The following is a 260324-nucleotide window of genomic DNA, read 5'->3' as shown; positions in this document are numbered from 1 at the left end:
ATCCAACTCTGTCCTGCAGAGACTTGCATGCCTAACTTACATGGTGTGAGTAGTCCTAGCTCAAGCAGATGCTTTTTAGCTTAAGGTTAAGCATAGAAGTTTCTAGAAACAGAAGGAAATGTTTTTTCACCAGGCCTTTAAAAAGACAAATTCTAAAAATCTCCTCTCACAAGTGTTCAAAAGATGAGCCAAAGTTATTTGCTTATATTTATGCAAGCATAGGAAGGTATCTGTGTGCTGGAAATGCAGGTGTGCGAACCTTAACCCCTACTACTAAGGGTTTTTTTGAAAGGGGTCGTAACTGGCCACTTCTTCAGCTTGTGACATTTGTCAACAAACTATGACAAGAAGCAAACTGTAGGATCTACTTTTCAACATGCCCTTAGTTTGGGCCTCAATTCCCCTCTGTTCAATAGCTGGGATTTTGAATCTTGTTTATTGTTTTAGTCAATGAAAAATTACTAACTCTTAAAATATAAATATATCACAGGAGTGCGTATATTTAACTCTACTTCCATTCTAGGAATTTGTCTTTATTGTTCTCTACTTTTGTTTTGGTCTTTGTTTATTGCTTCAAATTTGCTGGAGTAATGAAGGGCCTAAAAACAGGATATAAGTTTTATAGGGATTTTTCTGAGAACTGCAGCTAGACAACTAGATGAATGGGTAATCTAATCTCAAACATTCAAAGATAAATAATAAGTGTATTTTGAAATACTTATGCTAACACAAACTATTTTCTGATTCTTGTAATATTTAAATAACATTGATGTTTATCAGACAACAATTAGATTCATTCTCCTGGGGCAGTGGAAGACTAACAATTTAAAATAATTATCCTGCCTCTTTTTTTCATTGCTGCGCAATAGCAAATGCATGATTTTCCTGTCTGGTGATCTCAACATTGCCTCTTGGAGAACTAGAAGAGCTGGATTGGGCTGGGGTAAGCATCATACCACACAGAGCAGCATTCAAGACAAAGACCACCACCCTAGACCTTGTCTAGAAGTGAGGGATGGACATTAATTTCCCATTAATGCAGTCAGTTTTCATGGATCATTAAAGAAAATGTGCTCTGATATACACTTCTATTTATAAGCTTACAGTCAAACATACACAACTTTTTAAATTTATTAAATCCTCACAACAGCACATGGATGTAGAGTTAGTGCAGACTTTAAAGAGCCCTGTTAAGTATTTAGGAATGTAAAAAACACTCTGACTGGCAGTAGAAATCTGGCCACTTCTGTTTTAATCCTAATCCTGAGCCAGCTTCGCATTTGGTCAAGTACGAGGCAGCATCCCTACCTCCCTGTTCCCATGGAAACACACTTCTAGCATCAGCCCAGTTTGCTTTTTTTTTTTAAATCTCCATCTGCCTGGGGAGTTGCAGGGCTTGCTCTAAGCCCCTTGAATACCAGTCATAGATTTTTCAATGATTTTCTTTTCCATATTACAACCACCCTGGCAACTGCAGGAGACAAAATGTGAAAACTAGCATGTTAGGAACTCCAGCAAGGTTTTCCCAAGGTCTCTCAGTTGCTCCTAACCAGAAACATTGCTAGAAACTTAGTGGTGGAATTTGTAGCAGCAACAGAATAGGAGATATTTTTTTTCTTGAAGTTCTTTCCAAAACTCTCTTGTTTAAAAGCAAGTGCTTGCGTTTAATTTCTTCTTTTTTCTTTCCAGAAAAAAATGAAGCTAGCACTTCAGCAATCCTTATCAACACACTTGTATCTGTGTTTATTAGACAGGGGAAAACCTATGGAGGTGCAAGTATCAGTGCCAAGCTGCATATCTTTGTCCAGGTGCAGTTGCCCTTCCCAAATGCAGACTGTGCCTATGCATAAGTAAAGTAACTGTGGAAAAATGCATAATATAGTGGTTATAGGAGAAAGCAGAAGCAGGGTCTTCTCTGGTTTGCAGGGATCTTTCTGCTACTATGCAGATGGAAAAATAGAGGCTTCTAGGAAGGGTTCAGCTTGTATTAGTTGGTTTGGTCTTCTACCTTGTTTGGTTTTCTCTACTGAGAAGAGGAATTCTCCTGTTTCTTTTTGTCTTCAACCTAACATCTAAAATTGTTAAGCCTCTTGAGTAGCAGGAGCAGAGGTTTAATAAGTCCTGACTGCTGTTGTGGCAGGCCTGATCTTATCCCTTGGCAGCAATTAACAGCTTGCTTCAAGGAAACTGTGTCCTTAACAGCTTCTGCTACTATGATCTGTCTCCCAGAATGAAGAGGTCTGGTGTTCAAGACCAAGTTCTCAGCAAAACTACTCCTAGATGGCATCTTTTTGCTCTTGCTACTTTTTCTGGTTGTATTAGCCTGGCAATGAACCTTTTTCTTCAAAGCCAATCTGTTACAAATGCTTCCAAGTAACATGCATAACCTCGATTTGAAAAACATTTCTTTGACTGAAAAGCATGGCACAGAGAACAAATGAGTGAAACATGCAAAGATCATATATTTCTATTCTATTTTACCTTGCTCATTAATCTTTTTTTGTGACCTTTTACAAATGTGCCTTAAACCATCAAGGCTTTTAAGAAGGGAAGTTGTCCTGCTGGCATCAGGGCTTTTCTGCCTCCTTGTCTCCTTCACAATCTGCCACTCCGGCTGAAATTCTCTGAACAGCACTTCTTTTTTCTCCAGACCATAATGGTGATATGTCAGGAGGCTTCCCAGTCCTGGGCCAGATCTCAGAGAAATTTGAGCTGAACCATGATCATACTGTTCTGGCTAAGTATCTTCCCTGTTGTTTGCTCAAGGACTTCTACACATTTCTTTGGTTTGCTTGTCTTTTTTTGTGCCTTTAACAAATCACTGAATATCACGTAGAGAACTTGAGGTTGTATGATATTTATTGTAAAAATCTGCTTGGAATTCCTTCATTTTCCAAAGCATAAGCCAAGGGTAGGCACACCCAGCACAGCTCTGTTTAACCCCCAGATCATTTCAGAGCTGCAGCATGTGAAGTGCTACAGGCCTCACACTGTTGCAAAGAGCAGCACAGCTGCCTGGTGATGCTGTGGGAGTTGGACAGCTCTGGCATAAAGATATTGGTATTAATACTTCTCAACAGGTATTAGTCCTGCCAGAGAGTATTTGGAGATTTTTTTACTGACTTTACTGCCTTTACTGACAAAGGCAGGTTGTGCATTTTCACAGCCTGTCCTGTGTGGAAGGGTGAGTTGAGAGGTGAGCTGAGTGGGCAGATGAGAAGAGCCCTTAAAGCAGCATATACCAAGGCAGGAGAGGGTGGTGGAGGAGATGGTTACCAGGAGTTTAGAATTCTCTTCCTTGATTAAACTAGATTTAAAGACACTTCTACTCTCAATGACATGCAAGCTATCTTGGAGAGAAGGCTGGTAACAATATCCACTTGGAAGCAAGACATAGAAAATCCCTACTTTTGGAAAATTACTCTTTAAATGAGCTTTAGTTATTTTTAATTCTCATGAAAAATCAATGAATCTGTGACCATGAGAGCATGTTGATTTTTTTCAGTCACTCAGACAAATGTTGTGACTTCACATTTCATTTAATCAGGGCATCTGCTGTGGTATATTTGCAGTGTTCAGCATTTGGCTGACAGCATCTGTTTGTTTATCCCGGCCATGCTGTCTTCTATCACAGTCACTTTCTCTCTGGTACCACTCATTCAGCAACATATTGTCAGGCTTGGCATTGATGTTCTGTGTCATTCTGGGAATTACAGGAGTAGATGGATCGTCTGAATTTGCTCCTTGCTGGGAGAAAAACAGGATTATCCCTTCTCACACTGTCCTGGAAGAGTGTGAAGCCCTTTTGTGAAGCAGTTTTTCTCTATTTTGACTTTTTTGTTGATTTTTGAAAGCGAGCATGGCCAATTGTCACCTGGTAGCTGAGCACCATAGCATATTTTCCTATTTTTCTGTCTTTGCATTTAATTAAATTTTTAGATTTTAAAAGCTGTTGACTATCCAGGGTTGGATATACCACATGTTGCTATTTAATGAGCTATAAGCCTAATGAGTTAGAGTGGAGGTGATTCAAAATGAGCGCTCACATCCATAAATGCATGTAAATGTTCAATGTCATTTACAAGGCATAATTTTGAGAGGGTTCACCATCCTCTCTGTTCCCTGCCTAACAACTATCTGATCAATATCTCTTTGTTTTAAATGCTGCTGTGCCTTTAGTTGTGAGGTTTTCCTGCCTGGCCTTCCTTTCTTGCTTTGAGACTCGCTTCTGCCTCTCCTGGAGGCCTCCAGATTCCAGGCTGATAGCTCTGCTAATGGCACAGAGCCTGGCTTAGCTTCTCCTTTCATCCATGACCATGGTCAATTCTCCTAGTCACCCAAACAACCATTTCCTTCCTTCTTTTTATTGTTCTCATCAAGACCTGCCTTTCCTCTGGTATAGGAAATTCCTGTATCCAGCCTCCTCTTTAACAAGCATCTTTTTTTTTTCTCCACCAGCCTGCTTTATTTTGTCTCAGATTGCCATAATCTCGTGTCTTTCACCTCCAGTATGTACCTCTGGTACTTCTCACTTCCTCTTGTTCATATGTAGTATGTGGATGGAAAACCCAACACATATAAACCATGGAAACCACTGGGGAAGAAAAGCAGAGAGAAGGCCAGTGAAAGGAGAAAGATCACAAATAAGTGATAAGTTACACAAGGTTAAAAAGACATAAATTGGATTGACAAGTGAGCAGTAATATAAAAAAGAAGTGGAGGAGTGGTGAAAGGGAAGTGAAGAAATCAGAAATAAATAGGTACCAAGGTAAAGAAAAGAATAAATCTGAGCACAGAACCAGTGAACTTGTCAGGCCAGAGTATCCCTCTATTCTGCATTCATGGCTACCAAGCATCGCAAGGTCCAGGTCCGTATATGTTCTTTCCAGATCCTCTCATAAAATATATGCCAGATTACAAGAGGAAAATGTCCACATGCCCAGACCAGCAACTGAAAGGGTACTCTGAAGGAATGTTTGGCTCTTCCTCTCTGCTCCCAGAGCTGCATAACTACCCTCTTGACAGGTCAAACCTGGAAAAGGATGTGGCAGGACAATGGGTCTTTCACCAGCTGTTATCAAGGATCTTTTTAGCCCATTAAAACAAAAGTGCATTGATGGGGAGCGGATGCTCGTAGGTTTGCGTACCTGCCAATATGACATCCTGTTTCTTTAATGTAAAGACAACAAACAGCCTTCACTCCTCTGCTGAACTGGAAGTGGCACAGAAGCTCAAAACAGTATTTTTCCTCCAGCGTTCTTTCAAGTGTGACTGCTTTTCAGCTACTTTCTTAAAATCTACTTCATTCAAGACTGGAAATGGAAGTGGGGTGTTCTTCCAAACACAGTGTGCTCCACTTCCAATGTGTATCTGCAATAACCTTCCAGCTGATTTCACACTCTGCTCATTTAAATGCAGTGTCTTCCCCTGCTGCCACACACCTAGTATACCTATTACCTATTCCCTTTTACCATCCAGAGTAAATTGGCAAGTACATGGAGTTACTCAAATTTTTCTCAGTGAGGAACATGGTTAGATGGGTTTTAGTACCCTCAGAGAGATGTTGGTCAACACTTCTTTCATAGTGCCACCACCAAGGAAGGGGGTCTTTTAAGTCAGCTAACATGCTCAGAGAGCACATGCCAGCTTCAAGTTCCATAAGTGCAGCTGAGTCTGACTAGGCTCAGTCAGAAAAGGAAAGACAAGGAGCCAGAGCAGTTGCAGCAAGCTGCGGCTTTCAAACAAGTGCTACAGAGTTGTGGTATTTGGGGGAATAGAGGGGGTGTCATGTATGAGGCAGCATGCAAAGAAGGCAGTTAGAAACTTTTGTCAAACTGGTGAAAAATGGGATGAAAATAAAAACTGTATGTGAAAAAAAAGGGTATTTGAAAACCAAGTCTTAGCTTCCAAAGTAAATTCCTGGGTTCTTATATTCATTTTGTTGGTGTATAGTAAGTTTTATATAGTGGTGGAATAAACATGTAGTTCACCAAACCACGTTATTTTTATCAAATGTGCAAAAAGAATAGCAAAACCCCCTCTCATTGATTTTTGAACAGCTATTTTCTAGGTAGCTGCTTGTGAAAGTTTGAGAAATGTGGGACAAGTCACATCATATTCAGCCTTTAATTTTAGCAGTGACTTGCATCACACAGAAAGAACTGGTGAATAATATCTTCCCTTTCCTTTTCTTAGTAAATATTCCTGTGGAGAAGATCAAAAGGGAAAACCTGTACCTGGAATTAACACAGGGCTTTATCCAAATTTGTTTGTAGTTTAGCTGGTTCACAGCAAATTGGAATATTCATTTACTCAAGACAAAGAAATAGGCAAACAAAGGTGGAAAACTGAAAGGAAAGAGAGAAGCAGAGCCAGAAAACAAGAAAAGCGATAAAAGACTTGACCCCATGCTGTAGAACAACAATATATCTTATTTAGCAACATTATTATTTAGTTCCACAACACAGGAATATTAGGGGTGGTTTTTTTCTTCTTTGATTGAACATTTAAAGGACAGTATTTAGCAGAGGATTGTGTTCAGCTAGAAGCAAGAAAAAGCAGTACAGTGTAGGATATAGGTGAGTTTTTCCTCTGTAAGCAGGCTCTCTTGTTCCGTGTTCTCCTCTGTCATGACCATCCTTGCAGAACAAGACACTCATCAAAGCCTGGGAAGGTGCTTTTGTACCACAGGTACCATTTCTGGGACAGATGGCATCTGCTGTACCATCACAGACATGGATGGTCACATATTTATAAGAGTCGGGACATCAAAATCAGCCTCTATTATGTTTTCTTTATTATGTTTTCTTTGTTTTGTTCTACACATTATTTCAAAGGATGGAGTATAATTTGTAACCCTGCCTAAATTACTACTGTGAGCTGTGAGATAATTTCACCACTTACACACACATACCAGCTAAAAACTCATTCACCAGAGATACTGATGGTGAAAGATGTAAATCTAAGTCTGACTGCAGATACAGAATGCTTCTTGATAAAAATGTCCAACACTTACTATTAAAGAAACAAGCAGTACTGTTAATAGCTGTTGGACCTCCCTAATACCTTTCAGTGCTCCAAGGCAATAACTTCCTCTGCTGTCTTCTGGACCTCTTGGAGATCATACTGGACCTCACTGAAATCCACAGAAACCTTTCTGAATTCAAAGACCCTATCCTGCAAGAGTGGGGATCCATCACAGACTTCTACACCTCTCAGTGCTGGAAGGGTTCATGTAAATTTTCCACTTTGCTCCTTTGGAGGCAGCCATAAGTTGATTCTGCTCCCATCTGGCCAGATGTGAGCCACCACCAAACCAGTAGCACCATTACTGTACCACTGACTCTGGCTTAACAAACTGGGCTTATGTACTCAAGCCCAAGTATCATGGAGCACATTTTGGAGCAGAGTTTGCTGTTTTCCAGCCTACTTTAGGAGTGGGTGTGATGATGTAGGTCTGCCTGTTGGGCCATAGTCCACGCTGACAAACTGTTGGGGAAGAGAAAGATACTACGCTGTTGAATCACTGTCTGAGCTGCTAAATGATTTATTATATGGGGGCTGCCCACCCATATGAAAGCAGAGCTAACAAGATTGCCAAGAAATCATGGCTATTGAATGTGCAGCCAAAAAGGGTTATGAGCATGACCCTTAAAATAGCAAAACTGGGTGGGGGGGGTGGGGGAGGGTGTCGGGGGGTGTCGGGGACTCCTTTAAAGTAATTTTTGTAACTTTCTTTTATTATTACTTCTTTAATTATGTCTTTCTGTCAGGCCAGGAAAAGTGCCTGGAGTTTTTCCCCAGTTTGGAGGCCCCAGTGCTCTTCTATGGACCTCTAAAAGAAGCCGAAATGTCAAGAAAATCTCAAATGATCACTCAAGGGAACAGAAAATACTTTCTGATAATCCACATTTACTGAAATGGTTGCTGATACCTGTTGACTCTTATTCTCAGGCACTTATTGCCTTCTCGTAGGACTGTCTATCACAGGAGCTCCTGATCTAGTCAGAAGAAAGGACAATCCAAAGGTTGCAGAACTGTCATATTTGTGGCTGATCCGAGCTACATGTTATCATTAATCATTGCTTTTTAAAAGGGCCACATTTACTGAGTACTTTTTCTTCTTGAAATATAAAACTCATTGAATGTATCCTCATTGGTCCATTCGCTTCAGGATTGGACTTGATGCTCCTTGTGGGTCCCGTTCCACTCAAGATATTCTGTGATCTGTGACTGTGTTGATGAACCATGTCCAGGAAACTGAATAGGGATTTTGATAAGATGTTAAAGGAGTTAGATGCTCAAATCTCAAAAAATTAATGGGGTCAAGCACCTAAGTCCCATGCATGCCTTAAAAAATTCCAGTCCTAAGACACCAGTGACCCCATGTTAGCATAGCATGCTAGTAGGTGAGCAGAGGTTGTATCTCGAAGTGACTGGAGTGTTACCATCAAGGAAACATTCTAGAAGTCATGGCTGAAAGTTCAAGTCAGGCAGCACAGGGAACACTGAGTAATTAATCATTTGGCAGAATCAAGTTTTCTAAGGGACAAGGGGCCTTCAGTTAACTTTAGACAGTGTGCAGTGTGATGTTTCTCTGAAAATTAGTACTTAATCAGGTTTCAGTGCTGAATTAGAATATGCCAAATTTGTGTCTGTGAGCTACTTCCAGGCTTTTCAATCAAGCTTGGAAATGCTTCTCTTTATAGACCATTTTGCCAAGCACAATGTAGCAAAGATTGTACAGGAGGAGATGATCAACCACTGGAGCACCTTGTGAGACTGGTCAGCATCTTACAGGCCTCAGTGAAACTGGGAAGTCATGAGCCTGTCTGGAATAAAGACTCTCAAATCTAGTTGACAATCAAGAGCTGTGGGATCTTCATCTCAGTGTGTAGGGGAAGTCATGCAGGTGGTTCCACAGAGTGGAAGGTTTTCCAGCCATACAGGGGGACTGGGCTATCAGCTGTGGGAGCTCTTGTAACATGAAACTAATTCTACTTTGAGGTGGCTGGTGTCAGCACAGCACTCAACTATTCATGATCTAAACCTAGAGGAGGGAGACACGTCTGCAAGGAAAATGCAGTTTCATGTGGAGTATATGACATCTCAGAGGAGCAATGGTTCTTCAAGGCATGTGCTATGTCAATCTGTGGGTATGTCCCAGCATCATCAGGTGGCTGTGGTCTTCCCTTCCACTTTCTACAGCAGTTAATTTCTCCAGCTTCTGAAACGCTGTGAAACATTTTGAGTACAGGGCACTGAAATTGGCCTAATAGGAGAAGCCAGCTGAAACCATCATAGTGTGCATAAGCACATGCTGGAGGTGCCATGCAGAAGAGCTGTATGTATGCTCCATTAAACCTGCCACTTCTTAGGGCTGCTTCCTTGCAAAGACTGTGATGGCTCTTATTTTCTGAGGACGTGAAACTGCTGGGGCCTCCAGGAGCAATGCAAGGGAAAGAATAAGCTGTGAAGAAACTCCAGCCCTGGGGCAGGTGAGAAGGAGATGGGAGGGAGGGAGGGAGGGAGATAGTCTGTTTTTCTGTATGTAGATATGGACCTCTGTTGTTCTTTTAGTAATTCTGCTGCACTCCCCTTGTGAACTTGGCAAGAGCACGTAGACTTTCTGAACACATTTGTATTTTTCAATGCCCGTGACTGAAACTCATGGAAGAGAGAGAGATGAGGTTTCTGCACCCCATCCCAGAGAGGAGGCTGGACAGTGGGAAGATTGCATCCTAACTTCCAGGATCAATTTCTTATCTCCTTCTAAAACTTCTGGTTTTCCGTGCCTGAATTGAAATGACTTAATTGAAACACTCTGCATTTAAAACTTGTGATAATACAAAAGCCATCCCCTGACTCATCTCTTCTTACAGAAACATTGTGCAGAAGTATGGAGGGTGATGTTTACATCAACAGATATCCTCAGTTTATAACATGGTGAATGATTATGAAGCTTAGGACTGACTTTCCAAACCTGTTTCAGTGATTGTAACACAGTTAACACATCCTTTACAGAAAACATGCACAAAATTAAGGAAATGAATGTTTAAACACATCATACATCTCTTGCTCTTCACCAAATAAATACACTGTGCTTATCAGGTATAAACCATGGCCTATTTCTTCATAATTGTAACCATAAATCTGGCTCAGTTACTGTATACATTCTACTATCTGTTTATTTCATTTTGAAGAATACTACTGTAAATTTCCAAAAGATAAAGGTATTAATTTTTTTCATAGATATTTACAAGTTATTAGTCTGGGTGATAATAGCAGGAGAACTGTCAGAAAGGAAATTATATAATGACAATTCTCCTAAAGTTGCACCTGAGATTGAAAATGCAATTTGATAACGCTTTTATAGCATATATATATATATGTGTATATATTGAGGTTATTGCAAAAGGAACATGAATTTGGGGGGGCATGATTGAAAGAGTTATATAGAAATAATTCTTTCATTAGACTTTAAAAGTGAATGGTGTGAATGTGTAACTACTTGTTACTGTGCTCTCAGTGGTGCGGTGGTTGTTGGTGCCACAGTAGATCTGCAGTTGTAACACTTAAAAAGGCCACTTTGCTGTAATGTGAGCTCCACGTCCTGAGGAAAAGCCGGACTGCTGGGCTCTACCTGTGGATTTCATGAAGTGTTTTGACTCTGAATCAAGCTAATTTGTTGATACTCCTGTACATTTGATGAACAAATCTTTCTATGGAGGTTGTTTTCATTCAATTATATATTTAGAAATGTTTTGTGGTTACAAACAGAGTTAATTGAATTGGTGTATTTGCCCTGGTTTTATTGACAATGATGTTTGCTAAACTACCAATGAGCACTAAGGATGCTGACAGTGCCATTTATTCAAGGCAGTGGTGAGACAGAAGAGTCCCTATCATGAAGAAGTTATGTGCAAAGAGAAAGATAATGGAGGGAATCACGTATGACTTATCATGTGGGAGCAGTTATTTTTAGTTAGCTCCTGCTTGTAATGATAATCATTTGCATATTAATTGCTTTAAATGTCTTACAATGCATTTGGATTTATGTTCACTGTGGAAAAAAGTTAGAAGTTACGTTTCAACCGGGACCATCTGATTTGCTGTGGATTTTTAAAGCTTATGTGGGTGCAAAAGCAATTGAAGAAATTCACTGAAGAAAAATCCGTCAAACACCACTGTACGTTTAGTCTCCTCTGACATTCTACCCCAAGTTCCTGTTCCTGACCATTCACAGATCCTGAATGAGAATTCTTTTTGATCAGATCCTGTAAAATGCTAGAAATCACACCCATGATCTGAGGTACCTCTCAGTGTTAGTGGTGGTTTTGAGGGATTTTTTCACCCTCAATCTGCTTTTTGAGATGCATAATGCTGATAGCATCAGAAAAATTTTGAGCAGGGAAACAAAGCATTCGGTAAGTTACAGCGCCATCTATAGAAAGAACAGAGCATCAGCCTGCAAACTGAGGTCTCACTGCCTTCAAAAACCTTATTTTGTACCTTCTGCAACCAGGTCACTGTTTTAACCATCAGGTGGAACTAAATATTAAATCCAACAGGAAACTCTGAGCACTGCACTCAGCCTTTAGACACTACTAAAATCCTCAGAAAACTTATTCAGCTTTCCTGCCTAGTTCCCTTAGGCCATATTTTTCTACCAGTGTTGTCGCAGTTCTGCATTTGTTTCTTTCTAGTGGGCCTCCATCTCCTGGTAACACAGAATTGCTTGGTGATCTGAGTTAAGGGCCAGGGCACTCTTGAACTCAGCCTTCCCCTTGTCAAGGGAGTAGGCTAGTAAAGTACTTAGGTGAGGCTTTGCACGGGACAGAATGGAGTAAAGTCTTGTAATTCTCAGAGTGCACATCTGTTAGCACCTAGTGGGAAAGGCTCTGATGGGAAGTCAGGGGTCTGCCTCCAGCTTCCTATTTTTTCTGTAGCTGATGCTTCTGTATTTTAGGAGCTGTATACCACCAGCAGACTGTTACATGGTACAATAACTTGTATAGATCTCTGATACACGTTTTGCATAAAGAAACTGGATATACATTAAGGCAAGGAGAGATGTTGAGATGTTGCCTTCACGGTAAGAAGTTAGAAACAGGTGTGAAAGAGTCAGAGTCAAATCCCTATTCCAGTGACTATTCATTGCTTTCAAAGTGGGGCACCACTGCAGGAAGAGAGAACCATCCACCATGATGTGCCAGATAGCTTAGTAGCTAAACTTAGTTAAACATAGAGGGCTTCAGTGTATATTTGGCAGTAGAGCAGGAGAAAACACCTAGCCAGAGAAGTGACATAACCCAGGACAGCCGTCATATTGGTTTCTCTCACTCAAGAGAGCACCTAGCATTAGCAGACTATTCACTGTAAGAGTATTAAGCAGGGATAAATACCTACTTCTTGGCATCACAACGTGTTTTGCTCCGTTTGGGGTAAAACTGTGTCTAGACTCCGTATTCCCATCACCTGGTTTAAGCAATGCCCCCCTCTGTAGGTTTACAGGTTTGTGCTCCCCAGCCATAAGCCTGTTGTTCCTCTCACTGGTTTTGTAGAGGATCATGCTGCCTAATTGAAGGCTGAGGTTTCCCTAAGTGATGAAGTGTGTGGGAGAAGGGCTTTGCTTTGTGCAGTTTGCTTGAGAACACTGGTGGCAGAGCAGGGTGTTGAATGTAAGACTCTGGTGACCTGGTCTGACTGTCCAGCCCTCTGGCTTTTTGTCCACAGTACTGTGGCTTGTCAGAGAGCATCCTCATTGCTTTGGACAATAATGGCTTTTTGCCTCTTATAGGTCTGTAGATCTTAGTTAGGTGAGTCAAAGAAGACTCAGGATCTAAGCAGTACAATGTGCCATCCCTGGGTGCTTTGCCACCAACTTCAGCTGGCTTAGGAGTTGGGTTTATGACCCTGAAGGAACCAGATGAACTGTTCTTAAGCTAAATGAAAGGAATGTTTCACTCCAGTTACTTTTTACTGTCTTCTTGCCTGAACTTGCTTCATTCAAACCCTGATTCTGGAGGACATAAAACTGGAAAAAACAGCTAAAAACCAGCTTCCCTGTGCAAGTTAATTTCTTGTGCCTACTTACAGCAGTGTGGTTCCATTTCCAACACTGGCAAAAACCTACTTGCAAAACAACTCTGAGAAAATGAAAACAAAAACCACAAACCAAAAATTAACAGACATTTTTTAAAAGAAAGAGTTTAAAGTCTCTCACTACTGAAAACTACTCTTTACATTTATTTGGTATTCATGGAAAAGGCTGTGTTATCTTTTCAAAAGCTATTGACATAAGTTTGGATAAAATACTTTGAATGGGCAGTGAGAATTAAAATTTGTCTTCCAGCAGGACTAATGCTTATAATCTTAGACCCAGGGAGGTAAAAAATCACTGTTAAAACCAAAATCTGACTAGCTGAGAGTCTGTATGCTGCCATTCCAGAAACACAGACCTGTAGTTCTTTCAACATTGACATTTTTCCTTTGCCTATCATCTCAGTGAATACTTCCTTTTTCTAAACATCCACCAGGCTGTAGAAAGTAGTTGATAATCAATGAGAATAAGAGCATGACAGTGTCATTGAGATGAGAATTCTATGGGGTCTCTTGAGCAGAGGTATTTTTTCCACAATCGAGAGAAACTGTCTCTCTTTGAGATACAGTGGAAATAGAGACGATATTTTAGGACAGAGACCTTCCTGGGAAACATCCCCTCATCAGTGCGTGCCAGTTAAACTCTGGTGTAGTTTATGTTTTGTGGCTGCTTCGAAGAAATGCAGGCCTGGGCTGCTTCTGTCCATCTGTTGTGTCTCACCCTGAAGGCTTCCCAGGTTAGTACACTTAGAGATGTACTAAAACAAACACATCTGGACCACAAGATGTAAGTCAAACTCATTACCAATTCAAGTTCAAAATGTGTATGTTAGAATACAGTTTCTACATGAAAAGACCACTCCAGGCCATAAACATTTTCCAGATTAGTTACAGTTTTAAATTAACTATGAAATGAGAGGCCTGGCCTTCTGTATGCGGGCTGCAGTTTTATGTCTGAATACCGTGAGCATGCACAGGCTGTAGTTTGGGAAGCTTTTTCCAGAATTCCGTTCCAATATTTTCTGGTGTCCTCTCTTTTTTTAACACAGAAAGGTCAACTATAATTCCCTACAAGAAATGGCATGAGTTTCAGAGTATTTTTCCTACACTATAGGTGATTTATTTATTTTCACAACTTACAAAATATATGCATATTACTATTTGCAGATGTTTCTTCCAGCTAGTTACCTTATATGTGCTGGACAGAGCTTTAAGGGTATCACCATGTACCCTTTTGGTTTGTTACAGATTTCACTGTCTGTGCTTTATTTGCAAATAAAATGCACAAGGATTTATTTTGCCCCAGATAAGAATTTTTATAAATAAATAAACAAACAGGTGTTGAAAAGCCTTTCTAGTGCTTGCATCTGTGATTCCCTCCTGAAACAAAAGTCATTCTGAAATCTTCACTGAAAGCTTGCTTTGAAAGTGAGTATTTTTGCAGACTGCTGACTGCAGTACTACATTTGCTAAAGAGATGCAGTCACACAATGGTTTGCTTCTGTATTATCTGGGTCATGGGCCAGAATTCTCCTGGGTGCTGACACTTTCCATTAAGCTGAATTTGTTGGTGCACACTGCAGCTATTTTCCTTTTTAAAGCTGCTCCTAAATGGGAATGCTGAGTGTCATTCCTGGTTTAACTGGTTTTGGTTCCATGTAAAGTCAAGGGGCGAAGTCCTTCCTCTGAGGGGCTGGCCACTTATTCTGCCATGGCCAAGCACTAACCGGACATTGAAGTTCCCTAATTTATGCTCCCCACCCCACACATTCACCACTGTTATTTTGACAGTGTTTGTAGGGTGATCCCTGAAGGGTTTGCAATCATCCATAAAGAAAAATAGTTCAACAGAAAACAGCTAAAGCCAGTCTCTTTGCACAAATTTTAGGTACCAAGAGCCAAATTTAAATCCTAGAAATGTAAACCCTAGGATTTAAAACCTACTGTATTCCAGAAGTCAGTGTATGATAAACTTTCCCTAAATTCAATGGAGTAATTGTTCTTATTTTTGTTCCTAATCCTCTTCCTCTTACATGTGAATATGCTTGTGAGCAGTAGCTCTATCTCAAGAATTTTAAAGAATTACCACACAGGATGTATTAGCTGCATCTAGGTTTTATGATTTCTTATTTAGCCTTAAAGTTTCAAAAATAATTCTATATATGATTGTGATCCATGATATTTTTATGATATATACTATGATGCATATTTTACACAAAGTACATTAAATCTCTTATTTATAAGAGATTTAATCTCTATATTATATCTCATAAGAGAAAATAATGAATCTTTGTCCAGTCAGTGGTTTGTTTAGGACAGCACAAGAAAATCTAAACTGTGTGACTGGTTCTGGCCCTGACTGCTGCTAGATCTGCTCTTTTCTCTAGAGAGAGCCTTTTCTGCACCTGTTGGTCCATATTGTATGTGAGGTTATTGCACAGATGTAAGAAGTATAGCTTGGCCTGACTGCTGAAGTACTGGAATGACAAATACTGAGACCTTGCCATAGACATGAAAAATAATGTGGGACTGGATAAAGCATATCCAACTTGTTATTTTTTTGTTTCTTAAGAAGCTTTATAGAGCTTATTTCTTAAGGAGCTTTCCAGCAGCTTTCTTATGAAAAAAAAAACAAAACAACCTGAACAGAAGGAAGTTGCTCTGTTGGTGGTCACTGCTGGTGAAAAGTCCAAAAATCTCCTGTCTGAGAATGAAGGCGGAGACAGCCCACACAGGTTTGCGTTCTTCTAATACACAAAATATTATCTATTACACTGTGCAAATATGCTAAAAATGTATACATTATTTATACAAACTCATGTTACTGCTGTGGTAAAAAGTATTTGGGAAAGAAGTTGAACTTGTGAATTCTTCAGTCTATAGTTACATTGTTGAGATTCACATTTTCTGCCTTGTTATAATTTATAAACATTGGATTTAGTCAGGGAAAGTCTTTTTACAGCTTAACTGTAATTTCCTGTGCTAAATGGGGTCTGATGAGTGAGGATATGAAATCTTGGAAAAGTTTAATCATTCCAAGGTAAGCTGTCCCACTTGATGTAGTAGAATTGGTATACTTTTGTAAGAAGAACTGGCAGTTTGTTAATTCCCTGTCCAGTCCAGAGTGAAAAACATCAAGTGAGGGGCTTCTGCTTGGGAGCAAATGGACTTTTACCCTCCTAATGCAATGAGTTCAGGCTCTGAGTCTAAACAGATGTGGAAATATCATCAAGTGTCTGACTAAGGAAATCACTTCAGCCTATACATAAATTCAACCATGTGCTCAAGCCTAACTGAAGGCTTGATTTCAGTTGAGATCATGGACTAATCAGGAGCTGAGGTGCTCTGCAAAATCAGACCTCAAGTGCTACACAGTACTTAAAAATAAATTCACCTGTTGCAGCCTAGGAACTAAATTTAGCTAATGTATTTGAGCAGGGAACCTTTCCCTGCGCCATCAAATCTAACGAACAAAATGCCATTTCCTGACATGCATGTATCAAATGAGTAAGGAACAAACCCAATGTTGCTGTGGAGTTAATGTTTCAATTTTTTGAATTTCCATTCTTTTCTTTTGATTGCACTCACCAAGTACAATTGTAGATTTTGCTTTCAAAAATACCAGCTAAGTTATAGGGTAAAAAAAACCCACTTACAAATTGAGGCTGGCAGGAGAAATATCTCAAGCTTTGAAAATCAAAGAGATTTTAAGCTAATTTCTTACTACAGTTTTTTTATTCTGTCAATGAGTGTGTGGTTCTCAGCCTGCAAAATAACAAGCATATTCCCTGCAGGAAAGACATGCAGCAGTCCCAGGCTCTCCTGGGACCATCCCCTATTAGAAGCCTCAGGAGTGACAGTCATGAGCTACACACATCCACACTGCAGCTAAGCAAAGGATTAAAGTCTATCACCTGACTGACATGGATCCCTGCAGCAGCTGTAGCAGACAGACCGTAGAAATGAAACAACTTTTGTAAAACGTGTTGTACAAGATCCCTGGCTGCTTAACCAGCAGTTTCTCATTGCCCTGAAACACTGCATTTTCACAAAGAGCAACAGTTTTCCTAAACCCTCATTGCTCAGTCAAAGGCCATGAACATGCATCGGACTGATTCAAACCAAACAGGACTTTGCCATCTTTGGTAAAAGATTTGAATGACACTTTACAGGAAAGTTTGTTGTCACTGCTGCCTGTACTGATCATTTCTAAAATGCAGCAGGGATTACTTTATGACTTCTTCTCAGAGGGTCATGAAAATTGAAAGCCAAGTCCAAAACTGTGTATTTAGGGAAGATCACATTCCTAACAGCACTGGGCTGCATCAAAAACCTGTAACAGTCACTTTCTGAAGTTGGGAAAAATTAGCCACCCAGCCCCTTTTCTCACATTGTTCAGTAAGAACTGATCCTGAGAAATGTGTTGTTTACTGACACAACCTTCAGGGCAATTGTTCAGTGAAAGGACAAAGAATGGTTGGTAAAGTCAGATAAAATATCAAGCTAGTCAAATAATTATAATATTTTCTGAACCATCTTGTTCTTCCATCTGTACTTCTTCAAACCATCAGGAACATGGCCACAACCTTGCCACCCAACTCTTCTGTATGTCAGAAAGCCTGAATACTGCAACCACTCTTCATATAATCATCTGCAATTTAGATTTATGCATAATCCTCAACTCCCCAGTGCTGCTAAACATTTTTGTGGGATGGGAAGGGGAAAAAGAGGGAGAAAGTAGTGTTTCTTGAATGCTGAGTTGCAATATAAGTCTTACTAGAAAAATATCTTCAGGCATTATAAGGGGACTCAGGGGACTATGTATCAATACAGACCTCTTTTGCAGACAGACATGAGTTCACCTGACTGTTCTCCAAGTCAGTCAAGCTGAGGTTAGTCTAACACTGAGCTTTAACTAATATGTACAGCTAAGAGGGAGGGTGTATTAACTCAGGCCCAAAGCCAAAGTAGAGTAAATATAAAAACTTTGTCTGCAAAAAAAATCAGGGAATCTATGTCTCCATTCCTTATTTGCAAAGTTAAGCTGCACTTCTCCCACTCTCAACACATTAAGAGTAGAAGCTCTTCTGCTTCTACTCTTAGTGTAGATGTTAACATGCATACGTGTTCCTAAGCCATGGAATTTACTGTCTTGTTTTTTATGGTACCCTGCTGGAAATGCTAAACTGACTGAAATACCTTTGCCTAGTCTGGTTCCTCCAACATCATGCAGATCGCACTTTCTGTAACTTGCTACAGGCCTTGCAATATCATCTAACCACGTCTGAAACTCATCTATGCAAAAAGTACGTAAGTTTCAAATCAGTTCTACATACCTCATTATTTGTTCACTGAGCTTCACCTAGCACTACATTTTTGATGTACAATTATTTAAGGGATTGGGAAACTTCATTGAACAGTTTTATGGTACTGCTGAAAAGATGACAATTGAAAAATGTCCAGGAATTCTCTCATTTTTCCATTTTCCCCATCACTCACTGCTCTTTTCCCCCCTAGGGTACCCATAGAGATGTTACACTCATCCTCAGGGAGGACTCCTTATACTTCAGTTTCTGATTCATTGACTGTGGAAGAGTTCCCTCAGGTCCTTCCTTGGCCTCTGCCTTCCCCAGCTCTCTGTGAAGTGGCATTCATTGGTAACAAAACCTGCACCTCACCCTAGATGCATTGGCTGCTGTTCCTGCAGCCATTCTTGTCCTCCCACCCCAGACAGAGAAGAAAACCAGCAGTCAGCAGCATCAGCCTCCAGCTCTTCCTGCTGGGAACAACTTCCCAACAGAAAGCACAGCAAGGAGACTCACCATTAGCTCCTTGTCAAGGAGCACAGCACTCAGTTCCTGAAGCTGGAGCAACACTGATCGCTGTTCTCATTTTTCATACTGTAGTAGATAACCTCAGGCAGCTTAACAGAAGCTGGTTGTTACGTTCTGGTCTCTTACAACTTTGCAAGGATGGAGATGTTCCCATTTCTCTGACAACTTGTTCCAGTATATTACTTTCTCATGAAGAAATATTCTTCTAGATTCCAAATGTCCTGAGTTGAACCTTCCAAGCTGCAATTTGCAGTTACTGTCCTTTGATAGACCATCTCCTACTACCAGGAAAAAATAATGGCTTTTTCATCTTTGCAACTGCCTTTGATGTAGTTGTAAACTACAATTAGATCTTGCCTTAGTTTCCTCCATGCCAGATTATACACACCCAGTTCCACCAGTCTCTTCTCACAGGGCTGCTCCCTGCCTTGGAAGCCTGCTGCTAGACCCTCTCCAGATTCCTCCACATCCTTTTTGGACTGGGTGGGGGGACCCAGAACTGAACCACTATTCCAGGTGCAACCTCACCAGTGCCAGGTAGTAATGGATAATAACTTCCCTCCTCCTGCTGGTCTTGTTCTTCCCAATAGAACTCCCAACACGGTATATGATTTGCCTTACTCCTAGGGAGAGCACCCAACATATGGGCTTATATTCAACTTGGCACCTGCCAAAATCCCCAGGCTGCAGCAGGGCTGAACCTCAGCCCATCACCTCCCAGCCATAGGGTGGCTCCAGCCAGGTGCCAAGCTCAGCACCTCACCATGTCAAACTCTATGAGGTTTCTTCTAACCCATCCTCTCAACCCTCAAGGTCCCTTGGCTTCAAAGCATTTGGAATGTCAACCACTCCCTGTAACTTAGTATCATCCTGTACAAGATGTAAAAAATGACAAAATGCGAGTGACATTTTATGTCCTTTGGTCACAAAGGAACTTTAATGCTGTTACTCTGCTTCTGGCTGCATTTTTCCCAATTTGTGTGTTCTCATTTAGTCCACAGTTCCACTGAGCTGAAGTTCTGTCATCAGCCTCTCCTTGGCTGCTGGCAGCACCAGGAGCGGGATCCTGTGACTACAAGGTTTGTTGCCAGTCTCGGTTGCTCCCAATGCCCACCACAGACCCCTAGAGCTCCCTGCTGTGTTTATATCAACAGCAGAGGATATTAGTGTGTCTAGTTCCTTTTTCAGCTAACTGCTTCTCCATCCTAAATATCTGAGAGTGATAAACTGGTCTGTGTGTCAAAAGCTGGATGCTGTTGGAGTTAATCCCACACTTTCTTTCCTCACTCCCCCAAAACGAATTCGAATTAGTATGGAAATAGTAGCATATATATTGTACAGAAGTATATATTGGACAAAAGCTGATACACATCAGCTGCAAGTAAACTGGGGATCTAAGCCAAAGACTATGAGAATGTGTAAGAGGCTTTGGACATTGCAGTATGACTAACTTTTGACTACTATAAGGATTGGCTAATTGGCTCTGAAATCAGAAGTGTGCTTAAGCATGTGAATGATCCCACTGAAAGCAGTAGGACTAGCTGTGGACTTAAAAAAGCTTCTGGATCCATTCTGTCATTGGTCCTAAATTAGACTTGTTGCTCTAAGTTTCCCAATGCTGCCATCTACAGAGTAAGTTGACTACAGCTTTCAACAGACAGGCAAGTTACAAAATGATAGATGGCACACAGTCAACCCTGGGTACAGCTCTAAATTAGCAATGTGCAGGTCTAAACAGATAAGCCTAAAATACTACCTGAGATTCTTCATTATTTCTCAAATATTTCCAAGGATAGTTCTGTATATTAACTGTTGAATGTCCACCTCTGAAAGACTGCACAAAAATAGCAGGAAACTGTTAATTCAAATTAATTTGCTCAGGAGACTCCTCTATGTGGAAGAGCAGCAGTGGCAACAGCCATTCAGGTTTCTTTCACAGTGGGCATAAAACACAGCAGGCTTCACAAGCTCCTGCCCTTCTCAACAATTGTCACAGGGGAAATTCAGGGGTAAATTCAGGAAAAACATGAAGGGCTTTAGATGAGAAGTAGAAAGGGTCAAAAGAGCTAATTTACTTCAGAAGGATGCACAGGAAATCAAGGAAAAGTAACAGTTCCGCATGGAACTGTTTATAAGAATAAAGAGGAGAAAACAAGGAGAGACAAGAAATGAGCCTCACTTCAGATAGGATGTGACCAAGAAAAAATACTGAATTATAACAGCATCTTCTCACGAAAAGTATTTTCATACATAGCACTCTAAAAAACACCTTTTGGCCCAAACATTTCCACCAAAGTGTGAAATTACAGGCAAAGATTAAAATTCAAAAACTGGCAAGTAGGTAAAATTAGCTGAAAATTTTGAAAAATCATTTATTTTGAGACTATACATGCCTGAAATGGCTTTAAAACACCTTCCTTGTTTTCTGTTTATAACTTTTTCAGTCTGTTTTTGTCACATACACACTTCCATGCATTGTGACTTTTCTTCTGAAAGCAGTAACACATTTGGAACAGCTGCACTGTAATATTGCATCTTCCATCTATTATATATCTAGAATATCTTCCATCTATTCAGCTTACAGATCAGCACCCATGGTTTGCAATCTCTATCCCAACTCCCAAGATCTTTGCCATCCCAAATAACTCATCTTCCTCTTTCTGAAACCGAGGATGTTTTAAAGTAAAGCCCAGCTGTTTGCTAAGCCCTTGTCATCATTTCTGCAGGGGACAACAGCCTTGCTAGAGGTGTTATAAAGGAGTAGACAGATAACATCCATTCTTTAGTTCTTCTCTTTATTTCTATCCTTTGAAACTGTACCTGGGGCCAGAATGTGAGAAAATAAGAAGAGTCTAGCACAACCCTTTCCCTGTTTTTTTCATGAGGCCTAAATTATTAAAATGTTGCCTTTTGGTAAATTCTTAACTCAGAAGCTTGAGCAGAAGAATGAAAAAAAAAAAATTATGAAACACTGAAATAACTTCAGTTGCACTGTTTGTACTGCTAATTAGAACAAAAAGAAAAAATAAATCACAAAATATTGGACTGCTGCAATCACTATGAAATATACAGTAGTATATCAAAGGCATTTTCAGGTTGCTTCAGCATTGATTCTACACAGGCACAATCACAGCATGTGCCCCCAGTAATTGCCCAAAGGTCAAGGAGAGGGTCCTCTGCAGCACTAAAGCTCACTGCCCCAGGTAAGGCATACAGCTCACTTGGCATTTCTCATGCTCCTCCTCCTGTAGCTGGTTTTCACTGCACCTTCCACTCTGCTGTGCTCATGCCACTTGCATTTTCTCTCTCGAAGGTTGTGTTGCTAAGCAGCCTGAGCCACAGGCATGGCTCTGAGTCTGCGCTGGAGCAGTAGGCTGCAGCAGAGACGCCCCAGGAGGCCTCTCCCTCCACCCTACAACAACTTCCATGGAAAGGCAGAAGATGCTGCTGTAGAGAACAACGACATGGAACACCATTTCTCAGCCATAGTTTTCACTTCGCTGCTAACAGAAACTGAAGACACTGATGTTTAGAATTGGAGTATCCTGAGGTTTAGCAAATCCTTAGGCTTCAAATTAAAATGTGTTGCAACCCTTCACTAGCTTCAGCTATCAGGTAATTATATGAGCAGGAACAAGGCCCAATACAAATTAACTTCAGCCCACAGAGAGCTTTAATAAAAGCTTGAATTACCCTTCAAAAAATCTCCCTGAAGCCAGAACACCTTGCAGCATACCCAGAGCACCAGTGACCATCTAAGACTGTGGTACCCAGCACTGTATACACTGGCTGCCAGGGACAGACTGGGACCTAATGCATTAGAATAAAGGCCCAAGTTAAAGGCTGCTTTATCTCTGCTTACAGTTACCTGAAGTATCAGCAAGGAGCAGCAAGAGCAGAAAACAGCAACTAGACTCAGGTGAAAACAGTTTCCACAGGTCACAGTTCAGGCCAAGGAACTTGTACTACAGATTAAGTCTCTTCTCTTTGAATCCAAAATTTCATCCTGCTATTAGAAATTCATGTAGTAGGGGTTTCTTCTTTTTAGGTCATTTTGGACAGGACAGCTAAGTACAGCCTCTTTAAAGGTCTTCATAACAGAATCACAAGTTAGTAAGCACACACAGCCTAGCCCAGGATTGTGTTCTGCCTTAGCCAGCAGGTTTGGTTCAGCTACAGGTAGGGAGAATATCTGTTCTAATACTGTGTCCTATAAGGAAACCCAGTGGGTATTCTGTGGCTTGTAGCATATTACAAACCACATTAAGGTGACATTTCAATTGTTAATTTATCACACCTTACTCCTCCAAAATAAGTGTATTCAGGGTGGCAGATTGTAGCTCATGAGTTTTGGACTGGACATTAGGAAAAACCTTACTAGAAGGGTAGTGCAGCATACAGCTCTGCAACATGTTACCGGTGTCTCTCCATCCTTGAAAGCCTTCAAGACACTAGAAAGAGCAATTGCCCTGCTACCCTGAGGTTAACTTATTCCTCAGAGGAGAGCTTTGAGCGTCTTTTCAAAGTGTTTACAGAGGATGCCACACAGTTCCTTTTGGAGAAAATTAGTCATCACTTTAGTCCATTTAGTCTTCCAGCAGAACATTTTATTCTCATTAAGGACAAGGAAATATCAACCAACAACTCCATTAACATGACACAGATCAAACAAGCCCTGTTAAGCATTTTCTACTTAACATGTGAAAAAAAAGAGTCTAAAGATATCTGATGTGTCCAAACCATTCACATTAAAACTTGAGCTCATCCTTTAGCATAAGCTCGGCTGATGTTGCTTCTGTGTATAGCAAAAGGTGGAAATAATTTAAGTTACCAGAACAGCTGTGTTTAACAAGTACTGAAGCACTGGAGTTTAAACTGCATTTACTGGTGTGCTATTAAACTGCTTTCCTCGCATCTCTTCAGAGTCTTAGGCAGACTTGCAGAAAGCCACAGCAGAAAAACGAACTTCTCCTTTTTCACGTTCTGTAAATTGTCTGCAGATCTTAGCAGAATCCTTGGGGATGAAAACATATAGCTGCTTAGACTAACCAAATATACTTGTTGTAGAGAACAAGTCTTTGCAGTTCCTCTCTGAGTCCCATCAACTAAGTTACGTAGTCTTATAACACCAGTTAATAAATACACTTAACAGGTATCTAGCTCTGGGGGACAATACCTTTAGTTGTCATAAATTTAGCAAATTGAAGTACAGTCTTGCAGAGCAAGTAGGTACAACCACTATACACCAAATGCAGACTTCTCACCTTTTTATAAGCCTTGCTTTCAGGGAAACAAGCAGCAAGGGAGAAGTCTTACCTTCAACAGCAAGTCATCCGAGCTTGTGCCATGGTTTACAGGAAATGGCATACGGCCATCTGTGAAAGAAATGCTTCTGAATTAGCAGAACTGAGCATAGTGGACCCAAACAAGTACACATATGATATTTGGAAAGTCAGAACAAATTGTCAATAATCTGAGTGAGATGGAAACAGTCTTCTCAGCTATACCAGTGACAACATGTTTTAGGCCTTCAGTGCAACCCATTTTCAGTTTAAATCTTCAGGTGAAGGTACAAACTGTGTTTTGGCTCTGAAGGCCTCAGCAAATAGTTTAATTAGCACAAAGTATCGTGCCTGAGCCCCCAACACTGTTGTGCAGTGTGAAGTAGGCCCAGCCTAACTGCAGAGTTTCACAGGACCTTACCCAATTCATACAGGTGTCCATCCACATTGACAAACAGGATGAAGTGGAAATTCACACTGTTGTCCTCAACCTTAGGAGATACCATCAGATATATTTGTTAGATTGAAGCTAGTACTGCAAACCCAATTTGTGACTACAGAACAGAGGACACTTCAACAAGAAAGCAAATGACTGAAAACTTAAGTTCAGCTGAAGAGGCCTGTGGCAGGACCTCTACAAGGTCAAGCACCAGAAAACCTAATGTATAGTCATATTTTCAGACTGGGTCTGGACCCAAATTTTTAATTCCATGTTTGAGGAAGAAATCCTGAACAAGTATCCACCCATGAGTCACTCATTTCTCTTTCCCCACGAACTCTAACAGCTATCTGACAGACAAAAAACGTTGCTATACCACCTTCATTAAAACTTTTCCCAAGATTTTACACATTCACATCTTACCCGACATTGTCCTTCTTGCGCAACAGAATTGTGGACTTCTTGTATAGCCTTAAGAGAAAGCAGATACAGGTTACTACATCTTTAGGTGCTGATAGCTCTCAGCAGTTTGTGTAGTTCATATACCTTATTATTTGCCAAATGCTTAGCTCTTTCTTCAGGAGACAAATCAGCTGTTTCATCAAGAAACTTCTTCAGGGCAGACCCCTCATCTGCACAAGATGATCGAACATTTTATTCAGTATAGGTAAAGCATCAGTCACAGTTTAGATGCAGCCCACAGTAACCAGTGCTTTTTGCACTAACTACAAGTCATTGCATTCAGCCTGTAACTATCTCCAACATAAGCACATTATAACTACCACTTAAAGTAAGCTATTTATCCAGAGGATATTAGTAACAATCTACACAAACAACCAGAGTTGTTTCAGGGAAGAGTACTTCAGGTTACTCTGGATGTTTGTTTTGAAAATCACTTTCAGATGGGATTTAGCTTTTCTGATTCCGCACTGCACATCTGGCAGAAATGTACAATCCTGTTTTGAAGTAATTCAAGAAAGGTACGGGCTGCAACACATAACTACCAGAATATGGGTAGATGAAATTGTCTCACTGCCTTCAAATGAAGGCAGCACTTGCTCATGATGGGCTTACTTTGGTTTTCCAGAACATAAATTAGTAGTGCAGTACTAAGATGCACTGAGCTCTAGCACATAAAAGATGTGCTGCATCATTGCTTCGCTCATCAAGAGTGTGTTATTTCAGTGAATCCTTTTTAAGAAGAACAAAGCAAAACTATGCTTAAATGCTCATTATGCCTTCCACATGTGTTTTCCTTTGTATAGAAAGGAATCCCACACCACAGAAAGGGTCCAAGTTCTCTTGGAATACTGGTAGTTGTATTTTGCAGATCTCTAGTCTTTGAACAACAAAAGAATCTTTTTCTATAGTAAAGAAACCATCAAAACTATTACCTCAGTAGGAAAAATCTCCTTACAAACCCTTATCTACACAACTTCTCCAGCAAAAAGAAAACATGTTTTAGACTGATTTACAGGCTACTCTGAGCACATCAATTTACATTAGACATAAGTAGCATGAACAACCCCATCTCTTCTATTGACATCAAACTTAATGTCAATAACTGCTTCTGAACACAGTACTTCCTAATTACAGACAGATTTTGGTCAGTCCTGCAATGGGTCCTTTTCCTCTTGCATGGCTTAGTAGGACAATACCTCTGCAGCTACCAGACAGGAGTCAAAGCACATTCCCTTCTGTGCTTCAGGCAGTACACATGCCCCTCTCCAAAAGCTGGATGACCCACTTACCAACTGAAACAGTACAGCATGCCTCAACTTGGCATGCATGAAAGCCCCACCTGTCTCCCAAAAGCCCATATCCATGCAATCTGCTGTCAAAAAAAAAAGGAAATTCAAGCACTTCGGAACATTCATACTCACCAAGTTTCAATTTGTCCTTGTTATTAGCAACTGCATGTATCAGACCAATTGTCCCACAGGAGTTACTGACTGTCTGCTTCAGGAAATACACCTTGGAACTGATCTCCTGGTCCTTTATTCTCTCAGTCTGTTGCTTCCTGAAGTTCTCATGCTGTAAACACGTAACTGTTTTAGGCATTTCATCACAGACCTACCTTTGTATTGTGCAAACCACTGGACAAGTAAGTTGTTGTGCAGGAGAATCAGTATCAAGACTGGATAAAGATTTACTCAGAAAATTGTCTTTGTGGTACTAATAAAGCAGCATATGTCTAAACTGGATTCAGGCCAACACTTAATGGACTACCTGCATGACTCAGTGATATCCAAAGGCACTGTTCTTAGCTTCTCCATCTGTGCCATACAGTGGAAATAGCTTGGGGTGGGAAATAATATAATGGATAGGCCCTTTTAGATCATCTCCCAGTAGCTTTGGTCCATTGAACAAGACTACTCAGCATGTCTCTACAATAGGCCTTTGGACCTTTAGAAAATTTGCCTTCACAAGCCCCTCCCCATCAGAACAACGTATCAACAACTGTAAAATCCATCACTATTGGAAGGTTATAATCCTTCCTTTTAAGAACCTGCTACTTAAACTTGATTTCAAAGCCCATCTTTAGCATCAAGTGGACTGAATATATTAATATTAATATACTAAAGAAGTAATGTAGGCCTCTCCAGATCCAATGATTCAGCATGGTAATGGAATTGCTATTCCTCACACTCAAGAGTGCTCATGTTTTTTTTCCCCTGTCTGATATACAAAGCAAAGTCTCATAGGAAAACTGGGATGGAATGAGAGCCCTTGTTTAGTTGCTCAGTTCATTTCAGTTGAGGCTATTTGGAGGCTGGGACCAAGCACAACACTGCACCAGTGCCAAGCCCCATCCATGTGCCCAACCATCTGATGCTTGGGTGGACGACAGCCACACTCCTGACGGCAGCCAGTGCTACCCTGTGTACGGGAGGGGACACCCACCTGCTCCGTCAGCGGGAACAGCAGGAGCAGCGCACAGGCCGGGGTCGGCACGGCGCGCAGCGCCTCATCCTCGAAGCCCAGCACGTCCACGAAGCGCCAGCCAGGACCCACCCCGAGGCGGGACAGCACCTGCACGGGGCACAGAGAGCGGGTGGCCCGGCCGCGACACGCCCGTCCCCGCGGGGCGCGGCCGCCCCAGCCCCGCCGCGCCCGGTGACACAGCACAACGCGCGGCCCCGCCGCGCCACCTGCCGGCCGCGCCCGCCGCGGGGCGCACGGGCTCAGCGCCGCTCCGCAGGTGCGGCCGCGCCCCAGCAAGGCGGGATGCCGAGGGATGGAGGGAAGCGCCGCTCCGCAGGTGCGGCCGCACCCCAGCAAGGCGGGATGCCGAGGGATGGAGGGAAGCGCCGCTCCGCAGGTGCGGCCGCGCCCCGCGCAGTGGTACCGTCACCGCGGCTGGCGGCCCCCGGCAGAGCGGGATGCCGAGGGATGGAGGGGGAAGGGACGGCGCCCTCCCGCCCGCGGCGGTCCTCCGGCGGCGGCAACTCACTTTGTTCAGCATCTGGAAGACAATACGGGGGGGGGAAAGCGTGAGTGCCGGTGAGAGACAGCGCCCCACCACCCGCCCCGCAGCCCCAGCTCTGTCCTCGCCGCCCCTCGCGCACCTCGGGGTTGATCTCCATCGGCTGCCAGGCCATGGCTGCAGGGCGGCGGGGAGCCGGGAAGAAGGCAGGCAGGCTGTGCCCCACGCACGACGATGTCCCCCGCGGCAGTTCCGCTGCCGAGCCGCTGGCGACGCTGGGGCGCGGAGCCGCCCACCCGGCTCTTATATAGGGGCGGGCTGGCCCACTCCGCGCGGCGGCGGGGGGAGAGGGAGGAGCAGGGCACGGCCGAAGCGCGGGGGGGCGCGGGCGGGCGCGGGCGGAGGGCCCGCGGTGCGCGGGGCCGGGGGAGCCCGGCGGGGCTGCGGGGCCCGGGTCGCGCCGCCTCCGCGGGAGTGGGGGCGGCCGGCGGCCAGGGGGACCCCGGCCCCTGACGTTGGTGTGGAGAAAGTGCTGGAAGCGGGCCGGCAGCGTCGGCAAGCGGCTGGCATCACCCAGGGCAACAGGTTTCTCCTCCACCATCAGCCCAGCCCCTGGGCTCCGTGCATCCCGAAAGCCCATGTCTACATTTATGTGCCTGACCGCTCCTAAGCATCAGACCCTGTTCTCTGTGTGTTGCATAAAATATACAATGGTTTTCATATTCAACAAAATTATTAAACACTTATTTTTAAATTTCCAGTGTGATAAATCCGACATTAAAGTCTCCTGTGTGCTGATTGTATGTCTGCAGTTTGGACCAACCCCTGAACCAGTCCAGTGAAGCTGGTTAAAAAATAGCGGGCTTTTTATCTTTTATTCATGACCTGACAGTTTCTGCGCACAATGTCTTTGGACTAGAACGTCTGAACAAGGAAACAAAACCAACCTGCTCAAAATACTAGAAATCACGTGGACTCCCAACAGCTTTTCAGATTTTACTGGTAAACAGCCTGATGGGAGCCTTGTGGATAAGCGAGATGCTTCACAGTTGTCTTTCAAACAATGCAAATACTGAACAAAAGAGTCAGCTGAATGTCTGCAGTCTGTTTGGTTTTGATGACTTTCTTCCTTTGGTTTTTCACCGTGTTTCAGAACGATTGGACCCCAGTGCAGCAAAATTTCTAAGTGCCTGCTTGATTTCAAGCACATTTAAATTTACTTTAGATCTATTTCTCTGTAATTTAGTGGGGAATCATTCACATCAGGTGGTTGCACACGCGTTTTTGAACTGAGACATATTCATCAACATTACTCCGTTTACAATGAACTCCTTGGGAAAGAAGCCTGCAGTTTATTTTTTGAAATGTGGCCATAAAAGGTTCAAGATGCAGTCTCACAGTGGTTCTACAAGACTTAGTGAAGAAAAAACAGAATAGCAAGGCAGGTTTTGTATTTTGTGGACGAAGCTGGGATGTTTCCAGACAGGGTAAAGCGTTGAGCAACCTCATCTGATCTTCTAGCTGATCATGCCTTGAGCAGGAGGCTGGTCTAGAGATATCATGCGAACCCTTTCTGAAGTACCCCATGATCCTGTGATTCAGTCTATCGCAGTAAAGGGAAGAGCAGAGTTCAAAACCAAAGATTTCTGGGGAGGACAGGGGAAAGTTTCACAGTAAATGACATTATCATTTATTTCTGCTTTTTTTCCCTTTACTGTGGCTAAAAACAGTCTTTGATGCCTATAAGCAAGCTAAAAATGGCCCAAAATATAAATTCTATATATGGTATCTTTGACTATCTTTCCTTTTATGATGAACTCTTAGTGCACTGTAAGATGCAAGGGTATCAAATCAACTTGAATGAACAAGTCCAATGCTAATGGTCCCTGACAGACATGTAGGAGAGACTGCATGCAGCTCCTCTGAGAGGATAGCAAAGCACTCATCTTGCAGCCTACAGAAGAGAAGGCTAAAAAAGGCAAGAGAAGCCTATGTCTGAATTGTGCAGCAGCAAATGGTGGTTATAACTTCAGCCTGCCTCAGCAATGGCAGTGCTTAGATCCCTAGGTTAGTCATCCCTGGGTTGGCTCCTGTGTCTGTGCTGTTGAGAGAAACTGCAAACAGTTGGGTAAGTGTAATTTCAGGCTCTGCATGCCATGTACAGCATACAGGAAGTGATAGCAGAACTGTGTCTTTGGAAGAAGCTGTCAAATCTATCAATACACTAATTTTAAAATAAACAGTAAGTGTAACAATATCAAACTTCTAAAACTGCTACTGTTGCATAAAGGTGCCTGTCTCCAGAAAGTCACATAAGGAGTGCTGTGTCATATGCAGTCCCCATCCACCTCATTGCAAAGACGAAGAAAGTCTCTGGACCATCTTTCTTCAGAGCAGAAGATAGACGTGCCTAACACATTTAACCCAATTCATTCCCATTACTGCAATAAAATCAAAACTCACCTGGAAAAGTGACTGGACATACTTGTGAACTTTCTGCACTGTCCAAATGTAATAATAGTACTTGTGGTGTTCAACAGGTTTTCTCAGATGTCTAATCTAGAAAGTGTGGACAGAGGAGTCTTTGCTACATATATGATCTTTTGGCAGATTTATTTCTCTCTTAGATATAGGTCTTGGTGTCAGTATTTACCTTCTCATCATATTCCAGATGAAGGTTTACATAAGGAAGAACTAGATCTATAGTTAAGGCCTGTTCCTGAGTTCAGGAATCTCCAAACAAAATTACCTCTAATAAGTAGGGTAGCGAAGGAGGCAAAGCTGGCCTTAGACAATGCAGAGTTCCTGAAATGGAAGCCGAGGCTGTATACCGTTCTTTAGAAAATAATTTTCCCATTGTCCTGCCAAAATCCAAGCCCTGAGGCAGTCCAAGTCCACATCTTCTGCTGCAGTATCCTCACCTGCCTAGTAAACATCTCAGACCTGTGCTTTTCTTCATTTTTTTATAACGACTCACTTCCCAAGAGTAGGTTTCCAAACCCATTCCTGGAAATCTCCTTAATTCCCTACTCCCTAACTTCAAAATGAACATTTATTGTCCATAGCTGGCTGGTGGTGCCCAGGGCAGTGGGATGCAGGTACATGGTTGTGCAGGTGCTGGAGCCACAGGATTACTACATGTCGCCATTCTCCTGGTAACTGCACATTTGCATTTACCCTACAGTGAGTAGAAGGTGTTTGAGATAACTGTGCTGACTTACTGTAAGTGCCTCTGCTGGCTTGGGGGTAAATCCTGCCTGAGAGTAAATGCTGCCTGAGGTAAATCCTGCAGTTAGCTCAGTTTTACCATAGCAGTGTGCTTGAGAGAGATTGATTTACACGCAAATGCAGCATCCTTGCATGTGGATGGAGCAATGTTGATGCAGTGCCATGCTCCCCTTGGCATGTCTCCTGCTGTGATAGTGTCCCTGAAGCTGTAAACTTTGTGGGTCTCAACCCTAGCCCTAATAGCAGCTCTGGGCTGAAGCTGTGGCGCAGATGAGAAAGGTGTGGAGGGAACAAATGTGTCCCTGGAATGGTAGGATTATGCTGCTCTAAATCCTAATCCTAACCCTAACACAGATCCAAAACACAGCATTATGACAGGTGCTATGGAGAAAACTAATTTCATCCCAGCCAGAACCTGTACACTGTGTCACAAGGTATCTGAGGCCACTGCAGGGACAGTGAGTGTCAGGGATCTGTGTAAGGCTATAACAACCCCTCTTCTGGTAAATTGTCTGGAGCAGCAATTCCTGCATGAGAGTGCCCCAGCCTTTAACTAGAAGATCAGAGGGATCAATAGGCCAAGCAATTGAGTGCTTTCATAGAGGGCCTGGGTCCGTTAAAGATTTGAGCAGGAAGAGGGACATCTGTTTCTTTCTGAATTGCAGCCAGGTTGCAATGTGAGGAGTCTCGGTGACTGCAAGTCATGCAGCCCAGCATGTGGGGAAGTCTAAGTTCAATCACTACTCAGCACCTGGCTGTCAGCTGCTGCTCTCCAGGTCCATGGGCCAGGAGCTCTGGGCTGAAACATCTCAAATGTCAGGCAGGAGACTTGCAAATGAAAGAAATTCAGAGCAGCTCAGAGCTGAGTTGGGAATGGGGGAAAACCCCCAAATCTTTCTTTACTTAATGTAAAGATTGGAAAAGTTATATTCTTGTACTCTCTTGTCCACAAGAAGCATATGTTTTGGCTAGGAGATGGAATAATTAAGGGCTTCTGAGGTGGAGACATACTGAAGGATGTGAACTCTGGGTCTGACCTAAGATGAAGACCAGCTGGAGAGGGGTAACACAGAAGCAATGCAGATAGAAGGGTCAGGCTGATGAAAAGGCTGCTCTGCCAAGGACTGTCTTTGTGTGTATTGACTGCTAGCAGTGACTCTGCAATTGCTCTGAACTACAGCCAAGTCCACCAGCAGGTAAAGAACAAGCTCTACAGAATGCAAGAGCTCTTCTGGAAGTCTGTAGGTAGAAGTGTTAAACTGCTAAAATGTAGCTTTGAAGGCTTGCCTTGACAGTCTCAGTTCTAAAGAGTGCAGCCATGGTTTCCTTGATTTCAGATCTGTCTGGCAGGATGCTGATGATTCTTCTCTTCATTCCTCTGCGAAACTGTGCCCACCAAACAGTGATGGTGTCTATCAGAAGCACAGCAATAGCATGCTTTCTTTCACAGTAGAAATAGGACAAACAGAGAGTGACTTCTTTCTCTTTTCACAAAGAAGGGTAGGAGGGACATCATTGTTGACAAGGGTGTCTTAGTTTCCAATGAAAACATATACTGTCTGGCTATGAAAGACATGAAAGCTTGCAAGGCTTGTCTCAATGGATAAGAAAGACAGGATACTGGCAGCTGGACAATTGGCATCTGTCTTCTTTCCCTCAAATGCTTTTTTGGTGATATTAGCAATCTACCCTTTTTCCTCTATAGGCAGGAATAATCCATCTTTCTAGTCCTGTAGAAGAGAACAATCCCTGCTTCCTTGCTCTGTCTTTGTTTTGTCGACTTAAACATTCTTAGGATTAGTGCTTTTATCTAGAGACGTAAAATACACATTTCAAGAGGACCTCATTGTGTGCAATGATTTAGCAAAATACATATAATAGCTAATAATAATGAATTTTAATTTTGATGTAATACTTGGATGATCTGTGATTAGGACTTGCATACCTACTTACATTTTCATCCAGAGAATGCTTTCCTCAGATTAAAAGGCACAAAACGAAACAAGATGAGCCATGTGATTTTAAACTACTGGTTGTGAGGCATGTAAATAGCAGCACTTGACTATTGTAATACACTCTCTAGTACAACACTGTGCCTTTTCCCAAGCCCTGTGTTGTGCCAGGCCTTCCTGGGGTGACCCCAGTCTGCTCCTCTCCTGCAGTCTTCAGTTCCTTCAGTCACAACTTCACAAACCCTATCCTTAGATTTGTTTCTGAATGCTTGACAGCCATACAATAGCACCCAGAAAGCATTAATCTCTGCCTGTGCTCTGAGACTGCTGGAAGAGCTTACCTTAGACGGGATGAGTTTCTTGTGAAACAAAATAAAAGGCTGCTTCAAATCAGCTCTGGAGCACTAGCCACTCTTAAGCTGGAGGAGAGTAGCAGAAAAAAGGAGAGATGAGAAATGTTGTCAGTCAGTTGAAAGGATATTAAGACGTTGACTCAGTAGTACTTTTACAGTGGTAGAGATGCACTTCCTCAGGTTTATGGGGTGCTGAGGGAAAGCCACGGGCCACCTCCCAAATACCTCTTTATGTCAGCAGCCTCCAACCTCTAGAATTAAACCTTTTCAGGAAAAGGACAGAATATACACCTTAAGGAGCTGCTGAGGGGGGATCTAACTCTGGACCAAGTCTATTGTCACCTATGCTCTCTTTACATACTAGTGTAGCTTTGGGGGGAATGTGAGGAGCAAATGAAGAAATTAGCTAGCCTGCTGTTGGATGAAGAAGGGAGAAGTATGGCTCTGCCAGAAGGGAATAGCAAGGGCTTTTGTGTCTGCTGAAGAAAAAAGGGCTTGTCCAGCCTGCATGACAACAGAAGCGTCTGTGGAAGAGGACTCTCATATGAAGGGGGTTTACTGTGAAATCTTGTAACTACTCCAGTTCAGCACAGCAAGCCATCTTACACTATGGCCTGGACATCAGCTATCATCTTTTGGGGAGAAGGAAAAGCAGACTGATGGTGATGGGCAGGTGTAAAAGGTATTCCTTCATGCTATCTTTTTTATCCAAATGGAGAACTTTAGTGGAATTGAAAGTAGTTGACATTTGAAATCAGCGAACAACAAATCCACTTCATGAAAATAAATAAATAAATAATGAAAAACCCCAACGCCCCATTTTTTAGCTAACTTAGTCACAGAATCCTGGAAGATGCTTGCTTTTTCCACATAACTGACATGGTCCTGTATTCTTGTTGTATCTTATGAGTAGTCTTCTGGTCAACAGTTTCCAACTGATCTTTGTATGTATGTTCACCCCCACTTACATAAATTCTGAAATAAGTTGTGCTCAGCTTAACATGTTCTCTAAAAACTTCACTTGCACAACAAAAATGTCCAGGGTAGTAAAAGCTACCCTGAACTCCTACACAACAAGGACATATGTAGCACAATATTTACACTAACTTGTGCCAAAGAATCTGCTTCCTAATCTACATGTGCACACTCTTGAGAAGTGTGGGGATTTTGTTTTTAGTTGGAGAAGTGCTCTGATCTAAGGCTTTAGCTGCAGACAGTCTCTAAGATGTTCAAGCATGGCTCTTCTGTTGGACCTACTGCACCTGGGGAGTGATGTTGGCACAGAGCTGCTGCCAGCCCAGTGAGTGAAGCCAAGAGCTTGGGGTCCCTGGATTGCCCTGAGTCTGCCCTGAGTCTGCCTAGCTAGTCCTGTCCTGAAGTGGGCTGACTGTGCAGGACTGCATGGGAAAGACATTTTCTGCATCTGAGCCAGCATCAAACTACCTCTTCTTAATCACTCCTAGGGCATACCTTAGAGTTCCTAGCCACTGCATATACTTGGTGGGCAGGCCTGGCGGGGTAGTGACTCAGAAGTGACTCAGAGCAGCACAGCTTTGACTCTTTCTCACTGTGACCACGGTAGAGAAAAAGCCTCACAATCTAGATCTGAGCTGCTCTTGCTTCTCCACTCTGTAACAGCATATAGAAGCATTAAATGCATCCCTTAGTCATGCTAGCAAATTGTGCCTTTTAGGCAATGAGATCTGCAAAGCCTTGGCTGTACCAATGCCTATGTTAATTACAAATAACAGTAGTTATCCACTTGTACTTGCAAGTCAAGTCTTCGATTTCAAAGTGCGGAAGAATGAGAGACTTAACCTTACATTAATAGCCACTTTCCAGAAGTACATCTGGCAGAACATAACCTTTTGCTTAAGTTATAATGCTGACACAAAGTGTTTTACACGTGGTGACCACCCAGTGTCTCGCTAATGCAATACAGTTGTGTTGTACGTGCTGCTCTTACCGGCTGGGCGATGCAGCAGCGCAGGGGCCCAGCTGCTCTGACACTGCTGGGGATGTCACTGGTGGAAGGTTGTTAGTCTTGGCTCAACTGCAAGCAATTAACATTAAAAACACAGTGAAACAATTCCAGTTGGGAAACATCACCCCTTTCAAGCTGCCTTTGACCCAGCCAGTCTCAGAACCTAACCATACAGTGCCTCCTATGTATCTTCAGATGCTGCTCTCAGAGTACCAACCGTGCAGAGAAAGGGAGGATTTTTTCCCTCTCTGCTTCAGGAATTTTTTCACGCTACACAAGGAGGAGAGTATTTCCAAATGCCCACTTTTAGAGAAGTGTTTAGACAGTGTTTGTCACTGATAGAGAAACTTCTTTTCTGAAGGTCAGTTTAACAAGCGCTGTTTTGAAGTGTTTGCCCAAAGCACATGCTGGTATGAACACTATCATTTGGACCTTGAGCCATCCCGTTTTAGTGGAGGAGTTTAGCTTGTGAATGCGCATGCTGAAACAAATCCCTGTCTCAGTGGAGAAAAATATTTAGGTTGTGAGGGAAACTACACTATGGATCAGAAAAACAATGGGACTCTATCACATTCTACAGTTGCAAATATAAACGCAAAACATGCTGCTCTTTCCCGTGTACGTTTATACACGTAGGGCAAAATTCCCATTGAGTGCATTTGCAGCCTGGGCTTTTCTAGCTGTATTTAGGACATTAGACACTGGACTTTTGTCTCTCTTGTTTCAGAGACAAAGCACTGACCTTCTGCTGTTAGCAAACCTAGCATTTCCAACTTTATCTTAGCTTTCTGTACCTCTTAATGTGTATTAGTGGATGTGTGTATATATGCATGACATAGAATCATAGAATTCTAGAATGGTTTGGGTTGGAAGAGACCTTAAAGATCATCTACTAAGGATGATAGAATCATAGAATGTACTGAGTTGGAAGAAACCCACAAGGATTATCAAAGTCCAGCTCCTGGCCCTGCACAGGACAACCCCAACAATCACACCATGTGTCTGAAAACATTTTCCAAATGCTTCTTGAACTCTGTCAGGCTTGGTGCTGTGACCACTTCTCTGGGGAGCCTGTTCCAGTGCCCAACCACCCTCTGGGTGAAGAACCTTTTCCTAATATCCAGCTTAAACCTCCCCTGACACAGCTTCATGCTGTTTCCTCAAGTTCTGTCACTGGTCACCACAGTGAAGAGATCAGTGTCTGCTCCCCCTCTTCCCCTCACAAGGGAGTTGTAACTGCAATGAAGTCTCCCCTCAGTGTCCTCTTCTCCAGGCTGAACAGATCAAGCTCAACAGATCAAGCTGCTCTTGTATGACTTCCTGTCAAGACCCTTTACCAACCTTCATAGCCCTCCTTTGGACACTTTCTAACAGCTTTAGATCCTTCCTGTATTGTGATGACCAAAACTGCACAGAATATTTAAGGTGAGGCTGCACCAGGGCAGAGGAGGGTGGAACAATCTTTGCCCAGCTGGCAATGCTGTGCCTGATGCCCCCCAGGACATGGTTGGCCCCCATGGCTGCCTGGGCACTGCTGACTCATGTTCAACTTTCCACTGACCAGGACACAGAGGTCTCTTTCCAAGGTGCTACTTACCAGCATCTTGTTCCCTGGTTTGTATGTATAACCCAGGTGCAGAATCCATCACTTCCCATTGTGAAACTTCATTCAGTTGGTGATTGCCCAGCCCTCTAAATTGTCAAGGTCTCTCTGCAGTACCGCTCTGCCTTCCAGGGAGTCAACAGCTCCTCACAATTTAGTACTGTTGGTAAACTTACCTATTATACTTTCAGGTCCTGCATCCAAGTCATTTATAAGGATGTTGAAGAGCACTGGCCCTAAATTAGAGCCCTGTGGAAACCCACTATTGACAGGTCACCAGCCTAATGCCATCCCACTCACAATAACCCTTTGTGCCTGACCCATGAGCCAGTTGCTGACCCATCCCGTGATGTGTTTATCCAGCTGTGTGGTGAACATTTTGTCCAGAAGGATACTTGAGAGACAGTATGGAAAGCTTCACCGAAATCCAAAGGGATTACATCAGCTGGCTTCCCTTGATTACCTAGGTGAGTTAACTTGTCATAAAAGCAAATTAAGTTAGTGAAACAGGACTTTCCCCTCATGAAGCCATGCTGGCTGTGACCAATGACTGTGTTGTCCTTCAAATGTTTTTTAATAACTCCCAGAATAATTTTCTCCATAATTTTACTAGGCACTGAAGAAAGAATGACAGGTCTGTAGTTCCTAGGGTCATCCTTCTTGCCCTTCTTGAAAACTGGAACAACATTTTCCAGCTTCCAGTCAAATGTGACCTCTCCAGGTTCACAAGACTATTCAAAAATCTTTGAGAGAGGTCTCAAACCCCCTGCCACAGGTAGCAACACCTTCAACTATACCAGGCAGGTTTCTCAAAGCCCCATACAGACCATGAGTGGGTTAGCCATTCTGGCCTGAAACATGGCTTTCCTGACTGCCTCACAGGGAGCTGTGCTGATATGCCATCCTTGGCTGCCTGTTGGGCAGAACCTGCAGCAAAGCTCTTCCAGGGAAAGCTCCAAGATGCCAGCGCAGCGGGGTTGAAGCACAGCAGCTGCTGGCAATGGATAGGTGTTTTCCTAAAACTTCCAAGGTGTGCTTTATTTTGTGCTGTTTGAACAACTCAAAATATTTGTAGTCTCAAATGCAACCTACATTGCAAAATCTCTGTTGTATTCCTATTTCTCAGTTGTAGGTAAATATTGGTGATCATATGTTTCAATGCCCATCAGGGCTGTAGTTCCCATTTTAAGCAGCCAAGGCAAGAAAATCTAGGTAGATGTCAGCTTCGAAAGTGTGAGCTATTCTTTTATTTGACCACCTATAATTACAGGCCTTGCTCTGTGGCAGCTTTTGAGTATTTTTGTCCACCAGAGCCACATAAAAGAGTGAGCGGAGTTTGCAGAAAAGTCAGCTCTGAAAGCAGCTACTGGCTTCTAGCAGTGCCTAAGCAGCTACTGTAGCATTTAGAAACTCTGCATTAATAGCAGCTTTTTTGTCACAAACAGCAGCTTTCCCCCATCTGGCCTTTCCAGCCAGAAGGAAGTCCCAAATGGACTGTTTTCCTACAGTGGTTAGTTGGTATGTTCTCCTGTTTCTAATATGGTGATTGTTTGTGAGCAAACACAGTCACCCTGCTCACACCCCTCAGAACTTGCCTGTAATAATAAAAAAAATGGAGCTGCCCCTGTTTGGATGAGTGGGTGGGCTGGGTAAATTCAGCACATAACCACGGAGTTTATATGCGTGGGGGCTAGTCAGGTCAGGCCACCTTCCCTTCACCCTTCCTGTAGGAAATCTCAATAAACTGCTGTGTAACAGGCAGAGAAAGGAGAGATCAGAGAATTACATCTAGACAGATGTATAAGAGATCATTTATAATTACCTTAACAACCATTCCTGGATGCAAGGCTTTGCATTCCTGAAGAGCTAGAGAGAAACTTCAAAATTATCATTCTGCCTTGCTTGGCACGCCAAGATATCAGAGAGCTGCTGGCCTACAAATTGCTCCACTTGCCCTTGTTCCCATACAGCCTTCGTTAACGTAGTGGCAATGTGCCTGAGACAGCTAATACAGCAAATGGGAGAGGGCTCCATGAGTATAGCAGGAGGCCCTGATTTAGTTCCTGGTTTGATTTAACTACTGGAATAATCTTATCTGAGACTGATGTCTTGTGGCCTTTGCTTCTCTATAAATAACACAGGAAGTTTGTCCATGGCAGAATTAATCTTTCACTATATGCTAGCCCAGGGAGTACTAGGGAGACAGGAATTCGAAAGAATGGGAGCGATACATGCTTTCACACAGGTCCTGAGAAGCAATGTGGCTGGGGGACTGAACCCTCTAAGTATGTTCAAGCCTGTAATGAAAAACACATGCCACGAGTCTAATTCTTAAATCTCCCAGCTGCTTGTGCACTGTGTGTGGTGGTTTATGTTTTTTCTCGAAAATGATTTGATTTTGTATTTAAAATGGAGACTTAATGTATCTGTGTGAAAACGTTAGAGAAAGTGTTGCGGAGAAAATTACCATTCTGCCATAACTGAATTTTCTTAATTAAGTTTCTGTGTTTAGGACCAATATATTCAGCAAAAGACGGTGTGTTTCTCCGTGCTGTGGAAGCGCAGTGACACCACTAGATGGTAGCCTTGCTTATTTCATAGTCACCACTTTCCTGCTTTCCGCTGCAGTAAGAGAGACGAGTTTCTCGAGATGGGATCATTGCGTACTCTATCCCTCTACACGGACTGACCCATAAGTAAAAAGCTGGTATATAGAAGAAAGCAGGGGAGAAACGACGAACTTTTCCTGAGAGCACACTTGGAGCACAGTCAGTACTGATGCAGTGCCTGCAAACCCGTGTGGCACTGGGGGAGGTCAGTTGCAGAGATTTACTTGCCAATGGAGACTCCTATGGACTGTCATTCCTTGTTGCAAAGTCGGAGACACTTTGACCAAAATAAAATTGCAGTCAGTGGTTCACACACAGAACAGCAAGATGATAATGAAATTCTTTTGGTATGAGTTGATAATATAGAAAGGCCTCTTTTTTCCCTCACTGTTGTTTATGAACACTATTCCAGAAGATGCTTGTGTCTTAAGTAAAAGAGTTGGACTTTGATTATCCTTGTGGGTCCCTTCCAAATCATGATATTCTATGTTTCTATGAAATATTTGATGAGACCTGCTGAGCCTAGGCAAGCTGTGCATCCACGTAGAAATGTTTCCAAGAAGTGAGTGTATTGAGCGGCTGTCCATTTGGGATGTGTATGAAATTCCTTATTTTGTTTCCCCAACACTTCATTTTTATGGCACTGCTTTCTACACCGCAATCCAAAGTGCATTATATAGACTATGTAACTAAATATTAATCGTAACTCTTACCACATAGCTAAAAGCACAATGCACTTATTTTTATTAAAGGAATATTAATTTCTGAGTATCTTGCCTGAGCTTTTCTCTCAGGGAAATTTATTAATAGGCTATTCACCAACAATCTTGGTAACCTGCTAGTTGTCTTGCATCTCTTCAGTAGATATAGTGCCTATTCCAGGGAGAGTTCTTCTCCAGTACGCTGTCCAAGCATGAAAGCCTTCCCTCCTGCTGGATGATGTGCTTTGTTGAAGAGGGAAGCAACCTGATTTGCAAATGCTGAAATTTGGTGACCTCTCAGGAGGTCATTGGTCCTTCTGAAACTGATCACAATGACATGTTTTTATTACAGATCATTATAACCATTTGGAGGCTTTTTTTGACCATCATCATAGTCTTGGATCTAAAAATATCAATTAAAATCGGAGTTTTAGCTTATAAAAGTGTTAGGAGATTAAATCATGTCCAATTTTAAGACAAATTGAAAAGGTGGGTACCACTACAAAAAAGAACAATACATTTAAGAGTAAGTTATTAAATATTAAAGTATAATTCTTAGGTGCTTTGCTCTGAATTACTTTCCCTAATTGTTTCTTCTTGTTCATCACTGTAGTACTTATAAATATTTTTTTCTTTTCTTTAGGCTGGTGGATGTCAATATGATCTTCTAAAACCATAAACATTTCTAATTAAAGACATAATATTGCTATTAATCTTAACAATCCTTTAAATTGTTCTCAGTTCATGAGTGTTCTGCTATTACCAGGAACATGGTTGTAAAGGCAGGGAACAAAATACAGAAGAAGGTTCTAGAATGCATAGGAAAAATAATCTCTTGCAGATATATAGATTTGCTGTTGTAAAAGGTGTAATAAATTTTAAAGTAGACTTGGGCACCTCAATAGGACTACTAAATGTGTTTACATTTACAAGAACATGTAGGAAAATGTATGAGATGCAATTTCATTATTGTAATAGACTTCTTTGACCTCCTTATACATCTTAGGTCACTCCAATACGACACTATTTTACTGCTGATTGTTGCATATCTACTGTTCCAGGGACTTCCTAAAATTGTTATAAGGTGTAGAAGTAAAAGGTCTGTTACATTGCTTTCCACTGAACTACCATCCTATGTTGAATTTTTTGCTTTAGCAATGACCAGTTACTTCCCCTGTAATCTCAAAAGCCTGTCTTGACAGAACAGACAATATTCCACGTATTTGGAAGGTGCTAAACAGAAGTATCTTCCTATGGATGTGTTCTATTAAGCCTTATTTCTAACTGTTCAGGACGTTGCTGTGATTCTCTACTAATCCATCTCAAGATGTGTCTAGGGATTTAATCTCAACTCTACAGTAACCCTATAGTAGTGCATACAGGTTAGAGCAGTGAAGTTGCCAGGCCTGGTCCTTTACTTGTTCGTTTGCCACACATGAGAACACCCCATTCCTTTCCATTCACACTGGTTACCTGAGTTTTGACACCCACCAGAACACAGCTGCCTGGAGCACTATGCCAATGCCAAGCACACGCCTTTAGTCCGTGACCAGAGGGGTTTGCTAATGTTCATCAGCCATGTGGGTGTTTAACCCAGGGCCATGTTGCTACTTGGAGTCCATATCCAGTGTGGAAAACAACCCATTCTTAGAATCATAGAAACATACAATTGTTAGGGTTGGAAAAGATATCTAAGATCAGGAAGTCCAACCATTAACCCAACTGCCACTAAATCACATCCCCAAGTACTACATCTACTCATCCTTTTAAGTACCTCCAGAGATGGTGATTCCACCACTGCCCTGGGCACCCTGTTCCAATGCTTAACAACCCATTCAGTGAAGAAATTTTCCTTAATATCCAATATAAACCTCCCATGGTGCAACTCGAGGCTGTTTCTTCTGGTCCTATTGCTTTTTACCTTGGAGAAGTGACCAACCCTGAGCTGTCTACTACCTCCTTTCAGATAATTGTAGAGAGCGGTAAAACCTTCTTCTAGGGCTTCCCAGCCTACTCGGCTGTCTACCTCTCTGCCTCTCACTATTGCCAGAGGAGCACTGCGATAAAGCAGGAGGCATTTGGGGAGTGTTACCAATTACCACTGCCTCACCTTGATATGGGCATGACTACACTTGCCAAGCACGAGCCAAGACCATTCTTTTTTCCCTAAGGAGAAAAAAAAATAAATTTTTTTTTCAGGGGGTAGACCTGCCTCACACACAACCCCTACCCCTTCACAGAGGTACCTCTGCTCTGATGTGAGCTGTTGACCTAAAGCCCCGAGTGCGGCACCGCCGAGAGGCCGCGGGGCTGGGCGGGCGGGGGCAGCGGGGGCACACAGCCGCCACGGCGGCGCAGCCATCGCCCCCTCGCCCGCCTCGCCCCGCCCCGCCCGGCCGGCACCCTGCGGGCCGCGGCTCTGGGCGGCGGCCGGGGCGGAGGGAGAGGAGGGGCGGTGGCGGCCGGCGGCCGGAATCGTTTCCTGGGTAAGCGCAGCGGGCTGGGAAGCGTTTCCGGAAGGCTGGCCGCATCCCGCAGCGGCTTCGGGCGCCTCCGGGGCGGGCGGCGGAGCGGCGGGCAGGCGGGCAGGCAGGCAGGCAGGTAGGTAGGTAGGTAGGTAGGCAGGCAGGTGCGCTCCGCGGCGGGCAGGGCAGGGCAGGGCAGCGCAGCACGTCCCGCGGCAGAGCCCCGGTGCGCGGCCGCCCGCGGTGCCGCCGCTCCGCCCGGGCCGCTGCCCGTGCGACGGGGCAGGAGGCCGGGGGAGGGTCCCGCCGCCCTTGCCTGGGGCGATTCCGGGGCATCCCGGTCTCAGGGGTGGGGGGCCGGGGCCGGGCTGCGGTCCGCTGCCTTTCCCCGGTGTGCGGGAGCGCTGCCGCTGCTACTGCAGAGCGCTGGCCGAGCCTGCGGCGAGCGTGGGCTCTGTTCCTGCGGGCGGCAAATAACAGCGGCGGCCGGTCTTGTTCTGCTGGTGGTGGTGCGGTAAAAAAGGCTGAAAAGTGGCAAAAGTACCCGTAGAAGTACCTTTTTTTTTTTTTTTTTTTTTAATTACTAGAGTGAGCGAGTTGAGCTCTGTGATTAAATCGTACTCGAGGGTTGCACGCGGGGCTGCAAATGGGAGTGTGAAAAAAATACAGTCCTCGGAACAAAACGTGAACCCCACGAACGCGTCTTGGAAGTTGTCAGGAATTTGCTTGGGTCCCAAGGCAGCAACGGAGCTACTTTTCGTAGCGGCTAGAGAGACAGATAAAATGGAAAGTGTAACGGTTTGTATTTGTCCTTCATTGCTTTGCCTGCTTGTTTGCAATGTTTTATAGCTCTTGTCTGGGCTCTTGCTTGCTAGGGAGGGTAAGCGTACTTCTGGGCTTTAAACACAAAATAACTAAAACCAAGAAAAAACCCCAACTTTGCAGTGGGGATGCGCTGGTAGGCTTTGTGTGTTGTGGATGCTGTTGGTAGGTGTACATGGTAAATGGTATCTGCAGTCAGCTGTTCAGGGTAACAGTATCTGCTGCAAGTTTCAGTGCTTCACGGAAGATCTGCTGTGTTGTCCCAGAAGCTGCTGCTGAGCTGCTGCAGCTTTGCTGTGTCCTCTAGCTCGACGGTGTGCTCCTCCAGTTTGTTCTAGATCCTACATGTCGTCATCCTGCCGTCTCGTGCTCTAGTATTTTCTGAACGCCTGAATGAGTTTTCTGTCTTGGATTTAAAACTATTTTCTGCCGGCATAATTACATTTAGTTAAAATAAGAGTGCAGATGTCCTAGCATTTAAAGGAAGAGACATCCTCTTACGGTGACCTTGGGACAAAATCTTGGCTGATTAATTTCCTTGCCTGGAACAGTCATGTGGAGTGTGGATATTTTTGTTCTTCCTTTATAGCAATAAGTGTGTGATGGAATACTTTTTGGCTTGTATTTTTGGGGTGGTTTTTTTTGTCATCTAAGGGAAATCAAGGTCTGGAGAAGACTCTTTGGGATAAAGAGTAATTTTATCCTGTGTTATGAAGTAAACATAACTGTTGTAACAAGGAGGATTCTTGGCTCTGAAGCAGTGCAAGTGAATGTGCCTTTCCCAGCAAGAGTCATCTAAATAGTAGATTAGAACTGTGGGAATCATTTGCTAGGAGAGGGAATGCGTGACTTGGACTTATTCTTCTTGTTTTTCAGTTCTGCAGTTGGAAACCAGTGACAAAACTGGTCATTTTTGGTGTGGTGTTGAGTGGACTCTGCTGTGCCATTAGTCAGAAGGGATGGTGACTTCCTTAGGAAATGCCTGAGGAGCTTAGAAAGGGCTGCTGCAGGGTTTGAGCTGAAGAGAGTGGTGACTTCAGGAGCTAATTAAGGGGGAATTTGAGTACTTGAGATTGCCTGCTGTGAGGATTTTTTAGCAGAGGTTGTGAAAATCTAAAGTGAACCTGGTAGTTGATAGGTAATGGTGAGCAATCGACTGATTACATCTCCGTCAGATAGCAAGCTTTGACACAGGATGTGCAGTCAGACTGGAACAAATCATCCACCCTGAAAACAAACTGTACTGTACATCCCTTTCTAGTGGGACACGAAGTCTTGCTTTTGTACCCTGCTGTGAGCAAGGAGTTCCATTACTGGGAACAGTAGAGCCAGGGATGTGCTGGGTGCATTGGCTGATCGCTGACCAAGTTGCTGCTGCCTATGGAGAAAGTAAAGGTGATGGTGGAGTGTGTTAGGCCAGGACACAGGAAGGAGAGGTGGTGGAATGGGTGCAAGCTCCTGGGGAGTGCCAGGCAAGGGTTCTCTCACCTGTGCCATGGGTGGGTCAGTGCAAATTGAGCCTGGAGAACAGCAGTGTCAATTATTCCAGAGAAGACAAGGAAAGCCTGGCTTGTTTAGCCTAGCAAATAAGGCTGAGGTTGAATATGATTGCAGTCTGCAAGTACAGCAGCGATATAAACACGAGAAAGGGAGAGAGGAGCTGTTTAAGCTAAAGAACAATGTTGGCATGAGAACAAATGGATATAAACCAGCACGAATAAATTTAAGCTGGAATTTACACATTTTCTTCCCTAAATGGGCTCAGGTTCTAGAACAACCTTAAAATGGGATAAATGGGAGTAAGTCGTTTAACTGGCTCTTGAGGATATGTTGAGGAAGTCTGTATTGTGTGCTTGGCTGTGGCAGTAGGAGAGGAGGCTTGGTGACTCAGGAAAAGCTTTTCTGTATGTCTGAGTTAACTGAATATAGATTTTATGTGTTAGTGTTTCTTATTTTTGAAATACGACCTTATAAAACCGCTATAAAAATTCCTGCTTTACAGTTTGTATCGCTACATGGTTGCAATGTGCTTAGTGGACACTTTCTGAAATGTTTTGCATGTTAGCTTTTTTTCCCCCCTCCAAAATAATGTGTCGTCTAACAACTGCATGTAATTGTGTAGAAAATCTTTTTCCTTTAAGTCCAAGCTGTACAAAAGGAGACTATGTTTGCATGTGTAAGATGCTTGATCTTATTAACTTCCAGATTAAAAAATGAATTGCAGTAATTTTCCCCCCCAAATAAAAAAGTAATTCATAAATCTTCTCAAAAAGGAGGTCTTGGGGGACTGTGTAGTAGACCCAGATAGTGTGAACTGAGACCAGTTCTCTAAGATATGCTGGGACTGGAAGACCGGAATTAAATGAAGTTAAAGCAAATTTGAAAACAAGTCTAGTTGAGGTAGTTGTGCATGGGATTTGTCTCATTTGTTGCCCTGCAGAATAGCTGAGATATCTGGCATGGTGGTTGCAGTAGTTGAACTTGTATGAAGTCTGTAGTTGGTTCGAAAAATACTCTGTGTGCAACATGGAATACAACCAGCTGCAGATGCTGTATAATGGGTACTGTGTCTGTCAGCAGTACCTGACCGCTTCTCACAATGACCAGTATCCTAGCACCTCTGTCCCTGTTTCCTTGTCTCATCATGCTTGGACAGAGGACTAATCCGGACAGAGGACTAATCCATCCTATCCCCAGAGATTTAAGGAGCAGAGTGTGATTTTTGGAAGGCTCTGTGTGGTGTCCTGCTTTAGTTTCCTAATTCTTTTTACCCTTCAGCCTGCTTTCTTTGTAATCTCTTGTCTCCTGCAATCTGTCTTTTTTTTTTTTTTTTTTTTTTTTGTCTCCATGTAAGCAGGTGTTGAAGGAAAAATAAGAACAGTATGCCCTCATTCAAAACCTCCACTAGAGATACTCTCTGAACCTCTGGCTGTTCTCAGCTGTGTGTTACCAGAGTTGGGTGCAAGCTTTCCCTTCAAAACATTTTGTGGCTTTTGGTTCCAGATGCCTGTCTGGTCTGTGTGCAGCCTCCTGGGACCTTGTTGCAGCCTCTCTGGGCTTTAGCCAGGAGTGCTGCTTGTCTGTAGGTCTGCTTCTGGCTGTGAAAAGAATTCCTTCTTTCTGCTTGGCTTCCCCGGAATCCCTGCTGAGATTATTGTCTCTTTTACCACTTTCCATTCACCTGCAAGGGGTGTTGCAGGTGGGAGGCTGTAGAGCTCTAGCAGAAGAATTTGAGGGAAGCATTGCGGAGAGTGCCCTGGGATTGCTAAGGAACACTGGTTTATCTGTGCCTCATCTGGGAGGTCCTGGTTGCTGAAGTCTATTGCCCAGGGTGTAAGAGCAGACCCTGCACCAAGGCGACTGGAAATGAATGTAGGAGTCTGCGCTGACAAAGACAACAGACACTTGGTCTCCATCACTCGCAGGACAGTGAGTTAACCTTCTGTAGTGGGTTTCTTTATGTCTTAAAAAGATAAAACTCGATTTAACTGGAGATCTAAGGACAGCCTCTAAGTTCTGGCTTCCAATGTTAAAACCATTTTCTTTCTTTAACTGAAATGTGCTGAGCTTCAGTCTCCCCTGAAAATGTGTTATTTGTTTGGATAAGTATTTAGATTGTGATTTTTACTGCTGAACAAACCCTCCATCTGAATGTAACACTGATTAGTGCATTTTTAAAGTTATCTGCATACCAATTAGGATGATTAACTAGATGCAAATATGTGCCTTTATCAGTAGTGTTTGCTGCATTTGTTACTGAACACTGATGTCAGCTGAATGAAGTCTAGGAATTCATGAATGTAAACTACTAACTTGCGTAGTGGTGCATTAAAAGTAATATGTGATAGAGGGAGGTTTCCTAGAAAATAAAATATGCAAATTTTTCTTCTGATCTCAGTCCCAGATAGCCAGTGTCTGTAATTCTGGTTTGTTTTACCTTATGAATAGTGCTATGGCTGTAAAGTACTTTAAGCAAACTCTTCTCAGACTTGTATTTGGCAGTTTAATCTGTCAGACTTCACAATTTAAAAACCTCCACTAAAATCTCAGTGGTGTCCTCCTGTAGCTGTGCCAAAATAGAGTTATAACTGAGTGATTTATTACTGCTTGGCTGTTCTTATTTTCTGGAGAAAACTTAAGGGGAATCTTTTTTTTCCTTTGTCTTCCTTGCTGGATTACATTGCACCCGAGATAATATACCCTGTCAGACAAAGTATCAGCTCTGTCTGCCTTTGGGAAAACCCTCCTGGAAGCACTAGTCATGCTTCACTATGATATGCTTTTAAGCAATTCTGCAGTGTGTTTAGTTGTTTTGTTCGTTTTTTGGAGGTTCGTTTTTGTTTGCCTTTAGTGCAAGTGCAGTTTAATTTTCAAAGGCGCCAAAAGGAACATTTCTAAAGTACTTCTGCAGATTTCAAGTGTAGATGATGTGTTTAGAAATAGCATTTGGGTTTAATGTTGGTGTTAAAATATGTTTCATGAAGTACTCTTAGTCACAACTGATTTTTTCCGTATGTCTATTAGCTAGTTACAGAGAGAGGTTTCCCGATGTAATTACTGTGTGTGAAGGACAGATTCCAAAGAGAAGGAAATTGACAGGCATTAAATGTTCCTTACCTTTATGAATTAACTTGTTTTAACAGAAGAAACTACCGCAAGCTTCATATATTTTGTTGTTGTCATCTGTTGTAGAAACTTGTATTTTCTTTGCAGTGTTCTCTGGGTAGGAAGCCCTCCAAACAGTTATTAAATGGCAGTCATTAGTGTGACTGATATTGGCACAAATCAGTTAAGACTTTATTGGAAACCTTGTAAATATAATTTCTCAGATGAGTTGAAGGGATATGCTGCAGGGTTCTTACAGGCCAGCTGCAGAATTCAGCAAATGAGGAGCTTGACATTAAGCCATCCTATGTATTTAGTATAGAACTTCATTATAAGGAGGTGGAAGCAGTTGGGTAAATATGACAACTAGTTCATTGCTTTCGTGTTTACACTTGCCTTGTTAATTCTATTTGCAAAGAGGATTATTGTTAGGAAAAGATATTTCTTAGCAAGGTGTTGAATTGTATACCTATGGAGGACACTGTGCAGAGAACCAGCACGAAACATGAAAGGGAACTGCAAGGAAGAGAAATAAGGAGGAGGAATGCTCTCCCATGGAGAATTTGGCATTTGACAGATGAAACTGGGATTTAAATGTGGCATAATGGAAAGATAGTTTAATTAAGTTATTTAGATGAGTTGGAGATCTATATGAATAGGCCACAATCTATGAAGCAAGAATCTATTTACAGCAAGATTCGTCTGGAAGTAAATACAGCAGGGAGCCTGGGTGTTTGGGATGCATGTGGCTTTAAGAAAACCTTCAGCGCTATGTGGTGGTCTTGTCTCCTTGGCACCCTGCATGCCTCCTAAGTGAGCAGGAGAGGCAGGATCTCCGTGGGTTTTTGTTGGGTTTTTTTCCTCCCTGATACTCATCTGGGTGTGAAACCTTTGGGGAATATGAGGTCTTACCAAGTCAGGTACCCTGGTGGAGTGGCAGGTTGAGAAATAACTCATATTTTTTGAGTCCTGTGGGAGTCTGCTTGCCTTTTTCTTTTTTTTTTTTCCTTCTTTCCTTCCCTTTCTCTTTTTCCCACCATAATTCAAGAAAACAGTAAAACAACAGAAGAACCATCAGTAAAGGGAGTGGTTTAACACAGTATATGAAAAGATATATGTACTCAAAAAAACAGGATTTTTTTTTTTTATACAAGTTTGACATTCATTCCCTTAAAAAGGTCTCAAAATTAGGAAAAAATTTTGATGATACTTGTGTATTTGAAAAGAGAAACATTAGAAAAAACCCATGTTTTTAATTATTTGGTGTTTGCTTCTCGGAAAGGTTTGAGATCAGACTTATTGTTAGGTAACTTTGTAGGGTGGTAAGATGACTAACAAAGGATATTGAAGTAACACAAAGTAGTGTTGGCTTTAAGCATGTGTTATTATTTAAGCATGTGCAAGAGCTGCTAGCAAACCATGCTTAATTATGTAGGTGTGTTTTAACCTTATTTTTATAATCTTTGCATGCTGTTATGTCAGCATTGACATGTGTAAATTTTTCAGTGAAATATCCTGTATATTTCCCTTTGCAAGTATGAATTTAAGCATGGGTAAAAAATGATGATTCTATACCTGCCAAAATATAGGAAGCTTTCTGGTAGAGGCATATAGGCATTTAGGGACCAGTAGTTCTTTTTTGAAAACCAATATAGATATGTCCTAATGTGATAAAGATGGTGCTGTTTGTCGGGGAAACAGTTTAAGTGTTCCCTGGGAAGTTTGGCTTTGCACCCTAACAGCATGTCAATATTATGATGCCCTTGCACTGAAGTGTAACTCTTGATGGCAGACCACAGAAAATTCAGGTATTCTCAGTGAGGGTCTGTGTGGGGAAGGGGATCAAGAGGGGCGATTGGGAGACTCTGGTGGATGTCAGTGAGGCTTGATGCCAAGGAAGTCCTGAAGTTATGGGATCCTCAGAGCATTGTTAAAGGTTTGTTCCTCAGGCAGGAGTCACTTTTCTGTTGTATTCTATCTTGCTTTGGGCTAAAATCAGCCAGCATGTGTTGCATGTTGATTCAGAAATACAGTCTCCATGCTCTGGTTTTGGCCAGCCAGTGTGTAGCAACATATACAATGAAGTGATGTGGTTCTACTTGCTCATTTTTAGGCAGAAAAAAGGGGAATCCCTCAGTGCTTCTCTGGTCCAACCAGCAAGTCAGGAGGTGGTGCTCGTTTTCCCTCCTTTCCAATGCCTTTCCAATGTGTGTACACATTTTACAGGGATGGGAACAGCTGACAGGCAGGATATGGCAAGGTACATCCCTAAATTTGCTGTTTCCCTGGTAGCAGAGGCTGTGGTGACCCTCGTAGCCTCAGAGACGGGGCAGCTGAGAGCTGTCACTATCCTTGCCTTGGAGTAACCCTGAGGCTTTACTGAGCAGTCTACCCTGCCAGTCTCCGGAGAGGCCCCGGAGTTGGCGGCTGGCTGCCTGCCATCCTGCAGCACAGCGCCTGGCTGTGCTGCTGCCAAACCTGCAGGTAGGAGTGCTGGCTGGGCAGAAAACATTTTGTGGGATTTATCCAAAATAAATATCTAATTTTGCATGGGTGAGGCTGAAATTCTTCAGCTGCACCTCCTGCCAGAGCAGAAGAGAACCCCTTCCTCACAATGATTTTCTAAGCTTTTGCACATATGCGAGGTAAAGATATTATTTTCCTAAATTTAAAATTTGGATCCTCCTTCCTTGAGTTGAGATGGATGTCTAGATCTATGCTGCTTTGAAAGCCTGTTTGAAGACACGTAACCCAAACTTCTCTGAACCTCCCCCAAAAGGCTCACATTGAGGCATTTAGCTGATTTTTTTGCTTCTGCTATGTGCTTCTACGTAATCCTTGAAGTGTAAATATAGAGCTGGAAAAAACAGCACTTGATCTGGTATCCCAGCTTGCATTAGGACTTAAATTAGGAAATATGAGCTTCTGCTATAAATCAGAAATGTGAGTTTGTAACTCCTTAATTTTTGGCCTGATAAATCCTATTACTCCTAGAAAGCTGTTAAGGTTCATGTCTATAAGTCCCAAGGTTGTTTGAAATCCATCGGTTAAGTAACACATATGCAAAGGTTTAAAATAAGACTGTCAGCCCACACAACATGCTGGCCGTAAAACCAAGCCTGGACAGTGTGGAGCTGATTCAGGACATGCTGATCTGACTTCAAACTTAACTAGTGTTGAGCTTTAGCTTCTGCTGCCTATACTTTTGCTGCGGTACAGAGATGGAAAATTCACAGGTTGCTGATATTTGTGCTACTGTCATTAGCTCTCCCAGACTAATGGGATGGATACTTTTTGCACAGTGTTGTCAGGCTGTCCTAGAAAACTCTTGCTTGGCACACAGCGTATGTCCAGAGTTTTCCTAGAGCGCTCTTGCTTGGCACATGGAGTGAGCATGTCCTGAGTTTTTCCTGCTGCTGAGTGCAAATACTCAGTATCTTCCTCAAGCAGCCAGTGTTCAGGCAGGGAACTGGGCTTTCCCCATTCTCGAGTCGTTCTTTGAGCTGAGATGGCAAGCAAATATTTTTAACATGGGTAGATGCAATGTGCTGTTATGTTATGTGAGGATGTGAATCCTCCTTGCACAAGGTGAGCTTGAAATGAGGTGTTGAAATTCTAGATCCATGAGGTAGAGGATGAAACTGAATTTGAAGAGATTTTAAAAACTGACAGAGGAGATGCTCTAAGGACACACATACCCTGCAATTCCAAAATGAAGATAGATACTGGTGCTCCCAAAGGCTGGCTCAGGAAAGGCACCTGCCAGAGGGCTCAGGTGGAAGCAGGAACGAGTACATAAACAGATGAAGAGGAATTTTAATGACACAGAGGAGCTAGATGATGAGATTGGCTGCAAAATGCAACAGTAAAATAAGCCTAAATCATTTGCATGGAGTTAGGCACTAACCTTGATATAAAACTCCTCTGTGGAGCAGTGGGGAGGCATAGTCTGTGCTAAGTACAATATAAATGCATTTAAAAATGTTTTCTAGGTTTTATTCTTTTCTCCCCTCATCTGTTTTAAGGACAGACCAGGGTTTATCCTGTAAGATTCTAAGTACCCAAATTTGAGAATAATTGCGTTTTGTTTTGCAGAAACTGGAGTTTCCACGTGGGAGTTTCATGCACAAGCTATGTTCCTTTGCATTTTCTTGGCTATTGTTAATGTAGTAGTGTCTGTAGCTTTTATTATCTCTAATTCAGAAGCATAAGCTACCTCAAATGCTTTCACAGCACAACAGGGAGTTTTAATAGGCTGTGAGAGACCCTGTGCAAATCTTGTCAAGTGGCCACAGCTGGTTGGTAAAAATAGATGATTAAAAACTAGTGTTTTCCAAAGGCTTGTAAGTTGAGTGTGACAGGCTCATTGATTAGCCATGTTTCTACCTCTCTCAGAAGCTGTGGGTGAAAGAACCTTTTCTTTGGAACAGAGCAGTGCACACATGAATGCTTGACTCTTGTGGAGCTAATACTTTCTTACCTCAGATGGTATTTGCACACCATACAGGAAATGGTAGTAAAATTATTAGTACTTTTGAAATGGGTGTTGTCGCGGTTTTTAGCCATAACTAGAAAGCAACACAATATCTTGATAAAATGTTTCAATTTGAAGCAAAGGACTTTGAATTCCAGAGAAGCTCACAATTTTACAAGGTGAAGTAATGCAGCTGAAGTAGATTGGTTTTACTGAGTGTCTGCTGAGGTTTGCCAGTGAAACGACAGTGTGGGTTTGATACCCTCTGATGGGGAGCAAGTATTAAAAAAAAAAGGCAGCTCTACTGGGAGGTCTAAGTCTAGTGCTGTTATCTTAAGGGCCACCAGGAATGGCTTCAGAAACTGAGCTTACTTTAGAACAGCAGCTTATTGTCAGAATCAAGATCAGGAAGTTCACTTCTTGCTTCTGAAGAGAAGTAGTGTTAGGAGGCTTTAAGAGCTCATTTCCTTCATTTGCTCCATGCTTTTTCATGCTATAACAATATCTGTGTTTAAAACAACCTTTTTCTTAAAACATTTATCTTCAAAGATAAAAGCAAAGTATTTGTAATGTTAGCATGGGATTGGCAGCTTTTAGTTAGATGCTCTGAGTACAGAGTTAAGAAATAGCATGCCTACAGGCATTTTTAGATCTGCTGGTTTTCCTGTTGTCACATGGTTTTCTCCACATTAATACAACTTTTGATAATTGCTCCCTTGACCCAGTTACTCTTTTTGTACTTTCCTTTCCACATCCAGTCAGGCAAGCATGAACATTTCATGTATGTTAGAAATGAGAAGTTTTGTCTTCAGAAATGAATCACAGGGGAAGGGGAGGAGGGAGAACAGCAAGTCTTGTGGTTTTTTTCCTGCATTCTAAATGAAATTGCATAGGTAGATGCTGTGTTTAGGTCGTACCGCAGTGATGGGGTTTCCCCCCAAATACTGATTGTGATAGATGAGTTTCTTAAACTGTATTAATTTTTTGAACTAAAAACTTTGGATGCAAGTTGCCTGTTAGCAGTGATTGTGTTGCCAAAGGAGGTCTGTTGATGCCACCACTCAGGCAAGTGGCATGTTTTGGACTTTACTCCTGTGAGATGGTAATTGACTGCTGGCCCATATTATAAGGGCAGAAGAAGGTATTAAAAAGAAGAAAAGGTGTTTTTTAAAAGGAGGAGTAATTACCATCTTATTTTTCTGAGTAGGGCCATTGGTAATACAAAAGAAACTAGTCAATTCTTTTTTTGTTTGTTTGTTTTGTTTTTTGAGGATAAAAATAGGAGCTAGGGGTGATGATAGCATACCAGACACTTTGAGGTTGCTTTTATCACAGATGATCTGTTTTCCTGAATATTCACAGGTAATCATTATCACTTGGGTCCTTCTGTCTTTGTCTAGAGGAAACAAATCTTGCTTTTAGCCTCCATCCTGGTTTTGTGCAAATCATTAATTGCTCTTCTGTTTGTTAAACTGCAGCCAACCATCAGATGTGGAATCATATTATTATTATTATTAAGGAACTCTGATGCTTTAATTACATGTGTGCCACACTTCCTAGTGCTATAAAAGGGAAGTTACACACTGCCTGTGCATCCAGGCAGGCATAGTGGGAATAGTACTTGGGATCTTTCTGTGTGAATTTTTGAGCGACTGTTATTAAGACTGTCATGTGTATGTAACCTTTCAGCATACAGAGCATAAATTGCTGCTCCAAATAAACTTAGAATGTGTAAGCAGTAGAGCTTTGCTCTGATGAATTAATTCTCATGCTCTCAGATAGCAAAATTGGTTGAAATTTGGTGGCTTAATTTCACGTCACTGACCCCTTTGTACAAACATATACTTGTTATCTCAGTACAGCAGTGCAGGATTTCTGAGGACGAGCACTGCAAGCCGCCAACTGAGCTGAAAGGTCTCATGTGTCCCTTCCCCAGCATGGAGTGACTTAACACCTCCTCTCAAGGCCTGTGACACAATTGTGCTTGTCTGCAATTAGTTGCTTGACTAATTTCCAGTGTTGGTGGTTACTGGTGGTTACAGAGATAGCAATGCTGTTGCTCTATACTAGGTATTATATAAAGAACAGAAATTAATAGGTATATTTTGTTGCATAAAATGTGGATTTCCTTGAGGTGACTTTTCATATTGGCAGGGAAAACACGAACTTTGATTTTTTCCTTCTCAGCAGACTGCTACTTCTTGGAGTAAGTGAAACAGAAGCTGTAGGAAAAGCTGTTATTTTCTTGGGTGACTAAACATATTTTATATTCTCCATATTGAATCATAGAATGGCGCGGGTTGGAAGGAACCTTAAAGCTCATCTTGTTCCAACTCCCCTGCCATGGGCAGGGACACCTTTCACTAGAGCTGGTTACTCAGAGCCCCATCCATCCTGGCCTTGAACACTGCCAGGGATGGGGCATTCACAGGTTCTTTGGACAACCTGTTCCAGTGCCTCACCACCCTCACAGTAGAGAATTTCTTCCTAATATCTACTCTAAACCTACTCTCTTTTGACTTGAAGCCATTTCCTGCTTTCTTGTCGCTATATCCTCTTTCTCCATCTTTCTTGTAGACTCTGTGAAAGAGAACTTCATGGTGTTTTAAACCTCTGCTCTGAGCAATGAAGTATTGTGTTTTCATTCTTTGCATATTTCTTGATTTGGCTCTAATAGAATATAAACATGTGTAAAAGTTATTTTTTGAAATGGTAACAGCCCTGGTGTGTTTGAACCACTGTGTGTTTACAGAAGAAACAGTCAGTCTGTTAAGTTTTAAAACAGATATTAAAGGAAAGAATGGTTAAAGCCATGTATAGAAAATGGGACAAAATGCAGCGTAAGTTAATCTGTTGGTAGACTATGTCAGAGTAAATGATCCTTTATATTCTTTTTCCTACCTTAAAATGTGAGTTAGGAAAAATATTTTTATTTCATCTGGTCTTTAATAAAACATTTGTTGTAGCAGTTGTTAGAGTTACAAAGCAGTTAAGGATTGTACTAAAGGGGAAACAGTAGAGGAGCAAAGGAGACGCCTAGGTTGGGGAAGACTAGGGATGGGATATTGCCACAAAAAATTTGTCAACCAGAAGTTAGGAATGCTCAAAACGTGCATTAATCTTGCTGGTGTTAAGTAAGATGTTGCAGATATGCAGATGTATCTAACCATTATACAGAAGAAGTAGAGCCATTATACTGTGTACTGTGGAGGTCTTGTCTAGGAAGAAATGAATCATTTTGATAATGAGAAGTGAGAAAGATAATTTGAAATCCAACTTGGTATAATAAGGCTCCTTGTTCTGAACACAAGCATTGGCTTTACCCCACATAGTACCCAGCATTTTGGGGGGACATGCTTTGGGATTTCTTGTCCCTTGCTTTATCTGGTCTTTCCCTGCCTCCTTTCCATTTCTGCCTCAGTTTGCCTGTTTTTGATCTCACCTTTTCTTTCTGAAGTTGTACAGTACTCTTCTTTGTGCTCATAGCTCTGGAAAAGCTAATTGAAACAGATTTTGCTAATTGTCTTTGGAAGTGGCACAAATGATGACTGGACTGGCTTTCTCAGCCAGGGGAAAGGGAAAAATGCTCTATAATTCCTGAGCTTTGAACTGCTTGTGGCTATATGGTTTCCCAAACAGTGGTCGCAGTTTCCTGTTTGGCTTCTAGGAGGTGAATTCCAAAAGCTTCAGCAGAGTTCTGGTTTTTCTTGCTGCAAAAGCTTTGGCAAGGACTTCACTGCATACATAATTGTAATAGTGTGTTAAATACAGAGGGTTGCATAATACGTTTCTATTTTATAAATACTATCATTATCTGAATTTATAAAGTTCATAGTCATGTTGTGTGTGACCTGAAACCCCCCAGGTCTGGGGCTTAGTTTGTATGTGTTAAAAATTGCCTGTGTTAAAAATACCAAAGGACATCTCTTCTCTGTGATCTTTTGAAATGTCAGTGTAGCCTTACTGTGGGTAAGTGATTTGTATCTTTGAACATAGTGCTGGAGAAGGATGAGCAGACCTAGGAGCAGTGCTAGGAGTTGCCTGCTCTCAGCTGTCCCCACTTCATGGTATGTAAGTTAGAGGCTGCCATCTCCAACCCATGAAGACAGGGAGTGATGGTCCAAGCAGTGTCTCTTCTTGTTCCTTGCAGACTTGCATGGCAAATCAAGACAGCTCTGTAAGGTCAACAGAGAAGATGATAGAGCAAGAATGAGGGTTGACCTCTCTAAATACTCTACTATATTTAAAATCTTTATGGCAGCAATTCAAGTTTTTATGTAGGGAGTCAGTGGTGAACCTTTTATACAGGTGGTACAATCTATCCCGTGTTAGACTCAAATAACAGTGTAGAAAAGAAGCTTTTCCTCTCTAAAGGAAAACATTTGCCACCCTTGTAACTGATAGGTGGTATGTTAATTGTAAGTAACCCATTGGAATTGGCGCAAGTAAGGTAAGATGGACTGTGAGGAGAAGTGCTAACTTTGGGTCACTCATGGTCAGGAGTTAAACATGGCATTATGCATTCTTAATTCTGTAAAAGATGTTGTTTCCAAAATTCCTAAAAAACTTTTGGATCTAAATAGTTTGGGATGCTGCTATTAAGTTGTGGCAGGGATTTTGATGTTCTGGGAAAACATTTTTACCTACCAGGAAAATATGTGTTCATTTCGCTTAGCAATATGTGGCTCCTTTGGCTTTGCTTTTGCGTTTTAGGCAGTACTTTAATGTCTTCATTAGTTTGATTTTGGCCTACTTGTGCTAGTAGAATAGATGTGCTGAAGTACTTCCCTCTGATATAAGTGGGGCCTGAATCACGGTTGAAAGCCATGTCACTTTGTAGGAAATTATGCCTTCTCTCTCCCCAGGTTGGACGTTGGGTCTTGACATTGGGTCATTTGCACACTGAAGAGTGCAGAGACAGCTTCGCTCTTACTTGGAGTATCTGGCTCTGAACACTTTGGCTTTAGGCTGGCAGTGTCCAACCACCAGTCAAGCTGGAGTGTGTTTTTGATGTTCTTTCCTGGCAGACAGTGAGACCTTTGTAGTTTCAGGATTGTTTTTCAGATATATGCTTTTAGTCCTAGCAGTTCAACCGGTACTTTTAAAAAATTGGTATATAAACCAAAACTACTTATCTGATGAGAGGGAACTGGAGTTTGAATCAGATTGGTGAAGTTTTGAGATCAAGATATTCTTTAATTAAAAACTTTCTCTTAAATTTTGCTATAAAGCATAATTTTTTCTATAGAGCAGCTGCAAAACACAAGGTAACATTGCCCTAAGCTAAAGATTTATTGACTTTGCTTTTTTCCTTTCCTCCACTTCTAAAACAATCTGCAGTATATTGTGAAGTACGGTAGCTGTGTTTGGACTCAAAAGTGTTTAGCAATGCCTAACTGACTGCAGTGGGTTTGATACAAAGCAGCGTTCAAAAAATGCACGGCTTTGTGTTGAAGGCAGGAGCACAGCAGCAGACAATTACTAATGGGTTTTGTACATGATGCAACGGGAGTAGGGTCGGGGAAGCTGTGGCACAGAGCAGAGGAGCTGTAAGCACATGTACTGTTTGATGCTTCAGTCTGCTGTGGTGGGTTGGACCATAAACATCTCTCCCTGTTTCCCTTTTTGTGTTTTGCTCCCTGCCAAGGCAGATGTAAACTTGCAGTGTTATTTGAGGTTTCTCTGTACAGACCTACCTTTTGGCTGCAATTAGGGCAGAACACCTCCCTCCCCGATGGGTAACCTGTAGTAGCATTGCTCATGTCCCTGTGTGACCAGAGAGAAAGATTAACAAACACTTTCCTGATGTAAAACTTTCCCCCAGGTTGAAATGGATAGGAAAGTTCATTGTGGCTGATTAGTTCTAATTTCCCCCCCTGCCCCAAGCAGGGGGGGAAATTATTTAATTTAAATAATTAAAGGTTGCTGTTAAATTCACCTCATTCTCTGTTAAGCCTCCCTGGTCATATTAAACTGCCTAATTCAAGCAGTGTTTTTAGTGTTGGTAGAGGAAAGCATTATATTTAGAAAACACTTTATTGTGGAACAATTTTAAAATTATATGGAAACATAGTATTTAACGACTAGTAAGATGGTTTGTGTTGCAAGACATGAGAACAAAGGAGTTATGAATGTTGCGTATCTGCCATGAAGGTGCCTGCCTTCAGTTCCTGCATAACCATTTGTGCTTAATCATGAAAGGATCTGTCTACATTGGCAGTGCTGGGGAATTTAACACATGCTCTAATGTCTAGTTTATGTAAGGATTCCTGCATATTTCAAATATTTGGTAACTGCGCTTACGTGTTTTGGGGGAAAAAGTGGAGGGACATATCTTGAGTAATATTGTTCAGTTGGTAGTAAAATAGTTACACATCTATCTTTTCTTACCGAGTCATAGATTTGATATGTAGGTGCCCTTAAGGGCTTTCCATAGTCCCTGGGGAAATTTCTCCACCTGGATTCTTAGCACTGTTGTTAAAGTGCCAGGTGCAAGCTAGAGTTTGGTCATGTAAATGATAACTAGCATGGTAAATACATCTACAGGGATTGTGTGACATCCAGGAATTGGCAGGAGGGAAATTCCTCTGGCTGGTTGTTGGCTTACTTGCAGGTCAACTCTTCTTTTGTTACGGATAGTTATGTGAAGAAAAGACTTGGAGTGAGTGCCAGGCTATTTCTTCTTGAAAGACTAGTCAACAGATTGTTTAAGAATTTACAAACAGCAGGAATTAGCAGCCTGGCAGCCTAAGCTGTCACAGGCTTTGAATAGCATGTGCATGGGAGCATTTTTCCTTTGCCTTGTCAGGACAGCTACATTTTACAATGGTCATTATGCTCCTGGCAGGGTTTGCAAACACATCCAGTTGTGTTTGGCCCGACTCCCCTTGCTGCGGTGTTTTGTTTTTCCGGAGTGCCTTTAGCTACAGTTCAACACCTTTTCTCAATCTGGCTTTACCACGGCATGGAAACAAGAAAGGCTTGCATAGAAAATCACTGTCTAGACCCTGACTGATGTTACTTATGTGTTTCATCATCCCCTTCTCCCAGCATGGGTCTTTTTTGGCCACCGAGGTAGGGAAAGCCCACCAGCTCAATGGAACACGAGAGGCAGCGCTGTAATGGAGAAGTTTTCCCTGGTGCTGAGAGGACTTCTTTTCTGAAGTTACCTAATGCCCTGAAATATGTGCAGTTAGAAGTTCAGCCAAAGTTGTGATACATCAATACATTTCAATGAAAACCACAAAGTGTTCATGGCTAAGGATACCTTTCATGAACTTCCTGTTCAGCTCTTTAAAACCATTAATATTGAGGTATTCTGTTCCAACTCCTTTCTCATTGTAAAAGTTCTTTTTTTAAGAAACGTTTTTTATGCCTTGAAAGCTGCACTCTTAATTTTAAATGAACTTAAGAGTTCTTTTAAGACAGGTTGAAAGAAAAGGCAAAAATTCATTTTGGTTTTAATTTTTTTCTATTCCATTTCTTTTCAGACTCCCTGCACTTCCGAAGATTTAAGGCAGAGAAGCTGGAGGAGGTTGTAAAGTGAAGGTTTGGGGATTAGATGTGAGTACAGCCATCCCATCTGCAGGGATACAAGAAAGGTGCTGCTGTTAGCTCTTCCAAAAGCTAGTTGTTGAATCCAGGAGAAATCTCTTGAAAACCTTCAAAGACCCATTCAGACTAAATGTTGTGTGTAATTTTAGATTCATGCTCTTTTTCAAGAGCTTCAAGCCCACATCACTGAGCGCGGGCGAAAAGAGTATGTGGAGAAGTCAAAGGAAGAATAACACGCATCTCACTCCAGCCAGCTGCACTCTGACTTGGTGTTACCTCTTACTGTTATGAAAAACAGCGTGTGGCATCCTTGGTTGTAAAAGCTGGTTGTGGAGGAGGGCTGCATCTTGCTTGGTGTTTCTAGATGAGGATGTGCATGTTGAATGATTAAAAGAACAATTTGGGAAAGATGTTGCTTATGTGACTTCAGTGTTGTGCAGTGTTGGGGTAGTTGTGGTTTATGTGTCTCTGATGTGAGGGTGGTAATGGCCTTCTTAACTCAAGTAGAAGCTGTATACCTCAGTACTTCAGAGCTTCTTTTGACAGTTAAGATAAAAGATACACACTGTGGTTAATGAAGGAATAGTGATGATAGGAAAAAAGCACTATCAGACACTGTTTTAACAGCTGTGGTTTCTATGATAAAGACAAATCCCTTCACATAAAACAAACTGCAGTTTAGGAATTAAGTCTGTTTTGAATATAAATTTATATTTAAATTCTGAGAGGAAGTTTTCTTCTGTCTCCCTGAAGCTCTGCAAAATGCCTTGAGGGAGAAGGGAGGGAGTGCTTAGAAAGCCATTTTTGATATTAAATTGCTTCTGAAAAGGTAGGCTCATCAAACCCTGAATTTGGGGTTTGGAAGTTAGTGTTCACAGGGTGGGAAAACCTTTATTGAAGAGCAGCTGATTCCAGAGGTCAGCTGACCTGAAGTACCCTTTGTGCCCTGACATCAGTCCCTGTCCCCATTCCCCTGCTGAAGGAGGGGCTGGTGGGATCCTGCCTCCCCAGCTGGGGGCTGACTGCGCTGTACGGCCACTGGCACTGCTGCAGCCCCTCTGTGGAGTTCCCTGGCCAGTGTACTGTGAAGCTGAACAAATTCCAGTGCTAGCCAAGCCTGTAATCAGTTAGGTACAAGGTGAAAAGAAGAAGGAAGAGAACCAAAAAGTGATAGCTGGGTGTGAAATATCACCAGGCCTTCATTAATGGATATATGATTCACAGCTACTCAGCATCTTCGTGTGTGTGTGCAGGGTGGGCAAGGCTTCCATCACAAGTGCTGCAAAGGCTAACTTGGTTGTATCCCTACCTCTAAACATTCTTGGCACATTTGTGGGTGTGCTCTGCTTCTAAAATAATGGTTTCTGTGTCTCTGCTCTATCTGGTGCAGATGTTTACCTCCCCCTTGCCCCCAAGAGCCTCTAGTGTAAATGTTTAGTCTAAACCTGATTTATTCAGGTCCTTTAACTTGGTACTTCTGTGGCATGAACAATTTTATACAGTGTTCTGAGAAGTTGTGAACTCCTGTCACAGTTTGTACTCAGCACACTTTTTTTTGAAGAAGATGATAAATGTGAAGAGCGTGAATTAGAGTTCAGAAACTCTCCTCCTGCTGTGTTCAGTATGAGACGGGAAACCAAAATCTGAAGGGAAAAGCTGTTGTTATGGCAGCAAAAAAATTTTTTAATTTAGACTTGCTATTCAGATGTCGCTTTCATGTTTCCTATTTCAATCTTGAAAGAAATCTGTGTATTATGTAATGAAATAAATGACTTTTTAATAAGCATATAACTAGTATCTCCCAAAACTCTGTAATTTAGGCACTTATGTGAATAATAGTACATGATATATAATAGTATGTTGCCTTCTATTTTCCAAACTCTATTAGAAAGGGTAATGATGCACAAATGTATAACTTCATTAGGTTTTTGTATGTAGTACTTTGCAGCCCACTTTATGCAGATATCTTTATTTGTATTGCAGTGCAATTGAATCATTGGCATAATCTTCTGAGCAGTTAGGCTGCCCAATTATGATTGCAGTGAGTCTGCAGAGATTAATGAAAACAACAACTTCTCTAGGTTTTAGTTTTCTTTCCATTGAACAAAGTATGCTGGAAGGAACAGTTGGGGAAAAATAATCTGGTTTTTACTTACTGGGTTAGTATATGGCATGTGTCTGAATGGAAGCATTGGCTCTTAGCATCTGCAGAAGACAGCTGCCTCATGGCTGGGGCCCTCCTTTGAGAGGCTGAGCTCTGACATCTTCATGCCAGGGTGTTAGTGGTTCCAGTTCCCTCCACTTTACCTGCAGAGTTGCTGTGTAAGGGGGACTTTCACTCCAGTGTAATGGAGAGAGCAAACTTCCACACTGTTTCTGGAGAGGACTAACAAGGCTCCTCAGGAGTGTGTTTGGCCTGGGATCCATGAGCATCTTGTGTCCTTGCAGTGGGTGGGATTGCAGGAAAGTTAAAATGTTCTCATTTTGAGTGCCTTTTTCCCCCGTTATTCCCCACCTTTTCTTTTTTTTCTTTTGCTTTCCCTCCTTCTAGTGTGTTGCCCACAGTGAAATATTGTATGCAGTGATGTATAATTTGCCACAGAAGTCACATATGTTTTCCCATTGGTGTCCTGCTTGTGTTTGCATCACTTTGCTTTTTGCAGAAACATCCTTTCATTATAGCTGAAGCATAGATTTTGTGCTCAGGCTGTATATCAGACTTCCTTATCTTTCTTTCTTTGTTTCAGGCTGTGTAAAAGTCCAGACACCCAAATGACATCCTGAAAATACCAAAAAGCCTCTGGCTATTCTGGAAGAATTTAAATTGAATTCCTATTTTCATCTGGAGACCACTAATTATAGGCTTATGTGATGAGCAACTCCATTGTATGTTTGAGTACAGATAGCTGTTGGGAACTGGCCTCTTGATACATGCACTGCTCCCTTCAAGGCTTTATTTTGCTTTGATCTTAAGTGGTCACCTTCGATATACATGTGAAGCTTATAGATCTGGACAAGCCATCTTTTTCTGCAAGCTGTTACCTGAAGTGAAGTGATTGGTCTCCCAGAGAGTAAAATCTTCCAGAGCCCAAACGTGAATGTAGAGCAGAGCAGCAAGCAGTGAAATGTGGTTTTTATGACTGGAGTCGATGAGTTTGGAGGGGGAATAGTGGAGGATTTTCAGTTGCATCTCCTTCGGTGATGGCAGTCATATCTTCCAACGAGGCAGACTTGTTAAGTGTTGGTATTTCCCTTGTCTGTGGGGACAGGTAGGAAAAAAGGAAGGAAATTACAAGCTTTACAGTGATTATATGTGTGCAGCTCCATCATTGGCATGGCACTCCTGTAGCTCCATTACTGAATATTCCATCCATCACTGGGATTTATTAAAACACAGTTTGGTGGATAGTTGGGTGGTAACTGTTGAGCTTTTGCCCAAACACGGGGAGGCTTTCCTCATGTTTAAGGACTTAATCTCGTGATACTGGTACCAGGAGAGTGAGAGAATCTGGCCCTCATCTTCTGTTTGGGTAGAGATGGTGTCTGGGTCTTCAGTAGGTGGAGAAAGTGAGTGGTCTTGTACAGATTAGAATGGGTTACTTTTCCTGGGACCATGTCTTGGGCCAAAAGGACTTTCAAAAGGAGACTCTGAGGAGAAGATAAAATTTGGATGAGTTGGAAGAGGTTACCCACTGGAGGAGCTAACATCCTGGAAAAGCAATGACTGGGACAACACTACAGGTTGCTTTCCTAGAATAGAAATGAAGATAGTGTAACAAATCTCGATGGTCTCCAAGAACCACTTAATTAACTCTGAACACCAAAAAAATGTAATCACAGGTTTTTTTGCTTACAGAATGGCAGAAAAAGGCATAAAACTTATCTTTTTCAGCTGGAAAGAAATTCTTCTGGACTTGTTTTGAGGGCAGCAAGATACCTTAATCTTAGGGACATTGATTTATTTAAGCTTCAAGCTAGGACATTTTTTCTCAGAAAAAATAGATCTTTGCTCATGCTAAATATATGCTTCCTGAGGTGAATGGGTTGAAAAGTCTTTAGCAGCACAGGCAGTACTGAGAAAATCATTAAGAAATGTATATGTTCCCAGATGCTGAGCATGCAATTTCTGAAACAATTTAAACTTTGCATGATTTATGGAGGGTGTTCTGTTGTTTGTATTATGTGTGGAGCGATGAGGAAGAGGGCAGCTCTGTGGCTGGGTAGATGTCTGACAAATCTCCAGATGGAAAATGCACCGAAGTGTCATTTTAGTCAATATTCTAGAACTATGGAAGAAGTAGGTCTAAGATCAGAAAACATTCAAAGGAGAGCTACTTTTCCTTCTGGAGAGGTAGCCAGCTCTGCAGCAGTTAAGCATTTCTCTGAGTGGCCCTTGCGTACTGTTCGTGTGGAGCTGTCCTTCCTGCTTGCTTGAGGATCAGTGTCCAGGGCCTTATGGCTTTCTGTAGAGTTGTCTTTGTTTACCTCGGATCTTTTTGTCTCTTGGCACTGTTTGGTTGGTGCTCTCTTGTTTTCCCAAGCAGGTGTGCTTTGCATGGGTGGTAGCCAGGAAAGGCAGAGAGGAGATTATAGGGCAAGTAGAATCATGGAGTCATTGGATGTTTTGGATTGGATTGGAAGGGATCTTTAGAGACCATCTGGTCCAAGAACCCCACTGCTGTGGGCAGGGACATCTTATTGTGTGCTAGACCAGACCTCCATCCAACCAGACCTTGAACATTTATTTACAGGGATGGGGTATCCACAACTTATCTGGGCAATCTGTTCCAGTGCCTCACCACTCTCATAATAAAAATCTTTTGCTTATGTCCAGTCTAAATCTACCCTTTCTCAGTTCAAAATCTGTTCCAGTTTCAGCAGGTACTGCTGCTCCTCTCTAGGACTCCTTTTGTCTGGTACCAGAGCCAGACCGACTGTGGAATGAGCTCTATCTATGCCAGACAGATAGAGTGGTGCTGTTTGAGACTGGGCGAGATTGTCAGGGTGGATCAGACCCTGTGTCCCTCTACTTTCAATACCTTGTCTATGAGGTGTCACTGTTGTATGTTTCCAGAGAAAAAAGTAGAAGAATCTCTGGGTTTTATGGGGTAATCTCTCCCACTGTTGATTTATCATGGTAATGGTTAGAGATAGACCTGTGCCTTTAAGGTTGTTGATAAATGAATCTTAGTAATAAACCTGGCACAGATGGAGCAATTCTCCTGATCCTGATCCTCACATAAAATGTTCCATACTTGACTTCCATGACCTCCTGCTGGAATTAGTTTTTGTATTTATATACTCACACGCTCTTTTGTATACGCAAGCAGAAACTGCCAGGCTTCCTTTTCCAAATGGTTTTCTGTCTTATCATGCTTGGGTGTATTTCAGCAGATTTGGGTTGTTCAGGAACACAGTGTATTTTGAGGGTTTTTCCATTCCCAGAGCCAGAGTTGTTACCTCTTTCTGAAAGAGGTAACCTTGTCTGGTTTAGCAGCACCTTTTGGAGTGACTAGCACAGCATGTTACAATAAAGGAATCTGCACTAGTGTCCTCTAGAAGACATTAATTAGGCTGACATTGCTCTTCATCTTAGTTCTGTTTATGCAAAGCTATGGAATTTGAGGTTGTGCTTTTTAAACCATGGCTGCATCTTGAACCTTTTGCTGAGCTGTTTCAAGTCCATTTCCAGATGTTATAATTAATGGTTTAGTTAAAAATACTGTGAGGTTTTATAGCTAGCTTAAAAGCTTGCATTTAGGGCACATTTTTTAATACTCAAATCCATTGGTGTTTTATTTCTTGTCCTTTCATGTCACTTATTTCTCTCTGCAGACTCCTCATGGTCCTGTCAGATACTGCTTTACATCAGAAACTGTCATCTTCTGAGGGTCCTACCTTTTATCTCTCTCTGCTGCAGCCTTCCTTTCAGTTCTTTGCACTGTGAGATACTTCAAAAGACAAGGATGTGAAAGATAGGTTGCCACTCATCTTTGCTCTTGTGCACACTGAGCCCTTACACTCACCCCTGCAGCTGGTCTCCCAACCAGGGTTTGGTATGTGTGCATCTCACCACTTGCCCGTCATCTGGTTGCCTTGGCAAAGCCATGCTGCCTGGGGTGCTGCATGTGGCAGTCCTTGCTTCCTCCTTGGTCGGGTGGGCAGTGCAAAGCACACTTCATTTAAAATGTGTCAGGATCTACTGACTGAGAAACCTGCTCTTGGACACCAGTGTGCCCTTTGTGGTTGGCCATGTTACTTCAGAGAAGTTCGGGTTTGTGTGGCAGTTACTAGTGGTAGCCACAGAGCAGTCCAGTGCGGGTTCTTTTAGCATTGAATTAATTTTGTAAAACACATCCACATTGATACTACTGTGCATTGTGCACTAGTTCAAAGAATGGAGAGCAGTTCAGGTGGATAAGTTAGTCTACAGCTATTAAGGATTAGGAAGAAAAAAATTATTTTGGCTGAAATTATTTGAAGTGTTTTCTTCTTTTGCCAGTAAATTTCAGTTGCTTTAGAGGCATTAAAAAGCTGGATATTGTCCAGCTGTTCTTGTTCTTTTCCCCCTCCTTATTTAGCTTTATGCCAAGAAACAAATCATCTCTAATGACTCAAGCATGAGAGCTCTATTTTATTTTATTTTTTTAGTCCACATTTTATATACACATGTATATCCTGTTAACTTTTAAATAGCAACTGTTTGGAATTAAAGCTAAGTAGTAATGATGAAACTCTGTGCTTGATTCTGTGGTGTAAAAACTTACAGTAGTTCAAACTTGTGGAGAGGGAGTCCCATATGCAGCGAGATGGATGGGCAGCTGGCAGATGCTCTCGGTTGCTCTGAGCTGTGTGAGGAGGGGGCTCAGCCCAGGTACTGACTTCCAGTACCTCCCATCCAAAATTGATTGTTATGACTTAACTATCTCTAAGTACATGACTGGAAAAGTGTAAGATTTGAAATACAGCTTTCCAAGTATTTCTGTGTAGTAGCCAAAACTTTTCAGGAGCATTAAAGGGATAGTTCAGTAGTAATTTTTAATGTCCCACAATGTGTTATTTTAACTCAAAATGTGTAGTCACTATCTTGACAAACTGAGGCTGTAGCACTTTATTAAATAAAACATCACACCAAATTCCCTGTATGTGGTGAGCTTGATGGTGATTAGAGTTCAATTTGATAACAACACCCATTCATGTGCTGCTTTGATTTTGTTGCACATGAACCTTAATTTTCAGAGATTCATATCTGTTCTCTATTCAAATGTTAAAAGAAATGTTGAGGTAGCTTCCAGCAATAAAACTAAACTGACCAGCTTTCCTGTGAAACTTCCAGAACTTCCTGCTTCTGTTCTGGCTTAAAGTTTATGGTGTTAAAAAAAACACCCTTTCTTCTGTCATTTCCACAGCTGATTTTAGCCAGAATGTGAAAGCAAGGAAGCATTGTAACAGTAATAAATAAACACTTAAAAAATCGTCACGATAACTTTGATTTCTAATGAAAATGGTCAGAGCTTCAGATTTCTGTCCTTGATTTTATAAAAAAAAAAGGTGCCTTTATGCCTGCTTGTAATTCACATATTAAGATCTTGGTGCATACACGTATAGATACATATAGATAGAGAGGGGAAAACAGGAGTGTAGGAAAAACCAAGCAGCTGAATAAAGACAAGTTTTCTGTAAAAATTACATAACTTGAGGAACAACTGGAAGATTGGACCAGATAACAGAGTGTATGTTAGTTTGAGGTAGTGTGTGAGTGCTGCCTTGGTGTTCCTCATGCAAGTTCCTCAAGCAAGATCAGATTGTGTTTGAGCGTTAGTCAATAATTCTATACGCATAGGTCAAATATTTTCCAGCTCTTAATTGGTTTCTGCGTACAGTGTGCTGATGGTACCCATTATCAGAGAATCATTTAGGTTGGAAGAGGACCTCCAAGATCATTCAGTCCATCTGTTAACTTAGCACTGTCAAGTCCACCACGAAACCCTATTTCTAAGAACCACATCTACATGTCTTTTAAATGCCTCCAGGGACAGTGGTTCCATCACTTCCCTGGGCAGCCTGTTCTAATGCTTGACAACCCTTTCGTGAAGAAATTTGTCCTAATACCCAATATAAATCTGCCTGGCACAACTTGAGGCTGCTCCATCTTGTCAAGTGACTTGTTACCTGGGAGAAGAGCCTGGTCCCCACCTATCTGCAACCTCTTTTCAACTTCAGCTCTCTTGTGAAGAAGCTCCCCTGAGCCTCCTTTTCTGCAGATTAAACAGCTGCATCTCCCTCAACTGCTCCATGTGAGACATGTGCTTCAGACTCTTCACCAGCTTTTCTGCTCTTGTCTGGACATGCTCCAGCTCCTCAAAGTTTCTCCTGTAATGAAGGGCCCAAAACTGAATAAAGTACTGGAATTGCGGCCTTGCCAGTGCTGAGGACAGGACAATCACTGCCCTGTTCATGATGTTCCTGGTGTATTTCTACCCACACTGTTTCTGACACAAGCTAGGGTGCCATTGGCCTTCTTGGCCACCTGGGCACATGCTGGCTATGGACCAGCACCACCAGGGCCTTTTCCACTGGGCCACATTCCAGCCACTCTACCCCCAGCCTGTGGTGCTTCAGGGGGTCATTGTGACCCAGGTGTCGGACCCAGCATTTGGCCTTGTTGAACCTTGTCCATCTGACCTTGGCCCATTGATCCAGCCTGTTCAGATCCCTCTATGAAAGCCTTTGTGTCCTCCAGCACATCAACACTCCCTCCCAACTTGTGTCATCTGCAGACTGTCTGTAAATGCACTTCATCTGCTTGTCCAGGTCATCAACAAAGATATTAAACAGAGCTGATCCTCAGCTCTGGGTACCACCACTCGTGACTGGCTGCCAGCTGGATGTAACTCATCACCAGTCTCTGGGGCCAGCCATTCAGCCAGTTTTCTACCTGAGGGACAGTGCACCCATCCAAGCAATGACCAGCCAGTTTCTCCAAGAGAATGCTGTGGAAAATGGTATCAAAGGCTTTACTAAAGTCCGGGGAGACAACATCCACTTCCGCCATCTCTCCAAACACACAGTTTACAATCCTATGGTTGTTTCTACTAAATTGTAGCCAACATGCAGCAAAAACATGGGAAGGTAAGAAAATGAAACTTGTTTAAACAAGTTTTAACATCAGTGAAGGAATAAGAAAAGGGTTAAAACAATAAAGTGGTCGTTAGTATTTGATATGTAAATGAGTATAATTCCTTAAGTAGGTTTTATTTGTTGAGTTTAACGCTTGGAAGCAAGCTGACTTTGGATGGTGGTGTTTATGGCAAGATACAAATGCAATAATGCTGGGAAATTTGCTGTCTTGTTCAGCCAAGTGTTGTTGGAAGTTTTCTTGTAGTAAATAGTATCATGTCCCCCCCATCTTCCGCACTTGGTTGTTGTAGAAGGATTATCTGCATTGCACATAAATGTGCTGTGACTGTGGAAGAGATCTGAGCTGGTTTCATGCCATCTGGCTCAGGGCCAGAAGCAATGTGCCTGAGCTTGGGCAGCAGCATGCAGCCTTGGCATTTCGGGCTGGTGCCATCTCAGGGATGGACCTTTGTGCTTAGGGTCAGCATTGCTGATGTTTCTAGTGTACTCCTGTACACTTATATTACTCTTGGTTTTACATCTACAAGACTGTATTTAAAAGAAAAGGCTTTATAGGTTAAAGAAAAATAGTCATAACTTGCAACACCAGTCACTCATCCAGGCATTCTGTCCTTTACATCTTTACTTTGTAATGTGAATAAAGTTTTATGTAAACAACAAAACTTGGACTCTACTATAATGTTTTTTTATAGCACTGTATCTGAAGGTCTTCAAGTCTTACTGTTTTATAAATTGGCTTTGGGTTTCTGTGAGGAAAATAATGCTGATATATTCATCAAATTTAAGGGATTAATATGAGGAGGGAGTTAAATGCTGTGAATAATGTGTTTGAATTGCAGGAACACAAACAGGGTTGAATGAAAGATATTAGGGAACAATCTGTTCTCTGTTACAGTTTTAGAGATCTTCAATGAAAAATAGGACCTTTGTGTTTTTGCACACCCTGAGGAATGCACTGTCTGGTAGGTGGGGTACCTCTGAATGCTTTTAACAGCCTAATCGGTGCATAAACAAAATCACCCCATAGGCTGCTTTCTTAGTGGAAGGACTGTGCTTGTGTGGTATGCATTTCTGGCTAGATTCAAGTAGGGGTTTTTGGAGGCCTTTCACATTTTTTGTGGTAACCCTCTGAACAAAATATTTGGAGAACACACCCCTGTGGTGTTCCTAGGTCTTCTTGTTTGTCAATGATCTGTTTGAAATCTGTGTTTAGAAGAAAAGTACTTGATACTTTTCAAAGTTCGACATATTTCTATGCTCTGCTTATTTAATATAAAGAAAATACTACTGCAATATGCTGTTAAGGTGCTGTTTGACAGTGTAAACTGGTAGTTTTGGTGACGATGCCTTGTAGTGAATTTTCAAGTGTTAGACTGCAGTGTCAGTGGCATGGGTTGCTGTGTAATCGGACTTTTATATTAGAAGCAACTGGATGTGTTAGTGATTTCTGAAGTGAGCAAGCTGTTCTCTGGGATGAATTATCTTCATTAGCTGTCAGACTCTTAACTTTCCAAAAGCCAGATCTTATCTGATGATAGCAAATGATGCCTGACTGTTCAGGTTTGTGCTGAGAAAAAAGGAAGAAAGGCTCCCTGTTCCCCTTTGTGCCTTGGGGGGGGGGGGGGGGGGGGCGGGCACCTCAGGCTTGTGCAGTGCGCTGAGCATCTCCTCAGCTCTGTGCTGCATTTCCCAACTAGCCCCTTCCTAGCAATGGGTATGTATTTCTTTCCAGCTAGCTTACAGTGCTGCAGGTATATTGACAGAATTCAAAGAGGTGGAATAGTTATGCTTTAAAAATACCTCAGACTATGGAAGAATCTAAATTTCTGTAATGCTAATATATAGCTCTAGTAGCTTTATGATGCCTACCATGGGCTTTTCATTTTTTAGTTGCTTTTTTCTTAAAAGTCAGCAGAAATAGAGAGGAACTATTGCTGCCATCACATTCCCCTTTCCTTGGGAAACTCGGAATGGTTATGTATGACCTTAAAATCCAAACCCTGACTGGAGGACAATGTAGCAAAATGTTCTTATATCATTCCTTATATATATCTGTGTTCACATTGGGTTTTGGTTTTTGGTGTGGGCATGTTTGGGGGTGGTGAGGGGATGTTTTAGTCCTAGCCTGGATTTTCTGTTGTTATTTTAATTTCACTTTACTTTCTTCTGTCTTTCCACTTTGCTTATTAACTTACAGAGGCTGAACATTGGATATCTGGGTCAGCCAAACTGTGTAGATGTGCTCCCCTTTCATTGTAGCTGGATACTAGGGATATTTTTCCAGGAAAGTTTTGTGCCCTTAATTATGTAGAGCCACAGGAACTGCACAGGGATTTTGTAATCCCTGCATCCTAACCAACTGGTTATCAGTGATGTATGAGCTCCATGTTAAAAGGAGTATTGAGTGGTTCACATATCAAGTTGTTGGATTACTTGGTTGAACAGAAGGAACATGAGCTTGATCAAAACAAATTAAAAAGCTAGATAAAACCATCCAAAGTCCTGCCTCCTTATTGCCTTGCTCTTCTGAGCATTTTGTTGTGCACTGGCTGCATTTCCTTCAGTAGCAGCCACTGTGGATTACAGTGGTACCTGCCGGCATGGCAGAATCTCAGGCTGGCCGAGATGACAGCTGGGCCACTCAGTCCATTTTTTCTGGTTTCGTTTTTTTTTCTAATGCATGTTTTATAGTGTTTTCTCTTATGGTGATCTCTTTGTGTGCTTACTTTCTGTGGAGAGGAAGTATCATAGATTTGTGGGGCTTTTTCCTTCATCACCTCTTGTGTTCAAAAGCAAGTGCCCTTGTGTAGGAGTATCACTGCAGTATTGTGAATAGCAGGAGGCTGGCTTGTAATTGAGAACTGAAAGGGAGTGGGTTTTTCCCCCCCTCTGTTTGGAACGTGTATATGATGGTGAACTGCTAAAGGCACTTTACTGACAGGCATGTCTTTCAGTTAGTGAAGGAGATTGTGTGGGTGAAGTCTGGAACAAGGGCTGAAAGCAGGGAGGTTCCGTCCAGACTGCTGTGTTGCTGTGATGGTGATCTTTCTCCTGCTGTGATGGTGGGAGGCCCAGCAGCCATCTACAGCTGGGTTAAGCTTGCTCTACTTGGACAGAGCAAGACAGTGTTAACGTGGTTGGACCTGCCCAGTGTACCATAGCTCAACAGTGTGCTATTTTGGGTAGGGTCACGAAGAGGGTGATTCACTTATCTGTTAGTGGGAAGAATGCTAATGCTCTGGAGGATTCCTGTCATTCTTGTGATGGAAATTGGTCTGGGCTTTCACAAAACAAAGCATTGATGTTTATAACGGAAAAACAAAGGTGTGAGGTCCCAAGGTGCAGTCCAAACTACTCTTGATTCTTGTCCTTGGGACTGTTCTTGCTGAAGTAGGGTATCAGCTTCTAGAAGCAACTGTGTGTTTTGGATGAAAGTATAGTTAGGCATATGGGTATAAATCTTCCTTTTTTAAAAAAAAATAAAAGCTTCTTGGTGCCTCTTTCAGTTCTTGATCTCCCTGCTACTCCTGCTTTTTCTGAGCTCCAGCAGGGACAGTCTGGGTCTAGTCATCAAACATGGGATGAATAGAGGTGGTCCGATCATGGTGTGTTTCGTGAGGATGAAGTAGCAAAGATCAGCGAGTCAGGCTGGGAATCACTTGGTAAGTACAAAAAGGAATTAGCTGGATACAGTGACTATCCCTCCCTAGACCTCAGTCAGTGTGCAGCATGGTGAGTACACAGGAGGTGCATTTTTAAGATAGTGTAACCAAGCGGAGGAGTAGTTGAATGCAGGGGAATGCTTCAGAGTGACTTCTGTAGAGAGAATGTGCTAAAGTGTGCCACCTAAATGGTGAGTTGTGGTTCTTTTAAACATGACATTGAGTCACCAGTGTGCCCTGGCAGCCAGGAGGGCCAGCTGTGTCCTGCAGTGCATCAGGCACAGCATCGTCAGCTGGGCAAGGGAGGGGATTGTCCCGCTCTGCTCTGTACTGGGGCAGCTGCACCTTGAGTGCTTTGTTGGTTGTCACAGTGTAAGAAGGATATAAAGCTATTACAGAGAGTCCAAAGAAGGGCCATGAAGATGGTGAAGTGTCTAAAGGAGAAGCCATGTGAGGACCAGCTGAGGTCACTTGGTTTGTTTTTGGAGGAGACTGAGGTCTACAGCTTCCTCCTGTGGGGGAGCAGAGGAGCAGGTGCTGAACCCCTTTCTCTGGTGACTAGGAATAGGACCTGAAGGAACAGCATGAAGCTGTGCCAGGGGATGTTTAGATGGGATATTAGGAGAAGGTTCTTCACCTAGAGGGTGGTTGAGCATTGGAACTGGCTCCCCAGAGAAGTGGTCACAGCACCAAGCCTACCGGAGTTCAAGAAATGTTTGGACAATGTTCTCAGGCATGTGGTGTAATTGTTGATGTTGTCCTGTGCAGGACCAGGAGTTGGACTCTGACGATCCTTGTGGGTCTCTTCCAACTCAGGATATTCTACGATTATATGACTTAACATGTGCAAGCACAGAGTGAGGAAATATTTGAGACCTTTTCAGCGTGCTTCGCAGAACGTAGTAGGAGATGCTTCAGCATAGCTCACACTAAGAAGTTTCTAAGGAATGATTTGCTGTGAAGAGTGGTTTTTTAGGAAGCTTGGTGTGGAGGTGCAGAGATGAACATGCTGCAGTTTTTGTTGGCGAGGAGCCGGCCTCTGGCTGACACATTACTTGGTAGGCACTTGTGACTTCTTCCTGTTTAAAACTGGTTAGTTGTATTAGATAGGACCATGAGGAAGTTGAAGTACTCTGTTTTCCTTCAGTGATGTTGAAGCTAATTGGATTTATTAAATCAAGGGAAGGATATAAGCCACAGGTAGAAAATGTATTCCAGTTCTACTATATCTAACAAGCTCTTATTTTTCAAATTTATTACCCTCTGTAATGTTATGCTTTACTAGTCTGAAGTAATTTTAGTGAAACTGAGTGCTCATTCACTGGCTTCTGCATCCTCAGTGAAATTCTGTACTTTGAAAGTGCTTTCTGTTCCACAGAACTTCTGTTCTCTTTAATTTTTTTGACTATGGCTTACTGTTGCCGTTCCATGCTCTTGCCGTAAAGTGGTGTGTTAAAACAGGATGCCTTTGTCTGTGCTCAAGCACCACTGTTTTTGAGGGCGGGAGAAGCTGGTGAGAGGGATCAAGTGGCTGGTGTTTACAGACCCCTGGGGGACCCAGGCAAAATGGTGCCCATTCATGAAGCTCCAGCAGTAAAGTGTACCTTCCCCGGTGTTTCCCTGCTGTTTTATTTTGGCTCTGCGAGTTGCCCAAGCTGCAAAGAGTGCCTGGCTCTCAGTGCTTTAGGATATTTTGGGTAGTTGGAACGGCTCTGCCATCTTCTCTGTGCTTTCCAGGCAGCAGTGAGGGCATGGAGGGCATTCGCTGTGCTGTGGGGCTGCTGATGACATCCCACTTGTCCCATCACAAGCATTACTGAATGCAGACTGACCCTGTGCTAATCAAGCCCTGGTGGTAGGTGTCTTTTGTCTTGTGCTAAATAGTTTTGGCAAAAGGTGGCTTTTGAGACAGAGCGGTCCTCACTGGTGACTCTGGGTGGGCACAGCGTGGTTGTCTTGGCTGTCATCTACTGCTGCCTGGTCATCTGTCTGGCTTCTGGGCAGTGGGAGGGGAACGTGGCAGTGGAGGGCTCTTGCTATGCTGCCTTCAGCGATTGCTTTCCTCTGGGTAGTTTTGGGCTGTCTCATGAATAAACCCTCAGTAGTCTTGCCAGAGTGCTGTAGTTCTCAAAGTCCTGTGCAGTTTCACTTGGGAATTGTGGATGTACGATGAAACTCACCGGAGATGGGGACAGGACTTCCTCTTTCCTTGATAAAAATAGTCTTTGGCTAGGGAGGAGTTGCAGCTCCCAAAAACTTAACTCAGTGCACTGGGCAAAAATAGGCTTGCTGGGGAGCAAGCTGCTGGCTTGCTCCAGACTTGCTCATGAGCTTTCAGAAGGTAGGAGTGTGGTACCATCTCTGACAACCAAAATGCTGACAAGAGAGTGGCCAGATGTGGGATGTGGGAGAGGAATATTCCATAAAAATCATTTGTCATTGACAGTGGAATAATTTCTCTGAGGGTTTTGGAAATATTTGGAGCTAAAGGCTAACTGACTAGTGTCTGGGGCTGGCATCCTCTTCAGAAATCAAGACTAGCAAGTGGAGGGAAGTGAGTACCTGAGAATACATACAATTCTGATGTTAAAATGGACATATCTTGTATTTTGAGACAGAGGTAGATTTTTGTCCTGCTTTGCAGTTCCTCCTTAAAGGAAATAAATAGCACTCTCTTTGAGTTCTGATTATTTGCAAAACAGAGCAATTATGTTCTTCTTCCTTATGTTTTACTACCCCAAAATGTAAGTAGGAAGACTTGATGGGAAACCCATAAACAGGCAGTGTGGGTGAGGGAGCTGGTTCTTGCTACTTATGCTGTCCCTCTAGTGTTTACAGCAAGCACAATTTGCCATTGGACTAGCTATAATCTGTTCTGGAGGTGTAGGGTGACTGCGTGCTGCAGTACATCATCTGACCCGCTTTTCGAATTAAATTGGTGTGGTTTAATAATGAACATGCTTCCTCCTGTGGCAACAGGACCATACCCCTGCAGCAGGTACTGGTTCTCACAATGTATGTGGTACCTGATTCCTTGTGTGACAGAGGGAGAACAAACTTGCCCCTGTTTTCTCTTCACTGGTTGCATTTTGACAAATAAAACGATGTAACAGCAGAAATACATTTTTGACAAATTTTGGCTGGTGAGTAATGCATACCAGACTAGTTTTGTTACTAAGTTGCTTTAAAAAGGATAGCTTAAATGAATGATTTGTTTGTTGCTATGTTAGAGAAGAACTCCATCTCAAGTTAATTATTAAAAACACAGCCTTGAGTCCATAAGATGTTTGCTTATTGCTTTTTCCTTCTTGAAAAAAGGTTGGAGTAGTTCTGCTGGTTTGGACTATGGGGAATGAAAAAATTCAAAATACGAACTGCAGTCCTCTTACTTACTGGTTACCATAGAAATCTAAATAAAGAATGCTCTGCAAATAGTATAAATATAGCAATTTGACAGCTCTCACTTTCTTAAAAAGATATGCCATTGTTCAGATTTCTGTAGTGACTGATCAGTAAGGGCCACTGCACACGTTCTGAATAAGATTGCTGTATAAGTGCTGTATTTATACTATTTGCAAAGTATTCTCAGTATCAGAAAACTTTTCTGTTACTGATTCTTGGTATCAGTTTGTTGTTGAGACTGGCTGTGGTAAATGAGACTAGAAAAGACTGCTCTGCATTCATAGTGAGAGCTGCAAAATGCTTAAGATTTTATGAATTATGAATGAGTCACCTACAGAACTGTTCCTATTATTCCAGAGAGAAATGTGACCCAGTGACATGCAGAGCAGCCACCTTAAAGCTACAGACAGAAACTCAGGAAGCAACAAGATGTCTCAATCTCTCTCCTGGTCTGGCTTGCTCACTCAACTTGTTGCATAGCCCAGGGGTGGGCAGTGGAGGTGTGATGGCTTTTTGAGTGTCTTTGGCCTCTGCAACTGGCATGGTCTGACTCACAGCAAGTCAGCTTGTGGCCTTATATATTTTAGGAGCTGAGATTTGTTGCAGAGTAAAACTGCTTCAGGTTTCCTCCACTCTCCTTAGGAACACATATTATACATTTCTTACCTGGTGGAATCTGATGGTATTTTCAGGACTTTTCATTGTTTTCAAAGTAAATAATAAGACATAATTATTTTTTAAGCAGTCACTGTGGTTTGTCAGTTTTCTTCTGTGTTCACTCATCTTATATAATGTAAATCACTTTCATATTCCTTTGACTTTTTTTTAATTTACTTTTTTTTCGTGAGGCTGCTTAGCTGGTAGTAGTAGCCTCCTTACAGAAAGAGAGCTAAGGATGTAAGAATTTTAAATGAGTTTCCATCTGGTGTTGGTTTTGGCTTGGAACAGGAATAAAAAATGCTATTCATTTTTACAAAGTAGAGGATTTTTTTTTTTTTCTTCTTCTGATAAGTAAAAACAGACCTGGAAAAGGAAAATGGAAATTTACAGATTTCCAGAGCCAGGTCACTGAGTTATGGCCTTCTATCAGCACGCAGCAGAGTGAAACCAAAATCTGGGCTGTGTGATGAATGGGATGATGCTCCGTGAGAGCAGTGTTTGGAGGCCTGCTCTTCTTTCTCAGTGACTGTCATTATCCGGTGTGGTTGGTGCTGCTCTGTTTCTGTCCTTCAGCTCTGTGCTCTGAGAGCTGCAACAATGACCATGGAAGGTGCTTCACCTTTGCCACTCTGATCTGGGCAATGTGCCTAGCTTGAGGTGCCTCCATATGGAAATCACATCGCTTCCCATGGAGGACTGGTGCCTGAACGTACCTCTGAAAGTGAGGAGGAATAATACAGGCATCATTCACCATGGCTGAGACCACTTCCTTTCAAGGTCAAAAGTATCTGGGGGACATATTTATTATTTAGTGGGCATTTTTTGATCTTTCAAGTCCTTTTTCTTGATGTCCTGCCAAAAAAAAAATCGTTATTTCAGTAGTTTTACAAAACCTTTGTGATAAGAAACTGATCTGAACTCAAAGTGATTTTTTGATGGATCTGCAATTTTGCTCTAGTTTTTTTGTGTGTGTGTATGTGTGTGTCCCACTTTCTAAAAAACCTATTCAGCAATTCTAGTGACTGTTGGCTGTGTTTTTAGATACTTGCAAAAACAGTAGATGGTGAAATTTTAGCTAAGCAATTATTTTCTTACATTTGTGCTAATATGGTGTTGCATTTATTTTCCTGTACTAACTCCTCAAAATTGAAGAGAGCTCTCACTAAGGCATAATATGATAAAGAAAAGTTGGATTTACTTACAACACTTGAGTTGTGTTGTACCTAAGTTACCCAAGTAATTATAATTTAGAGCACAAATATAATATGTAGCTTAAAATACACTTAATTGCATTTGAAACAAATTCAGCTGCAAACTAATAGATGCTTTTTTTTGGATTTCTGGTTTATATATGGTGTTTGCCAACTTGTAGCTATTATCTCTTCTATGTTCCCCTTTTCAAAGGAACAGAGATTCACAGAAGAGCACAGAATTGCTAGACTGAATGTTGGAAAATAAGGTGAAAATTTTAAAAGTCCCCAGCTTCTGGCTTCAGTGGGGGCAGGGAAGGTCAGTGTGATACTTGGCAGTACTCACGGGCCATGTCCAAGTACACAGGACATGCCTTAGCGTAGTGTTGAATGGGGAGGTGGAGTTATGCTGCTTTCAGAGAAACAATACTGCTTTTTTCTGTATTTGTTTATTTTTTAATTGCCACAACTTGGAGTGTAAAGTGAAATCACCCAGCTTTGCAGCCTTGCAGCTGTATGCAATCCATTCAGTTTGGAACACTGCTGAGAAGGAACTTCAGCTGTTTGGGTACACTGGGAGAAGCGTTCTCATAAACCAAAGAGCATCCTTCTAGCCTAATGGATTTGAGTAAAATGAAAATTAATATTACAGCTAAGCCAGTGAGTTACTGTTGGAAGAGGCTATCCTTATTCTTTTAGTTCGTTTTGTGGGATTTTTTTCTCCCAAATGTTGTGTGATGTGGCCCTGCCCTCCTGTTTCAGCCAATGCTGTGGCTTGATTTTATGTATCACTAAGTGTGAGTTAAATACACTGCCTGGAATCACCGTACTCCGTGTGGAGGCTCCTTGAAAGGGTGCCAGAGCAGGAAGAGGAAGATCAGGGGGTGTGAGAGAAAGTTCCCCTGAGCTTCCCATGGTCTGGGAGGCTCAGGGTATGCTGAGTCCACCAGGTAATTGGGAACCCTGCTAAACAGAAGCAGTCTGGAAATCTAAACTAAAGCATTTCTAATGAAAGGGGAGAAGGACCTGTTTGTTGCAGAGGAGCAAAACTTGTGTAGTTCTGTTGTTTCACAGGGCACAGTTGGATTTTTGGGTGCATTGGGTTTTATTTTTTCAGAAACATCAGGAGTTTCTTGCAATTGGGAAGAGATCTATCTTGCTAATTGGAATTACCCAAATTGAAGGCAGGCATGAAATGCAGTAGTGAGTATTATTCTCCACTCAGCACTTCATAGAAGGTAAAAACACAGCTTTCTAATCTTGAATGCTTAATATCTTGCTGTGTGTTGCCATTGCTGTTGTTTCTGATCTGTGCCTCAATCAGATGTTGCATGTTTTATGCCTGTGTTGTGGGTGTGAATTCCCAGAGGTGTTAGTCCTTTGGGTTTCCTTTCAGGTGTGGTGAGGAAGCAGCTGACCTCTGCTGCATGCTCTCAAGAGACAATGCTGTGGGAAATTGCCTCTTGCCTCTACAGAACCTCCAGCAGCAAAGTGGTTACTGAGCCTATTTTACTCACCCTGTTTGTGTTCCTCTGACAAAGTAAATAGACACTAATTATCCTGTTGTAGTTACATGGTGCAATTTCCTTGTTCATTATGTGCCAATGCCAGCCTGAGGACCTTTGACATTAGTTTGGCCTTGAGTTTTGCAGACGTCAGACATGTCAGAAAAGAAAATGCTGCAAAGCATGAATGGACTTTGAGAATAAATGTTTCTAATACTTCCCCAGCATAGGCATCGGCAGTATAAAGCTTCTGTGCTGTGGAAGACTGCTGCAGCTAGTGTGGGTGTTAAATCAGTCATCATGCTGACAGCTCCTCTGATAGCTGGGCCTGGAAGTGGGATACTGCAGCAGCAGCATCTCCAGAGAGAGCAAGAGGTGCGTGAGCTCAGGTCTTTCACTTTCTCCATGAATGATTTATCCTTTCACAGGACTTTGTACCAGGGTTAGATGCTTTTGAAAAGCCTGTACAAGTAGATAGTTGTTTAACTATCAACAAGCCTGTTGATAGTTATTTAGTAATTGTAGGTCCTGTCGTGTAAGGATTTGGTTATTCCTGAAGGATACCAAGCAGCTTCTCCTGCAGCTGCTAAGGGGAGAGTGTGATTCATGACACCTTAACAATTGATCAGTCTTGCACTGTCTTTACTCTTTCTTCATCTAAACCAAGAAGTTGACTTCATTTGCTGCATGTTAGCTCACAATTCAACCAGTGTCGTAAAATGAATGAGGATTAAACGTGGCCTGTTTTGAGACATCTTGCTGAGGGAAATTGCTCCTGTGGATTGCTGTGTTGAGCACTAGTGAGCTCGTGCAGTAGTTACTTAAAGACTATCTCTGTTAGGAAAGTTGTAGCTCCTTACATGGTCCAGTCACTTACTCAGATATATACATTATCTTGAATTTTGTAAATTGTTCAGCCTCTGGTTGTTCATAGCTGTGTTCCACCAAACAGAGCAGCTAAAAGGATTGCTTTAGAAGAAATGCATTGAGGTCGGGACCATTTATAGACCCTTGGGTTTTCTGTGAGTTAAGATTTATCCTAATATTAACTTTGGGCTTCACTCAAGTGGGGGTATTTATTACTTGTTTATTCTTATCCCTTGGAATGTTGAAGTTTTACAATAGATTTGTCCTGTCATTAGCTAGCTTAAATTGCTGCTTTGTTTATCACTTAAAACAAGCAATCTATATATAGCTGCTTTTTGTTTGTTTTGTTGTAAAGGGTTGTACCTTTGCCAGAAATGAAGGAAACCATAAGAGCACAAAATAACAGGGTACCTTAGGTTTACTAGTAATAGTGTGTACTTGCATATTATCTTTTGTCACTGACTCTGGATATGTTTTGCAGACTTTGAGCAAGCCTCTACTATATTGGAAATTAGGAGTTAAGAATATTAGAAGATGCTAAATTGCAGCAGTAGGCGAAAGTAGGTTCTTCACTCAATTTGACTGCCTAGTGTGGGCAGGTTAGGCTGAGTTCCTGAAGATCTGTCTTATCTTACAGGGGCTGTGGCATGAGAATGGTTAGTCTTGAGTCTCCAATGACTGTTGAGATAGTTTTATTTGTGAGTAATGGGTCACTTCGTTTTTCTTTGTGTCTTTTCATGTCTCCTTTACTGGTTTGTCCCTTTTTTGGATCTTGCTATAGTCCTCTGGTTTGGAAATCATGGAGCGAACTCCTCCAGCTCTGTGTTTTGTGCACAGGTTATACTTCAGTGGAGGGTCTTGAAGCATCAAAACAAGTTACTAATACACTTGTAGAGGGTGTTACAGGTTCTCTCCTCTAGGTTGTTCTAAGATACCTGTCAAGAAATCACAGGTACTACATGTGGTGGTTGTGATTTTTAGTAGGCTTGTAAATGACCCTACTATGAGCTTAACCAATTTGTATAAGGCCCCTCTCACAGTAACTAGTATAACAAAATCCTAGATCTCTGTGCTGTTACTCTGTGTTTAGCCTCTGCTGTGATTTTTCACTAGCTTAATATTTAAAGAAATCTTGTAAATGACACTGGTTCAGCTGATAGGTAAAAAAATAAATACAGATGCTCATATTACATAAGTTGGATCTTAATTAATACAGCTGTATGATTGCAAGTGTTTACCTTTTACTGTAGTTGAGTGTGGGTGATTCAGCCTGAGGAAGTCTGAAGTTTATTGTAATTTCTGATGTTCTCCCTTATTGTGCAAATAAAGGCAACATAATCTTTGCTAAAAGCACATCTCTGAACAAGAGATAGAGGGTTGAGAAGCAGGTTTTAAGTGCAAAAGAAGAATCTGATCTTTCAGCACTATCAGGTGAAATAAAATCACTTGTTTAAAACCTCTAAAGTATCTGTCTTTTCCCAACTTTAATCACTGTTCTTATGTTTCATTTCCTCCAGTAATCACCATCACTTTTTTCTTTTTATATAGAGCTTGATTACCACCTTTACTGTGGACAGGGCCCTACTGTATCTATGTGCTAGTGAATAAGCTACTCTGTGTCATGGGGAGTGTCTGCAGTGAAACGATGTGTGTGTTTGTGTGAGAGATTTCTTTAGATACAGTTTCTAGATGTTACTTCACTCAGTAACATTTAGAATAAGCTTTGCTGGCATAATAGACAAATGGGAAGAAAAGAGTTTTAAACAGTTATTTTTTTAAGGAAGTGCATTTGTTCTAAACATGCAAAGGCAGTACAGTGTTTTTAACATCTGTTACTTTGTATCTTTGTCAGGCAAAGACAGCCTTTGACTAAGTTGGTCGTGTTTTGTGCATCAGAAAATTGATGTTAATTGCAAAACAATAGTTGTGCTTTTAGACTGAAAAATGGTAAACAATTTTTAGTCACTATTTAAAATCAACCCTCTCCTCTCAGCTGGAGAAAATGCAGCATATATTTGGAAAGGGCAGACTGCTATGCTGTGTATTTGTATTTACAGGCAGATGCCCTTTGTTTAAGAATAAAGTTTTAAAAGAGTTGGCTAGAATATTTGCAGTGTAAGTACAGTTTGGCTTCTCGCTTGTTGGATGGCATTGGAGTTCAGAAAGGGCAGGAGAAGGCAAATGTGGTTACTGGCCACAGCCTCGGCTGCTGGGGAGGCCTGGCAGCACCTTGGGCCTCTGTGTGCCTCTATTGGGTTTGCATGGCAAGATTTTGGTAGTGGAGGGCTACAGGGGTGGCTTCTGTGGAAGCTGCCAGGAGCTTCCACTATGTCTGACAAACCCAATGCCAGTCAGCTCCAAGAGGGACCCACCACAGGCCAAGGCTGAGTCCACCAGTGATGGTGGTAATACCTCTGGGATAGCAGATATAAGAGTGTAAAAACTCTCTGCAACACCAGTAGCAAGTAGAAGATAGGAGTGAGAATACCTGTAACAGCTCTGCAGACACCAAGGTCAGTGCAGAAGGAAGGGGAGGAGGTGTTCTGGGTGCTGGAACAGATTCCTCTGCAGCCCTTGGTGAGGCGGCTGTGCCCTTGCAGCCCATGGAGGTCCACAATGGAGCAGAGATCCACCTGCAGCCCATGGAAGACCCCATGCTGGAGCATGTAGGCACCTGAAGGAGGCTGTGACCTCATGGGAAGCCCATGTTGGAGCAGGCTCCTGGCAGGACCTGTAGACCCGTGGAGAAAGAAGCCCATTCTGGAGCAGGTTTGCTGATAGCACTTGTGACCTTGTGAAGGACCCATGCTGGAGCAGCCTGTGCCCAAAGGACTGTGCCCTGTGGATAGGGACCCATGTAGTTCATGAAGAAGAGCAGCTCCTGGGAAGGACTCAGGTTGGAGAAATTTGTGGGGTGCTGTCTCCTGTGGGTGAGACCCTGTGCTGGAGCAGGGGAAGGGTGTGAGGAGACCTTTTCTGAGAAAGAAGCAGCAGAGACAATGTGGTAAACTGACTGCAGCCCACATTCCCAGTCCCCTGGTGCCGCTGTGGGGAGGAGATAGAGAAAATGAGAGTAAAGTTAAGCCCAGGAAGAAGGGAAGGATTGGGAGAAGGTGTTTGATGATTTGATTTGATTTGATTTCTTAGTACCCTACTCTGATTTGATTGGCGATAAATTAATTTCCCCGAGTGGAGATTGTTTTGCCCATGGTGGTTAATTGGTGAAGTTTCTCTCCCTGTCCATATCTTAATCTAGGAGCTTTCTATCCCCTGTCCAGTGGAGGAGATCAGTGATATAATAGCTTTGGTGTGCACCTGGTGTCCAGCCAATGTCATTCCCCCCATAGAGACCTGGCTTTGGAACAAAATATTCTAATTTGAGGGAAAAGAGGATTGTCGTTTTGTTTAAAAGTTATCCCTTCAGAAATCTTTGTGTTTGTTTTAATGTCAGCATTGATCTGTCTCAAAATTACTGAAGAGAAGAGATGGCTTGGGGTAATATTTTATTACGTGATAGCCTCTCCATTTTTGAGAAGCATAAGTAATTACAAATAAGACATCACAACATATGCTGAAACAAGGCCAATGGCAGAATTCAAATTATTTGAAAGTGTTCTTTACCAAGGGGGGAAGTGGACATGACCCTGGCAAGGAAATGCTGTCTCCGGTCTGGGAGGGTTGCTGTCCTTGCACCTGAGACAGAGCAAACATGCCAGATGACTTGGGTAACATTTATTTCCTCTCTTGGGCTCTGTTTTATTTAAGCCATCACAATAGAAATCTTTACTTAGCTTATACAAAGCTCAATCTCTTTCTTTCCTGGTTGTCAGGATTCATAGAATTGGGTCAGTACTGCAGCACTGTAGTCAGATGCCCTGGTCTGCCATAACCTAGCTACTTCATTCTCTTAGGTTTGGAGGCTGTGTTTTTGCTGACTGTACCAGCCATATCAGAACTGTGTTAAATTTAAGCATAATTCTTCACGTGCCTGTAAGATGACCAGCAAAGAAGGGTGTAGTAATCTAATGGTCTGCTCACACCCACAGTATGAGTTTTGCATACTGGTATCCCTAATTAGGACTTTATCTTCTGGAGTAGTATTTCATTGAGTGTGGTGAGCTTTTAAAAGTATTCTCTGCTGCTTTGGTACGGTGATCTTGCAAAAAGATGAGCAGCAAAACCTGTGTTATAGGAATACTTGCTGAATAGCAATAACTGTTTTTTAAAAAATCCACTTTGTTAAGGTTTAAACATACAGCAGCTGTATAGCCTGTACTATAGGAATTATGGAATATTTTTTTTTGTAAGTAGAAATAGGTTTGATTTTTTATTTCTTTTAGCAGACTATCTTTAAGATAGTTCACAAGCTGCTTGTTAAAAGTACAGACAGAAACAGGATGAATTGGAAAGATAATTGGTAATAAATATGCCAGGAGATCAGATGGCAGGTGGCAACTGGCATGAACATGCTGAGAATTTTAAGGCATCCTCTCAAACCGGGTTTTAAAACACACATCTATCTTGGCATATTATATGGAAAATGATTTTTTAAAATTATTTATTTGTACATTGATCTCTCGAAAGATTTTATAAATATCCGGCCGAACGGATATGTAACTGAAAAGAAATGCAAAAAGCCCCGTAGTCTTAATTATGAATACAGGGTGCAGAATCCTAGCCCCACTGATTTAATTTGGAACAGTTTTTGTCTGCTAATTACTGCTATGAACAAGGTTTTCCCCTCAGTTGTCTTTGTTTCTACTCTAATACTGTCGCAACTGTTGCATAAACTGTTCAGTTTGCAGGAGCACTGTCACCTCTGTCAGATTAATGTTTCTCTGAGCAGAAAACATATCTGTGTATGGCATCCGGTGTATGGGGACTTGCATGATGTTTCTCCAAGTGAAACCTGGTGGCTGCTTGTTGTACTCTGTCTCCTGCATCTGCCGAAGCTCGCAGGACTTCTGGGTATTGCCCAGCCTGGCTGATGTTTCTGACAAAAGGTATTTCATTTAAAATGCTTGCTACTGTGGGCAGCAAATGCCAGAAGCTCCTAGATCCTTCAAGGGGGCTTTTGCGTGACTGGTGCTGGGATTACCCTTCCCTTTCCTTCCCAGGTTGCAAGGAGCAGGTCTGTCCCTGTATCAGCTACTCATCCTCCTGCAGAGAATGAGGATGATCTATCTGGCTGTGCTGAAATTAGATCAGGATGTGTGGATTTCTGTAAGCTTCCGATATGATCCCAATTAAATTTCTTTTTTTATTTTTTTCACTTTTCTGTATTTAAACAATACTGAAAAAACAGAGGGGGCAGAGAAGATTTGAGAACAGTGGCTACATGTGTCATCCAAACCATTAGTGCTGGCAGTGCTCCTGGCCTGTCACATGTGCCAGATGTGACATCTTTCAATGAAATTCAAAGGCATGGTGAAAGATTATGGGCATGGTTTCACATCACTTTTGACTGCTCCAAAATTAACATTTTAAAAACTGTTAGCAGCAACTGTTAAAGGGTGTCAGTCCATCTTCTTCAAGCTATTACAGCACACCATCTCCTCATCCCTGGCATTCTTCTGGCCCCCTGTGCAAGCAGATTCATTGGAGGACCCAGCTGAAAACTAATCCCTCAAAGAAGATGCATCTTTGTGACCATGTGTCTGTGATGAGGTGGTGGAACCAGTCTAAAGGCCAAGGGCTGCTGGAAGGGACAGTCAGCTCAAATCAGCGTAGATGTAAAACTACAGTTACCATCACTCTGCTGGCTGGGGAACAGCAACTCTGACTCTTACTTTCTGCAGCTGATTGTACATTAAATGATTCCTTGTGAGCACTGCCTGTTCATACGTGGATTTTAACTTGTTTACTCCAGGACTCTGTTTAAGTTCTGCCTACATGAGACTAAAGACAGTTCCAGCTCTTGTTTTTACATATTTCAAGTTTATACTGAGCTTAATTATGATACTAAATTTCACTGTTGCTTTTAACTACGGGAATAAGTTAATTTTAAATAGAGTTAGCTGGTCTTGCAGGCATCTAAAATGTGTGCCTGTGTCCATTCACATGCATACTTATACATATGTATATACACATACACACTCTTATCTCTGACAGGAAGTCTTGAAGCTGCTAGTTCTCCCTCAGTAGCTCTGAGAATAACCAGCTTCCTAGGTGGGTAAGCTGGAAAGAATGGGAGTTATTGTTCTTGCCATTTGTGACTTCAGCAGAAATTGTAGAGGTTTACTTTGCATACTGCTTTCTAGCCATTTCTGGCACCATTTAGGTTTTGAAGGGTCTGATGGAGAATTTTAATGTTTTTGACTTTCAGATGGTCCCCTTTCAGCTGTCTGTGTTAAAACATGGTGTGACTGGTCAGTAATTTTGTTTCCTAGAGCTGTAATTCTGCACTTGAACACTAACAAGTTCCAAGACCTTTTGGAGGTGACCTGTGAGGAAAAGTACTTTTACACTACAAAGAGTTTTGAATTTTATTTTTCAGTTGTGGTACAGACCTCAATCTAGGTTCAGTGAAATCAGTGGCTAAATTTCTTTTGATTTACTGGAGGCTTCCTCAAGACCTTTATCAGCATTTCAGTTCAATTTGTTCTATCATATACTTTGCTTCCTGTTGTAGAGCACCTTCTTTTTGATTTCATACTTTACATGTTTTGTCACAGTTTAACCAGAGCGGATCAATACGTAGACAGCCCCAGAACTCTCCTGTCAAAGCCAGCTTCTAGTCTTTATCAGTACACGTTTTGGAAGCTATCCAGTCCTGCTGTGTCCCTTCAAGAGGTTACATTTTTTTGCTGTACTGATTAACTTAACTGTTTTGAGTAAATTTGACCACCTGTGGCTACTGCTGACCCTAGATTCCTGCAGTACCTCCAAGCAAAATGCTAAACATAGCTGGCATTCTTGAAATCGGGGTGCTAGGAGGACAAAGCACTGCAGTGCACAACCAGGGCAGTCTTTGGGGGGAAAAATCCCTGCTTCTTATTGTTTTAAAATCAATTTGGGTGCACAGTGCTGAGAGGTGAGATTCCTCTCACTGTGGTTATATGTGATGCCCCTTGGTTTCTTACTGACATGGATGGTTCTGCATGAATTGGAAAAAATTCAACGTAATTCTCTGGAATTGAGGCCTTAGATAAAACAAAGGGATGACGGGAGGTTTTAATTCATAGCCAGAAATTATAGGGATCTAAGTGAGTTAGAGCAAGGCAATATCATTAGTTAGGAATTATTAGGGAATTTTATTGCTTCCATTTGGAGCATCTGGTAACAGCTGCTTAGATCAGGTCTGTTCTGGGGTGGAATTCCTGTCTTTTAATGAAAGTGGTTTAGCAATGTGCAGGCGATTTTACTGAGGACTCTGCAATATTGCAGTGAAACCTTAGTTTCTGTTGTTTGACTTTTTAGTATTGACATGATGTGTAAATATAACCATTTGGCTGCTTAATTAAGTGTGTGATGTCCTGTAGGAAAATTTCCTTGTGATTCAAGAGGAAATTAATTTAAAGCCTTTTTGATTTAATATACAGACATAGCTGCTTCTCATGTGTATGAGCTTATTTTAAAAAATAACACAAAGACAACACTTGCTAATAAAAATCTAGGTCTTAAAACCTTAGGAGTGGAGACCTTGGAAAGAACATAAATGAACATATTTTGGGCAAAGCAATTTAGCTAATAATTGTTCTGTGGTCTTACTGTTGCTCTTCTGTTAAATAAACCACTTTTAAAGTGGTTGTCTTTTGGAAAAGCTTCCTAATCAATATTCGATTTTTATTTTTTTATTTTATGAGTAATTTCCACATCAGACTTGTGAGCATGCATTGTAGTTCTTGGATGTGTAATCATACATGAGCAGAAATTGTTACTGAAAAATGTTTTTTTTTAAGTAGAGTTGCTGATCATGGTCTTGGGGCATGTGGTTGTTTGGATCTGATAACTTGTCTGCAATTGTTGGAAAAGATTTTTCAAGTTAATTAAGATTATCAACCCTTGCATGTTGCAGGGTAGAATATGGCTAAACTTAGGGGAATAAACTCTTGAAGCCAATAGGATGGTAAAGGAAAGCTTTGTGAAATTTTGGGTAAAGGTGTAGTTAATGCTGTTCTGCAGTCTGAGTCATCCTGAGAACAACGGGAAGTCATTGGTCCATGCAGGAAGCAAATGTAAGATACAGGACTTACTTGTCTGGTATGTAAGTACCAAATTTCTTGTCATGTGACAGCCATTCTTTGAGGTTTTTTTCTTTAGGTAGTGGTTCTCTTGACCTTTCTATAGCTGACGAGTTTGTATCTTCTATCTTCCTAATTTCTCTTCCCTGGAAAAAGTTTTTTTTTCTGTTGTTTCTAGAATAGTTAATTATCATTTTCTCAGGAGAAACTGCAGGATCTCTTCTATCAGAGGCCTCAAGTTGGTTAAAAAAAAAAAAGACAGTCAAAACAGTAAATGTATTAGGTAAGAGATTTTAGCCTCATAGCAGAATTTAAGACAGTAGGAAGAATGTGTGTTTTTCAAAGATGATTGGAAAATTAATCTCATTCTTTTCATCAGGTGATTGCACCATTAATAGTTCTCCCTATCTGAGGTAGTGAATTGCGAAAATACTGCATAGCACTAGAACTGTAGTGTTAAGTAAAAAAAAAAAAAAAAAAATTTTTTTTTTTGCTTCCTTAAGAGATCGACCCTAGATAGTGAGTCAGCTCACCAGCAATGATGATTAATAAAGGAATAAGCTAGCTAAGGATTTTTTCTGTTAACCACCAGTTCTTCTGAGCAAGAAATAATTCCAAGTACTAGCTGACCCTGTTTTGTTAAAAAAACAAACCAAACAAAAGGACAACCCAAAAGTCCCCAAAACCCCAACAGTTGTTATATTTCAGGTGATGGAGATAGCACAGATTTGACAGCTGCTTCTAATAGTGGTTCTGCCTTAATTCTACTAAGCAGGTACGTAATGGTCTATTCCAAACCTTTCATAGGCTTGCATAAGATCTTCTCCTGTAGGGCAAAAATGTGCTGTATTTTTTTTTTTTAACTTTGTCCCACCGCAAACCAGACTTGACAGAGGCTTGTAAGGTAGATGAGATGATCTCTTTTTACAACTAATCACATATAGGCAAAAAAGGTTTGAATATGTTGCCCTGGTGTGCAGAATCAGTATGATTTCTATTAGTACGTGTTGAAGTTAGAAATTCTTTACTGACTTTTAGCTGGCTTTGAAGCTGAAATTATGAAGTCTTGTAACAGCATCATTAAAATTAATTATGACTAAAACTGAAGAAAGATGTGAGCATTTATTCTGTCTTGGTTTTTTTTTTTTTTTTTTTTTTTGGTGCAGTTATTTTAGGCACGTAGTCTGAAAGTCTGCCTGGGCATTAATGAATGCAATGTGGTCTCTTGCTAGATAAGCTTTCCTATACAGGTTTCCTTGGGTATATGAAAATAATGTGAAAGAAACAGCATACAGCAACTCAGATGTGAGACAAAGACACCCTTCTAATGGCACATTAAATCTTCAGCATGAGTGGGTGCCCAACAAAAGCTGTGTGAAGGGCAGGCGTGCTGGCAGAGTGGTTGATTAAGCAGGATGCTGAAAGGCAGAGTGTGCCAGAGAAGTCAAGCTGGCATTGCCAAGTGCTTTGTGTCATGATATCTGTTATCTCTGTGACTTGCCCTGATATGGTGGGTCTCAAGGATGCTCTAAGATGGAGCACTTTGGTGTGTGCAGCATAAGCTGTGGAAAGTACTGGAGAATATCAAGGGGGGTTGTGGAGAATGATACAGTGATAATAGTCTTCAGAATAGGAATGAATAACTTAAGTGAGTTACTGGGAGAATTTGTGCCTAAAGCATAGGTCATAATGCCTTTTTGAAAAGGAGGTGACTTGCAAGTTCAGATTTTCTTTCAGCTTTGCAGTGCACATTTAATAACCTGGCTTCATTCAGGCAGAGTTACAAGTGAAGGCTGAGTGTGGCTCCATTTTAATTTATCCTAGTTTAGCTAATGCTTTGAGAAATTACTGTCTCAATGGTGAGAAAGTGCATCTCTTGGGAAGTGTCAACAAAGGACTACCTTTCTGGGGAAACCGTTGCTGGTTTGTGGAGCTCTTGAGCTGAGCAGATGATGAAATATTTTAATGTGATCTTGTGAGAGGGTGTATTGCATTTCTGTTAGTGTCCCTATTTCTTCTGTAACTACTTGTCCTGGTTTGCTGGGTTTGACTTGTTAATGTATATGCAGAACCTGAGGTGGAGAGGGAATTGCTAAAGAGCATGCTTGCGCCCTGGAGAGGGAAGGATGACTTAAGCTGAAATGCTGCTTCCATATCCCATGGGTATGATATGTGGTAGAGTGACTGGATCTCCTGCATTATTCATTGCCTCTGGTTTCTGCTGTGACGTGGGTGTTTATCACATGAATAGTTGTGCTGTGGGTTGCTGCAGAAGAGGTGTGTGTGTGTGACCTGAATACTCATCACCCACAGGTCTCTAAGTGACAGATAAAACCTGGTCTCAAGTATGGTGTGTCTGCTAAGAAGTCATATCATTTGGAGATGTGTTGCTCTCCAGGCAACTTGTGGAAGAGCATCTTTAGTTGCTTCTAACCCTCATGGTTGGTCTCTGTCACATATATTAGCTTTCAATTGCTTCCTTAAGATATGATGCCTGTGTGAAAGTAAGTTTTATTCCTAAAATATATTTGGAAAATTGTTCAGCTGGCCGTGTTGCACCCCCTTGTGCTAAGAATAAGATTTTTTTGAGAGAAATTCCAGGCTGCTTTGTTTTCAAATATTGATTCAAGTTTTTATTTCCACTTTTAAGGTTTTTAAAATTCTTTTAAACTCAGCTGCTTAAGTGTTTTCAAAGCACACTTGTTTTGCTGCTGAAGTGCTATCATCAAATTGTGTGTTGGGCTTTTGTGACCTCTAAAATTTGGGTCAGGACACGTGAGCAAACAGAAAATATGGGCATGATTGCCATCCACTGGGGGGAAAACATGCTGCAGTGGTACTTGCTTGAAGAGTTGCTATTGAATGATAACATACCCCTGTGTTGATCATGCTGTGCTTTTGCCATAATATCCTAGAGACTGTCAGCCTCAGCCCAGGTGTTTGCTCAGACAGTTTTGTACTAGCAGAAATTGTCTGGTTCTTGTTGTGAGTCATGATAGCAGTGATACTGAAAGCTGGAGAGGAGTGGACTCAGGGACTGAAAGGGGGATACAAGGCTTCACTGTGCTGCTGGGAGGATGCTCAGCATGTTGCAAACCTGCTTCAGGCAGGGCCCTGAAGTGTGGGAGCTGTGTTCTGGATGTCTCTAAGCTGTCCCTATTCCAATGGCTTTTGCATACTGGATGTATGTGTGCTGAGACCTCACACTAGAGCAGCACATGTCTCTCTGGAGCAGCTCCTTGCCCTGGCTGCCTGGTTCACCCTTAGGAAGCTGAATTAGTCACCAGTGAAAATACCAGTTCTCTGGGGCTGTAAGCATAGGGTATTTCCATGAAGGGTTTTAATGGTAAGGTAGTATGATTTATGTGTAACTATAGCGGCAGAACACAGTTCAAAGTGGGCTTTTTGGAGTGCACAGTATGACAGGACCATGTGAGCTGAAGCCAGTGCTGTGCACTGGAAGATGTCAACCACTCTGAGGCTGAAGATGAATTCTGCTTCAGTGTCACCCAGTGCTTTGCTTTCTTTTGATTTGGTGTCTGTGGAGCACAGTTCAGCGAACAGTAAGACTTGAGAAAAGCAATGAGTCATGCAGCCAGAGGACCAAAGTAATACCCTGGTGTTTGTGAGCAGTCAGTAGCAATGTGAAGGTCTGCATAAGTGTTTTGAGGGCAATGGTGAGGAGGACTTGCTAAAATGAAAATATAGGTTGGGGCCAGAGTGGCATAAATGTTTTAGTCCTGTCCCCATGTGCCTGTTTCTGATCAAAACATTAAAAGAAAGAAAAAAAGCCACCTTTCAATATCTGCTTTGGATATTTTTAATTAAAAGAATCACTAAAATGAAGGGAGGAGACCTTAGTGTCCTTCATAAATATAGAGACTTTCCCTCATCACAGTCTCTTCTGCAGTGACCCCCTGGTCAGTCTTCATCGTGGAGAGCAGGGGGCAAAAGACACATGCCCATGTCCCAGGAGGACCTGAGGTCTCCACCTGCCCTTTCCAGGAAGGTATCCAGAATATGCTTTTTAACCTGGAAGGGGAAGAGAGGGACCCCTCCTGCCGATAATGGAACACGAAGTCTCTTCAGTTTTGTTGGACTCGTCAGGGTTCATAAATAAAACAGTGCCATGTGCATTTCAGTGTTTTATCCACTAATTGTGAAAGAAATGCTTCTTCCTGACCTTCAAAAATTTAGGAAGGTAAAACCATCTAAGTGATGCAATTTTCCTTTTGGTCCTCTGGGGCAGTGAGTTAATGTGTTCGATGCTTCTTTCTGTGAATTCGGCAGAAACTACTGCCAAACAAGGTGAGATGCAGAGAAAGGTAGATGCTGAAAGTGTCAGGGAATTCTTGGGGCGTGACAGCAGCCTTCTGCTCCACCCCATCTTTAATGAGTTTTTTGGCCATCATCATGTTATGTGAGTTCTCCGTGGTTGTCAGGCTGTTTTGCTAGGGTTTGTTTGTTAGTTAGTTTGGTTTTAAACTATTTCCAGACTAAGACCCCTAGAAGCCTCATAAAAAATGAAGCTTTCCTTCTCTCCTTTTGGAAACAAACCCCAGCAGCCTGGGTTCTTGGGGTGGTTGCATGAGACTTACTGGGAGGCTGTCTGATGGACTGAAGTTAGACTCTGTTAATGTACTTTCTAGAAGGAAAGAGAAAAATATATCCCTAAAATAGATGACCATGCTGTACTTATTAATTTTTGATATTATGCTGGATGACTTCTTTCTTCTATTAAGAAACTGGAGAAAGAGGCGAATTTTAATGGGGGGGGGGTATGAAGGATCCTGGGATTCCTATTTAAAGACAATTTAAGGCAGAGCTCCCACTCTGATAATCTGAATGTGGCATGTTTGCATGTCCGTGTGTGCCCAGAGGAAGCTGCAGTCTGAAAACTGCCACTGGTTTTGTACGGATACCAGTTCACTCAGCTCTGTGTGATGAATAGTGTACATGTGTAATATCCTCAGTCTCACACAGGGGTTCATAACTGTGCTTCCATTCTAAAAGTGCAGCAATTGTGAAGTCTGTAGTTATTTTTTGCAGAGCAACTGGATTCCTACTGACTTTTATGTTACTGCTTTTACACCCTTTCAACCTGCCCAGCAGACAGGTTTGCAGTCCAACAGCAATATATAGCCATTATTGTAATGAACACAGAGGAGTGCTCCAGAGTGACAGAATTCTTAAAATTTGTGTTCCCTGATTCAAAAAGATGGATTTATTTTCTTATAGAACAAACTTTCAAGGTGAAGAAGTGGAAGATTATCTGTTGCTCTCCCTGGAGAGATATGCCACCCCCAAGTCCAGTCTGGCTGCTCTGTTCTTTAGCCCATCTGACAAGCAGTTGCCCTTTGGGCAGGGGAGAAGAGGGTGAATATTTTTATTTTTTTGTGTCAGTTTTTAGATGTAGGTAGATTTAAATCAGAATTCCTCGTTCTAAGTCAGCAGAAACATCTGAAAATCTTGCTGGTGCAGGTTATTTTACTATCTAAAGACAAAAAGAAAAGTACTATGCTGTTGCTGAGCAACCCACCATTTATATAGTGTGTGTGCTTCAGAAGAAAGAGTTACTAAAGTATAGAACTGATATGTACCCCATTTTTGCAAAAGAAGAAAATAAGGACAATTTTTTAAACTCACACCTATTATTACCTCAGCCAGTTGTTTATTTCATTAATGGTAATGGTATGTTACTATTTTGTCATCTGTGGGTGTTAAACATTTGCTAATTCCTTCTCTACTAAGGGTGTAAGAGCCTGTGTGTTATCTGCCTTTCAATTTTCTGCTTTTAATAAGGTCCTAAATGAGTTATTCCTGCTTGCACAGGTCTGGGAGGCTCATCTGGCTCTACTGTTGGCTGTCTGAGCCTTTCTTGAAATATGAAGGTTTATAAACAGGGTGAAAAAAGATTCCTCTCTTCATTTTCAAGTCTGCCAATTTTCAAGGCAGGCAATGTGGTAAAAATGTGGGTGGAGAAGTGGACATTTTCAGCAGGATGCAGAGGAAGGGAAAAACACTCAGGGTGGTGGATTCTCAGCTGGGAAATAGAAAATGTTGGGTGTGTGGCAGCGCAGTTTCAGGAATTTATGCCATGAGTGTTAAAGGTCCTTTTTGGTCAGAGGTCAGATGTCAGTTGTTGAAACTTTGTTTTGCATTTTTCTATCTTCTGTTTTGTTGAATAGGCTGGTTATTCATACCTTTGAGACCCTTATTTTGTATTTCAGGCTTTCTTCTGATCTCAGAGCTGGCAGCTGACGTTATCTTAGTTTGCGTGGAAAAACTGTCTTCTTTCAGGTGTAAATAGATTTTGAGTTTGAGATTATTTTTATTATCTTTAAGCTTATTGAATTGACTGCTGTTTCAGTTGCAGTTATCCTAGGCTTGGTTTAGAACAAATTAAGTTTCATATATAGGATTCAAAGGGTTCATTATAAAAATGGCAGTGCCAGGCCACACAGATGCATCGTTTTGATTACGTTGGGAAGAAATCCCTTAAAATTATTTGGAAAAGCTGGCATGTATGCTCAGCCTGTGAAGAAGTTTGGGGTCTCAGCACCTGACCCAGGAAGTTTTGTTTATATAAACCCATGTATCTCAGCTGGAACTTGCTGGTTTCTTGGCTTTCCTGGTAGGAAGGTGTTAACAACACGTGTTTTCTTTCTCTCCCTCTTTTTTTTTCCTGTCTCTTGAATACTGAAATCTGATCATCTCAAATGTGCTAAATTGAGTTAGAATATTAGTTTAATGAGAATTGGTCTGTTTTCTTCCTGAAGAACTTTTTTTTTTAAAGTGCAACTTTATTATTGAAAATAAAGTGAGTATATTTTCTGGATTTTTAAAAAAAGCTTTACATTTTAAAATTACTTTTTATCTAGCTTATAAAAAGGTCTGTTTTCAAGTTCCAAAGGTCAAATACCTTTTTTAGCAAGGATGTATTTAGCTCTCTTAAATAATCTGTTTTGTCTCAGCACTATCTAGGATTTATAATTCTGTTAGAACAAAGAAAAAAAAAATCTCTCTTTAAAATGCAATATAATTTGGCTTGATTTAACCTGGCTTTTGCTTTAATAAAGAAAAAACCAAATTAGCAATAGCAGATGAGATTTGTATCTTTGGTCTTGCATATTTATTTTCTCCACATGGGGGAACAAATAGAAAGTTGAATACCACCCTGAACTCTACAATGTAGTTTGACTGACAGATATGTTGCTGCTGCTGGAGCATCTTTTGATGGGAGGATAACCTCACTGTGTGAGGTTTTATATATATTTTGGTATATTTGTGGCATTTGGTACTGAAAAATACATATATGTTTTTCAGTACCAAATGCCACGGCATTAATGTAACCACTTGCCAGAGGTGAAATGACTGTGAAGCAGTCCACAGACTTTGCAAAAATAAATTATATACTTGATGTCTACTAAACAAGCATAATTGAAAGCATGATTTTTTATGAACATACTGTTTACTGAGTACATTTTGCTGCTTTTTTGTAACTTGGGGCTCATGTCTATCATCTGGATTAATTTTCTTCTTGATATTCAGTGTTTGTGCATGGGGAAAACTGCAGGTCTGTGTTGCAGCATGGAGGGAGAGAGAATTTAAAGTGTGCCTTGCAGTGTGTCTCTTAGGTACCCAAGCTGCCCTAGGCTGGCAGCAGATCATGACACCTGCCTGGTTTGGGAAGATCCCTGCACTGTGGTACGTGGATCCTCTGTTCTGCTTTTAGTTCTCCTGTGTGCATGTTGTTGACTGCAGATGGTTTTAAGGATGTAAACTGAAAGTGGCTGCTTGGCTTACTCAGTCACTTGTCAGTGCTCATCTGATTCCCAGGCTCCCACTGCCTTGTGGCTCCCACCAGCACAGGGGGTGGCTGTGCAGGTTTCTTCTGGTATCCTGCACCTTTGCAAGCTCAGTAGTTTTCATTAATCCCTCTTTACTCTTCATAAATTAAAATATAGGATTTGGTTTTGTTTTGCAGCTTGCCTAATTTGTGCAGCGACCTGAGGGGGTGCTGGTTCCCAGGACTCCAGAACTTGGTGCTCTTGTACAAGCCTTCCAGCAACGAGCTGGGAAGAGTAAGTAACCTGCTCCATGTCTGGGGATCCTCTGGGTTGGGGGCACCCTTTCTGAACCTTTCATATCCCGCATCTTAAACACTGAAGTTTCGGCACAGACACTGGAGGTACCTGTATTTCTATGCAGTATTTACATTGTTTATTATGATGTTCATGAATGGGGGTGGTCCAGTTCTTCTAGTACTTCAGAAAGAGTTCTTGGTTTATCCATTTTTGCTGATTAGCTGTACTGCAACTTGCTCTGCCACCTCATGTGGGAAAAAGCTGTACTCAACAGAGGTGTTTCACAGTAGTGCTGTTCCTCTGTGGTGTCAGTAATGGTATCTGTTAATGCAGACACCTGTGCTGGGTATCAGTGTTCTGTGCAGCACAGAAGTGCAGTCTCCTGTGATGTATCCAAATGGTTCTCTGTGGGTCTTGGAGTGGGAGGGAGGCCGACAGCAGCAGAGCTTTGTGACTCCAGCTAAGGCTGCGTATGTGGAGAAATGATCTGGTGTCATGCTCCCCAGCAGCATCTGTTGCCATGGCTTTCCCTTCCTTCTCACATGACTTTACCAGGCTGGGGATGTATTTCCCAGTACCTGGCAAGCCAACAGGATTTCTCATCTTCCAAAATCAGACATGCAAGAAGTCTGGATATTTTACTTTTGAGATAGAAAAAACAGACATTGGTTGGGACAGGGATAAGGAACGCCATGGAAGGTCTCAGAAGGTCATGGAACAACTGTTCTAGAAGGAACTGTTTAAAGAAATATCAGTGCAGGCTGTTTGTATTGCTTTATAATTCTCTTCCTCTGTCCTCACACCCTGGAAGTTGGCTTAGTTTTGTTAGCTCAATGTGTCTTTTGAGGGCTTTCTAGTATGCATGAGAGTTAGAAACAGCTTTGGCTTGAAATCCTGGTCTTCAAGCAGTAGATGGGTTCTGCTGTGCTCACTGCTTTCTTGAAAGGGTAGAGCACAGTGAGTTTGGATTAGATCATTTAGATGCAAATGGACAAAATGGATAAACTGAGAGTTTTTGTCTCGAGTAATAATACAAAGTCATTATCTTCCCTTTCAGTATTTAATGAAGGATACCAGCAGGATCTAGAAAGTGGTGGGTTTGGTTTTTGTTTTTCTGTCTGGACAGTTGACAAACTTTGGGGTTTAGCAGATACATCAGTTTGGTGAGAGAAGTTGGAGCTCTTCACACTAGTTAATTGAGAGCTAGCAAACACAGAAATTTTAACCTTTTTATGGAGTATCTGGTTCTGCTTTGTCTCAGCTTCCAATTTTTGCATCCATTCTTGGAAGGACAGCAACAATGCTGCATTGATTCCTACAAGATACAAGGAAGAAGAAAGTGGAGAGTAGTGGTGAAATGCTACAACAGAAAACCTAGCTGTGCTTGGAGAGCTTCCCACAGAAAACAAAAGCACTCTGTCATCTCTAACTTCAGAAGAAATAAGTACCTTCTCATTTAGAAATGCTGTTTTTACCAGACAGTCAGCTTTGAAAAATATTTCTCATGAATCTTATTGTAAATGAGGCTCAGAATATATATCTGAAATATTGCCCTCTTGGTTCAGGCTTTACAGGGAGATCTGTGTTACCCAGTGACGATTGCTTTGATCATGTAATGCCTTTGCCCTCCCACAGCTCCTTAGCTTGCCAGGCGTCCTCCTGGCACACAGCCCAACCTGCTGCAGCCCCAGATGCTCAGAGCACCACAGTTCTTTTTTAATGTGCAAAATTACTTCTAACTTCACAAATCCTTACCAATGAGCAAGTAAAATTGGATCGTTAACTGATACCAGTTCAGATAGCTGCACTGAGTGAATGAGGTTAACTGTATTTATAACAAACTTGCAAGTGCTATAGACAGTGCTTTTCCTTGTGTTAAAACATATATGGACTTGTGTAGTTATACACAGAATGTCCTGATGTTTTCTGTTGCTGTTTGGTGAACAAAATCTGCATTGAGATAACTTAATGTAGAATAAATGTAAAGAAGTATGTATCATCTGTGCAGGGGCTATGGTCAGGGGACTGTGGATGCCTTGAATTCAGCTTGCTCTATGTGATCCAGCTGGAGAAGTACTGAAATGCTAAATTTCAGAAAAACTTGATTTTGATGAGTTATGGTCTGTGTGATAAAGCCTTAAACAGTAGGAGTTTTGTTCAAGTGATTAACAGTGATGATATCCTCCAGAACAGAGTGGGAAATAATAACATTCATCCCCACAGGGTGTATGGAAACCTAAACGAGGCAGGTGGGTGACACAGTACCTGGAACGATGACCAAGGAAAAGAAAAGCCCATCAAATATGGAGAAGAGGGAAAGCATCCAAATCAAAACTTGTTAAGGGAGAAATTAGAAGCACAAAGGCAGCCAAGAAGTATGGAAGACAGAGAAATGCAAGCAAGAATGTCTGCATGCAACAAGAATTTGAGTAGTGAGAATTTGTTGGAAGGAGAAATGATGGAGTTGCCAGACTTTCTGGGCAGGACAGGACTTTCCAGATATCTGAGCCTGTCTGGTGTTAGGTCCATGTGTGGTAAAACCATAGAAAATGTGACAGGGCGGGAGTGCGGGCAGGACATCCTCTTGTCTGTGGGATTGTGCTTGTCTTTCCGGTTCCCGGAAAACTTTAATCCTGCGCCAGCAAGTGGAGATGACAGGGAGTGAGTAGTTTGGAAAGCAGGGTGGCTCTGTGCCTCTCAGCAAAGGCAGGTGGAGGGGAGAGCATAACCTCCTTGATGTGAGTGCTGCCAGACAAAACTGGAAGGACAGATAAGGTCTCTTAGGTAACAGAAATCTTGGGAAAAAACCTTCCTGAAATGAAAATATGTATTTTTAAAAAATGTTGGTAGTTACTAGATGAAAGTAATGGTTAGGAATTGTTGATGACCTCCAAAAAGGTCACACATGCAATGATACAAGAGATGTGGCTAGTAGACAACATTGTACTTTCTCCAAGAGGCAGTTTGACTTGAGAGATCCATGTCCAGTAGCTGTTCCAAGTACAGAAAATGAAAGTGCTGTCTCTGTAGGTACCTCCAGAAATCAGCAGCACAAATTCCTAATGGCCTGGCTCGCACTTTGCTTGCTTGTTTGAATTGTGTTTTCCTACTGTTGTCTAACAGGTGATGCTGCCAGTCACTACTTTGAATGCAGGCAAAGTGAAAAGCAATAAATTTGTGTTATATATGCAAATATGTACACAAAATTTGTGTGTATATTCAATTGTGATTTCTTAAAATGAGCTATCCACCAGTCTTACAGACTGAGTTTTAATTTTTTTTCCTCCTAGATTAGCCTCTTTCAGTGTCTGAACCCTTGGCTGTACTGGATCTATTTTGTATAGGATCTGTGGCCTGTGTGTGCTTTTCAAACAATGCACAGCATTCCTCTTACCCATTCCTTAGCAGACCTATTTTCTAGTATTCAAAGCAAGACTTTAAAGGTAGAATTGGTTTATTTGCCAGAATATCACACAGAGTGTGCTGGAGTGTGATTTCTTGAGTAGCTGTCCCTTGAGAAACATCGTGCAATAACCTTTTCTTTCCCCACACTGTAGCTGTTCCTTGTGAGTGTTGAGTGATGTAGTCAGTCACACTTGGATGACTCCTGTAGCTAATTTGCAGTCATCTCCTTTTTTCATATCCTTTTTCTTGGGCATGTGAGGGTAGGTCTGCTGGTGCAATCTGTTGTATGAGATTATAGCAGCCAATATGAAGGTACCTATGTTTTTGTTTGAACACACATGTATTTATAGCAAATGTTGCTTGTAGAGAACCAGGGAAGGTCAAGGAGCCAGCTGACCTCATAAGCAGCAGCAAGCATGAAAAAATAAATTTGGGTGAAGCACAAAATAGCTTTAATGGCCATTAATAGTATGGAGGTTGGACTATGCATTGTTTGTTCTGAAACAAAAGGGAATTAGCTCAAGCAAACTGGATTCTGTGTGCCTGCTGTATGGACAGAACTCCTGGTTTGACTCATTGAAAAAAAAAATCACAAAGAATACCAGAATTTAGTTTGTCTTTTGGGGTTTTTTTCATAGTATCAAAAGATGAATACAAGTAAAATTAAGTTTTATGTGGCTGTCATAAAACCCAAGAAATGTGGACAAGTTGCAAGAAAAGCTCTGTAAAGAAAATGGCTTAGGAAGATGACAGTCTCAGTTGAAAGTCATGGCGGCCTCTTTCCAAGATGATGTATGTCCTCATTGTGTGTGATGATGAGTGGCTGGTAGCTCTGTCACCACAGCTCCTAAAAGGGACTTGGCCTGAGGTGAAGAGCTTTCAGGTGCTCCCTGGGTAGCAGGTATGCAGTGCTAGTGCTCAGGTTTTGTTTCCATGGTTCTCTGTAACTGCTGCAGTGTGGGGATGTGTTGGAACCCTGGGTTCAGAGAATTTCAGTCTTTCAGTGCTGACAGTCAGTGATCCTCAAAAGCGCACTGCATTTGACTTGAGGCCTTGGGAAAAACTTCCCAAATTATGTGATAGCACTGAGATTGTTGCTGTGTAATTAAAGTTATATCACTGGGTGGAATATGTAGAGATGTAGAAAATTTAAGTTTCTGGGATATAGTATGTAACGAAATGGAGGATTTGGGGTGTAGGTTAGTTCTTCTTCTTTCTTCTTCCTTCTTCTTCACAAGCTCAGGGTTCCAACATGGATGACCACCTGAAGAGAATCAGGGAAGATTATTGGGAAGGGACACAAAATCTTCAGGCAGAGCTATATCAAGTTATTTCTTGAAGAGAAGCCATAAGGCTATCTGTCCATTTGTGTATATGTAGTTTTAAATTATAACTATAAAGATGGAAAAATCACTATAAAACATTTTTAAAGCAAATTTGCAGTACCATAATAAACAACAAGCCACAGAAAGCTGTTAAGAAACACATTTGTTACAAAACAAATGTGAGCCAGCAGGTTAAAAACTATTACGAAGACCTGATCTGACTTACTAGGTACATTCAGATTTAACTCAGATTTATGTGGAGTTGTGGATATCTAAGTTGTACCTACAATTAAAAACAAAACCAAACCCAAACCTGTACATGCATGATATGTGAATTTTTCAAAAGCAATGTTTGAGAACCCCTTCCATTTTGTTTATCAGTCTCATGGATGTATGTGGAAAATAAGGGCTAATTTTCAGATGCTTTAGCTATGGCATTTGGGTACCAACAAGGTCGGTCACAGTTCTGTGAGATTTCCCTGAGCTTGCTGAAGAGCAGAAATCCCCCCGAGACTAAAATTTGTGAGTGGATGTGCTTAAAGAAAGGGGAGGTCGCTTTGGCTACTCTGGTCACAATTCAAAGATGGTTCTTAAGGAAAAACAAAACAAAACGAAACAGAAACCAAAAAACAACAGAGAAAACCCCCAAAACCAAACCCAAGCAGCATCTTCATTTGTCTTGATCTGAGTATGTCCTCTCTGGTACATACAACCCAATATCACTTTTATTTTGTGGAGCAGTTTAACTTCACTTGCTGTGTGACACTTGCTTCTTAATTGACTTTTCATAGTTGGCTTTAATCCATCTTGTAAATCTTTGAAGGTCACATTTTATGCAGTAACTGATGAAACCTTTGCTATAATGAGAATCTATCTTTATGTTGTCTTTTCCACTGAGATTTATGGAGTTTTAAAATGTGATATTTTAAAATGGCCATACCTTTGTGTCCTGACCTCTGCCAAGAGTGGTTTGTTCCCAGCCTGGGCGCACTACTTCAGGAGAACCATGCTGTACTATAGTTCAGCTGTTTGAGAGCATGACTGTAAGGTTTGGGATTCTTAATTTTTATTTGCTAGGATTTTTATTATGGTATGGTGCAGAAGGCCCCCTTTAATACTGTGGTGCTAGGTAGAGAAGGAATAGTCTGTCTTAACTGTAGACATTTGATAAAATTTAGTGAGTGTTATTGCTTTGGGAAAGTGTATACCTTTTAGAAAGACAACAATGCATTTATGAAAAATGAATAATCTTGCAGCTCCATACATACATATGATCAAACTCTTTTCGCAAGCTCTGGAAAAGAATTGTAAATACTGTCATCTGGTTACAGTTTTTGTTTTCCCCTCAGTAATTTTATTTTCTAATCCTTGCACAGCTAAAGACTGTTCTCTTGTATTTTGTTATGAATTACAAACTTGGTCCATTTGGGGTGAGGAGCGACTTAATTTTTTTCAATAAATAAATATGTATTTTTAGTTTTATTCCTACAGAACAGGAAAGGGAAAGCAGCCACCTGCAGGTTTTTCCCTTGCGCAACTTTACATTGTATTGAACTAGTAGGCCACCAAAAAAACTTGAAAAGGTCTGTTTGACCCATGGCAAGGAGTTGTCCCATATTGTCCTGCAAAAGAAATGCAGGGGTTTTTGGCTGAATGTTAATTTTACTGCATACCACTCTCTTTTCATCTTAACAGCCAGAATTCTTTTAGTGGCAAGAGAGTACTGTCTCACTGATTCACTGAACTTTCCCCATCGAGGGGAGTTGAACAGGACATGCTTTGTCAGCACTGATTTGGAAAACAATGGAGATCTTTACCTGTTTTTTGGACTGTCAGGTATGCAGCCTTATAGGTGGCTGTTTCAGAAGTAATCTACAAAGGCTATGTAGCAATGGTATGCAATTACATTTAAAGTCATTTTAAGCTCAGGCTGCCATGGTCCCATTCTTTCCACTTGCTCTCACTAGCTACCAATACTTGTGCAACCACCATGAGCCAGTTCAGCAGCCTAGTCTGACTGAAAATATGTCTGGAGTTTTCAGCTGTGTTGGCTCCCAGACCAGCTCACCAGAGAATTGCACGGATGCCAGTATATATAAAAGGCTTGTCTAACTCAGGAATAAGCTAGCGTTGTGTTCAGTGAGGGAACTGACATGTCTGAAGATTTGGGGCTATCTGCCAGTTTCAGTGCAGTGCTATTTTGTCTGTGTCCTGATATTTCTCTTTATTTCCTGGATAGAACCAGCTTGTGCTTGTAGCTGCAGCCTGAGACAGTAAAAATCCTTAATGAGTAAGGAAAAACACTCCTCAGAATTTGTTGCTTTTCCTGGTGTTTCCAGCAAGGGAGAAAATGAAATAAGAGGGAATGTATCTTAACAAATGGTGTGGTTAACATTCAATATGTATTGGTACATGTCTGGGAATATGAAGGCTATTCAGGTAAACTAAGAAAAAGGTAAAGCTGAAAAGCAACTGAAAGTCATATTTTAGTAAAAAATTCTACACCAAAGAAAAAAACCAATGGGACTTGCTTTTAGACTAAAACATTTTGTACTAGTTATTTGACAGGTTCAATAGCATTTCAGTTAAGACTTTGGATTTGTTATTCCAAACTGACTGTAAGATATGCCATGCAATTTTTTGTTTGCTTGGGGATTTGATAGTGCAAGAAAATTGGTACATGGGTTAATAGCCTGCATTCCTGTAAAGACACTGCTGGATAGAACAGAACAAAGCAATCAGTGTTATGTAGCACGGGTAAGTTTTGCTTCTATAGTAAAATGTTCATAAATGATTGCTTAATGATTGCTTCACAAAATTTAGGACAAACATAGTTTTTAAATCTCACCTACTGGCTATCTCTATTAAAAGCCAATAGCAAGCTCTTTCTTGCAGTGTTTGTTGTTCTATCTCTGTCATGGGCCAAAAGAAGCCACTGTATGACCTGAGATTTCTTTGTGCCTCAAAATTTATGTGAGCTTATTAATGGAGGCCAACCACCAATAATAAATTTGTGCTGCATGTATAGCACAACAGTTCATCTCCTCTGACAACATGACTATGAATAATTTATAGATGTAGTTATCGTGGAATTTGTAGGGGTCATTAGCATTTTAATGAAAAAGATACAGCTGTTGTACTAAATCTTCACTTTTTTTTCTTCTCCCTCAGTTAAGAATTTCGATCTGTACTTTGGAAGCAGCTGACAGCGTGTGGTAATGTGCTGACTGGCACTATGGGCAGGCGGTACCCAGGGGCTCACTATCGGCCAAGCAGCTCATGTATGTATGCAATCGCTCTAATTTATTTGTTGCTTTATTACTTTTGAAGGCTGCTAAGCCTATAAATTTTGAAATAGTATTTATAAAGAATGCTGACATATTCTAATCGATGCCAGCCCTTCTGTGTGTGTACCCAAATAGTAAGTATATTGATTTATGTTTAAACTGCAAAGGTGCTTTCTAGAACTTTAAAAACTGGCTTGCTGTGTGACTTGACCAGATCTACTGCAGTGTGCTGTGGTTTGAGCTGTGTTCAAGGTCTCCAATTTCATTTATTATGGAGTTCTATGGTTAGCTGCTATTCCTCTTCCCTTCCATCCCAGGCTTTTAATACCAGATACCTTCAAATTAACAAGCTACTTGAGCTCAACCTAAAATGTCACTTTGCACTATAGCTTCAATTGCTTCGAACTGCAGCTAACATCTCCAGTTCAGATTATTTATATTTTTGAATTCAATATTATTCACATTGTTTTTTTCCTCTGAATTGTATCCTATTGGATTTTATTGCATCATCTCTTACTGAAGGTTGTCTTCTGTAGAAGTGCAAAAAGGGAGCTCCTAGAATTTATGACCTTGCTCCTTCCATCAGCCACCACACTGCAGCAGTTCCACAGTGCAGATCATGGGAAGTGAGCTGATGTGACCTCCTTGGAGAGCTGTGGGCTAGCACCCCACCTCCAAAAGTCTGCTGCTGGTCCTTGTGCACTTTCTGTTCATCCCTCAGGCTACTGAGGTGAAGTTGTCGTAGGTTAACTTTTGTATTCACTCTTCCTTCTGCTGTAGCAAAAGAACATGATCTCCCAGGGCTTTTCTTGGCATCAAAGCCAGCTTAATAAGCTCTCACTTCTGTACTGTTCTTTCTGTTCCTTAAAAGACTCCTTTAAAACCCCTGACCACTTCGGGCATCCAGCTCCGCACATACTTGCGTTGGTTGATGCAAGTGGTAAACTGCAGTGAGAGCTGACAGCTGTGGCAGGACAGGGAATTCTCTGGTGGCTTTGCCATTGGACATGAGGAACTGCATGGTGAGACCCTGCATTCAGAACCTGACTTTGTGGGGTTTTGCCTAACCACAGGGCTAAATCCTAGGAAGTAGTAAAGCATGTTTACTTTCATAGATGCCATAAAGATATGTCTTAAAATGGTGCTTTAGAGCCAACTTAGATATTGTGTCCAAAGACTTTTTTGAGGGATATTGTCTATGGTACAATGGAGGAAATAAATGGTTGTTACAGTTTTGACAGGTCTTTGGTGGTCATGTGCTGGAGTACTGAGTTGGACTGATCTGTTTGAATCACTTGGCATTAAATCTAGACACCAGCTTTCAAACGTGGCCTCTCGGTGTACTGCAGGACATGATATTCACATCCCATGCCTAGGCTTGAAGCTCAGAGGTTTAAAATGTTCTGGTGTAGAAGTATCTCATCAAATCCATTCCTGCTTCGAGACAACAAGTAATGGCCATTAGATATTTACCAGAAGAGCCTGAAATGCTTTTTCTGTTGTCTAGTTGAACAGTTTTGGCATGAAGAAGTGGAATTGTTTACTTGGGTGAACGCTGGGACTCCCATCATCTGCCGGGGCCAAAACTTGCGTTAGAATCAACTGGCACCAGAACTCCCTCAGTTTGAGGACAGGGATATCAAAACACCTACTTCATGACTGCTTTGTGCTTTTGTTAAGCTAAGTTTTTCCTTTTCCTTAACTTTAAGCCAGGAAACTTTCTTTGTTTCTTGACTTTGTTACTGTATGATTTGTGCAGCTTCCTGGTGCCTAACGTAACATGTGTTTTGGACATCCAGCAATAATGGTATCAAAATTGCCCACTATTTGGGAGATGTGGATCATAATGAAATCTCTGATAACAGATTAGATCTTGATGGAAGTGCTGATAAAACACATGATTTCGCTTTTGTGTTCTTTGCATAAATAATGAGTAATTGCACCAACTCAGTTATTGTATTTCATGTTTACAGTTGTTGCAATCTTAGTGTTGTACATCAAGGACTTGGTGCAGCCTTAGGCTTTACTCCCTGACTTTATTTTCTGTCCGTACATACACATATACCTAAATAAATCTGTGAAGGGAAGAATTAGGTCTGTGTGGAGTATAGCAGCTGCGTTGCATCTTTGATGGTAAGGTAATATTTCATCCACTTATGGCATTGACTGCTTTGTTGAATGATTTAATAAATTTAGTGGGTAGAATAGTGTGTGGCCTTATGAAAATAACAAAAGGTTTTATATTCATGGAAACATGTAACAGTTTAAATAGAAAATGGCTTATTTGAAGCCCAGTGCTAGGAAACATATTTCCTATACAGGTGCTGAATGTATAAGAAACAGCAAGGTTTTTAAATTGTAAAATGGAAAGCTGTGAATTTAACGGGTGCCTGCTGCTTTAGACTTTTTAGTGGAGGGTGACTTTTTTGTCCCAAGCAAACTTTTTTTGGGAAATGCCCTTTTTCTGAAGCATTCATAAATCAAGGGTGACAATGAAAGGAAATATTCCTTGTGAGATGGCATTCCCCTGGACTGCAGATGGGAAAGATTTGAGTCTTGGTTCTTCATGATCATCTCCCATGGTAATGCTGCCCTTATAAATAAATGAAAGTGCTTGAGGGCAGAGAGAGCAGGGTTGATTTTTTAAAACTTGGGGTTTTATTTCCCATGAGGAACACTGAAATTTCTGCTCTGCCTCTGTCTATTCAGCTTCCCAAGGAATGCCCAACTGTGCCTTTCTTTGCACTGAGCTTGCAAGGGAGCTGTTGTTTCATGAAACTGCTGGAAAATCTGAGTTTCACTACAGTGAGATAAAGGAACAAATGTGAGAATGGTGACATTATAAATAACAGCAAATCCCTGAAAGAACCCTAAACTTCCAGTCTTGCAGCAGTGCTGATAATTACATTGCCATTAGCACAAGATGAGTTGGTATAAAAATGTATCCTGGTGTGCCTCTGTGGGCTTGGAGCTGCTCCTAGAATAACAGATAACTGACCCAAAGAGGCACCTCAGCCAAAGGAGGAGAGGTGTATGTACTGTGCAACTCTTGGTAGAAGCATGTCAGTAAAATTCTACATCTGCAAAATCCTGCCCTGTATCTCCTGACCTTTTCTTTCCAGAGAAGGACATCTTGGTGAATGAGATTCAAGCTTTATCACTGCTTGGCTCATGCTTGGGCAGATGACACTTTTCTGTAAAGTTTCTTTAAGAGCGCCACATAATAGCTGAGGAAAAGGCAGATGACTGATGGAGTGGAAGTTGCAGAAGTACCCAATGGCATGGGTTGCTCTCTATGTTAAAGCCTCTCTGGTGTGGGTTTCTGCCTTTCCACATTTACTATGTGGAGACTGGCACAAGAACTTCATCTTCCTCTTGAGTGATCCTGGTGAAGCTCCAAAGCACATGCTCATGTTGGCACATAGGAGCTGACCCAGAGCCTGCAGATGAAAAGCTTTCTTTAGGAACTCTGAGTGTAGTACTCTGAATGCCTATTGTCACTTACGCATTTGTTTCTTAGCATAATTAAATAGTAGCCCTATCTCAGGACCCTGACAGGTCTGTTTCTTCTTCATGGGGGAATCAGAAATAGAAGCTGATTGTTTCCTTGTAATTCCACCTGGAGTTGCCTATGGTCATGGAGAACCACCATGATAGCAGATTTGCATCGTGTGTTTGTCCCCTTTCACAGAAACTCTAGTTCCTTTGGTATTCAATGCCTTGTGAAGATCTGTGAGTTTGTAGAAGAACAGAGAATTTTGGCTAGCATGTCAAGAACTCGGGATTCTGTGTTACAGTTCAGGCCAGTAATACTAGTAGTTTGTTCTTTTCCACTTGTTCAATGTCCTCTACAGCCAAGTGTTGAAACCGAATCTGCTTTCAGCCACACTTCAGTGTAATTAATAAATACCAGTAAGTGCAGTTGCTTTTCTGTTACGTTCTCCTTCCACTTTATTATGGATTGATCCATTTAGTTTATGGGGCCCATAAAGCAAATATGATACTTGGCTTTCATTTACGAGCACATGGTTTGTTTTATCTATGAGCGCTGTGGGCGGAGGTTTCTCAGCATAGTACAGCAGCCTTCTCTGGAAGCTCTGCTGGCTGCATCAGGCCGGGATTCAAGTCACTGCTGTATTCTAGTACTATAATGACGTTGGGTACTGTAATAATACTGTAGACTTTTTGTCATCTCTTGGCATTCTGTCATCTTAAGCAGTACTGTAACACTTGGTTTATAAACTGTTGTATGTTTTGAAATATTTCTGATTTGTCCTGTTGAAGTTTGGTTGAAGACAACATGTAGCTTTGCAGGGAACTTTCAGCCTTGCTGAGATGTATGTCTTTGTGTAATGAGCCTTATTTTATTTCAGCCTTTGATGAAAAAATGACTAGAAATGTAGAGAACCTTTTTTAGTTTGATGTACCCTGAGCTCTGTTCCGTTACTGGAGGCAAGGAATATGTGGGTAGGACATGTGAGTCCAATTTTCAGACAGTTTTAGCAGATGTAGTTAAAAGTGCACATATATACTAACCGTACCGAGGTGAGATACAGAATGTTTTTAATGTACGTGGAACACAAACAATCTTTTCAACATGCAAAATCTTAATTTGCTTTTCTTGAGAGCCTTGATAGTCTCACTGTGCAAAAGCTGTCACTCTACTGCTCTTTCCTGTGACTGAGACTTGGACTTTTTATTTTTAGTCACTGGTCTCAACTAACTGTTAGCAATTTGAAATTATTTGCAAACACTTAGAAATTAATGAAATTATATGTCTTCTTTATATTCATACTTTTGATAGACACATACTTTCATTCTTTATTTCCATATAGAGTTGTAGAGTGTCGACTGAAAGATTGTTTTCCATTTTTTTCATTTTCAAATTTTCATCTCTAGAGTCTAATTTGATGTTAAGTACAACTTTACAGTAAAGAGAAAACAATTTTTGCTGTAGAATGCTCTTTCAAATGCTTTTTAAGATCTCAGCTATGAGGCAGTAAAAATAGGTGGCTCAAAACTATTGCTACCAGTCTGGGTAATCTGAGGATAAAAACATTTCAGATAATCTTGGTTGATAAAACTTTAATGTATAACTAGCCATAAATTTATAATATGTGGTTCAGAGGGCAGGTGCAGTTATAGCAGGTGAAATCATGATGCCAGGCCATCAGAAGTTTAAAATAAATTAGTTTAAAAAGGGAAGCTGAAATGTCTTTATTTATGTGCATGCATTTAGTTGTTCTTGGAGAAGCAGATTGTGCTCAGGAGTGTGCAGCGTTGTTTCTAGGCTTTGCAGGAGCAGGGAGAGTTTGCAAGCTGCAAATAGCAGGGCTGCAGACAAGGTGTGTGGGAGGTGGTTACTGATAGTAATCTGTTTAATTTTTATTTCTTTTTCCAGCACAGCATCTGTGCTGGAACTTACCACCTGACAGGGTCTCAGTTAACATTCTACCTACTTCTCTTACTGGTGCTGTGACCTGTGCTTAGTGTCTTTCCTGCTTTTGGTGCCTGTGTCACCTGATCAAAGAGCTTGGGATTGGCCTAGTGCTCTTTCAAACAGCTGGAAGGCTGGTGCTGGACCTTGTAGGTTTTCCTAACCCTGTTAAAGAATCGCTCATATTTTGAGTGGCTCTGCTTCCTGATTTAGGAACTGACAAATGATCAAAGTTAAATTCAAATCCCTGGTTTGAAATCAGTCTGAACCAGTCCAAGTCATTTTATGTGCCAAATCTGTGGCCCTTGATTCCTTTCTAATGCTCCATCAAGCATGTGTATAGGCTGCCTGTCCTAGAAGGCATTTTGGTTATGTTTTTTCACGGAGACATCTTATCCTAACTTTCTCTTTCGTATGACAGTTTGCTTTTGTTTTGGTATTTCTGATCAGCTTTGATTACACATTGTTTACCTTCAGTCTTGGAAAGAGATATTTGTGGATGACACTTGAGATTGAAGCTGTAGAATATGGAAGTCCTCCTTGCTTTATTGGTCATCTCAGTTGCAGAAATTCAAGTTACAGTTTCTGAGTTTGTGTGCCTGTTTAAGGGAGAATGACATTTATGCTTGTGCCCTGTATTAGCATTTATAAAAGTAGGGCTATTTGTAAATTAGCAAATAAGTCCAAAGTGCAAGCTTTATTGTAGAGATTGAGTTAAAAAAGCAGAATGTTATGGCTCATGAGTTTAATTTAAGCAATGGGATTAGAAAAATTACAGCCATTTGCTTAGCAAATGTCACTGTGAATGTATAGATCCAGTGACAGAAGGTCTTATTATCTGTGCTCACAAGTAGCCGACAGATAAAACACACTCCATCTTCTTGCTGTGACAACACTGGTTTTGCCTACCCAACTGTTCCATTCTACACATGGGGGGAAATCTAATTAAAGGGAGAAAATTGAATTTGGAAAAGACTTAGCATGCCATCTTGTTTTTTCCCCTCACTAAATGCAGAATTAGTCACTATGGCATGTCACGGCTATACCTTATATAAATGAAAGAATTGCTCTTTATTTCTTAAAGTGGTTACTTGATTTCAGAATACTCTAGTAGTACAAGATGACCCACATTCTCTGCAATATAAAGTTTCACTCAAGCAGTCAAATATACACTGATTATTTAGATTTATCTATCTTAATAAAAAGAAAAGTACAGGAACAGTGGATTTAGCCAGTTTCTTTTTGTCATTTATATTTAATTTTTTTATTATTTTTCTTTTTCCTTCATATCTGTTAGAATCAGATTCTGAGAAGCATCTTGTCTTGTAATTTTTTGCTAGATGAGGAATTTGGCTTTGTGGGAAGGGGAAAGGAAAAAAATAGTAAATGAGAAGGCATATTCAATTTGAGTGCTACAACGCATTGCAGAATCTGAAGGTTTTTTTCCTCAATTACACCATATAAAGACAGATCAGCTTTATGGATTCCCATTAATAAGAGCATCACTGGAACAGAAACAGCACTGCTGCTAGGGTGTTGCGGTCGGTTGGCAGCATGATTAGCTCTAAAAGGAGAAATGTCATTATTGTGGCAGCAGGGGCTGGCAGGGTGCCTCTTGGGGATGGAGGAGCCAGGACAGAAAGCTGGTTACCAGATGGTGATTTCAGTAGGACTGGGTGAAGCAGGAAATAGCTGGAAATGGGAGGAGCTGCATTTAGCAAGCAGGTTGAAGTCCTGATTTTATTCTGGTGTGAGAACAGATCCAGGGTGGAGTAGAGAGGGCAGCAATGATTCCCTGCTTGGGCAGGGGTGTTGAATTTGATGATCTGGAGAGGTCCTTCCCACCCTCAGGAACTCAGAGATTTGTGTGGAGGAGTCTGCAAATAGATTTGAGAGCACCGTGTGTGTAAGATGTTTGCAGCCTTGCTCGTTTCCTGCTCTTGCATTCCCCAAACTGCTCTGCCCACCATCATAATTTGCTTTCTTGGCTTTGCTGAGCTTTCTCTTTCCAGCTTCCAAGCTCAGTCCAGCAGAGATGTCATTGCCAGAGGGAGCAGCCAGAAGAGAATCATCGGCTGTAGTCTCTGATCACACACCACAGCACTTCATCTGAGTATTTTTCTTCCTTTTCTGTTCTGAAAGGGTTAGGTGTCACCTGGAATTTGTGTAGGTATCTAGGTAAGAAGAATCAGATGACATTTGATACTAAGAAAGCTTCTAGTCTCGATTCTGATTTCAGCTAATAATGTAAATCTGGAGTTTATTAGGATGCTTTTGCCTGACATCTGTTTAACTATTAGCTGGTTGTAGTTTTAGAATGAATGTTTTAACATCGGAATTCACCCTTTGAGGTGAAAGGAGTTAGCTGGTGCTGAGCTGCAATCATTGTATAATGAAGGTGTTCTCTACAGCTGCTTAGACTTTAACTAGAGCCCAAGTGTACAAGACCTGAGGCTGTAGCCCCATGGCATGAAGTCGTCATTAAATGTACTCAAGAGATATCCTTGCAGAAGGGAAATCTGCTTTATGGAAAGGTTTGTATTATTTCTTCCCTCTGTTTCCTAGATGCAGTGACAAAAATAGTAATGAGTACCTTGTCTCTCACTCTGTGTCCTTCATCTCCAAACCAGTGACTTTAAGGCAAAATGGTTTATCTATGAGAAGCTGGCCAGGAAAGGGTCCCATACTGGAACTTACTGCCTAGCTTTCTTTTTGTGATTCCCTCCTGTGGGATCAACCCTGCATTCTGTGCTTCTTAATTTCATATGCTAGATCTCATTCTGCAAATTTTCGTGGGAACCTGCCTTACTGCTATGTTTTCTTTTCTTTTACCAGTGCTGCTGTGGTTTCCTGAGTAAGCTGTAGCTGAGTAATTGGGAAAAACCTAGTATTTTCTAATGTATTGAACTTTTTGCTACAGTATGTTGACTAAAACTGGAGAATATTTTTGAATTTGTGCTCCTAGTAAAGTTGTACATTAACAAAAATGTAATAGTTATTTTTACTTACATGTTCGTTTTTCTGTAGACTAGCCTCTCCCATACTTTAATGACTGTCAAATATCATTGAAAACTCAAAAGATCCTCACTGTTATGCTGTGGGCTTTATTTAGAATGCTTAACATCTCTCAGGAACTTCTAAAATGTGGTATTTTTCTTTTGTGTTTTCCTTTGGTTTTAATTCTTAAATGGTCCCTCTTTTCAGATATCAAATTATAATCTATTTCCTGATGCATTGCTGACGCCCTGCGAGCCATGTCAGAAGTACTTCCAGGTCAGATGCCCTTTAAAAGATTCTGCTATGCAAATATGTGAAATTTTCCTCTTATTTTTCTTCTTCTTTCCAGGACCATATTTCACTTCCATTTTGCACTTACACATGAAAAAGGGCAAGCACTTCCTTTCTTTTTTAACTGTGCCTTTTTGAAGAAACTCTCTATTCAGCTTTTTTAAGACCTGCCATAGATCATACGACGCAAAAAAGTCATTAGATGGCAAAGACAAATCGTTCATGCACTATTCTTTGTTTGCAATGGCATTTTCTCTTTCTTTCTTCAGCTCTGTAAGTTTTATGACAAGATTAAAATACATCAATAAAAGCCATTCAGGTAGTAGCGTTATTTGTATTATTATGATCCTTAGAGAATTGGCACTACTCTGCGTTAAACACATTATAGTGGTAAAAGTATTTTAATCTAGATCTGTAAGAATGTTAAAAGTCTACAGTTGAGGCTGGGAGTTCTTTTAAAAAGTAAGCAAGTCAAAACCCTTAATGAATTGCTATGACAGGTCTTCTACCAAGTTAAGTGCTGTCTTGAAGCACCAACAATTTAACATTATTGTTATTCCCAGTAATGATAATTTCCTAATTATTGTTAGCTTTTCACCAGAGTAGAATATTTTTTAGAGTAATACCCTACTTTTACTCACTTAAAACTTACCAGTGTTCCCCCACTTTAGCTGAGATATATGTATCAACTCAGTGATTCCTGATCTGGTTGTCCATTTGTGTTTGCTTTCCAGCAGAAGGTAGAGGAATTGAAAATTGGGTGCCCTGTGCCAGTAGCATTGTCGTTGCTGGTGGCCAGGCAGCACAAGGAGCTGTCTGAGAGGGGGATGGAGTCCGCCTGTGGAACCCTGGGTGCAGGAACCCATGGTTCCTGCATTTTATTGAAGTTTTTGTGCTTCCTCTGGGAAAAGTGACATGTTTCAAGCATCACTGTGTCCTGTATAAAGGAAGAGGGACAGGCTACCGCTCTTCTTCCTTACGCTGTTCTATTGTGCAAGCTTTCTTCAGTGCTCTTAGGCATTTACTTGCATTCCAATTTTTCTGGTGCTTTAGTTAGTCCCAGTCTCGTAGCAACTTCTACGCTTGAGATGGAAGATCTGGCCTTTCCCATCTGTATTTCTTCTTCTCTTTTTGCCTCCCTTTCTCTTTTCCCCCCCCCCTTTTTCTCATGTCTATATCTGCTTCCAAGAGCAGAGGGAAGCCGGCTGCGTGCATGCCAGAGCAGGCTCTCAGCCCCTGAGAAAACAGCCTGCTTCACTCTGTGCACACCTTGTGCTGCTGTTTGCCTATTCCTTGCTCATTTGATCATGATGATTTGATCAACAGATCACCTGAGATGGGGTCAGGAGGGGAAATGGTGTCTAGTGAGAGGTTTGTTTTGACATTTTTCTGTTCATGGTCATACACCAGCCCAACTTACCACCCAAGTCACAACGACTACGTGGGTCGCAAAGACTCCTTGGCTTAGTCGTTGAACAGCGTGCCAGTGTTCATCAAACCAATGGAGAGTCTTTATGAAGCAGATTAGTCAAATGTAATGCATTTTGTTGCAGTGTTTCCAAGGGCGTTTTCTTAACAATAGTTCTCAGCAATGAAACAATAACAGCAGGGGACAGGCTACAGATAAGCTGGCAGGCAAATGCTTAAGCTTTGTCTAGGAAGATTATTTTTAAAGAAATTTGTTCAGTAACAAAAATAGTGGCAAACATTGCATGAAGCAGCTCATTTGTAACAAAGGAGAAAAATAAATTTCAGTCTTGTTCCATATTGTGGTAATTGTATTTATTGGTGAAAACCATAAATGCTTGTTTTAATTTGCTGAAGCATGAAGTAAAATATAATCTAGTGAAATCCCTAGATACCATGCAATTCCATAAATTCTAAAGGTCAGGCAGTGGCAGGGGAAATTATCCTGCCCTATTACTTTACTTTTTTTTTGTAACTTTCAGGTTGTCAAATTTTGAGTGATTCAGAAAAGAATACAAAGCAGTGAGTTGATATGTATGATATGTATATGTTGATGATATATATATATGTTTCATGTAAAACATTTTGGTAACATCTGATCAAATGCAACCTTGCTTACATTAGACCTGGTTGGTTTTAAACAAGATCCAGAAAACTATGTGTACGTATATGATATGTTTATCTGAGAAGTAATTTACATAGTTCCTTTAAATTTTGTGATAGTTGTGTTTTAAAGTCTCATGTGGCTAAAGCTGAAATTGCTCACAGGATGTTTGTTAGCTGTTACCTAAGATGATGGCTTTTGCACGGTGTGCATGGGGTGATCCATCTTCTAAAGAATTTGCAGTTGGTTTAGACTGACTGACTGGGGCTTGAGAAATTGGCAAACATGAATAATTGTAAAATTCAGTTTAAATTCTGTTTCTAACAAGCTTTAGAAATTGTTTTTCAACAGCTGGGTGGGTAATTCAGGGAACAAAGAGTATTATTATTTGATCTGCTTGGTTTTAAGTGAACCAGAGTCATGTTTGCAAGTGAGCAGCTTTGACAGCACATCAAAGAGGAGGGAACACTAGCAACTGTGCCTGCATTTAGGTAACCTTGTGAAGTGCTCCTTTTCCCTCTGTTTATGTATTATATGTTCTTTTAAAACCCATATATTTAATCTCTTGTAAATCTGTACAGCAGTCAGTTCTGTCATATATCAAATATACAAAGATGCAGCACAGCTCAGCTGGAATGATCTGTCATCAGCTAGCTCAAATTACAGCTTTTCATTCCTGGATAAGCTCCAGATACCTTTTTATGTGCTATATAAGCAGTCAGTGATATCTGAGAATTAGGAACAACAGAAAGGGTGTTTCATGTTGTGGCAGATGGGAGTGATTTATTAATTGGTCTCTAATTTAGTTGCCAGGTATCAAACAACAGTGACTGCCACAGTAAATGAAGGTGTTCATGGAGTACTTGTGCAGATTGGTGGAGGCCATAAATAGACCGTACAGGAACAAATTACAGTTTTTTAATTAGTTTTGGGTTTCTTTATCCATATTTTGATAATTTTTAATAGTCTAAAAATCTGTTCCCTCAATAAACTTAATATTTTTTCAAAATATGAGCTGTGACCCTGGCTAACAACAACCAGAAACTTGTTTACATGTAGACAAAAGAATGGTATTATTTAACAGTGTAGTGGGTGTGCTCTGCCCTAGGATGTATGTTTTACCCTTTGTGAGCTGTAGAAATAGTAAGGCATCTCTGGAGCCAGCCCTATTTTTAAAGTTGATTGAATTCCACCAGAATATTTTGTCAAGGGATTTCTTTTGCCTCCCCTTGGAAATCAAATACACCTTTGTGAAATAATCTTCTGCTCATATTCCCTGACCCTCTACTTCCAGTCTCTAAAAAAAAAAAAAAAAAAAAGAAGGCAGAAGGGTAGGGAGGGGAAAGACAGAAAGACAAATAGCGGAGAAAATGCAGGTGTTGGGAGTCACCAACTGACCAGCCAGTCAGGCTTAGCACTAACAGCACTACCCTTAGATGAAAAAGAAGCAGCATCTGTCTGCAGCCTGCTTAGAAATATCTCAAATTGCTGCTTCCTAGTGATGAGCACTTGAGGAATTATTTCGCTCCTCATTGGAGACAGAGGGGAAATACTAAAATAGTTATGGTAAGGATGATAGTGAGAGTCCCAGGCATTTGCAAAGGGCATCTCTGCTGTCCCAGAGCCTGCCTGCAACAGAATCAGAAATTAAAACTCTGCCCTAAAACTGTCTTGTATAGGGTCAAGCTTTCCACTTTTTCTCATCTACGTGGTCCTGATGATCTCTCTGTATGTTTTTCTGCCTCTGTTCTTCCTTATTTAATAGCGAAGCTTTTGTCTCTTCTCTTCCCCACTTAGGTTGTGGTAATTTTCCTCCTGTAAAACAATTACCCAAAGGGCTACATGCCTTTACCAGAAGCCCTAGCAGAATGATGTATATAATGAATGTGATTCATGGCTGTTTCTTTTGCTTTTCAGTCGATTCTGGTGTGGACGCGCTGGCAGTGTTTATGGCAAGCGGCAGCACGACGGACGTTGTGAACCGCAACAGCCCCGCCACCCCGCCCAACACCCTGAACCTGCGCTCCTCTCACAACGAGCTTCTGAACGCAGAAATCAGGCACACAGAGACCAAGAACAGCACTCCTCCGAAATGCAGGAAAAAGTACGCGCTGACTAACATTCAGACAGCTATGGGTCTTTCCGACCCAGCAGCTCAGCCTCTTCTGGGGAACAGCTCTGCCAATATAAAGCTGGTGAAGAATGGAGAAAACCAGCTCAGGAAAGCTGCCGAGCAGGGACAGCAGGATCCCAACAAAAACCTCAGTACCACTGCAGGCGTAAATGTAACTTCTGAGAAGTTTGAAAGCAATGAGCCGATCCCGCAGGATTCCTCTGGCTGTGAAATATTACCCTCACAGCCAAGGAGGACCAAGAGCTTCCTGAATTACTATGCGGATCTAGAGACATCAGCTCGAGATCTAGAGCCGGGTTTTGTTGCAATGGAAGATAAGTCTGCACAAAGCAACAGCCAGGCTTCTACTATTATTGTCAATGGGGAAGTCCTGCCCCGGAAACAGAACAAGATGCCAAGCCCAGAGGATGGCCAGGTTGCCACAGTGTCATCAAGCCCTGAGACAAAGAAAGATCACCCAAAAACTGGGGCCAAAACAGACTGTGCCCTCCATAGGATTCAAAACCTGGCCCCAAGTGATGAGGACTCCAGCTGGACCACCCTGTCCCAGGACAGCGCCTCGCCGAGCTCGCCTGATGAAGCAGGTACGCAAGCAAAGGCTCCTCACAGCCACTGTTTCAAAAAGGCATTGCTTTTCTCAGCTGGTGCCAGGAAGGAGAGAGGTGGTTCAGCAGTTTCAGTGGAGAAGTGGATTGTATCAAAATACAAGCACTGGCCTTGCACACAGCTGTTTGTCTGCTAGGGAATGCTTGGAAGCTTCCTGCTTGATTGTAGCCACTTTAAGAGAGGCACCAGCAGATGCCCTATACAGGGTCCTAGAAATATGCTAACTGCACCTCTTGCTAGTTTATAAATAATTGCTCTTCAATAATCAGTGGGTACATGTTGTGAGAAGAACCTGATTGTCTGGAGATGCTGAAAACTACTGATAGCTACCTACATCCAACAAAAAAGCTTTTCTGAATGATGGTTTTTAGGTTCAGTGAAGACTTTTACTTTTCTAATGCACAACTTTGTAAGTGTGCCCACTCTATCCCAGTCATTTGATGATGCTCCCGATGTGCCAACATAGGTAAAGAGAAGCCCTCCCAGCTGGAGAGTTGTGCAGTGAGCCCTGGTGGTGTCCATCCTGGAGGTCTGTGGTTTTGGGCATGGACAGGGCTCTTCACTGCCACTGCATCTGGGGTAGAAGGAGAGAATCGTGTGGGGTCTTCGCAGCTCAGTGTTCTCCAACCATTGCATTTATGCTTCAGTAATAGATGTTAGGGCCTAAGCGAAGAAAGACGTTTATCTAGGCGGAAGAAAATAGGCAGTAGAGTTTTAGTCATATGACTTCTGGGAAGTGAAAAAATCCCCCAGTCTTGAGAACAGTTAATCTATAAAAGAATGTAGTCCAGCAGATACATGGGGAATTAATAATGTTTAATCCAGAGATTGTATTTAGCACTTCAGTTTATGTTAGAAATATGGTTTTCCTGAGAAGACACTGTTGAAAATAACAATATACTTCTTTCAGGGCTTCTGAATTGTTTTGTCTTTCTCTTCCCACTCTTAACAATATTTCATTATTCAAATCCTGGAAATCTGAATGTTGTTTTGTGAGGTATTTTTGTTGTTTTGTTTTTGTTTGTTTTCTTTTGGAGTTGTATAATTCAAAAACCCTGAAAATTTTATTCTAAATTGGTTGCGCTGGGAATGCATCATTGTTTAGACAATGATGCATTGTCCTGAACTCTCCTTTGGGCAGGATACTTCTATGTGTGGTCTAATAAAAAGGTGTTTCCAAGACCCTTGACCTTCTCTCTGAGTGAGGAGGTCAAAAATAAGTAAAACTCAATTTAAGGATACAAAGCAACTGACTTATTTTAACAAATGTTAATGTTGACAAACAGATATGATAGAATCCATTAATAATGGGCACTGAACACCACAAGCACAGTACAGTATAAGAAATGTGTTTTGAGGAAACTCTTCTTTCTTCTCCAGGGAAATTAGCTATATGTACATCTTGACAAGAACTACATTGACCTCAACTTTTAGATAATTTTATGAGTGCTTTCAGCTATCTAACTTTCTTTCTGAGATTCAGTACTTAAAAAAAAATGAGCCTGAGGTGATTTTAGAAGGAGAAAAAACCTATAGTCAGCAAAGCGATGGGATGTCATTGAGATCTTAGCACATGCCAAGCCCTAATGGGTTTTCAGGCAGCCTTCCTAGAGACAGGCAGTGACTTGCTGCCAGAGCTGATTGACACCCAGCACTGCAGGCAGTCCCCCAAACAAGCAAGCTTGCCTCTGTTGGCCTCAGGCACTGCATCTCCTCTGGGACCTACTGCATCTGTCCATCTGCATCCTCTGTCATTTGGAGTCTTATGAATAACCAGACACCGGCTCCAGGTGGCTTTAATACTGCAAATGGACCAGAACTGGGTTCAAATCACGGGGAACCCTTCCTCCTTCTCTCTCAAGAAAATTTCCTTAGTCTAGTTTTCAAAGGAAACACATCTTGTGTTATTACACCATCTACCTATTCCTTCTCTCCCTCTCTGTGTATTCACCAGTGTCACCTGGATGAATTTGCATGTATTCATTGTATGAATCTGTGTGGTGCAAGCAGCAGCAAAGCACATGCCCCAGAGCCCAAACCTAGGAGAGAATGAGGGTAGTGTTTTCTGTTTGTGGCTTGCTTTTTTGTTTGCTTCTTTGCTTTTTGTTAAGAAGTTCCCCAGAAGGCTATAGAAGGCAGGCACATTTCTTAATCTTTGTATCACCTGAAAAAGAAATTCAGTGGAAAGTTACTCTGCCACAGTAAAGTGCAGTGCTCTGTGTAATAATCTGATGAATTAGAAATGAGAATTCTTCAGGTAATAAAAAGAATTCTCTTTGCCTCAAAACCTACAAGAAAATTGGAATTTGCTTTTGCTTTCTGTTTTACATTAATCTAAATAAAACTCCCTCCTTCTAGAGCCAAGAATATCCCCATGATTAGGAAAGTCCCTGAGATGTGGGACACATGGTGCTAGAGAGCCATGGATGTTTCTTGCTCTATGCCAGCCGCCCTCCTTGCTCTCTTTGGGGTTGTGGGAGGCTGTGCACGGGCAGCAGCCTCCTCGGGCTCCCTGGTCTCTCAGCCTTTGGGTCACATGATGCCTTGTTTCTCCCTGGTTGAAATCAAAGGGGTATTAAAACCATGAGTGTCCTCTTTCTCAGGAGTGCTGCTGCTGTGTGCAATTGCAATAGACCAACTGCCTGTGCGCTGCTGCTCTCCGAGCGGATACGAGAGGGCAGTTTAATGGCTGGTTACAAAGGAATGAGTTCAATCCAGTGCAGAAATGGCAGCTGTGAGACCAGCCCTTGGGGATCAGGAGTGTCACTCCTCTAAAGAGAGCCTGGTGTTCTGAAATAACAGCATGTCTGAGGAGAATAGCCCTCTTAATACGATAAAAATTACAGTAAATCATGAACTAGTCAGAAAGATTTATAGCAGTGGTCAATTCTGACTCTGATTTTAACCAGCATCTTTGACCAAATTAAAATGGATGCCCTCTTAAAAGCACGATTCTTCCTCTGCAATACCTATCTGATACAGACAATAAGTCTGTTATTTGCTCAGAACATGTTTTCTGTGTTCCTGAGTGGGGAAAAAGATTTATATACTAAAAATACATTAAATTACATTGTGGATTAACACAGGTCTTATAAAACGAGAGAACCATCTATATAGTTGTAGGGTTCCAAGTAAACACCCAATTTTCATCTTTTTGGGAATAAGAGTCTCTGGTTGACAACTGTGCATCCTAAAGGCTGACAACTTTTAATATTGAGCTGTTGGATTTTTCTTAATCCTGCATGTTACTGATAACCATGCACTCAAGAACAGTGCATGTTTTATAGTCTCAGGCTTGACCATTTGCTGACTGCTTATGAAATAAGAAAGGTGACTATTGCTCTATATCCCCAGTGTTTATGTAGGTAACATTCTGCATGTGAAGTAACTAACTGCATGTTTGTCTCTTATTTAGCCATCCCTGTAAGAAGATTTTAGGGTCAGTTTAAAAGAAATAAAACTTCAAGGGCAGCACGGTTACACAATGTTTACGGTATCAGGATCTACTGTGATCTACTGGTAGAAGGCCATAAAATAAGTTGTACTTGACAGTAAATTGAACTTGAAAGATGATCCTCTCAAGTACACATTGCCACTATCACTTGCACAGGGAGGCTGCTTGCTGTGTTTAGGCAGTCAGGTTGGTTTTATTCCATGATTCTCAGTGGAGCTACCTAAATCTGTATCTTGAATGCTCAACTGCTCTGACTTGAAATCTAAAGATTCCACAATTAGGAGTGTTAATCAGCACCCTTTTGAATTGGGATAGATAATAAAAATGGGTATGTAAAGGTGAATTAATGTGCTTAAATTCAAGAATGGCAGAATAGATGTTTTATACACCAGCAATTAGCATCTTCTCCCAAACTCTGTTTCCAATTACCAAAATTTGGGACTATAGAAAAGGTTTTTCAGAATGTGTTGTGTGGTCACAGTTGCAGTTTCATACTTAACTGTTTGCCAAAAAGATAAAGAACAATTCTTCAGTTCATCAGAAACTATGCTACCTTAGTAAAGTGTGTAATTCCTGATCCAGAAAATATCATAGTGCTGCTTTGTATAAGTGCAGTACTATGATTTTGAGCATGTTAAAAATGAATATTTTTCTATTCAGTAAAATGTGTACTTGTGGGATAAACAAATGCCTGCAGGGCCTGCTCCTGGAACATGTGGAATACCTGTGTGGGAAAGTAAAAGGTGGCAGTGGGGAGCAGAGGTGGTGCCAAGACAGCACGGGGAAGTAAATGCCAATGTCATACTACTGCCTGAGTAGAGTAGTTCACAAGGTGCCCAGTGCATTGCACATTTCCCCTAACTCCACAATGCACTTTACATGAATGTGTAATGTTAAGAGATATTAGGACATGCTTTTTGTGTGCTGTAGCAAAGTGGAAAACTCTTCTGAGCATCTGTAGGGCAGGCTCAAGTTTCAGAAGTGGTGAATAACTTAACCATGTCAAGTACTTAACTTTACAAACTATTTTTGGAAACTTTTCAAGCTTCTGTAGTTTAGGGATGGAAGTGTGTAGTTCTGGATGCTGCATGTCCTCTCTGAGGTAGAATGCATCTTGTTGGAAAAGCTCTTCTATGCCTAGGATTGTCAGACGGAGGACTAAGCAAAGAGGAAGGGAAAACAAATCACAGAAAACAGAGAAGGTAATGGGGAAAAGTCAGGATCTTGATTTCAGAGGGATGATAAGGCAGGAAGTTGCACAGAAGAAAAGCCAAAATAAGCTGATAGCAGACAAACCAGCTCTCCTTAAAAAAAGGAAAGTTCCTAGTTCATATAGCTGTTCAAGTAATAAAAAATTATGACCAAAATCGATCCAGTAAACCTCTGCCTCAGCACTTCTGAATGCTGCATAGAAGTTGGGCCAAACTTCAATTCACCTGATTGATGCTTTGAAATGGGTATAGATATCTCTAGGGAAAGGAAGGGGAAAACAGTATTACCTTTGGGAGGACACTTTATGTGCAAGCTGAGAACGAGGTTATATTCTTCTAGATGGGGTCTGTGTGCTCTGAAGATCTTTGCAGCCTATTTGGATGTTGTTTGTCATCTTCTAGGCTCCTGTATATCAGCTGCAGGAGGTGTGGTAGAGGAATGGTATCACCACTCAGCAGAATGAGTCTCTAGTCTTTGCAGTGGCCCTTGAGCTCTTCAGGACCTTGCAGTTGCTGGGCTAGCAGTGATTCACCAGGTGTGCAAGCTGGGGATGGCCAGCACAGTTTGGGGAGTTTCCTGCTCAGAAGATGTTCCTGCCTTTTTGCACTCTGCAGAGTGGAAGTGCAAAGCCTGGGCCACTGCGGTTGTTCCTGTGAGCACCTGCTGTGATCCCAGCATCGGGCCCAGCAGTGGTGAGCTGGTCTCCCCATTGCTCTCAGAGGAGAAAGCTGATGGGGGAGCAAGTGGGTTGTGAAGTGGGGAAGATGGGTTGGAAGATGGGAACACGACCTGAAGGGGGAAGCAAAGGGAGAGTAAATGCAGCTGTGGAGATAAATGAGAACTTGGCACAAGCTGAAGGAGAGCTGGAAGCAAGCAGGGATGTTTGTGGACAGTAGGTTAGGTAAGCAAGGCTAGCACAAAGGCGATGATGACAGTAAATCAGATGGACTGATTTTGACAGCAGAAGTGAGTACTGGGGATTTTGCTTGTGCTGGGATGTTATTTCACAGAAGTTCTAAAAACTTGAGCACAAAAAGGGGAAGATCTGAGTTATTTGATACTGAAGTACTGCTAAGAGAAAGTCAGATCCTAGTTCAGGCCCCTGTGGAAGGAGATGTTTGTACAGTGAGGGACACAGACTTAAATCCTCCTCAAGTTCCTGCCCTGTTATGTTTTCAATTGGAGGTATTTCTTTTGATCTCCTCAAGTTAGAGGCTACTTTAGACCCCAGTTTCTCAGTGCACTGGTTCCTCATGTGCTGAATTCTCACATAAGTCAAGCATTAGCTGATAGAAGTTGAATTCAGCTTTAATTAACAACATGGGTTTGGCTGAATTGGAGTCGTGGGTCCCTTGAGTCACAATCGTGCTGTTGCAAGTTATGGTATTGGACATACAGCAACTTATAGCATGTACCACTAAGACATGGAATAGATGGTACTGCAGGCAGCCTTGGGTTCGCTGCTGTTGCATCAGGAGGAGGTGGGTAGATTCAGAGCAGTACTGAGCGTCTCCATGGGCCAGAAGAGGTGTTGTGTGATATGACTTGGCGTGCTGCAGAGACCCTGCTCTGAACTCAGTCCTCGCTTGAGAGCACATGTATGGTCCCTGCCTTAAGGGACATGAAGCCTTTTTTAAGCAATCCCATGAAAGCACTTATATTTGCTGTTAAGACTCGATTGCTTCATTTTGAGAGCCCCTGGGTACTCAGGATTAGGCCATAAATGTCCAATATCTGGATGCCACAGAGCTCAAGATAATGACATTAAGTGGGTTCCTTGTAGTGTCTGGATCTGGTTTCCTAAAGCCCAGCAGTGTGTGTCCTTCGGCTTGCATGGTAGATTTATCCATGATACTTTGGTGATGAGAAGTCCTTGGGGGGACTCCAAATCCAAAGCATATATTTTTGCTTCCTGCTTATAGTGTCTCCGGGGCATTTTAATCCATTTTTTATGGTGTTGTGTTACAGGGATTGTTTTTTAACTGCTATTTGTTATGTTGATTATTTTATATGTACATAATTTGATACACTGGACTAATTTATTACACAGTAAGACTACTTCAAGGCTTTTGCTTGAAAATCATTCTCAGAACTCTTCAAGAAACTGTTTCTTAATAGAACTATTTTGACCTAAACAATAACACAATTTAACTAAATACATTTTTCCTATTTTTAAATTACTTTTGAATTGAGATTCTGCAGATCTCAATTTAAATTTTAAACACTGCATCAGTTATTAACTCAGACATCATTGCAGGGGACTGAGAGAGGAGTAGCACTGTCATAATCCTCAAGTAAGGGCTTTAACTTTGTTGAGCACATTTCTTGTTTGCACATAATTGATAAAATACTCTAAATCTAGGGTTATTTACTTCTTGGAAGTCAATTTTGGGCACTTCTCTGAACCTGAGAAATTTTTAGTAAGGAACAAAGGACCCCATCCCTCCTCCCCTACTCAGCATGAAAGCCAAAAAGCACAACTCAGATTGGCCAAATTAATTTTAAAATTAGAATAAATTCCCATTCAGACCTTAATTTAATTTTACTTGTACTCTGTAAGAAAGAGACAGTCAAGTTATCCTGGTCATTTTGGCTGTCATGATTCTTGGCTTTGCTTAAATTATTGATTATAGCAAGGGGAGGGACTTTGCAGTGGGAACAGCACTCACTAATAGAAGCCTTTCACTAAATCAATTTCTACCATTTCTGCAATGCACCTTCAGGAAGTCAGAGGTTTACAGCTATAAGAAGAATTTTGTCTTCGAAGAGCAAACCTTTGCTTTAGATTTTTTTAAACTGTTCTTGTTTATACGGGCAGCTGACAAAAAAAAAATCAACATAAATATATTTTCAGGGGTTATTTGCAGGATGAGGGGCTGTTCTAGTTCAAAGTTGAACTGATTAAATCTTGATTTGATTGTCATCTAAAGACTTGTTGGCTGAAAGTACTGTTTCTGTACTAAGCAGAGTCAGTCAGAAAATACATCAGTGCAAGCTGGAATGAATTCAGTAGAGGATGCAGCGTGTGCACACGCTGCTGAAATTCGTGTATAGCCATCTCTCTTATTTTCTCTTGGCTTATTAGAAAGTGCAGTCATTTATATGGTCAACATGTGGTGTTTCCTCTGTTACATTTACCAGCAGTTGAATAGGGGTGGCTTCTCTTCCCTCCCATCCAAAGTACCATTCCTCGTTAGGCTAATTAAGTAAGTGTCTGTTTAAGCACAGCAGTGTATTTTCTCATATTTGAGTTGGAGATGCTACACAGAAGGAGAGTATGAAGCTGTTGGGACATGTATATAGCAAACTTAAAGGATGCTGGTAGCAGATCAGTACACGTTGAACTATACGGGAGCATCTAGTAACTGTAAGTAACACTTCTATTTTAATTTTTCATTGGTAGACAGTCACTTAGGCCTGGATACTGAATGCAGTTATTTTATCTGTTAATAAAAATTCTGCTCAGTGGAAGATCAGCTGGTATCTGACAGGTTAGGTTGCCGCAGTATCTTTCTGAATGCTCATTATTTCAGTAGTGAATTGACAAATGATGTTTTATACTTGTGATCCATAGAGCTCGAAGATCTTTACAGGGATTTAAATACATTCAAAACCAGACTTTTGTTTTCTCCTTTACATATGACAAATTCTTCCCTGTATTTTTCTTGCAGTCAAAAGGAAGAAAAACAGTATCTCTAAACAGTGTATCAGTGGTACCCCTAGTCATTCCCTAAAGTTCAAGGTAAAGGAACTTCTGCAATACTGAGTGTGGGTTTGGGGGTTTGAAATGTGAGGCAATTTACAGCCAGTATTGAATTGAGAGCTGTCAAAGAATGTTGACAAATATCTTGGATATTTTGTTTTGCCCATCTTGCCAGCTCTAACTAAATAAATTTGTCGAGGTAGAAAAAGGATGTTTTATTGGAAAGCTGATTCACACAAAACCTTTACACAACTTTAGGGAACTGTAATTAAATAGCACAACTGTATTTGCTCCTTACAGAACAAACTTAATAATAAGGAACGGTGATTTTGTTTAGCTTTTGTAAAATTACTGGAAATTTAGTTCACTTTTTTCTTTTGTGGGTAAGCTAGCATTGTTTGTCACACTCTAACTGTAGCAGAATTTCAGGATGACATTTGGTGTTAAGCTCAAATTACCTTATTTTTCTTTTGTGCTTAACTAAAACGGAATAATGAGTCTCCCTTTTTTGCCCATGGAGGCTGTCAGCAGATCAACTAAGGGACTTTGTAGTTTCCTGGTTACATAAATTTCCTTTGGTTGATTGTGCTGAAACATAACCAATGCTTTTTTTAACAAAGATATCTGAAAAGTAGGAAGATGACGTCAGAGCAACAGGAGTTTCAGGGCTAAGCTTCCACTGGCATGGAAGAGGAAGTTTATTTCATTTTTCTTACAGGATTGGTTTTTTCCCACTAAAATGGGTGTATTAGGCTCTGTTAAATTATATTGCCTACAGGTATTCAGGGTAAGTATAGGAAATAAGGCTTTTATGCAACATCAGAATTAATGTATGATCATTAACAGAAGATATATTTTCTGTAGTTCTCTTGATTTCCTATCACAGGTGAATTCTCTTTCAGAACTATACTCCAGATTTCTATATTTTAAATATATCAAGCTCCTCTTTCCTAAGGTTTTCTAATCCTACAATTACTTTGCAGGGAAAATGCAGCTTCTTAAAAGAAGCTACCTTAGGAATAGGGTGACAGTGGAAGTTTCCCCATTCTCTGTTCTCCCAGTGGCTTCTGTCCACATCCACTTTAAGTTTCAAGAAGCTGGTCCAGAAAATAGTGGGGCATGGTCCAGTGTACTCAACACTTCCTGGAGGAAATCACCTTTTTTTGGTGGATAGATGTCTCTGACTTGACGGAGGCTGTTGTTAATCTGGGACAAGCTTCAGCTGTTCAAAAATAAAACCAATTGAGTAGTGACTCTTCTTAGTTGTAGTTTTCCAGGAATGATGCAGAAGGGTGGATTTTCTCTCCACTGGAAGTAGGTAGAGATGTTATCTATGTGTTCTACCAGTGTTTGAAATTCACTACTTCCAAATTTTGCTAACATCAGTTAGCAGTAACTGTTAGACATTATTAAAAAAAAATCCACAGATAAAATGTACTGATTTAAAAGTTGCACTCCCTGCAGACCACACTTGAAAAACACTGTAATAGTAATTACTAGTTGTATTTTTAGTATTCAAGTGTACAACAGAAGTTTTATTGTGGATGAAGGAGCACATCTACATTTGCATAGTAGATCTCTTTTTTTTCCTCTGCAAACCACCCCATCTGCAGACAGGGCAAATGGACAGATCAAACATTGGAAGTAGAAAGGAGGGGCAGGAGTTTTCACATGTTGCTCCTTTATTAGCAATACATTTAATTTTACATCCTCATTTTAATTGCACAGGAATACTTATAGATATGATGCATTTATAAAGGCTACAGTAGAGATGAATAACTTCTTCAATATATGCCAGTAAACCAATTAAAAACAAAAGGAAAACAAATATAATTTTTTCTCGCAACAAATACACCTTGTCCCCAAATGGGAGTCTAAAACCAATGTGTATTCAAAAGCAAGAATAAATTACAGGCCATTGTTTATCTTTTAGGGTTAAGCTTTCATTTTAATTTTGTTTCTTCAGCTTTTACCTTTTTTTGAGAGGGAAACATGGGAGATTCTGTGGCTTGTAATGAGAGGATTTTTGAATATTTGTTGATTTGGTTTAAGTGGACAAGCTGCAATTTTCCCAGGATTCCAGGAGATAGGGAGTTTAAAAGTTCCAGATATCACAAGACATAAAATGGTAAAAATTTCTGTCAAAAATGCTGAAAACAAGTGTGAGTTCACAAGAGTAGTATTTCATTCCTACAGTGTTTTAAAAGTAAACTTTTTGAAAGGAATGAGCCTTGCAGCTTGAATTCTGCAGTAATGAACAAATCAGCTATCTCATTTGGTAAAACACTAAAAGTCTTTTGGTGGGATGTGGTTTTATGACTGCTGATGGGTAAGGTGGTGGTCAAAGTTTAGAAGAGAGAGAAAACTCTTTTCTCCTTCTGGTAACACTACTACAAAAGGGTCAGTGTGAAGGCCACCAGATTGGATTGTTTTGACTTTTGGCTTATTATTTTACAGGTACTATGTCAGGATTGTGTGTTTTCCTGGCCAGTTTTATCTGGGCTAATTCTATTTTCAGGTGGCAGGATTCACTGAGAATTTGTTATCAGTGCATAAACTGAATTTCTGGCTAGCATCTTGCTTACAGTATGTCGCTGTCATCTTTCTACTTCTGAAATTTTCTGTAATGCAAATAATGTAAGGACAGTGAGACTGTAAACACTTGCTGACACAAGAGCTTTTTTGAACTGTAGTAATTGTCATGTAAAAGCGTGTAGTGTTAATCACCTCTCCACAGCAGTTGTCTCTGCACTAATCACCAGACAGATCTGCTGTTAGTTAACTGTTCCTCAGTAGTTCAGCTATGTTCCCCTTTCCTTATTCATACAGATATTTAAGACCAACTCTTATATTTGTCTATAAATAAATTTATATTTGTTAAATGGTGATGTAGAATTTGGTATAAAAGTAGTAAAATCTTCCTTTTGGATACATGTCAATATAAAATGGAAGGGGACAAATGTGCAAAGATAATAATATTCAGTCTCATAACTCCTGCATTTCTATTGTCATATGAGGCTATTCTGTATCTCAGAGTAGGAAACTGTGCGCCTTTGTATTTATGAGAATAAATTTATTGTGTATTTTTCTTCTAGGAATATATATCTATATTTATATATAAATCCCTTAGAGGAAGCTTGGATATATTGGTTTGAGAGTTCTCACATGAGATGTGGCTTTTTAATCTGATCCAGTATAACTGCTGTGGCAACTTTAATCAAAGTCTTTCAATAATGTTATTAGTTCCACTATTTCCAGTGTAAACTACTGTAGTAAATGGAAGGCAGAGCTTTTACAAGAGTTATGAGAGGTTACATTTCCTTGTTGTACATCACCAAATGGCCATATACAGCAGACCTTAGGCTCATGTAGTTCCTAATGGGTCAGTTCTCCAACTGTGGTCAGTAGCAGAAACTTACTGCTTCACTAAAAACAAAAAACAGGGCTAGCATAAAGTGCTCCTCCCCCTATTGTATCTTCTTCACTTTCAGTAACTGATAGTTTTAGGACTTTCAGACTTGAAAGTCATTCATCTTATCTTCTTTAATTGCCCTTGATACACTTTTCTAACATGAATTTGTTTAATCATTTTTTTTCTCATTTGTATTTCTGGCATCCACAACATCCTGTGACCAAGAGCTCCATAACTGAATTATGTATTACATGAAAAAGTATTTCCCTTTGTTATAAAATTGCTCTCCAATAATTTCATTTAGGGTCTATTGCTTTTCTGTTTTAGAAAGCAGTAAATAACAGTGAATGATGATTTCCTTTCCTTGCCTGCTTCCCACCATTCATGATTTTACAGATTTCTCTGACATCCTCCCCTCCTCCCTGTCATTTATTTTCCAAGCTGGAGAGTCCTACTTCACTTAGTGTCTCTTCCTGCAGAGAGATTTTTATCTGTCTGTCTTTTCCAATTCTGCTACCTCCATTTCTATAGTAGGGCACGTGAGGTGCATGCACTAGTCCTGTAGTAGTTCATCCTACATTAAAACTGTAGGCATAGAGACTTTTATCTTGATCTTGGTTCCTAATGTATAACTTTTTCAACTGCCAGTGAGTACTAAAATGCTGACTTCAAAAAACTTGGTGACCTTGATTCTTCCAGAGTGGCAAAAGGTAATTAATTATCTGCTGTTGTATATGAGGATTTGAAGTAGCAGAAGAGTAACAGTGAAGGAACTTCTAAGAAATTGATAAAAAAGAGGAGATGGGCATCTTTGTCTGTAGAAGAAAACTGAAAGGTGAAGGTTGTACATTGAAAAACAGCTCTTGAAACTATGTGTATCCTAATCCTGTAGGATCTATCTGTGGTCTTTTGTTTTTGCACAGCAACAAAGGTGAATAGAAATCCAGAAAGAGCACTCTTCTCATCCTACATGACTGGTTTTCCATCTTTCCAAGACCACCTGCAGTCCTCTGGCATGTCCACAAATTGTAAGGTTTCCACCAAAGATTAGCTACTGTTTTCAGCTGGGGAAAGGATCATTCTGTTGCTTGTGCATCTCGTTTTACTGTTTGTGACAACATGTGATGACAATCAGCTGTTTGTGGTGACAAACATCTTTGAGATTTCTTTATACCAGAAGGTCTTTTCCCCAGTGCTTACAGAGCTCAGTGGCTTGTGGTTTATCATACGCTGGAGATTTTGTCTGTTGATTTCCTGTGCTTTGGCATGCTTTTATTCTTACCAAGCAGAATGTTTGTGTTCAGGGATATTCTATCTCAGGGTTCACAATAAAGAAAACTTCTCAAGTTGTGTTCTGGGTGTATGCATCTTTAAGGGAAGTTTATCCTCATTTTCAAAGCATCCGTTTTGTTAATGGGCTTTGAATTAATGTAGTGCTAATTGCAAGTGAAATTGTGTTGTGGTTCTGTAGAATTTTAAAATTAATCCCTTCATTTTTCTCTTTCAAATGCTGTCTGGCATAGGACTCAAGTTGCTGTGTCTTGGGTTTGTTCCTGGCTACTGTTTGCTAATGTAGACTTCCCAGGAAGATCTGGCCCAAAGTTATTTTTTCTGAATTTTCTTCTAATTCTTGCTACTGCTAATATCAGAGATACCTTTTGTATCTCCTTAAATGCAGATTTTTAAGTTTAGCTTCAATTACATATATGAATCCACTCTGTGAAAAATATAGAATTTTAGTGCTGGAGTGCCATGAAGTAGATATGAGAATGAAAATAGTGATATTTCTAATGCTAGATGGATGCTTTCAAAGATGATTAACATCTTTGAGATTTCTTAATACCAGAAGGTATTTGGACAGTATGACTAAAGATTTAATCACAAATCGATATACCAATGTAGTGATGTGAAATACTTGAATAAACTGCAGGGCTGTCTGTGAGAGACCCCCCTGTGTGCTGTCAGCGCGCTTCCCTCTCCACGGCAGGTGAGGCACAGCCAGCTCCCCTGGTGCTTCCATCTGCTGTCAGAAGCCCCCGCTCACAGAGCCTTCCCTTTGTAGATGCTGTACACTGCACTTCATGTATGGCTCTATGCATTGTGCTGAAAAGGCTTACTTCAACTGAAGCAAAATTACTTTTGAAAAGGTTAAAGTTGTTTGGTTGTTGGCTTTTTTTTTATAAAAAGTCTCCAAGTTTGAAGGCTGGGAGGTGAAGCTTGAGTTCACCATCTTACAAGGCCTCAGCATGGGCTGGAGCTGCCTGTGGTGCCCACGCTTCTCCCTTAGTGCCTCTCTCTGCACACCGGCCATGGGGCCAGTGTGCTGCTTCCTAGGCTTGTGCAAAGCTTCATGCATATGCAGCTCTAACAGAATGGATTTTACCATAACAAATTCTCCCATCCCTTCAGTACTGTAGCAACATGAAATTAATTTAGAGATGGGGAAATAGTAGGTCTTCAGCTTCTATGTTGGAAACAAACAGGAGCCTTCAGTTTGCTCTCTAATGCACATTTCACTACAGCTTTAAAGTGGCAAACTGATCCATTATATAGATTGTTAAAAGTCACATTCCAGCTTTTACTGCTAGTACTTAGTTGACCAAGTTTTGCCATATTAGAAAGAGCAGTCCATACTGTAGGATTGAAGGGAGGACTCTGATGTGTAGACGCACTGGAGTGCAGTGGCTGATCTCTGTGCACCGTGTGTGATTGTCTGGTGCTTGCGTGCAGGGAGCCTGCACAGATCCCAGGGAGTACCTGGAGTCTGGGCATGACTCCAGGAGAGTTACTGAATGCATCTCAGACCTCTCCTCCTACCCCTCCCTGGCTTTGTTTAACACAGGGCTTGCTCTCTCCTGCCTCACAAGATTGGTGTGAAGATAAAGCAGTCATTTTCATGGCATCCTAGAGCATCTGCTGCACTGTGTGAGCCAAAGGATGCACAGAGCTTGCATATGAGAGGAGAAATGACTGTTCTTGCAAACTTTGCTTTTTTTTGTGAAGTAAAACATTTAATTTCAGATAGTAACTCAGATTGTAATTCAATTTTATGTTCTGTTTTCACTGAATCATTAAATTCAGGAAAAGGTTTTTCTAATGCATTTGCACAGTTCTCTAAATGAAGCTGTCAAAGAAAAGCAGCTTTAGTCAAGCCACCAATTGAATTGTATGTCTGTGCCATTGGGCAGCTTGACTGGCTTTTAATTAGCCAGTCATATGCACAAAAACATTAATGAGTACATCCCTAAAATTTCAGACTATATCAATATTTATGCAGGGTATTCTCCAGAGAAGTGCAGTCCTTCCTTTCTCTACATTGACTCCTGAAGTCAGTAGGCCTCATTGTATTTTAGATGAAAAAATTACCTTTGCCCAATACCTGACTTTTAATGCAAGTATTTTTTATGTAGTTCCTTTTCTAAAATGGAAAAGAAAAAATGGTGACTGCTAGTCAGATTCTTTCTTCCATACTCTGTCTTACTACTCATGTCATTTGGATTAAAGAGGCACTCACTGACATCACCAACCCTCAATTTAAACTATTGAGGATACAATAGCAATAGAATAGAGTGGATAGAAAGCTATCTCTCGGTTCAAAAAAATGGGATTAAAAGTGTGGAGTCCAACCTTGTTGCCATTCTTTAGTACCAGGGATTGATGGCAAGTGTATTGGAGGGATTAAGATCTGTTCCTCTGTCTTTCATGGCTTGTGTCAAGTTAAGTAGCACTAGCTACTAGCAGAAAGTGTAAGGGAGATGGGAACCACTTGTGTCTACAGCCAGTCCCAGTAAAATGGAGAGTTACAGGTTGGGAGATGTTGAACTCTAATGTTTGAAGCTTGTCAAACAAGAGTGTTAGTTGTAAGTAAAGCACTGTGGTGCAGGACTTCCTTTGTGGGGAGTTGAAGCTGTTGAGGTGACCCTACTGCCATATGCCAGACATTGGCACAACATCCTCTCCTGCTCTGCAGGCATCCATTGTCTTTGAAGGCAGAAGGACATCTGTGTTTAACTGCTTTTTGGGTCAGTATTACAGACTGAATCTTTCTGTTTAGTGTGAAAATTCCAGACTATATTTGTTCATTGCTCAAAATTAATGGTTTGTTCTGTGGATGGTTTGACACTAGCATACCGATTCACTTTGAGGAGACAGGAGAATCAGACTCTTTAAGAGAGAAATACATAAATCCAGAGCTGCTATCAATGTGATTTTCCCAGGTTTTCTAGGAAATGCTTGGCTGCTGTTGTGACAGATAAATTTTGTGAAGGGAAGGAAGGCTGGACTCCATGCATATGCACATTTGTTTTCCCGTGGTGTGCTGTGTCCCTGCCGGTGCGACACTGTGAGTCTAGCAGTCCTTTGGTGGGGTGGTCATTTAATTCTTCCTCTTTAGACCAAACAAAACCCTGCTTCTGAAACAAGACGGAGTAGTTAAATACGTTATGAACCTAGAACAGGAGATCATATGCTGCAGTTCTTCTGTCTGTGGGGAAAGGCATGGGAAGAGGAGATACTATGCAAGAAAAAAAAATCAGAAAAGCAGATGCAGATTGCTGCTGCACTGGTTTAGCCCTGAAAGTTAACTTGCAATAACATTTTTAGGAATTTTCTAATGATGATAATGAAAATACTGCTCTTAATGAATTATTTGCTGCTCAGAGTCCTTCACAGTGAGGACATCCTTTGGGTCACAATCACACAACACATGATCACAGTGGATTTAGACCAAATTAGAGGTATACAGTCTGCTGTGTTTTGGACTCCTCTTTAAGTAAAAGCTTTTGCCATCTAGTGGAAGGAATAGAGAACTAGCATTTCGAATAAGCTAGAAACCCACTTATACTGGTTGTATTCTTTACTGTGAGGGTGAGAGCACTGGAGCAGGCTGCCCAGAGAGGTTGTGGAGTCTGCTTCTCTGGAGACATTCAAAACCCACCTGGATGCAATTCTGTGTAACCTGCTTTAGATGTACCTGCTTTTGCAGGGGGGTTGGATGAGATGATCTCCAGAAATTCCATCCAACCCCACCCATTCTGTCATTCTGTGTTATGCAAAATGTATTTATAAGCAGTAGATCACTCGCTAGAACAATAGCAAATTATTCTGACTGCTTTGGAAATTAACTGGTAGAAATCCTCTAAGGTATTGGTGCACTTTGTTCAGATAGCATCTCATTTAAGCACCAAATTGGTGGAAAGGGCATTCATTTATATGCTGCCCTCACTTGTTTGGGACTCTTTTTCATTCCACCCTAGATGGTACCTGCTTATTTTTTCCTGGATATGAGGTTGGCTAATATGCTTTGAATTCTGTGGTGGTTTCTTCCTCCCACTAGTGGGATGGGGAAGAGAACTGGAAGAGCAAAAGTGAGAAGAAGTCATGACTCACAATAATGAAAACTTACTAAGTGAAGAAAGAAATAATCTTATATAAAAAAGTGATGCAAACACTAGTACTAGCAGGCCAGTTCCTAGCCAGTTTGCTTGAGGCTGAGAACACAGATGATCTCGGCCCTATGCAAGCACTGCTCAGCAATAACTAAACCACTGGTACGTTTCCAGCACTTGTTCTGGTCACAGATGTAATGTCCAGTACCTTACAGGCTGCTAAGAAAAACAATTAACCCAATTCCAACCAGACTCAGTATATCTTCTTAGTTGCCCAGCTCTGCTAATGTCCATCAGCATCCTAATAAGGAGATTGAGATCTCATCACAAAATAGAGTTTGTGGACAAGCCATAGGATGTGTCTCCAGTACAGCATTCTCAGGTAGCAATTCATCAGCTTTTGCTCAGTCTGTAATTTCATGTTGTCACCACTGCTCCACCTGGCTAAACAGCCACCCTCCTCCAGATGGGACAGAGGTTGGCTTCTTCCTGGTCCGTCTGTCACCACAACAGCTCCCTTGAGACAGCAGTTCAGGTCACCTCCAAGTCTTCCTTACTTACTTTACCAGAGTCTGCTTGTTTTGTGGATAGGTGTTTTTAGTTGGTGAACAGGCTAGTCTTCTTGTGTTTACCAGTTTTTTGCCCATTTTCCAGGAAAGAATATATAGACCTTTCCTCTCTGTCTTACTGCAGTACTTTTTCCTACTGTTGCTGCTGTTAATATCAACTCCTCTAAACGCAAGCTGTGGTGCTGGTTTCTCATGGCTTCACCTCTGGACCTCAGACTGTGTGGCCCCTGAGCAGACAACTTGGAGAGCCCAAAAATTCTCCCATTTAAGCAGGACAGCTAGTATCATCCATAGCCCTCATCCAGGGCTGTCATCAAGAGTTCTTCAGAGTCCCTCTGCTGAAACACTTGCCCTTGTTTTCTTTGGTAATTGTATAGTACTGTGGTCCTTTTATCAACAGCTTGGGCTTTGGTCATTGAAAAGGAGAAGAAGGTAAGACAGCAAAACAAGTGTGTTTAGTTGCGGTTTTTGGGTTTTTTTCCTGAATGTTGACAAATCTGCTTTCCTCTCTTTTCCTTAAGATTAGTCATCTCTGCTTGAATGCTTCTTATGCTTGTAGTAACATTTATACAGCCAGACAAAGATCACATCTCATGAAAAATAAAAATAGTACAGGAGATTCATTCCACGCTTCCTTAGGATTTTTACAAATTCAGTCTTTTCTGACTATGGTTGATTTTACAGTTGATCAAAACAGCAAATCATTTTGGCACAGATAGAGTCTGGTTACATGTATGCCTGTAAATCCCACATTTCAGCATGTTTTCCTGGAAAGTGTTAGAGAAGCTTCCTCTCCCCAAGTGCATGTGAGTGATGGCTGGTTCAGCAATTCGGTGAGGAGCATGACAGGGTTGTCTTGACAACCAGTTACATGCTGTGAGCAAAGATGGTGACAAACGAGCATCTTCTGGCTGATTATCACTCCTTGTTGAATAACATTCCCCAAATTAGACAGATGTGTCTGATTTATAATTACTCAACCTATTGACTCGTATTTTTGCTGCATTGTCTCTGAGATAGCATTCATGCTTCTTGCAGTGGTGCTTAGGCAAGGCTGCCTGCTGGCCATCATTGGTGTGAATCATGGGAATAGGTGAAGCTGTTGATTTTGCTGTAGTGCATGCACAGTGAGGAGATGTTATCTTTAGAGGCTTCTTTTCGTTAAAACCAAACAATTTAAGCTTGCACATTGAGCCCACTGCTGGAAATAGATGGGATAAAAATACACAAGGCTTATGTTCTTTCTATTGTGCTATTGAATGGAGAGTGCTCCTTGAATTTCGTTTGCCCTCAGTCGTTAATACAAAGTCTTCCTCTCCCTTCAGCGCCTGCCTTGATCTTTAGTGTGCCTATAGGGTGGGGGGAAATATGCTTCCCTTAGGATGAAATCCTGGATCTGCTGAAGTCCTTGGCATCTCTTCAAAAAGCGTAAGTTTCTGTGGCTTTCTTTTCCTTTAGTTTTGCTTTTATTTAAATGCAGAAGACAGAAGTAAAACATTTTCATTTCAAGATTTTGGAACTTCAGAAAAGAAAACAGTACTTTTCCCGCCTCTTTCCTTTTGTTGAAACCTTTTTATCCTCCTGTCTTCCCAGTTCCTTTTTGTGCTTCCCCTCAGCTGCTCAGAAGGATAGCATCTGTAATACATGTGTGATATGGTGGGCCAGCTCTTGATTATGCTTCAGCCCAGCAATGAAGACAGACATCAGATATGAAGCTAGTGATTTCCCATTGGTGCCCAAACACTAGGACAACATGTTGTTGGATACTGTTGCTATCCCAGTCTCTGCAATTTTTGACATAGGAAGCTTTGATGCAGATCTCTTATTACAAACAAGGTGCTTTTCAGTTTGAATTCCTTCATTTATATTGTGCCTCCACTCCTGGAATGTGAGCAATGGGAGCACCAGAGATTCAGAAGTGACTTTATAGATTTCTTATTGGCCAGATTATGTTTTTAGATTTGGAAAACACTGGAAGTGTTCCTGTTTGTACCATCATGCTTCCAGCCTGGACAATGAACACTCCTTTTCAGTTAATTTTTTTACTGCAAAAGTATACTTTTGAGATGGTGATAGGCAATCACAGTCTGGATCAAATCCGGTCTTGGGATGGTGTCCCTTTCCTTCAGAGGATCCTAACAGAAGAAAAATTGTTACAAAACCATCATAAGAATTGAGATAACTAAGCTACAAGTACAAAACAAAAAAGAGATATCTCATTTTTATCTCTGTACAGTGTGGGTATTTTATTACTTAACCTACTTAGATAGTGTAGATCAAGTGTTTGCAAGTATTGTTGAGCCTTGCAGACAAGCAGTCTCACTTGGGCATTCTGCTTACCACACAGTGAAATAAGCCCTCCTTAAGCTAGAAAGACTGACTGAAAGTGTAGTGCTTCCACTAACTCCAGCAGAGCTGCATTTGCATTAGCCAGAGGCTGTGCACTCACATCTGCTGCTACTTCTTACAAGGAGACAAAATGAGATCCCTCTGTTGAAATGAATCCCTGGAAAAGCAAAGCATGTGTCCTTTGAATGATGCAACGATACCTCTCAGATTTCCCTGAATGTATTTTCTGTCTTAGTATGACTCTACCTTGTGGCTGTCTCCCAGTTTTTCAAAAATATGGTTTTAACTTGTGAAATAACAGTTAAAATTGTCCTGTGGCACAGATGCTCTTACTGTACTGCACCTCCCAGGTACAGAACTTCCAGCACTCTGATAACTCTGTACAGCATTTTTACAGTCTCTGTTTTGAAATCATGTATGCTGCCAAACTGAAGCCCTTTGTGCCTGCATTTCCTCTTGCTCAAGAGTACTCTTTTTGTCCATAAATTAGTCCCCCATCCATGATGATTGGTGGGATTTGTTTTCACCTGAAGAAGACATGCATGTGCAAAATACATGTCTGTTTTTCCAAGTACCTCTCCCAGTTCAATACAAAATTTATTGCATTAGACCTGTTGCCTTACTTAAGAGTGTTTTCTTCAGGAAGGAAGTTTGCTTGGCCTTCAGTAAACCAGTTTCCCTCATGCACAAGGAACTAGGCAGAGAGACACCAACTCTGGTCTCTGTCCCCACACGTTGCTTATCATCACCACCAAGTTCTCTTGGAAGTGGAGATAACACCTAGCAGCTGCACAACAAAACTACATGTTTTGAAATGTCATGCCATTGAATGGGGTCATTCAAATTCAGAGGTAAATTATTTTGCCACCAGTAATTCCACATTCAAATAAAGTAAAGCCACTTATGTCCTGTAGTAGGTCTGTGATGCCTCAAGTGCATTCATCTGTCTTGTTCGATTTTGTATGTTGATGCTTATTTTATTATCTTTCTTGGGCTGGTATCTCTTGTGATGCCGCATTACCTTTGGCTTGCACACTCGGCTTGCACGAGGTGACTGCTTTCATCTGTTAGAACAGTCAGTGCACTAGGGAGGCTTTCCAGTTCATGCTAGTAGGAAACCACAGCCTGTGAAAAGGTTATCCCCACAGTCTCCCATTCTGCAGCACGAGCTGGGACACACATATGGTTGGGGTTTTTTTCAAGTAGGTTTGCATAGCAAACACGAGGCCTGGCGTGTACTAGTTTGAAAAACAAACCAGTGGGAGACACCAAGTCAGAGTAACAATTTAATGGGGAAATTAAAGAAAAGGAAAAAAAAACTGAAAGAAAACACTGGTTCAAACTGACGGAGTCAAGATACAACCTGAGTCCCAGTTAGGCAGGGTGGTGGTAGCAGTCTGGTAGAATGGTGGCTGCAGTCCTCTGAAGCAGTGATCCTGTAGTAAAAGGGTCTGCTCTTCCTCAGAAAGTCCAGTGGTGGCCATGTAGCTCCTGTCCTCTGGAAATCCAGTGAAAAAGGGTTCACTCTGGTGTTCAGAGTCTCAGATTATATCCACGATGGGATGCTTGGTTCCTCCCTCTGGGTGGAGCATCTCACAATGGGGTAATGAGTCATGAGGCAAAGTGTTGATTAGGCTCATTAACAGAAGATAGTCCAGAGGGAGTTATCTCTGAGTCATGTGGCAGGACAATGATGGGCAATTAACAGCAAGATAGTCTGGGGGGAGGAGGCAAGGAAACACTGCCCCACCTGATCTCAACAGCTCATGAGGATGGTAATAGAATACACTGCAACCCAGGACACTGGTGTCGCAGGATGAACACATGCCCTCCGGTGCTGTCCTGTTCAGCTGTGCTTATTAGATGGTCTGAGGCCAGTCCCTTTGCGTGAGGAGTACCTGCACACAGACATCAATCACAGTCGTTTTGTGTGGGAAATGCTGCTCTTTGAAATTCCTGAGCTATGTTAATTGAAAACAAATACAATTCCTTTTTTATTTCTCAGCATATGCAAGCATATTTTGGTGTATTCATTTTTGCTAATGGATAAGTTTTCAAAATAAATTAGTATTACTCAGCTAGGTGGTATTTTCTTATCCGAGATATTTTACATTATTTCCTTCCAACTGTTTGTTCACATATGAGATAATTTCTTTTCTTTTAACTAATTGTTGCAGAAATGTTTTTGGTTTAAGTCTCTGGGTTAACAATTTTATTTCTGCTGTGAGTTTTGTCTGCTTTTACTTCAAAGTAATTCCTGTTTAGGCTTTTCTGGTACTGAATGTCATTGCAACAATAAATAACAGGACATTGGTTCCTCTGTGTCTTTGGTTGATTAGTTTGAAACTAGTAGTTTAATGCAACCATAGCATAACACTCTCCTGACTGTGTATTTGAGTAGCTGTGTATACATCCACATGTATGTATAATGAGGACAGAAGCTGTGCCTGAACTTTAAACTTAAACTGGACTTGCAGATGTTGCCACGCATTGTGATGATTAGATATTTGATCACATTACTTCACATTAGATATTAGATATATGATAACATTGTGATGTTTAGATGTTTAATCACATTACTTCTTGCATGATGTGGCCAAATTGAGAAAAGTGTTTTGTGTTTATTTGCCTTTTATGTGGTTGAGAAGAGTGCAGTTGATTTATTCAGTTGGAAAACAAACATGGTCAAGGTTGAAGATGAATAGGCTTTAAAATGTGTAAGACCTTGGAGTCAGGAACTACGTACTCGAATGCCATAGAGGCCACAACAGGGGACATTTAGAAGCAGGTGTTTAGAATATTTGTGAACTTCTGGAACTGGTTATGGGAATGTTGCTGATTTCAGATATTGGGCCATAGGTGAGGCTTTTTATTAAATTTGAGTTTAATGATATTGTCTAGCATTTCTTCTGCAGAACTTGCTTAGAATAGTCCTCAAGTGGTAAATCAGTAATTTAAGAACTTCTTAAGTGGCTCTGGGGAAGAAATAGACTAGTTTGTATCTCAGAGTGTAAGAATTATTTTAAGTTGTCATGACATTTGTGTGCCTGTCTGTATGTGTGTGCGTAAATATGGGTAGCAGAAATGAGAGAGACTCAGAAAAAAGCAACCATGATAAAACACCTGGTAGAAGGCTTGAAGGATAGACTAACAAGGAACTTTTAATTTCAAAAAGGGCTTAAAGAGCAGCAGTATAACAACAGGTTATTCACCTGTTGTCCACTGTTGTGTTACATTGAGCCTCAATAATTTGGTATGTTTTTCTGATGGTCATTTACACAGGAACTGTACCACAGCAATACCAGCTGTGCAGACCCATGGAAAAACTGTTTGTGTCTTTGTGTGACTTTTTTTTTTTCTCCCTGTTCTCAGCAGATATATGGAGTGATCATTCATTTCAGACAGACCCAGACTTACCACCTGGTTGGAAAAAAATAAATGACATTGCTGGGATCTATTACTGGCACATACCAACAGGAACAACTCAATGGCAACGCCCTCTGTCCATCCCAACAGATCTCCAGGGCTCACGAAAAGGATCTCTTGGTTCCATTACTCCATCTCCTACTCCAGAAACTGAGGTAACCTACTGTGTCTTCTTGTGGGCTACATACTGTAAGGAAAATTGAAATAACTCTTTGAACTTGCAGGTTTAGCTGCTAGCTAAACTGGCCTGATATGTCCCAAAGTGTAGCTACTTGTTGATAATATGTCGTAAGTATCTGTTCTCTATGTTCATTTTTAATGGCTGTGCCTGATCAAACACCCTAAACTTTGGATGTGTTAGATGACATCAACCATGTCTCAGAAAAATTAGACAGGCAGTTCCTGATGAGTGTGAAACTTTGGCAGTTCTGTAGCATACGCTGAAGCATTGCTGTGTTATATGGATACAGGATACATAAAATTTTTGCACATGATAGCAGACTTTTGGTTGGACTCTGTTTGCATCTTCTTTCTTCTTGGTTCATTTGGTAGGAGTATCACAATAGACATATGAGCCTTCATTTGAGACACTAGTTCCTTTACAGGGTAGTTTCTATTGAATAAACATGAAGTGTTCTCAAGTGTAAGCCTCTGTACACCCTGCCAGTACCAACGACTCTCAGTGTTGCAGTCAGGTTTTAACTAGAAACAGAAAGAGATACACTCTGTCCTCCACATGTGCTGAAAGAGCAGTACATGGTACTGCCTTTTAAGATAATGCTTTCAGGCACAATCTTAGGGTTTGTTTGGTGTCATGTAAGTAGAAAAATAAAATCAATTGTTATAAAGAAGAGTATGCTTCAAAAAATACAATCACTTTGTTTTAGTATGCTGGGAAGACTTCTGTGGAATTAACTACTAATATAAAATAAGGTTGGTTTTAAATTATTTTTATACTGAATTTTCAGAAAAATGTCCACAGCTCTGTCAGGGGAGGTCTTTGTACTGGTTCTGAGTTTTGGATCAGGCAATCTTTAGGGGTTTAGTTTTTTGGGTTTTAATTCATTTAGAGAGAACATTTTTTGTGTTCTTGATTTTGTTCATGTATGCACCAAACTAACTTACATGGAAGTTAAGAGGAGTTAAGGACATTCAAGTGTGTATTACCATCTTGATCCTGAAACTTTTATCCTGTATAGGCTTCAATATGTATAATCTTGTTCATTATTTTAGAAAGGTTGTTCCCACATGTTCATAAATGCTACTCATAAGGTCTGCAAACTTGACCACAACATTTCAGTTAACACATCAGTCAAGCTCTCATACTGTTCACCAGGCATGCTGGAAGTAATTTCTGAGAGGATTCATGGAGAAAGAGCTGTAACTGTTACTATAACTGTTATTCTGGTAGAAAACAAGAAAAAATTCAGAAATGCTGAATGTAAAGTGCTGCACATGCTTCTAGGATAAATTCCTGTAATGTACATGTGAAGGATATAACTTTACCATTATTACTTTTCTTACTCTAGAGTGTAGAGAATGGGGTTTTTATTAGTAATAGATGGTTATATAGAAGTTATAGATGGTTTTCACATAAACACAGAAATCAGTATGGTTGGTAAACTGCAGAGGAAAAATGGCGTATTTTCATTTGAAATATTTTTCTACTTCTGTTTAAAATGTCTTCACAATTAATATTTCAGACCTGCTGGTAATGTATTAGGTGTATTTTTAACCTTTCACAATTCTGTTTGCTTTAAATGAAATATAGTTTGTGTTTATAAATAATAATCATTAATTCTCAGCAGCAGCATGAGAGTACAAAATGCATGAAGTACAATAACATAGATTTTAATGCAGTATAGGTGTATTAAGCAAGACATACATGTATGTGAGTACATAGTAGGCTCATCTAAGTTTTGATGTGGCAGTTCTAATTCAGCAAGGAATTTGTTCCAGCAAAGATTTATGCATAGATGTTTCTATGGCAGCACCAAGACCATATAGTGTGCTGTAAAGGGTGATACAGAAAATAAGCACATCCCCAAAATTTGTGTTAGTATGATATCATGTAGTTTTTTTAGTTGGAGGTATAGGCAAAAGAACTTGCTTTTTGTAGGTTTCTGCAGTCATTGATAAGCATCTTAGAGTTATTGAAGCCGTACTGGCTTTTTGACTCAGTGGTTATTAAGATAGCATTCCAATACAGTACCGGCAGACTTACTGTACTGGAGTTCAAAACAGGAGCATGAATTGGGCTCAGGATTTTGTCCACTTCCAAATACTGAAACAGCTACAATGAACAGGCATAGCTGGAGTTATAGTGGGAACTGTTAGGAAAAGCCTTGCATTTCTCAAAACCACAGATGCCAAGCTTTATTAAAAGGAACTGGATGAAGAATCCTTTGTGATTCAGCTGGTTCTGAGCAGAACCCCAGTGCAGAGCAGCAGTAAGAGATAAGTAAGTCATAGTGTGTGTTTAAGAGATAGGGGTAGATAATGAAATAATTTTGACAGTGTCAGCTATCATGAATTTTTGGTTTTTAGTCTCTCTGCAATTGGTATGTGCCAGCACTGTATCATCTCCAAGTCACTGGCAGGCAATACTTGTTTTGATTCCTGTTCACTGCTCTGCTGCATACCCAAGTGCTCCTTCTTTCCCTCCCTGGGAAAGAGTAATATGGGTGTCTGTGATAAGGTCAATCTGACACTTCACAGAAGATTTGGAATTCAGTCTAGAATAGGGACTCCCAAATGCCTTTATCCCAGCACTACCATGGGCAGTGTCACTTGTGGTGAAGAGCTTCTCCCTCCAAGCTGGACCCATGTGTGAGCTGTGTACTGCTGCTTCCCTCATTGGTTGAAGCCTGTGCTTCAAGATAATGTGTTTTGAGAGGGCTGGTTCAGCTCATTCCCCCATGCTGGATTTGTATTGCTTCATTCTGAAAAGGCTGGGGGATATACATGTTTTAGGCAGATGAAATACTATAATCTAGGATTGAGGATTGGCATGGGTAGCATTTCGTATCTGAACCAGCAGCTTCTGTGAGTCCATAAAAATACTTTATCTAAGTCATATTTGTCTGTGAAGCATCATGTGCCAGTCTTGAAATGAGTTTATTTGGGCTCTTTCAGGTTTTGAGTTTGTCAAACAAACATTTAGAAACACCTTTTTTCCCCCCAGAGTAAAACCTTTTTACCCTTTGTCTTGTTTCCTCCTTTTTTTTTCATTTTATTTTATTGTGTCCCTGTCTCTTAAATGATGTAATACACAGAAGCTTTGCTTTGTTTGGTAGAATGTGGCTCACAGCTGAGGGCAGTCAACAAAGAACAGATCAAGTCAGCCATTTTTATGTTGTAGCTTACTCTGGATATTTAGCATGAAGAAAAACATTTACTACTGTTGAACAGAGAATTTTAAAAAATGGGTAGGGAGGAATGATGCTGTAATGCATAGAAATGGCAAAAAGTGTTTTTAAAAGGAAACTAATGTGAAAATGTCATACTTTTACACACGCTGCAAGGCAATTTTTCTTTCACAAGATAATAAATCAATTTCAATCCAAAGCAATTATGGGTTAAGCATTATGCGAAAATCCTGCTGATTTAACAAAAATGCTAATAAATGCTAAATATGAATAACCTGTAACATTCCTTCCCTTCCTCCCCCTCAAAAGCATGAAAATGTATTTTGGTTTTGCACAGCTGTTTAAATTTGACTTAGTTTTAGATCAGTCTCCTCTTGTGTGTTGTCAAATTACTTCCTTTTTGAATCCTTGTCTTTTGTAACATTCTCTTCCAAATTTTAGAAATTTTGCTGCCTCTCCCACTTCCCTGTGCAGAGAAAAAGCTGTAGTGTTTAAGTTTCAATAAGACCTTCTTTGAGATCATAGCAGAATTTGGTGATGGTAGTTGTGTCTTCTTATAGCCTAACTCATCCCAGGCCTTGATCACCTCTAGAAGTTCTTCTGTAGGTAACATAACCACTAGCAGCTAATAATTAAAGAGAAGGAGCTTGGTAGGAAAAGGTAACAACTCAATTAATTCAAAGGCATGTTAGGAAAGGGTTACTCCTGGGAGTTGCTTCTCACAAAATAATTGCTCCAGTGGGGATATATTGAGAATGCTTCCAGGGTGAGAAGTCCACCCTGCAGATGAATGCATTGGGCCGTATTAGTGGGTACCACTTCACCTTGGGGCTGAGCTGGACTGCCCAGCTGAGCTCATCTTGAAAGGGGAATTAATTTCAGGAATTCTTGACTTGGTGAAGCTATAAAGAGGTCTCCCAGCAATCAAATCTCCTGGCTTTTGTTGAGGACAGTGGGAATTCTTTCCTGGTGAGACAGAGGACAGATGTACTCCAGCATCAGTTGTTCCTCTCAAGCTTTACAGAAAAGCCTGAACCTCAAAAGCTAAACACAGTGGTGCTTGCTTGATTGTACCAGTGAACACCTCTGAAAATTTTTGAGAAACTTGAATGGAGAATGAGAGGGTGGGTGCTTTGTTTGGTTTGGGGTTGTTTTTTAAAAAAGCTGCTAGACTTCAAAACTACTTTTTCAGCAAGAAATCTCTGCACTCCGTACTAATTCTCCTTCCCTTCCTTGCCCTTTTCTTGTGCTTTCTCTCTAGAAATAATTGATTTTTACCTTGTATGTATCTTATCCTTGTATATATTTTTTGTGTTTCAGTATTTCTAGTTCCAGTACTGTTAGCGTCTTTTAACAAAAGTGCCATTAGGAAATCCTAATGTTTCCCCTTAATTGCTGTTTATCAAAGACTGTAGCAGCTGTGGCCAACATTCATATTCAAATTCATTTTGCTTGCTTTTAAGATCATAGTTAAAGAGTAATTTCATTGTCTGTTCCTAATTTATATTAACTTTCCTTGTTTCAATCATTTGTTTTGGTAAGTAACTGTTAGAGGCATGTCTTCTCTCTCCTTTCCTCCAAATGCCATGGTATAGAGGAGTAAGTAGTTGAAGTTTGAGGTGATCTGTTTCCTAACCCATCCTGTAAATATCAATGCTAACAACAGTGTCTTGTGTTTTTTTTTCTTTTTCTTTTTTTCTTTTTTTTTTTTTTTTTTAATCAATGTGCTTCTTCCTGTGTGAATAATTATGTGTCTAGAAACAGCCATGGAGTGATTTTGCTGTACTGAATGGGGGAAAGATTAATAGTGACATTTGGAAGGCAAGTATATTGTCAGATTTTAGAACCTTTACTACTATTACCCTTGGTTTTTGCATGGCAGTGGCTGTTTTTTCCCCTTTTATTTTTCCATGAATGTCATTCATAACATAGGCCGAAGTGACTGGGGGTACTGCTAGGGATGTCTAGCTCACAAACATGTTGCCTTTTCTGATCTTTCCACTTGGAATGGATTCAATCTAAACTAGCAGAGCAACTGCCATGATGTAACAAATAAGATGCCTGCACTGAATGAAATGCAGCTTGAGAAATATATATATATATATATATATGCATGCCTCTTTTCAACTTCAGCCAGAAACACTATCGCTTCTTTGCAGGGAGGATTTAATTTCCCTTTGAGATAAGAATTAACATGATGGTGTACTTAATACTATTATAATAGTATTAAAACTATACTGATAGCACTGCCTCTGTCTCTAGGACCTGCATGCAGCCACTGTGAACCCAGACCCAAGTCTGAAAGAGTTTGAAGGAGCAACATTACGCTATGCCTCTTTGAAGCTCAGGTACAATGACTTCACAAGTCTCAGTGGAATGACCAGCTCTGTTTTGTGTTGTGCTGTAATTTTCATATGATTTTAAGACTGATTTTGTCCTTTTTTTTTTTATGTCACAGAAATGGTCCACAATCTGATGATGATGATTCTTGTAGCATCAACAGTGATCCAGAATCCAAGGTCTGTATGAAGATCCACAACAGTATAACAATTAAAAATCTAGCAGTTGTAAGCATAAACTTGCAAGGTGCAGAATGTCTCCTTGAAATTAAGTGTACCCCTCCTCTTGACACAATGGGTATTGACCATGCAAGACAAATTCCATCAAAGGAAGTTGCAGATTTAAAGCTTCATTCAGTTGGGTGAGGAAAGTGTGACTTATTTTAAAATCACATAAGCCGGGAAATTGGATTTTAGAGCTCAAGATTCTACTGTCCAACTGTAATAACTGTCTTCTTGCACAACTGAGTGTCTGTGTGAGACAGGGCTCTGGTTTTTTTTATGCCCGGATGGCTTCTGGGGGCATTCAGTGACAGAATTTGCTCTTTATTTCAAGTTTGTCCCTTTTTAAAGTACTCTTCCTTTTTTGTGTGTCTGCTTCAGCTCACAGCTACTAACAAGTAGGTTTAAATAAGTGTTTTGGCTGTGCCATACAGCTGCAGCAGCTGACAGGATCAGAAACTACTTATTTCCAGTAACAATTATGTGTGTAACAGAGTTGATAATTTTAATAGCATTAATGATATATTTTAAGAGAGAAAACAGACTGATCAGGGCATTTAATTTTCTTTGTCATCTTGATTATTTGGCTTGTGATGTTTGAATCAGATGTAAATAGTTGTACTTTGCTTGGCCTGCTGGTAGTTTCAAAGCAAGGGTTTCAGCTGTGTTCATTACAGTGACAAGCACTAAATTCTGAGCACAGTAAATGGAGTTGAAACAGTAAGGAGCATTAGGTTCCAGTCCTGAGAATGACAGAGGTGTTCCTTTCATGATGAACCTTATAGTATGGAAAGCTTTGTAGGGAGGCAGCATTTTGATATATCTATGACTTTACCAGGTGATTTGCACTGAGTATTTTTTGAGTCCTTCCGGCATGGAGGACCATGGCAGTAGTTTTGTGGACAAATAATTTGTGTCATGATCTCCCTTCCCTGTCTCATTTGCTGTTTAAACTTCAGTGTTCATGGAACAGGTACCTATCTGGTGTGTGTGAAATGTCTATCACAACTAGTCCTGTTTTTCCAGTTCAGGCAAAACTATGCTGATAATGCTTAAATGGGTAACCAAAACTGAGCACTAAAACATTCACAGAAGTGATTGAGAGGAGCAAGACAAGAAATAGACGAGAAACTAGACATGTTTTTGACTTTTTTAAAATCACTTGAGTCAAAGCACCTTACCTGATTTCTGCCCAGTGCAGATGCTGTGCAGGGGCAGGAATTTACCATATGTGGGGTCCTGCAGGTGAAGCTCAGCAGTGCTGATGTTGATATGCAGCAGGAGAGGCTGGGGGCAGAGCTGTTCACTGCATCTGCCTCTGCCCCAAATATGGCCATATGTCACAGGAATGGGAAGTGGTCCAGAAACAGCAGGGATAATCTTCACCTGTGGAAAATGCTCTGGGATCTTTATTTCTCACATGGATGGGAAGGAGTTGGGCTAGGTGGACTCCTTGCTAGTCCATTTTACCCCAAATATTGAGAGACTGAAAGAAGTTTGATAGGATTTGAAACTGATGACTTGGAAAAATCAGATATTTTTAGCCCTTTAGGCTCTCCCCTGCCATATTATGTGCCTTAACTATCTTTGATTGAAGCTTGCTTTTCTGTGGCAGCAAGCCCTGATATTTTTTCATTTCATCGTAAGAGAAGGAAGCTTTCTTTAACTCATTAAACTATCTATTGGAAGAATTTGGTAAAATGAACTTTTTTAGAGGTATGTTAGAGATTTTAAACCTATTTATGACATTGACCAGTACATTTGTGGAAGAAAACAGCTTCTCTATGGCACGTTTAATGCTGTATTTCAGCAAAGGGAACCGTGCCACCTTGTGGAAAGCTGTAGTAGTTGTCTTCCTGAGTGTCAAGTTCTGCAAAGATTGAAGCACTACAGAAATGCTTGTTTTGGTAAAAGCATGTAGTATAATTCATGTAATTTTTGTAAGAAAAGTGACTTATACAGCAACACATTTAAGCATTCACAACTGTCAGTAAAGAACAAATGTTTCTCTATGTATCATGTGCTGAAGATGCAGTTCATAGTTTCGTATCTGTGGTGTCTTGGTTAGGTTGTCTGCAGAAGGTCATAAAGGAGAAATGGAAAGAGGAGAGTTACTACATCCAGCTTCTTGATTTCAGCAATTTATTTTGGTAGAAATTTCTTGAAGAGATGGCTCATTGCGCTTGATGAGGATCCTAATTCTGCATGTGAAACATGCACAACTAGAAATGAGTTTTGAATTGGTGCTTCCCAGGAGACAGATCGTAACCTTCCTGGTTAATTTATAGAGCAATGTGTGCCTTCCTAATTGTGTTTCAAGGAAGGCAAAAGATGCTTTTACCAGTCCCAGACTGTAAATTCTTCTGAGTTGTCTTTTTTTTCATTGTTATAAAATACAACATCCCTATGTAAAAACATAGGAAGGTGCTAAATTTTTTCCTTATGGCCGTACAGAGAAATGGAACCTTCTGGGACACCTGTCATTGTCCCTAGGAGTAGATGGAAAATGGAAAGCCCATGTGACTCATTTTCTCCAAAACCTTTTCCAGATTGGCCTGTTTGGCCTGACATTTGGACATGCCTTTATTCTCTCCTTTTCTCTTCAAGCATGGATTTTCAAATTCCCTGTCCACATTAGTCTGCTCAGCAAAGCTTCACTTTTCCAGCCTTCTCACCATTTTAGAGTAGTTTCAGCTATATAGAATTATCTAAGAATGGGCAGAATGTATTTAAACCTGTGGAAGTACTAGGCATTTACTCCAAAAGACTGTTTTCTACGTTAGAAACCAATAAATGCTCTGGATCTCAAAGGAAGAGAATGAGACTATTTCCGAGAGAGAGCATCAGGAGATGCTCATAGCAGATATTTATATTTAGTGATTCACCTGTAGGTGAATGAAAACACAGCTGGAGACATGGAAAGTGAGTTGGTGATGAATTCCTATGGATTAGCCAGGCTTTAGAGTTTAACCAGTTGGCCTTTGGCAACTTGACTTGTGGCTGTTGTGAAAGTGGCCTGTAAATAGAACTATCAAAATAATTTTACAAAATATTATGTGCCCCCAAAGATTTAATATCCATATCTTGGCTGCTTTTCTTACTATGGAAGCAGGTATATGTATTTTGGAGGCATTGTATAGTTGCTTCTTTCTGGTCTTTTCCAGAAGCAAATACCCTGCCTAGACACAAGATCAGCATGTATCCTTGGGGCTGGACATGAATCTGATTTCTGATCCAAGAGAAGACTTAACCTGAGAGGAGCTTTTGCCATGTCCAGCAATCCCAAGAAAGGATTCGTTTCACTGAAAAGAAGTACATAATCTTTTCTTACAGTCAGAGTAGCTTCTAAAATTCTTGGTGCCAGCAGGGAGTATTCAGCATTTCCCAGCAGTCCACCTCAGGCTGCATTACAGTCTTCTCATGAACTCATGAAATGCTGCAGAAAGCCTCAATTAAATTAATTTCAATTAATTAAATTTGAGGAGTTTATTCCATCTTAAGTCTCTTTACAAAAGTAGATTAAATCTAAAAGAGAAATAGGGTATCTTCAACAATTTTTCTGCCAAAATTGTATTTTGGCTTGTTTTTTGGATTAGGACTTTGTTTCTTTCAAAACAATCTTTCGTTTTCATTCCCCAGGAAATAGCACTAGAAGAAAATCTTGTACCCATTCCTTTACTCTTACAAGGGAACCACAATATATAATCCCATGTATTAATTTCAAGATTCTGGTTTTTGTGGGGGGGTTATCTGCCTTGACTAGTCTTACTGACCAACTGATTCAGGTGTAATTTGCCATTCCACCTTTGCAGCTCCTGGGTAGCAGTGGTGAGTGATGGGGATGGCTGTTTCTAAACTGGTTTGTTGTTTCTGAATTTGGCTGTTTGCCATTAGCAGCATGAAGGCACCCTCCCATCTATAGATATGATGCAGGTAAATGATGCAGGTGCTTAAAAATGGTCTGCTTCAAAAGCAGATTTAGAAATAGCCAACTAAAGCACTAAAATATATATCCTCAATGATTTATTTTTTTTAAATCGTTTTTTTCATGTTGCTCATTAGACCTTTCAGACAATGTGTTTGCTTGTTCTTTATCTCTGTGAATGATGTTATTATTAACATCTGTTGTGTCATTAGGTAAAAAATGCTAATGTCAGGGTGTGATGTACATCATAATACAGATTTCCATCTAGAGGATATTTGCTTCCACCATGTTCCTAAATGGAGTCTTGTTTAATCAAATATGAAGATGAGTTCAGGGCAGAGGAGGATGTAGCATTTTCCCAAATCTCGTGGATTTACTTTGTAAGGGCACACAGAGTTACAGTATGGTTTTTTTGTTGTATTATATGTAAAGTATAAATATCTGGGATAATGTAGCTTAATTTCTCAAGCCATTCAAGATTATAATTGAGATCCTCCAAAATATTACACGTCTTTCACTCCTAGGAATCCCATATATCTCTGGGATCTAATTAGCTGTGAACCTAACATGCAGGATCAGGACAGGAGTGCCTAAACAGTAGGAGGGATGTAGAGGAGAGATTTTTACTTATAGTCTTCCTTAGAAAAACACATCGCAAAGCTATTCCTCATGTGAAAGAGAATGGAAAATGCTTGAAAATTTACCATAGTTTCCAAGTTTGCAATGCAAGAATTACATCTTGAGTTTGGAGGCATTATCAGGATTTTCTTTACTAAGATACACTGTACAAAATGTACAGCGTATGGGCTGTGAGATTTCTGCAGGATTGGGAAAGAGAAGATAAAACATAGGAACACCTCTGTTTCAAATCAAAACAGAGTATCTTCATGGCCTGTAAAGTTCCAGTATTGACAGTGGCTTTGTCTGCCACAGGTGTGTTGACCAGAATCATTGTTGGGGTAGTAAGACAGATGCCAAGTGAATTACAGGAGGTTGAATGATGCAGATGGGAGCTGTGTGGGTCATGCTTTGCCCTTGGAACAATTCCTACCCTTGCCATGAATGCCAGGTTTTGTCGGCAGTTTAGGTGCATGCCAGTGACCACTGTCCTTGTGGGGAGGCAGCTTCCCTGGTTGCTTTGCCTGGCTCAGTCAGGTGAGGCAGCACTGGAGGCAGCCTTGCCTCTGAAATTGCAACTGTGGAACACCCAATGCACTGCTGTAGCCTCTGAGGCATGGGACACCATTTCCAAAGGGAAACAGTGCTCTTAAAATTGTAGCTTCTCTACCGGGAAGTGCTGGCTGTGTTTGAGAAAACATGAATATACCTATTTTAATTCTTTTTTTAAATGATGCTGTTTCTTCCAGTGGTGGCAGTTGCTATTGCTTCACTAGGTCAAAGTGCCAGTATCATCTTCAGTACTTTTCTCATGGAAGTGCCCAGTCCAGTTTTTCTTGGCTGGAGTTTGTGTACAGCATCTTGCTGTACACAGCCATTTAATAAATTGTGGTGGTTCAGTAGAATACAAAAAACCCCAGGCTGCTGCGCTAAGCAATTTTTTTTATTATTATAAGAATCTTCACTTTTTAATATTTTAATGTTGCTTATTTTTTATAGTTTTTAATCACAATTTCTTCACTGTTTTATGGTGCAACACAGTAAACTTTTCGTGGTCCAGCAGTATTTTGTGTGTAATCGATGAAGGAACCCTCAGGAATGGATAGAAACTGGGAGAAGCAGCAGTTCATCATACTCATGTGCCACAGGCAAAAAGTTTCTGTGGCTGTTCTGCAGACCAATGGATTCTGTCAGCAAGCACCTCCCAGTTTAGCGCAGCCTGGGCTGATATTGCTGGCAGACCTCCCACCAGCAGAGGTCTGGTCTGCTGTCAGCTCACCAGCATCTCTGCTAACACAGTGCAGAGGTAATCACAGCTTGCAACCCATCATATTCCCCGCTTGAGACTGACCATTCCACCTCTGAAACAATCTATGTAGCCTCTGTCAGCTTCAGCTTTAGATTGGCCTGTTGCTTGTGAATTGCTTCTTGAATGTCTGTTCATCGTATTGTTACAAAATGAACTCACAGATATTTTTGTATTTCTCTTCAATTATTTACATTAGCTTGCCAGTGTAGGGCAGCTCAGTGAAATAGGTTGTTCTAGTTTGAAATGTTACAGTGCTTACCGTTTCATGGCATAGATTTTCAATGGAAAAAGGTGCTGTTTGTATTTATATGTATATATAAATATGTATATTTATTTATGTTATATATTGCACATGCACATTTTGAAACCAGCGTGATACAAATTTGGTGAGTTATTTGTCCGTTGTGGACTTTCTGAAAGGTACATTTATGGAGGAAGTTCTTTTAAAAATCAATTAAAATGGAACATTGTGTTGAATGACAGAGCAATATTTAGATAGCTCTAGCCAGCATGTATATTTATTTTTAGTTCTACTTCTAAATTTCACTTTAAAAAATGAGAAGTTTTCCTTGTCAAAATTTTCTGCATTTCATCCAAGAGAAAAGGGATAATATTTATCTCTTAAGAGATGGAAAAGCATGAGATGTGCCATACATCATAGTGCCATGTTGCACAGTTATGCATTATTCCATGTGCTTGAAGATGCTGACTCCATGGTGCTTCCATCTCCTCCAAGGAGACAGTGCGACAGTAAATGGGTCCTCAAATGTGGGAGGTCCACCTGGGCTTAAGATTTCTGGACTATGGATTTGTGCTTATTTGAGTCTTTTTTTGAAAAGTAGGACTTGATCAATAGCGATTTAACTTCATTGACTTTGGGTCCTGTTGTAAGCATAACTTCTGCAGAAATCAAATTACTTGTAGTAATGTTGCTTCTAAAGAGACAAAATTCTGACTTTAGTGAAGCTGGAAGGTTTTTCTCCAGTGATTCAGTAAGGTCAAGGGTTCACTTAAAGGTTGGGAGCTCTTCAGGGGTTTTGTTTGTTTGTGGGTTTTGATGGGTTTTTTTAAAATTTGGATGTCATGCATATTCCCTTTGAAATTATGCACCACAGTACTAAGTAAAGTACTGCTGATGGCATTAGAACCACTTATATCTTGTCAGCCCAAAGAAGAGCCTACAGGGGGAAAATACAGCATTTAAGGTTAAAGTTAACGAGTGCAGAGCATTAGTTTTAAAGAAACGAATGCACACATTCTTTATGCTCTGTAAACTCCTGCAGGGCTTGTCTCTACTGACAAAGCATATGTGTGTGTCTGTTGGGGTCATGTTTGTGTGTTGCAGAGTAGTGAAATCTGCTTGAGTTACCCTAACAGTTCAGTTACTCTGCAAGATACACTCGAATTTGAACATCCTTTATTAGCTTCTAGTGAAAAATATGTTTGCCTGTTCTTAAATGGGGAAGCCCAAACCACCCTCAGCTCAAAGCAAAGTGTATAAACCCATCCCTTTAGGATCTGAAGTCAAGGTATCTGTAAAGCATCCACAGTGAAAACCTGTTCTTGCTGAGAAGACTGGAGAAAAGAATAAGGTGATTTTAATTTCTTCTTCAGAAAGGGGTGTTAGTAGAGAATAGTAGTGTTCATTCTATTTTTAGCTCAAATGACTAGATTTTCACTTGATTCAGAAACACAATAATGAATTGGGATTTTAAAAAATCTCGGACCAGCACAATGCTATGCAACATTTTCTTGCCTTGATAGAGCAGATTTGACCTCTGGCTGTAGGCTGGGGGAACCACTGAGACAGAAGTATTAAGCTCAAAACAAGAGAGGGACTTTTGTCATCCTACACATTGAAGTCTGCAAGTCTGGAAAAAATGAGACTGTAGTGACTTGGAGAATGAGTAAAGGACTGTGAGAGCAGAAAATTTAATATTGACCTCCTCTAAAGAAGTAATTTATTATAAATGTTGTTCTACAGTATTTGTAAAGCCCCTGTATTTAATTCTATGGAAGTTTAGTTTATAATAATCTGCCTGAAATAGCATTTATTAGTGATTTCTGAATTCTGTTGTGAGCTGAATATTTCTGTGCTTATTTTTTTATTTCATGTGTATTTTCAGTAATTTAAATAATACAAGATGAACTGCAGCAGGAAGCTGGAAATGTTGAAAAGTCTTATTAGTATGTTTTTGATTATGCATTTTGAATTCTTTGTAGCTAAGAACTTTTATGTGACATCTGTCAGTATTTCTTTGAGACAGTAGATGCACTGCAGTCTCTTCATGTCAATTAAATGAAAGTGCTTGTTCATTAATTGCCTAAGTTCTTTCTATTCTCTTGTTAGTCTATCTTTGATCTTCTCCAATATTTTCATCTGGAATCAATGTAATCTTTCTTGCTATGTAGCAGACAAGTATACTGGAACATACTTCTTCCTCATTTCCTTCTCAGAATAGAAAGATAATATGTTATGATACTTGATCTTCCAAAGCATAAAATAATGCACTAGGTTTTTTTATTTTCACACCGTCAAAGAAAATGCAAGTGAAATTTCAAAGATTTGGCTGCATAATAAATGGTTAATTATGTGACCTACATGCTGTGTCTCGGGCACAAACCTGCTCAGTGGTCTGTGATAAAAGGCCTTATTAAATACTGTAGTGATTTACGTATGTCTGCAGGCAGATATAACCTTTAAAAAGGAAAAATATAAAAGGAAACAAAGGGAAACTGCTCAAAACCAAGTCCCAAGTCCTGTGGGCTTGGAAGTAGGGAAGAAATAAGTAGCACGGATTTAAAGCATCAAGGCAAACATACTCTTAATGAAGATGTGTTCATAGTGGCTGCCAACAGCTGTGCAATATGAGAAGCAATCTGTCCATGGTCTTGTAATGTACATTAGTTTGTTGTTCTCAAACTGATGTTCTAATTAATTTTCAGCCTATAGTGGGATCTTTTCTAGCCATGCCTTTATGATCCATCCAGTTTCCAGTACTACCCTGCCATCAGTCATGTTCACTCGATCTCTTGTCCTCTTTTTAGCAGGGGATTGTATTGGCTTTGTTTTTCTCAATTATTTTATTTTTATTCTCTTTAATGCTACATGCTTAGCACTGCATGAGACAACAGCTAGAGTGTGCATTTGCTTATGGGTAGAACTTCGTCACAGTTCTGTGTCCCTGCCAAAGCTCCTTCCAGGGTTCCTCTTGGAAAAGGTGCTGCAGAGCAGAACCCTGCCCTGTGGTGAAGGGTTTGTAATGCCAAAGAGCAAAAGTGTGCTCCGTGGTTTGTTCATTTCTTCAGTCCTAAAGTTCCCCAGCTTTAAGCAATGTTTTGGATCGGAACTGCACTGCAAGAGAGGTTTACAGCTCTATACAGAGTTCAGATGACAGCATTTATGAGTTTGGTTCTTAGGTTACAGATCATTAACCCTGAAACATTAATTGGATTTGCAACTACGTGAACATAGGTTCCCCAGAACTGTAAAACCAAGCAGCGATACTTGTGTTTTCATTTTTGTTGACCTGTCTTTTCATGGAGTAGTGTGAGATAAGGTGGATTTTTTTCCTCTGTGCAATTTCTTTGCACAATGTCCTGTATAGCCAGGCAGGAAATGTGAAGTCTCTAGTCAAGATAAAAGTACAAGATTATTGACATACCATGGTTTATGTGACATTTTTTCATTCACTTCTCTCAGCCATGAAGTGTTTGTGATAGTATCTTTGATCTTCCCAGTCCCAAACAGCAGTGTTCCAAACACAGTATACAATTCCTAAGTATCTTTCATCCTGCTGTATTTATCAACTTCTTTTGTTTTTCTTCAAACCTCTTTTATTTTGCCAGCTCTTGAAAAGAGTCTGGGGGCAAGCAGACAGCCTGACCAGGCACAGAAACCTTCTCTAAGAGAGAAAAGAAATTAGGCAGACTACCATAAGCCAAAAGTTGGCATTGGGATTACTTTGAAATTATGACAGGCCAATGATTATTAATTGCCACTAATTGTCTGCGAGCCTCAAGTAGAGGTGCTTAACAAACTGGCATTACTAGGAATGATTGTTTTACTGAGCTGATAGACTCTCAATGAAGAAGAGCTACACTCTGTTTTTTAGCTTGGCTTGGTTTGCCTCTACGTGTTAGTTCCAGAAGAAAAGAGAATGCATTAGCAAAGCTCTTTCAGGTCAAAGGAAGTACTTTGTCTCTTGGCTTGTCAGTATCACTGGTGGGAGGCAGAGAACCATGATGCTGTGTTAATGTTTTAGAGTACTAAGCAATTCTGCTGTCACACCTAACTCAGCCAGCCATCGTCTAAAAATTAGGTCATATCTGACCTAACACTAGGTGGTTGGTTTCTGCTGGGTTTTGTGCTCGTTTGTTTTAAAGAGACCTCTAAGTCAAATAATGAAGGAGGAAAAAAGCAACCAACAATAAAACATGAAGTGGATCTCTTATAATCCAGCTGCTGGCAATATGCAGAGAAGACAGATGTGCAGGCATGCATGCTGAGACTTCTACCTCTCCCACTCCACAGGTGTGTGTTTATATAGTTCTCTTATACTGATACTGAGTGGACCCTGGTATGTGTCACATGTTACTGGGTGCTCCTGTTCTCTAGTTATGAAAATCTATGTGAAGGTCAGCCATGACTGCTGAGTCACATCAGCATATGTATTCAGTTAACCAAAAAATACCAGGTTTTTTGGGCTTCAGGTGTATTTTGAGCAAAAGAAAGTTACTTTTATATATGTACTCAGGTACATGCATTCCCTTGTAAGTAGCGTGTTGAGTCTTTTTAGGGTTTGTTGGGAGGTTTTTGTTTGCAGCAAGTCTTTGGGAAATTGGTTTGTTTTCATGAAGCTGTTCTGAAGCATTTTGTTTGGGTTATGGTAAGGGCTTCTTGTGAAATACACAGACAAAAGCTTGTCAGGTGCCAGAAGCCAAGGACTTTCTCATGTCTACCTCGCTTGAAAGCACCAAGAGGGAATAGAAGCAGGGAAGGAAGCCAGGTCCTTCGCATGGAGGGCAACTGTTATGACAGTGAGCTGAATAAATACAGTGGATGCTGCCACTGGAGCATTTGAAACATAGAATTTAAAAAGGCCAGGAAAAAAATATCAAAACAGTTCACCATCTTTACTACTAAGAGACTTACCTGCTGTCAAGTTGAACTGATAGTCTTTCATAATTTTTTGGCCTTCTTAAGATATACTCTGTTCAGTGCAAGGGCTGTATAGGTTGTATGGGCCTCTGAGCAATCTGGTCTGGTGAAAGGTGTCCCTGCCCACAGCATGGGATTGGAACTAGATAATCTTTTAGGTCTGTTCCAACCCAAAGCATTCTGTGATTCTGTATTTATCCTTATGTTCAGAGAGCAGCTAACAAATTGCAGATGTGGTTGAGATGTGAAGAGCAATGAGGAAACAGTATGCTTATTGTATATATTTAGTTCTTCACCTCTCTTATGATTTAGAAAATATTTCTCTCTGCTAGTATTCTGCTATTCAATTTAATATTTAAATACTTGTAAAAAAACCCCTTTCTTCTGGTAAGAAAAAATTACTATTTTTAAAGCTTGCAAAGATAAATATTTAATACCCCAGTGGGTATAGCAGCACTTTTAGCAAGATTCATGAGTATCTGATGTGCCTGAAACAATTCTGCAATCTTAAGATTAGACCACCTTACTAATTGCTAAAAAATGGTTTTTTTAGTATCTTGTGTAGCCCTGAAATGAAGAGCACCCCTGAGTATTGACCCCTCCTTTGTCTCCTCTTTCACCTTCTCCTTCATGGCCCTTTAGAATTGAAAGTCAGCACTTTCGTGGGTTTCCAGCAGAGCTGGGTCAGGAAGCAGCAGCGTGGGAGAATTTGCATGTTGATTCCCATGTCTGCAAAGCAAAAAAAAAAATGAAAAAAAAATCCACAAAAAAGCTGGAGGCGTGAAAGGCTTTAATTTTTTTACCTACACTCACTAAAGAGTTTTACACAATTGCAGAGTGTATTTGCTGTCTGATACCTGAGATGAGATGAGATGAGATGAGATGAGATGAGATGAGATGAGATGCATAACTAGTGACTCGTTGGAGTGGGTACCAGAGGTACAGAAGGCAGTTTCTTAGGCTGGGTTTCCTGCTTGGCAAAGTGAGCCTGGATGAGTGCATTGTGCAAACTGAAAGAAGGCTGACGGAGAAGTTTTAAAGGGAGGGAGAAACTCATTAATCTTTTTATCCAAATTTTATTCATCCCTTATGAATTCACCCTTATGGTGAATTTTATTCATCCCTTAGTTTGCCAAAGTTGACATATCATGCATATTTAAAATACCTTGGTGTTTTGGGGTAGGTTTTTTTTGAGGACAGTTGTTCCCAAGTGGCACACCAGTGATGGTGTGTGAGTTTGATCAACTCACTGATTTCACAGCATGTTTTAGAGGGTGGCAAATGAATTCAGCTTTTGAACTCTGAAGCTGATTTATTTACTGCATCTTAAGAAGAAGGATTGATAACTCCAGCATGGACCTGCTATTGCAGCTGCTGGGCTCTGTGCCCATGTGGCAGTGTGCTGCTGGAGGCAGCAGGGCTCCCAGCAGTCCCCGGCGCTGCCTTCCTTCCTGCAGCTCCCAGGATCATTGTCTGCTTTCCCGGGCACCTGCAGGATGCTGCCGACAGCAAAGAAAGCCGTGTGGCACAAGGCAGCAGTGCTGAGCCACGAGTGTTGGCCTCCTACTGCTGAACCTTTGGGGACCATCTTAAGCACTGGGTATGTCTGGTCAGGAGGTACAGCAGTAAGCCTGTTGTGCCCACTGCTGGCGGTGCACCCGCAGTTGAGAGTGGGACACCTGTAACGTGCTCTGGAAGGAGTCTTGTCTCATAGACAAACTCCTATTGACTTAGTGTGATGTCTGTATTTCTCCCACCATAAAGCCTGAGAGCAAATGAGCAGGTTTTGGTGTTTTTTCAGAATTAACACTTTTTTGTCTCTGCCTTAGAAGATGTAGGGTAGAGATGGTGCCATTCAATTTCTTCCATTTTGTTTTGTTTGCATAAAGTACCATATGTGCAAAATAATGTTGCCTTGGCTTGTTCTGCCAACTGAGTGCTCTGGTTGGCTAAACATCTTCCTGCTAAAAAATGTATAATTAGAGAGTTTTTATTTTAAAGGTAATTTTAAATTTCTTCTAGAAAAAGTCTGCTTTCCTCTTATGATAGCTTATCTTTTTCTTAGCTTGGAATTAGTTATTGTTTGCTACCTTAGGTAAACTTACTATAGAAGTGATTGCTATAATCCACAAAAAAATGTAATTTTCTGGTTAAGAGCCAGACAGTGGGTATCTCACAAGAGACATAATCCAGTTTTCTTCCTTTTCAGTTAGAGCTCTAGATCCTAGCTAAAATTTCAATTCTACTCAATAGTTCTGCTTTTTCCTTTTTTTTTTTTTTTGTATTTGTGCGTCCTAATATTTACTGCTGCCTTGTTTCCTCCTTTATATTAACAGAAGTATTTTATTGAAAGGCATTACTGTTACCTCCACAGATACCTTTCATGGCAATTAATGCATTCTTCTTTGTTCCTTTGAATGTTTTCACTGTGCCATTCACAAATTACATTTTCATTTACTTATCTTTGAGCATAAACCCATCTACAAGACCTTAAATTTTTTCCTGTTCTAGATAGAGACCTTTAACTGTAACTACCTGGTTGCTGTTGTCTGACAGATACCTTTTGGTTTCTTTATAGTGCTTTGCTGTGCGATCTCTGGGCTGGGTAGAAATGGCAGAAGAAGATCTGGCTCCTGGAAAGAGCAGTGTTGCTGTGAACAATTGCATCAGACAACTCTCTTACTGTAAAAACGACATCAGAGACACTGTTGGCATTTGGGGAGAGGTAAGAACAGAGTGAACTTCTCCTCCTCTTGGAACATCCCTCTTGCATCATAAAACATCCCAAAGGAACAATTCTGTGGACAAATATGTCCATGTTCTGTGTTTGGGATTTCACTACCTCAGCCTGGCACTGCCCAATATATGAAAGGGTTCAGGGAAAATGTTGACATTTTTGTTCCAAACTGCTCAGGACAGCAGATGCCACAAAGATCTCGCTTTCATGTTACTTCTTTGCTAGTACACACCTGTGCAATGGCAGTGCTAGGGACACACAAACCAAACTGTTGATATTCAGTAGAAGTCGTCCTCCTGACCAGAGATTTGGGTGTGATGCTTTGTAACCGCATTTTGAAAGGTTTCACAATGACAAAGGGCTTTAAGGAAACCCACACTGGCATGGCTTGTTTCCATTTCATGGTTCTGAAATATATGAGAAGATTGGAACTGAGGGACAGATGGTTTATCTTCAGATGATTATTTTATCAGTGTTTCAGAAGGAAATTAATTACATACCGTTAGTCTGTCTGTTGGCTCCTCTCCAATAACTCCTGAATCTGTGCACCAGTGTCATGCAGTTTTGAAGGATGCCAGATTCCCACACACTGAGGGAAAAAGAGAGAACCCAGCTTTCCTCTTTTTGGTTTACTGAAGGGTCAGTGTGCCTTCATCGACTGGACCACAGTTGCTCTGTGCTTCTTTCTGAGTTGGCAGCAAAGAGAGGATAACACTGTGGGAACTTGGGGAAAACTGAAGGGAGCTTTAGGTTTTGTGGTGTGGAAAATAGGCGTTCTGGGGATAGATGAAGAAGTGGAAGATGTTGAGGGGTCCGAAGTGAAAAGGTAGGATGTACAGAGGGCATAGGAGACAAAACCGCAGTAAAACATCTTTCTTATTTGATTGTTCATGGAAAAACTTAAACTTCTGCCAAATCTTATTTTCTACCTCTCTCCTGAGGTAGTTTCTGAAGGGTTACAATAATGTGGATTTGCCGCACAAGATCTGAATACAAAAGTGACAAAAGAGTGAATAGTGTAACTTTCCCTTGTGTGATCTAAGAGAAATGGCCCTGCCAAACAAAAAAGAAATCAAAAGAAAGACTTGTCTACATTTCAGTATAAATTTCAGGAAAAATAACATTCAGTCTCCCAAGTTACTGTTGCAGTCTGTGGCTCGAGTTCACTGTCTTGGCTATGACCGCAGCAATGCTGAGACACTATGGGGGAGCAACTGGGAGAAAGTGCCCTTAAAAATTAAAATTATGTTTAAAGGAACACATTTATAGTGTTCTATCTATCTATTTAAAATAACTTCAGAAGGGGTTATATGTGAGAAATATATATTGTACATATAAATGAACAGAGTAATACTGTTTTCCTTTCTTTCTTACACCTGAGAACAGTTTTATTTAGATAATATGGCTAGACAAGCAATTAGATATGTGTAAGTCATGGACTTCGGACTTACTGCTGACCCAAGGAGAAGAAAAACCCCAATATCTTTACATGTGTGTAACCTCATCCATTTTTCAGATGGCAGCACTTTGATCAATTTGAAATATATTGTTTAGTTTGAGCTCATATGCTTTTGTTTTGTTTTAAGAGATAATGTTCACATTTTTTTCTATTTCTCTATGTCAATCCCCTTGTTCTTTGTTGGAAATCCTTGCAGTTTTTCAAGCCAAGTTGGTGAAAAGTTTTGGTCCTCTTGAATGGATGTTTAAATTAAGAATGCTATTCATTAAAAAAAAAAAAAAAAGTCAGCCTGACAAAACAATAGAGACACTGTGCTTGAATAGGCAGCTCCTGAAGTAAACTGTCTTTCTGATTCTAAAGGAGTTCATTACATCCAGCCATATTTTCCTGCCTGCAATGTAAGTCTTCAAGAATGATTAGAAGAGGCACGTTTTAGAGAGGAATCTGAAAAAATTGTACTCCACCATGACATATCAGATGGAGCAATTATAGCAGGAATCTATTATGAAGCTAGATGACTGTATGTAGGGGTTTTAAGATTGCCTGAAGATTTACTTTAGCTAGAATGTAATAAAAGTGAAATTGGGGTTAGGAGTAGCCCCAAGTTTTCATGGTTTAAAAAACTGCAGAACAAACCACAAAGAACTCCCACACCGTGGGTAAAATCCTGACCCTGAAGAAGCTTTGTTAGTGAATTTCATGTGGGATTTCATGCCCTTTGCTCCAAAAGAAATTACCTATAAATTTTGAACTGTTCTGTAAAATCTAAAAACAAAAATGCTACTCATCTGTTTGTGTTGCTCTTTTGCCATGAATTACATTTCTGTACATTACAATACCACTTACATGAAAAAGTATGGCAAGTGGTTCTTGCCATTGACCTGTATACAGCAGCCTCTAACACTTCCAGAAAAACTGCTGGGATTGAGCCTCTCTTTCCTTTATGCACTTTCCCTGCATGGCTCTTCCTCTTCCTCATTTCAAACCATCAGATCTCTGCAGCTCTTCAGCAGTCTGAGACATTAAAGCCCATGTTCAAGCTCCCAGCCTGTCTAAATAACTTCTTTTAGACCTATGCAGTGTTTTCATCTCTAAAATAGCTTTTGTATAATAAGGCAACAAAATTTAGCAAAATATATTGCTTCTGGCTGCGGACAAGTGATCCCCCTGAGCATTGCAAGGATAATTTCCTGTGACTTATGTTGCTTATCTGCCCATTCTCCAATTTTTTTCCAGCTAATTTGGATTCAGTTTCATTATTCTAATCCCAGTGTATTTTGCATGATGAACAGATTTTACCTTCCTGTAATAATTTCCTTGTGGAACAAATATATAAGTAGAAAATGGGCCCAGAAAGCAATTTTTGTGACACTTGGTTGCATTCTTCACACAATTTGTTTACTGCTTCTGACCTCCAAGCAAATTTCTCCCTCTTTTTCTTTATGATGTTTCTTTTTCTGTCTGCCACTAACAGCTCAGTGCTGCTGGTTTGCCCCAATATTTTTTTGCATGACTATCACAGCTACATCTGTTTCTGCTTCTCCAGGAGCAGCCTATATATCCAGCCTTGCATCTTGGCCACAGTTGTGCTTTTTCCATCAGGCAAAATATGCTTGTGTTGGCTTTGCACATACCAGGTGTCGCCTATCTCTCCCACATCCCTCTTGGTACTTGCACTGCCAGCTCTGTGTCACAGCTTCTCTTTGAATCCATTAGGAGACCTGGGGTTGGGAGAGGAGATGAGCAGTGCCTGCCCCTTGCTGCCTTGCCTGCAAACAGTGGCAGAAAGCCCTGACAGAGTGACATGAATGTTCTTCTCACACAGACACAAAATTAGACATCATTAAGACTTGAGCCACTGTAACCAAGTGGGAAGGGGGTTTCTGTATCACTGAGGTAAAGAAAAAGGTCAGTTTTGAAACATTAGTCAGTAGGGATTCAGACCCTGTCCATTCTTTCTGTTCATGTATAGATTCTGGCACAAGAGAGGAAACAAATTACTCTATATTTAGCTGATAGCTTCCACCTTCTGATTGGCAGGAGCTTGTCTTACTGCTCAGCAATAGTTCCAGGATCATTTCTGTGGGATCTCGTGGTCTGCAGAATATATATACAGCCTCCAAGAAGAGGGATATTACATGTGATAGAAGAGGCAGCAGACCTATTACAAATGCTATCAAGAAGAGGAAGATGAACATTTATGAATTAGTATCAAAAGGAAAATTGTCTCTAAATTCGTTTCCTATAAGAGAAAAAAGCATTATCCTTGTTCTTACATGCCAGAAGAACCGGGGAGAAGTCCTGCCTCCAGGATTCTACAGTCACTAGCAGAATTCACATTCAGGTCTTAGTGCTGGGTTTTCCCCTTTAATCTTTCTTCAAAGAGTATTCCATAAATCCTTTGACATGTACAAATTGCTGTCTGTTCCCATAATCCATTGGTTAAATTTTATGGAAACAAAATACTTTGAAGGGAGGAACCGTGCCTCAAAAGTACAGGTTTTAGTATATATTACTAATGTATACATTTAGTATACATTACATATATTATTATATGTAAGCTTTTAGTAGTAAGACAGATCATAACTTCTCATGTATTTGGAAGAATGTACTGAAAAAAAGATAAACACATAATTTGTTGAGTAACTCAGTAGTTTGGGTCTGAATGAGTTGCATTTAAAAGACATCAAAGATTTTTGTGATTGGGATTGTTTAAAAATATAGCAGCAAGATAACATCTTAGATCTTTTTCATACCAGAAGTATATGAACTTTTTTCATTGGCTCTTGGAACAAACCAAAACTTTGAGTAAAAATGAAGCTGAACAGCACAGATGTAACACCTTGAGCCCAGCCAGTTTGAGAGGGTGATGTACTGTGTAATTGTACTTTGTGTGGAATTGCAGGGCAAAGACATGTACCTTATACTGGAAAATGACATGCTGAACCTGATTGATCCCATGGACCGCACAGTTCTGCACTCGCAGCCCATCGTGAGCATCAGAGTCTGGGGCGTGGGGCGTGACAATGGTCGGTGAGTGTTTGCTCTCCTTGTCTGTCTTGACTTGGTGCTATTTCAGTCTGCTAATACACAGTACACGTAATTCTGTCCCAGAGGCCATGAGAAGGTGGGTAAATTCTTCTTTTTCTTGCTGGTGTTACTTTTTAAACTCTCTGCTTTTTGTAGTGTATCACTTACATGCTTTGTTAAACCTGCATTGAACAAGCCTTTCAGGTTAATTCAGTCAGGTGCATAAAACTGCAGGCGTAACATTGATTTGTTTCAGATATATGTAGTACTTCTTGGTATAAAAGCATGTTTTCAAATATGTCTCATAGTATGTTTCTCCTGGCTATGTGAAAGCATGCCTTCCTGCTGCTCCAAGTTAAATGTACTGCCAATGCTCTAAATGTGTGCGTGTGTTTCTACCTTCTTGAGATATTTCATATGAAGGAGAAAAAAGTTGGATTGAGGGAAAAGTAATGGGTTTAAGCCATTACTATTACTTCTAGTTCTTGATGTAAGAAAATCCCCAAGGGTGTTGCAGAAAACTAAGGTTTGTCCCTGAAATGTGCCTGCCTGGGAGCTGAAGTTTTTCCTTGTGGTAGGGAGCAACCAGGAGTGTGTGCTAAAGGCCTTCCTGCCCTGGAAGCAGTCTTTCTTTAGGTTTCCTTCCTGACGGATCTTTTGGTAGCATTCTTGCTTCTCATGTAACGTTGCTGTGGAAACAGGGTTGTGAAAGTGACTTACTTGGAACAGGACAGTGAGCTGTCTCCCTGTCTGAATGAGCATTTTGATGTACCAAAAACATTGCCATTCACATCAAATAAGTCCAGGATCTTAGTATCCATCCTGACACAGGGATAGTAAGGATTGATTAACACTAGTAAGCTTTTTCTTTTTGTGTCCATGTTTGATAATGGTCAGGTAAGTCCTGCCTGACTGATACTGGCTGTGATGGAGTAACCACATCAGTGGACAAGGGAAGGGTTGCACATGTCATTTATCTGGACTTCTAAAAGGCCTTTGACACACTCCCCCACTACATTCTTCTTTCTAAATTGGAGAGAGATGGATTTGATGAGTGGACTGTTAGATGGATATGAAAGTGGTTGGATAGTTCCAGAGGGTAGTGGTCAATTGTTCAGAGTCTCAAGGGACATCGGTGTCAAGTGGTGGCCCTCAGGGGGTCTGTATTGGGACCAGTGTTAGTTAATATCTTCATTATGACATAGGTGAAGGTATCAAACACACCATCAGCAAATTTGCTGATGACACCAAGTTGAGTGGTGCAGTTGGCACTCGTGAAGGATGAGATGCCATCCAAAGGGACCTAGACAGGCTCAAGAAGTGGGCACATGGAAATCTCATGAGGTTTAACAAAACCAAGTACAGGGTGCTACATCTGGGTCAGTACAACCCCCAGTATCAACACAGGCTGGGGATGAACACATCCAGAGCAGCCCTGCTGAGGAGGACTTGGGGGTGCTGGTGGGTGAGAGGCTGGACATGACCCAGCCAGGTGCACTCACAGCCCAGAAAGCCAAACGTGTCCTGGGCTGCATCCAGAGCACCGTGGGCAGCAGGGCCAGGGAGGGGATTCTGTCCCTCTGCTCTGCTCTGGTGAGACCCCACCTGCAGTGCTGCATCCAGCTCTGGGGTCCCAGCACAGGAAGGACATGGACCTGTTGGAGTGAGTCCAGAGGAGGCCACCAAGTTGATTAGAGGGATGGAGCACCTCTTGTACAAGGAAAGGCTGAGGGGACTGGGTTTGTTGAGCCTGGAAAAGAGAAGGCTTAGAAGTGACCTAATTGTGTCCTTCCAGTACCTGAAGGGAACTTAGAAGAAAGATAGGGCGAGACTATTTGCAAGAGCATATAGTGACAGGTCAAGGGAGAATGGTTTCAAACTGAAAGAGGGCAGGTTTCTCAGGAAGAAATTCCTTACTGTGAGGGTGGTGAGGCACTGGAACAGGTTGCCCAGAGAAGCTGTGGATGCCCCATCCCTGGAAGGGTTCAAGGCCAGTTGGATGGGGCTCTGAACAACCTGGTCTAGTGGGAGGTGTTCCTGCCTATGGCAGGGGAGTTGGAACTAGGTGATCTTTGAGGTCACTTCCAACCTAAGCCATTCTGTGATTGTCAAGATATTTGCAATAGTAGGGGTTTGGGGGTTTCTGTCTCTAATTTTTGATGGGAAATGTAATTTCAAATCTGAAAAATCTTTCCCAGTAAAAGATTTTAAAGGTAAAAAACAAGTCTCTGATTATCAATGGCTAAATTTCCAAAAGGAAAGGTGACTAATTTTTCAGGTGACTAAAGGTTTCTAATTTTTTTACTTTGATAAATGACTGATTGTTGACTGGGCATGGGTTAACTGTTTTTCACTTCCATTGGTACAGATTTTTGAGAGATCTAAGAGGGGCAAATCCAGTTTGAAATGCTGGGAAGTAAAAAGGTTCTAACGTGTAATGAATAAACCATTAGGGTGCTTTGTATGCATTAGAAAATGGGTGCATTACACATTTCCCTTCAAGTCAGTTTTTGTAGTACTTTGCCTTGGTCAGAAAATAAATAGAGCATTTTAAGGGGCACCTAAATGTGATGCAGCTTTACCAAGTAAAGGATGTCAGGTTTGATTTTCATTAATTTTTTTAAAATCATTTACAGTTCTTTTCCCAAATGCTTACATTTCTTTGTAAAATAAAATAATTCCATTATGTTCTTCATAAAATAAGATAATCATATTTCTTCAGGCTGGGTACCTGCTTTTCCTAAAGAAAGAACCTAGTCATGGATGTTTTTAGGAAACACTTAAGAGAAATGTACCTTTTGCAATCATGTGGCACCAATAATGTTACATGCTTTTGGTGAAATGTACCAGGGATGAGAGGCAATAGCAGACTCTCTTAGATGAATATAAGCCCTTTCTGACCTGCTGTGGTATGCCACAACATTTACCAAAAGCTATGTGCAAGACGTAGGAAATCTCTGACCCCACTCCTGCCCTTTTTCATGCCATATCTGGGGGCCAAAGATGAATTCCAGCTCTGCAGAGACTTCTGCAGAAACTTGTTAGGGACCGAGTCTGGAGAGCTGGCTGGATAAACGACATGTACACCGATACGATTAAGCATCGTTCTCCCTTTATTGTTCAACTATGCCAATTTATATCGACTTTTGCAAAGATTCACCCCCAGTCCCTCTAGATGGCCTCTAATCCACAGGGGAGCCGACCAGTGTATACCTTGCCAAGGACTCTCAGGGCTGCCTGCAGCCAGGTGCTTTCCAGGCCTGCCTGCAGCCAGGGGCCTGTTCAGGGGCTTTTCCTCAGCAACCCTGGGTTGTCCAATCTTTCCAGGGGTATCATATGCCCTTGTTCCATAAGGAATCCCTCTACAGAAACTCATGTCTCTATTAAGAAAAAATGTTTAGTTATGGAATATGTGGGAGAAGTACAGGTCCAATTTAAAAAATACAAGCAACAAGAATCCCTCAAACCCAGTTTTTCCTTTTGGTCATAAAAAGTAGCAGCTTTCTCAGCTGTTTTCCTGCATATATGTGGCATTGACAATACAGAGAAACTGGAAGAGGAAATAAACGAATTTTTTCTTCTACTGTCGGAAGTGGCAGTGGGCCTTTCTGTGTTCAAAGTGAACACTTCTTGTTTCTAGAGAGCATGACTTCTCTTGACCAGTTGCTGTAAGGAACAGCAAGAAACTGTCTATTAAAATTTAATACCTAAACACAAAGTCAAAACCAGTTTTAATATCTCATTTGCTGGCACACAAATGTTCTTAGCCACTTTTATTGGAATTTGGGTTTTTTTCATCATAAGAAATTTTATTTCAGAACTTTCCTATTCATAGCCGTTTGTAAGAATTTTGATAGGTGCTTCTACAGAAATTTTGTGTCCAGAATGACTTTCAGGACCGGAGCCCACTCTTTTTGAAATTTAATTTGTTTAATGTTTTAATGACACATTTTAAAAAATAAGATTGTGGGAAAAGCAGTGTAGCCATTATTTGCAAGTAAACTCAGACTGCATGTGGTGTTAAATAGCAGAAGATCAAAACAACAAGCAGAAAGAACAAACTTATGACTGCATAATCAGATGTACAATCTGTTTAGGGTGTAGAGATGTTCAGTGTAGGAAACATGCTTTGAGAGTTAGCATAAAAAATGTAGCATTTGCTGAAGAAGCACTAACACAGAAGAAAAAAGCATTTGGTGACAGGAGAACACAAGCTGAGAAAACTGTATTGTTGAGCTGGAAATTGCAGTGCAACTCTTTTCATGAATACATTAGCACACAGTCCTTGGGGTCATCCTGGTAAAATCACCTGTTGCTACTGAAGTGAGAAATACCAAAGCTATTCACTAACTGCAAAAGCAACTTTCCCTGATTATGAGTTTGCCATACCCAGGAAAAAGGTATCACAAAAAGGGATCACATTGCTGCTTAGGTGGGATAAGTGTTCATGAAGTTGATGAAATGCCAGTTTCTGGTAGGAAATTCTTCCAGAAGTTGTTGCACATGAATTTCATTAATTAGCTATATCTTCTAGTCCAAGAACCTGTATAATAAAACATACTGGGGTTTTTTGTAAAAGGTAGTATTTCAATTATAAAATACTGTAGAAATGTATATTTCCCTGTATTTTGACCTATTCGAACCCCAAAATGGTCTGCGGGCCCTCCTTTTAACTCTTTTGCTTGTAATAATTTATTTGGGTAGTTTCTGCTTTGGAAGATGAAGAGATTTTCTAATGACACATGAGCAGATGATTTTCTAAGCTCTGCCATAATGAAAGATTGATGAAATACAGAGATCTGCTGATGAAAGTTTAATCTGAGGATGTGGCTGCTAACTCACCTCAGGCAGAAGTGTCTTCCAGGAGACTGTAATTACTCTCTCCATACTTTAAACTATTATCCTGATCTTTGGAGTTTCTTATTTAACAATCCTGGGGTAAGCAAAGGCTTCCTTGTTTGGTTAACTTGGGTTGTGCAGTGATTTTGTGTTTCATCCCTTGTTTTCAATTGATCAGTCAGTAAAATATGTTTAATTTTAAAAGTGCTGGATTGCCTTCATAAGATCATGAACAAAAGCAGATTCCCAGAAACTGGTGGGTATGCATGTATGTATATGTACACTGAGCTCCTATGTTTGACATGTATATATGGGCATTAAAGGAAAAGAAATGTACTGTATATGTGCAACCCTTTGGCAGACTTGGTTTCTTAGGTGATACCTTGTGATTTTTAGAAGGAAAAACCACCTTCTTTTGTACAGTCTTCCTCTCCTGCTGTAGTGAAAACAGTCATGATGATTCATTTAGAGTTATTTGTAAATAAGAATAGTCCTTGCAGTTGCATAAATAGTTCGACTTCAAGATCAGTAAGGTCATTGTCACATGGAGGTGTCACAGGTGTATCAGTGAAAAATTGTCAGTGCTGTGTTTGCTTCTTAACAAGCCATACATGCCATGTTTTTTCCCTCGTTGTTAAAGGCAGGTTTACAGCCTCAGCCTACTGAGGCTATAAAAGGGCTGTTCTTTTCACTTGCAAGCTGCACGACTGTACATTAATCATTCCTCAGGTTGGGTTTTGTCTCTCCTCCTGGACTGCTGGTGCATGCCCTTTGCTTTCTGAGCAGCTCACTAACAAGGAAGAGAGAAAAGGCAATAGCCCATCAGTTTTGTAAATGAGATTCCGTTAGCGCATTTCCCTGAATCCTCCTTTATTTTCATTGCTCTTCCACCAGTCCAAAGCCCACCTCAAGTTTAAAAAATCCACAGGACTTCAATTGCCTGAAAGATCAGTTTCTTCTCTCCTTCATACTGCAGCAGTATATCCAGCTGAAATACTCTGGTTAGCTGGCAAGGAGGGCTGCTGGTGAATTCAGGAGACAGCTTTCATGGGACTGAATATGGAACTGGATGGAGTAGGCACCTGGTGTGTTGGACATAGCACATAGCATGTCTTTTCATCCACTAGCTTTGTCACCACATACAGCAGGTTTGTTTTTGGTGTGTAGCTTGTGTGTTTTCCTGACAGGTGAAGGAGGGAGCCTGGTTGCTTTTGCTTCTTAAGTGAAGGGAGAGGCCTATTCTCTGATATTAGGGTTTTCTGACCACAGACACTCTTACTGGATGATGTGAATGTATTGGGCTCCTTCCTCTGCCCTAATAATGCCCATTTTATCAGGTGGGGATGGTGAGGATCCCTTCATCTGTGTGGATGTCCATTGTCCTACTTCTCTGAACTGCTGCTGGTTTTCTGCTGCCTAGACGTAGAAATAAAATGAAGCTGAGATTCAAAAAGGAGAGAAAGTCAGACAGGACCTTGAAGAAAGTAGAACAATGGATGCACCAAAGATGAGGCTCAAGCTGCCTCAGAAAGGGAGAGCAGACAACTAAATGAACAGATGCCCCAGGTCAGATGGACATAATCCTCTAAGGCTGAAAGAGAAGAAAGTCCTAATAACAATACGAATTATCTGAGCTCTGTTATCTCAGGGGCTTTTAGGACAAGAGAAAACTATTAGGGTGATATAAGTGAGAAAAATGGGACAAATCTGTGAAAAATGAGGAAGAAATGATGTAAAGTTATGGCTCAAGTTCCTCAGAATATGGGGGATTAAAAATAGTATGCTGTCTTGCTTTTCCCATGATTAACAAAAATGTCCGGGTTTCAGAGGTGTTTTACACCTGAGCTGTCCACTGACTTCAGTCAGTGCACATTGTGTCTTTGAAAATCAAGTGTCTAAATTCAGATTTAGGAACCTTTCTCTGGACATCTAGAACTGGAAAATTTCAGTTGAGTTAACAGCAGGTTAAATACTTTCTTTTTAGTTTTGAGTGTGTGTCCAGCTAAGAGGGGTAAGGACATGTCTGACTGAAAACTGCTTTGTTAGAGGATGGAAAAGGGGTGTGTTGGGGAGTGTGGGAGCTGTGGTGCAAGTCAACTGCCTGTCTGATGTCACTCTGTATTTAATAGCTGAGACTCTACTTACAGATATTACCTGGGTTGTGCATGTCTATCACATGGACATGAGACTTTAGGAGGGAAACCTGTCCTTAATTAGACAAATAAAAGCTAAAGCAAATGAAGACAATAAATACCATTTTAGTATGTCTGGGATATCCTTTTTTGTCTGTAATTTATCATTCATCTTTTCTGAAAATATTTTGTGTACAAGCAACACAACAGCTTCAGTGATGCATTGTGGCTTCTAGCTGCATCATTCAAGGAGGTGTTTAAGCTTTCTTGGATTGCCTTCCCTTTGAGGTGATGATTGAATGTGCTCTGAGTCTTTCTTCAATTCTATGAGAGAAGCTTATCAAACTGCACAAGATAATGAATAATAAACTTTCTCTTCTGCATTAGCAACATGGTCAAGAAAAGCAGAAAATAAAATAAATTAAAACTGAAATGGTGTTCGCACCTGCTCTTCTGAAAAGATAACACCTCTCAAAGAATGTGTAATTTCAGCTGAGCTCTTCAATCTCTGAAACACCATTAATCAATATTGCCTATTCCCTTCGGTCCCCGTAACCTTGGAATAAGGACAAAACATACTGTAAGGAATCACATAAATAGGGCATAGGTGAAGGATTACACTGGAGGAAAAGGATTTTAGTGGCTTTTCTGACCTATCTTCTTAGCTGGGTTTTTACAGTTATCTTTTGCTTTTTCTTCTTCCCTAAGCCAGCTGCACTTGAAGATTCTTTTCTCTTTTCTTATGTTTTGGTAGCATTTTCCCTTCTCACTAAGAAATAGTTTAGGTGGTTATTTATGCAAAACTTCCATTTATATCCATAAGTTCTGACATTATTGTTTGGAAGTGCAGTGTGTTCTAGGAGGGAGTAATGGAACAGTACAGCTGTGAAAGGGGGAATCCAGTCAGGCTTACAGAATTAATGTGTTTTCAAGCAAACATGGTTAAGTGGGTGCAAAAAGCTGCGTGTGTGCATTCATACTTTGATTCATTAAATGGTTTATTTTAGCTTCAGGATTTAACATGAAAGACATGGTAGACTGAAGATGCATTGAAATAGGCTGGTATTAACTTGAAATATTACATAATTTGAAGCACCTGTAGTTTTGCACCAATGGTTTTCTATTGCTGGTGGCTTCAACTGTGTTGGGGCAGCATCCCTCTATCCTTTCTGAGTAATGTCACTAATGACATGAAAAATTATTACATAGAAACACAGAATCAGTTTGGTTGGAAAAGATCTCTGAGATCATTGAGTCCAACCTGTGACCAATCACCACCTTGTAAACCAGACCCTGGTACCAAGTGCCACATCCAGTCTTTCTTGAACACCTCCAGGGATGGTGACCCCACCGCCTCTCTGGGCAGCCCATTCCAATGCCTAGTCACTCTTTCTGGGAAGAAATTCCTCCTGATCTCCAACCTGAACCTTTTAAAGTAACACTTGAAATTACTCAACTGTAAAAGTTTCAGTTAAGACAAATGATATGTCTAGACATGGACTACAACTAACCACTGCAATATAGTCAGGTTGTCTCAATAAATAAGATGGCATATTGACTGAGTCCCTGGCTTAAAGCCTTTAGACAAATTTGTGCTAGAAAATCTCCACACATTCCCCATTATTACAGCTATTAAACTCTAACACTCTGGGATGCTGCTAGGGTAATTTGTGAATTTAAGTGGCTATCACAGAGGTCCCTCAAGAGCAGCTGAGCTGCCTGTGAAAGTGTCTGTGGCTCAGGAGAGCTACTGACTGCCAGTTTGGGGTGGAAGTCTCATGAGTTCTTCTACTGTTCTTTTCACTGTATGTTAATCAAGCAGATGCTGTGTCCAGACTGGATTTCTGTAAGTAACTGCTGCTTCAACTCCATGGCAAAACAGTGAGGCAAGTGATGCAAAAAACAGCTGCTGTCCAGCTCTGTAGCTCTCAACAGAAATCATCCATCTTACTCCCAGACTCTCTACAAACCTCCTGGATTTCAACACCTAGTTAAGAAGCTTTGATCTTACTTCACAGTCAAAGATGGTTTAACTTACCTTGTTTGCTTTGTGTGGTCATCACTTGGGTGCACACACCTTCTGTTGATTCCTCTCCAAGGAGGCTGCACAAACAAAAAATAGCATCTTCCTTCCCAAACCAGTTGGAGTCAATTGAAGGTGCCTTCCTTTCATTCACCCCCTTTATCTTCAGCAGTGCTGAAGTTACTCTTAATTACACATTTCTCAGGGGCCATATCAATGTAGGGACTGTGTATAGAGGGAGCCACCTATGGCTGTCAAATAATTGAATAATGCTTTTCTTAAAAATGAAACTAAACCAAAAAAAACCCAATAGCAACTTCACTGTATTCTTTCGTTCTCATCTCAAGACCTTTTTTAGTCTAAGGTCTCTGTACCAGATGAGAGAAAACCAAATTAGTCCACTAGTGATTTCACTTTGTTATCTAATGTATATTGAAGCTGTTCAGTTAGTACTAAGGTTGACATATAAAAAACGTTCTGAGGAGAAAAGCCACAGAGAGCATAGGCCATTGAAGAAAAGAACAGTGTTTTAAGAAAAATTGTGCTAAGAATACTTACTAACACCTTGCTGGCTTAAAGTTCCCTAAAGCTCTCTGCAACTTTGATTATAGCATGTTTGTATGAGCAGTAAAAGACTTCTCTGTTGTGGGGTGGTTCACTTGAAAATGTCAACCTTTTGGAAGACATGTAATTACTTTGCTTATTGTTTTCTGTTGTAAGCAAAACTTTGACTTCCTAAAAATTGTTACTAGGCAAATAATTTCTGAAAAAGTAACTGAGAGGAAAAAATATTTTGTGCAGTAGAAAGTATTTCATTCAATTATCTCACTATTATGCTAGTTAATGAAATATGAGACATTCACAACTTTCTAATGTAGCAAATTAAAAAGCAAAAGTACAGACAGAAAGTGACCTGTGTAGCTCTTCTTCCTATCCAAACAGCTTATGCCAGTATTGTACTGGTGAGTTAGAGAGGGGTAGGATATCTATATACACCTTTTCTGTGTAAATATTTATATCCATCTACATAAAAACACTTTTGATGTTTGCATGAGTGTTTTCCTGATATGAAGAGAACTTGTGACATGCCTACATATTTGTAGACCACTGAATGTCTTCTGGCATTTGCTATATGCAATAGTAAAAGGAGGTACAGACTTTGTCCTGTGTCTCTCTCTAAGCACAGTCGCAAACTTGACTACCCGCACTTATATAATAATTTGAAGTGTGCCTCTAAGACACAAGAGGATGCTCTTGCTATCAATTTACCACTTCAATTATTTGTGTCACATCTGCTTCTAGATGCTTTTTCACATTCACTGCTAGCTGATTGCAATTCAAATATTTATATGCAGCGCATTTTTATGTAAATCATAGCATATACTGTCTTGTCCATTCCATGTATTTAGAAAGCATTTTCACCTCAGGATTTTAATTCTGAGAATAGTATTTTGGCTTCTTTCCTAACACTGGCTCCACCAGGGAAAAGGGCCTTTGTCAGTGGTATTCAGCACAATTTGGCCTCTGGCAATGGAGATAGATTGCCTGCTGAAGCCTCTTTGATATGTGCAGATTGATTAGCAGAAATTTAAACACTAATTTGAGCAAATGAAAAGATTTCTGCCAACAGATAATTCAAGTGTCTTAAACATTTAGGGATGTATTTACTGACTCACTTGTTTTTGTACTTAGAAATTGTTAAATTAACATCTGTATTTTTTTTAAGAAATTTGTGCTTAGTGCCATTGAAAAAACTGTGGTCAGTATCTTCAGACAAATTCTATTTATCTTAATCCCATGCAAAATATTTCAGTTTGTAACATCTGAATGATGCATTAAACATAGAACTCAATTATCTCTGAAATTTCAATATTTTATTGCTTGAAATTCCCCTCTCCCCACCTTGATTAATTTCAAAGTTGGCTGGATGTACACTTGTGCCCCCTGAGTTGGACCAAATTCCCCTTGTAATTGATGGGAAGTTTTTTATTAGGTTCACCATGAGTTGAGTTAGTCCATAACTTACAGAGGTGGACCTCAAAAACCTGAATACTGTTCAGCAAAATCAAGGTAGTACCTCTGGGGGCATCAGGATGGTGTAAATGTTATTTCTTTACCAGGACTAAGGTTCTCGTACAAGAACAAAACAGCAGGAGGAAAAGTAAGGAGCCTAGTACAGATTTTAAAAGAGTATGAAAGAGTTAAAGGTCTGCAAGGTGGCTGCCTTCAGTATTTGACCTAGTATTCTCTTGATCCCATGTTTAACATCAGTGAAGTGAGTTTTTCCACTTCAGACAAGAACCTGTGAAAGTGAGCTTGTCTGTGTTCTGGGATACCTCATACTGACGCAGCAGTGTTTGTAAGGATGCTGTATTTGTCAACAAGATGCAGAAAGAGGTGCTGTAGATTACTTCCAGAATTATTTTTCAGTAGCTCAGACTGGAAGGGCCCACCTGGGTTCTTATGGCAGACAATCTCAGAGCAATGAAAGTGCTTCCTTTGGCAAGCTATCACAGGTGTAGTTCAGGTTGCTGAGGCTGTATTGAACTGCATTTGCTTTGCAGTTGTGTTTCATCAGTCTTTCTTCTTTGATTAAGAAGTTTATTTTCTGCCCGTTCCTTTTTTGCAGTGTCTGAAGAACCTAAAGAAACTTCATATGTGTATTTCCAACAATGTAGATATGTGTTTAAGATTAATAGTACCCACACCCACAAGAAAATAAATTACTAAGGAAGATTCCTTTTTTTTTCTTTTGTATTTGAAAGACACTTGTGTGTATTTATTTAGGAAAATAGCTTTTCATCTCTGCTCTTACTCAGCCACCATCAGGAGCATAATGAGATGAATTAGACAAAGCAAACTGAGCAATTGTTCTTGCCCTCTGTTCATTTATGAACTACATACATGGCTTCAAGGGCCTTACTGTTAAAAAAACAAACAAAGCTCTTCTGGACTATTGCCCACTCAGGCATTCATAAATGCTATATTCATTTTTTCACTTTGGAGTCTTTAGGATTCAAGATAGTATTTCAAATTTTCTTTATCCATCCATGGATTTTGGAAACTCATTTTGTGATATGTATGGAGATTCTCATATACCTGTCTGATTTCAGGATTTAAAACTTCTGAAATGTTTCCTCACTTGCCTCTCACCTTCTCTTCTCTCTTTTTGAACATAATAGGAAATTTCAGATAAATTAGAAGATTGGCACTGCTGTTACAGCTTGACAATTTGTGGTGGAAGTAGATGATCACAATGAGGGGAGGTTTTAAGCTTCTGGGTTGTTAAAGACTGAACAATATTGTTGTGCTCTGAGTTTTGCAAAAAGAATTTTTTGCTTCCTGGAAATGTCAAAATGTTTTGTGTCAGGGATAGGATGAATGCTTCAGAATAGCAAAAGGCAGGGCTAGTTTGGGAAGCATTTGTTTATCTTCCTGTAGGGCAGAAGTGGAGCTTTTGAGTGCTGTGGGAGTGTGAGCTGGGATACAAACCTGCTCCTGCTTTTACCTCAAGTGTAGGACTGCAAGTGTACAGCTGTGAGCCAACAGTATGAGTGCAGCTGCTAGGACTGACTAAAATACATTCTTGGCTTCACAACATGAATATGTTGCTATAATATCATTTTCCTTTTGCTCAAACTGAAACAAACTGCAACCTGAAGTCAAGTTCCATACTCATAAACACATTTTCTTTTTTCCTCAAAATTTTGTGTAAGTGAAACCCTTGGATCCAGTCCTTGCACGTGCTCAGAGTTAGTATGAGGATCTCAGTTGCTGATAGTGTTTTTGTTTCTTCAGCCCATCTATAGCTCTGCCAGTATGGGCTGTGTGTGATGGGATACTTGGGATTTCCCTCTGAGATGCAGCTTCTGGCCATGCAATGGGAATATTTGATCAGTCTGGGGAGAACATGATCCCACCCCTGTGTCTAGAGGATAAGCTAATTTCACTTACTCACTGTGCCCTGCTGTTCACTGGCAGTTTAACCAGACAATTGGGCACATCACTGCTACCAAGTGCATGGAGATCTCCCCAGATTCTTTATGGTGTTAAATACCCATTCTCTCATTATGAGCTTGGCTGAACCTCGCAGCAGCTTGGGAAATAGACCCCAACTGTGGGCCCGTGAGAGGGCAGCACATGATAGCTGGAAGAGCCTAGAGCAACACAGGGGTTATTTATACACCAGGCATGCCCCAAAACACCCCTTCTACCTTGATTTGGCACTTTTGGCAGTGCAGGAGTTGAATTTGTCATGAGCTGAGAGCTCTCCTGGGCAGTTTTCACCTTGCCAGGGCTGGCTGCTTGTGATGTTTTTGTCAGTGTAAATTTGACCCATTACTTGCTGCAAGCTTATTTCTTTTGCAGCCTGCAGGTAAATTGCAGTACAAAGGTCCTTCCTGCCAAGGCATTTGGCTGTAAGTTCACAGTGCCTGGCTGGCAGTGGGAAATGGGACTCTGCGTGGTGTTTGTCCTGGAAATTTTTTCACTGTGCTTTTGGTAGCAGTTGTTGCTAGGGAGAGCTTGTCAGCCAAACCTGGCAGCCAGTGCAGAGTTCTGTGACTTCCAGACTGGTCTCAAAGCTTACTGATGATTATTCTTTACAACGCAGTTCATGAAAGAAGGCTTCTGTGTGAGTTTCACCTTTCATTTTCAGAATAAAGGTATTTGGCCAAGTAAAGTGGAAGAAATCAGAAATCGGACACCACCACCATTACCCCGAAGCCTATACCTAAAATTTTTAATGCATGTTTGAATTCACATTTTTTGGGTGTGATTGAGAATTGGTAAAGCTAAGTTTTGCCACAACAACACAGTTTAGTTACTAAGCAAATTGTTTGTTCACAAATGGGAAGAGATTTGGCCCAGGTTGTTTTTCATTTTCAGAAACTGCCTGCTGGTCAAGCCCTGGGAGATTTTCCTATATCTGGTGGAAGAGGTAAATCTGTTGCTCTTTTCATGAGTAGCAACTAGAAGCAACAAACCTGGAGGAACATAGGGTGTGGGGCAAGGGAAGATGAAATGCTGAAACCAGGGCAAGTTATTCCTTGAAACATGTTTGTATCTAGCCATGTAATTACTGACAGGTGCACAGGCAGTAAGTGTGGCATCTAAAAAAATATCAAAACCAACACAGGATTAGAATTTAACCCCAGTTCACTTTTTGAAAAGCCAACTAATAACTTGAAAACTGGGATTTAGTTTTAATTATACTTTTTTTACAGATTTATTAAGTTTGCTGAATCTTTTCCTTTCTTCATTCTGAAGGAGGATCAGAGAAGAGCAGTTCTCTCCCACAAACTGTTCCAGCATATTAAAATGGCAAAATCTGGCTTCTCTCCTTAGAAGCCTTTTAAGTAGAAGTCTGACATTGTTCCCACGAGTGCTGTTGTTTGGCCAGCTGGAAGGCTACCCTATCCTCTTGTGTTCTACCTACCAAGACTGAAAGAGGACAATAGCAATGGAGAGGGTTGTCATAATAGTTAATAGTTATCAAATTATTGTGTCCTCTTTTTCAAATGTAAAGAATTTACATTGAATGCATATTGGAACCTAGATTATAAATTTAATGCATTTATATTTTACTGCATTAACCAGTTTCAGGTGCCACTTTGTCCATAAAATGCCCCTTTCTTTCCCCACAAGTGAATTCCACATTTGTGCCAAGACTTTTGAGATTACATGGACAGTGCAAAAATTATTACATGGCCTTAAATTCTTCTTAACACTGGGCATTCAGCACATCCAAGGAGGAGCTGGAGCTATTTTATCTTAGGCAGCATCAACAGATTTGTTTATTAAATTCCCTCCTATTACTCCCTGGAAATCAGTGGAAAGCTTTTGAGATGGCAGAGGTTGTTGCTTGAGCATAACTGGTCCTGCCAAACGTTGTTGATGATAAGCAGGAGGAAATGAAGGAAGGAAGGAATCTGACTAGACTCTCAGGGTATATTTAGGTGGTGAAAAAAACATCCTGCTCCTTATGCATCTGTGTGGCTGAAAGAAGTGACTGCCAGAAAATTGTCCTTAACTGCTTTTCACCGTCTCAGCTCTGCTGGTGGAAATATCCATGGTCATGTTCCTTGCTCTACTTTCACTTAGATTGAGCTCAGATAATTTTAAGAGACTTCTTGGTGGGCATTTTCATGTTGGCTCATCTTCCTTGGAGAGGACAGGTGTGATCCCACAGACAGCTCTGCTGGCACATTTGAAGGAGAATTTCCCTTGGATGGAGAAGAGTGACTTGCAGGGTGGTGACCCATGTCCTTGCAAACTTGGGTTGTTCCTTGGTCAGAGTTTGCTTTCCCCCAGTCTTCCCCCTGCACTGAGGAGGAGTGATGTGCAATGCTGCAGGTTAGCTGTGAAAGCTGAATAACCTGGAATGTGGTTTAAGCCCTGATGCATTTTAAGTGCAGTCCCTGCCAGAAGCAGCTCTTTGTTACTGATTGAGCACATTTGCTGGGGAGTTTTGCCAGATAAAAACTAGAGCTCCAGGACCATTGTGTTTACTGTAACCTTTAGTGCAAGCAACACCTCTAAATTGGATTTACTATTACTGCATGTGGCAGTTCTGGAAAATCAAATTATTTGGCGTGCTTGTTTGTGCTCAAGGATAAATCTCACTTCTAGTATAAACAGATGTACTTTCATTGAAGTAAATGCAGTTGTTAGTTGTGTCTGAATTTTTAAATTTAGCTGTAAATCTTTGTTGCCTTTTTCAAGAGAGTTTCTTTCTGTGTTGCATTCAGTACAGAGCTACGTTGTGAATGCTTTGCAGAGGTTTTGGAAAATTGAGAGGGGCAGACTCCCTGTGCACTTCAGCTTTCCCCAAAAGATTACTTCTGTCACAAAAGATTAATCTTTGAAGTTTACTGGCTAGAAACACAATGCGTAGCAGTGAAGATTCGTTAGCGGGGGAGGAGAGACATCTCTTCTGCGGGTCAGAGCGCAGGGAGCGCGCAAATGGTAGAGGGGATGGGAAGGGAGGCAAAGACACACCCCTGACGGAGCGGGCCTGCCGGGGAGAAGCACCCACTCGCTCACAGCTGGAGCCGGCAAACACAAGCATGCACAGTCCGTGAGGAGAGTGGGAGCTGACATGATGTGCTTCAGTTCGATGCAAAATGAATGAGCTGCTGTTCTCAGGGGTATTTGGCCCCCGTCGTTGAAGTACAAGTACACGGCTGCATCAAGTGCACTTGCATCATCTGATGGCTAGATACACACTAACGGAGACGGGGACCAGTCAGCATTGACTTGGGTGTTTGTGTATGACGTGCTTGGCATTTAATTCCTGCTTGCTGCAACAAAAAGGTAAGAAACTTAAGAAGTGACCAAAAAAAACCCTCAGCCCTTCCCCCTTTCACCCCCACCCCCCCACAACAGTTTTGGATTGGTGTAGCCTTTGTCTCGAGCTGTATTTTCAAAGCTATGGTCTATTAGTCTAAAGCTACTGTGTGGATGCCTGCAAGGCAAATTACAGCTCCTAGTGTGACAAAGGCAAGTCAGATTTCTTTTCTCTAAGAGCTGACACTTAACAACCTTCAGGAGAGCACTGTAGCAGAAATGCTGGACTGTGTGCTGAGCAGTAAGTATTTGATGCTGTTCTCCCTCTCCTTTATCCCTTCAGATGTTGTCATTTGAGCAATAAGCTAACTAATGGATCCTGATGATTAATAGGTTTGGGAGACTATGTTCAGCTCAGATTTACATTTCCTAAACTGGCTGTGGTTACTGACTGCATACTGACCAGCCTGATTCTGTAGAGGCTGATCATAATTTGGTTTTACTTGTAATGCCATGTTAATGGATGAAAAGATGCTGTAGTTAAGAACAGAAACCTCATTTGCTAAAGCAAAGAAAGCTCTGTGTGTTTTCCCTCCCAACACACACCACCTGTATAATTATTTATGTCTAATTCCCAGCTAACTTCTAGCTAGACAGTCTGGGCTTTCTTCTTTCAGCCCATAATTTACCATGGAGATTGAACAATCTGTGTAAATCTTTGAAAGATGTGAACATGTTTAATGGCAAAAGTATTGCACTATATGTGGGTATACATGCATGTTACAATATATTTAGTTGAAGTGAAATGGTTAGCAGCTCTTTTGACAGAAGAAGAAACTTCATGATTAAATGTAGTCTATTGCCTTGAGGTCTCTGTGCTTGCTTAATCCTATCTGAATTTATAAAGAAATTGCAGCAGGAGAAATTTCATTGATTTGTTAATTGATAGATAGCTTTGAATCCTTATTATGCTGGGTGCATGGGGAAGGAAGAGAGACAAGCACATTTATCTTTTTCTTTAAACTCAGCAGCTTCACTCTTCAATTAGGTTTCTCACATGTTATGGAACCTCATTGCTCTCCCTGCTCTGTGCAGTAATTTTTGCTTTCTTAAAGGATAGCTGAGTCTATGAGGGGAGTACATGATCTGTTTCATCTTGTAAAACTATGGCTTTAATTATGTTCTTGTAGCTGTTGCTTTGTAGTTAATGTAATTATAACAACTTGTGAGTGAGGAAAATAATATTATTTAGTCCTGGAGCATTTCTCAGTAAAAAGTGGCCTATTTATTTTCATAAGGATTTAAGAGAGAGAAAGGGATAGTGGGGTTTTCTTATGTAATACCAGTTACAATTTTTAAGGGATTTTTTTTTAAATTTTAATATTTTTTTTTAAGTACAGGTTAGTTTTCCCTTTTACAACAAGTGGGTGTATGTACATAAACCCTATCTATGAAGACATTTTAAACATAGATCAGTTGCAATACCGATGGAGAACAAACCATTTGAATTAGTATTTTAGATAATCAAGGTGTGTAATGAAGGTCTGTGGTATTTCTTGTATTGTTGCAGTCTGTTGGGAATTCATCAAGGCTTTCTGATGCACCTTTCACACTTTCCTGTATTTCATGACATGAAGTAAAACTGTTACAGTAGACAAAGTTCTGATACAGTTGATATTAGAGTGCTAGTATTGATTCAACTGCACCGTAAAGCTTAAATTTGTTTTAGAGTGCAGGCTTTGCTTCAATGTAGTTTAAGATAGGCTGAGATAACCTTATTCTCTGGATAAAGTTAAAATAGGTCAAACTGAAATTTAACAGTTCTAAATCAGGCATATCAAGTCAGTAAAAAGTGTTCTGTTTCATTTCCACCTATTAGAAAATAACTGGCCTGTCCCAGAACGTTTTTTGGTATCTGCCAAACGAAACAACTTTTTTTGTAATATTTTGATGTTGATGTGATATTAAAACCTTTTTTATATGTTTTAAGAATTTTCCAAATTGGAAATATGTTTATGGTTTAATATAATAATTGTTTAATAACTTGAACCAGAGATTCTTATATCACAGGATCAATTAGGTTGGAAAAGGCCTCTGAGATCATTTAGTCCAACCTGTGACCAAACACCACCTTGTAAACCAGACCATGGCACTGAGTGCCACATCCAGTCTTTTCTTAAACACCTCCAGGGATGGTGACTCCACCACCTCCCTGGGCAGTCCATTCAATGCACAATCACCTTTTCTGTGAAGAACTTCTTCCTAAATGTCTGACCTAAACAACCCCTGGCGCAGCTTAAGACTGTGTCCTCTTGTTGGTTGCCTGGGAATATCCAACCAATCCATCTAAAATGGTGCTCTAGTGATTTGGGGGAAAGGTGGCCTGCTGTTCAACATTCTTTTTGTGGTTCCAGAAATGTGTTTGTTTTCCCTAACCAGCCAAATGCAACGTCCTAATGAGAGGGAAATGATCTGCAGTGTATTATGAAAGATGTCTCTGTTTTACATGAGGAGAGGAGGTACCTGGGATGGCTGTGTGTTTCAAGGGGTTCTAAGTGCACCCTCCCTTTAATCTCAGATCTTCAGTAACTGAGTGTGTGCAGATGAGGGAAACCCTGAAGGAATGGCAAAGTGACCTGAGGTTGCTTATTTATGGAGAGGACTTAAGAATAACAAGGAACCAACTTGGCTGTCAGATACGAATGTGGTGTTTAACTCCTAAACTTTCATCATTTGGGTGCTAGACATCACATTGATATCTGACAAAATACCAAAAGCTCCAGTAAGTGGGGCTTGCTGATTCAGAAAGTCTGTACTCTAAAGCAAACTCTTCTGGTTTTAAGAGTACAATTTAGTCTTTAAAAAATGTGGATTTGTATAACGTCAGGGTGCCTCATACTTTATTTTTATTTTAAAAATAGAATCTGATTAGGTTATAGTAGTCTTCATAACATATGATTAGCAACAGAAGGCTAGATCAAGCCATCAATTTTTAAGCAGAGATCTTCTTTGCTGCCAGTGGAGAATTGCTTAAAAATTGATGGCACAATCTGGCCCACAATGAACAGGGGACTCATGCAGAAAGCGTTAGTTTTACTTCTACTCAGTCTCCATCCTGGCAGTGGCAGGGACCCAGAAACTCAAGGCCAGTCTGCTAGAATAGTTTGCAACTTCAATACTTGTTGGGAGACTAAAGGCTTAAGTGCTACTTAAAAAAAAAAAATCAACCAAAAAAATCCCCAAACAAAAAACAAACAAACAAAAAAACCTGTTAAAAAGTTGCCAAACCCTTAGAGAAATTGTAAACCACAGCTATTTTCCTTTCATTAAAAGAAACTATATTTCTCTAATGGCATACAAAAGTGAAGGACATAATCATTGTCTAAGCAACAGGAGGCTTTCAAACGCACAGAAATGAAAGTTGTTTCCTTTATTTGTTCATGTTGTGTTGTTGAGGTGTAACTACATTTTACATAGCGATTTTGCTGCATTAAGTGCTACTAGACTTTGTAATTACAAATTGGAGAACCAGAGGAGGGCCTCTTCTGTGCCTCAGAGGATGTGTTAGGCAAATACTTGTAACTGTAAATAAAGATGAAAGGCTCATGCAATGCATTGCTATTTTTAATCAAGTTAAATATGTTTTACTCTATTAAAACTCTACAGTAATTGACAGCAAAGACATTTCAGCTGGTTGTTATCTCTTAGGAAGAGAGATGGTCAGGGCTGCTGCTGCTGGTGGGTGTAGTCCCATGTGAAAATGTTGAAGAACCATGGAAGTTGCAGGGCAGACCTTTGTATGTCTGTACAGCATAGTTTACACATGGCAGCCTTTTTTTTTCTGATCTGCTTAAAAAAGACAATTGGGGAAGTTGCAGTATGCCAGACTCCAGGGGAAGGCACAGGAATGAAGAGGTGTGAAGTGTTAACTGTACCTTCACAAAGTTAGCTGAATGCGTCAGTCACAAAAATGGTGGGGCTGTAGACCTCTGCCAGTTACAGGGGATTAAACTCCTGACAATCTCACAGGCCTGTGTGCAGTGCAGTGCCACACTAAAACACCATCCAAGCATGAGAAGATCACCTTGATCCTTAAGTACCTTTTTGAAGGTGACAAGAACAAAACCTGTCAGGTTTCTTGGTGTGATTTGCTCTCCATCACGTTGTAGTCTTACAGTGGCCCTTATTGAAGTAGAAGACACAACAGTAGCGACTGTGAAGTATTTGGAGTCCAGGACAACTCCTGCTGTCCCAGCCACAGGGATGGATGTGTGGGGCACCTGAGCTGCTGAGGCTCTTGGGCATGGTGTTTCATCCCTGCCAGTTTCCCTCTTCGCTCTTGAGACAGTCCCATAAGTTGGTCATCTGCATAAACACAGCATCACCATGTCCACCAGCACAGCGCATCTCCAATTTGTGCTTTGAGGTGTTTCTGTTACAGAGTCAGGGGAAAAACGTTGCCCTGGAATAGACTGCAACAGGTCAGCTAGACCAGCCTCCTGCCCAAACCTGGGCAGGGTTCAGGATCACCTCAGAGCCACTTCAGGTTGATATTTATAAGCTCCAAGAACAGGTGCACAGCCTCCTGGAGTATGTATCTCTGGGCTTACCCACTCTCTTGGCAAAGAAACTTGGGTTTGCTCTACTTTTTAAACCCTCCCATGAGCAAGTGGGAGACATTAATTAGATCCTCTCCCGTTACCTTGTCTCCAGGCTAAACAAGCCCACCTCATCTCCAGGCTAAATAAGCATGGTTCCTACAACCTTGGGTGCCCTTGGCTGGGCTCACTCCAGTTTGTCACTCTCCATGGACTGGTGATCCCAAACTTGCATGCAGCAGTGCAGATATGGCCTCATGAGCACCATGTGGAAGGGTATATTCACCTCTCAGTGGAACCTCCATCACCCTTCTGCCTGTGGGGTGGGCATTGCACATCAATGGCCAGCCCCCAGGATACAGTTTGCGTCACTGACTGGTGTACGAAACCTGGGACTGAAAGAAGAAATGGTGTTGCACTCAAGCAGTGCCCCATCAGTTACACCACTCTACAACTCTCTTGCTTCCACTGCATCCCTGGGCTGGGAGACCCTCTGCAAGAGGAGTGTGGAGGAAAGCAGGGATCAGAGGAGCAGGTGCCCTTCCAGTACTGCAATGCTCTGTTCCTAAAGGTGCCAATCAGAAAACAACCTGGAATAAATGAGCCTGGCAGAAGTGATGGGGAGGAAGAGACTGTTGCCACCTTCCCTTGGAGGCAGGGTCCTTTCAGGGTTTGCTCCAGGAGGGGTGTCCTTTCTCACACCTCTGCAGGCTGGAAGGTCATGGGCTGTTTGCCTTGGTCTTGGCCTTTTCCCCTCAGAAACGAATCTCAAATTCTGTGTCACAGCCCTGACACAGTTTTCTGGGGATTGTCTTCCCAGGTTATTGGCAGGTTCTGGCTTGACCCATTTTAACTCAGCTTGGAAAGGGATATGTAGGGCACCACACTGAAGCACTTGTACAGCTGCTCTTATAGCATTTCTGGCACTTAGAGCAATCAACAAAATCTGCCACTTGAACTGAAACTTTCTGTATCTACTTTTTAGCCTTGGGGTGATTTTTTAAAAATTTGTTTATTTAAGTTTAAAGGTAATTTGTTTATTTAAGTTTAAAGGTAAATTATTCAACCACATTTGAGCTACTAGAATGTAAAGAGAATACAGGCAAATAGTCTTTTGTATGAAAATAATTAATGAATTACAAAACACTCTATGAGAAGTTATTGGGTTAATTGGAAAGCTGTAATTAACTGGTTAGAAGCGGGAGGCAGCCTCCCCTGATTCATATGCATCCCACGGCAGCCAGAGCCCCATTGATTTCTCAAAGCCTGAGGAAGTCCAGCAGCTCAACTGCTTGTTTTTCTCTCACCTTCCTGAATTTCCTTCAGTGCTCTTTTCTCTGGGCTGGCAGCTGCAGTGGTGATTGTTCTGTACAGTTGTATCTTGCATAACAATTGGGGAATTAACAGATCTCCTTTTCAGAGTTTGCTCCAGCAGGTCATGTTTTGTGTCTCTAAGACATTTCTTTTCCTGTCCTCCCCCAGCACATTGTGTCTAAATTACGGGACAGTTTCTCCAATATAATGCTTTTCTGAGAGATGGACATCTCTGTTTGTCCACTTCATATAAAGCCAGTGATTAATGGACAAAGAAAATCATATTTGTTTTACTTCTCCTACTACTTAGAAACATTGTGTTTTCTCAGAAAGTGAAAGTGATACTACTTTTTCAATTCTGATTTTCATATTGGCACTGGCATATAGTATCAATGATGTTTAGGCTTGAAAGTCTTCCAACATTTGCAATGTTGAGATCTAATTTTTATCCCTTAATTTTATAAAATGTTAGCAATAGTTGAAGTGCTTGCTGATTCTGCAAAGCCCAGTAGGCAGCCCATGTAGATGAAGCAAAGGAGTGAGTGGGGTTTTGGCTGGGGAGATCCACACAGGTCACCACTGGGTACTGAAAAGGGGAAACTCCAAGTTCAATGTATGACAGGAGTAGAGCAGAGCACCATGTGTTTCTTCTTTACAATGAAGCTAAGTTTCATGCCTCTGTTGTGAAATTTCTGGGAATGTCCATTACATTTGTAAATATGGATCATCTTTCCAACCTGGCTGCTTTCACAGAATCATAGAACAGCCCCGGTTGGAAGGAATATCAAAAGACCATCTGATCCAGCCATTTATGGGAAAGGGAGCCTAAATGAAATAGTCTAGCACCCTGTCCAGTCATATATTGAAAACCTCCTGTGATGGGAGCTCTACCATGTCCATGGAGAGGTTGTTGCAGTGAATTTCTGTTTGTCACAAGGAGTCACATCAAGATTATTACAAGGGACAGTGGGTACAAGTTGCATCTCAACATGAGAAAAAATTAAATCTCTGGTTACATGCATACACATCTATTTTGGACGGCTGCATTAGCGAACCATGTGCATGTTAAGTTAAAATCTGCCTTAGAAAACCTATGTTTATTCCAGATCTACTCACTAAGCCATTTCTAAACAACAAATCAATCGCTGTAAGCTTGCTGACATGAGATGTCTAATGGGAATTGGATCCCTTCCCCTCAGTGTGTTCTGTCTTTAATCCTACCCTTATTACTTGAGATGTGATGATTTTTCCACTCCACTTCTTTTTTTTTTTTTTCCTCAAGAGTCAGTTACAAGCTGGGATGATGTAGGGTCTCACATTTTTGCACACAGTGCATGAACCTTGCTCAGATGCTCACTAGAGATAAGCCCTTAAAAAAGGGAAGTTGTGAGGTGCATGCAGGAGGCAGGAGTGGGAGAGCAGGACTAAGTAGCTCCCTTCTGAGAATGGCCATTGTCCCTGTAGAGACACTATGCATTGCATAGAGTGGCATCCACTGTTAGAGGTGCAAAGAAGCAGGCAGCAACCCACATCCTTTCCCAGGCCTGCTAACTCTTTGTGGTCACATCCCAGGAAACTGCTTTCTTCACAGGACGAGCTCCAGAAGTACACGTGCGTGTCCCTGCCAGCTCACCCTGTTGGGGTTTCGTGGTGGCTGGCATGACCTGGAAAGCAGCAGGCTGTGGTAGGTGCCAGGACCTGCAGGGAGCCCTCTCTGTGGCTTCAGGGAAGGGGCAGGCAGAGCAGGTCTGTGGGAAGGGGCAGTAGGGCAGCCACCAGCCAGGGAAGCTTGTGCCTCTCCTGCCTGCCTTCGCCTGTGGGAGGGGGGTGTTGCTTAAGTCATACCAAGAGTTAGTGGTTGCTGAAGTGTTTTACAAATGAAGGTGTGTGGTGATTTTATACATCCTGGCTTCACGAAAGGTTGCTCAACAGGCTGTCACTTCTTCAGGGTGCAACTTCCAGAGGACCCCAAGTGACCTTGGGGCATGAGCTTTTGTTTTTGGAAAAGGCATTAAAAAAACTGATGACAATCTTTCTACTCTTTCAGTTTAAACAATGTAAGGTTTGCACAACCTGAAGAATTATTCTTGTTTCTTTTGTCAGTGTCTGCTGTAAAAAGTGTTATTTTGGAAAAAGGAAGGTTCACGTACTTTCTGTGTCTATTTATGCTTTCTGCATACTACTTCCCGGACTTGTGTGTGGTATTTTAAGCTTTATTACCTCCCACTGTTGATATGTCTGCACTGCCTCAGCTGATGCCTGTTGGCTTCACCGCATGTTTCCAAAAATACAAACTTCAGAGCAACTAGATTCAATGAAAAAGGGTGTCAAAAGGAAATAGTGGCCGTATGCTTAGATACGCTGTGCTACAAACAAACAGTGTGTGTTAAATGTACAGCACTTTTCAGCTACCCTATCTTATCATATGCTGGAGCTCTCTCTGCTTCAGTGCTTTCTAACTTGCTCTTTCTGTTTCTTCATGCTTCCCTGGATTCAGAGAGAGGTAAATGATTTTCGTTTTTCCATTTTTGTGTTTATCCTTCTGGCATGCACTGAAAAATGTTGTATGGGTTGGCTTGTATCAGTGAAGCCCAACTTCAGTGAGTAAATTCATAACTGTCATCTTTTCACCTTGCTATTAACAGAATTGTCCAGTTGATATTGGCTGTTGTTTGTTTTGGGGTTTTTTCCTCAGGTCCCAAACCCTCTAACAATAGAACAGTTCAAAATCATGCGATGCAGTGGGTTTTAATATTTGCTTCTTGTCTTGGGATTTAAATTTAGATGATGATGTTCTCTGGAATCTGAAATGCAAGACAGTAGTGTTAAAATCCCAGCTTTTATTTAAAATGTTTTAAAAACATCATCCTAAGAGCAGGGGATTTAAGAGCTAAGTTTAGCAAGATTTGGAAAAGTAAACGTTTATTTTCTATTTCTGGCATTTGTTTTGGGTCCGTCTGGGTTGCTTGCTTGCCTTTTTAAGTTTGAAGAAAAGTTGTTCCCAGTATGTTTGATTTGTTTGGATGTACAAAGGAATCATTTGGAATTCTCTACAATGCTTCCTGTTTCATGGGAGCGCAGACAGTAAGGCATTGTAGTCAGGTGCTTTGCAGCACAAGGGCTGCAGCCACTCCAAAGGCTCTTAGCAATAGAATTGCATCCCTCAGATGAGATTTGGGGTTTGTTTGCTCTTCTAAATTGCAAAAACTTGAAAGTGGGACTGGGTGGAAGGAATGTGGTTTAGAGATGCAGACTATTCCTCATGTTTGCTTTGTGGAATACAATGAGAATGGTTTTCAGGCCTGACTTAATTTTAATCAATTCTTTAGGCAGTGTTGGCCTAGGGAAATATTTGAACTTTCTTGATTATGGCTTTGCAATCTAATGTAGGTTTCATGCATGTGGGGAAGCAATGATCCTCCCAGCTTAGCACTGGCAAAAGTGTGCTTCAAGCAGATTCATGGGTAGTGTCTCTGCACAACTGCTGTGTTCTGCATCTGAATAATAAAGAGCGAAGGAGAACTAGGAAGCCTTGTTTATAAAACAAATCACACTGGAGAGATTAACTATTCTGGTGTAGTCTGCTGTCTTCAGTTAAATCTGTTATAGTGCTTTGAGCATCTCAACTTGATGTATTCCTTTATTAAATCTTTAGATATTCCTTTTAAACAAAAGCCCTTGTCTTCCAATTAGATCTGGAAGACAGAAGCATTGTCAAAAATATCTAATTTGTCAAAGTCAAATGTACAGGATCTGCTTCAAAGAGGCTGTTCAGAGGTTCACAGGCGTAATAACACATTCATTTACTAAAGGAAATTCAGGATTCATCAGACTGGCCATCCTGAGGAGTTAAACCACCACTTTACAATGTTGCAAGGGAGAAGCAGCAACTATAATGGCCTTGACAAACTACCTCATTTGTATGCCTTTTCTTTGAAAACTGCTGCACAGGATAGGAAGGCAGCCCCCTGCCCATGCACATTTCAAAAATATTGTGAAATAGTTAAGCAAAACACCCTGAAACATTTGTGTTGACCAAGTCAGTGGCCAGTGATTTTCATACCATCTGTCCCAGAAGTTCTGTCTTTTGTTAGATCCATCTATCAAACAAGCAGAGGTCTAAGCTACTGATTGACTTTTCAGTTTGCCATGCCTGTCTAGCAGTTGTTGAGCAGCAGTAAGCCCCATCTGAGCCCCAGGCACCAGCTGGATGTGACACACTGTTAGCTGGGCCCCCTTGGGCTGCCAGTCCTACAGGAGCACAGTTCCCAGGGCACCCCCTTGGTGGTGACCACAGCACAAATCATAGACTGTCCTTCTTGCCATGATGGTGGTGCTTTGGCCATGTGATTGGGAGGTCAGGCTGGGAATGAGGACCAGCATGGGACGTATATTTAACCTGTACAATCTGTACTGTTGTCACTGTGCTAACAGAGCTCATGGATCTGTGCTTTGACATGACCAGTTAATGCAAATCTCTGGCCCTTTGCAGGAGTAGAATAAAGCCCTTGGTAGCAGAGAGGGAAATGATTTGTAACATATCAGAGCCACCTTGCTTGCTAGTGAGGCAGTGGTGGCCAGGCTGACAGGACTCCTGTCCCCTCTGCACAGGAGAAGGTGCTGGGCAGCACTGAGACCTGGAGCCTGTCTGGGGGACCGGCTTTTGCAGCTGCATAAGGATCAGGCTGCAGGAAGGAAATTGGAGTGAAAGTCATAGCAAATGCTTTCAGGCTTGGAAGTGCTGGGCTCTGAGGGGCTGAGCTGGGTATCAGACGCATCAGCTCCGAGAGGGCTTTAACAAATTTTGGAAGCACACAGAACTGTGGCAATGATAAGACATCAAAGAAAAACCAGCAGCTGTGAGTTTTAGGGCTGCCAGATTAAAGCCTCTGAGTATCACACAAAGTAGCCATAGCTCCTCCTTCAGAGTTAGCAAGTGACATTATCAAGGAATGAAGCAAACAGCCTTTCAGCAGGGGATAATTTGCCCTACAAACTTTATGCTTGAATTAGAAAAACAAGCTACACTCTGTCAATGCCAGACCATTTGAGGAGAATTTATTAAAATGCAGAATAGATGTTTTGCTGCAAGGAAATCCATTTTCAAACTGTGTAAAAACTGAAATAAGAAAAGTCTCCAAAAAATCTCTTCTTGGGGAGGGCATTTTAACTACTTGGATCCAAAATTCATCACCAGGGTAATGTCTTGGTGGCCAAGTGTACCATTCTGGGTTGTAGCAGGAGAGCAGCTGAAGAGGTGGAGGAGCTCTTTGAGTTGAAGTTCTTGGAGTGCTGAAAAATCAGAAGGCTTTCATGTGTGTTTAGGATTTCTCGCAACTGTCAGAAACACAGGGAAAATTCTTTCTCCCCCACATCTCTTCCAGCTCTCATCACTGATGAGAGAATGGTGGATGTGGTTACGGTATGAGAGAAATGGGAAGGAGAAGACTCTTGGGAGTAGTTATTTTCCTTCCTTCTCATCTGGGATTTGATTCCAAAATGTTGGGTGCATAGTTACCTGGAGAAGGGGGCTGTGAGTTTCATTTGGAACGTGTGGAAGGGAAGCAGTGGTTTCACTCGGTATCTAATAGTTGAAAGGTCCTCAGTAAATCTTTTACAAAAAGATTTTGCAGCATTTGTGAATGCTGCTTGTTTCATCTAGTTATCGTTTTCTTACCTTTGGATTTTTCTCCCTAACTTTGCTAGTTCCTTGGTGTGACCATAATAAAAAGACAAGTGACCTGAACAGAGTCACAAACATTATTTCAGCTATAAGCCATTCTCCTTTTCTCTATGTGAATAAGAAGTCTGGATTAAAAGCCTGAAATGTTAATCCAGAGGATCTGTAATTTCTAACATACATATTACTGCAGGGTTTCTTGCACCTTATCTTCTCTTCTTCTAGTATCATTCATGATGCTAGAATATCTGTGTCATGGAAAAACCCCACCCAAGGATGGTCTTGATGGCATTATATTTACCTGCTTTTATCATGTGCCTCCTCTCCCTTCTCTTGCTTTTCTCCTCCTCTGTCTCCATGGACATTCAAGTGTTGACAGTGAATGGCAACCTCCTGCCAGGTGCCTCTGATGTGCTCTGCTGTAGTGGTGGTTGCTCTCCCCTTCTTGTTTCCTGCTTTCGTAAGTCTCTGGTCAGCTGTTTGTTTTCACATTGAAAGCAATGTGAAGTCTGAAAGTTATAGACTCGGGAGATGGTTTCTCCACAGCCTGACATATCTGTTCTGTGGCCCTGCAGTCACAGAAGTCTATACACCAGTACAGAGAAATCATCTTCTGTAGGCTGTTCTGGATGAATTTCAATCAATTTTAAGACAAACCAAGAGAATATAATTTTCTGGTTCAAGGATTCTTGTTACAATTTGTAATACATAAATCTGTAAAGAAATGTACATTTTCCTGCATGTGTATCATTTTAATGTAGGTGTTTTAAATAGCAGCAATTTAATTTTATTGAGAATAGTAAAAAATTTCATTTCATACTTTAGGGCTAGGATATTAGGGGTTTTTAACCAAAAAAACCAAAAAAAGGATTAATGCACTTCTACATTTTTCTACAGTTCTTTGAAGAAATAAGTTTATAATGAGAAGGTAATGAAGGATGTGTGACTCTCTTAAGCTGTACTTAATTGGGATGCCTCCTAGGACTTTAGCCTAATAGTGGCAAATGGTTATAACTGCTACTCAAACAGGACAGCATTAGCATAAATTGCTTTTAATGTGATTATATTCATCCAAGGTTGAGCAGCTAAGTGATGCTTAGCCAGGTGTTAAATAGGTATGACTATCTAAGGTTTAGTCAATGACTGTAGACATTTGCCAATTAAAGAGAGTAAAAGAGCAAATAAAAATTAAATTCCCTTCTACTTAGCACCTTACATTGTCTTTTCAACTCTCAAAATTGCTTTTTTAAATGTCTTTCTCTAGTCCTGTATTCTTTCAAAATAAATTACTACTAAATTTTTAACTGTTCAGCAGAACCAGTCTTACCCACTCTTGCACAAAATACTTCTTATCTATTTTTCTGTTTTTCTAGCTTCTGTCCAGAATACTGATTTATATCCAGTTCCTATAACTGGAAAATTATTAATGGATGATGTAGTACATGTGCAAATGATTAAAAAAAATTTTAAATTACTTTCTATGCAGAACCCCTTCTCCATAATCCTGTATCGACAGAAGTGTTGCACTTGTGTTACAAAGTTTCAGGAGTACACAGCTTTTTTTGCAACATCATTCTCCTACTAAACACCTTGCTGCTCTCTCCACTGACATGGAATGAAATTTTACCCAGAGCTGTCATTCAGATCCCACAGATTTCATGTGCACACACACTCCATGGAGACAGAGATTCATCCAGCTGGATGAGATGTGTTAACCCTGTGTTAGCTCTCTATCCAGCCATGGCCTTTGTAATGGCTTTTAAATTTCTTTTTTCACTTGTTTTCCCATCAGAATGTAAAGATAGGGGAGTGGTAAGAGGAGGCATTTGGCCTTTTCCATAAATTTCTATTGCAAACACGTTGCTCAGCACTTCTTCATTATCCCAGGGGCGTGTTGCACATAAATATCACTTAAATGTTAATCAGCTTCAAGTGAGCTGCAATCAAATGAAGGTTTATAGATGAAGCGACTCAGAAGGGATCTGAAGTGGAAGAAGAATCAGAGACTGGTCTTCTGGCTTACTTGGGATTCAAGGCTTTGGACAAAAAAGAAGCTGTTCCATTGTGGTCCTGTGTAGGGAAACACAACTTTTCCTATGTTTTATTGTTGCTGTAGGAAGCAGATACTCTGAAATCCTCAGAAAGCCATACCTTTCTTGTCCAAGAGGAACCGTGGAGCTCCATTTTCCAAATGCCTAGAAATGCCTGAAGCAAGGCTGCAAGGCTCCCACTGGCAGTGGAGGAGCCAGCTGCTACCAGCCAGTACCCCCATCTCCAGGTCTTGGCTGCTGGGCTGCCATGTAGGGCCACTGGTGCAAGCACACGGGCATCTAGGTGACTTCCATGAATTAATGATATCAGTGATACTGTCTGTGCACTGCCAGAAGGGGGAAGGATTGTTTTTGTGTTAGTTTTGATTGATGATTTGAAAACAGATGGTGCTGGCAGGGTTGAGTGTGATGTGGTACCACAGGTTTAGAAGAATTCACATTTCATACTTTGTCTCAGTAGATACAGGCCCTGATCATCTAAAGGTTTATGTATATTCACAATCCATGAATGTAATTAGCTGATTTACTTTGTTCAAGCTGTTCAGGTGCTTAAAGTGAAACACTGGTGTGTGAGTCTGCAACACCACCACGAGGGTTTTATTAGCTCTCAGTACTTGAAACTGATGTACTGGCTGGTGTATCATTTTCTTCTGTAATTGTGCTATACAGCCTTGTCTATGACTGCATACCATTACAAGCAGAAATATTTACAGAAGCTGCAGGACCGAGTGCTGGAGAGGCTCGACACAAGCCTTACATGCAGCACTTGTGGAACTGAGGCGTGGGCCAGGTGGTCCTGGCAGCTCCTTCCCAGCACCCACCAACAACCCTGTGGGCAGAAAATGGCATTTCTGGAACTTCTACAAGTGACTAAATGTGCGTGGCATTTCACAGAACAAAGATGAGACTTTCCTCACAGCCTCAGGGGCTTGCCAGGCCACACCCTGGAGCCTTTGCTGCATACAGTGGGGCATCATTGTTTCTTCAACAAGAACTCCAGTATCAATACAGGCTGGGGAATGAAGGGATTAAGGAGCCCTGCCAAGGACTTGGAGGTGCTGGTGAATGGAGAGCAATGTGGACTTGCAGCCCAGCCCAGAAAGCCAAGCATGTTGTGGGCTGCATCAAAAGAAACATGGCCATCAAGTGAGTGAGGTGAGTGTCCCTCTCTGCTCTAGACTTGTGAGACCCCACCTAGAGTGCAGTGTCCAGCTCTGGAGTCCTCAGCACAGGAAAGACATGGACCTGTGGGATAGGGTCCAGAAGAGGGCCATGAAGATGATCAGAGGAGTGGAGCATCTCTGCTGTGAAGACAGGCTGAGAAAGCTGGGTTTGTCCAGCCTGGAGAAGAGGTCTCTTGGTGTTACAACTCCACCCCTGAAGGCAGGGTAACTGAGGTTCTTGTTAATAGATCACTTGGAGCAGATGAGAGTGAAATGACACTGAATGACCAGTGTTTAAACAAAAGTATGAAAATATCACTTAAGAAAATATATAAGGAAGAGAGAAGAGAAGATGGAGAGTAAAGATACCACCACCCATAGATCCAGCAACAAAACTGCAATTTTGGTATTCATTGGTCAACGTGATGGTCACAGTCTTGATCCATCAGGGGTGGAGGTACCCCCCAAAACAAAAAATTCAATGGGTTAATATACATTCAGGTTCAGGTGGGAATGCCCAGGTACCTCCCCCAGGGAGGGAGTTTTACACTGCCTGATGCAACACTGTGGATCATGGCCAGTCCTCTGATGGACGGCCTCAATAATGAGTCTTGGGGTGTTCTGGGGTTTCTTTTAGCAGGGCATGTTGTGATACGACAAGGGATAATGGTTTTAAACTAAAAGAGGGTCAATTCACACTAGATATAAGGAAGGAATTTTTTATGATGAAGTGGTGGAATGCTGGAACAGGATTCCCAGAGAGGTGATGGATGTCCCATCCATGGAAACATTCAAGGTCAGGTTAGATGGGACTTTGAGCAACCTGTTCTAGCTGAAGATCTCCCTGCTCACTGTGGGAGCACTGGACTAGATGATCTTTCTTTTAAATCCTCCCATCTCTTTATACTCAAATAATTTTAAAAAAAGAAAAGTCCTGCAGTTCTGCAGCAGTCCTTAGGTAGCCTATATGTAGGGCTGCTACCAGCTCCATCAGAAAATCAATACATTGCATCTTGAGTAACATTTTTGTGGCTGTCATCTGCTCTTTGGCAAGTGCAGAGCACATCTGTCTTACCAGGACTGTTGTCATCCTTCTCTTGCAGGGACCACTGGGTTGCAGGCCCTTCTTCGGCAGGACTAAAGTGGCAGATGAGTCTCCTTTTCACCTGCAGTGTCCAACTACAGATACTGCATCCATAACACTCATCAGACTCCTCCCTGCCCTTGCCACAGGTCTTACCTTTCAGAGTAGTTACTGAGCTGGGCCCTGCACAGTGGCTCATTCATTTGGCTGTCATTAACCTTTCAGGAACAGAGAAATGTTCTTGCTGAAAAGTGGGCAAGCTCCTTACTGTCAGTGTTGCCCTCCACATTGCTCTCTTTGTTCAGAAAAGTAAATTGAGACTTGAGAGAAAAGCTCAAGATTCAGCAGGCCATCCCCAGTCGAACTCTCTGCCCTTAAAATGCTGCTGAAAATACTTCTATCAAAGATGTTTCCCACTTATGGGGCATAATTATAAGTTGTGTTCCTTTACAGCCAAAATCTTTGATCATGACAGAATTCAGTCTTAAGTTTAATAGAGTTTTAATTTTTTGACTTATTTTTATCTCCACAGTCCTTTGAGTCCTACTTCCACTGGGAGATAACGTGCTGACTGAACACATTTAGTTCTACCTTACAGATTCCCATAAGGCTGAAAACCCTTGCAGTTGAGCTTGGATCTCAGATACACTCTCTGCAAGGTGAGATTTACTGTGGCCTCAGGGGTTGTTCCATGTATCAGGAACTTGGCAGCACAGTGGAGATGCCCTGCCTGATGTGGCTTCCCACAGCAAAGCAATGTAGTTCATTGAGGAAGTCTTGGTGTGCCAGGGCATTGCCAGAGCTACTCATCAAAGGTTGGACCACAATTTCTTGGGCTGTTACAAATGGATTTTGCTGGCAATGTGTTATGTCCTCCAGGCCGTAATGACTTGCTTTGATGGCTTTGTCCCATCTTAGCTTTTACTGACAGTAAAATAAGGTTCTAACAGATAGCTGTATGGCTAACAGAAGGGACAGGTTATCTTCTGGCTGTGTGCAACTCCTCCAGAGTGCTGGCCTTATAATTGGAAATCTGGATTTGGACAGCCTCCTCAGGACGTGCAGATTTCTGTTTATTCAAACAGGTTTCTGTGCAGTGCAAGCAGCTTGGCAAAACAACACAGGATGCTCTTCCTGGGATCATTTTGTAAAGGAATGCATAAATCACCTGTTTTCAAGTCCTCGAAGGAATAGTATTGCTTTGAGGTAACTGCTTGCAAATGGTAGTAAATAACCATGTAATGGTCACATAGATGACTTTCAATTTTATTTTAAGTTAATGCAAACACAGGTTTCAGCTACTTTCTGCCTTCTGAAAGAATGGACCTTGATCCAGTAATAAAGTGTGCACAGCACTCTGGTTTTTTTATGCTGTCTTTGCTACCTGCCAGTGATGGTCACTGCCAGCAAGTTTTTCTTGTATGTAAAGTGGGGGGAAGTCTTATTGTAGTTATGGTAGAAAATCCATGTCTGTTAAATGAATTATGTTTCTGTATTGCAGTTAAAGTACTTGCAGGGAACGGTATTTGGACTCAAAAATGTGAAGTCAGTAACTTAGGACATTTAAAAGATTGCAGCTAAAGCCAAGAACATGGAAAACAAAACCTGAAATGCTTAGGATTTTTGGAAATTCCTCGCCTATAGCTCTCAAACTAGTCTAGGTCTTGTCAGATATAATATCTTGTCAGGATATTAAATGTGGGACTTTGTGAGCCTGAGCATTTCCAGAGACCTGCCCTGCATTTCAGTAATGTTGAAAGTTTATGTCAAAAGGCAAAAGTCTCAAAGGTTTTTTTATGTGGCACCTTGTTTCATTTTTTTTCCCTGCAGCTGCTAATTTTTTATAGGCTACAGGTGATCCATACCCTCTTCTCTTGGAGTCCAACTAGGAGTCTTCAGCTTGCTTTTGAAGCATTAAGCGAGGAGGAAACCATTCTAAAGCAAGGCTTGGCACATGTCCAGATGAGCCAAAAGTGTCAGTCTTTTTCCAGGGGCAAGACTCCAGCTGAAACTCAACATGTCTGTGATCTTGCAGTGCAGAAAAAGGGAACAACATGCCAAAAGGCTCTTGTGGCCGAGGGACTTGGGGTCAGGCTGGAGCTAGGAAACCTTGGGGCATCTTGTGTAATAGACAGCACCTTCCTGGATTATTGCTTTGTGATTTTTCCTGCAGGTCATGATCAGGTGGGTAAAACACTGTCCCACCCCAGGATGCCTGTGTGTTACATGCTGGCAGGGCAGTGCTGCAGCCACCGAGAGCTGCGTTCCCCATGCAGGAAGGGTTCAGGTGGCAGCACATTCCACATGCTGCCCCACTGCCTCCTGTCCCTGCTGTGCCCTAGTGTATGCCATTGCAGGTTGGAATGCAGCGAAATGGAGAGGGGCCTCCAGCTTCACTGTGTTTCTGCATGGTTCTGTCATGTGGAATTGCTTTCAGATCTCATCCCCTGATAATTTTGTGTGGCTTGGGTTTTTTTAAATATTATTCATCAAGCTTCAGGTTGAAAAGCACTTAGATGGAGCAACCACCTGTTCCTGTTAATGAGCAGCCCTTATATTGCAAGGGCTCATGGAGAACAAAATCTGCTGTTCAGTTAGATACAGGTACAGTACTTAACTGCAGGGCAGTGTCCACATCTCACACAGAGCAGGAAGGCCAGCAATCTGTCTGCCACAGTCTCTGATTCTCCCTGGAGAGCTTCAGTATAAAATTCTTCAATTCACGGGGCATTTAAAATGAATTTAAAAATTGGCCATCCATGCTACATTAAACGCTGCTTGGAATATTGACAGGCTTTTATATACAGAAATACTTTAGTTTATACTAGGCCAGTGGCTTAGGAATATCTCTCCTATCTCTTCACCACTTAGTCTTGCTGGTAATTATTTATGTGCAAAGCAGAAAGGTACTGAAAAGAGACTTCAGGTGTAAGAGAGGCTGGAGCAAAGTCCCAGAGAAATCGGAAGGTAGCAAGAGGGTGACAAAGTAGGAATGAGCTGTAGTTGCTTGGAGGACATGAAAAAGCAGACATGCAAGACCAGTGAACATAGAGTCTTGTACAGTAAGGATGGCAACTGGGCAAATCCAGGCTTGTTCCTGGCTCAGTATGTATCACTTTGACTGTTTCAGAAGAGCTCCAGCTCTTAAGCAGCCTGAGAACAAATAAACCTGGTCGTGGCATTTCCTTCATCCATGCTAGAAAGCTTTACTGTGCTGCGGTGACTAGCCAGTACAGTGCAAAAACCTCTTTTGTAGGGCAGCTTTATTTAACTTTTGAAAAAATAAGGTCAGAAATTTAGGGCAATTAGTGCAAGCAAAGCTCAGCAGGTTCACATCTCCCTTATGCAACCAGATCTCTAATTACTATCCGCATATTTTAAACACTTTATACAGTCCTTCGAAATACAATTTTTCTCTGACTACACTCTTGTGTGCTGTTTCTTGGATTTTTTTAGCAGTTGAGAGCTGCATATGTTTTCTGTCTTAATATGTAATTCTCTCCCTACTTCATCTTCAATAACATATTTGAGTAAATTTTGCTGTTTATTTACAATTGCATTTGGAATTATGGGTTGTAACTTGAGTAAGCTGGACGGTTAGGAAACCAAAATGAGCTTTTGAATTATACAGATTAAGCACAAAACTTTAGATACATGTTTCATGGGTAAGCAGTTTATTACATTTGTAGACCTGCTCTGTTGAAGGCATGTGTTTTTGAGAGTTGAGGCTGATTCTAATGTCATCAAATTTGTTCTGTATGTTTCTAATGTGTCCCTTTGTCTTGTTTACACAGAGACTTTGCTTACGTGGCAAGAGACAAAGACACAAGAATTCTGAAATGTCATGTGTTTCGATGTGACACACCTGCAAAAGCCATTGCTACAAGTTTACACGAAATCTGCTCAAAGGCAAGTGGATTTAAAATCAGCTGCGTTTGTCTGTTCAGAGGTCCCTAAGCCTTATACATGTAATCAGTGGTTGTATGCAGTGTTAGTTTAGTTTATATAACTGGCAATGAGAAACAGCACAGAGAATTTGTGAGGAAAAGAACACAAATGGATGGGAATTATGGGAGAGTGGGCATTTAGATTTGAGGAGGATGATATGTGCTTTTGATTCGACAAGTGTGTATAGAGACCAAAGGCTTTCCTGAATAATAAAGAAGCTGCAGGTTCAAAATGGAAAGAGAACACAGAGGTTCAATTAATTATAAACAATGATGTTAAACTCCATAAATGAATCAGACCTTGTTTGAATGGTGTTATTCAATGGTACTATCCTGCAGGACACAGAGGAAAATAGTTGCTAACTGTATTTAAAAAATCATGGGGGAAGAGGGGTTTAAGGTACTCTAGTTATATATACTAGAGGATATGTTCCTGCTCTGATAGTGTTGTCCATAATACTGGGGAGGAGTGTTCTTTTCGGTCATTCTACCTTACAGATTTGACACCATTCCCTGGCTATTAATTTTGGTTTTCTTGGATGATCAGTTATGAGTCTCCTCTGTACAGTCATTTCATGCATCAGCAACAATGCAGCACATCCTTTACAGAGGGCAATCTGATTGAAGTGCTTTACAAAGAGGAAGTTAAAACTAATCTACTTGAAACTCTTCTTTTATTTTTTGTTGAGATGTGGTGGATTTGAGACTGCCCCTTTTTAAAAATATCATGTTGCTCTTTTTGGTTTTCCTTAAAGCATGTTAGTTTGCATCATGGAAAAAGTGGGCTGTGGGGATGAATAACCTTATCAGTTATCCCTGTGTAACTTGTCTCGTCATGAGTCACAGCTTTTCTAGAAATGCTAGTTAGAAAACCTTCAGGTTTTAAAATTCTGCTGTATGACTGTCATTTGCTTTTTACATTTTGTCTTCATGTTAGTGAATGGAATCAGTGATGCCAAACCCTCCTCTGTAGCCAGTTGCATAGGCTAAAAATCTTTTGGTTTTGCAACACTGAAGACATGGTACTGAACTTTTTTGTGGTGTTTCATGCAAGCAAGGTTGAGTCTTTACACAGGGTGCATACTGTAACCCTCTGGGCACCACAGTTATGCCTGAGGCAGAAGGTAGCCCATCAACTGTGCAAAGCCTGGCAGGTTTGTCCAGGTTTGGGTGCCAGAGGGAGTGCCAGTGGCAGCACTCGGGGTGCTGCTCAGGTTGGTCAAGGAGCTGCAGGCTGTGCTTGGTGAATTTTAACATCAGCACTGCAGCAGTGGCTGACTGGAGACCTGTTACGTTCTTCCCAGTTATCCTCCAACTCCCCAACTCACACAGATGTTTCCAGCAAGTCTAGCAGGGAAAAACATGCTACACAGGCCCTACCACTGCTGCTTTTATCCTGTAAGGTCAACATCAAGTAAATGCCATGGTAGCTTTACACAGGAATATCAGAAAGGGAGTAGAGCTGTCACATAAGTAACTATGACATGAAACTTCTGACACTAATTTTGGATAAGAGAACAACTAGGCATTTAAAACCATAGCTAACAGTAACACAGTTAATTCAGCAATAGATGTAATCCTGATCCAGGAAAACACTTGGCTTGTGTTCACATGCTGTACCTCTTTACTGAGTCAGGGTTTCTTCCTAAGCTACTGTGTATAATTTTTCATCAGAGGGCAGGAATATTCCCATATGTCCCTGCAACAGAAAATACTTTCAGAATATAAAACCTAAAAAAAAAAAGGAGGAGGGCAGAGGAGAGAAATTTGCTAGAAGCCTTTTCAGACCAAGTGTCATCTGCTGTAACACCAGTTATCTTTATAGCTTAATTACAATGAACAGTCATAACATAAAGAAGCAGATACCTATGGTTTATATACGAGCTTTGGAAAACCTCTGTTAGCTTCCCTGGATCCTTTCTCAGTCATATATTTGTAGTGAATAGCCATCCAAAATGTTTATTTACAAGTGGGGCTTTTTTCCTCTTTTGCTAGTACTACACATTTTGAGGGAAGGATATGTTGTATTTTGCACAGGATTTCTAATTCCAGAATAAACATAAAAATGGAGGAAAAAAGTTTACACAGCAGAAGATAGTTCAGAGAGGAACATGCATAATGAACACCTTCTTCTCTGTGTGTTAAATATTTATGTTTCTTGGTCTATTACTCCTCACTATAATTTTGCTCTTGATAAAAATGACTAGTTTTTTTCCTCCTCAACCTCTCTTTCATCTAGGCTTGGACACCACCTAGGTTCTTTATGTATTTAAGGAATGGTGAATGAAGTGGAGTAAAATTAAAGTTGTTAAAAGAATAACCTGCTTAGTCATGTACCTTCTGACTTATTTCAGATTTCAGAAGCTAGGGTTATAATAGGGGTAAATTTATAGTTGCTGCTGTACTATATATTTTTTTTTAAATGCTGTATTATCACTGTCTTCTTCAGATTATGGCTGAACGGAAGAATGCTAAAGCTATGGCTTGCAGCTCATTGCAAGATAGGACAAATGTCACCCTTGATGTTCCTCTGCAAGGTACTGTGTGTTACAGCTAGTATCCTCAGGATGGTGCTATTTCAGATAAGTTTTGTTTCTGATGCAGCTTTTGACCAAAATTGAGCATATTGGGGGGAGAAGTCAGGAGTGTAATCCTGCCTTTTAATTAATGTATCTGACTGGTGGTAATCTGTTCCTGTTTCACTTTAAGTATTTTTCTTGGTTATATTGACAGTTATGGACTCCTGCTCAGTTATGTCAACTTGTCCATTTCCTCTTTTATTTTGAAATGCAAGTGTTGCAAACACAGTCTTACTTATTTGTGGCTACTCAGAATATTGTCCTTTTCAAATCAAAATACCTCCTGACTTGAGACTGCACCAGTTGGCCAGATCTTCCTTAAAACCAGAATATACTCCAGTTAATAACTCGGATTCAGAAAAGCCATAGGAGAATTCCTCCTAGGTTTCAGCATCTATTTCAGCAACTTCTATTTCAGCAAGGGTGCAAGCGGGTTGTCATCCAGCTGAAGAGCCTTTTGCACACTCTACTGCATGGTAGAAGGAAGTTGCCTTTGCGTGCCATTATTAGTCATATCTTAGTAGTTGCTGTTTTGAAAGGATTTCAGGAGAACAAATACACTTTGTGTTAGCTTTACAGCAAATTATACACTTCTAGATCCACCAGGTTGTACTGAATGTCTTACTCCTAATCCATACATCAGCTTGTGCAATGGTCTGTGTAATGTGTACTGTTCAGGCAGTAGTATTGATTACTTGGAGACTGTTTAACATATTAGCAAGGATTAAAAGCAGATTCCAGATTTTACATAGTTATTGCAGTGAAACTTAGGTCTGTGTATCTCAAAGACCCATTCATCTGTATTTTCTGCATTTTAATATGCCAGCCATATAATGTGATTTTATTCTTAGCATAGGCCAAAAATTCCTTTAGAAATTATTGAGGCTTGTTCTTGTTAGAAGGAGTAAAAATTTATTTTAATCAATGCAATAGCATCACAGTACAATTAATGGATAAACAGTTCTTGTTATTGATTAAATAAAAGTGTTTTTTCCTGCTGTGAATGCTGATTAACAGAAATTGACTTTTGTTCCCATGCAGTAGATTTCCCAACACCAAAGACAGAACTGGTACAGAAGTTCCACGTCCAGTACCTGGGCATGCTACCTGTAGCTAAACCTGTAGGTATGTAACACTTAAGTGAATTCCAAAGTACCTTGCTTAAATTCTAATGGTTTGTCAACTGCCAGTGCATGATTTTTGAAGGGTAGCAACTCTTCTGTTTCAGTCATATGAATCAAGCATGAAGACATCTAATATTCAGGGCATCATATGAACATGTGTTTTGCAAACAGTATTCTGGGAGCTGCCCAGAAGGTGAAGTTTCTTTCAGCTTTCTCTGAATATGAGCTCTGCTACTAATGAGAAGGGCCCTAAAGAACTGAAACAGTACAAAAACTAAACAAGATGCTATCCTGGTTTTTTTTATATGCCAGAGGCATCTGTTTTGGTTTTTCAGATGGAGAAATACAACTTCACAATACTTTCTTCCATTATCAAATTAATTTTAATAAGACATCCAAAACAATCTGTTTTCTATACTATGTGTGAAGATAAAAAAATCTGTTATTGTTTACATATATTATTTTTCACTATTGCATTTTATTCTGTTTTAGGAATGGATACTCTGAACAATGCCATTGAAAGTCTAATGGCTTCCTCTAGCAAAGATGACTGGATGCCAGTTACCATGAATGTTGCTGATGCTACTGTCACAGTCATCAATGAAAGAGTAAGGCAGACTGTGTTGTTTTAAACACAGTTAACATAGTATGAGTGTTGAAAACCAGGAACACGGAAATGCTAGTAGGGTTAATGTAAACTAAAATTCATTTGCTTATTTTGCATTTTATTTCTTTCCAGAGTCTGCAGAGGCTCTTACTGCTCATTTCAGCTTCAGTTTTCTTTATCATTCCAAGCATCTTCTCAGAAATAAATTATTTTAAGTATTCATTAGATATTCAAATTCAGTGTTTTACTTTCCAGGAATTTTGAGCCTAAAATGTAGGTTAAACCCGAAGTAGCAATCCTAAATTCCAAACTACATTTGCCTTATTCTTGGTACAGAAGCCAAGAGTAATATAAAAGTCTGTGTTACAGAAGAAAATGTAGAGCATTTTCCATAGAGTTTAATACAGTGATTACTAATGCAGTCTTTTATATATGTCTTTCTATGAGCTACTAAACCAACATCTCTATAACATACCAATGATAGGGGAGTATGTTTTGGGGTCATTATAGCCATGTTGTTTTGTTTCTTCACAAAACAAGCAGCTTTTAAAATGTACAACATTTTAAAATTTTGCAGTAATGCTCAAAGCCTCGGTTTTCTGGTGACAACCTAGAAGAGGAGATCCAGCCCAGGCTTGGGCACGCTTGGTTTATGTAGCTAGATAAGAAGGAGTTACAATACTGTAGCAGTATATCCTCCCATTGAATCGAAATTGAAAGTTCCACAGAGTATCCAGTAGTAATGATCAATCCTTTGATTTGTGACCAGAATGAAGAGGAAGTCATGGTGGAGTGTCGTGTGCGGTTCCTGTCCTTCATGGGAGTAGGCAAAGACATCCACACGTTCGCCTTCATTATGGACACAGGAAACCAGCATTTTGAGTGCCATGTTTTTTGGTGTGAACCAAATGCAGGCAATGTATCAGAAGCTGTTCAGGCTGCTTGTATGGTAAGTGAGCTTCTTCAAAGGCATCTAATAGCACTTAAGATTTTCACTGCCTCCATAAATTGTTTTTTTCAAATTTGCAGTTATATTAATTTCAAGGCAGAGAAAAGAAAGATAAAAATAGGAATTGATATTATGATATATTTAATCAATTAAAATCCAAACATTTTAATGTTTAAAGTGCCAGCTTAGTGAACAATGCCCCTTTAATAATTTTCTCTCCTAACCTCTGCAACAATCTATGTAAATTAGAAATCTTTTCTTTCACTAAACAAGTTATCTGATGCCAGAAAAACATTTTTCTTGGAGTTGTGTTATGAAATCCAGTGGCAATACAGTGAATATAACCCTTGTTCTAGAGTAGCTGAACCCAGAAAACTTACTTTTCAGTTTTCAAATGGGTATTTATATGATTTAATATCTGTTGTGTGCTAATGGACAGTTTTTGCCCAAACACTGACAGACCAATTTCCCATTTACTTCAGCCGAGCTTTTTGTCACAGCCAAAACAGAGGTTTGACTGTATTTAATGAGAAAATGCTAAAAGTGTATTTTAAATGGTCTGTGAAGTTATTTGATCCAGTAATGACTGCAGAATGGCTTTGTTTTGTTGCAGTTACGGTATCAGAAGTGCTTAGTAGCCAGACCTCCTTCACAGAAAGTTCGGCCGCCCCCACCTCCTGCAGACTCGGTGACCAGAAGAGTTACCACTAACGTAAAAAGAGGAGTCTTGTCTCTCATTGACACTTTGAAACAGAAACGTCCGGTCACTGAGATGCCATAGCTGCGTACGAGAGAAGATTCTCCTAACGTTTGACTGAAGATAACAGGAGCCACACTACGGAAAATGAATGGACGATGTCTGACCTTCCATTTCAGTTGCTGATGCTTTCTCTTCAGAGAATTTACCCCTATCAAAACAATGTTAGACAAGCATGTTCTCTCATTCTTGCCACCATTGTGTGATACGAAAAGAAGCATGAATAATTTTTTTGCTGTCAGTGAGTTACATCATGGGCAATGGAAGGTCTGTTTGATTGTAAATACATGAACATTATGTAAACTCACCGAAAAAAGAATATGGCCACATCCCTCCCAGTGAACTCATGCTAAAGTCCTTGGAGTGAATGATGCCTGAGTTAAAAGTTTCACCTTCTTGAGCTGGATTTGTCACAAACCAATCCTAAATCCTACAGCACTTTGCTCTGTTTTCAACACTGGAATAGGTACCAAGTATTAGCTACCACTGAATTACTGTAGATTAAATACCAAGTTTTATTTTTTACAGAATTACACCTGTTAGTTTTGAATTGTTTGTCAGCATTGGTCTAGCAACTACTTTAACATCTTCCTGACATGCTTTTGAATCATAGTGTCATTATGTCATCTTCTGGTTACACATTATGGTCTTACAGAAGAATTGTGTTTAAAACCAAACCAATGATGAAAAATCCAGAAGTGTTTTCAGTAATTGAGTTGCAGGATGATCCACTGAAGCTTTTCAGCTTTAAATATACAAATTCAACTACTGGCTGTTAAATTTATTCTCCTAAATCTATCATTAATTCATCAAAAATACTGTTTGTTTCACGGAGGGCTCAAACCAATCAGGAATAAGAAAGTAGTTAGTGATTTTATTGTCTTACAACTTTTATAGAGACTAAACTATTCAATACCTTTTCTATACAAGTGTTTGATGAAATGTTCAGTTCAGTGTCTGATTGCGTAATTCTCCCTTCCCCTCAGTTTGTTGCTGAATACTTAGCAGGCCAGAAGAAGAACAATTAAATTTCTTGTTACTTACAAAATTTCATGAAATTTATTTTACTTTTAACCCTCTTGTAACAAAATCAGAAGAGAGTTGTTTTTTAACAGGATGGTGTTTCACTGAGCTAGTACAATTGGATTTCAATGCTTTTGCTCCAAAGACTTAATCTAATTGATTTTCTTTACACACCTGCAGACCCTCACAAATCAGCCCAGCCTTGCCCTTGAAATTGTACTTCAGGCTAATTTTGAAATGCAGTCATGCATCTTCAGTCTCTCCCTTTGTCATCTTCTGTCTAGACCTACAGATTGGTACAAATTCTGGAAATGGAACATTAAGTATGTTTAACTAGTGTTAAAAATGTTTTGCATCCATTTATAGCTAGGTTCCAAACTCTAAGTGTCTCCCAAGTCTCCAAATCTTGTCATACTCCAATGATAAAGGAGCATTGACAAAGTTCTTGTTACAATAACTCTTTTTTTTATTTTACTATGCAAGAGACTGTTATAAACAAACTATTTTCTTTTTTATTTCCTTGTTTGAAGAAATTAATGACCACACCTGGCAAAGTAACTTAGGAACACAACAGGAAAAGAATGATGATTCAAGAAATTTCTGCATTGAAAAATGCAGGAACATCATTACTAAACTTAGCGTGATGTATGAGCAAGTGTCAGGTAAAGGCTGGCTATGCAACTATTGTAATTAAATTTAGCTTTCTGCAATACCCTCTGAAGAGCTGATCCTCTCTGGATCTCAGATCTCTTCATGACCACGATTCTGCACCTCAGGCACTGAAGCAACTCATTCCCCTCTCAAGGCTCACGCTCTTGCCACTTCCTTTGCACCTCTATTACTGGTACAGCTGGAGAAGCTGCTTATACTGAGTAGACAGGGAGAGCTGGAGAGGAGGGGATGCAAACAAACCCACCCCCTTTAGCAGTACCAGTGGTTTAACTGACCATGGAGCCAGATCACAAAGCATGGGGATGGCAGCTTGCATATAGCTTCTATAGTTTCCAATATTGATCCCAGTCACCTCTGTTAGGAGCAGCATACAAATTCACTTCCTATCAGAGAATCACAGAACTGTCTGGTTTGGAAGAGACCTTAAAGGTCGTCTAGTTCCAAACCCCTGTCAGGGGGGCACTTTTTGCTAGATGAAGTTGCCCATCCAACCTGGCCTCGTGCATTTCCAGGGATGACTGCTCTCAAACTGTGGTGGCTAACACCATACCCTTAGGTAGGATTGTGAAGTTAAGAGACAAAAGTTTCCTTGTTCATCATTGTGCTAGTGATTTACATTTTATTTTATTTTAAATTAAATATTTTGACAGTGTCTTTTTAAAGTTCCAGCTGACAATGTCATGATTTCGGATTGGCAACTGTTGTACAACAGTGAATTAATTTTAAACAGTATAATTAAATTTTGTAATTACATCTGCACAGTGCTGATTCTCCCCAAGAGAGATCCAGACTCTCTTTAACTAAACCAACACTTAGCAAACAGCAGTGTAAAGGTTCTACATCCGTGTTGTCAAGGCTAGGAACATCTGGTTAGCTTTCATTAGCAATGTGTGCAACTGCAGGCAGGGCTGAGGAGAAGACGGAAGGGTATTTGAAAAGCCGTACATCACTAGCCAGTGTATGTTTGAAGAGGTTTATGTCTGTTAACAAAATGCTGTTGATTTTGCAAATATTTAAGTAGTGTGCTTGATGATCTGACTATATGTGGCCTTTTTGCTTCAGTAGAGCTCCTTATTATCCAAACGATTTAATATGCACCCAAGTGTTTGCAGAATCAGAGCCTAATATTGCAAAGCCTATTATCTTTTGTTTAACAGTATATTCAGACACTCTTTTTACCATGGCCAAAAAAGTATGTATGGGGGGTGTGTGTGTTTGAGCAACTGCAACTGTTCTAGTTGATGTTATAGCAACCCTTCAGTTATCTATGCATTTTTTATAATACCTAGTGATTCTGTAGGCCGGCAGCCATGTTCACTATGCCTTGTATGTCTGATGCCATATTCTAACTTAACCTGTTAAATACAGCTTAAAATATTTTTATTTATTCTATTTTTACTGAAGTATCTTGCATTATTATGTTTATGTATTGTCTTTATTGGATGTGCTCTTGTAACATTCTCCACTCTGTATACTATACGTTGCCTAAAAAAAGGCAGGCTTTGTAATTACTTGTAGTCACATTTTCATTGAAGTCTGTAGAAGAATCATGTAAAGCAAAGCTAGTATCTTCATTTTTTTCAATGCTAGTAGTAAGTTAGAGTAAGTATCATGTGTCAGTCAGTCATGCCATTAACACACTCCCTTGCTGAAGCAAGGAGATTTATCTTCACAGTCAATGACTAATAGATAAAAGCCTTTCTTTTGAAATCTGTAGTGCTGGCTGTAGGTTTTATTTAAGCCACTTACTGTTTCATTTAAAGGGGAGCAAGGAGATATGGGAGTTGCAAGGCTACGGAGGCTATCTACAGGGCAGTTAACTGGGAATAACAAAAAGAGCATAGGAATGGCATAGAATCCATTCACAGTAAAACGAGGTTTAGTGATATACTTCCTGTGCAGAGTCACCTGTACCTACAGAAATATTATGCCCTTTAGTGGCAGAGGAACAAAAATTATGGAGTATCTAATAGCTTACACCAGTTCTCTGTCACTAAGAATTCTACATTTCTTAATTTTATTAAGCATTTCATGGATCATTTACCATGGAATCTAAAAGTGTTAGTACATCACCCATGGAAAAGAGAATGTTCTCATTTCAAGAGCCAGTATGGGCTCAGCATTTCAGCATTACCACTGAATGCATTACTCCTTTCTTGGGCATGTTAATTAACACATTGCCACAATGTGTGCTGTCCCATCAGCCAATGCAGGTTTGATTTAACAGCAGTAAGAAACAAGGAAACACACCACTGTTTATTAGCAGAGCCCAGTCTTACATAAAAGTACCTGACTGACAATGGAAAGGACAATTTTCCCTGCTGTTGACCACTTCTCCACATTTAAGTGTAATCTGTTCTGAGAATAAATTTAGCTACATAAAGTGATTGTCTCAACTGTTACTGCTCCATGAAACTGTGAAATTATTTTGTTCAAAATGGTGGTTGAGGGAAGGGAAAAACATACTGGTGGTTTAGAGGCAATAGCAGTACAATAAAGACTTTTGTATCTGAAAAGCTGAATCAACAATTTCTAGTTGAAAATTACAAATAGACAACTGGATTACAGAAAAATAATTACGTAAGATACAGTTTTACTGTAAAAAGTCATTGAGTGTTATAGGCATCTACCTACAAGCCATCTGAAGTCAGTCCCAGATGTTGCCACCGTATGATGTTCCCTGCCTACAGAGCAAGCTGCTGACCTGCAGTTGAAATACTCTCTCTCTGATATTCTTGGTAAGACATCAAGATTCTAACTGGTTTAACCTCCATACCGTGTCAAAAATGCAAATTTCTGAAAGCAAGATGAGGCCAGCTGTGGGACATCATGGCATATATTATATGTAAGTAGCCCAGAAATCCTGTTATTAGACACGTGTATGTTGTTTTTCAAGTAATTTTAACTTTAATAATGAATGATACAGATCTCAATTAAAAAAAAAAAATCATTAACTGCAGAAGCTCTTAAGTTTATTTTAAGCATTTAACAACTATATTGGGAAAAAAAAAATCTCCTTAGTGTCCAACATGCAGAATCTCTTCTCCTCCTAAATGGTTTTGAAATACAATAAGAATTTCTTTTTTTCCACTTCTACACATGGCATGTGTACAGATCTAAATCTATCCTTACAAGTTTCTTCAGAAGTAAGAGCAGAATTCACCATGTCACTGGAAGGGGTAAGGAGCATGGATTGCTCACAGGGATATGCAGAAGGTGAGGGATGTCTGTGTAGGACAGCTGGCTCAGATTAAAATGCTAAAAGAAATTTTCACTGATTCAGTGAAGCAAGGATATTTATCTGATGAACAAGAGCCAGCTGTCTACACTGCTGGTGTAATATCATTTACATCCTTTCTTTAAAAGGTACTGCTGATCCAGTGACACTGACTGATGTGAGTGAAGAAAAAATAGAGATGTTATAACATTTTCTCTGGGTGGGTCTCAATGCAGACCCGTATGTCAAATCAGTTAAGTTCCAGACTACATTGGTCTACTCCTAGCAACACTCTTCCCAAGTATCTGAAATGGTTGCCTGGAGGAAAATTTCTCTTCTGGGCCACAGCTACCTTTGCCTTTCTATATTGCTGTGCTCTCTCTATTTCATTTTCACAAGTTCCAAATACAAATCAGATTTGTTGTTAAAAGTATCTCTGTGCCTCCCTTTATCCTCTCCTCAGATTATAAGACAATCGTAGATATTTTACAGTTATTTTATTTTGTCTTTGCTAGCAAGAGGGAGCAGCTTAGAAGCCCACGGCTGTTTCCAAAGACAGTCAACTACTTTTTGTCCAGTCATTATTCAGCTGACTTGCAGTAACATTTATAAAAATGTTACTTTGACAGTAGCAGCTCTTTTCAACTAAGAACTGTTTATGTTAAGAAATTGATAAAAAGCAGTTATGAACCATGACAGTCTGATGTGACATTATGACAATTCAGTGTTTTTAGCATGAGAATGTTTTATCAATTTTTCACAGTTAATAATATTTCAATGAACACTTAAGTAGAAACCAAGAGAGCAAGTACTAGAAAGTCTATGCAGGGGCTTAAATGTACTTGGCCACTTTCCTGTACAAAAGTTCACATCTAGTTTTAGAAATAAAAGTGAGCTAACAGGCTTACTCTGCAAGGCTTATTTTCCATGCATCAGTCCTAAGTGGAAACTCACAAAAATGGTATCTAGCATTTGTAAAAAAAAAGCCACTTCAAAAAATTCAATCTCACTTTAAAAACATCAATTTGAAACTGATCACTTGTACAGATTTAGATCATGGTGGGGGGTTGGGTGTATGATTTAACTTGTCACTTTAAAGTGTGTAGCTAGAGGCTGTAGTTTTTTGACCTCACTGCCCCCACCAGTCTATCAGCCTTAGGCAGCTGAGCTCCATTCACATTAAAGTGTGATTATTGGATTAAAAGTTACTATCTAACATGGATATTTCTACATAAATAGCCCATAATATATCTTTTCCCAAGGCCAGATTATCCTTGCATAAAAATATACTGTAATGTCAGAGTATTGATTAATATACAGGAATCTTTACCTTCTTTACAAAGGGAGGGCAGAGTCTGAAGGTTCATACAGCCAAGTTGGCTTGACCATTTTTGACCGGGGTAGTGGAAATATCCAACCACTGTGCTCTAGTCTGGCCATGAAAGCAATGGTAAGTTGATACCCTGGGTTTGTTTCCTTACAACCTTTCATATGGTGTTACCAGTGGAGGCAAGGTGATGGTTGGGGGCTTCAGTAAACCCTGTTCTGTTCTGCACATGCCTTTCGAGCAGGTGTCTGTCTCTTATACGCCTTGCCCAGAGGTGACAGATGAGATGTGTGCTCCAGCACTTTCCACAGGGCTGTGTGTGAATCAGGGTTCACAGATTTCTTCAGCTGAACACAGCTCTCTGTTTGGGGCACATTTTTTTGCTGTATGTTACTGACTGCTTTAGGCACAGATATGTTACTGACTGCTTTTGTTTGGTGCACGTTTTTTTGTTGTATGTTACTGACTACTTTTTTCTGGTGCACATTCTTCTGTGATATGTTACTGACTACTTTTTTTCAGTGTGCAGTCTTCTGTGGTGTGTTACTAACTGCTTTTTTTCGGTGCACAGTCCTCTGTGGTGTGTTACTGGCTGCTTTTTTTCGCTTTTCTTGTATGCTACTGGCTGCTTTTGTGTGGCACACATGTTTTTCTTGTATGTTACTGGCTGGTTTTTTTCGGCACACACACACATGCTTTTCTTGTATCTTACTGGCTGCTTTAGACACAGAAACTTCAGCCTTAACATTAGCTCCAGTTTGGCGGTGAAGGAGCTTTGCAGCTTTTGGCTTACTATCACTAGCAGTAACCTTACGTCGACGTCGTTTTACTTTCTGCTTTTTCACCTCTTCTTTTGGTTTTTCTTCAACAATGCCATCTAGTAGTCCTTTTGCTGCAGCAGAAGCCAAAATGTCTTTAGCAGACACCTTTTTAGAAGTATTTTTCTGAAAATTATAAAGGAAACAACAACAAATCTAAGCCACAATACAGAGCTCCTCAGAATTTACTCCATGAGAAAAAGACAACAGAATCTAGCATAAGGACTTAAGTCACATGTGATAAATGCTAACCAAACTATTTATTCACAAAATTAAGAACTTGACTTGTGTAAAGAGGTACTGGAGCATTTGCTCTTCAGAGACTTTCTTCTCTAGTGATCCAAAGAGGGGAAACTCAATTCTGGGCTCTGTAGTGTGTGTCTGACTTGTGTTTAAAACCAGCTGGTCACCAAACCCCACACAGCTGCTCACTCCCTCCCCCACCAGCAGGATCAGGGAAAGAACTGGAAGAGTAAAGCCAGGGAACTGCTGGTTTAAGATAAAGACAGTGGTTCCTTGGGAAGACAAGTGCCATATCTGCAAACATCCCCCTTCCTCCTCCTTCCCCCCACTTTATACAGTGAGCATGATGTCACATGGTCTGGAATATCCCTTTGGTTGGTTCTGGTCACCTGTCCTGGCTGTGTCTCCTCCCAGCCTCCCACATACCCCCAGTTCCCTCACTGGTGTGGCTGTATGAAAAGCAGAAAAGGCCTTGGCTCTGTGTGAGCCCTGCTCAGCAGTAACAAAAACATCTCTGTGTTATCAACCCTGTGTTCAGCACAAATCCAAAACACAGGGCCCACACCAGTCACTGTGAGGAAAATTAACTCTACCCCAGCCAAAAGCAGCACACTCCCACACTGACCTGCTCTGTAATGTGTCTGTAAGAACATACATATCCATTACATGTGTGTGTATCAGAAATAGTTACTAAAATACAGAAATACCAGTAACATTAAACATGAATAATTTTTACAGTAATGAAAGTTCTTGCTCATAATACATAAGGAACTCCCAAACTAGGAACCAGGTCAACATCTAAGTATATAAAGAGAAACAATTGGAAAGAAACTATTTACAACTAGCTAAGAAGAAGGTTTCTGTAAACAAGGAATTTCAGTTTAAATTATAAGTACATGTTTTCTACTTTGTGGAAAATGTTCATTTCCTGAATCACCTAAAAACTGGCCATTGGAGAAATTGCTTTGTATTATTTATTATATATTATTACTTATTATATTTACTATATTCTTTGTATTAGAATTTGACCCAAAAAAATTACTCGAATTAACAACCTGCAACAAAAGTGTTTGTTTCTCTGGAGAGAGACAATATGGTAGAGAGATGCACATAGCATGATTAACTAAAACTCAGACCAAGTTAAAAATATTTAATATTGTAAAGAAGAGGTCAATGATAGGTAACTTGAAAGGCGTTTCGTATGTAATTCTCTTACTCTTAATAAAATCTTCTAACTTCCCCCAAGAGGCAACCTTTTTCCAAGCACTTTAATCACAGTATGACAGAAAATGGTACAAAAAACCAAACAAGATCTCCTATCTTTAATTTGCAATGAAATTCTAATTAGTTCATCCCCACACCCTTTCTCTTTTGGTGGAATAAATCCATGCTTTTCTCAGAGACAAGAAGAAGATGTTGATACTCAGAGATGCAAACTAGCCCTTTAAGGCCTCTCCTCAGGAATCGTGCCAAGACTTTTCCGTTTACTCAGCAAAAGCCCCCTGCCTTTCAAGCCAGATTTGCATATGCCTTAGTTTGGGAAGGAAACATATTCATACATATTTTATTCAAATTACAATAGCGTCACCCATAGGGATTAAGATTTCATCTGCTTGGATACTGGAAAATCTTGGTAATTTATATAACAAATACATTTACTAGACACACCATTTATCATGAATCTAATCAAGCTGTGTATTTCATTCCAAAGTGTGATAATAGCAATATATTTCCTCTAGATGTTCCTGGCACTAACTTGGATCAAGGGCCTGCTCTGATCATGAACAGCTCCAGAAAAACAGGCACACCTTGTAAAGCTGTGCTCAGCATAAAACTCCAGTAGCAGCACATTTCAACTGCTCACCTGTCCTTTGGTTTTAAGGCAACTAAAGAGCAGCCACGAATTTTATTTCAAACATTCCATTTCATTTATTCTTTTGTGGAAAACTGCAGTACTCATCTTCTGTAAAGTGATTTTAAATGGTTATTTTCCTAGCTTACCTCTCTCTGTAGAACAGCTAGAAAACAACCACTGGAAATTTCTGATGGCTCCATTTTGAAAAACATTTCAGTGGAAGCCTCTGAATTGGAGCAAGTAGAAAAAACAGAAGGAATAAGCCTGTAAAAAAGAAATGGAAGACCAGAAAATAATATCTAAGAATATAAAAGGAAATAAGCAAGGATACATTAGAAAAATGTAATTAGAAGTAATTTTCAAATTATGTTTTTCAATAACATAGCTTTATCTTAATTTTTAAAAACTGCAATTCAAGAAAGGCATGAGAATTCCTCTTTTTAGAATTAATTGGGTTTTTTCCATTTTTTTCAATAATTCCTTTTTTTTCCCCAAGTTATTAAGTAAATTAATCACCAGATAATAAATACGTATTAAGACAATGAAAAATTATGTTCTTTCTCAGGTGTGCAATTACTGAGTTATCAAGTTGTCCATGAAGTTGGGGAATTATCTGAAAACACTAAGCAGCTTGCAGAAATTGTAGAGGTGTTGACTTTGAGTTATATGTGCTCATAATAAAAAATATATCTATGTAAGCTAAAAGTCTTAGGTTACCAAACTTTGCTATTTGTTATAATTGAGTGCTGTTTCTCCAATTTTACAGTTTTGCAGTGCATCAGTAGGGAGGGAAGAACTAGCTTCTTCTCCTGTTCTTGTATTCCAGGAATGTTTGGTTGTTACAAAGCAGTCTCAAGGACTTGGCTCACAAGACTGGCAAACTAGTACTAAGCTGTCTCAGTACAGAAAAACACTATCAAAATGTCCTTTTGGAATTATAACCCCCTCCTCTTCACTGAGGACTGTAAGATAGAGTCCGACTCCTTAGTGCTCTACTAACCCTCTAGCGACAGAGCTTTATTCAAAGATGGTTACAGAGAAAGGTATTCAATATTTGAAAGCAATATCCTGATTTGGCTGGCTAGTTCATTTTTAATGGGAAGTATGCAAAATTGGTTTTTTACAAGTTCTCACCACAATCTAGATTTTTTTTCTATGTCCCTTGGAACCTGATAAAACAGGCTACAAGGCTTACATCCTCCTTGCATTACGAAATAAAACTTATGTCTTATGACACAGATTTTTGATTTTAGATCAGCTTATTCAAGGCAAAAAAACCTCAGTGGTAATCATTTATTGATGTATATAAGTTACTGTTCACCTTCAATGACCCTGAAAAATGATGCAGAAGTTAATTCAAATTTGATAGGCCAAAGAGAAATGCATGAGTGGTTTAGACTCCTCTCTATACACACCTGTTTGCCATGTGTACCCTTACTTTAGGTAAAGCTGTTGCTATAAACCGTCATATCCTGAAGGGAAGCTCAGCTTAGCCAGTACGTACATGTTTGAAATCACCCTTAAAACTGCACAGCCCTAAGACTAGCTGTGTGACCTCAAAACTCCAACAGAGCCTTATTTCATTCAGCACCACTTCCGTCCTGCAGAGTAATTCAGAACACATTTGTTGTAAGAGTTTCCTGAAAGCCCTCAATTTTCTTGGAAAAGGGAATTAATATTCAGTATTTCAGATCTTTGATGATCATACAAGAAGTTTTATTATGATTTGTCTCTCAAAGACACTACTGTGAACATGAGGGCTAGTAACTCTGCAACAGCCTTTCATTCTATACTGCACTGTTCTAGGCAAATAAGTTCTCTAATTAATTCTAAGGAAAGTGTAAAAGGAATTTTTTTAAGTAGTACATGCATCTTAAATGGCTTGAGCTTTCATCCTAAGCGTAATTACTCTATAAATTTTATTTATGGTGTTCTATTAGTGCTCTGTTCATGCTGGTTTATTGTATGCATCTTCATTGTAGCAAGGACTATGATGAAACATACAAGACACCACATGACAGTGAAGGAGGAACTGAATCTGAAATTTTCATTTATGAAGCTCAATCAATCTTCAGTCACAAATTTGCTCAGGTCTGAAAAAATCCTAATGGAATGTTACTGTCCTTTTCTTACCATCCAAGATTGCCTTTTTGAAAGTGTAAGTATGCTTTGGTGGTTTGACAAGATTCATGACGCTTCTGCAAAACAGTGAACAGATTTTGGTTTGGCTTTTTGGGGATGGGAGGTGCAAGGGGCAATTTTTTATAAAATAATTAAAGCTCCAAGAACTTTATTTTTTAAATAAAAATTCTTTCATATGTTATGAATTTACATATAATTTGTGTTCAACTAATTTGGAGACCATTACATTCCAAGGTCCCCCAAGTTCTCCCCACAGAGTAATAGCTGCACAGAGGTCAAGACAGACTCCAGAAATTTTCATATTCTGAAGGAAAACACAAGCAAGAGTCCATAAATGCTTTTGGTCCAGCACACCATCATTGGCAAGAGATATCCTGATTTTATCCCACTTAGTGTAAAAAAAATCGAGCAGGCTGCTATTTTCTATCAATGAATTTCAAGAAATATGCACTTTGTTGCACTTCGTCTTATGAATAACATAAAACTTTTAAACATTCTTTGGACTGGCCAAAATTAATGTTTACCATTTTAATCATGCCAAATTTAATTGGGTATCTTGAGTCACAGTACCTGTCCCTTTGATAGCCAGGCTATTAACATCATCTAAGGTAATATAAAATCTAAAAATCGAGTATGATTTTCCTGTGCTTTTTACAACATAAACTCTTTTAAACCTCCATCCTGTAATCCACTATTGTATCTATGTGCAATTGAGTGCCAAGTGTTTGCATTTATCTAGTGTGACTGAAAGGAAAATCCAGAAAACACCCATCAGTCTTTTAACAATTCCTCTGGCTGACAGGGGTGACAGCTAACAGGTTATAACTGCATATGAAGTATACAGCATACATACTTTTTTCATATATATTTGTATTTGCCATGATTGCACAGGATGATCTCTTACTGTGACCTGTCCTTCCCAGAAGTCATTCATCTGAATAGTGATGAGCAATCCTTCAGCAAGGGTTCTTGTTCTTCTGTATTATTTCTACAATTTAAGATTCAATTCCTTTTTCCTTTAAAATTGATCATTCTACATCAGAAGCTGCGAGCATGCTAGCAAGTTACCTGACTTCTAGTCTCCATTTTATTTTAAACTAGTTTCATTCTCTGAATACTGATACAACAATAGCAATAGCTCTAACTGAAGAATGTTATTTCCAACCAGTCATGCTTTTCCCCCATTTTATTTTCAGATGGACAAAAATATTAGATGAAAAAGTCAATAGAATACTGCTAAGTACTCTCATAAACAGAAAGAATGCATGACAGGCAGCAAAAGCTATTTTAATTTCATGCAGGATACGTATCAGTCTAGAATAAGAATTATGCTACAATTTAAAGTCATACTTTAATTTTTTCATGGATAAAACTACTCATTCTGTACCTATATCGTCGTGCTTTATCTCCCTCCACTCCAGATTCCAGTGCTTTTTTCACTACTAGTTCATTTTCTTCTGGATAAACTGAACAAGTGCAGTAAACAATAGCTTGTACTTTGTTAACTACAAAACAAAAACAGAAAAAAATTTTTACTCTTCAGATTCTTCATACAGAGAGTGGTTTGGTAAGGATTGAAAGCATCATAAAAATTATGTCACTTTTACCAGTAAAAATATCCTCCCAATCTCTAGTGTTCATAAATAATTAAAATATTTTCAAATATTTGCAGATTTCAGCACAAAGTCAAAGCTGTCTCCAGTCTTTTCACACAGCTACCAAAGGAGAGGAAAAAAGTGGCAGCATGCAGATGGAGTCAGACTACATTTGCAGAATTTCCAAAGCAGAGTATGACTAAGCCATAAGCCAGTTCTCTACACAATACTGAAGAATGCTGTATTAATGTCTGGTGGATACCAGGACACAGAAAAACCTTCATGGAGGAAATCATTATTCAGGGGGGTTGGTTACATGCTTATTGTTAATTAATAGAGTAATCAGTGTATTTTTAACTATATTAAAACTGGTGATAGTACAGTGGAATTGATAGTGCAAAGTCTTCCCAGAAATTGGGGAACTAGCACACTTACATTTCAGTGCATGAATCAACTCGTTAAGCTGCCTCTCAGCAAGAATACTGAGTTTATCCTCAGACACAAATCCCTGGAAAAGGTCTTGTAGCAATCCTGCATCTAAAAGCAGAGAGTAGTAAATTTAGTCTTCCAACTTGTATTAATGTCTGAAAATTCAGTTGTTTGCAGAAGCAGACCTGGTTGTTACTGGTGCAGTGGGAAGGTAGGTTTTACAAATTAGAATACCAAGGAGTGCCTGATTTATTTGCTTTACTTCTTTACCTGTAATTCATGGTGCCTCTTATTTGCTTCTAGTTAATGAAAATTGTACAGTGAAAGGACTTACACAAACAGTCAAGGAATGTAATCAAATGGAAAATTATATACATGTTGGTATCTTGAAATAAATTTTTGCCTATGATCCTTTTACTTAAAAAAAAAGTTATACACACTCTGCTCCCCAGAATAACCCTCAAACTTACATACTATCAACCTGAAGCAGTCACAGAATTATGCAAGTTAATATATATGTTCTATAGTAATTAAAATAAGGAAGGTTTTTTTAATAAAATTACACCATTTACTGGAGCACCTACACTGTCTAGACCACAATACCTGAATCTATTTCTACCAGAAAGCATGAGCTAGATATTGCATCAAAAGTTACCTCTGTTCTCACTTAAAATAAACTCCATTGGATTGCCAACACCCAGTCCAGAGCATTGTGGTAGCAGCAAAATAACTTTTGCCTTTTGAAGTCTTCGGTCTGTTGGTTCAAGCTCAGTAAAGTCTTCATGTAACAACTGAATATCTGAAAAACAGGAAAAACTCAACAGTTATAGGCTGCAAGCAAGCCTGCCTACAGGTGATACAGGTGAAGAGACTCTGGTATTACACTGAATTCGACAGAGCTAGAGCCTGCTAGATTCAGATCATCCGATGTACGGCCTATGGATTTCAAACAGATTGAAGGGCTGCATCTTCCACTGAAAAGACAGTTAATGGAGTTGCAGTCTTACTGCATTCTGTCCTGATTGTGTCCTCCGGGTAAACTGGACAAGTGCATGTGTTTTGGATTAACACTTTCAGACAACTGGAAATCAGACTTAAAGCAACAGCCCAAACACCAAAAGTTCCCAGCTACCAGTTACACCAACTGCTACTTCAATGGAAAAATTCACCGACATTTCAGGAGCTTGCATCTATGATATAGTTAGACTGCAATTGATATGACTGTAGCTGAAGAGCTATCAGCCCACTTTGTGAGAAAAAAGTTGTTACTGCCATCCCCAAGTTTCCAGAGGGGATCTCTGAATTCTGATAGAATTAGTCCATATTTACAGATATCACAAACACTTGTATTACAATACTTTTTGCATACCGACTGTTTTAGCACCTACTTTCACATCCCATATGACTGAAACTGTTCCTCAGTTCTTCTCTTGCTGAAGATTTCACACCACAAACAAAAATTGTGGACATGCTGTGATTTGTCAGCACTGACATATGGGCAATGGTCAGATGGGAACCTACGTGAGCCACTATAATGTCACCACCTTCACTCAACAGCGCCTGTGCGGAGTGTACAGCGAGGCTGCGAGACTTATCCTACAAAACAATGACACAAAAATAAAGTATGACCAACTATTTTGGTTTCTTTGAATGCCAACCTTCTTTCCAAATTAGGAAAGTATTTCATTGTTTTCACAGCAAATGGGAAAGAAGGGAGGAAAAAATCTCATCAGGGCTATCTACAAATACAGAATTAAATTAATTACAAAACCAAGCTGTCACTCAATAAATTTAAATAACTTAATTCTAAATAAGACATAAAAAAGCATAATATCTGTAGGTGAAAAGAAAGTACGTATCATCGCCATAAGGAGGAACTCCTAGCAACAGCCTGTTCCAGAAAAGACAAAAAGGCCACAATTCAGGCAGAATTCATCCTCTGAGGCAGCTTAACAGAGAAATGCAAAACTGTTCACATAGCTCTTGGTGAAAATTACAAGAGAAATGTTACCCTTGTAGATCAAAGATCAAGATTCTGCTGAATTTGAACAACAGAGAGGCAGATTGGAATGCAGAAAACACAGGGACCACTCCACAAGAGTAAATGCTCTTGTACCACTGGTGATTAAGAGAAAACTTTATCAAATTACTTAAAAAGGAGTGAAGAAACTGACCACAGATACCAGGTCTTGCACCAAATTTTACAAACTGATGATAAATGGAAAGGGAAAAAAAAACAAGTGCTAAGCCTTCAAGTTCACATCATTGTCTATGTACACACAGCATTCAAGCACCACCCTACCCCACCATAGAGATGGAGGTTTTGATGGTGTTATTTACTTATTTTGAATACTTTTAGGTAGTAATACTCAGAATTTGTTCCTATTACGTACAGGGCTCTCATGTATAGTTCTTTTCTCTACGTATTCTATTTTAAAAATCTACATACTGAAATGTATTGAATATTGAATCCCTTTTTAAGTTGTGCGATACATTTTGAGGGTAAAGTTTGCAGACAATGCCAAGCATCTAGTGAAAATGCTGGTCAAAATATTTCTGCTAGGCACTCAAGAATCATCAGACAGTTCAGATAATTCGTGGTTGTGCTGTTGCATGGTTACTGCAAACCACCACTCCGCAAAAGAAACCTCCCACCAAACTTCACTGGGGAGTCTAATGATGACAAGTCAGGAAAAAGACTAGTGGGAGATATGGAGATCTAGGAACCACATGGCACAAAATACAAAGAAGTGTGATCATTCCATCATAAACATGCATTCGAAGAGGAAGAAATATTACAGTATCATATCACTATCTACTAACTGGGGGAAAGCATATGGAGTTATACTGAAACTTTCCTCACATTTTCAGAAGTGAGACTGCCTCTTTTGACCACTTTTTATATGTAGTTCAACAGCTTTAAGATTAAATTTAAAACATTCTACTAACTTAATTGTAGCTATCAATTATAAGCATTGACATTTGTATGCTAAATTAGGTAAGTGGATCAGTTTGTAACCTTCTAATTATTACAAATGTCCAAAACCTTATTAGAGTTTGTTGCTGCCTGACTGGTTTAATAGAATCATCACACAATACACAACCTCTTTCTAATGCAAAGCAATTACTTCAATTTGTAGATCATCGGACTCAAGGCTGAACATCAACTCACCTGCAGTAAGAGTTTGCAATCTGCAAAAAGATCTAAATTAAGCAGTTCTTCTCTAAGAGAGGAAGGAAAAACCAATACATCGTGGCAATGTTGGTCCACAGCAAACGTGTAATGGTCAAAGTCTGACACAGATTCAACCTTTGTGAGTCCCTTCATCTCCAAATCTTTGATAACATCTTCAAGGCTGTTAACATACAACTCTGACCATTAAATATACAAGAGTTACTTAAGCAACATAGTTCACACTGATTATGTGAATTTTTTACTTCTGTTAGTGTGTGTGTATACATATGCATATATATATAGGTATAAAATGCCATATTGTCTAATGCAGGAGGGAAACTTATTCTACACTAGGCACGTAAATTCTGGTTTGAAACAATTAAGTTAATAAGTCTGATAAAATAAATTAAGAAAGAGATATGTGTCTCCAGAGGATGATTCAAAGCATCAAAACAGAAATGTCCATGTGCTCAAGAGACACTGTAGTAAATTTACTGCTGGAATGTTTTAGTTCTTTCAATTGCTTTCAATCTAGCCCAACTCACCAATAATTTTAATGGCTGATAACTGAAAGAATCCTTGTGTAAACGTAATGAAGGCATAACTGCTGAGGTTAGCAATTCAAACATCATAAAAATTTAAAGGTATATACAGCAAGAGATGTTTGTTGAAATGCTGTTTCAGACAGCACCATAAGTTTATACAGTACATTAAACATGGGATGAATGCAGCAGCTTTTATTTCAGTCTTATTTAAGGGTTCCAAAGTCACAACCGAAATAAAATACATTATCCTGACGAGCCTATAACCTAAGCACTGAACACTGGTCCAGACAAGAGTAGTAAAACAAAATTCTTGAAAACATTATAAAATGGATTACCTGTCTATAACAGGACAATCTGGTATGGTTCATGTATCAGTTAGTACAGAACTGGGAACAAGTATAAATATACAAATATAGTAGCCTCCAGAATATAGGGATTTTTAAAAATGTATTTTAATTTCAAGTTTATACTATCCTAACTGAAAAAACAGCAGGTTTAAGTATTGTGTCTTAACACCCTTTGCCAATATTATGGTTTACATTAATATACCCACTTTTAAAGGCATTTTCTCCTCTTTTTGGCACCAGGTTAACTCACCTACTTTTTTTTCTAACTTTATTTCCTCATTTATTTGGTGAAAGACCCACACAAGCAACAGAATAGTAAGAAGAACTGTTTCACGACCTTTTTACAGTGTGTAAATACCACTACTGCAATATATAAAAATTACAAAAAAATATAACACAATAGCACTAGACTAAGCAGAATTTCCTGTAAGCACTTTAAATTACTGGTAATAGTATAACCTGGAAATTCTAAAACAAGTATGTAGCAAATTATATCACTTAATGTGTAAAAACATCAATATCAGATGATACTTTAAAGACCTTACCTGATTTTAAATGTGTTTATCCAAACACAGACAGGTAAAGCAGAGGCCCTTTGTTCCTGCTTCCATATGGTTTCTGGTACAAAGTATTCAATTGAAAGAGCATCATGTTTGATGCGACATCGTGCTAGTGCAGCTGCCAATTTGGTTCTATAACTATAAAAACATAGTCACAAGTTTAATAAGTTTTATAAATGTTTTCATCAGCTATTAGCATGCAATATTTCTGTTACAATACCATCTTGCTCAGAAACCAAATCCAAAAGGGACATCTCATTCTGCAAGCTGCAACAGGAAACAGAGTTACAGAACATTTTCTACCCCACACAACAGTAGATGCAAGGTGGTAGTCAATAGCTAAGATTATTTTATTTAAAAGCAGGTGGGACTGGAATTAGGACTGGTGACTCTCAAATACATCCATTTTCCCAGACAGCTAAAAAAAAAATCTCAGTATGTTTTGGAACTGCAATGTATGGAATACAACCATCAGATTCATTTGCATGTTTAAAAATGTAAATACATATATGTGCAGAATGAGCATTTCATGACAGCTGATCTCTAAACATGTACAGAAACAATACAATTATGATGGCAACCAGGAATCACTTTTATTATTATTACATGAAAATGTCAGAGAAAATATTTCCAGTGTTCTCTTCCCACAAGCTTCATGCACACTCCTGATACATGATAATTCAAAGTAAATAAATATTGCTGGTGAACTACTTCAGGTATATTACTTACTGCCCTCCAGAAATACCTTGCACTTAAGAGATTCATGAACTTTTGGGGCCATTCTAAATCCAGAAGCTACACAATTTTGTCTAATAAATGCCTTTTGAGTTCATCAACTGACTGATGGAAGAAATAATAAATATTAAAATGTTTATTTTATGCATTCTGGGTTTTTGTTCAAATTATTTAAAATAATAAATATTTAACAAAGTTTCATAGTAAAAGTGCTGCTAAACAGACAGATGTTATTCCATTCCATGACCTCTTGAATGTATTACACTTGCATTTATGAATATTTACTGAATATTTAATTTCTTTGCTAGAACTGTATAAAAATAGTTTTGACAATGACAAGTAAGATAAGACGCCTGAAAAATAATCCACAATATAAGGATGGTTTCTTACCTGTATTTTTCATAAATACATAAATATGAAAGTTTGCCTCCAAACTAGGCTCTCATCAAAAAAAAAAAAAAAAAAAAAGCCCACAAAATTTTAGGATGAAAGACATGTTTAATAATTACTTTTAAAAGGCACTGATAATACAAATCTTCATTTTTGCTAATATATATCAACAAAAAATAGCTCTTTGCACATATACCTGTATAAATATTGCCCTACTTCCTGAACTTCTGCTACAAGTTCATCTTCATCAAAAATCTTTCGTTCTTGAAACTTTCGGTCTTGTAGGTCATAAAGCATCACAACAAGCAAGCTGGTTAACTCATCTGGCTGCAAGAGAAAAGCAACTGGATGGAGAAAGTGACCCAAAGCATGCCTTACTTCTGCAAAAAGATCCATATCAAACAGCAGTCTCCCATGTAAAAGGCATTAAAAACCCTTAAATGCTTACTTGTAAGAATAGGAAAGTAATTCCTTTTGGAGAGTTAATAAAACACTTCTTTAAAAAATATTTTTTTAAAAACTCAAATACACAACTTGTAAATTATTTAGATTATCAAAATTAAAAACATTCTCCATGCACACAGATAAAATACTGTATCTTAACTTCTAATGTTATCAGAATTGAAACTTTGAAATTATTTTCTCTTCATTAAGTAGTTTGTTAAATAGGTAAGCTCACAAAAACTTCTTGTCTATCAATTCCTCTCTTGTGGGATTCTTCCATGTGTAGCAACCAATATACTCAATTATAATAACCCTTCTACTTTTGGGATATATACAAAATCTCCTTTCTCTGTCTAAATGTTTAAACCAGGGAGCATCTCCTGCTTAAGGACAATAATTACTGCACTTCAGTTACTACTGTCTACTTCTTTACATTAAATTCTTACAGTTATTATGCCTTCTAAAATTCTCACCTTCTCACAAATATGACCAAAATTAGTTAGAAAACTCAAGTTATTAGGGAAATACCACCAAACACAAAATGTTAGCATGAAAGTCTTGCTTCCTTGCAAAAATAAGGCAAAGATAAATGTGTTAGATCATTTGCTTGCTCACATCAACCTCCACAACCAGTATCAGCTCAAGTTTATCTTGCAATTTTCAAAGGCATCAAACAAGACTGGAAGGAACAGCAGAATATTCTGCCAGCTCTAGAATTTCTTTCCATGTCAAAGCAGGAAAACATGTTGAGAGAGTAAACTGGATCAGTTTTTGCTAGTACAGTATTTGTATACAGTACCATTTGCCCAGGAAATGAAACACGGGGTCAATGCATTTTTTTGTCTGATGGGGTTCACTCCATGTTTTCCAGCTCCCAAGGACAGGAAGGAAACATTTTTTTTCCCTGCTCACAAGGGGACACAGCTGGGAAGGAAAGCACATGGACATGGACAATATCACTGAGCAAGTACTACACTGCAGTAAAAGTTCATGGGTTGCTCTCCCACCTTGTCTTTGAAGGTTTGACTCCCAGCAATAAGGTGCAACAGAATCTCACAACGTACTTTGGAGATGGATGCTTTAGACAACTATGTTAAAAGGTCAGCAATATTTCAGTCTAAGGTGGTCATGTAGTTCAAAACAACAAAGGTTGTTTTGAAGACTGTTGTAGAATCCTCAGAAAATACACTAATTACATCAACACAGAAAATAAAAATTCCTCACAAAAATGTTCACTTACTATTGAGTAGCATGGGTAAGCACTACTATCTAACAAGATTTGTTCAAGAAGATCTTGATCTGTAAAAAAGAGAAAATGTTGACAACTTATGCCACTATCTACAAGATTCTATGGAAGTAAATCTTGTAAGTCACCGAATTGTAATTTTAAACATCATGAAAATTGAGGGCAAATTCAATCACCAACATAGCAACTCTATGTAATTCATTTACATGAAAAATAGTAGGGTTTGATTTCACAATTGCTAATAACACTTAGCTATATTTAAAGATTTGAGGGATATGAGTAGTCTAGTAAATGCAAATGTTCATCCATAATTAGGATCCAAAAAGAACCACTGAGATGAGCTCCGCTGGTCAGAGCAGGGTGCTAATAACACCAAGGATGTGGCTTCAATCCCCTTATGGGCCATTCTTGATGATCGTTGTAGGTGCCTTCCAATTCAGAATATTCTATGAATCTGTGATGCCATAACAACCTGCAGTTTAACAAAAATTTCCCCAGATCTCTGCTGTCAGGTAGACACTGAACATTTGTTTTTCCATGTTTTCTCTGCTGCATCCTTTCTGTTGGCCATTCTTGGGCAAGTTTTGTACTTACATTTTAGAGCATTGAAAGCCAGTTCATAAGATACACGCCTGGAATGCTCATCTTTAAAAGCCATCATGGGAGATTCTGAGTTATCGCCATACTGCACAAGCATTCTATCCTTACTCTTTTCAGTATGAATGCCTTGAAAAATCTTAGCTGCATTTATGTATATGGAATCAGGATAGCCATTCTTCTCAACGTGAGTCACTGTTCTTTTTTCAGCAGATCTTTTTTCAGCTGGAATTTTCATTTCACTCAAGTCTGAAGTACGATTTACAACAACCTCATGTGAAGACACCAATTTACTTTCAGAATCTGGCATTGTTCCAGTTGCTGACTGTGTAAGTATAAGTCACAATCCTGCTGCCTCTGCAAAAAACAAAGTTTGTATTGAATCATGAAATTTTCTTTCACTAAAATACACTTTTCCCTTCTTTCTAGGGTTTTCAATAGAATTTATTTTCTTTTTCAGGCTCTAATCTTGCAAATATGTATATATGTGTATCATCTATCCTTCTATATATCTATCATCTTATACGTCATAGAGAAGTATTTATAAGAGTTTTCTTACATTATTTGTTTTCACCGATGCACATGCAAAGACTGGTTACTTGTTTCAAAGAGGCCAGTCCTTTACAATCATTGGTCCTTTATACACAGAGATCTGATCCTCTGTGTCTAATAAGAAACATTACTATTGCAGACAGAATAGTATCTCTTACTAAGAATTCTCCTTTAATAAAAAAGACACTGAAATTTCAAAGCAGACATCATGTCTTCCAAAGAAGAACCATCTTGAAAAGAGTTGCAGTGAATTCCAAATGTTTGTCCGCTAAACTGCATATGTGTTCTTAAAAGTGGAGAACAGACATCACCTAAATGTTAATGTATTTAACATATTACCTAAAGAGCATAATTTTAAATGCAGGAAATCCATTCTGAGAGTCTCTTGAGGTATTATCCCACTCTCCACAAGCCCATGTGCATTTCTTAAATTTTCTACAAATCTTACATAAACAGTAAAATAAAAATTACCTTCCCCAAAGGTGGAATAGAGCTTCAAGAACATGAAAAAGTCCCAGTGTTAGTTGAATGCAAAAATATGCTAAAGTTCCACATAAAATGTACCTAAGGTATTGGATTTACCCTACTTGCTCTGGTTGTTATAACATGCATTTATGATAATGCCTGGAGATGCAGAAGTCAGATTAAATCTTCAGAAGTGGGTGAAGCCAGAACAAATTTAAACACAGAATAATGATAAAAAAAAGAAAATCAAACTAGTCTTCCGGACTGGGGAAGAGTAATACAAGAGAACTACGAGTAATTTAGCAGCTATAGAACAAAAAGCCAGGCATGGATCTAGGCATTGCTGCCAAAGAGTCCTGGATATTTTAGGATTAATAGTACAAAATAGCAGAATTGGGGGGGGGGGGGGACGGACTTGCCAGTCTAAAAATCAAAAGAAGTAGTAATTTAGTTCAGTACAACAATTCTCAAGCTTTTTTTCCCCCTGCAATCCCCAACATCACTAAGGATAAAATACACACCTCTTCTCCCCAGTTCAGACATACTTGCTCAGAATCCTTTTCTCCTCTCTCCTTTCCTGCCCCCCATCACAAAAAAACATAGTGGCAATGGAGGATGGCAGCACACAGGGTTGGAGGGGCAAAGGGAGGAACACAAACTTTTGCTTCTCCAGCAGGCAGCCATTAAAGGCTCCATGCTGAGCCAGTACTCCCCCATTCAAACTCCCTTTCCCAAACATAGGTGACACTCAGCCCACCTCCCCCCTCTCCAAGACCAGCACAAGTCAGTGTCTGACCAGCCCAGCATGCTGCAGACAATGGACTAGTGTGGTTTCCTGAATTCTGGCAACTCATCTGGAGGAGGCCACATCTCATTCCCCTTCCCCAGGATTTGCTCTCCAAAACTGGGAACTGCTAACCCTGTAGAAGCAACTTTTACTGTTGCTTTATAGCATCAGACAAATAGTTTCTTCTCGCAGGAGTTAAGCTCCAGCATCCCTATTGTTACATGCAGCAGTGATCGATCCATGGAGCAAACATAAATTTATTTTATGAAGCCATATTGAAACAGAACAAGCAGTGCTATTAAAAGAAAGCACTATTCTTCACTAGAATTAAGCACCAGATCACCCAAACCAAATTGAAACACTTGTGCTTAGAAAGGAAAAAAAGCATAAATGCTTTCATGATCTTTTACACTAATTTGACCAGCAAACGTATGTATGATTTCACAGAATCATGGACACCATCTCAGGGACCTGAAACTCAAACCTCTTCTCCAGGTAAATGCAAATATTTCATTTTAGAATATGTAGCAAGTGAACTATGTCTGTGGTGTAAGGATTTTGTAGATTTTTAGAGTTCCCAATTACTCTTTGTGACTTCTTTGCCAAAGCCGTTTTTGCTGAGCCACAAGACACACTGCTATTAGGATGATTTGATGAATGTACTTTCCCCAAAGATAAATGCCATCCTAATAAAGATGAGATGCCAGTGTTCTGCCCTGTGCAGACACACTGCATGCTCACAGCACTGCAAATCACAGTCTGAATTACTGAACGCTGTGCCAAGCAGAGGACACCAAGCTGGATTAATACAAAGCTCAGCTGGGAAAAAGAGCTTCCCAGACAAGAGAGAAAGGATCCTGCCTTTGTGGATCTCAAGCAGATTACTCAGTTGACAGGGAAAAAAAACCACTCAAGGTCCCAAGGAAGCCATCATTCTCCTAAAACTGGATGGCCTTCACAGTTCAGGTTGGACTATACTACTTTACAGCCAGGCAGTGTGAGGTAGGAGGCCTGAAGGCACTCACATTTTTTCCCAACTTTTTTTTTCAAAGATTGAGGGGAGCTCTCAGCTGCTCTGGTAGGCTCTGTATTTGAAGTGTTCAACACATCTACAACTAAAACCACAGGAAATTCACTGGAAAGGCACCTGAAGAGAACTTGAGTGAGAGAGAACAAAGACTTTCTTCTCATGTTCTGGGGAAGCTCTTGAACAAGACATTTTAGTTAACCTTTGTCCCACTCCCTAAACCATTTGGAGAAAAGTAACACATCAGGTATGTGTCATGTACCTTCATGGGATGCCCACCAAACAGAACTGTCTTAAGACTGGAAGGTTTAAGTTTGTAGAACAATTTTAATCGTTGCTTCCCAGCACCAGAGATACACTACCCTTTTAGCCAGTATGCCTGCCGATGGAACTGAACAAAAATTTTATTTATTTATTCAAATGTTCTTAAAGTGAAATTGTCCACAGACGGTATTGTTCTGCAATAATGAACAGCACTAGACAAATACAGTAGTTGTGGCACACAATCCCTACGAATAAGAAATAAATAATGTTTCCACTTTACACATAGCTTCATTTAAAGCGGAAGTTAACTACTGTATCAGTTGGTTTGAAGGATGTCTCCAGCTTTGACTTAATAAACCCAAGCAGATAGAATTATGGCATTTATTCACTGCACAGCGTAGCAAGTGATTTACACACAGACCGCCCCATAAAAATCACGAATTCCTTTGTTTATATACCAATAAATGTATTTTTCCCATTTCCTCAGTTATCACCTTTTTCATTAGCATCTACAAATAAGGAAAAGAGATAAACAACAAACAGCCCCACAGCACTTGTGTTGTATCAGGTACAGAAGGCAACCTGACCACCCAGTTCTGATTCACATCAACAGGCACTCCATGAGAAGTGGGTATGTGAGCATGGACGTGGCCCCACGCACACCAAGAGACAGTAAAGCCTTGACAGCCGTAGATACACGGCAGTTCTGGTCTCGCTAACTCTGTGGGTACACATGACGGCATCTGCTTCCTAACATCGGTGCGACTGTCGGACACTGAGCTTCCAAGCCTCTGCTGTCCCCAGCTCAGCCAGCCAAGCTGGAGGGCACCAGAGACTGGTGAGAGTCAGGAAAACAAGTCAGCCACGAGACCATTCCCCTACTGCGCTTTATTTATGAGAAAGAGCTGAAGTCGACTCACAGGAAAGGCATACAAGGGGTGGGGAACAACCAATAAAAACCAAAAACAAACAAAAAAGCTGCTTCTTTGTATAAACAGGCAAAGCGTTCGTTCATTGTAACACTGCAGTGAAAGGCCCTGAAACACACAACCAGTTCCCCAAAGCCGCGTGGTAGCGGGCAGCGCAACTGCCCTTCGCCTGGGCAGGGGCCGCGGGACTCGTACCTGGCCGGGCTCCTGCGGCTCCCTCGGGGCGCTACGGGCGGGGCTGCGGGTACCATCCCCGGGCCCGTGCCGGGCAGGGGTCGCCCCATGCCGGGCAGGGCAGCGGGGCCCCGGCACGGCCCGTCGGTCGCACCCGCCCGTCCCCGCCGCGCCCCACACGCACCTGCGGCACCGCTGCGGGGGGGCCGGGGCGCCGCCGCCCGCTGTGCTCGGGGGGCGCTCCGCCCGCCCTGGCCCCGCCAGCCCCGCCGCCGGCCGCCGTGGCCGCGGGGCACCGGGGCCGCAGTACCGCAGTACCGCAGTACCGCAGTACCGCCGGCCGCCGTGGCCGCGGGGCACCGGGGCCGCAGTACCGCAGTACCGCCGGCCGCCGTGGCCGCGGGGCACCGGGGCCGCAGTGGGGCCGCAGCAGCGCCACGGACCGCAGAGCAGGGCCTGGCAGTCGGGCTCCATCCCCAGGGGTCAGGCCGAGCCCCTCCCGCCCCGCGGCATCTACCGGGAGGCACAGGACGCCGTGGCAACGGCACGCACGGGGGTTGTGGCGGAGAAGTGCTTCCAGGGGTTTCCCTGAAAGGACCTCTAAGAAAATCCCTTCGCAGGAGCGAGAGCTGCTCCCACGCTCCTTTTGTAGCTTGGTTTGGTTTTTTAAAAAAGAACCTTTTGTTAAAAAAAAAAAAAAAAAAATCCAAACAGCATTAATTCTCGCAAACTCCATGAGCACGTTTACAGCCAAGTGTTACCGACACTCGCATGTTCCTAACAGCATCGAAACGCCACCAGTGACAGGACTGGAAATCCCCCAAGTACAGGAATAGCCCCAGATAAAGTACTGAGTTTTCACTCGCACTTGAAATTAGCAGCGTGATCTTGTAATGCTTTAGCTGTCTCAGCCTCTGCTTTTATTGAGGGTTTGAAAACATAATTGGAACATGCTTTAAAGTTATTTCCAGATTTTTTGGTTTTAAAAAAGGGGGGAAAAGGGGGGGAGAAAGCATTTATTGAAAATATACCAATAATCAATACATCATCCATAACTTTTGTCAAAAACCAGATATCTGCTTTATCCCTATGAAGTTTGTTCGTGTTACATCAATGATGTCATGGACAACCTTTAAATTATCCTGAATAAGGGAAAAACCCCTGTGATTCAGTTAAAATCTGTGATGACTTTTGGACTATCATTCTCCAAGAAGATCCTGCCTGGCACCTCACAAAAGCATCTGTCACAGGTATGAGTGCCGCTACACAGGGAAGGTAGAAGTACAGACTCTTCTGCAGCAGGGCTGCACAAAAGCTAAGTAACCAAGGCTTTGGTATAGGCTGGCTGCACATTTAGTCAAGCTCAGTACAAACCTTAGTACAGCCGTGTTTCTACAGATTGTTACAGAGCTTTTGGGAACAGACAGCATTGAAGCACATAAGCCAGTGCTTGTTATTCCTGCCAAAAACTTGGGTGTTAGCCAGATCCCTTTCTGATATCAATCTTACCAGATATCTAAGCAAACCAAGATGTGACTCTATGCAATCACGTGCATCAGGACTAGAAAACTTGGAGAGTTAAAAACAATGCTGAGTTTGCAGATGTTACAAAGACACTCCTCTGGTATGGACCTGCTACATCCTCCAGCACAGCTGGTGCAATTTTTACAGCAGCACTTAGTTACAAAGCAAGCCAAATAGTCTGGGTAAACTTTGCACATAGCAGTTCAAACAAATCTTGAATCCTTCCTGAGGAAGGGGTAAAATACGTGTTTAGTAGGTTGTGTGGATCAATAGGGCACTATGCTAGCCACCATATGGATGGAAAGGAGTTTTTTGTGCTGCTTCTTTCATTTCGTCCTAATAGATATGGCAGCTCTTTTAAAAAGACACAACTGGAAGTTGCTGCCCAATGTCAATTTTATTTCTGTGTATTTATCTTTCACATTCATTTTGAAGCAGTTTATTTTGCTAAAAGTTCTGCTAAGAATTTTCAGTACCTGGATCTATTTGTCTTTTGAAAGAAATAAATGTATATTAGCACCACTATCTCATTTCTGTTTTGTCTGTGGCATTTTGAGCTACTGTCCCCTCATAAAAAGCCCCCTTAAAATGCCTTCATATTTTAAGTTTGACTTTTTAGCCTAGATGCTTTTAACTTATTCATGGACAGAGAAAAAAGGAAGTAGTTCTATTCCAACTGGGCCTGTTCTTCCCAGAGCTTAGCATGCTCTGTAAGCTGAACAATCTCATTAGGGTTAATTTGATGCAAGCTGAAGTGGCTCACTGGCTTGCAGGCTCAGCACCCTAGGTAGTGCATGAATGAATTGCTGACAAACTTAGAGTAGAACATTGAGAATGAGAATAAAAGATTAAATCTCATTTCCTTCCAGCACAACTTGAAATACTTGAGTGTGTTAGGCTAAATAATGTGAAATTTGGTAAATTGTTTCATTGAAGGTGAGCAATAGAAAACCATTAGGCTGTTTTATGTAAGCTAGTGGTTTAAACTATATCTAGTACTACTCAAGGACTAGATATGGTAAAACTTGAACTTGGTGGCTTGAGGATGACACAGTGCATTGAGTTGATACTTTTATGGGAATGAGATCTTGCTCCTAAGTGACAGCTTTCATCTCAGAGTCCACCTGCCTATATTTGAAGCCAGGGATCTTTTTTTCCTACGTACATAATTTATCTGGCTTTTTTCTGACCACTCACTCTGTATTATAAGGTCTTTCTGACCTCATTTCTAATGCCTTCCCTCATCCTTGCTACTCTGAATACTTTTATGGATTGGCAAGCTATCACATCTCATTGCTCCTCTCCCTTTCCAGATTGTTGCTGAACAAAAAAATGTCAGCGTATAAATTACTAAAGAACTCCACTGATGACTTCCCTTCACACCTTCCCTTACTATCTTTTCACCAATTATTCGTTCATACAAGGACATTCTTTTTCACCCTTCTTATTTTGAAATTACAATCCACATATAATAAATTATGCAGAGGCAAAAAGATCAAAATCTGCCAAACTGGTCATGCCCACAAACTTCTACCTGCTGATATTGTCCATGCTGATTTCTGAAACTCTGTATTTCTCAAAAAAGTCAAGGAACATGAAATATTTGATTTTTCTAATAAAGTGGCAGGTGCTAACATGGTATAGCAAAGCGTAGGAGATCGCTTCATAGGAGTTTCAAATCATCCACGTCTTTTACAATGTAGAAGTTTTGATTACTCATTGAATCCTCAGGAACTTGGGTTTACTGGCTTGTGAAGTTTTTCATAATGAAAGACTAGTAAATAATTTACTTAAAGCAAGTAAGAAGTCATTAACAATATATACCAGGATGCCATGTGTGACAGGCATGTCTGTATTTAGAACCACACTATTATTGGTGGCCATGGAACGTGGCCCTGTGTGGTGTTTTGATAGCTCTTGTGTCTGTGTCTGTTTTGATAGCTCTTTCAGACTAGATTAAATATGTGAGAAAGGTTGCCATTTTTATTTGACACAACACAGGTTGCAAAATTAATGCGTAAACAGACCTATTATATAATAACTGGGAGTTGGTAAGTGAACAAAGACTTCACCACTTTTGTCCCTTTTAATCACTTTGTGAGTAACTGTGATTTAAGTGAAACTGAAAATAATTTTGTTGCAGAAATGTTAAGAAATTTAATTGTTTAAAACGGTACCACGTGTTAAACTTAAAACCCTTAAGGATCTATAGTGGGGAAAAACATATGAGATGTTACCTTAAATTCCTTTTTTCTTTTACATCTTTCCTTCTTGTTGAAGTGTTACATTTAGTGTAAATTTCTGAAATGCTCATTAGTATCTTGGTTATGGTCAGCTTTCCTGCCTCAGAAGTGGAAGGTTTAAGTTCTAGAGCACAGTGTCTTTCATTAGAGTTAGAAATTAATCTGAATTCAGTATAATGACTTCAACCTTAAATCTTCAGCCATTCAAGCATACACAAACAGCTGCCTGGACTCTCATGTAAGCTGAGATCATAGGACAGACAGAGGAAGTACAGGTGATAAACAAATCTTCCTCCTTTGCATTTCTAGTTGATTTGAATATCCAGTCAAAAATACAAGGGGTTCATTCAAAACCCATTTTTTACATTTAGTTTTTCTAGATTATTTAATTTTATTTTTAAAGGTAATGGCCAAATGAGTCCAAAAGTTGCTAATACCTACAGAATGATCAACTGTTCTCTGGAAAGGTTGCCCAGATATGTTTTGTGCTCCACAACCGAGATTTTATTTAATCCCATTACACTTGCAAGAAATCTTATATTAGGCTTTATAATAAGGAAAAAAACCCAAGTCTGGTTTGATATGGAATGTTATCAATTTACCTCATTCACTCTTCTGACCATTTGTTTTACAGCTGAGAGGACTGTAACTCAGAATAGCACAGAACAACCAACAGGAATTGGCTTGAAACCACCAAATGCCCTGGTAGGAAACAGTAGGATAACTAAAGCATTATTTTAGCAATTGGAAGTGTGGAGGACAAGGGAAAGCTGATGACAAGGAAAGCTCAGGAAGAAATCTGAAGATCAGGCACCAGAATAGTTGCTATTAATAAGACGGAGGAACTTGAAAAGGGAGTGGAGGAATATTAGCTGCTTCAGGGGTAATAGGAGTAAGAGACAGAGGAAACAGAGCCAAAATTTCTAGCCAGAGGCAATCAGAGAAGGAGCAGAGCGAAATAGTGGAGTTTTCAGTCACACAGAAGCAAGGTAAAAAATCATTGCAGCGGTAATTAACAGTTTTGTCACTCATGACCTTAGCTTTCCAAGTCTTCAAATATTATTATTATTAATGACATTTTGTAAAAACACAGCAGCCAGGGTATTAATAAAACATTCCTCTTCAGATATACTCTTTCATTAGAGTATAGGTTATGTAAATGTATTTCTGTTGTTTATTTACCAGGAACATGCAAAGCTGAGTTCCTCATTTCTCATGGTTATGACCTCTAGCTAATATAGTAATCATTACGGCTAACATTAAGATTCAAGAATGATTTTCTGTTCGCAAACACTTTTCATAGACAGACAGGCATGTTGGTTTACGTGGACAATTATCAAAATAATATTGTTTAGAAAATATAGACTTTGACATATTCATACAAAAAAAAACCCCTTTCAGATACTCTTAATAAAAGTATATATTATATTTTATATTTTGTGTTTTATATTTTATATATATATTTATTTAAGATATTATTTCTGGGAGTTAAGAACAGGAGAGCAATTACCAGTACAAATATTTCCCTGTGTAATCTACTGACAGCTCAAATGTAAGGTCATAACATATAAGTCACCTCAGTTGCCAATGTTTATAGTTTACCAAGAAAAATAAAAGTACTGCATATGTTCCATAGAAACCATTTGTGCAAGACAATGTTCGTTTACGCAAATACTAATAAAATTGCAGAGTTGTCTGCCAGGAAGATAAAGGAGATACAGTACAGAGTAGTAAAGCACAGTCAGATAATTTCACACCAAAAAGCAGCAGCTATGTGGTTTGGCAAGATGTAAGACATTCTTTCACCTTTCAGGGACAACACATTCTGGTTTTAGTGACATGGAACAGCTCCTTTAATTTTCATCTTGTACATAGGTAAGCATGCCTTTACAGAATGGAAAGCCCTGAAGCTATACATGCATAATGATTCAAGCCTCAAAAGATTTGTTCACATCCCTACAGTTACAAAATTAAGTTATAACCGCCTCGTTAGTACATATTTTGTGGAACATGTCTAAAGTGGTTCTCAACACTTCTGCTGTCTGTTTTCTTCTTTTCTTCTATAACTTAGGTTCAGAGACAATCTGAATGTCTAGGACAACTTGAGCAGATGTGAAGAAATGAGACCCTCTCGCGGGTTCTTCTCCAGCACCCCTGCACAGGTAACACTAGACACCAAGACAGATTGGGTGATAGGCTCCTGGAGCGCCATCAGCCTTTCCTCTCACAGCTTGCATCCACTGAGCTAAATTTAAACATTCCTACTGAGTTCAGTGATACAGCATCAGGCTTTCTTGTCCCATGCCTCTGCCCAGGTAATATGCACCTGTCAGTTTTGAGATCCTTAGTTCATTGTATCCATTGTTCCAAATTAATTTCATTCCATTCACAAGGAAATAGTAAGTATCCAGTTGTGTGGGAGGACTGGTGTTGTAGGGTTGTACATGTTCCCTTCCCTACTCTGACGTTTCACACTGTTGTTGATACCCCTCTTACTATGATGGCAGTTTCAGTTATAGAGACCACAAATCTGTGCCTGCTAGTTCTCCCCAAAATCCGAATTCACTTCTGCCCATGTCTCTCCCCCCAGTCTTGTCTCTGCTCTCTAAGTCACGTGTCAAGGCCAAGGTAAACTCTAAGTGAGGCATTAAGGTGTCTGTGGTCTAAACCAAGTGAAGACACATGCTGCTAATGCCCACAAGCACCCACTTTACAGTGTTTAATTTTTTTGTTAGCATAATCAGTGATACGCCCAAGAATCTTCTTGAGCTTGGTTAATTTTTTCTCCATTTTCTGAAGGGGAATTCCGGATTTCGAATTCCTTCCATCTACAAATAAGGCTCCATCCCCTTTCTTACAAACCTGAGAGTATCTGTCTGCCGCATCAAACAGCTCTTACAGCTCTGCCTGTTTATACCGGGTACCCTGTAAGAACAGGGGTGATTTAGCAGATAAGCCTTGCATTCCAGTAGTCCCTGTGACTCGCTATCATCTAACAGCACACTTTTCAGCCCAGATAATTTTCATGTGTCTCTTAAAAGTTCGTAATATGTGTTAGGCAGTGTTATAAATAAAAACTGCAAAGCTTAAAAGGACAGAGATCGATACTCTAGGCACATGTTGTTATTATTATTGTTGTTACTGTTGTTGTTATTGTTGTTATTGCAGTCCAGTAGATTTTACAGGATCAGGCAGAAAAATAGCATCTTTGTGAGGATTTTCGTACTTTCTCTCCCTGCTGGAAACTAAGTAACATAGTAACCAAGAGTTAAGTCTCAATTGACTGTCAACATGCTGACTTTGCAACTTAAGATAAACACGTGTGTTTACAGACACCTTTCTGATTAAGAGCATTCATCACAGTGCCTGTATGCAATTTTCTCTGCTGATGAAGCTGATTTCTGTTTCAGAAATCTTTGGCACTGCTCTGCAGAGAAGAATATTGCAGAGAAATCCAAGAGTGTAGCTCTCCTTGGAATGCTGCCAACCATTTTAAGTCTCAAAATTAACTTAACTCAGCTCTATTCACAAGATCAGTCAATTCTCTCTCAAATGTATTTTATGTGAAGCAGATTTGTGAAAAGTGCTTTTTAAGCAGGGCAATTTCAATGCAGCTATTGTGGCAGTGCATATGCATCATCAGATCGTTGCCTGCGAATGAGATTGCTTGATCTATTATGCAGCCACAGCCATAAGAAATACACTGTACTCCTATTTATTGCTTTTTACCATTTGCAACTCACTTGATAAGTGTGTTTGCATGAAATTGTCCATTTTTCCCTTTTGAGTACTTTGTCACAATTTTCCAGCAATAATGACAAAACAGTCTCTTAGTAACATGAATTGACAAGATTTTAGTATAACCATTGCGTTCTCACCAATACCTAGCAAAATGAGAAAATGAAAAGGTGCGTTCTTAGTCCTGGCAAGTCACAGTTGCATTTTCATGTTCTTGAACAAACAGAAATGAGACAGTCCTCCCAAACAAAGATTAAAAGAATTTAATTCACTGAACAAACAGAGGCAACGTAAGAGTATTTATCAAAGCCAGGAGGATAAAGAAGAGAAACAGTGCTTTTGAACCACATTTGTGTTCCAGTATTATGCTGAAGTTTGATGTTGCTCAGGACAAAACCTGAAACTAGAAGCAGGTTGTCATTGTTTGCCTTCTGATACATCTGAGATTAGTGGCTTTTTTTAGACCTTTTGTCTGTAAAACAGGTAACCTGCACACCCCAATGACTTTTAAAGTTGCCTTTATGTTGTGTAATAGAACACTGCTAGGGCTTGGAGCGTGTCCTCTCAGTGCCCATCCTTTCCTCTCTTTGTGTTCCTCACTTTAAGCCTGGTTTCTTTCAGGGAGTGAAGAAGAGCCGTGACCTGTTATAAAGTCTGGCAGTTTCCTAGCCTGAATCCTGCAGTGTTTAAGTACTCTGAAATGGGGCAGGCTTTAGAAAACACAGCCTTCCAACTGATTTCATGCATCTAATAATAGCCTCTCAAGCGAGGAACTGTGCATGTGCCTCATGCAAGCGGTCACACTGTCAAAGTAGACAGAGACATACAAGTCACAAGCTCAGAAAAACAGTTTTACAGGCTGATGATACATTTTTGTTCTTTCCATGCAGGACAAAGATATCAATTCAATATTGGGATGGCCAACATGGAGATAAGAAGACAATTTTCTTCCCCATGGTTTTAGCATAAAAGTATATATGCAGCTCTTACTCTTCTCATTGAGGACTGGCCTGAATATTTCTTGCATGTGATTTTATGGCTTGTTTGCTTTTTTGCATTACTCAGTGGATGTTGGTGATAAGGTTGCCTTTCTGAGTGGTTAGTTAATATTAATAGCCAGAGATGCTGAAAGCTGTTGTCCACTGGTGTGATCATATTAGCTTTCCAAACAAAGCTTTCTTGAACAGAAAGAGCAGTGTGCTTGTCTGTCCTAGATCAAAACAGCCATCAGGCTTCCATTTAAAATTTCACTGATTCCGCATCTGTATGCTAGTCTAGTTCAAGCCAAAGAACACTGTGTACATTAGCATTTCACAACTTAGTAATTGTTCTCAAACATTATGAGTGTCCGTAGAGACTGTTGGAATTAGATGTATTGCTTTTCATAGGAGAAAAACCAGTTCTATTCAAAATACTGTAAGGAAACTAACAGAAAAATGCTAAAAAAAAGAGAGAAAATAAAAGATTGAGAGTATATTTCCATTTATCATCATGTTCTTTTTCCAAAGCTTTACATATATTAAATTATTTGTGAAGCACTCTTTCAGTTATGCTGGCAAAGGATATCATAACACTAACTTGCAAAATGACATGGAAGGTAGTTGCTCTTCTGTTCTTTCACTTGTTAAAACCTTCTGTGTTATTGTTAATCATCATAGAAGCTCTGCAGGGCCCTGAGTTTTCATCTTTTTATATAGGTGAATGAAACACTGATTGTTCGATATATGGCAATTTGAAGATTTTGTTCTTCCTGACGGCAGTTTATATGGGCTTCTGAATTTCCCTTGATGGGTAGAAGTATCAGTGAGAGGAAAATAAAGGGATTCAAGTCTAAGCAACTTTTTTCCTTTCTGAAACAAGAGCTCCAATAGGCTTATATTTAAGTTACGGAAGGAGTCCTCAATTATTTAAGCTTTCTTTTCTAATTTATTAAATCCCTGTCTTATTCATTCAAATCAACCCCACTTGGATTCAGTGTTGCAGTGGGGATCCTGCAACACGCATATATCAAACCAGGAGTCCCGTGGAAAGGAAATATATATATGGACAGACAGATTCTTGCTAGATGTTTCAGAGAGATGTTTATTTCTCCAGCCGCATGGCCAGAGCTCTGCCCAGGAACTGTTCCAGTCACGGGACCAAGGGTCCTTCTGCCCGCGCAGGGAACACAAACCAACCAGTGGGAACGAGGCTGAGCAGGGACAGGGAAGCCCCGTGTCTGTGCCCTCAGGGCCCCTCTCCCAGGGCTACAAGGCAGGGGAGGGACCCCAACACCTCACCCGTTTTATTTTAATAAAAGGAGAATGAAAACAACTGGATAAACATAACAAGAACAGTTTCAAAACAAAACAAGCCACCCTCCTGAGTCTTTAAATGTCCAAACAGATTCTCTGGAACATCTTAGGGCTGACAGAAGGGAGACAGAATTCTCTGAGCATGCTTTGTGGGGAAACTGAGGCAGGAGAGGGTTTAACTTCTTCCCTCCCCCTTTTCATCCCCCACTCGGCATTGGAAAGGGATTTTTGGGGAAACAATTGGCAAAAGCATGGTTTTGTGAGGGAAACCATGGGTGAAAAAACGGATTGGGAATACACTGGGGGTAATAGGACATAGGGTAAAAGGGAAAGGTGGGATTAGGAAAGGGAAACTGTAGGGGGGGCTTACAATGGAGATACTGTCTAACATGACTACGATCTTTTGCATATATACTGCCTTTTACAGGAACACCATCAGGCCCAGTGACCTGCGATGCTTGTAACCCTTTTCTCCCTAGTACAATATTAAATTCCACCACTTCTCCATCTCCCAAGCTTGGGATCCATTTTTCAGGGTTATTCTTTTTAATAGCAGTTCTATGCACGAATATGTCTTGCTGGTTGTCACACCTTGTTATAAAACCATAATTTTGCTTAACATTATACCATTTTACTATCCCTAAGGTCTTAGTTGCTATGATCTTTTCCTTTTTCCGAGTGGCTGCTGTTTTCTGTCTCGCTGCGTCTTTGCTCTCTCCTTCGGTCGCTCCCGTGTTGGAATTGTCGGGGCTGCTCGTGCCTGCGCGCTCTTCCCGGGGTCGCGTTCGGGGCTGTGCGGGCCGGGCCGGGCCACGCCGCTCAGTTCTCCGTGCGTCGCCTCCTCTGGTCGCAGCTTCGCTGCCGCTGCCGGGCGCTGCACCCACGTCTCGGCCGGGCCCCCGAGCGACGACCCCCCCCGCGCCCTGCTCCAGCGCGTGTCTCGGCTGGGCGCGGCTCCGCTCCACCGCCATCGCCGCCAGCCGCCGCCCGCGCGCCGCCCCTCTCAGTCGGGCGTTCACGGGGCTCGCTCCACCACGCACTGCACAGGACCGGGCAGGCACCGCCGGGTCCCGCCGCTCCCGCCGCGCCTCGCTCCGCCACCGACACTGCGGCTCGCGTGGCTCCGCCCGCACGCGGGAACTGCCTCGCTGCTGCTCTCAGAGCGCTCGGTGCACGTGGCCTGGGCCGCACGGTCCCTGCGCCACGCTTCCCTTCACCAGGACACAGCTGACACTGCTCAACAGTCTCGGTAACTAAATAATATTCACGAAAATATTCTTCCATCGGCATATATTTTGACTCCAGTATTAACTGTGTCCAAACGGTTTTCCAAAAGCCCTTGGTAAGAATTAAATCCCAAGAAACATAGAAAAAGTTCTTAAACAACCATGCCAGGAAGTGTTTCAGTTCTTTTTGAGCTTGAATCAAGCTAAAATTTACAAATCGTTGTTCAAGAATCATTTTAAGTTTAAGATAAATGTCCATATGCGGCTCTGAGAGCCAAGAGTCTTCCCACGGTTCCTCCATAGTTCAGATATGGAATAGCAAAGCAAAACCAAGAAGAGGAATCCAAAGTTTCCAGGGTTTACTCACACAAATCAGTCGCTTAGGGATCGGGGATCGTTCTGCCCGCATTCTCCACCATTTGTTGCAGTGGGGATCCTGCAACACGCATATATCAAACCAGGAGTCCCGTGGAAAGGAAATATATATATGGACAGACAGATTCTTGCTAGATGTTTCAGAGAGATGTTTATTTCTCCAGCCGCATGGCCGGAGCTCTGCCCAGGAACTGTTCCAGTCACGGGACCAAGGGTCCTTCTGCCCGCGCAGGGAACACAAACCAACCAATGGGAACGAGGCTGAGCAGGGGCAGGAAACCCCGTGCCTGTGCCCTCAGGGCCCCTCTCCCAGGGCTACAAGGCAGGGGAGGGACCCCAACAGATTCAGCAGTGTATTATTGATCGTAGCAAGCCCTGGGCAGGCAAAATACCACATTAGCTCACCCAGCTTGAATTTAAAATGTCTTTGTTGCATGGAATTGCATATTTTCTTAATTTATGTGTTCAGGTGATTGGCAGTTAAAAAAACTAATAAGGGTTTCTAGAACAAATGAAGAGTATTTTACTTTTGCCTGAGGATATTCACCCAGCAGATTCATACCACTTAATTAGTGCAAATTTTTACTTTAGATGTACCAGTGAAAATGAGAAACAATTAATAATGGTAATTTCAGTGATATTCTGATAAGGAACCTGAACACTGTCTTCTAAATAGGCATTGGGTTACTTCTAAAAAGTCCTCCAGATTTAATCTCTCAAGTTTGTGTTGCAAGTTCACAGCATAAAGTCCAATGATCCATTCAGAACTTAGAGCAAAAAATCTCGTACTGTTTTTACAGATTTCAGTTCTGACACTTGGCTGCTTTTGCTTAGCAGTAACCCCTGATGATGTGAAAGCTCCAGAATGTATGGAAAGGATATCTGTGGGGTAGGGGGCTACTCTCCTCATATGAAAGATTTCTAGTAGTGATTTGTGTTATAATTTCAGCCAAGAGAACAGTTAATAGTAGTTAAAACCTGATCTGATTCTGGTGCTGAATTTCCTATGCTTCTGCTACTTCCTGGCAGTGTTCAGACTCTTCCAGTTTAACTTGCAGAACTCAGACCAGAACTGCATCCTGATATCTGCCTAGAAGTAAACTGAAGTAAATTGAAACATACTGCCATCTGTTTCTTCATGAGAAGAATTCCAGAGGAAAAACAATATTCCCAAACTGAACTTTGCCGGAATATTTTTTAAATTGAACATTATGATAAGATTCTGTAACATTACACTGAATTTACCATCAAAACATGTATATAAATTCAATAGAAGATGTTGTCAATTTGGCACTGTTTCGTCAGACTTTTTAGTTATCTGATTGCATTAATTCTACATATCCAAATTCTCCTTGTTCTGGTGTTATATCTCTCCCCACTGGAATCCAGGCCCTGCAGTCAAATAAGAAAATATCCCCTACTCTTTGAACATGTTGGATCAAAGGAATGAATGACATCGCTGATCTTGGAGAACAGAAAAGCACACACTTTGGTAAGATCTTGCTCATTGTTAAGAAATCATGACTGGAGACACAGCGCATGATTAAAAGAGTTAGAGCCAACCCATGAAGTCCAGAGCTCAAACTTCATCTGTAACTGAATTAATGTGGTTTCTGGTGCTAGTGTTCATTCAGTCCCACATTGAAAATTGCAGGTCCAACTTTTCTGTGTTTGGAACATAATGTTTAAATATGGTGAAAGTGATTAAGCTTTTCTCTAGCTAAGCTTAATTTAATCAGAGCCTTTCTGAGCCCCTCATACCAATCTGGGGGTTTTTGCTGGTTCCTGATCCACTGGCATCTCTTCAATTGTTATGAAAAAATATCACCCTCAATCGAATGAAAGAGCATCATTAGCAGGTTCGGCAAACTCCTCAGGCATTAAGGAGATGCTGTGGAGTCAGGTGCTCTCTGTTAATTGGCTCATTCAGACTGCTGGGGAAAAGTGACCATCTGCAGCGTAGTGCATCCCAAAAATGCACCCAGTAAATCAGCCCGCAAGCGCTCGGGCACGCTGGAGCTGTCAGGAGCTTGGGTGCAGACAGGGAGCCGTACCCCTGTAGGAGATGCCCGCCGTGCCCTCGGCAGCGCGCGTGGGCCGCAGCCGCCGGTGCCCGGCTCGGCATTGCCACCTCCCGGCCCAACCCCGGCACTCCCCCCAGGCATTCTGCTGGGTTCCTCTCCCTTCCCGAACAGCCCCAGGCGCTTCGAGCCTCCTTGCCGTGCTTCTGGGCGGGTTTTGCCGTACCCTGGACCTATAGGGAAGCCTGGTGAGCAGGGAAAGATGGGGCACGATGGCACTGGGAATCCCTGCGTGTAACCCCCCGTGTGACAGTATAAAGGTGCTTTCATGTATGTGATGTTTGTGGATTCACATAGGACACTGCAGGTCTTCACTGTATTCTCAAGTGCTAAGCTAGGCTGAGAATGCATTGCTGCACCAGAGATGTCCTTACCCATCCACTTCATTGACTCTATGTGTTGATGGCTGACTTTTGGACAAAGTTCAGTATTTCTTAACTAGCACCCAGAACAAATGGGAAATGGCCTACCGCCTCGTTTTCCTTGCCCATGCTTCTCCATTTATCTCACTCTTCTGTATAACCAATGGTTGGTATGGACATATGATTTGTCCATCACAAAAGTAAACCTAAGCCTAGAACCTTTGTTCATTTGATAAATGGGTTAGAGCTAATAATGCCTTTACACCACACCTCTTGTCCTAGGATTTCTTATCACCTCTGTGTCAGATACCGCTGGTGTAATGTCACCTGAACACTCCATGGCCATATCAGTGCAAAGTCTGATGGCTTAACTTAAGCTGCTGTGCAAGGCAGTTCAAGTGAAGATGGAAGGTATTGCATAGATGATAGAAAATGCCCATATATTTTCTTCCACCAGCAGAGCTGAGAGGGACAGACATTCAGAGGGGAGCATACAGCTGGGAGCCATGTGCATTGTCAGTCCTGGTATTTTTTTCAGTAAATACTTTGTGTATGACTTCTGTCATGCCTTTCACTGGGGGCTTTTAATGAAAGTGTACTTAGAGCTTGGTCTTATTTAGAGTCATTCCACTTAAATATTTCTCAGCTTGCTGTGTATGAAACATTTTAACATCAAATTTGGAAAATGCACCCTCCCCCTGCAGTTTTACAGGTGCACTTTCTATTTAAATCTCATTAATACATGGAAACATTAAAGTGCTGAGTGGTTAATAAATACAACAAAACCAGCAGAAAAAATTATATAGTTAGCATTATATATCTTTTCTTCTGTGCCTCTGGTGGGATGAATATGCCCAGCTATACAGCAGTCAAGGAGCCATTTTAATTAGAATTTAAATTAGATTTTGTAGACCTGTGAAAAAGAAGGAGGCAAAAATAGGCCGAAAGATACTACCAACTGCAGAGAAACTCGTCATGCACCAGCAGTGTCCTGGTAAAGAAAATAATGCTCTCTAGCATGATGACACTGGAGAATGAAAGTGTTGCAAGCTCTATCAAAGAAAGAGTGCTTATGTGAGGACTTCGGACTAGCAGGCATGAAGAGGGTTTCTACATATTTGAACATCTCAGGAAGACATGTAAGACAGGAAAACCTGAGCTATCAGCAGTGTTTTAGATTTCCTGCATCAGTAGCTTTATCTGTCTTTTTCCAAACAAAAAAAAAATTAATTTGAAGAAAATTTTGTAATATCCTATGTCAAAGCTAAGGCTAGTTTTTGGATACTTTTTTCCTCTGGGCAAATAGTGCATGCCAGTCTTTGGGACTGGCAGCTCAGCACTTTCACCACCATTCCATTAAAATGAATTTAAATGTTAAAATAAAAGGTCCATGGGTCTGCTGTTTCTCAAATAGAGCAGAAATCATGGTGTTAACTGAGAGGCAAACTTCTCAGATCCTGTTTTTTCCTAGATGCAGGTCGTGAACTGAAACTTAACAAGATTCAAAGTGCTGACTGGGTAAAAGCACATTTGCGGTCCCACGGATCACGATAACATTTACTGCACGGTCAATAGCTGTAATATGGATGCTGACTTTTGAGTTGTTTTTTTCAATTAGTAATCAGAGTGCTGTGAAACTAAGTGTCTGGACTGGTACTGACAGTGTGTGTATCACTGTAATTATCAGTGCATTTTGCCCTGTTTTTTTCTTGCCATCAGAGAGTATCTAACATGCATGCAAGCCAGAAGGCAACAGTTTTTCTTCCATAAGGACTAGTGGTATATAACTGCACTATTATATGGCTGCAGATATTTTCAGGCTTTTCCCTTTACTAAATGGCGAAATCGCTCAGCTCGGGAAAATGACTGGTCTTGGCAATTGCTCCCAGCACAGAGAGCGAGGAACCGCTCTCTCCTTTTCTTCCCTGCAACTCTGCTGCTTGTCCAGCAAGAGGAGCTGCAGGAACAAGCAGCCAATTTCTCTCAAACTTACACTAAAGAAAAATACCTGGCATCATTTGACAGGAGAGTTCCTCTTTGTCTACGCTACTGTACAACAGGTCAAATACAAGATATTTTTGAGAGACTCATTTATTATCAACTGATTTATTTTTCGTTTTGCAAGGAGTAAAAAGCCTATCAAGTAATTAAGACGGGGTTTTCCAAGCCCCGGTGTTGAATACTCATTTATAGCAAATCTTTTGAGTTTCATCTGTCAGTCATTAGCAACTGAGTACATGACAGCTGTGCAAATCCAGGTAGAAGAGACATAAATATGGTTGAAAGGGACAGTATAGGTTGGTTTAGCTTTTTATTACTTAGTGCAGTATTTTTAAACAAACAGAATAGTGCAACTAAGCAAAGGAAATAGAAATGGCAGCCTAAATAAATTGACATGATAGTAGCATGATAATAGATATGTAACTATGGAGAAGAGGAAGTTCAGCTATCTATTCAGCATGTAATTTTTCCTGTACCTTACTTGTATATTGGTCTGTTTCATTACTAAAATGTATTCATCCTGCTGGTGTATCTTTGTCTATATCCTTGCTCTTTTTCATGGAAGTTTTTTTCTAATCATTCATTTGTCTTACCTTAGGACTCTGCCAAGACCAAATCCTGTGACACATTCTCTGCATGCATTTGATTTCATTCCTACACTTGTGCCAACAAACACTTTTGTACTTTGGGGTTGTAGGATTGCAAGTAGACCCAGGGAACAATGGCAGCAAATAGACAACTTACATGCTTTAAGTTAAGCAAGTGCGAAGTTCTCTGTAGGATTTTGGCCTTATTTATACCAGGTTTATCCAATGACTTCCATCCAGTTGGGTTTTGTTGCCTAGTTTGGTCATTATCTTTGGTCCTCATGTCTCTTTCTCAAACTGTGCAGTGTCATGGTGATCTTTTTTCCCTCTCTCATTAGGCACATGTTAGACCAAGACATATTACTTTTCATTTACCAAGTTGGGCACTGTAACAAACTGGAAAATAACTGGCCAGATCCTAAAAACATTTGATGTTCATGTGCAAGGAATTAATATAAAGTTGTTTGGCACCCCAATAACTGGATACTTACACTGTGCTTTTTGCCTTGCTCCCTTTTATAAATGCTCAGTGTGCAGCTCTGGTAGAGCTTGGCATTCTGGCACAGGCTGTAACACTGCAACTTCCTTAATTAGGTGTGCATTTAAACTGTGGGACAGAAGCAGCCTCCAGGCCAGGTAGAAAATACCCAAATCAATACTTTATCAAAGTTTGGGTTTAGATATGAGTCCAGAACTTCACTGCCTCTGAAGCAGTCTTTTTGGGTGGTTTTCTCAATGCTTCCTCAGAGCTCCAGAGCCATGCTTATGAGAATTGGCATGCCAGTTTGAAGAATATATAACCTTTCAGTCATATTCTTCACATGCTCTTCTGCCTGCTGGTTATATCAGCCTGACAAGCTCTTAAATCCAGATAAAAACGTAGCAGAATCTTACTGAGGTGAAGTTTGTCTTATCTGCCTATTTCATCACATGGTCAAAGGATGCATTAGCAACCACTTCACCTTATGTTGGTCCTGCCACACACAGAGTTGTTAGTTAGGAATTGCTTCAGTCAGATTGAGACAGACAAATCCCCTTTTCAAAGAATGGGTGAGACAAACCCAGAGCTTGTTCTGGAAGCTTTCCATACCAGACTAGGTGATAATGTCAGATCCTCTCCTTCCTTTAATCAAGAGGGTGAGCTTTTAGCATGTGTCACTGTGAACATGTTTATTTGTTTAGTTACTCAATGAGGTGGAAACAGGACATGGTCACAAGGGATAACCACAGAGCAGCCAGGCTGGGAGTGGTCCTTACTGATCTGTGCAAGTCTTGAACTGAGAAGGAAGAAAATAGGAGGCTGGCTGCCTGTGCCTCAAAAGGCAGAATCACCACGGGTTTGGGAGACAAGATGATGAAAGGAGGCTGCAGCTGCATATATGCCACTCTGGAGGGGTTTTAGGAATTTCCCCATGTCTGCCTGCCCAAGATCCTGATGACTGTAAAATATTGGGAAACTATTGTGGATGTTTGTGTTTAAGTAGGAAACTGAAGATCCAGTGGGTTTGGCATCTTTTCTTCCTGACTTCTGATACCTTTCAGGCAAGAATCTTAAGCTGGTAACAGGTGGATCTTGAGGTCTAAATATGGTGTTGTTGCATCCTGATAACTGCATGCACACACATACAATCTGGGCATTGAAATTCTGGCATTTGAAAATATTAAAGGAAAAAAAAGTGGACCTCCATTTGATACTGTTGTGAAGGAATTGCGCTGCTTCTGAAGATCACCTTGTATCTGCACTTTTTTTAAAGTCAGGGCAACTAGTTTTTTTCCAGTTTCTCTGCCGGAGCTAATGTGCCTAGGGAAATGCAGGGGCTCTGTCGGTCCTGCTTCAAAGTCTAGTTGAGACTCAGGGATGGATGTGCACCATTATCTTCCTCACACTCATTTTTCTGGAGGCCCTTCCTTTGTTTACTGTCTCCTGAAACAAAGCTTACCTGCCACCCTGTTCAGACTACAAAGAAAGTGATTTTCGTTCCCCTTTCATCACTTGTGTTTTTTGAACTATCACCTTATCTCCAGCCTGAAAGGTGGGATCAATTGTGTCTTCATTTGAGTATAGCTCCAGGCTTCCACTTAAAACATTACAGACATGATACTTTTGGGTCTATTAAGAGCAGTAATCCTGCTCCCCAGGGATCCTTTAAAATATGTAGATATAAAAAGTCCAGGATCAGTAATCCTTCACCACTGTAAAATAATTACTTATTAGATTTTTATCAAAAATAAGGATGCTAAATATGCTCTCTGAATATGTCTAGGGCTTGTACAATTTTTTTCATCACCAATGTTCTAGTTATATAGAATAGATGTGAGTGTAAACAAAAAGCATATTTTTTCGTAACTTAGAAAAGTATAAGTAGATCTAAATAAGTATAATATGGTGTTTGATTTTGAAAGATAAGAGATTTATCATCAACTACCAAACAAACTCAGAGTTTGGCTTAATTTTAGCTCAATTTCACAAATTAAAGGCAATAAAATATAAGTTCATGGACTATCATTTTAAATTACCATTGTTGATGAATAACAATATTAAGGAAATAATCCCTGTATCTTCTTTTGTTAGATACAGTCACCTACATAAAATTTCTGAAGAGATGTTGCATCAAATGTGTATCTGTTGTTAGGTTCCCCAAGCTTGTAACAAACTGGGTAGAGCTAACAAACCAGACTGTTTGGTTTTGATACAGAGCAAAAGAATATTGGAAGTATTCTTCTTTGATACAGATTCTTGTAGTGAATGGGTATCACCATCAGAGTGGAGTCTTATTCTGGCATTTCTTGTTAGAAAAGGAAGATTAGTATATTTTAATGGAGTATCTCTAATCATGGTCTATGCAAAGATAGAGTCCCTACTCCTTCTGGTCCACTCCCCCCTGCCCACAAAAATGATAAATTACTGCTGTGTATTTACTACAGTTTTTCATTATCTTCATTTAATATGTGCCCTTTAGCTCCCCGATAGGTAATTAATAATATATTTGGTCTTGGGATTATTTGTATTTGTAACTTTACTCTTGGGGAATCTTAACCAGTTCAAACTGTATCTGACCTCATTTTTCAAGTTTTTCTTAAGAGCAAAGTTATTAATCTTCTGATTTCTCAAGCTGAGTCATGCATTACTGTTCTCAAAGTAACAACCACAAAAAGTCCCTGCTAGCCTTTCTCTTTTTTAAAATTTTGTTTGGGTAGAGACCCGACTAGCTAATCAAGAAAGGTATTTTCATGCTGTGGCCTCTTAGCCTTTTTTTTTGCCCTTGCACTTTTGCTCTGATGTCATGAGCAGTACAATGCTGGCATAATCAGAAGTATAGTCATGTCCTTGGAAACTATTAAAATCACTTATGCATTTCTTAAATCATGACAGACATACATGCATGCACTTATGCACACATTCATGAGGGTAAGGACTTTGCTAGTTTGGTAGGAGTCACTGCAATGATGCTTGTTATTAACTAAAACCTTAAAATGCGCCTAACAGTAATAATCACTACTGGACTTTCAGCTGCATTTTTTTTGTGCATCATTTGTATTGACATGCCTCCTTTTTTGCCACAAAACTAGCAAACAACTCCTTTCTAATGTGAAGAAAAGGCAGAGCATTAATTGTTTGAGTGGAACATGGGGATAACAATTACAGGGATTCCCAGGATGCTTTTAGTGATCCTGAAAGCTAAGCATCAAAGCATTTCCCTTTGTTTCATATTCTCACAAAACAAATCTATAGAGGTACTTGATGAATGTAATTTTTTTCCCCCTTTTCTGCTGCAAGGACTGTTCTGGCTTCCTGCTCTTGTCCCTGTTCTCCATTCTTGTCCCCACGCCTGGTGCATGTCTGTGCCACTGATTGCTTCTGTTAGCAGGTCACATGTGCTGCGTGTTGCCACACAACTCCTTGCCCTTCAGAAAATCCTTTAGCTCCACTTTCTCCTCTGGTAGCACGGCAGTGTGCCAGCAGCTCCTCACTTTTCATACTTAAACCACCCAGGTTGTGTAAGAGGCACAATATTGCTTGCCACTGCTTTGGAGAGTTCTTTGTGGTGGCTTTTAGTATAGGAGAGCACAACCTGCATGTGGCAGAAAAGGCAGGAATGAGAGCTGTTTTCCAAAGCAATCATTACTAGTCTGACCAGCTGCACCAGGTCAATGAGTAAATTATCCATTTCTCTCTGTGCCTGTCATGGCAAAAATAGACTGTGTGTATATTTTTGTGTGCTGCTGATCCCAGTAGCATTGCTACTTTCACCCAAATTCATGTAGTTTGGTTTTTTAACCATGCCTTAATTTTGGAGGTCCCCACTAATGGTGGCATTACTGGGAGGCATTTCTATAGAGGTAAATCCTACCCCAAATTCCTCAGAGGCAGAGAGTGCCCAGCTTCCTGATCTCTTCCTTTCCAGCTCAAGAGAAGGTGGTCAGAAATTACTCAGAATTTGTGAAGCGGTACACAAGCTACGACCCCCTTCTGCTGAAGAGCAGAGGATTCAGGAAACTCATGTCAGTGGTCAGAGCCACTCAGTGGGAAAAGATTTGCAAGGAAAAAAAAAGGAGAAAGAGAATGATCCCTGTTTATCTCCTCCAGAACTGACCAAGCAGCTGTATATCCTCTTTAGGGGTCATACACAATCAGGATGGCAGGAGCGAGCTCAGCAGTTTCAGAGTTGAAAGTATCTTGTGCAAGCAGAGGCTTTGCTGGTAGATGTAATGTTTGTGCTTCCTTAGGCCTGCTTCAGTGAGTGCATTCCTTCACTGCTTGTAATCTTCAGGTATTGTAGATCTTGCTGTTCTGTTCTGCAGATCTTTATTCCATGACAAAAAAATGAAAGTTGAAGTTTGTGACCTTTTTCTGCTTCTGTGCATGCTGAATTTGAAATTACCGCTAAAGTAGACCCAGGAACATCCATGTTATCTCATCCCAATTAGATAATAAATATATCTGCCGGTTCTTACATATGCAGTGGAATATTAGAAAACTGAAGTGTTTTCCTGTGTTTACCCATGACTGTTTATATTTGGGTGTGCTTCCTGTGCATGTCACTATGGTCTTGCTTTGAAGTCTTGGACTAAAACTAGTACTGCACTGATTTCCAAAGGCTTTGTGTACATAAAAGAGTTGCTAATGATGCCAAATACCCTAGTAAATGCTGGATTTCACGATGTAGGAGAGATGGGCTGAAATATGTTTCCAGGTTTCCATTCAAATGCATCCTTCAGATGTCTCCTTAGGAAGCAGGGGAAGATTTTAATTTGAAAAACCAAGGCAAGGCTTTTCCATGAGCTTGTACAAGTCAGAGACCAAATGTCTGCGCTTCACATTGGTCTTAGGAGTCTGCAGGTTCTGGTGCTAGTGAAGCTGAAGACCTGCGTTATGTAGCTCTCATCATAGATTTCAACAGATTTCTCTTAATATATGAGCTTCCTTAAATATCCTAGTATCAGACAAAAGAGCCATTGTTCAATAATGTCAGAGAATGAGATGGGGATTAGTATTATTCAACCAGTCTACTATATGCCTGGATAAGAATTTTATTTCCAGTAAAGTTTTGAAATTCATTTGCAAGGCAGAATTAACTTAAACAGAGAAAGTTGAACTGTACATTTTCCTACATACTAACTCAACCCTGTGCAGCTCCAGTGCAACAGAAATTTTGAATTTGACCTATTTTTAATTTCACCTCTTCTTTCTTCATAGATATGCTTAGGTACTCATTCCCACAACCACACAGTCCCATCAGTTATGCCTGCAAACCTGTGATTTTCTATGAGGGCTGGAAACTAGCATCAGAAATTTTAAAAAGTGGGATAAAATGCTTATGTTTGCAGTGCTACTGAAAAAAAGACCTGTGGAACCACAGGTTTACAATGGTACCTAGGCAGCTGTAAGACCCTGGTGTGTTTTTTATCTCAAACCTCTTGCTCTGTGGAAAGTGGACAGAGGGTGAGGGTTTATCTCTAACAAGGCGAACATTTGGCTACCTCTTCTGTAGGATCTTTTGACTACTTTATATCATCTCAGGAACACAAATACGGGAATTTGAAGCCAAAACAAGTCTTTCACACAACACCCAGAAATGTTTAAGTGCTTGGTACTTTACAGCTCATCAAAATCTGGCCATTTCTTGCAAATAATTAAGCCAATCTAAGACAAAATTCAGGAATATTCAGTCAGATTTATACTATGACACAATTTCATCACATTGGATCACATATCAGCTCTGTAATCAAGGAAAGGCTGTTTTGCTACTATTTATTGTACTGTTATGCCAGATCAGGAAACCAGAAGTGCTTCCTCCACGCATCACTCATTTAGCAAAGCTCCCACTAACTGCATGTGACCAGGAGAGATACCTTGAGGCAAGGAATGACTCTCATGTCTCTATGTGCACTTGATTCTCATCTCTCTGTGTACATTTGGTGTGTTTTCTATACGTTCTGTTTTCTAAAATGGCCTCACCTTCATGTGACCATCTGATGTGGCTTAGCAGGAGAATCCATGCAGCCTTTGTGATGGGCTGTAATGTACAACAGGGGCAATGCTGAGGTTCTGGGTTATTGTGGAGATTCCCCCGGAACTCAGCTTCATTTAACTTCTGGATGGTGTCCCCTTCTCTGCCAGGACATCTCCCCTGGTGGGCAGCAGTGGCTGAACTGCCAAAGCCAAATGACAGCTGCTGCCCAAACTGGAATCAAACCAACAATTTCCAGGAAAAGCGTCCCGTTCTGAGCAATCAGATTCCAAAGTTCAGGAAAAATTATCTGTGAGACCTTCACACTAAAGCATATGCCAGTTTTTGGGTTACAAACATGGGTTTCTGCCATTCAAGGCTTCCAAATCCTTCCTTTTTATGGATAACCTAATTTATTACATATGGAGAGGGAAGGCACAGAATTTCTGAACCTGTGTTTCCTGACAGTGGTAGACATGGCATGTATTCTTTTTCCATTAAATTACATTGTTAGCTTTATTTATCTTCTCAACTTTTGTATCAGATGTTGCAGGATTTGTTAAAAGGTCTTTGCTGCTCCTGCTGGATCTGTGAATCCACACTAGAGCTGACTTTGAATAGCTCGCTTGTCTGCATTCACAATCTGTCTTTCAACAACCAGCACAAAAGAAAAAATCCAAGTAACACTGCTCGTTAGAACTTTCTCCTGTTGTTCATCAAAAATAAGCACATCATTAGCTTAAAGCCAGCTGAGAGTTTTGAGGAGAGTGGATAGAGTCTGCAAGCCCTGGTTAAAAATAAAATAAATTCTAAAAAAGCTTAAAAAAGGTGTAACTGTAGTTTTAACAGATGTCAGAAGGAATTTAAGAAAGATGCTCTAGGTCTTGTACACCTCATGTTTTTCTTCCACTGAAGTTTCCCCACATACTTTACAAATGCTTGCTTTAGCTGATGAATTTAGGACTATTATTCAATACAATGATGTTTTTGCAAACACTGGAAGGGAATGTTTTTCTCCAATGAAAAGGGTTCTTTTACATAGCTGTGTTTCCGTTCTTTGATGTGGGTGAAGTAATCTGTACCTAGTCAGTGCTTTGGAGTGTTTAAAAATGTTTTTTTAAAAAAAAAATCTTCTAGATTTCCTATATAATGCTTTTATTCCCTTGCAAGATGCCAAGAACCAAAACAAAAGCCTGTCTATCTATGAAGGGAGGTATCAGGTCAAAGACGGTCTCACTGAGCTTTTGTTCACTGGTTTGGTTTGTCTAAAGCCTTTCATGTGAGTCATATTTTTGAATTCTGTTGTTCATGTTTTAAGGGAATGGCTAGCTGGTTGTACTGGGTGTGAGAAATGCCTGCAGATAAAAAAAACCAAGTGATCATTTTAAAGTCTTTTGTAAAGGAACTGCTTTGAGATCTAGCCCAAGCTGACTGCAGTCCTTTGCATTTGGGGCTTGAAGCTCAGTGTGTCCTGTGCTGTTCCTGTGGTGTTTGGGAAGGCACAAAGGCTGGAGTTCCCTCTGTTCCACCCTTGCTCCCAGGGACTAGCACTTAGCAGCAGTAACTAACCACAGAGGCCTTGCACAGAAGCCAAACCCTGTAAGCACAACACCTGTTATGGCAGAGGAGCACAGCCCTCTTGGTTTTGATTGCCATGTCACCCAAATGAGTTATGATACAACTCATTATGAGGAAGAGATAAGGTTATTCCCCTGTAACCTGAAGTCTGAGAGTTATATTGTTTCTGCACAGAACTGTTAAGTCCAACTTGATAGACTTGCCTTAAATAGCCATGCAGATAGGGATTTTGAACAGTTTTCTGTTGCATACAAAGGGTTTAAATTTGAAGGGTGTTCTCCAGCCTCAGCAATACATTGTCAGAGTTCATATTCCTCTAAAGAGCTCAGATTCAAAGGCAGCTGCTGCTCCTGAGCAGCTCTGCATTGCCATCAAGGTAATACACCAGTGCTGATACCCACTCTCAAAATCACATGGGATCATAGACAGGAAAAGAGAGCTTTTAGCTCTACATCTACCTCTTCCAGTTCTTCCCAAATATCTTTGTCCAGCTCAGAGCAGGAAAACAGGGGGTCTGTCCCACCATTTCATACAGCCACATAATGAATGGACTTCATGGGATGACACCATGGGGGTTCACCTGGGATAACCCCGAGGCCGAAAGGCTGCTGTGTGGCCTGACAGAGGGTTTGAAGGGATATTTACACCCTTAATAACAAAAGAGCTTCCTTGTCCTGGCGTAAGGAAGACAGCATTATCGTCTCAGGAGCTTCTCATCAGCCTCCTCCTCACCCTGGCCAGAGTGGTCTCACATACCATCAGGAGGATAAAGCTGTGTAAACACCTTAGTGGCCTGTGTCCACACCTAGTCCTCTCAAGTCCCTGTGTAGAGCAACCCAGTGGTGTCCACTGCCTCTCTGGACAGCTTCAAGGAGTGGTGGGTGCTCTTGGGGATGCTCTGGTGACTCACTCCAATCCTCTACAGATCGATTTTTGAGCTTGTAATCTTTACACCCTTTCCCTTTTTTTTCCCACTTGTTGTCTCCTGGAAACAGTTTTTGGTTTGGGTATTTCGTGTTGTTTTGGGGGGGGGGGGGGGGGGGGGGGGAGTTAAGGCCTTTCCCTTCTGGGGAGGGCTTGAAGATTTTGTTGGAGCCAGGAGCAGATTAAATTATATGCTGTCCTGGAGGCAGCCAATGATTATTTGGAGAACTTGGGAGCTTGTCTGTGTCCCAAAAGGTCTAACCTGCCTGGAGATAAGGTACTGGGCTCCTGGGGTTGGCAAGAGACCAGAGTGTGGTAAAAGCTCAATTGCCCAATCAGGCTGAAGGAGTAGGAGCTCTGCTTGCTCTGGTGGAGATGGGAGAAAATGTATTGCTTTTTTGAAACTCAACAGTTCTGTCAGAAATTTTAGATCCCAAGAGAAGTGTGGTTTGTGTTTCCTAGTAATTGTTTGGTGAGCAGTGTGGGAAAGAACATAGGGATTTTCACGTAGGCAGCTGTTTTATGGGTTTGCCTGAGCTTGGTAATGGCTGGGATTTGGCCCATGGTTTCAAAACCCCTGGCCAGAACACACAGAAGAAAATCTTCACAGAAGGTTTTTTCCAGAATGACGTTTTCTTCAGATAGCACAAGTGAGATCAGCTCCCAGACATGAAGCTTCCATAAGCAGAAGATAACCAGCCCAGCTGAGAAGTTTGCACAGGAGATGTCAAGTTCAGCTGGAAGAAATTTATATCTGGACATTTTCAGTCTGCTGAAACTCCGGAAGACAATTTCCCATGCAAAGCATTTGAGACTCTTAACCTCAGATCATACTGATGTTCTTTGGGACATTTGAAACTAGTTGGAATTGGAAAATACACCTG

The 260324-nt window shown here is 40.6% G+C and overlaps 3 protein-coding genes across 20 annotated transcripts; 1 reads left to right on the top strand and 2 right to left on the bottom strand.

The window, feature by feature from the left end:
• Positions 1–23520: 23520 nt before the first annotated feature.
• On the bottom strand, positions 23521–28388 carry UCHL1 (ubiquitin C-terminal hydrolase L1). The gene is made up of 9 exons (XM_048305051.1): positions 28226–28388; positions 28111–28122; positions 27561–27689; positions 26540–26690; positions 25203–25288; positions 25080–25127; positions 24639–24708; positions 24252–24310; positions 23521–23949 (listed from the first exon to the last, which is right to left on the bottom strand). Exons 1-9 carry the CDS (start codon positions 28256–28258, stop codon positions 23863–23865), a joined length of 675 nt encoding a protein of 224 aa, XP_048161008.1. The 5' UTR covers positions 28259–28388; the 3' UTR covers positions 23521–23862.
• A 14581-nt stretch (positions 28389–42969) lies between these two features.
• On the top strand, positions 42970–212579 carry APBB2 (amyloid beta precursor protein binding family B member 2). Of its 18 annotated transcripts, none has more exons than XM_048302830.1 (18): positions 42970–42999; positions 60370–60442; positions 97031–97127; positions 105032–105141; positions 117861–118661; positions 142142–142350; positions 147322–147384; positions 147826–147911; positions 148022–148082; positions 161716–161862; positions 166239–166366; positions 191054–191059; positions 202329–202443; positions 204931–205018; positions 206102–206185; positions 206677–206792; positions 207561–207740; positions 208354–212579. In XM_048302830.1, the coding sequence occupies exons 4-18, from the start codon at positions 105096–105098 to the stop codon at positions 208519–208521; spliced, it is 2298 nt and encodes a 765-aa protein (XP_048158787.1). In that variant the 5' UTR covers positions 42970–42999; positions 60370–60442; positions 97031–97127; positions 105032–105095; the 3' UTR covers positions 208522–212579. The 18 variants fall into 18 exon arrangements, with proteins under 18 accessions (XP_048158787.1, XP_048158790.1, XP_048158785.1 ...); XM_048302833.1 differs by lacking the exon at positions 42970–42999 and adding an exon at positions 43041–43114 and having other exon boundaries at positions 206105–206185; XM_048302828.1 differs by lacking the exon at positions 42970–42999 and adding an exon at positions 43045–43114.
• A 563-nt stretch (positions 212580–213142) lies between these two features.
• NSUN7 (NOP2/Sun RNA methyltransferase family member 7) lies at positions 213143–234239 on the bottom strand. Its single transcript, XM_048302847.1, has 12 exons — positions 234077–234239; positions 229855–230214; positions 229255–229313; positions 227767–227897; positions 226431–226583; positions 224991–225174; positions 223207–223414; positions 222474–222617; positions 221825–221926; positions 221182–221299; positions 217799–217916; positions 213143–215680 (listed from the first exon to the last, which is right to left on the bottom strand). The coding sequence occupies exons 2-12, from the start codon at positions 230165–230167 to the stop codon at positions 215255–215257; spliced, it is 1956 nt and encodes a 651-aa protein (XP_048158804.1). The 5' UTR covers positions 230168–230214; positions 234077–234239; the 3' UTR covers positions 213143–215254.
• Positions 234240–260324: the final 26085 nt, after the last annotated feature.

Source organism: Corvus hawaiiensis, chromosome 5 (assembly GCF_020740725.1).
Source record: "Corvus hawaiiensis isolate bCorHaw1 chromosome 5, bCorHaw1.pri.cur, whole genome shotgun sequence".
NCBI classification, from domain to species: Eukaryota; Metazoa; Chordata; class Aves; order Passeriformes; family Corvidae; genus Corvus; species Corvus hawaiiensis.
Note: the sequence above shows the minus strand (reverse complement) of the source record. Positions and strands in the feature narration are given on the sequence as shown.

What these genes read in the sequence shown, in the direction of transcription:
- UCHL1 (XM_048305051.1), bottom strand. Translation starts at nt 28,258, where the DNA reads ATGGCCTGGCAGCCGATGGAGATCAACCCCGAG. An exon ending in CAAGGACAAATTGAAACTTG is followed by an intron (nt 25,289 to 26,539) that starts GTGAGTATGAAT and finishes CATCTTGTGCAG; the next exon opens with ATGAGGGGTCTGCCCTGAAG. An exon ending in TGGACACCTGTATGAATTGG is followed by an intron (nt 24,311 to 24,638) that starts GTAAGGTCCTGT and finishes TTTCTTTCACAG; the next exon opens with ATGGCCGTATGCCATTTCCT.
- APBB2 (XM_048302830.1), top strand. Translation starts at nt 105,096, where the DNA reads ATGGGCAGGCGGTACCCAGGGGCTCACTATCGGCCAAGCAGCTCAT. An exon ending in CTCCTACTCCAGAAACTGAG is followed by an intron (nt 142,351 to 147,321) that starts GTAACCTACTGT and finishes TTATGTGTCTAG; the next exon opens with AAACAGCCATGGAGTGATTT. An exon ending in TCACAGTCATCAATGAAAGA is followed by an intron (nt 206,793 to 207,560) that starts GTAAGGCAGACT and finishes ATTTGTGACCAG; the next exon opens with AATGAAGAGGAAGTCATGGT.
- NSUN7 (XM_048302847.1), bottom strand. Translation starts at nt 230,167, where the DNA reads ATGCCAGATTCTGAAAGTAAATTGGTGTCTTCACATGAGGTTGTTGTA. An exon ending in CTTACCCATGCTACTCAATA is followed by an intron (nt 227,898 to 229,254) that starts GTAAGTGAACAT and finishes TTTCTCTTGCAG; the next exon opens with CCAGATGAGTTAACCAGCTT. An exon ending in TATTTTAAGTGAGAACAGAG is followed by an intron (nt 221,927 to 222,473) that starts GTAACTTTTGAT and finishes CTCTGCTTTTAG; the next exon opens with ATGCAGGATTGCTACAAGAC.